The sequence below is a fragment of the Hyperoodon ampullatus genome, assembly GCF_949752795.1.
Source record: "Hyperoodon ampullatus genome assembly, chromosome: 4".
NCBI classification, from domain to species: Eukaryota; Metazoa; Chordata; class Mammalia; order Artiodactyla; family Ziphiidae; genus Hyperoodon; species Hyperoodon ampullatus.
The window spans coordinates 172,090,874-172,379,231 of NC_136917.1; the positions used below are offsets into that span (position 1 = coordinate 172,090,874).

At 43.3% G+C, this 288,358-nt stretch overlaps 1 protein-coding gene across 2 annotated transcripts; it reads right to left on the reverse strand.

The window, feature by feature from the left end:
* Positions 1 to 31,079: 31,079 nt before the first annotated feature.
* ADAMTS16 (ADAM metallopeptidase with thrombospondin type 1 motif 16) lies at positions 31,080 to 188,039 on the reverse strand (the record flags this gene model as incomplete). Of its 2 annotated transcripts, none has more annotated exons than XM_079704048.1 (23): positions 31,080 to 31,195; positions 31,958 to 32,105; positions 41,503 to 41,727; positions 44,276 to 44,470; positions 44,577 to 44,778; positions 82,265 to 82,391; positions 100,656 to 100,794; positions 102,652 to 102,896; positions 103,305 to 103,428; positions 105,393 to 105,523; positions 107,347 to 107,519; positions 108,707 to 108,855; positions 113,844 to 113,939; positions 123,736 to 123,889; positions 131,761 to 131,898; positions 139,107 to 139,212; positions 140,704 to 140,863; positions 143,051 to 143,134; positions 144,599 to 144,798; positions 148,299 to 148,581; positions 180,987 to 181,312; positions 187,716 to 187,821; positions 187,908 to 188,039. In XM_079704048.1, 23 exons carry the CDS (start codon positions 188,037 to 188,039, stop codon positions 31,080 to 31,082), a joined length of 3,759 nt encoding a protein of 1,252 aa, XP_079560174.1. The 2 variants fall into 2 exon arrangements, with proteins under 2 accessions (XP_079560174.1, XP_079560175.1); XM_079704049.1 differs by having other exon boundaries at positions 187,716 to 187,818; positions 187,908 to 187,967.
* Positions 188,040 to 288,358: the final 100,319 nt, after the last annotated feature.

A 288,358-nucleotide genomic window follows, 5' to 3' on the forward strand; every position in this document is an offset into this window, starting at 1 on the left:
GAGGTTCACATTTAGGGTGAATGAAGAGACGGGTCTAGGGATGTGAAAATCCCTTCATGAGCATGGATGTAAGATAAGTGAAATAAAGTTTTAAAAGCAGAGGAAACTTCATAAGAGGTTATGAGAGTCACTAAGGTATGATGACTGAGAAAAAATGAACAACCTAAAAGTTGAGAATTATGTTTTATTTGGCAGATGTAAGCCCGGGAAACAGCCTCTCAGATAGGTCTAAGGGACTGTTCTGAAGAGGTAAGGGGGGAGCCAGGATTTATAGGAGTTTTTGCAAAAACAACCCAAAAAACAAACAAATAAAACAGGTAGTTGAACATCAAAAGATGACTGCTAAGTAAAGAAAATAACCAGACATCTCAAATTAATTAATTCAGTGCTTTTCTATGTAAGGGAAGATGCAAGAGTCTGGAGTCATTAGAATCACCCCTTTGATGTGCACCTCAGCTATCTGGGGCCAGTATCCTGTTTTTCTCCCTCCTGGATCCCCTCAGGGTGCACAGTTGGGGGGCGGCTACAGTGGCTGATGCCTGGATGGTCCCCACATCCTTTGTTTACTGATAAGGCAAGTGGCATTCTTCAACCACAAGTGTTAGGGTAATACTTTGGATATGATCAACTGCTGGCAGGGGTCCAAAGGAGATTTAAAGGGTGTTCACATTTCACATCATGATTTCTTCCAAACTACAGCTTTGTGAAGGGTGAACTAAAGCCAAGTGTAGAACTCATGTTTTTGGTGCCTCTCCTACCTTTATTTATTTATTTTTATTTATTTACTTTTTTTGTGGTTTGCGGGCCTCTCACTGTTGTGGCCTCTCCCGTTGCGGAGCACAGGCTCCGGGCGCGCAGGCCCAGCGGCCATGGCTCACGGTCCCAGCCGCTCCGCGGCATGTGGGATCCTCCCGGACCGGGGCACGAACCCGCGTCCCCTGCATCGGCAGGCGGACTCTCAACCACTGCGCCACCAGGGAAGCCCTCTCCTGCCTTTAGCATTTCCTTCCTGCCCCTTCCATCAAATGAAGCCTGATTTCCTTTGGAGAACTCACCCCTTTCCATGGCGTGGCATCGTGCTAGGGTAGGTCTTGATGGACAAAGACCATCCCCCCTCACCAGGTCACAATGTTGTGCAAGGATGAGCCTCCGGAGTGGTTAATTCAACACCTGCACTTGAAAGGGGCCATTGGAGGTTTCAACCTCCTTCCCCAGAACAGCACTGGTGTGAATTGCTGGCGGGAGGGACCACGGGCCCCACTGCAGGCACAGCAAGTAGCCCCTCGACCGACCGTGACTGTGGACCTTGCTCGATGGGCAGTCATGACCATAGGAAGCGAGGCAATCTGAGTCACGGCTGAGAGAAAAGGAGAGGCTGATTCTATAGTGAAAGGTAACTAGTCAGTGACTCCATTTGGGGAGAATGGGAAGAAATGGGGAGCACCAATGAATGATGTGCAAATGTGTAGCCAGAACCACGAAATGAGCCAAAACTGAAATTGGGGTTTGACCCCATGGCTGCTTTTGGTGCTGTAACCAGGCACCACGAGTGGCAGGGATGGTGGCTTGAGGTGGAGCAGCCCCCCCCCGGGGGGAGGTCTGGGAGGGTTTAAGGATGAGTCTGAGTCCTGAGGTTAAAACTATGGATTTTAAGTAAAAAGGGCCTGTTCCTGCTGTTTCTTGGACTCTTCTGTGTTCAGACGATGGTTGCACATGGCACAGCTCTCACCTGGCCCTCCGCCTACACCACTCCTGCTGGGAAGTGTCCCCGTGAAAAGGTGGCAGCTCCTGTGTGCCTCAACCGAAGTGGGGGGCAGCTGCAGGGAGATGCTCTTCCTGGCTGAGCTCTCAGGAGGGAGGGGGCTGCCTGGAGGGAACAGAATAGGAGTCACCTTGGGGCTGGCTGGGGTCTTCTGGGCCTGAGTGGGTGGCACCCTCTCCTCCCGATGCACTGGATGTGAGTACGCGGGTACCTTCAGGTCATTTTCTACATGTTTGGAAGATCTCACAGTTAAAATTAAAAACATGAGTGGAAAAGAAAGAAGCAAAAGCAGGAGCAAACAGGACTGAGCTCCTCAGGCTTCGAGAACTGGCCATCTGTGGGGAGCCAGAGATCTCGGGCGCAGGGGCGACAGTGGCCGGAACATCGGGAGATGTCAGGAGGACAAAGAGCCGTGGCTGGGAGAACCAGAAAGCCAGCAGAGAGAAAGGCTGATACTTTAAAAAGCACTAGATTCTCCTCTATTTGCAAGGTCTTTTAGACGATGGTTAAAATGAACAGAAAATTTTAAAAGTCATTGATGAATTTTGAGACAATTTGCTTTCCAATTAACTCTGTAAGGCGATTTCCCCAGGAGGGACTCCCATAGGAGCAAAGTGAACACGTGCATCTTTGAGCTCCCAAAGTGTTAGAACCAAAGGGGGCCCACCTGGCAAATCTGCACCAAGGAATCTGCACAGGGAGGCCTCGGATGTCTGTCTGCTGAGGGCATAGTCACCAGAGGCACAGCAGTTCCCCATCCAGGTGACAGATCCCTTTGGATCCAGAGTGAGATGAGTCACTGGATGTCCCTCGGGAGCCGCAGAGGAGGGCAACCAAAGCATCCCACGGCTCTGGTGGCCCCATCCCCTGCCCAGACTCAGCTTGCCGGCCTGGAATCCGCAGCACTGAGGAGGGGTCAGACAAGCACACAAGTGCTGTTTACATTACCCGGTAGGATGAAAGAGCCCTAAGACATTTATAGCTCAGACAGAGGTACTTAGTGCTGATTCATAAATATCACATCAGCTTGGAAGGTCCATTTGTCACTCATTTGACAATTGCCATAGCTTGTCGCTAGGATCTTAGAACAAAGTGCCTGAGAAAGTTTACAAGGTTGGGAACCGAATCATAGGCATCAATAAAAAAAAAAAAAAAAAAAAAGCAATAACCCTGCCTTGAAGACAACTGTGGGCTGTTCTGGCACAGTCACTTTTTCAGTATTTCCCCTGGAAACTCAAAAGGCCACCATCAAGCAAAGCTTGGGAAAAATTAATCATTCCTCTGAGATGCCAGGAAACCTCAAAGAATCCTTCCCTCATGGGTGCCCCAGAGTCTGATATCATTCCTTCCCCACGTCCTATGCCTCCAGTCATCTCTTACCCTTACTCCCAAACTGCAGAGTTCTCATTCCCAAACTCTAGAGTTCACCCAGCTGAAGGTGCCCAGGAGCCTCAGGAAAGACTCCAAGTCCCAATAAGGGACTTCCCTCTTTCAAACTCCTCCTTACACCAGAACTGCCCTATACACATTTTTCCTTCTAAATGCCTCTCAATACTTCTTCTCTAGCTGTTCCTTCGAAGGGTTGAAGCTGCATGGCCCACCACGAGTTGACCCATGGACCACAGATGGGTCTTGGTGGATAAGGGGGCATCAGGGCAGGAGAGTCAGCCCTTAGGGGGCTGACGTGATGCAGCCAGAAGAAGAAAAGTTGTGTGCGCCCAGGTGGTCACCTGTCCACTGACAGTCAAAGCAGTGGAAGGCAGTGAGGGCTGCTTAACCTCTAGGGGCAGGTAAGGGTGTTAGAAGCCAGTGTTTACCTGTCAGAATCTTCAGGCTGGCATCCAAGAGCTGCTGTTTAACCTGCAACAATACACAGTTTAAGGAGGAAATCGTTTAACCAAAGAGAAAATATAGATGAAAACCTAGCCCTCTTCAATACTTACCTTGTCCTGCTGCCACACTGGTTCTGCCTTTTGGCGGGGCCTTTTGGCTCTGCCTTTATCCCCGTTCAGTCACCGCGGGGACCCCAGGCCCGTCCTTGCAGCTGTGTGAGCCCCGAACCTTGGCAGCATCCTTCGTCCCTCTCTCCGCTCACACCTACATCCCATCCATCAGCAAGTCTCCTGATCTGCATCTGCAGAACGTGTCCAGGTTTGGCCTCTGTCTCAACCTCTAGCACCGGCCACCTGGACAGCTGCCATTGCCTTTCAGTTGACCCCCCTGTCTCTGCCTCCCTGCCTTTTTGCTTTGTCTGCCTAGAGCAGCCAGAATGATTTTACCAGTTGCAGCTCTCCTCACGCATCTCCCCACCCTCCTGCCCTGCCCCCGCCTCACTCAGACACATGAACATGGTGGTCTAGGAGGGTCCCACAGTATGGTGCCTGTGACCACTGACCCAGCTCCCACTCTCACCTCCCTGCCTCCTTGGCAGTTCTCACCCTCTCTAGGCATGATTCTGCTGTCCCTCTGACCAGTGTGCTCTTCTCTGTATGCATGTATGGCTCCCTCCTCCTTCCTTCAGATTTCAGGTGTCCCTAAATAAAGAAGAGGCTTCCCTATACAGTGGACCTGGCTTCCATCAGCCCAGCTCCCAGTGCATCTCTGCACTTCACTCCAGAGCACTCAAGACTTTGACATATTGTGCAGGGGTCTGTGTGTGTGCGTGTGTGTGTGTGTGTGCACACGCAGGCTGGCACCTATATATTCTGAGGTTGCAGGAAGGAATCTGGTCCTGGCCTCTCCTCTGGCTTCTAGTGGTTTGCTGGCAATTTTTGGCATTCCTTGGCTTGTAGTAAAATCACTCTGATACCTGCCTTCATGCTCATGGCCTTCTCCCTGAGTACATATCTCTGTGTTCCAAATTTCTTCTTCTTGTAAGGACATCCTTTTTATCCAGATCTACCCTAACGATCTCATTTTAACATAATTACATCTACAAAGACTCTATTTCCAAATAAGGTCATATTCTGATGTACTGGGGTAGGACTGAACAAATTTGAGAGGACACAACTCAGCCCATGACAGGGTGTTTTTATAATTTGCAACTTATAATCTTAACCCCCTACTAGAATGGCATGAAGTTTAGCTGCCCTGTTCACCCCTATCCATTCAGCCCCTGGAACAGAATCAAGGTCATGGTAGTGTCCAACACAAAGGAGTGAATCCAAAGGGTAAGGAGGTCACTTCCCATCACCTGATCATTTCTGCTGGGATAGTTACCAATGCCAAAAAAAAAAAAAAAAAGGATTCACAAGCATCTCTGGACTGAATATGAAACGGTTTAGATTCGAACTTTGTGATGCTAAAGAAAGACATCAAGTGACTGCTCCCCTGTTTTTAAATTATTATTAATGTACACAGTTTCTTCTGGCTAACATCTCCACCTCAGTAATCTCCTCAGCAAAGTTGTTGATAATTAATAGGGACTTTTACAGTTGAGCATTTTATAATCACAGAAACAGTGTGATCATGGTTGGTTTCCTTGTTCCTACTTTATTTCTTACTGTTCAAACAGCTGACATTCTCTAGGGAATCTCAGGTTCTCTTGGCGACCCCAGTCTTCTGCCAGATCTCTTTTTTCATTCACATGTTCTGGTGGTCACATTACCTATTCCTCAGCTGAATCTTGGTGCTTGAGCCCAGGTGATGAGTCATCTTTCTCTTTCTAACAGTATAAATGATTACATCTACATATCTGCATACAATGCAGGCTCATCTAATCACAAATGACTGCATCTAATCACTGCAGGTACATCCAGTTTGCCTGTAGCACCAGCACAGTGTTCCAGGAAATACCTTCTTAGCAGAGTAGAAATGGGACTGGCCTCTTACAATATTCAAAGGGAAAGATTATCCAAAAAAAAAAAACCCCAAAAAACCCAAAACAAAAAAAAGAAAAAACAAAAAGAAACCCCAACCAAACAAGAAGTCAAGCATTTTGGTTGTGTCCAAACTCCTCTTCCAGCCCTCAGTTCTTTCAAAAGGAAAATCAGGGGCTCAGATGCTCACCAAAGTCTCTCCAACTACGAAAATTAAAAAAAAAAAGTCTTAATCTAGTTTTGTTCTTCATTTTAGATTACTCCATAAACAGAAATTGCCAGACAGAGGACTTTTCAGACATCTTTAAGGTTTTTTTTTTTTCAAGTAAACACATCTAAATTTCAAAACCAAACAAAAACAAACCTCTGTATATCGTTAAACTTAGCTACCTCAGGTCAAGCTCAACCATTATGTAAAGGTCACCAAAGATCAGCAAATAATGGATTGTTCCAACACTGATGATTCTGTACAGACAGTTTATAAATTATAACTGCATTTATTCTTGCTCCCAGCCTTCTTTAGCAAAAAAGTAATCATTCTGACGTGAACAGGCATGTGAAATAAGGGTTTCACACTCAAGCACTTAGGATGCAGGTAAGAACATCATCCACAGAGTGGCAGAGTGTGAGAGAATCGGCACCTGGAGAAGCTGGCCAATCAGAATGCACACATCTTACAGAAAGGCACTCATGAAAAGAGGACAACTGTGGGCCAAACAAAAGCTCTCTGCGCGTGAGTCTCGGCCCTGGAGCCAGTGATTTGCGAGTTCCGAGACGCAGAAGCCAACTACCCGTCTGCTCCTTGCAGACGCTAACCAATAAATAGACTTAAGCTTCAATCGTCAATCACTGTACCACTTTTAGAGGCATATGTGCAGAATGACACCCTTTCAGGTCACATGAGCTAGTCAAGTAGAAGATGTCCGTTCCTTTTTTTGGTTACAGAATTGAGATGAAGACTTTCCGGCATAAGGGTGCTACCTTGGAAATGGAATTGAGCCTCTTTCTTCCAGTGCAGTGGGTACTGACCCCTGTTCCGTTCCAGCAGATTCCTCTGCTAGGCTGTGTGTTACTGCCGTGTGCTCCACTCCGACAGGGCTCCACTCTGGGCTCCCTACGCCCCTGTTGAGCATCCCCGCCTCTCCTGGAATGGGTATTCGAGGCAAGCAGCCCAGAGTGCCACGGGGCATGGGAGGAAGAAACTCAGCATCCCCCCTTCATCACCTGCAGCACCCAGAAAAGCAGGAACTGATAGGGCTTCCTGCTGGAGACCAGCGGGGAAGCTCACAGAAAACGCCTCTCTTCTACAAGGTGAGGGGACGCAGGGAAGAGACTGCTTCTTGGGAAGCAGCCCCTGGGGAAGAACGCGTTTAGAGAATTGAAAACTTTTCTCTAGCACTAAGCTTTTTACCAGGGACCTTTTAGGATTTCTTCCCACTTCCCCGTGTCTGTTCCCATCTTTCCCCCATGCTCCCTCTCTATCAGGACTCATGCAGATGGATGCTCTAAAACTTAGAACACGGTGGCTCGGGCTGGGGTCGCTCAGGCTTGAGTTTTGGTCACCTGTGTTTTCACGCTGCACCTAGACAGGCCAGGCTCCCAGTAGCCTCTAAGGAAGTGCTGGCTCATTTGGTCATCCATCTCTTAGGGCTAGCTCCGCCTCCACCTCCCTGCCATCATGCCAGGTGCCCTACAATGGAGCCCTCTTGTTAGTTTCCTAGGGCTGCTGTGACAAATGACCCCAGACTTGACTTCATGGCTTAAAATCACACATGCGTATGCCTTAACAGTTCTGGAGGCCAGACGTCTGAAAGCAGCATCTTGGGGAAGAACTGAGGTGTTCTTGGCAGAGCTGTGCTGCCTCTGGAGGTTCTCAGGGAGAATCTGTCCCTTGTCTCCTCCAGTTTCTGGTGGCTGCAGGCATTCCTTGGCTTGTGGCTGCATCACTGGAATCTCCAAGGCCAGCCTTTTCAAATCTCTCTGTGTCCTGTCTTCACCATCACCCTCTTCTGTGGTCAAATCTCTCTCTGCTCCTCTCCTAGGAGACTTGGATTACAGACCTACAGATATCCAGGAGGGTCTCCCCATCTCAGCAACATCAGTCACATCTGCAAAGTCTCTTTTGCCTTATAGAAGATGATGTTTCCAGCTGTGGGGACTAGGGCCTGATACCTTCAGGGGTCATGACTCAGCCTACCCTATCCCTCCAAAGAGAAGGATGTCTGGACTTAGAAGCAGGCAATGCACATTGAGTCCTCACTAAGAAACAGGTGGAGGGAGGCTGTGCTACCTGGCCCACAGCTGCTCAGTCCAGCAGTAGGATAATATCTGAGCTAAGAAATAAAAAATCCAGACTAATCCAAATGCAGGATCCTGGGCTCAGAGAGTGGGGCAGGCCTTAAGTAAACAACTGCTTTAATTTCCACCTGGCCTCAGGCTGCAGAGACTCTGACCACTGGGGTAGCTCCCTTTCTGCTTAAATGCTTGGAAGGGGCGCAGTTAGTAATCCCACGCTTATAAACCAATTCTTCCCAAACAATCTGATCATACCACACCCTCCCACAGCCTACATGAACACACTGGTGCGTTCTCAGCCCCTTGGGGATGAAGTCCAAGCCGCCTACCTACCTTCCAAGCCCTTTGTGGTGTCGGGGGCAGCCTAATCCTCTCTACCTCCCCAGCAGTAGCCTCTGACCCACGTGTGAGCGCTTAGAACTCCGGACCCGGACACGCCCTGCTATTCACGGCCTCCTGCCCCCTGCAGGCCCGGGCGGCAGGCACGTGGCGCTTGCTGGCTGTGGCAGAAGTCACCCTTCTCTCTCTTTACGACATCTGCCACTGTGATGTGGATGTCCACCTTGTTCTTTGGGCCTTTTTGGTTCATCCGTTTCGAGGCTCTATTATTAGGTATGTACACATTTATAAGCATGTCTCTTCTTATCCTTCCTCTTCTGCTGACGTGCTACCTTCTTTACCCTGAGTGCTTCCTGCCTGAGAGTTTGACACTAGCATAGCTGCCTCCGCTGTAGCATAATTGCACTAGTATTTTCTTTGTACTGTTTTTTTTTTTCCTTTTTTCTTCTTGCAGGTTTTACGCAACTTTTTGATTTTATAGATACGCCACGTGTAACAGCCTATAGCCAGATTTTCTAAGTTAAAAATGATCTCTGACAGCTTCTGTCTAGTTATAGAGAGTTTCCATTGTGTTGGGTACTCATATTTCCTGAATTCATGTCATGCAAGTAAGCCCTTCATGATTTTTGCCTCCCTTCAAACCTCTTTAATATTATGTAATAATAATATAATTAAATTGATAATTAAAGCAATAATAAATGATATTAAAATTGACTCAATATTTAAAAATTTAAATAGGTGCTACCTACTTAAGTCCTAATTACCTGTCCTAACTAATAATGTCAATATCTATGAGGTCATAGGTTTAATAAAATACATGTGTGTGTATGTGTCTGTGTCCTAAAATATATTAAAGTACATTCGAAAGCACTGGAATTAAAATGGTTCTTCACACACTCCTTGGAATCTTCTAGAATACCTCCAGGATGCATACCTTTGTCTCAGAAGCTCTAAAAAATTAATAATCATTTATTTTCTAAAATAAATAGCTATTTTCTAAAATAAATAACTATTTACATGAAGTTTAGTTAGATCAGCAAAGACTTTGAGGACTTTTATAACACTAAATACAGGGTAACAAAATTAACAGGTAAAGGCATCTGGGGAAAAGAACAATGAGCATAAAAAGCAGTGAAACCAGGGCTATGAAATGACAGTGAGTCGTGGTCTGCGAGACGTAAGTCCATGATTTTATTTGGTAGAAAAATTAGCAGGACAAGACCATGCATGTTTACTAGTTATCGTGCCCATAAAAATAAAAAAATAAGTCAGATGTTCAGAAAGCCTACGCATGTTCCAGTAACTGAGAGGTGATTTCTCCCTGGTGCCTGGGGGTAGGGACCTGTGTGATTACTCCGGGGGCAAAGGCATAGCATGTCCCCTGCAGTGGGACCAGAGCAATGTGTCTGCAGGTGAGGAAGCAACAAGCAAGATGCAAGAACGCTGTTCTTCTCTTTTCTCCTGGTGCCGCTGAACCAAGGCGGGAAGGAGGGGACCGTAGGCCGGAGGGGCTGCTCTGAGGAAGGAAAGCCTCCATTAATAACATTTCTGTCATTTGAGCTTCTAATGTGGCCGTGAGCGTCAAAAAACTCAAAGTTATATTACTTGAAAGGTACCTGGAGTGCGGCTGTTCTATTTTACTAAATTCAGACTGAATCAGGCTAGCTCAGTCCCCTTTATTATGCTTTTACACACACTGTCACACACACCACAGACAATACACTCACACACACACATGCATACAAATCTATGAACACACTCTCACGTATGTGCACATGCTTACACCACCCTCACACATACCCACACCCACGGTACACACACATACACAGCACAATTTACTTTTTAAAATGTAAGTTGCTTGTGTGTGTGTGTGTGTGTGTGTGTTTATCTTGACTTGTTTGCCTTTAAGCTCTGTCTTGGGGACACTCTGTGCTGCCTTTATTCAGCACCTAGTCCGCACCAACTCAGCTCCAGTTTTTCTGTGTTTTGTTCCAGGTGGGGTCTTGGCCTGAGGGTCACATGGGTTGGGACGTGAGACCCCCTCCAGTGATGAAGAAGCCGGCCGGGGAGATGGTGGGTGGACTTGCTTGTAATGCCTTCCGTCTTCCACTTATCACCCGTATGACCTCGAGTTAGCTACTCAAAAATAATTTGATTTTACTGTATTGTCAATTAAGACACTAATGTTATTTTATACAACTTGGGTTCCTGTTTATAAACACTTAACATTTTGCCTGGCTCACAGAGGTCTGTTATTAAATACATTATTAACAATTTAAGATTCCTCAGATAATTTCTGTGTCCTAAACATCAAAACAAAATAAAGACTACTGTCCAAACTAGGGAAGAATATTTGGATGATGCATTCTGTTACTTCTTTATTTCCCAAAGGGGCTGGGGACAGTTTTTCTTCAGATATTTTGGAGATTTTTGACATTTTCTACTCTCATATTCTGAGTAGACGGCACAATTACTCTCTACCTTGAAGGAAACTCACATGGTACATTTTACCTGTAAACTGTTTGATTGATTTTCATCATATTTAAGAGTGTGGAGAACATGGATGTATCCAGGGAGCGGCTGATCACTTGAGTTATCTCAAATCTGTTAAGCAAAGCCTGACAGTGTCAGTCAGAGAGAAGCATCAGGGGTAGAGGAAGGGCATTAGCTAAGGAATGTCTAATTTTTTGACTTTAAATAAGCAATTTGAAATATGCAGTGATTACAAATTAACACGCATTATGATGATAATTTCCAATCCTTTAGCTGAATATATTTGAGATATTGCTACCACTATGGTGTATGTGTCTGTTTAAAAGAAGTTTTTTCTCTTTCCCATTAAACATCAGTTGGTATAAGTGATGGGGGGATGGATGGGTGAAATGTAAAGTGTGATTAAACACCAAGATTTGGCTTTAACTGCCACCCCCCAGCTTGGCCACAGAAAATCAAACCAAACCCACTCCGGGAATCCTTGTGTATTAAGGAGACACTCCAGCCTCCAGGGGCTGACGTGGTCAAATCTGTCACACTGAGGGACTTTAAGGATGTTGCCCAGGAAAGAATAAGTCTTGGGGTTTTCCAGGGCAGGATGTGTGGGTTGAATGGCTTTTTATTTGCTTTTTTCTTAATTTCCTGAATATGTAAGCAACAGTTGTGAGCCCTGAAGGCCCGGGGTTTGGGGGAGAGCTGTGGTCATGCACCTACGCTCTCAGGGAATTACAGAATGGAGAGAAGGTGGAGGGTTCAGGGAGGCCATTTGTGGAGCTGAGCTGGGTTCCATGTCTGGGAGAGAGGGAAGGATGGGTTGGCTCCACGCTGAGGGCCTAGAGGCCACTTGACACGTCATGTGCAGGTGGATGGAAAATGCTTTCCCTTTGCAGGAAGGGCTGGCCTTACACTGGGAGGCCTCTTGTTCTGCAGTTCAAACTAGGAAGGGAGGGCCTTGAGGGGCTCAGGTGTGGATGTGGGATGATTTAAGAAAGACTCCATTACTGTGTGATTTAGCATTCCCAATCCTGGGCATATATTCAGACAAAACTCTAATTCAAAAAGATACACGTACACCAATTTTCATTGCAGCACTGTTTACAGTAGCCAAGACATAGAAACAACCTAAATGACCATCAACAAAGAAACGGATAAAGAAGATGTGGTACATATATACAATGGAATACTACATAGCCATGTCAAAGAATGAAATAATGCCATTTGCAGCAATATGGATGGACCTAGAGATGACCATACTAAGTGAAGTCAGACAGAGAAAGACAAATATATGATATTGCTTATATGTGGAATCTAAAGTATGACACAAATGAACTTATCTATGAAACAGAAACAGACTCACAGACATAGAGAACAGACTTGTGGTTGCCAAGGGGGAGGGGGATGGGGGAGGGCTAGATTGGGAGGCTGGAGTTAGCAGATGTAAGCTTTCATATATAAAATGGATAAATAACAAGTTCTTACTGTATAGCACAGGGAAATATATTCAATATCCTATGATAAACTGAAGTGGAAAATAATATTAAAAAATGTATCTATATGTATAACTGAATCACTTTGCTGTACAGCAGAAATTAACACATTGTTAATCAACTATACTTTAATTTAAAAAAATAAAGAATGGCTCCAAAAAGATGGATTACTCCCTTCAGAAGATTTCAAATTCAGAGTGTAACATGCAGCACAAAAGGACTGTCTTTAGTGTGCTTTGACCCTGAATCCTGCATTGCATGTCACAGCTCAGCCATGCACTGGACAAGGGCCAGTCATCAGGGTCAGGTTACAATGGATTCAGCAAGAAGTGGTGCTGCTGGAAAAGGGGAGAAGGAGGAAGTTCAACTGCAGAAGAATGATTGGAGGGAGACAGGCATCAAAAGTCTCAAAGTCTCCACTGCCCTTGACCTATAGTCACATTCAACTAAGTCACACACATGCAATGCAAACCCTAAGAAGATAGGCGTTACATAAGGAAGAGACACTGGAGGAAGGACCAGGAGTTTCCCTAAAATGCACAAGGAAGCTATTACCATTTTGTCTTGAGTACTGGTCTTCTCTATCATGTCAGGAATTAATCTCTTGGGATTACTTAGAAAATAATAAAATGAACTGACTCATCTTTTCTGTAGTACTTTTCCTCTTTTTCTTGCCCTCTTTGAAAAGTGCAAATCATCACTGGAGTCATCAGAAGCAAAAGAAAATTAAACTCTTGGAAGAAAACATAAGCATAAATTTTCATGACCTTTGCTTGGCATTCGTTTCTTAGGTATGATACCAAAAGCATGAACAACAAAATAAAGAAGATAGATAAATTGGACTTTATCAAAATTAACTTTTGTTCTTCAAAGGACACTATGGAGAAAGTTAAAAGACAACCCACATAATAGGAGAAAATATTTGTAAATTATATATCTGATAAGAAGCTAGTATCCACAATATATAAAGAACTCTTAAAACTCAACAATAAAAAGACATATAGGCCAATTAAAAATGGGCAAAGGGCTTGTATCCATTTATCCATATAAAATATACAAATGTTCCATTGGCATATTCAAAGATGCTTAATATCATTAGTCATCAGAAAATGCAAATGAAAACCACAATGAGATACCACTACACATCCATTAGTACAGCTAACATAAAAATATAGAAATTAACAAGTGCTGGTGAGGATGTGGAGAAAATAGAACACTTATACATTGCTGGTGGGCTTGTAAAATGGTGCAATTTCTTTGGAAAACCGTTTGGCGGTTCCTCAGAACGTTAGACATAGGGTCACCCGGCTCTTCTACTTCTAGCTCTAAACCCGAGAGAAAAGAAAACAAACATCCACACAAAAACTTGCTCACGATTGTTCATAGTAGTGCCATTCGTAATAATAAAGAAATGAAAACAACCCAGATCTCCATCAACTGATGAATGGATAAACAAAAGCTGGTATTTCTAGTAACTGCAACTAAAAGGAATGGAGCAGTGATGTATGTTACAACGAGGATGAATTTGAAAACATGATGCTGAGTGAAAGCACTCAGACACAATGGCCACATATGCAGGATTCTTTTTTTTTTTTTTTGCGGTACGCGGGCCTCTCACCATTGTGGCCTCTCGTGTTGCAGAGCACAGGCTCCTGAAGCGCAGGCTCAGCGGCCATGGCTCACGGACCCAGCCGCTCCGCGGCTTGGGGGATCTTCCTGGACCGGGGCACGAACCCGTGTCCCCTGCATCGGCAGGCGGACTCTCAACCCCTGCGCCACCAGGGAAGCCCTGTAGGATTCCTTTTATATGAAGTAGAGTCAAAGTCATAAAGACAGAAAGTAAATTAGTGGTTGCCAGGGGCTGAGGACCTGACTGTGAATAGTATGGAGTTTCTTTGGGGATGATAAAAATGTTCTGGAATTATACAGCAGTGAGGGGTGCACAGCTTTGTGAATATACTAAAAACCACTGAACTGTACACTTTAAAAGGATACATTTTATCACATGTAAGTTATGTCTTAATGTTTTAAAAGGAAGCAAAGAGGAAGAAGGCATAGTGCACACATGAGCCATTTGTAAACAAGGCAGTGGGAGTCGAATTTAAAGGTCAGAGCTTTGGATCATCAATTATTTCAGACAGAAATAGATATAAACATTTTTGGGGTGTTATGGGTGATGGGCTGCTGTATATGGTTCAGCTGAACCAGTGGGTTGGTGGATGATACATCCTGTGAGGTAGGGAATGGAGTGGGCGATGGGCCTGACCCAGCTCTCCCCCTGGGGTCCAAGCCCAAGACCACAGAGCCTTATCCAGCTGTCAGCTCCAGATCCAGCCCCGGCTGGGGGTCCTGGACCTACTGCTCAATCCCAGCCTTTGACCAATCAAGCAGCAAACAGGGGTGCCTCACCCTGCCCTCTTCTCCTCTGGGCACCTTACCCCCTACCCCCGTGGTACAAAACCCATCCATTAGCAGGGCCCCTTGACTGCAGTTGGCCCCTCTTTTTATGCATATGTTGTGGGAGGGTGTCTGCATGGCTCTGCCATTCCTTTTGCTGCAAAGATTCCTTTTTTATTTATTTTTATTTGTTAATTTCTTGACATACCATCTTCAAAGGATGATACAAGATTTCTCTACATCCATTTTTTAAGAAACTTTGAGATGGCATCTTCTCTAATGGGTTCAGTTTTAAATTTTTTTTTTATTTTTAAACAAATGTACTCTATAAGGAGGGCTCTTTATTTTACTTATTTATTTTTTTAACATTTTTATTGAAGTATAATTGCTTTACAGTGGTGTGTTAGTTTCTGCTTTATAACAAAGTGAATCAGTTATACATATACATATGTCCCCATATCCCCTCCCTCTTGCATCTCCCTCCCACCCTCCCTAACCCACCCCTCCAGATGGTCACAAAGCACTGAGCTGATCTCCCTGTGCTATGTGGCTGCTTCCCACTAGCTATCTATTTGACGTTTGGTAGTGTATATATGTCCATGTCACTCTCTCACTTGTCTCAGCTTACCCTTCCCCCTCCCCGTATCCTCAAGTCCATTCTTTAGTAGGTCTTAGAGTCGCAGGGAGAGTCTGTGGTCCATGGATTCATAACATTGCTCTGAGATGTGAACTTCCATTTCTGGTTCTGAAGAATGGCTAGCATTCCTTGAAATAAACTCCCCAGTCAGTCTGAAGGACTGAATATGTTTAAAGGGACGGCGGGCCCTGTTTCTGTGAGCACAGTGCGGGACCCCTTGGTGGCATCTGGGTCTGATGAGCTCCCACACAGGCTGTAGGGAAGTTGTCGTTCCATCTGCAATGGATCTCTCAGATGCTTGAAGATAAATCATTCAGAATCCATTAAGAGAAAAAGAAAGGCAAAAGTGATCTGTTGGCCGTAGGGAGCTGTGAGGGAGTCCCATGACCTGTGGAAGCTGAATCACCCTGAGATGAGTAATACTGAGAGGAAACAAATGTATAGAGGCTTCCACAAATGCAGGGAGGCCAGGCCTGCCCCTGGGACAGAATGTGCTGGGAGGTCTGGGCAAAGTACGCTGATGTTTAGGACCAGCTTTTCTGGGATTCCCTCTTCGCTAATTACAACCCCCTTGAAGTGTTGCATCACTATTAACTTTCCCTCAGTGGCCTGGTTATTTGCTCTTGATGTCCTGCCACGTCCCTCACCTCCCACGCCAAGGATTTGGTTCTCTGGTGACCTGTGCATTTTTCTTCTGGCCTCAGATCCTTCTAGGAGAGAGGAAAGTCCCAAGATGAAGCTGCCAAACTTAATCTACTTTCCTACAAATTGTATTAATACAAATAAAAGAGGCAACATGAAAACTGTTCCATAAAATTGGACTGTTTAGACACCCTGAACAGTTGGGGGTTATTATTATTTTTTTTAATGTTTCTGTTTTGTATTTTTTTTTTTTTTTTTTTTTTTTTGCAGTACGCAGACCTCTCACCATTGTGGCCTCTCCCGTTGTGGAGCACAGGCTCCGGACGCGCAGGCTCAGCGGCCATGGCTCACGGGCCCAGCCACTCCGCAGCATGTGGGATCTTCCCGGACCGGGGCACGAACCCATGTCCCCTGCATCGTCAGGTGGACTCTCAACCACTGCGCCACCAGGGAAGCTCTATTTTTTTTTTAAAACTTAATTCACTGAAGATTTATTGAGGACCTAATAGATGCTAGAAATTATGCAAGGTGGGTTAGGAGATAGATGAATCAGAAATGAATTTCAGCCTCAAAGAGTTTACAGTTTTAGGAGGCATGATCTGTTCACTATAAGTAGAAAGAAGTCTAAGTTACGAGAAAAGAATAATAGAGGTAAAGGAGTTGGTAGAGACTTCTGCGTGGGAATATCCTGTAGCATGAGTACCATGAAGGAAGAACTAAATATTCCTAGAGCAAAATGTCTGAAGTGTTGGGGGTTAATTGTAGAACACAGTAATTAAAATAAAAAGGCCCTGCTCTAGAAATGGTGTAGTGTCTTTGAGAAGGAAAGAAAGTGATGTGGTGGTGAGTTTGCCCTTGAGTTCTAAACTCAGCTCTGGGAAGTGGCTTACAGAAATGTCCCAGGGAAAGTGAAGGGGGGAATTGGACTAGCTTCTTCCAGGTCCTGGGCTTGCCATACCAAGGAGGGACCGTGGGTGCACAGCTACCCCTGGGCTGTGAGACAGCTTCTCCTGCTACTGAGATCTAAGCCAGTGGGAGTCATGGAAACCCGAGAGGTATGGGGAGATCAGCAGTTTGGGGGGCACCCACTTACTGGTGCAGCCCCAGGAGCCTGATGGTGAAAGGCTGGCGCCAGTTCTAACAGCCCCTGGCTTTCTCTGCCTGATGAAATTGGTTCTTTCTTGACATCTAAAAGGGTGATGATTATTAGGCTCTTAATAGATTGCTCTACGAGGAGAGAACGAAAATGTCCCCTCACAAAGTCTAGTGTCTTGGTGACCCTCCTGTCTGGGCTTAGCTATTATGAATAATGCTGCTATGAACATGGTGCACATGTTTTTGTGTGAACACATTTCCAGTTCTCTTAGGTATACACCTAGAAGTGGAGCTTCTGGATTGCATGGCAGTTCTATGGTCAACTGTTTGAGGAGCTGCCAAAGGGTTTTTCTCAGTGGCTGGGACGCTTGACATTCCCACCAGCAAGATCTGAGGGTTCTGATTTCCCAACATCCTCACCAACCTGGTTATTTTGTGTCCCTTTCTTTCTCTTCCTTCCTTCCTTCCTTCATTTCTTCCTTCCTTCCTTCCTTCCTTCCTTCCTTCCTTCCTTCCTTCCTTCCTTCCTTTCTTCCTTCCTTCCTTTTATCGTAGCCATCCCAGTGAATATGATGAACTATCTCATTCTGGTTTTTGATTCTTATTTCCCTAATGACTACTGATGTTGAACATCTTTTTCTGGGCTTATTGGCCATTCATATATTTTGTTTGGAGTCTTTTCAAATTCTTTACCAATTTTTAAGTTGAATTATTTGTCTTTTTATTGTTAAGTAGTTGAATTGCTAAGAGTTCCTTAGATACACTAAATATCAGATCTTTATCACTATATGAATTGAAAATACTTTCTCCCATTCTTTGGGTTGTTTTTTTCACTTTCTTGATAGTGTTCTCTGATGTACAAATGTTTATAATTTTGATGGCATCTGATTTTATTTTTTCCCTTTGGTCATATCCAAGAAATTATTGCCAAATTCACAATCATACAGATTTATATCTTCTAACAGTTTTGTAGTTTTAGCTCTTACGTTTAGGTGTGTTTGATCCATTTGGAGTTAATTTTGTGTATGGTGGGAAGTAGGGGTCCTCATCCTTCTGCATGTGGAAATCCACATGTCACATCAACGTTTGCTGAAAAGACTGCTCTTTCTCCATTAAAGTGTCTTGACTGAAGTTTTATTGTAAATAAAAAGTTGAAATCTACTATCTGACTTACTTTTTTTCTAATTTCAGAGTTCCATTAGAGTCATTTCTGGTGGTTTTCACTGGGCAACATCTCTTAAAATTTTTGGTGATTTTAACTGCCATGTTCAAAATGATTTGAAACAGGCACAAAAGCTGAGCACTTAAAAACATTTCTCCAGTGTGTCTTGTGTAAGAAAATATATAATTCACAAACCCTATGCCCTTCTCATGTTGCACCACTCCTGAAATGCTCTGGCCTCCTCTTTGCCATTTAAAACTCAGTTCCAGTCTGCCCTGGGGGGAAGCTGTCCCAGGGCTTCTGTGTCACCCCTGGGGCTTCTGGACTTGGTATTTTACACACCTCCATTGCTGAAGTGCAATTACTTATTTACATCCCTGCCCTCCTCTCCCCTTTTCTCTGAGCAGATGAAACTGAGCCACTCGGGCTGGAAGTGGGCCCTTGGGCTTAGTCTGCACTCACGTTAGCCGTGCATACAAATCCCCTTTGCAGAATGATGCCCCCACCGGGGAGCACTGGGAAAGTGTGGTGTGGTCTTGTTTGTCAGGACTGATGCAGGGCATGGCTGGCATTCATCTGGGGCCAGGGCACAGGGCACTAACCATCTCACGGTGGGCAGGACAATTATTCATGGTGCAGGTTTATCCTGCCCTCCATGCAGTGGTGCCTACTTTGGGCAACGCTGACTCCTAAAACCGCAAACAAACAAACAACTAAAAAAACCTCATTAGCAGGCTAAAGAAAAGTCCCAGAAATTTCATTTAGTTCTTCTTGAGAAACCATGAGTCACATAATCAGTGCAGGAGAATTAGGATTCCAGAAGACAAAGTCAGATCAGTGGTCCATCCAGTGCAGTCCTGGGTCCTCTGTGATGCTGAGTGCAGCTGCCGGAAACCCCCGGCTGCCCCCCACCTCCTCTGGAAGTGTCTTCCCAGGCGCTCAGCAGTGGCTGGAGGTGCCTCGCATCCTCCGTGCCCCCTCCACGCCCACTAACTTACTCCCCACTTCCTAGCTGATGGCTGGTTCCTACGAGTGCTGCACCACGTTGAGGATGGACTCTCCCTTGTTGTCCCACCCAAGTCATGGGACTCAGCAACCTGAACCATCTGCCTCTTTGCTCAGTGATGGGCCAGGGCTGGACATTGCTTCTGGAGGCACTTCCAGCCCCGCCTCCATTTACAGGGGGCTCCCGGGAGGAGGCGCCCCTCTCTGCACACAGCCCTGTGCCTGCTTCCTGTGGTTTTGTGCACTTTTGATATTTTGCTCACATTGTGGCATCTGCCTGGAGGGTCTCTACCTTTTCCTTTGGACCCCAGCCTGTCCCCCTGATCTGATAAGTGGCCGTCCTCCACCCTCACCCCAGCCTCAACACTGACACCACGGTTTTAACCTGAACATGTTCATTACAGCATTTCTATTCCTGCTCTGATGCCAGGTGCTCCCTGCTTCACGTTGGTGACACCTATTCCACGATAAGTGCAGAAATCAGCTTAGGACAGGGTTGGGTCACACACCAGTGGGAGCCCAGATGGAGTCAGTGATGAACTGAATGGATTTATCTACAAGCTCACTGAACTGCTGCTATTTTTAGCCTCTGTGATTTTGGGAGCAACATTGTCTATCTTCGTGGTGTTATTGGATGTCTGACACCTTGAGGTCTCACATGACTTTGGGTGGGTATCACGGGATGAAAGGGAGGAGAACAGAGAGAAGGAAGAATTGGGGGAGATTCCTGGAAGGAAAAGTTTTCTTGAGCTTTGTGACCCTAGAAACCACAAGCTTGTGGTCCTGGCGTTAAGGACGGGCTGCTGAGCACATTCGCTTCAAGGGCCGTGATCTGAGAACATTCACAGAGGATGTCCCATGTGATCAAACTCAAAGCATGACCTGGGGAGGAGATTCCAGGCGCACAGTGGCTGAAAGCAAACTGCGGGGAAAGTAGGTTTTTTCTTTACTTGAAGGTTCTCTCTGTGTTAGAAAGAATGTGTTGTCAGCGTCTCCTTCTCACACTCACTGTGCAGTGAACTCTAGTTAGTAAGATGTTAGGGTTGAAGAAGAGAAAAGAAAAGGCACCCCCAGTGATGGGCTGTGTTTTCCTTTGTCAGGAGACAGCCACTGAGGAGGGCTTTAAAGAGATCTGAGCTCTGCACACAAAGACCACTGTTTAAATGGTGATTAATCCTGGGTTATGGTGACTCTATCCTAACAATATCTTACCTTTTATAGGGCTTCGACTTTTCAAAGCATTTTTATGTCTTTCATGCATTTGCTTTTCAAGAGGAAGCCGGACCCAGCACACAGCCTTCTCCTTACGTGGTTCTGTGCGCAAATTCATAATTTGGGCGAATTCACTTCATTTCGGCAAATCTTTATTAAATAGTTAGTGTTTATTACCCACCTTGCATTTGCTGTTTCACTGGCAAAGCAATATGCCCCAGACACACACATTTCTTCTCTCTTTGGTGATTCCCCAACTCCCTTTCCCACCAAAAGAACTTGCAAGAAAATTAGAATCTATTTGGAAGAGAATCTTTGTTCTTCTACTCATGACATATTTGTTCATTTATGATGTTTGTGGAATGTGTGAAGAAGTTGCTGGTCCTTTCAGCTTTGGTAAAAAAAAAAAAAAATGTGCTTCTACTGAGGAAGGGGCTTTGTCCGCATGAAAACCACTTTCTGCATAAGTGGGTGCATGTCTGTGTCAGTCAGGCCTTAGGCTATTCCGATCGAAGGTTAAAGCCAGCTTGTTCTGCGTAGTGGGTGGCGGCGAAGGAGAGGATGTGTGGTGGTCCTCAGAGGTACCGTGCAGTGACTGGAGGCGGGAGGATGGTGACCAAGGTGGGAGGTACCTGCAGAGAGAAGCAGTGGAACTTGGAGAGGGCTCATATTTGGACGTGATGCATTGGTGATTCTCCCAGGGCCCCTAAAAGGACACATCTCAAGGGCTGCTGTGGATAGACTATTTGTGTCCCCTCCAAATTCATATGCTGAAGCCTAAATCCTCTTTGTGATGGTATTTGTGAGGTGTGGGGGGAGCTTTGGGAAGCAACTAGATGTGGATGAGGTTGTGAGGATGGAGCTCCCATGGTGAAATTACTGCCCTTTTAAGAAGAGGACAAGCCAGATGCCCTCTCTATCTGCCATGAGAGGCCACCTGCAAGCCGGGAGGAGAGCTCTCAGCAACACCAGATCTGCCTGCACTTTGATCTTGGACTTCCCAGCATTTTGAAGTATGAGATAGAATCGTTTGTCATTTAAACCCCCTGTTCGGTCTGTCGTGTCCTGGGATGGCAGCCTGAATGGACTCAGACTGCGGCCAGTTGAAAAGCAGAGCCTAGAGGGAAAAGGATTCTGAGGCTGAAGACCAAGCAGACCCTGTGGAAGGGGCTGCAGCTTCCAGAGAAGGGGCCCACGGAGGGCGGCAGAGCTGCAGGGGATCCTGCTGCCGGGCAAACAAGGTGGGGAGGACATTCGGGGAGAAGCCACTTGGAATCAAAATGGAGTGTTTGTTTTCCTACATCTCTGACTTAGTTGGACCTAATGTGGGCAAAAATATTAAGGTGAGCTCAGCTTCCAAAACCACCATTGTTGCCACGGTGAAAATGTGGAAAACAGGTTGGTAAATTATTTAGGGGACATTGTAGAGAGATCATTCCTCTAACTCAGAGTCTAAGAAGGGGCCTTGTCCTCCACAAAGACCTGGAAGGCACCTGGGTCATTGATGGCGCCTCTTGCAGCCCCTTGAATGGCACCTGCACACAGAGGTCCTGCTGCCCCGTGGCCCACCAAACACAAGGGGTAACTTTTCCACATGCAGCCGTTTCACCCTTCTGTTCCTGATCTGCATCTCAGCCCTATGGCTGGGAGAGCCGTGAGCATACAGGAGAGGCTGACAAATTAGTGTCTGAGGTTGGAACTCACCAGAAAACCCAGAATGCATTGTCCTCACGCCACAGGAGAGGGGATGCTGACCTCCAGGTACAGACAGAAGCAAGGGACTAAAATGTAAAACTAATGACCACTGTGGTAGGAACGCTCTCCTGCTGTGGGGAGAGGGACCAGAGAAGGAGTGACGCTGAGATGATCCTTCGTGTTCATTTACGGTGCTTTCACACAGTACTGTCTCTCAAAATTGAAGAGAACGCTACTTGTCACATGCCGTACCCTCAGTTGATATAATAAAGAAACATCTGTGTGTGTTTGCTTTCAAATTGTTCATGCAGGCTGCTCCATCCTGATGAAACTTCCAACATGAACGGTTGTGCCTAGAACCTTAACCTGACCATGAATCTCTAAAGATATCACACGTTTTCTTTTTACTTCCTGCCGTCTCTCTTTATTTAAATTTTCTAAGAGTTGATTTGAGGTGTAGGTGGGTATATAGCACTCATTAAAAAAAAACAAAAGTGGAAGAAAGAAAAAGAAAACTATTCTTACCTGTTTTCTGAGAGTCAGGGAAGAGTCAAAAATAACTTGGTTGATTTTTGCAAATCTTATAATGTTGTCCTGTCTCCTACCCCAATACACACAGGTGAGTGTGTGTGTGTGTGTGTGTGTGTGTGTGTGTGTGTGTATGAGAGAGAGAAGGAATGAATCTCTGGTGCCTCTTCCTTTTCTCATAAGGACACCAGTCCTGTGGGATCAGGGCCCCACCCTATGACCTCATCTAACCTCAATTAACCCCGCTCAGGCTCCATCTCCAAATACAACCACTTTGGGGGTTAGGGCTTCAGCATTGAATGGGGGGACACAATTCAGTCCATAGCCAACAGTGGGCCGGAGGAGGGGTTTTAGGGTATTCCAGGGTCTGGGAGTAACCTTGAAGGGCACAGAAGTGTGACAAAGTGCAGCACCTTCCAGGACTATTGCTCTCACTCAAAAATGAGGGGAGAGAGTTAAAGCTGCACAAGCATTTGGCCTATTTCCCCTCAGCCAGTGGGTCCGAGGGTTGCAATGGGACATTTAGGTGCTCCCGGCTGCAGCGGACAAGCAGAAGGGCCCGATCTGCATTTGCAGAAGGAGACCTCTGGGGCGGGCAGCTCTGTGGCCTTCCAGTCCCCATGGGAAGGCGTGGTTTTCTGCTTGGAGTTGACAGGGGGGCGAGAGGTGCCCCGTGGTGCAGAGTCACGCCTTGTGATAGGAGGAGGAGGTGTTGGGGAAGTCACGGAGATGGGTGGCCTGCACATTCATCTCCTGGTTTAAGCCTGGTTTTCCTGGGGAGGTTGGCGTCCTTCCTCGGCCCCTGAGAAGATGGTGATGGACGGACGTCCAAGCAAAGCAGTAAAATGTGCTCACCCACACTTCACGCTCCACCTGGGGGGCAGGGTTCCTCACCTCTCAGCCACAGGGTACACGGGTGCCAGAGAGTCTCTGCCGGACTTCAGATTCAAGCTTTCATGCTTTGTAAACCCATAGCAGAACCCCAGCTGGGGTGTCAGCTGCCGGGGTCAGCCATCAAACCTGAGGCCAGAAGAAACTGCAGCCACTGTGACCCATGGCTGCACGTGACCCAGGTGGGAGCCTTGGGCGTCTTGGCTCAGGCCCGAGACCATGGACGACAGCCAGGCTGCTGTCAGGGTGAGTCCAGCAGGCACGTGGGCCCGGGGACAGTTCCTGCTGGAGACCCTGGCAGGAGGAGCCTCGGCACTGCCTTTGGTTCCCTCCATTGCCGGGTGGGCAGGTAGCCCTGGACACCCTGGTCTGGACTCGACCCACCTGGCCTCTTGGAGAATTACAGGTGGGCTCTGCTCGGCTCATTTCTGGAGGCTGTGAGTGCATGAGTGTAGGTGAAAGGATTTCAATAGGCCCCACCAAAACGGTCCTTAAAAATTCCCCTGAGCCCTCTTTATCTGCTTCTAATGCAGAGCGGGACCCTCCCCTCCATCTGGCTGGATTGCATGATATGAGATTCTGTGCTCAGGGTTAATTCATGACTTCCAGTCAAGGGTTAGTTTAAAAATAAATAAAATGGAAGGGATAGCATTGTGGAATTTTTGAGGAATCTGAAAGATCTAATTTCTTTGTTTTATAGGCAATACATCCAACAGCAAGGGAGGGGAAACAGCTCATCCAGGACCATCACACTGCAGCAGCTTTAAGGGAAGGGGACCTATTCACTCTCACGTGAGTGAGTGTAGAAGCAGCGCTATGCCTGGCACATAGGAGGTGTGATGGGTGATTCAGCTGGTCTGAGAGCCAAGCCCTTCCTGGTATGTGCAGTGCACACCTCACCACACCATCTGCCACAAGGGCCTCCCTGTGGGAGGAGTTCAGGTCCCCGCCCCATTCACCCTGGTTTTGAGTGCGCTTTGCTCTGGATGGCAGGGTGTGAGTACATGTGACCCGGGGCCTGTTCTGGGCAGAAGTGGTAACAGGCAGCGACCATGACCAGCAGCTGCTGACCTGCCTCTCTCTGCCATCCAAACAGTATGGCCTGGGTGGGGGGCTGCCTTTCACCCTGGACTCAGGATTGAAGAAAACACCCAGAACAGTCCCACAGGCAACGGGCAGCCACAGAGGCAGAGATAAACCTTTGTCCTTATAAGCCTCCACGACCTGGGGGCTGTCCTTGTAGCCACCAAGCTGACCGACAGAGTTGGTGTGCGGTGACTACGTGTGGAATTCACGGTGGCATAAATGACAAGGTGAGTAATCCATTTTCTTTCAGTGCCTCTAGACAACGCGCTCATTTGCGGCCATGGCTTCTTCCAGTCTGGTGGTGTGATAAGTGAGTCTGAGCCAGAGGAATCTGGGCCTGGGCGGGCTCACCGTGATGGCTGGGCCGCGTTGTGTTAGATACTAGCCTGGGCCAAGCTGCCGGTCCCTTGCACTTTGCAAAGCTGGTGCAAACTGCAGGCCTCAGCTATCAGGACCCATCGAGGGCATGAGCCCTGCTGCCTTCACTTCTGGCAGCCTTGGGGCATCTGGTAAGTGTGGTAAGTAAAGCCATTTTCTCACCTGGAGGAGAATAAAAGTAGCGTGAGTGAGTGAAGTGGTCTGTCGTGTGTGTGTGTAGGTGAGACTCCTGTGTCTGGCCCTGGTGTCCTGGCGTGCATATTAATTGTGCCCGCTTGTACTCTCCAAAGTGATCCTGTTTCCACCTGGAAATTAGCAAATAGGACTTGCTGAAGTGTGTAAACCAAAAGCTTTTTTTGAGTTGAAAAAAGTCAAAATTAATTATGAGGAACAAAACCTGACTTCAAATACATGCCCATCCCTGCATTCTGCATGTGCACGTCAATATCTGTGTAGAGACAAAACAGGACTCTGACTTGACAGGTTTGTGTTTCCAGTCCCTCATCTCAGCACCCTTTCTCCACGTCTAAGGGACTGAGAAAAGCTGGGTTTGGTTCTGGGGCAAAGCATCATCCCTGTGGCATCTCCCTTTGATCCAGTGACTCTGCTCACCTGAGAGAAGCAGCAACCTGGGCAGGTCAAGAGCTTCCCCCAGTGGACAGCAGGCTTCACTCTGAGTCTCTGAGTGTTGGCAGGTGGATGATTACAGAGCAACCGGGGAAATCAGCATCAGACACTAGGCCAAGGCAAGAAACCAGCTAGGTTAGTTGGGCTCTGGCCCTTGATGACTCCTCACCAGCAGGTGACCAGGCTAAGGTTGCCATCCCTGACCTGTCCTCTGCGAGTGGCAGGAGAACCGTTTTTTCTGGAACGGCTGCTCTGCTCAAAGGGACTTACTTTAAAGACTCTGAATTTATGACCCTGTTGGAGGGCTGCCATTCATAAGTTGAGTTTCACTATAATCCAACCTCCTAATATCTTCGCAAACCTGACTTTTAAAGAGCAGGAATCTTGTACAGGGGAAAAAGAGGGGTGATTTTTGTGGCCCAGAGCTTGTGATGATGTGATAGTCAGTTTTAGGATTCAGCAGAGAAAATTAGAGCCTATTACAATGCTCTTTAAGTTTTATGAATAAAATAAACAGAGCTACCATCCTGTAATCCAACTCCTGGGCATACAGCCAGAGAAAACTCTAATTTGAAAAGACACATGCACCCCAATGTTCATAGCAGCACTGTTTACAACAGCCAAGGCATGGAAACAACCTAAATGTCCATCGACAGAGGAATGGATAAAGAAGATGTGATATATATATATATGTGTATATGTATGTATGTGTGTATATATACACACACACACACACAATGGAATACTACTCAGCCATGAAAAAGAATGAAGTAATGCCATTTGCAGCAACATAGATGGACCTAGAGATTATCATACTAAGTGAAGTAATTCAGACAAAGACAAATATCCTATGATATCACTTATATGTAGAATTTTAAAAAATGATACAAATGAACTTATTTACAAAACAGAAAATAGACTCACACACATAGAAAACAAGCTTATGGTTACCAAAGGGGAAGCAGGGGAGGGATAAATTAGGAGTTTGGGATTAACAGATACACACTACTATATATAAAATAGATAATTGACAAGAACCTACTGTACAGCACAGGGAACTATACTCAGTATCTTGTAATACCCTATAAGGGAAAAGAATCTAAAAAGAATATGTAGGTGGTTATATATCTATAGATAGTTATATATATATATATATATATATATATATATATATATATATATATATATATATATATACAACTGAATCACTTTGCTGTATACCTGAAACTAACACAACAGTGTAAATCAACTACGTTTCAATAAAATTGTTTAAAAAAAGGAATGGCAAACTTAGTATGTGGAAAATGCAGAATGACTATTTTTAAATTTTGAACTGTAATTTTGATGCTGAAATCAGTGACACTCTTTTAGCAGGAAAAAAATGTGCCTGAGGTGGGCAAGCGGCCTCAAGCTGGAACTGAGCCCCCTTCAGGATGGCAGGAACCAGACCACTCACACAGGGCCCCGACTTCTGGCACCCACACAGTGGCATCTGAATTATATATTAAAACACAGCCTCCTTTATATTTGGCCTGTAATTTCAGTCTCTTGCTATAATACTGTCTTGCAAAGGATTTTGCAAAACTTGGCCCAGTGAGGCCCTTTATCTTTCATCTTCCTCTGGCACAGAGCTGAGGGCAGGTCGGGCAGCTTCGTTCTGCAGCCGCCTCTTGTCATTCTTTTCTCCCTGCGTTAGTGTCTGCCCTTCTGGTCTACCACTGCCCTCCCAGTGGGAGCGAATCTCCCCCTCCTCTGTGCCTCCCTATTCTTGTAATCTAGCGCTTTGGGGCCGGATGTTATTTTCCTGATGAAACAAGTCCTTGAAGACGGGACCATGTGACAGGCCACTTTGCATCCTTCACAGAGCCAGGCCAGTGAAACGGGATTCGGACCACCTCCCGCATGGTGGGCCCAGGGGCTCACTGAGGTGGGGCAGATGCTATTGCAAGCCAGGGAGGGGCACAGGGTGAAGGGGGCTGGCCACACCGGGAGCTGCACTTGGGGCAGCTGGCGTTCGGGAGGGCCGATGTCCATGGTAATCCCAGGCGCAGCTGCAGGTTTTCTGGGTCCCCAGTTAGGGCTGGCTTAATCCAGTCTGAAGGGGATTGGTGTGATGGTTAATTGTACATATCCACTAGGCTGGGTCTGAGGTCCACTTGCTTGGTCAAACACCAGACTAGCGTTGCTGTGAAGGTGTATTTTAGGAGTGATTAACATTTTAAAAATTAAAAAAAAACTTTTTTTATTGAAGTTTAGTTGATTTACGATGTTATGTTAGTTTCTGGTGTACAGCAAAGTGATTCCATATATATATATGTATATATATACACACACACACATACACATATACATATATATGTATTCTTTTGCAGATTCTTTTCCACTATATTGATAGTTTATTATGTAATATTGAATACTGTTCCCTGTGCTATACAGTAGGACCTTGTCGTTTACCTATTTTATATATAGTCGTGTGTATCTGCTAATCCCACACTCATAATTTATCTCACCCACCCCACTATCCCTTTTGGTAACCATAAGTTTGCTTTCTATGTCTGTGAATCTGTTTCTGTTTTGTAAATAAGTTCATTTGTATCATTTTTTAGGTTCCACATATAAGTGCTATCATATGATGTTTGTCTTTCTCTGTCTGGCTCACTTCACCTAGTATGATAATCTCTAGGTACATCCATGTTACTGCAAATGGCAATATTTCATTCTTTTTATGGCTGAGTAATATTCCATTGTATATATGTGCCACATCTTCTTTATCCATTCATGTTTTTTAAAAATAATTAATTAATTATTTTTGGCTGCATTGGGTCTTCGTTGCTGCACACGGGCTCTCTCTAGTTGCAGCGAGTGGGGGCTGCTCTTCGTTGCGGCACGGGGGCTTCTCATTGCGGTGGCTCCTCTTGTGGCGGAGCACGCACTCTAGTCACATGGGCTTCAGTAGTTGTGGCTTGCGGGCTCTAGAGCACAGGCTCAGCAGCTGTGGTACACGGGCTTAGTTTCTCCAAGGCATGTGGGATCTTCCTGGACCAGGGCTTGAACCTGTGTCCCCTGCATTGGCAAGCCGATTCTTAACCACTGTGCCACCAGGGAAGTCCCTATCCATTTGCCTGTTGATGGACATTTAGGTTGCTTCCATGTCTTGGCTATTGTGAATAGTGCTGTTATGAACACTGGGGTGCATGTATAGATGTGATTAACATTTAACATTTAAATCAGTGGACTTTGAGTAAAGCCGATCACCCATCACAGTGGGGTGGGCCTCATCCAATCAGTTGAAGGTCCCAAGAGCAGACTGATGTTTCCCTGAGAAGAAGGAATTCGGCCTCACGACTGTAACATAGAAACCCTGCCTGAGGGATCTGTTCGCTGGTGGGGAGCTTCGGTACCTTGGGCCGGCCCGAGGTAAAGAGAGCCAGGAGGGTGCTGTGCCCGCTGCCCTGAGAAGGGTCTGAGGCTCGGTGTGGGTACCATCTGGACTGACTATCTCAGGGCCGGGAGGGGCCTCTGTGCCCCAGTCCCACGTTCACCCACAGACTCTGCTGGGATGGCCACGCCGATGAGTATGATCCCCCCAGCAGGATCTTAGTTCCCAGAATAGGGAACAAAATCAAACCCATGGCAGTTAAAGCACCAAGTTTTAACCAGTGGACAACCAGGAATTCTGAGATTCGTGTTCAATGCGAAGTCAGTAAATGGTGGTTCCATTCTCTACTACAGGGGAAAAAGTAGGGTATCACGGTGATGGTAGCTTCATGGAGTGAGCTTAGGAGTGTTCTTTCCTCTGCAATTTTTTGGAAGAGTTTGAGAAGGAAGGATGTTGGCTCTTCTCTGAATTTTGATGGAAATCACCTATGAAGCCATCTAGTCCTGGACTTTTGCTTGTTGGAGGATTTTTGATCACAGTTTCAATTAAAAAAAAAAAAAGAAAGAAAGAAACCCTGCTTGAGTTTCCAGCCTGCTGCTCTGCAGAACCTCTGCAGGCTCAAAGCTGCAGCATCAACTCTTACTCGAACTTCTGGACTGCTGCCTGGAGTACAGATTTTGGACTTGCCAGCTCACAATCGTGTGAGTCAATCCCTTAAAACACCCACCCCCTCTATAAATATATTGTGCCTGTGTCTCTAGAGAATGCTGACTAATACAGCAGGGATAACAGGGTCAGGGGTCACCTTTCAATTAACCGTGTCATCTCTAGAGAGGCTGCACCTGCCCTGCGCAGGTTGTAGGTGAAGCCGTAGAAAACCTGGTCCCTGGGTGGGATGACCCCGCAGCAGTGCCCCCCTGCACAGGCTGTCACCATCATCAACCGTCTTCCCTGAAGCCTCCTCATTCGGGAGCACTTTCTCCTCAGACTGATTCCAGCACTTTCTACCAGGTTCTGGAGCCCCATTTCTCTCTCTTTGAGGCCAATTTCCTGGTCTCTGTGCCAGCCCTCGCATCTCAGAGAAGACCTCATGAAGACTCACGAGCAGTTCAGAAGCACACCGCACAATATAAAATTTATTATAAAACTTCAGTAAATATAAATATCCAGGTGCCATTTGGAATGGAGATTGCACCACAGGAAAGGATTAAAAGCCACACGGATACTGACGGGAGGATGTCAGAGGCCCGCCGCGCAGCTTTTCACCAGGAAATAGGCCTTCCTTCTGAATGGGTGTTACAAAAACAACCAAAATTTACCGAAACATTTTTTTTGGAAACCCCTCAAAATACAAAAACGAAACACAGGGCTCCAAGGTCATCACTTGACATCTGCCCAAGTGGACCCACCACCAGTCCTCAGTAGGATGGTGGTGATTCGGTGTAACCGGTAAGACTCTAATTCAGATACAACCTGTAATTCTGTCACTTGAAATAGAAAAGCAGTAAGAAATGGGTTTAAATAAGATCACTCACTTGTAAATAACTGAGAAAGATAAAATGTAAAATAAAAAACTTCTCTCCTCCAGCACACAAGTCTGAAAGGGACAGGAGCACCACAGCAGGGATTTCATTTTCCCGTTTCCAGAGGCGAGGTCCCCAATCAGGATGGAGACCAGCTCCCCTGCCCGGGCCCTGGGTCCCTGTGCAGAGAAACTGCTCTTGGGGCAGGATGGGCCTGGGGACGCAGCCCAAAGCTGATCCCGCTGTCGGAAGGGACCTCCGGGTGGGAGCTGGGCCGGCATCCTTAGAGGCAGGTGTTCTGTACTTCTCCCTCATTTCCTGACCTGCCTTCCTTGACAAAGCTCTGCAGTTCTAGGTGAGCACGTGCCCTGCTGCACAGTGCGCCCTGCAGCCTGACTCGACATCCCCACCTCCCCGAGAGCGTGTCCATGTGCCTGGGGATGCACTCACACACATGAGTCACACACACGCTCACACACACACACACACACACAGCCATGCACAGAATCGTATATAAGAGCCCCAGATCGTTTTTCTTCTCTCAGCTTCCATCTTCCTCGGAAGCACCCCGGTGTAGACCACACAGCTCGCTGGTGCTGGAAACAGGTACCTCCTGTGCCCTGTCAGCTCACAGGTTGGATGTGGAGCACATCTTGCAGCACTGCTGGCCATAGAAGTGGTGGCTGCACATCCTGTGCTGGGGCACCAGGGTGCACCAGTGGAAGCGGTCCTCGCAGAGGGCGTCTGAAAGTGAGCAGTCCTGAGTTAGTCACCATGCCAGCACCCCGTGTCTGCTGCCACTGGCAATAACTCCAGCAAATCAAGGTAAATCTGTCATTGCCCTGAAGCTGCTGAAGGAGGGCAGCTCTTCAGGTCAAATGGGCCAAGTGGGTTGTGCTGTTTTCACAAGACCTTTCTTGGAAGCTTCCCACAAAGTTGAAATTCTCTGCTTTTTGTGCTAAACCCATCCACGTAACCACTCATCCACCCAAGGCGATGGGGCTTCTGTGGATTGGACTCCAACTGCCGAGTCCCTGATTGAGCCAGACCACTCATTCTCCTCCAGCCCCATTTTCTCTTCCAGAAACCTCGACAGATACACAGGGCATGGTCCCCGCAAATACCTGAGGCACCGAGGGAGTGGGCACAGGGATGGCGTTTAGAGCGCATCCAAGGAATAATCTGGGCTCTCCTTTACCTCGGGCGGAAAAGGCTGCTCTACTTAAAATCCGCTTCTCTGAATATAAAGAGCAGCAGTGAAACAGAAGCAATCTGATTTCCCAACCATCCGTGTCATTTCTGGGGAGGCGTGAGAAGCGAGGGGTCTGCTTTGTGGGCTATGTCATGGGAAAGCTGGGGGAGGAGATGGAGAGAGAACGGGGAGCCGACACCAACCCCTCGACCTAGCAGGCACCCCGCACCTGCTCAGCCCTCTTAGGTGACACTCCGGAAACGGGACGGCCCCCCCGAAAGGCCAAGGTCAAGCCGAGGGGCTCCGACACTCACCTTTCTTCTGTGCGATGGGGCAGAAACGGGTGTTGCAGGCCTGGGAGGCCACGGGCTTCTGGTGCGCGGAGCAGCCCACGGCCGGCCGGCGCCCCGCCAGGCACTGCACGGACCTCGTCTGCATGCCGCCTCCACAGCTGGCCGTGCACTGCGAGAAGCACAAGCAACAGTTGCCCGGGGCCACCAGGTCCTTGGGCCAGCTGCTGTCGCAAGCTTTCCCCACCTCCCCAGGTTCCTCACGGTGGTCTGCCTCAACCTCTGTGGGTGGCTGAGCAGATTGTGGATTTTTCCCAAGTATGGACACTGGGGAGAAGTGCCCAGAAGTCTGAATGTCCTTGAGTCATCAAGGGTCTGATGGACACCAAAAAGTGGCACGCATCTGGGGATACAGGCTATGGGTCTTTCATGAAATGCCATCACCAAGCCAACCTTTCTGGTGCCCCTGACCTGGAAAAGCTTGACAAGCCAACTCCCCAGGAGTTGACACTCAGACCCTTCCAGACTCCAAGCGCAGGGACTCTGCATGTCTGGAGGTTCCCCGGGCTCATTCGCATGCTACCGGGAACTTTGTTTCCCGAAGCCGAGGCCCCCGCACTCTAAGGCACAGAGCACAGCGGAGCCAGAGTAGGAAGGAGAGGCTGGGTCAGACCATCCCTCACCAGCTGGCCGGGCACACACCCCACAGACCACAGCAGTGGGTCCATCTGAGATCCACTGCCGGTAATAAACCAGGAGGGACGTGGGTGATCAGAGAGGTGGAGGAGCCCCAACTTGTAGCAGTGAATATGTCCAGAAAGAAGGCGACTCGAGGTCTAGACGGAAGCATGTGAATTGTGCTCAGACAAGGCTGTGGGTTCAAGACCGTTAAGAATGTAAGCAATTAGGGCTTCCCTGGTGGCACAGTGGTTGAGAGTCCGCCTGCTGATGCAGGGGACGTGGGTTCGTGCCCCGGTCCGGGAACATCCCACATGCCGTGGAGCGGCTGGGCCCGTGAGCCATGGCCGCTGAGCCTGTGCGTCCGGAGCCTATGCTCCGCAATGGGAGAGGCCTCAACAGTGAGAGGCCCACGTACCGCAAAAAAAGAATGTAAGCAATTAAAGGAGCACCTGCACAAAGTCGGGGTCAGAGAACGTTTTGGATATCCTGTGGGTAAGCTAAATGGTCGCTTTAAAACACGAGGCTAAAGCCGTGCAGATTTAGGGACACACATAACTCAGGCTGCTGCCAGAATGTACAGGTCTGTGTGCTAGGACCCCATTGGAGCAGCCCCGGGGCTGGTCTTCCACAGCCGAAACAGCCCGCAGCCAGACGCTTGCCTGCAGCTGGATGTTCAGGACCCGCTGCAAACAGAGCCTGGAGAAGTGGTTTTGATATCCCCTGGGATAGGGACTCGGCGATGGAGTAAATAAAACACCTCTATCTGACCCTGGTGGGGGGAGAAAATTTGGAAATAGAGAGTCCTGAAAACTCATAAGCTGAAGGCATTGTTCCTCCTTCTTTTTTTTTCTCTTTAGGGAAAGGACGGCTGGGCCCCTGGAGAGAAAATCCAGGGCTTTAGCTGCTAAGCATGTGGGTTTGGAACATTCTGTGAGGCTTACCTCTTCTCCTCAAAACCAATTTCAGCGAAAGTCATCAATAGCTCAGTTTCAGTATGCGACGATGGCAGCCAGGAAAACAACAGTGTTGTGGGCAGACTCATGTCTGATTCCTGAATCATGAGGCTCATCCGCGGTAGAGCCAGATGTTTCCCACTGCCTGTAACATCTTTCCGAACATTCCGGCAGAGCCGCACTTCTGGCCTTGGTGCTTTGCACTCTGGTTCCAGGCCCTCCCTCAGCTACCATCGTGGGCTGAGAACTTACAGGGCTGCACTGCCGCAGGGTTCCTAGGGTCTTGTCGGTCACATCTTCCTCCGTAGGTGTTGAATGTCTCTGCCTTGTGAGTTGAGTTTCTTTCATCAACAGCGGCAGAGGCAGAATTCCACTCTTGCTAAAGATGTTATGCCTCAGTTAGAAATCAAGAGATCTGGCCAGCGTTTTGCATCACTTAAACAGCACCGAGTGGTTTGATGCTTTTTTCGTCATTGGTTAATTTATTCACAAAGAGGGATCATTCTCCTCCTCTTACCAGGCACAGTTCTAGGCTCCAGACACTAGTGCTGAGCACAAGCAGCTTGCCCTTCCTCGGGGCACTTTCTAAAGCCACTACTCAAAGCTCGGTTTCTGGACAAGCAGCCCTGGCAACAGCTGGGAGCCTGTCAGCATCCCTGCCTCCCACCTCCGGACGCTGCCTCAGAATCTGCACAACCCCCAGATGATCCATAAGAACACCCAGTGTGAGAAGCACTGGTCTAGGGAGATTTTAAACTCCCCGTGAGAGACATATTTTTAGGAAAAAAGCCTCCAAATAGCTCAACTTTTGTGTTTCTTCATGTAAACAGAAAGAACTAAGATGTATGGCTGCAGATTTTGAAAATAGTTTGCATGGATAAAACCAGAGATAGAGCGGGAGAGGGAAGAAAAAGAAGGAATCTGAAAAAGTTAATTCACTTTTTTTTTCCCCAGGAAGGAAAAGCTATGCAAGTGGTTCAGCTGTATCATAAACATAGTGGCCTCAAACTCAGCATGGGGTTTAGAAATCACATTCCAGATTTTCCATTGGATTTGCAGGTGGGTTGATCCTAAGAATCTCTGTGCAGACGCCCAGGGTGGAGAGCGAGAGGCTGGGGCTGCAGGAGCAGCAGGTGTGGAGGGCAACTCACAGGACACAACACTGCTGGGAAAGGAATACTCTGTGGAAAGGGAGACGGGAACTCAGATCTGAAGTCAAAGGCCAAGTCTCCTTCCTCAGCTTCATGGGGTTTAGCCTGAGCGTCTCAGGCCATTCCTCGTACTGATGGCAGGAGAGGCGGCCGCCATGCCGGGCGCTGACGGTGTCCTGTACCTACTCCCTGACCTGCAGAGTGACAGCTGCTGTCGCCCTCTGTCCAGACCCCCTGCTGCTGGAGACACCCTCCACACCAGTGGCTCTCAAGCTCGAATGCGTGTCCAGATGAACCACAGGACTCAGCAAAGCAGAATGCTGGGGCCCGGCCCAAAGCTCGAGCGCCAGCAGGTCTGGGCTGGGCCCGAGAACCTGCATGTGTAGCCACGCTGCTACGGGTCGGGACACACGCGGAGAACTGCTCTACAGTGGGTGACCACAGCCACACCGGCAGGAGCACCTTCCTCTTCTATTTTCAGAACTGACTCCCATCACATTCAATCTAACAAAACTAGCACATCAAGCTGAACTGCAGCTTGACTGCAAAGAGTTAAATGAGCCCTTGAGACGTTCCCCCGCGTGGCCCTGGCGCTCACTGTCATCTTCAGCCCGTGCACTCTCCCCACCGCACCCTGCTCACTTCTGCTCACCTTCCAGGGCCTCGGTCTGAATGTCCCTGAGCCAGAAAATGTGGATGACTCCCACTCTGTGGCTGGGTGGGTAGTTCTGGGTCTGTTTGCTGAGGGGTGAGGGGAGGTCCCCCCAGACTCCGGGGCGTGTGGCTTCAGGGCGCAGAGCAGGGCCAGCACCACTGAAGAGCCGGCCATGGGCTGCTCACCCCACTGCTGGGGCCCCGGGGCCTTAAGCCCCCTCCCGTGGCCTCTGACCCTTCACCCCCACATGTGCTGCCGGTACCAGGGCCCGAGACCAGGGCTCCATCCAAGAACCAAGGAACCAGATGGAGAAAAACGTCGAGGCAGGATTCCGCGGGACGGCCCCCTGAGGTCTAGCAGTGAGGGTCTTCTTGTCATTCTAGAATTAAACGGCCTTCTGGAGGGTGATGCACGCCTGTCCCCACCTGGACCCCATGCAGACCAGCACACTCTGCTCTGAAAGGACCCCTGCGGGTTGACCAGTCCTGCCCCCTTCCAGGGAGTCTCAGGGCAGACATCCACTCGGACAGACTCTACGGACATTGAAATGCTGAAAGACCTCTCCCTTCGGATGTCCTCTGTGTGCCCTGTACCCTTGGCGATCCCCGTGTTCCTAGGAGGACTGGCCACCCCTGTGTAAGAGGCACTGCACTTCCTCTGACTGGAGGAAGGGGGAATTGATGATTACTCTTAGTCATTATCAAAAAACCCCAAAGATGCATTTTTAAATAACAACATTTGCCTCCGGGTTTGTTTTAAATTAGAGAGACTACTCTTGTTTATGTTATTGGTCTTTATGGAAAAATGCTAGTGGAAGGCGATGTCTGAGAGCTCTAAGTCCTGATTGATGTTATATGTGGTCTTAAGTCTAAGGTAAATGTCCACCTGTCACATTCACAGGAACTTGTAAAACCACGGGGCTTCTTCCAGGGCAAAGTTCATCTCTCAAATGCATGGAGAGTGTGTAAACAAATGCATGTTAACTGCAGAGAGCCAGAGGTCTCACACCTTCATCCTCCTTCTGTGAAGTCTCTACAGGGGCGGGAGGGGGGCAGTTTCTTCCCTTATTTATCACCTTCGTGGACCTCTCCAAGTCTGGAGCTTCAGCCACCATAACTTCTCCCAGAGACCAAATGTCTACTCAGTCAGGGTGGGACAACACACACAATTTCTGCTCTAAACATAGATGGGGCTGTGCATTTTCGTACGAATTCAATTGGTTACAGGCAGACTCCCTCCAGCTCAGGCGACCTTGTCCATCAATGTCAACAAAAAGGTTCCTGTTTTCCTGTGCACCCTCATAATTAGAAGAGAATGAGAGCAAATTATGAGAGGTGGGCGAATGGATCAAGGGTGCAGGGCAGCCCTCTGTGATGGACTGACCACACTCATCCAGACCAAGCCTGCTGAAGTCTCCGCACGTTCTGTGTGTGCCCGTGTGTGTGTCTTCACGTGTATGCCCCTATGTGTGAGTCTGTGCAGGTGTGTGTGTGTTTGATACATTGCTGCAGACATAGTTGCCAAGATGGAAAACCCTATCGATGACGTCTGGGACATGGCTCTTTGCCCCTGAGAGCCCAAGGGTCTCCACGTCAACTTGTGCACAGTCCTGGTGAGGAACCCTGGAACAAGACAGGGCCCCGGCACTCCAGCACTGAGAACACACCCAGTCTCTGTCATGTAGAGTCAGACACAGTCCAGCAGGTGTTCGTACTTAAGCCTTTCCAAGACCAGGTTAGTGTGTGATCCACTGGATGCTAAGCCCAAACGACCCAAATGAATGAAGTCAGTCCTGCGAGGCAATGCACTACTAACCAAAATGATAAGCCGGGCCATTGAGACCAACAGAAAGTCTCCTGATCAAATAACAGAACCCGCCATCTTCCTGCTGTTACAGGAATAACCTGTCTGGGGGCAAAGCTGAGCCAGGCACTGGCCATGCATTTCCATCCCACAATTTCCCACGATTGAAGGGTGCAGGGCCTTGGGTACAAGAGCTCATGGCAAACATCGCCTTTGAGTTATTACTCCCAAAAGTTATGGACTCGGAATGTAATAGATGAGTCACACTGGATAAGATCTTCAAGCAGCTTATGATAAAAATGACTTATTAGACAGACAGATTGAATATTTCAGGCTGGTGAAAGCTATGCAAGATGTATTTTTAGGTTTTAGGTTTTGGTTTAAAGTAAATAAGGATAAACCTTGTTTTTCTTTTTCTAAATTTGCCTGAAGTCTCTGAATTGAGCAGAGTAGGGTGAATACTGGCCTGATTCAGTCTCAGGAGCCTCAGTCTCCCCACAGACAGAGGGACCATGGTCTTGGGAACCACCTGTACTCGTCTCTGACTCACATCCTCAAAAAGACAGAGAAAGCGAAGCATCTGCCTCAGAAACAACTCGACTCGGCTTCTTAGCTCATCCATCCCTTCACCTTGCTGGAAAGCCTGTACACTCAGAGGAAAATAGAAGGGAAACGTGTGTAGCTAGTGATACTTTTGACCTACTTAAAATAGCAAATGCTTGAAAAGGATGTGGTTCAAAGGTCCCCTGGTCCAATATTCTAAATTAAACAAATTCTAATTTAAATACCATTTGGGGGAGGAGTTCATATATTTGTAAATGAAAAAGCAACATCAAGTTTGAAGATAAGAGGAACCAAAAGCAAAGCAAGAACACAGCTAGAGGGCAGTGCATACAGTGGGTGGAAGGTCTTTCTGTCTCTTCCTCTCCAAGGACTGAGGGATGGTTTCCTTCTGCAGAGCTCAGAGTTTGGGACCAGGGATATGGCAGAGGCACCAGAGGGACAGCAATGGCCGGGCTGGGATGTTGCGATTTCTAAAGAAGGTTATTGATTACCAGCCAATCCTGGGTTCACATACACAGCAGATCTCCAACAGAATGAATTGGGGCTTCATTTGGGGGGATGTTGAACTGGTTTTATTCTAGTAAAATTTTATCTAATACTGAAAAAATTTCCGTGGTGGATTAATTTGGTTCCAATATATATTTCCATTTGTTTTCTTTGGCTGATTAAATTTTAATTTTTGGAACTTGGGGAAGGCCTAGGAGGTTAAAGCTTTTCCACGAACAAGATAAAAATAATAATTCTGTGTGATTTTTGCTCTGTCAAACTTGTTCATTTCAGGTTTGCATTCAGGGTTGGGTTTACGTCAGAAGATTGTTCAATAGAATTGTTGGTGGTGGGCACACATGAGGGAGGGTGGGTGCCATGCTGGGGGAACCCATTCTGTGGGGAATCAGGAGAGCTGAGAGTGAAAGAGCCCACCGCCCATCACCTCTTGGCCATTCCTGGATCAGGGGACTGCGGGTCACAGAGCCTTGAGGTCTCCCCTCTGAGACTCATGTTCCTCCTGCTGGAGAAGCCCCTGTGCTGGTGGACACCATGGTATTGTCGGATTCAGCTGCTGTAGCTCACATGCCCACTGTCCTCAGACTCCAAGCTGGGCGAAGAGGAATGTGAAGGCACTTAAGACACAGCCCTTGCTGCTGGGAGTCACCCTTGGGGAGTCAGGAGGAAACATGATGGGACAAGGACACAAATGAAAATGTGCAGCACCCTGCGGGACCTTCCTGGGGACAGACACCCCTGGTGTCCCCTACCTCTTGTTTGTAGAAAAGCTTTAACCTCCTAGGCCTTCCCCAAGTTCCAAAAATTAAAATTTAATCAGAGAAGTTAAAAAATGCAGAAACAAAGGAAAATAGTCCAGCAATACAAAATAATAATAGTTTAGTCATAAAACAAAGTCAAGGACCTTTGGTTACTCCTCAAGGGCTACAGATAACATCCTGAGTCATGCCCTTGTGTTGTTTTGCAGACACTGAAACCCCACCAGGTGGAGAAAGTTAACTGCATGTTGACCACCAACCAGCACATAGAGCCCATACCGTTTTGGGCCAGAAAATCGGCAACTGAGATTCCTGAAATACCACCCGGTTACCTCACCATCAACCAATCAGAGAACTGTGAACAAGCTGATCTTGTACCCCGCAACCCTCTCCCTCAGTCTTTAAAAACCCTTTCCTGAAAGCTGTCAGGGAGTTTGGGTCTTTTCAAGCCTGTTCTCCTTGCTTGGTGCCTGCAGTAAACACTGTACTTTCCTTCACCACAAAATGGTGTCAGTAGATTGGCTTTGCTGTGCATTGGGCAAGCAGATCCAGGTTAGGTTCAGTAACACCAATAACCACCGTGTTAGATGCTCAGGGCTGCTGGAACAAATGACCACAAGCTGGGGGGCTTGAAACAGCAGAAACAACTCTCTCAGTTCAGGAGGCCAGAAGTATAAAATCAAGACATTGGCAGAAGGAGCAAGTTCCATCTCTTCTGGAGGCCCTAAGGGGGAATCTGCTCATCCTTTTCCAGAGTCCGGCGGCTGCCGGCAATCCTGGGTGTTCTTGGGCCTATAGCTGCATCAATGTGGCCTCTGCCTCTATTATCACATGGTCTTTCCCCTGTGTGTCCTATAAGGACATTGGTCATTGGGTTAGGGTTCGCCCAAATCCAGAATGACCTCATCTTAGCTAATTAAACCTGCAAACTTCCTATTTCTGAATAAGATCACATTTTGAGGTCCTAGGTGGACATGAGTTTTGGGGACACTGTTCACGGCAAGACACAGGACATGCCCAGGAGTCAGGGTGTGGTGTCCCTTCGGAGAGGAGCCACGCACAGCGGCTGTCATGGTGTGGGGGCCTCAGGAAAGGGATTTTGCATCAGGAGGGATTGAAGATGGGTCCTGGAGGCCAGGAAATACGTGAGGAGACTCAGGTGGAAGGAGAGCTGGTCAAAGTCAAGCACCACTGGTCCCGTCTGGCTAAGCACTGTGGTGGCACCAGTCACTCCTCCTGCCCGGCCCCTGGCTGGCACTGACTTCCACACAGGACACTGACATCCTTTCCAGGACAGGTGGTGCAGACGAGTGTGGTCTGGGGTGTGGCCTGCCCCAATGGTGGATCAATAACAGTAAGTGTCCAGTCCTTAGTAAAGCTTACCCAGATCAACACTGGTTACATATTTCTGTGGAGCTGGGGACCCAGCAGCCTGCTTCTTTAGGAGCTGGTCTGGCCACGTTCCTGCTGCTTCCTATGGGAGATTTCCTCCCTCATCCCATCAGGTACACAGACTTGGGGAGATCCTCAGTGACCAGAAACACATGTGCTCCAGCCTGCCCACCAGCCACATGAGCTGGGTGTGCTGGTCTCAAACTCGGTCCCAGGAAGCAGGAGGAGGCATGTGGTTGGTGAGGGAGAGTGGCCTTTGGTTTTTAAAGATGATGCCGCTACACATGGTCTTTCAACAGGGCATGGAATATCGATGACACGTGTGAGCTTTGACTGCACTGGTGGGGGTTAGTTCTCTAAATAAGGACCAGAAGTGGCTGCCCTGAGTCACTCTTTTTTTTTTAAATTTATTTAATTTATTTAAAAATTTTTTGGCTGCGTTGGGTCTTTGTTGCTGTGCGTGGGCTTTCTCTAGTTGCGGCGAGCGGGTGCTACTCTTCGTTGTGGTGTATATGGGCTTCTCCTTGCGGTGGCTTCTCTTGTTTCAGAGCATGGGGTCTAGGCATGTGGGCTTCAGTAGTTGCAGCTCGTGGGCTCAGTAGTTGTGGCTCGCAGGCTCTAGAGTGCAGGCTTAGTAGTTGTGGCGCACAGGCTTATTTGCTCTGTGGCATGTGAGATCTTCCCAGGCCAGGGCTAGAACCCGTGTCTCCTGAATTGGCAGGTGGATTCTTAACCACTGCACCACCAGGGAAGCCCCCCTGAGTCACTCATTGAATTTGTTTTTCGTTTAGAATTCCACATTCAGCAAACAGTCTGTGAATACTCATATGGGCTCGGTGCCCTGGTAGGCACTGGGGACTGTATACATAAAATGTACATGTATGTATGTATGTATGTATGTATATACCCACCTGTCAGTGTGTAGGATACACAGTAAAACACTTAGCAGGACACTTGCCACAAATTGATCTCTGGGTAAATACCAGCCGGGATGGTTGTTTTGTGACTGTATCTGCTTTCGAGCAGCTCACATCCAGCCAGAACCTCTCCACCCAGGCCATCCACCAACACTGAGCAGGGGCTCTGCCCGCCCTCCCTTCACTCCTACCTGAGACCAGGGTGAGGCAAACCAGCCGGCCCGTGGGGAGCCTGCAGCCGCAAACAGGGGGTGCTTAGGGCAGGGAAATGGGGCGCAGATGCGTTCCAGCTCCAGGTGGGGCTGCGGCAGGTGTAAGCACTTCTTTGGGGCCAGCTCGCGGTACTTCCCAGAACTGTACTTCTCAACACATTTGAAGAATCTTTTCTGGGTTCCTCTTTCACACGTAACAGAGCACTGAAAAGAAAAGACAACAAAGGATGCAAGTGAAAGGTATTTCTCCTGCGGTGGCTGTCTCTTCTACAAAATCGTTGAGTCAAGAAGCCTCCTGATTGTATCAGCTTGACCGTTTACGTAAGTGTAAATGGTCAGTAGAATATATGGGACCTTGGCATGTTAAAAAGGTGTTACAGTATCTGCCATAAAAAGGAAGACCTTGCGTTCACAGTGGTCTAGCACTGGGGGCATGAGTTGGGACAGGGCAATCAGAAACCATGAAGGGAGTAATTCTGGAGCTACTGCTTCACTGGGAAATTAACATGTTGGGCTGTAACTGATACCAGAATGCACTGAAATGTAATAGCTCCATGTGTAGCTCCATGGATTCACACCACCCAGCGGCAGCGTGATGCTGGCCCCTAAAGCAGGGGCAGGCAGGGCAAACCCGGGGCTCACAATCATCCTCAGAAATCCGAGTGCTGCCCTGAAGAGAGCGAGCACAGACAGCAAACCTATTCGGTCCCACGGTGATGTGCTCTGAGCGTGAGCTGTCACTGCAGCTGGACCCTCTGGCATGGGCGGTGGGACCCTGGGCAAATCTGTGGCCAGGTGGAGGCTGGATAACACAGGATAACACAGAAGACCGAAAGGTCAGCTCGGAGGTCACGGGGAAGGTCCCAGTGGCTGGCATTGCTGCCTTGGGCTGACATTTCCGCAGATCACATAAGTGGAGGAGCCCAGGTGCCCGGGTTCTGGCCTCACACTCCGTTCAGACCTGGCTTACAGGTGTGCTCAGTGTGTCCTGATGTCAGGAAGGAGCTGGAGGACTCCTCCCAGGGCCTTGCTGGGACCATGCCTAAGAGAGAAGTTCTGGGTGTGCGTGTGTGTGCCCGCATGTGTTATACATCCAGTGCAAGGACTTCCCAGGGGGACACCTCCCAGATCCTATGCAGCCCAAGTTGCTTCCTTCCTAAGGACTTAGCCTCTGGGGATACGCACAGAAACAAAAGTCTTCTAACGACAGCGCGATTCAGTCCTAGAGACGCTGATGTTCCCGGGTCCCAGGCAAGAGAGGACCAGGAATTCTACCTTAGCAGCAGCAGGCTTTATCCAAGAGTGATGATGTTTTTAGTTTTCAGTGGCAAACGGAAGTGTTGTCTCACCCGGGTTAAATGCCCTGCTCGGAGCACCATCCCTTTATTGATTCATTCCTCCCTCCTGAACAGGTTGCCATTGGAGGTGTGGGTATGGGGGCTGTGGCCCCGAGTCTGCCCCTGAGGGCACGGGATCCGGAAGCTGGGGCCTTTCTTTTCATGTCTGCTATGGAAAGGCAGCCCCACAGCTGGGATTACAAGTGAGCTCCCGAGGGTGGCGGCGGCTGCTCTTCTCTGGGTTGCTGGCTTTCTGATGTCATCTGTGCTTTATTGACTCCCGTGCCTCTGAGTGATGCAAACCTTGATGAAGGAGCCTCTCATAGGTCGCTTAGGCAGCCTCTGGGCTCGCTACGCCAGGGCAGGGGGCTGGCATGGCCTCCCAACGTTCCCTCCCGGGCACAGGGCTGGGCAGCTCTGTCTGCTCCCCAGCAGGGTGTCTGGCCCCCACTTGGGCCAAAGCGAGTCAGAAAGCCTTTAACACTCCAAACTCGTGTTTCCAAATGTTGGCCTCAGAGAAGCAGGGCTGGGACAGCCCCCCGACCGTGCAAATAAGGGGCTTCCCAGCCTTCAGCAGCACAAGGCATCGAGCAAACCCAGCACAAGCAGTCCCTTCCCCAAATGAGAAGCCTGCCTATGCACGCTCCTCTCAGAGAGCGGGTCCTCTGTCTCCTGAGGTCATCCACCTGCTCTACTACCTAAGCATGGCCTGGGAAGTGGCTGCAGGTGTTCTGGGGTGCCGTGGGTGTCCCCACCCCATGGTCAGCGCAATGAACACCCCTCTCCTCACAGCTGCACCCGTTCACCCATTCAATCTCTGCTCAACACGAGGGAGTGATGACCGCGTGGATGACCTGGGTGAGGTACTCCAGGGATGTGATGAGAAAGGCGAAGGACATGCCAAGGAGTGAATGCCAGGAGGAAGGACTGAATAACGGGGGATGGGCAGGGACCAGAGACTCGGGGGACGAAGAAGCAGAGGAGAAGTGGAAGCAGAGAGACCAGACGAGAGGCAGCCCCGAGGCAGGAGCTGGTCGACCCAGTTTCATCTGGACCTTGTGCACCCACCTGGGACCTGGAGCATCTACCTGGGGCCAGTGCACCCACCTGGGATCAGTGCAGCTACCTGGGACCAGGCACACCCACCTGGGACCAGTGCACCTCCCTGGGCCAGTGCACCCACCTGGGATCAGTGCAGCTACCTGAGACGAGTGCACCTGCCTGGAACTAGTGCACCTGCCTTGGACCAGGTATGCTCACCTGGGACCCAGCACACCTACCTGGAATCAGTGCACCCACCTGGGATCAGTGAACCTACCTGGAATCAGGTGCACCTACCTGGAATCAGGTGCACCTATCTGGGGCTAGTGCACCTACCTGGAATCAGTGTACCCACCTGGGATCAGTGTACCTACCTGGGACCAGGCGGATACAAGCCACTGCAGCTTCTTGTGCTTGTGGCAGCGCCTGAGCAGACAGGCCTCGTGAGTCCTCGGCTTGGGCTCCGAGGTGCAGACAGCGTCGGGCAGCAGCTGCGCCCTGGCCGAGGGGTTGGTGCTCTTACAGGCCACGGACCTCTTCCTCCACCCCTTTCCGCAGGTTCGAGAGCACTGCACAGGAAGAGCGCATCAGCTCCCGCAAGGCCCGGTAAGACTCCAGCCCCACGTTGCCAAGGAGGGGCCCTGCCGCCCCCGTACGCCGGCCCTGCCGCATTACCTCCGCCCAGGGCCCGGCGCTCCACGCGGGTGGGCAGCTCTGAGGCTGGCAGGACTGTCGGCTGGAGGGCACGGGCTGTGGACACAGGCTGGCGGAGACCCGCTCCGATTTGTAGTGTGCCCGCCGCGTGCACTGAACGGGCCGGCTCTGGGTGCCTCCACCGCACGTCCGGCTGCAGGCGCTCCAGTTCCCCACGGACCACCTGGGGGACAGAGAGACCCACAGTGAGGGGCAGTGCCAGCTCTCCAGAGCGGAGGGCCACATCTGCGCGGTCATCGACCTGCATCATTTCCCACCTGCTGTCTATAGGTGCACAGTTATGTTCAGTCGCCGGGCAGTCTCCCTGGGCCCGTGCCCCTTCTAACTTCCACGATTAGCATTCCTGATGGTCGTGCTTCCCCTCCCTTGGCTTTCAGGTTCACTTGTACTTGGAAATAACTCCCCTCAACAGTGTGTCTGTTCCCTCTTTTCTAAAGAAAGGTTTTTCTTTAGAAAACATTTTTCTAAAGAAAGTTTTTTCTTTAGAAAACATTTTTCTAAAGAAAGATTTTTCTTTAGAAAACTGTTTTCTAAAGAAAGTATTTTTTCTTTAGAAAACTGTTTTCTAAAGAAAAAATACTTTCTTTAGAAAACTTTTTTCTAAAGAAAATTTCGAACTTGTACAAAAATAAAGGCCCATCATGTCCACTCATCTCCAAAGATGATCAGTTTATGCCCCCATCCCTATAGTATTTTGAAGCAAATTCTAGACATATTAATATTTCAATTCACATCTCTAGAAGATAAGGAGTCTTAGATTTTTCAACCTAACCACAATACCATTGTGACATCTAAACATTTTAATGATAATCCCTTAATGTCATTAAATACTCAGCGCTCCATTCCCAAGTATGTCATCAATGTCAAAATTTCATCTGCTCGTCAGAGTCAGAATCCAAATAAAGCTCATATTTTGCAATTGGTTGATGTGTCTTTCTTCTCTTTTAGTCTGTAGGTTCTTCTGTAATCTCATTTATTTTTCTATTCCATTTACCTGTTACAGAAAGATTGCATATCTTACTGCATCTCCTTTTTTTTTTTGCTGATTTCAGGACTTTGCAAGTTACATTTCTGTGGTATCACTTAGTATGATCCTCTGTACTTCCTGTAATTTAGGTGGATCTAAAGCCTTTGTCAGATGCCGGTTTTTTGTTTGTTTTGTGCAATTACTTTAAAAGTGATGACTTCCAGCAGGAGGCCTATAATGTCTGCTCATCTTTCTTTCAATTTGTTAGCAGCTGCTGATGCTCGAGGATGTTTCTCGAAGCAGCCCTGTTTCTCTCTCTTCTGACTGTAAAAATATTCTTTGTCGATAGGCATGTCGGCAGGTGATGGAGGTGGGGAGGTTGGGTCCAGCTCAGCCCCGTGGCATCACCATTTGCTCTCAGATAAGCCTGCATGTGTCCCCAAAGCTTTGCACAAGTCCACCCGCAGGAGGGCTGAGGGCACAACCAAGGTGGGGCCCATCTAGGGCGGGAGAGCCGGGAGGTGAGATGTGGTCCCGTAAGGAGTACCCATTTGGATGGAGGTCCTTAGGTCCCGGGGAGACGGCCATTTGCCATTTGGACTCTAAGAGGACTTGATTTCTACTCGTATTTGTCTCCCTGTTCAGGGCGTGTAAGCAAAAATTGAAAATTCTACAGAAAACTCGGGGCCCATGGGGCTCCGCGTCGGTGGTTGTCGGAAATCATCCCCAAGGGGAAAGGAGAAGTCGTGATCTCCTTCCCTCAGACAGAGCAGCGTGACCCCTGCAGGTGGAGCAGGGTCCGGCGATGCGTCCAGCTGTCAGCGTGATGGGGCTTCGAGGGACAGCAGGGCCCGGGAGGCTGTCATGAGGCTCTGCCTCGGCCGAGTCTGTGAGGAGGGCTCAAGGGCCCCGAGCAGAAAACTTGTCTCCTGTTCCGCAGCATTTCTGAGTGCGAACTGATAGAACAAGTTATCCTCTTGAATCTGGAGGGAAGACAGGATTTGCGAAGATGCCCGCTTCTCCTTTGTCTGGGTGGCCTCCATCCTCTCCCCATACAGGGTGCCCGGACAGTCACACTTGGGTTGAGGATGCAAAGCAGTGTCCAGAAAGCCTGGCCGAGAGCTCGCTAGAGGCCTCTCAGAGATGCTGCACCAACAGAAGAGATTCTGTGAGGACAGTGTGTGCACCGGGTCACGTGGGGAGAAACACAACAAGGGACGAGGAAAGTACTCACCATCCCTCCTCCCGGGGACAATGGTTCCTCATTAGCTCCTCACCTTTGATTCTGGTGCTTCCTCTGTGTGTGTGTGTGTGTGTGTGTGTGTGTGTGTGTGTAAATATATGTTGTTGTTTTAAACATGATTGAGGGAAGTATAAGCAACTTTTAAATTCAGCATTTTTACAACTCAGTGTCTAAAACAAACATTTTTCTTACCCTGCAGAGCCTCCATGAACATATTTTCAGAGTCTGTAATATTTTGCAGTACCAGACTGAGTATATGAGTATCTAAATAAGGAAATAAAGGCATAAAGGACCAGGGGATCCACAGACACCTGAAATCCTACAAGTTGTAGGTGGGCCATGCCTCCACGATTGCTGAGCAAACCACCAGCACATTGCCTCAAGTTCTCAAAGGGGTCTGTGACCCAAATCATTTTAGAGCCAGTTTTTGGACTCCTGTGAAAGTTCCCCTGGATGGGAAGTGGAAATGATCCTCCCCCCACCAATGCCTGGGCTCTCAGCAGCCCTGCAGTATCACCTGGTGCCTTTTACCTGAGGTGTACCATGATATTTTTACTTATTTTTGTTTGTAGAGGCCTTTAACTATTTTATACCAAGTGTTTCTCATGAACAGACTCTATTATATTTCTAAGAAAATCATTAAAAAAAGAATGCAAAGTTTTACTCATGTAATAATAAACTATGTCAGGTTTGTAGGAACTGTTCCCTATCAACCATGGAAATGCTTCCATTTTTCAATGTCAACAAGATTAGCGTTCTTTAATATCATGTTAAACCATGGAAATTATGCCTAATCCTTATGAAACATGGGCTTTGGCCTCCTGGCTGTGATGATTCTGCATTTGGAGCTTCTCCATTGCTTTTCTGTTGTTTTTATGTTTCCTCCCACTTCTTAAATTTGCTCTCTCAACCCCGCAGCCTCATAAACTGTAATTGGTGTGCAAAGGCGTCTTGGCTGCTCCAAGGCTTTTCACACCCCTGAGTTAAGTCCTCTATCTCCACCATCTTAAGCTGTTCCAACTGGGTTGGTCCACTCTCTGCCCTTCTCTTCTGCACATCGTTAAGAGGTGGTCCTGAACAAAGATCATTCACACAGCACCTGGAAATGCCAAGTGTCTGCTTTGTTTCACAGGCAGAGCTCTGGGGAAATGTCTTCATTTCAGCTCATGAAAGAGTCGAAATCCACGCAAGCTCCTGTGCTGACGTCTGAGGGTTTCGTGAGCAGAACAAGGCGTGTTGGGTAGCTAACCAGTGGCCATACCTGTCCTGCTTTGTTCTGGTTTTTCAAGTTTGCCATCTGGAACAAAGCAGGTGGTTGGTATAACCCAAATCAGTCAGGTTTCCCCGGCAGGATCTGGAGGACTCAGCTACCCGGCCACCACAGTACTTGCCCTGGCTGAGGGCTCCCCTGGGTCTCACCTTTACAGCTCTCAGTGCTGCCAGGAGAGGTGGTGGAATTTATGGTTGTCACTCAACAATTTGGGCAGGATTTCCTGGCACCATCTGTTCCATATTCAACATCCCTAATTGTCGACGGTAATTATTTGTTTCTCAGAAAATGACTTTCACCTCCCCATAAAAAATATATATATATAACGTTTGGGTTTGGTTATTTAATGTTTCCTTTGAAAATGCAAATTCCCAACAAGGGTATTTGGTTTAGTGAAATACGTTGTCATGAAGCCCCCGCCCCCACCCACCCCCAGGCAGGCACGGTGCTGTAACTGCCACTCAGGCTCAGAGGCCACCCTCGGTGGGGACCAGAGCCTGAGGCTCACAGCCGAGCATCACCCACGGCCAGCCCAGGATTGTCACGGATTCAGCATTAGGAACTGTTCCCTTCATTTTGGAATTTGGTTTCAGTTTCTTTTTCTGTTCTCTTCAAAGTTTCAAGACGAAACACTAAGCCAATTCCATTTTCAGGAATAACTCCTGATCTTCTGCGGAATGGTCTTTCATTAACTCAATAAACACAAGGAGTCATGACGGGGCAGAACCCGGGTCACAGCCTGAACCTAGAGAAGGCCATGTTCACAGCTGGATTTAGTTCCAGGGAGGTGTGAGCTGGACAGGGTGAAGGACAACATTCAAACACAGCTCCGATTACAAGGTGTCTCCCATATCGGCCAGTCACGACCTTCACGTGCTAGTTTATCCAGCACAACCTTCAAGTAGGCTGTACTTAATCAAATCACCCACTTTTACTTTCCGACATCATCTTTAAAATCCTCTGTGACTATAAACACAGACCTTCACAGGCTCCATACTCAGTGGCTCAGGGCCTATGACAGATGCCACTGCGGCCCTACGGGCAGGGCAGCGTGTGGGATTTGAAGACAGAAGGACCTTGTCTTCATATGAAACTACAGCCCCATCACATGTAGAGGTGATTTGAGATTTACCACGCTTTTCACCTAAATGAACTGTTTCCAAGGTAACAGTGCACATCCGACAATAAACAGATGCCAGTTTGAAAAATCTGCCTTAGCCACAGGGGGGAAAAAAAAAGCCAGCTAACAAGTTAACTTAAAGAGAACAGGCAGACTGTGAGCAGAAAGCACAGCAGCCGAGATCAGAGGTCTTGGGAGGACGAGGAGGGAGAGAAGCTGATTCTTGAGCCCATCTGGCAGCTGGCCACGCACAGGCCATTAGCTGGCCTGGTGCATCTGCTGACTGGGGAATTATTGGTCCATGTCTAAGGATGTTTTATCAGTATCATAGGGTGCCAGCTACACTCCAGGCAGGATCCAGGGCAGAAATCCAGCTCCGAGAGAGCCAAAGATCTTGGTAACCAAGTGTGTAAGTGAACGGTGTCGGTGGGGCAGAATTCCTGGACTAACAGCTTGCACTCTGTGCCTACACTCTAACGTCTGGAGCAAATGCTCCTGAGGTCCAGTAGTAAGTGCATTAGAAGTGACAGCAACACACCTGACCCACATGCATCCCCCTCCACCACAGCCTGTTCGCAGGGATGCTCTGGACCCTCTGACTGTCTGCTGGATGCATTCTTCTAGAAGCAATGCTGGGGACTGGCTTCCACCATCACCTCAGAATGGGAAGTCCATGGCTGACCACTGGTTGGCAAGGACGGGGCCGGACTTCAGGAAACAGGGGGCCTGGATCGGGAAGCCAAGCCCTTGCCGTCAGCACTCGGAAACCTGCAGCTTGACAGTGACTTCGTTTTGTTCAGCCTCAAAAGTTAAACTACTTTGTTTGATGTGAAACTGAAGGAGAGATTTATAATGAGCCAGACACAGGACTGTATTTTTTCGGCTTTAAATGCAGCATTTCTTTGCTGTCTCACATTGAGCCAAACTGCAGGACATCAAAAGCTCCCCATAAAGGAGGTGTGGTGGGTGTTAATTTTATGGACTGTGAGAAGCCAAAGATATGGAGATTTTTATTATTTTTTTTACCAGATTTTCCTGTCTCATTGTCCTGTCATCAGATGTTATCTTAAGAAGAATCAGTAGGATTCATTTACACATGGGAGGCAGGGAAATTGAATTATGAGGGACACACAGGTTAAAGAAACCTACCTCGCTGTTCCAGACAGCCCTAATAATTCCCTGTTTCAGCAAAAATCCTTCATCTGAAGGTTCTTCTCTGCAGACCACGGAGGGTGTGTGCCTCCCATTAGCTCAAATGAAAACCCTCAGCTCATAGAAGGTGAAAGGGAAATCCTTAGATTCTGAGTGATAATGAAGGGGTGGTTCTTTGTGGGGTGGCCCCTCCATCTGGCTTCCATGGATAATTGGAAAAAAGAGGCTGATCAGTAGAGCTGGGAAGGACTTCAGAAATGGTCTGCTTTTCTGGTTGTGTCTTACGGATGGGGAAATGGCAGCCCAAGAAGCAAAGACAGTCACAAAGGGAGTGGAAGATTAGTGGAAGATGCAAAGAGGATGCAGGGAACCCCCATAACACTGTCCTCGGGACTCATCCCTGCTCTACTGGAAAGAATAAGCATCTTTCCCATCATCAGAGTTCAACGTGGGGGAGGCAACCCACTCTCACTCCTCTTTTACATCCACTCAGTACCCAACTCTTTGTATCACAAACCCCTCTGCTATGGGATAAAAAACCTCAGGTGGTAACTACATACAGGTAGGCGAGTTAGCAATCTATGCCAAGTTGCAACTGAAATTGAGTAATGACTGGGTAGGCGGTACCTCCCTCCACTTGAACAAGTTTAACATCCCAAATTCTCATGCTCAAGGATGGCACCAAGGGGCTGAGAGGACCCTGTGACCTAGCCTGGTGCTGAGACCATGTTTCCCAAACCACAGCTGTGTGGCGGGCCTCTCAAGCATCTACACATCCCTGGCCTCTCCTCCATTCTGCAGGAATCACAAATCTGGAGTTGAGGGTCAAAAATCTGAAGTTTTACAAAGCCCTCCTTCCCCAGCCTGGTGGCTGATATGACCATCAGGGTTGGGGACACACTCTGAGAAATGAGACACCTGCTCTTCAGAAGAGTCCAGGGCTCTGGCTCTTGAAGGTGGTAAGTGTCCTTGCTCCCTCCTTTGTATTAAAGTTGTACTGATGTTATTTTTTAACTATTATAAGAACTGAGTTGTGCCATTAAAACATCAGGGGAAAAGCCTGGTGAGTGGGTTCTTCTGCAGGAGGCATCATTCTTCACTCCCTATCATGGGCAAATGAGAAAAGCCCACCCAGGCAGCCCCATCGCCCAGCAGCCCCCTGGTCCAGCCGCCCCTGCTCTGTGCAGCCCTCCTGGCTTTAAAGACTGATCTGGAGCAGGCGCCTGGCCCCAGACCCAGCGCCCGAGCTTCCGGGAGTGCAAGTCATGCAGGCTTAGGCTCCTTCAGGAAGAAAGACTCCCCAGCACCAAAGTGGCTGAGGAGCTGGGATGGATCAGGGCTGCTTCCTCCTGTGCTGACCCTTCCAACCTCAAAATGATGAGCTCTGAGAAGTAAAGGTAAATGTGTCCAGTGCTGACACTCTTCCAATCCTCCCAAACAACACAACTTGACAGCTGGAGAGATGTAGTTCCTATCCAAGGATGGCTCCATGGGGTGCAAGGTCTTTGGAAATGTACATTTCGCTTGGGTATGGCAGGTTGTGACAATGGTTGCATTCATAGCTGGGGACACAATTTAGGTTATAAAGACGCCTCTTCTACCACCCTGCCCTCCAGGGAGTCAACTGGTTTTCCACTGGGAAGGACCAATATAACTTCCTATGTGAGACTTCTCCAATGTCTGCCCCCAGGAGAACAGAGCAGGGGGATCCTCCCCCATCAGTGCCTGTCCTGGGGATTCTCTACATCTGTTCTTCTCTGAACCACCACCTGGATGGATGCTTTCCTGCCATGGGTTCATTTCCAGCCTCAGGAGCAGCTCTCTACTCTGAACTGACCTGTCAGACTCTTGGGGCTCTCCATTGGCAAAACCCCCAGGCCACTGCCCACACCATGCTGAGTGCCGGGTGGGGTGAAGAGCCAGCCTTGCCCACATTGTCAACATCCTTCTGCTACCACCTAGTGACAGTGGGCACACGGGGAAGCAGCTGAGCCTGCCCTCAAATCTGCCTCTGCCAGCTGAACTTGTTATAGGAATTGTGTAATATAATTAGTTTGGTGTAGCTCGATGGAACATGAGCATGGAAAATGAGACACTTGCTTCTATGAAAACTAAGTTGAATCTTTGGAATGACTCAGTAGAGATCAGTCATTAAATGGAATTGCTCTCAGCTTAGGTGTGGCTCAGAGAAAAGTAAAATATGAAGAAAAAATGAAAGATTTAAGATGATTTTGCACCTGGATGAATAGGACGAGTTTCAGCCTTCTGTCAAGAAACTCAAACTGAACATCATGGGTATTGGGCATATTTTATGCAAGTAATCAACTTAGATCTTTAATAGGCATCTTCCTACTCAAAATAAACTTTGGCTATAACTAAAAGAATTAGCAGGGGGCTTCCCTGGTGGCACAGTGGTTAAGAATCCGCCTGCCAATACAGGGGACATGGGTTCGAGCCCTGGTCCGGGAAGATCCCACATGCCGCGGAGCAACTAAGCCCGGGAACAACTACTGAGCCTGCACTCTAGAGCCCACGAGCCACAACTATTGAGCCGGTAAGCCTAGAGGCCGTGGTCCGCAACAAGAGAAGCCACTGCAACGAGAAGCCCGTGCACCGCAACGAAAAGTAACTCCTGCTCACCGCAACTAGAGAAAGTCTGCACGCAGCAATGAAGACCCAACACAGCCAAAAAAAAAAAAAAAAAAAAAGAATTAACAAATGGGCGCATGTATGTATTTTCAGTGAAGATAGATAAAGGTTCAAGGTGTATGTGTATGTATGTTATTTTTAAATGAGTTTCCTTTAATTTACTATTTTTCTCAGTGGGCTGAAGGAGAGCATCTCTTCCGTCTGGTGAGAGCCCCTGAATCCCCCATAAGCGCCTCGCCTATATAAAGCCCTGCATCTCCACCACAGAGCATCTCCACCTAATGTGTAATGGCCACCCAGAGATGACAGTCCTCACCTTCGCCCCTCTGCCCTGCATGCCCTTTCAGGGGGTGGAACCCCTCCTGGCTTCCATCCTCCACCCTTCCCGCATCTCCCCAAATCACAGATTCTACTTCCCTCTTCTCCAGCAAAACTGCTCCCTCCTTCACATCTGACCAAATCCAGGTCTATGATGGTTCATTTTATGTGTCAACTTGACCGGGTAATAGAACCCAGATATCTGCTCAAACATTATTCTAGATGTTTCTGGGGAGGTGTTTTTTGATGAGGTGAGCATTTAACTCTCTAAACTTTGAGAGAAGCAGATCGCTCTCCATAATGTGGGTGGGTCTCACCCAATCAGTTGAAGTCCTTAATAGAAAAATACCAAGGTTCCCCAGAAGAAGAGAACATTCTGCCAGCAGACGACCTTTGGACTTGAACCATGGCACTGACCCTTTGCTGGGTCTCCAGATTTGGGACATGCCAGCCTCCACAACTACATCGGATGATTTCTTAAAATTTCTCTCTACACACACACACACACACACACACACACACACACACACACACACACCCTACTGGTTCTGTTTTTCTGAGAACCCAGACTAGTACAAGACCTTTGTCATTTCTCATCTGAATGGCCTCTGCTTTGGCCCCTTGCTCCTGGGTTTGGTCTGATAAAAGCCAATCTCCATTCTGAGACTAGGAAAAATTAGTTTCATTGCTAACATGAATGTGCTTCCTTCACTAGCTGAAGTCCTTGTCAGCTCCATTTCCTAGAATATACAGTTCACCACCCAGGTGAACCTGCTGCATTGCTGTGCTCCTTCCCTTCCTCCCCAGATACTTACTGATTGTTCAGAATACTAGGTGCAGAGTACCAGGTATAGAGTTCTAGGTGCAGAGTAGTAGGTGCCGAGTACTATGTATAGAGTACTAGGTGCAGAGTACTAGGTATAGAGTACTAAGCACAGAGTACTAAGTATAGAGTACAAGGCACAGAGTACTAGGTATAGAGTACTAAGCACAGAGTACTAAGTATAGAGTACTAGGCACAGAGTACTAAGTATAGAGTATTAGGTGCAGAGTGCTAAGTATAGGGTACTAGGTGCAGGGTGCTAGGTATAGAGCACTAGGCACAGAGTACTAAGTATAGAGTACTAAGTGCAGAGTACTAGTAAAGCCTGCACAATGAGGCTCACTCACTCCTACTCCCAGCCTGGTGTTTCTCTTCAGTTAGCTCCTTTCTGACAGGGCTCAACAGGAGAAATCACAATGCAAGGAGGGCAAGAATCAAATCTCTATGAGAATCCCACATTTTAAAGGAATGAGAGAGACTGTTTTGTGATAAAGAGGAAGTAGCAAGAAGGAAAGGTCTGTAGGCTTTGTCCTGGTAAGAGTGCTCCCCCTGAATCTCTTCTCCTCATACAAAGGACAAGAGTGAAGAAAAGGAGAGAGGAAATTGGGACCAAACAGCCATAAGAAGCAATAATTCCTAAGCGTCTGTAGGTTACGTCTCACCCTCACTGAGTGAGGAATGTGTCCACTGCCATCATGAAGAAAACAACGTCAGGAAATACTCCTCACACATGAAACATGACTAGGACATTGTGACCCCTCAGAGGCATCTTTTGGCAAATTCCTCACATCCCAGGAAAATTGCCCTCAGGTCCTGCTTCTTCTCCAGAGCCTGACTGCAGACTCACAAGGTCACTTGTGGTTTCCCAGCTTCACATTCCCCTGACACGTGCTGCGTGGGCCACTTTCACGCCACTCCATGCATTCCGTTTGCCAAAGTGACTCAGTGAATGCAGGTCACCCTTTAACAAACACAGACATGCAGCCCATGGGCCATGCACACAGGCATGTGGATCAGCCAGACCCGATCCTAGACCTGGTGGGTCTTCAAGAATAACTGTGAAAAGGGATGGACACACACACCCTAAGAAGGGTGAGCATTAAGATAGACGCTGCAGAAAGCCAAGGTGGGAGGGCCAGTGGAGGCAAGGCAAGAAGCCCCAGTAACCAAGGATCAGGGATCAAGAGGATGGAGCACTTGATGGGACTGGCTCTGAGGATCCTGTGGCCACACAATGGGGTCTGGGTTCCAGGCGCATGGCAATGGAGGGGCATGGCAGTCTTGACGGAGCAGAGTGTCTATGTCGGGTTAGCATTTGACAAAGATCCTGGCCCTTGCAGAATGGACAAGAGACGGGGAGCTAGACTGGTGGTGGAAACCCATCTGGAAGCCTCTGAGGTTGCAGGGTGAGATGCTGGTGTCAGACTATGTTGCTGCGATAACATTAACACTAATTTTGCCCTGAAAAAGGGTGACAGATAATAGAGACATCCTTTTCTATTAAGACACTCATTTTGCTGAAAAAATGCTTTCATCTAGCCCAGGAGTTGGCAAACATTTTACTAAAGAGCCAGATACTAAGTATGTTAGCCTGGTGGCCACATGATTTTAAATTCTCACCCTCGCCCTGGCAGGGAGAAGGCAGACAGAGGCAGCGTGTAAATGAACGTGCAAGAAGTGTTCCAATAAAACCTTACTTACAGAATCAGGTGGTGGGCTGCATGTGGCCCCGGGGCCATAGTTTGCCAACCCCAGACTTAACCAGTTCCACTTAGGAGGAATAGGATTGCACACATCTGCAGAAACCAGGAAGTGGTGGGTATTTTTACAATGGCCAGAACGGCTTTATAAAGTCGGTGCGTCGGAGGTTTAGACCTAGCTTGAGTGCAGCCAAAGCAAATTACTGGGAGGAGTGAGATATTGTGGGAGACAGACGCTAACAATAAAAACACCCAGCCCCACACGTTAAATCTTGAAGTTCTAGCAAAAGAGTTTTAAATCTTAAAGAGAGAATAAGACCAAAAGCAGATGTCTTCATAGGAGGCTAGAAGGGGCAGTGGACGGCCAGGGCCTCAGTGAAGGTACAGCCAAGCCAGGCTCTGCAAAGCTGTCCCGAGCTCCAGTGAGGTGGGTGCTATTCCTTATTCCATTTCCAAGAGGATGGAGCTGAAGCTCAGGAAGGCCTTACAAGAGGTGTGGGTCACGGTTCGAACCCAGAGTCCAGCTTCAGGACCTGGATACACTCTGGGTCCCTTTCTATGCAAACACGATGCCTGCTCTGTGCCCCGAGCTCTTCCAAATGCTTATGCAGATTAACCCACTCACACACCCACACATTTAACAATGCCAGGGAGGTGTCATCAGAATTCTCATTTTACAGATGAGGAAACCGAGGCCCAGAGATGGTGAGAGACTTTGATGCAGCCACTCAGGTCCTAGATGGTCAAGGTCACACAGCTGGTAAGCCGCAAGGCTGGGGGAACATGCAGAGAGCCGTGTTCCCACCCGTCCTTCTGTACTGCTGCTCAGTGAGTCAAGGCTTCAGCAAGGTGGGCTTTTCAGCTGAGGAAGTTGAATGAGACAGTTATCCAGTGTGGCTTAGCAATAAACCATCCTAGGATAAATGTATATATTCAGGGATTTGGGGGACATTATATATCTTAATTGGATAGCTGCAAATTTTATGTGTATTTCTTTCACATACACGTAAGTGTGGAATTCACTACTCTGGTAAAATTGTGTATTTCTATTTTATGGCTAATTACTGTACAGAGCAGTTTTTTGAGACATCTGTAATGATTCACTATTGAATCAGTGTCAAAATACTCAGTTAGGTCCATGCTCTTCCCTTAGTCACCACGACATCCAGATTTTCTGAAACAACTGTAATATCTTTTCCTGCCTCTCAAGAAAACCTATTAGTGATGCTCTAGGGAAAGCCTATGTGTCTAACATGAATTTAAACATGTCATGACTGGCTTAGGTTCATTTTTCTTTCTTTCAAAATGGATGACCTTCCCATAGGAGATGGTTAAATTCACCTCTCAAGGTGCAAAATGTAATTTAAGTCATGGAAGATTCACTAAGAACTTTGTGCCGACTCACTTTCCTTGGATCCTCATTTTCTTTGGAAGGAATGTCAGTTTCTTGTTCTAATACAGAAGTTGAACTCTCCCCACTGTGGCTTCTTCCTTTTATGGAAGGATTTTAAAATGATGGCATCACTCCTACAGTTTCAGGCTCTTCTGGTGTTTTTGCTGTAGGGTTTCTTGGATCTTTACTCCTAGATAAATACTTTGCAATGATCTTCTCCAAACACAGGAGTCAATTTTCTAAGAAAGCTTTCCAGGTGGCCTCGTCCAGCACATCTGGACAGTTTGAGCCAGACCACAGCCACTCAGTTCCCGAGGATTCTTCCCTCGACCTGGGCGGGGTGCTGCAGGGGTCTGGGCCACGTGGGATTGGTCACTTACCATCAACAGAGGGTTTATGTACCAGGGTTGCCAGGAATGGCCATAAATCCATTGGATTTTAAGAGAGAAACCAAAGAAGCAGATCGAATCCATATTTTACACAGAGCAAATCCACAAGCAAACTGACACCATGGATGAAATCAACATCAATATCCTGTCCAGAGTCTCGATCACATTCTTTGCTGGAAGGTAATAAGAGACACTAAGAAGGTCATGGTCATAGGGTCACACAACCCAAGTCCACGAAGTAGCCACAGAGCTTTCTGAGTGGTTAGTGTGCTAAAACTAAACAAAACTGGTAAACTCAGTTCCTTCCTTTTTTTTTTTTTTTTTTAATTTATGAAAGCAGTAATGACAACCGAATGATGGGGGCATATGAGGCGTAAACCTACATAGAGACTTTTTTGGGTAAAGAGTTTAAAAATAAAGGACAGAAATGACAGCAGACATACGAATATTTACTGTAGTTTCCACAAGATGACGGCAGGATCTGACTTGACAATGATTTCAAAGAATCTCTAAGTTTTATCCGTTAAGCTGTCAAACAGCTTCTAAACTGAGGTCCAGGTATGAAGGCACCCATGCTGTGATGATGTTTCTGACCATGGGGTGCCATTAGGCCGGGCGTCTGCCAAGAATGTGTGGGTAATATTTGATGTTGGGGTCCTCTTTCTCCATAAGGTGGGAACAATTCCATCCTCTGCAGGAATGGACTTCTCACCGTAGCACTTTGAGGAGATTAATCAGATCCAGGAAATGAACACACAGAGTATGTAGAACAATATTTATGTAACCTCCTGGCTCTCATCCCCGGGAAACTACCTTCTTGAGTTGTGTTCATGCTTCTTCAAGACACTGCAGATCAGTTCTTTCTTATTTTCTTACTAAGTCCTAGGTACTCATTGGTTGAATTGTTTCCCATCAGGTGGGTCTTACGTATTTGTAAATACTGAAAGGTTATAACACTTTAAAGAATATTTAGTTAAATAATATTGCTATTTAGTTACTAAATAATTATTAAGTTAGATACTGATTTATCCTTTGGAATCAACTTCCTAATCTAAAACTTCAGATATAACATCACAAAACTTATCAGATGGATTGTGTTGTAAATATTATATTGATCCACTGCTCTTTTCTTTTTTTTTTTTTTTTGGAGTATAGTTGCTTTACAACGTTGTTAGTTTCTGCTGTACAATGAGGTGAGTCAGCTATATGTATACACATATCCCCTCCCTTTTGGACCTCCTTCCTACCCCCCATCCCAGCCACCTAGGTCGTCACAGAGCATGGAGCTGAGCTCCCTGTGCTATACAGCAGGTTCCCACTAGCTATCTGTTTTACACATCGTAGTGTATATATGTCAATCCCAATCTCCCAATTCATCCCCCCACACCCCGTTAAAAACGCTGATGCATAAAGACTAAGGGGATATGAAAAGGCATGTACTATCCCAGTATCTCATTAATGATACTTGCTGTATTACAATCAGCATGTTTGATTAGCCTATGCTGCAAAAGAGCCTAATAATTCAATGGTATTTACATTATATATAGAGACATAAGAAAACACTCTCATATTTAAAAGGTTTCACATATGCTCCATAGTCTTACAATGAGTTGATGCAGAGAGAAACCCCACATGTAAAGACTTCATTCTCTAACTCAGCTAGTTTAAATGACTCAAATTGGGACAGCGGCCAACCAGTGCAGCATTTATGATAATTTATTCCAAAATATCATATGCAGAACATGGAAACGATGTCTGGGCAGTTTAGACAGTACAATGATGTCTTTCTTTAACTGCCCGTATGATGTAAGGTCTACATATGCACAAGTAGCCATGAGAGAATTGTATTAGTGTCCACAGACACGGGATAGAAATTGGTGGAAAATTCACTTCTTTGAACTAAAGAAAAGGGTCTCCTGAGGAAGAACAAGTAAAGGCATCAGAAAATGCTGAGGCCAGTGGACAGCTGCATGCAGAGTCCAGTGGACAGCTCACTGTGTACCCCAGTCTAACAGGTGTGCAATGACATCGGCCAGGCTGTGCAAATTTTCATGGCCCTAGAGAAACCTATATATATTCCAAGTCCTGAGGAATCTATAACCAGACAACCTGGACTGATGAATCCAATGCCTAGGTCCCTCTAGTCTACTGAGTTCCAATAATACTAGTAATGGCAGCAAGTATTTAATGAGATGCTTTATCTATATTAACTCTTTACTTCTCACAACAAATTTATATGGCAATTATGATTTTCATGCCCATTTCAGAGATGGGAAACTGAGGTGGAGAAATACTAACTCATGTGCTCAAGGATATGCGGGAGCAGGTGGTGGAACCAGGATCCTGGAGTTGTGAGTGAGACCCACCACTCAGAGGGCAACTGGAGGTATGTCACTAATATGGGTCACAGTGGCCTCTAGGGCAGTGTGGCTAACTGCCAATTCTGGAGAAAATTTCACAAACATCCTTTGCTGCAGTCAGGATGGTAGCATTGTCTATAGAGGTAAAAAAAAAATGCTGTTGCTGATCAATAGACCAGATTCTGAGTTAGTGTCTCTAATAGCCACAGGTAGGCCACACAACCGTTTAATGGGTGTGAAAACTCTTTGAAAGCTTTATTTTGAAAACATCATATGTCTCTGAAACTCTTTTTTTTAAATTAAAAATCATGGTGGGGATTTTGGGAAAGATGGTGTGAGGCAAGAAAGAGATTCCTTTTCCCAGCCATTTATTTGTTTTCCTTTCCCAGAACAAATAAATGGCTGAGAAACTGTGAACATATCAAAATAATCAAAATAAAGGCATTACTCACATCACAAATCATTCAGATTCGCTCCATAAAGCACTTGGGAAAACTACACCACAGGAACAAGGCTGGGAGGAAGGAGATCAGCTCCATTTTTGGTGTATAAAAGACTTGTGCAAATGGCCTGGTCAGAACTGAACTGAGAAAAAGGAACCTTACTTGGAACCTATGTGAAGACTGTAGAGCAACCCTCTGTCCACCAAAATGCGCAAGAAGAAGAGATACACAGCACTCAACAGAGAGACTAAGGAAATGAAATATTCTGAAAGAAAACTTACTTATCAAAAACAATTTTACAAAACAGATTATACTGTCAGGAAATTAGAAGTGAGTAAGAATTCTATGAAGCAAGATATCAAGGAAGAGATAAGATGACAGGATGACATGAAAGGCAGCTAGAAGAGAAGCAACAGAAGGACCTCCCAGATAGGCAAGGAGTGAGGAAATTCATGATTTAATTATCTGACTTGAAAACTCTCCTTGAGACACACTCCTGCTCACCAGGAAAAAAATAAACTATTAAACTCAAGAAGGAGAAAGCTATTGTATGGAAAGACAGGTGAGGCCACTGGATCCATTTAAACAGACAATTTAGCTTAACCAATAAGCTTGACCACAACTGTGGTCAAGATTGTAACATAGAATTAACATGCTATCACTATTGAAATGATGCATATACATGATATAAAAATAATAATAATATTAAAGCTAAATTGAAATGAGAAACATGCAAGCAATTAAAACAAAGATTAGAGCATGAACTGAAGTGTGAAGAGCAGAGAATGAAAGAAGTAGAAATGTACTAATTATCTTATTTCACCCAGTAAGGTTTTTAATAGTTTTAATTTGTGAAGTTGATAAATCAAAAAAGAATGCTGAAGTATATGATTTTAAATAGTATAGGTAACTAAAGTAGATTTAGAAATATACTGTATGTTTCCTAAATAACCAGTGGGGTGAAAAAGAGAAGGCTATAAATCAAATGTTAGAAAAGTAACAGTAGAGAAACATTAAATAACTAAAAATAGGAAGCAAACTTAGATGAAATAATTACTACAAGACTTTATCTATTAAAAAATAGCACAGAAATAAAATCAGACTAATCTTACAAAATGTATAAAAAACACAAAGAAATGCTATAAAATTAAAGCTACCAATGCATTAAAGAATACACAGTGATTGCTGAGGTTCATGATAAGAATGCAAGGATGGTGCAATCAACCACACATCCCAGGCCTCATTCATCTCAGGCTGGAGAATGAGATGTGCTTTTCTTTTCTTCACAAACTTAATGTCACAAGTGCTCGCTTGATTGAATGATGGAAATGCATCCTAGTTCAAGTGTCCTCTAGTGACTTGGGGGCTGACACAGTGTCACTTACATAAACCCTCAGAACATCAGTCAACACTCAGTGTGCGGTCCCTTGGCTCCTGTGAGTTTCCATCTTTTGCCTGTAAAGACCACAGACCTGTGTGTATAGAGAAGGCCAATATTCTTGATCAAAGGAATATTCACCCAAGTACTACAGCTCCAGATCCTGAGGTGACAGTGTCCTGTGGGCTTCCTTAGAGGTGGGGTGGTGGGTAGGATCATGGCACTACCCTGTATATGTATAGAACCTCACAAACTTCATAGAACAGATTTGTCAACGTCTTTTCTTAAAATCTCTCCATGTCTGCCACAAAACTGTTATGTCAGGAAGAAAAGACATCGGCTAAAATTCAGTAAGTCCTGAGAAACAAGTGGCATTTCTATAAGATAAACAAATAAAAATGCAATGGATAGCTTCTATCACGTGAGGAGCCAGAGCTTACTTGTGAAAATGTAGACATATTCCAATAGGGATCATCAAAAAAGAAAGAACACATTTTAGTATTATTTTAGAAGCATATGTCATTGGGATTAAACTGCGGGTGGGGGTGAACAAGAGGTATAAACATTAGGAAAGGAAGCTAAAATTATTATTATTGGTTTATGATATAAAAGTATAAGATTATTACTGAAAATATTAGAAAGTATAAAATTTTCATGTCAGGTTACAAAATTAATATTTTACTCTAGAAAATAATAACTCATTAAAATATAATGGTATAAATTTTTTTTGTGTGTGTGGTATGCAGGCCTTTCACCACTGTGGCCTCTCCCGTTGCAGAGCACATGCTCCAGACGCGCAGGCTCAGCGGCCATGGCTCACGGGCCCAGCCACTCCGCGGCATGTGGGATATTCCTGGACCGGGGCACGAACCCGTGTCCCCTGCATCGGCAGGCAGACTCTCAACCACTGCGCCACCAGGGAAGCCCTAAATATTTCACTCATAATATTAATAAAGTTATGAAATATTCAGGGAAAATATAAATACATTCACTTACGGAAATAAATCTATGAACTGTTCTTGAAAAACCCAATGACCAAATGGAATAAGGAAGAAGAAAACATTGCTGTCTGATAGGTAGCTTCTATATTTTCAAGATTTCAATTGTCTAAATTAACCTGATAATGCAATGTAATACCAGTTAAAATGTCAAAAGGATTCTTTTTCATTCTTTAACTTGACAACATGAGTATAAACATCATCTGGAAAAAAGGATTCAAGAAGCACCAGGAAAGTTCCAAGAAAGGTAAGTCATTTGTCAAATGCTACAGTCATCAAACAGTAAGATTCTGGCACAGAAGGATGAACCAGTGAAACAGGGAAGAGCAGTAGGGCCGGTCAAGCAATTATATCCATGGATATATATCCTATCCATGTCCCTGGTATCCAAACTGATATCCTATCAATTATATAGAGGGATACATCATATCTAAGACAAAAGCTGGCCTTCCAACTCAGTGGGCGGAAGGTGAATTTTCAATAAATAGTGCTGGGACAGATTGCTGGGAATTGGAGAAAAATTGTAGTTCCCTTCAGTTCATTCTTTACATCAAAATAAATCTCATTTTGACCAAAGTCAAATATTTAAAGTAACCAAAATGTTTGAAGAGAGTATGAATGAATATTTCATAACATTAGAGTATAAAAAACTTTCTAAGGATGTTATCTAAACAAGATTTTACTAAAACAATATAAATGTCATTGCATACTAATTAAAAAATATTATGTAACAGTTATAAGAAATGCGTCTGACAAGGTCCTACAACGAATTTCCATGAATGATTATCTAGAGAGCAAGGGTTATGTGTTGAGCAACCAAGTAGTTTATCATCCAGACTAGGACACTTTTGAGGGTAAAAGGAGCACTATACTTAGAGTGGGACAGAAGGAATTGGATAACTGTGGATAAACTGGAACTGTTCTGGGAAAACTGGAATGTATGGGACTTCTTCTTTCTATGTTATACACACACACACAACCAATAAAGTAAAGATGAGTTGTGAATACAATTTCATACTGATTCACTTACATAGGACAACTGTCTGGTTGGTTTAAGCATTTCCTTGATAATTTTCTTGCTATACACTCTCCAATGCCCATCTGCCTCAGTCTCCATGTCTATACCCTGGGGATAGAAATAGTATCCACTTACTGGGCTTATTCTAAGGATTGAATGACTTAACCCCTCATTTAAGCAAGCATTAGGTTCTTGCCAGGTACTATTATTTTATCATTATCATCATCACCATCACTGGGGAGATCCAGGTTTTGTGGGGCCTGAAGCTTATGTAATTTAGGACAACCCCTGTAAGAATAGTAAAATCAACACTGGGAAATTAGATGAGATTGACAGGAGCCTTAAAGCTCCAGCTTCATTGGCTCCACATAACCTCCTAATCACTAACATTCCTGCACTGACATTGTACCTGGATCCCCTGGGCATTTCCACTCCTCTTTCGAAAGTGATCCAATGGTGAATATCACTGGTTATAAGAGAAGTAGACAAGCATCTTCTACCATAATTCAATTCTTCACGTCACACAGTGAGGGAGAGGACAGGGCGACCGGCCACTCTGGTTGACTTGGAACAGAGCAGGTTCCCCAGACATGGGACTTTTAGTTTTAAAACCAGGACAGTCCTGAGCCATTTGGGTTGAGTTGATCACTCTAGGGTAACATATTCTTTTCTTCTCAATACAAACAGATGTAACCATAGACTTGGGTAAAAATTTCCAATAATTTTCCTCGATATGTCAATTGCCTTGCTTCTATTTACCACTGCTAATAGTACAGCAATGTGCATAGTTGCAGTATCTTACGAATGTTTAGTTGTCAATCTAAGTAACAATGGTAGATGCCTTTAGTAAAATGTGGTGGACTGAGTATGCATGCTTATCTCTGTTGCCTCCCTTAATGCTAAAGGGGGCCAGAAAGGAGGTTTCCCACTGGAGACGCCAACTTGGGAGAACCAGGGGAGCTGTTAAAATGGGAAGCTCTGAGACCCCCAGCCCCAGGCCCCTTATCTGCTGTGCTGGGCACACATGCTGGCCCACCCCTAAACACACACAACTAATAACAGGGCCCTTCTTTGGAGAAACAGATAATTCCAGGGGAAAATTCGGGAAGTGACAGAGCAGTTGAAGGATCCTGTTTCAGCCCGAAGAGTGTCTAATGAGCACCTTGATGCCTCAGTTTCAGTATGCCTAGACAGAGAAGGATTACTAGGTACTGGAGGAAGACGTCATCATGAAAGGCAAAGAGAAACATCCATCATCCAACTACTAGAGGAAAGGATTACGGAGGGAAAAGGATCTGTGGGCAAGAGGTGGGTGGGGGTAGAGAGAGAGAGAGAGAAAGAGAGAGCAGGAGAGAGGAAGAGGGAGGGAGGGAGGGAGAGGGAGGGAGGGGGAGAGAGGGAAAGAGAGAAAAAAGATAGAAATAAAGGAAGAGCAACAATAGAATTTCAAAAAGGAAAGAGAGGCCAGGATGTCTTAAAAGAGAGGGAACAAAGTTAAAAAAAAAAGCATTTGTCAGATATTAAAAATTTATCAAAACAGAGACAGTAGAACACCTCAAAGGTAAAATTTTAAAAATCTCCTAGAACAAAAAGATAAAGAGATGGACATTTGAAAAGAAAACATAAGCACATTAAAACCTGAGTCTAATGTATTAAGAGTTCAGAAGGCAAGAATATAAAGAACGAAGGGGGAGGTTATTAAACTTTTTTTTTTCCCTAAACTGAAAGGGCCCATTATGGGCTCAGCAAACAAATGAACATTAGAAACCTGGGAATAAATAAAAGACCCAAAACGCTTTCACAAAGGGAAAGGTGATCATGAAAAAACCCAAACAGTTCCCAAATAAAGGATTGGGAATCTGAATAGTAGCAGACTTTGCAGCAGCCACAGGAGAAGGAAGATGGTGATGTCATGGCCATAAAACTCCAAGGGAGAGTGAACTCCACCCCTGAATTCTTCTCTCAAACTCTCTGTCATCCCCAAAGGCTCAGAAAGTTCAACTCCCCCGACATGTTCTCAGAGAACAGAAAGAGGCTGTTTCCAAAATACAGTGTCAACCGAGACAGACAATGGCCTGGCAACCAAGAAACAGCATTAGTTCACATCCTAGAGAAACAAGGGAAGTCCCAAGACTGACAGGCCCAGGTTGGAGCAGAGATGGTGGCACCAGGATGAGATGCCCAGGGGAGAAGGAACTGAGGTCTCTGGCGTGTTTAACTGTGTGGGAAGCACCAGGACAGGCATGGGACAACCTCACCTCCTCCAAATCCTGTCCACTCCACACTTGCTCAGTGAGGTCTGCCCAACACCCTGCACCTCCTGCCTCCACAGCTCCAGTCTCCTCTGCCTTGCTCTATTTTTTTTTTCTTTTTATCCATGGTTTTTATCATCTCCTAAATATGCCGTTGTTTAAAAAGTACACTATGCTTATTGTTGACTGTGTCTCTCCCAGGAAGCTCTCCACAACACAGACTTTAATCTAGTTGCTCACTGATGTTGGCCAAGTGCCTGGCACAGAGCAGACTCTCAATGCGTATTGGTTAAATGAATCCATGAACCTGACTCTTTGGGGAGTTTATGTAAAAAAAAAAAAATCCTAAGCAGGCAAAATTCAGGCAATTATTCACTTTTAGGAAAATACAAGTTTACATAAAAAGACACAGTATCAGTGTATTCTACCTAGACAGCAGAGAATAATAAATAATGATGTAAACACCGAATACTAATGGGATATACCCTTATTGAGAGGATGGAGGCAAAGGAAGTTGGTGTAAAGAGAGGGCTTGGTGATGTGAGAGTGATACAAAGTGATGCAGAAGAGCTACATACTCTCCTGTGATGGATAAAAGGGTAATCTACAAAACCAACAAATAGGAAAATGGTAATTACACAGAGTCTTTAGAAATAATGGAATAGACCCCAAGGTAACTGAATTACTCCTGCTGGTCAGTGAGGTTGGGGGTGGGCTGGGCAGGTGGGGCAGAGAGTGTGACTTCCCAAAGTAACCCTTAAAGTACAGAGTGGCTTTTTAAACCATCTGCAGAGTTACTAAATAGAATAAAAATCAATTAAAATAATAGAGGTAAGAAGCAAAAACCTAGGTTTAGTGTAAATGTTGAATTTTGAGAATTTAAATGAATTATTCTCTTCAGTCCTCTTTTTCATTAAAAAATGTAATAAATGTATCAAAACGATTAAAAAATCCCTCTTGTTGGAACTTTGTTTGACGTAGAAGTAAAATAAGGCTGCGAGAATGTGACAGCTGGAGGGAGAAGGGGGATACTTGTGTGGATTCTTGTCTTGCGTGGGATCCAGACAAATCTAAACATTCTAGGAGACTGTGGTCATTACGACAATTACATTCCTCGTGACCACAGTCAGAAGCATATTAAGAATTTGCTCTCTTTTAGGCCTTTTGCCCTGAACTTATATGGAACCTGTAGGAAAAGAAACCAAGTTGAACACAAAAAATGTTATGCTGTCATGTGGTCCTATTTCATCCTGCAACATCATTTCTTTGTTGAAATGGGGTCTAGTCTTGAAAGTAGTATTTTAATTGAAAATGTAGCTTATCTAAACAAATTAATTTGAGGATCTCTTTGGTTCTGGGAATATTGTTTAAAAATTCATGCATACCTTCAAAGATGCAATGAAACATAGGTAATATTTATTGGAAACTTTATAAATAAAATAAGGACTTCTTAAGCAGAAACACTGCCAAAAAACGGATGAGAAAAGTCTAAGTTTCAGTAATGATATTCATACTTGTCAAAAAAATCTCATAGCCACGTGATAAAATTAATGCATACATCTCATTTTTCTTCTAGACCTCAATAATGTTATAAGATCTCTACAACTGGTGAATATGCTTGGCAAAACCATGGCTTATAGGTGACTTTGGGATGACAACACCTCAAAAGTCAATCAGAACTAAACTGAATTCTTAAGCAAATTCTAATGTGATTTGCAAAATAAATTATTAAATTCCTGTATCAAATTCTAGTCAATTAGTTTGGTCGCCCTCTTAAGCTAAAGCTCTTTCAAGGTTACATGAGCTCACTATAATCATTTGTTCAACTTCCTAGTCCTGTAAGGTCAGTGATTTTTTTTTTTTTTTAATTTAGTGAAACTATTTTTTAAGGTGCTGAGGGTGTAGAAGCAGGCAAAATGGAGAAAGATTATGGTGGGAAAAAAGTAACTTTTCCTTCCAAAATGACTCAGGTAGCTTTTCAGGGAGCCGAAAGGAGCCATTTCATACTTTACCACATGGTACCACCTTGTAAGTTTGGTCTGAAACCTTAAGGAACTTCTAGAGGCTCTACAAGTCAGGAGCCCACTTTTGCAGAGGTTGCTATGGAGACAGATGCGTGGCTGAGCATCCCGCCAGCCTAGGATGCAGAATTTCTGAGGTGGTGGAGGAACCCAGCCCTTAGAGGGGCTACGGTGATGCAGCAAAGGGAGAGCCACCTTTGGCCTCTTCCATCCCCTCCCCTTCCCTCCCCTCCTCTTTGACCTGCTCAGTTCAGACTTCCGGGGTCATCTTTAGGCAAGAAATAAAGGATGGGTCCCCTCCTGCCATTCCCATGTTCACGCTGACTTCTGAATCTGGGAAAGCTGGGGAGGGCACATGCTACTTTTGAAGAGAAGGTTCAGGAATTTTGTCTGACACTATGGCCTTGGACTTCTCATACATTAAAACAAAACAAAACAAAAAAAAAAAAACAAAACAAAACAAAGGGAGACAGTCTTCTTAAAGCATCTTCCTCTAAAAACCTAGATTATTACAGTGTCATATCATGTCAAGTACCAGGAGTCAAGCTGGACACTTGTCACCTGTTTTCCAGCATAAAAAGAATATGCCTGGTTTCTGAGCATAAGTTCAGGCTGATGGCTTGAATTATCATGTGTGACCCACCCCAAATATACAAACGGTAGAGTTTGTGAATCTTCTCATTAAACCTAAACCCTGTTTAAAAATGCCACTCTCATGAATGAAAGTCACTGGGTGTTGTTAAATAAGATAGGATGACTTATAGTTAAACTGAATAGGGAGAGTATATTATTCAACTATGTTGAGGAAGACAGTAATGTGACATTCAGGTAGATGGACTTGTTAGCAGTCTGAAATGCTTTTTCCTTCTTTTTTGATCCTTACTGTCTATATTTAAGTCACATGATTTTGATTTCGTGAGCTGAATCATCAGGTGAATATGTGAGTTTTCTAGGACTGATGCTCAGAATATTTGACACCTTATGCCCGGCTCAGGAGAGGGCTAATCCAAAAAGACCCTGGCAGCTTGAGCCCATGTCTGCCTGGCAAGGAGGCTGCACACAGGCCCTGCATATAGATACTCATCACATACGGGGCACAGAAGAGATGTCTGCAAATCAACATCTCTTTCAGGGAGGTTCCTAGAGAAGAGTGTTCAATTTCAATAACTGATTTTGAACCGACAGATACTTGGCCAATAGTCAATCAATATTCAAACAGCCATCCTCTTTCCTGCCCTTTGGTCTTGCCCTCCGGAAAACACAACATGAAAAACAAACCAACTTGGCCTGAAATGACAAACTGGGGATGATTTCAGTCCACTGAATGAACGACCCAGTTCTCTGGTTTCTGAAGTCATGTTTCCTGAGACATGGCTCCTCAGGATGCAGAGTGCTCCCACGTCCCACACCCCTGGGAGTGTTCATCCGAAGCTCTTCAGCACAGACATGGGCCTGGAGACTTCCTGCGGGGCAGAGTCACATGCTTCTAGACGCTTCTAGAAAGGAGCAGCGGAAGCCCTTGGGATGCCCATGTGGACGACCTCCTGCAGTGGGTGTTCCTGCTTCCTGAACTGAGCCACAGACTGACTGCTAGTTTATTCACATTTGGTGTCCAGGTGGGAAATAAAACGCACATCTTTAAACACTGGATAAAAACTAAGCCCTGTTAGATGGAGGTAAAAAGGAGGTCATCTGGGGGGAAGAACAGGACGCCACCCCCCTTTCCAGAATTGAATCTACCTGTTTTCCTCATTTCATTAATTGAGCACTAATCAGTACCTGAAAAATACTAATCATGCATTTTGGCAAAATGCATGTCTGCCAAAATGTGAACTCTCTTAACCACCAGGGGTTTCTTGGATACACATATTTTTATTGGTGAATCACTGAAATGAGATGAATTCTAACCTATTTTTTTTCTTTTTATCCTAATTCTGGTTAAGCCAACTCTCCCCACCAAATCTGCACCCATGACCTGGGTAATTAGGGTTCAACTTAGGACCTGCAGGTCTAAGTGGGCTCTCAGGGAGATGCACACCTGAGACTTACATGGCTGGTCAGGGCACTGCCCACCTTGATTTCTCCTTCCCCTCAAGGCAGCAGCTTCTCCTCCCCTCACTCCCAGGTAGTGAAATGGAGCAGGACCCTACGGGGCCTTCTCAGGTCCTCCACCTGCCTCCTGGTTGTAGAAAAATTTTAGCCAAAGAATGAATTTATTCAGAGAAGTGAGAAAATGCAGAAACAAAGAGAAACAGTCAAACAAGACAAAATGATAATAGTTTAGCCATTAAACAAAGTCAAGGACCTTTAGTTCCTTCTCAAGGGCTGTAGATTTTATTCTGAGTCATGTTCTTAAAGCTCTTTTTTAGATACTGATACCTTCACCAGGTGGAAGAATTTAACTACATGATGACCAGATTGTAACCACGACAAAAGCTGCGCCATCTTACACAATTCTGAGAACTTGGCCTCAAGGAAATGGGAAGAAACCAGCCCTGGAACTGAAGATTAACTGTACTTACAACAATCAAGAAAATACTGATCAGACCACTGCATGACTAATTTTGATTTCAGAGCTGACTGAGCTGTTTCTGCATGTAGCACCCTCCCTCTGCCTGTGCGCCCCTGAAACTCCCCTTTGAAAGCTCTTGACTTCTGAGTGGCACTGGGGAGTTGGCCTTTGGATATAAGTCCACCTTCTCCCCAGGTTGTCGGCCTCCGGAATAAAGCAAATTTTCCTTTCCTACCAACACTTGTCTGTTGAGTATTGGCTTTCAGCTGGACCTGCGTTTGGTAACAGAAGGACTTGGCTTCTTTCACTGGGAAAATGAACTTCCTCAGCGTCTGGCCATCATCTCTCCCTGCTCCCGCCTAGGGCCACCCTCACAGCTGCTGACACATATGAGCACTCAGTCCCCTCCCTGATCATTTCCAAAGGTGCACAGGCTGGCTGCACCAGCTCTCATGTGAAAAAGAGGGAAGCAGCAGCCAACCCTCCTGGGCTTCATGGCCATTCCAGGTGCGGTTCTGTCCCTTTGCTTTCCTGTACTGCGAGACTCCGTGGGGACAGGCCTGTGCTCATGTGCTCTGCTTCCTCATCTCTCTCTCTCTCTCAACCCCATGCCTTTGTTCCCACCCCCACTGGAAATGGTCACATGTTGCTGATGATCCTGACCTTCCTAAATTTTCTCAACACTTGAGGAGCAAGATGTGAGTGGGCCTGGCCTCCAAGGTGATGTATGCTTGGACTCACTTCCTCCTTCCCGCAGGTGTCTTCTGTCTGCTGTCTGCCTCCTGACCCAGTGCTTTCTCACCCTCCTCAAAGAAAGCACACAGAGAACTCTAGCAATTTTGCTAGTTCTCTATAACTGCTCTGTAAGGAGATTTAATCCAGTTTAAGCTCTCTCACAGTTCACTTAGCTTTTTTTTTTATAAGTTATTTATTTCTGAGAGTTTTATAATAATCACGTGTTGGTAATCTTGTATATTTTAAAAGTTACACTGATTTATATGGTTGTTTTATCTATTTATATCAAAAAACAGTGGTCTGAAAGAAAGAGAAGGTATAATTTCTTGCAGGAGTGGCCATAAAAGAGCATAAAGAGAACTGTACAAACTCATCAGAAAAGAGTAAAGCCATGGCACAATCAGACGCAAAGACGAGGCCTGGTAAATGGAGGACACAAACCCTAAATCCAGACCTAAATTTAGTACAAGAGCAACCATACCTCATATAAACGGGCTAAGCTTGTGTGTAAAAGACATTCTTGATTTGATAAAGTCAAAATCCAACAGAAAATTATTTAATCAAGGTGCAGAGAAACCTAATAATACAGACGTTTAAAAATAAAGATAATGAAGAAATGTAAGCCAGGTCAAAAATAAGTAAATGGAGGCTAGTGCCATAATGTTAATTTCTGAAAAAATAGATCATCCACTGAAAAGCAATATTAGGGATAAGGATGGACATTATTTAATATAAAGAACAATTCATGCAGAAACCACACGTGCAGAAAACCCTACCTAACAACATAAAGTGGAATTTTAATGTTAACTATAAAGTAAAATTAATAGGAGAAACTGAAAAAATAATCATAATGAGAGACTTTAAAGTATTTCTCTCAGAAACAGACACACAAGATAGAGAAAGAGTCAGAACATATTTGAATAAATAAGTAAGGAGCTTGACCTGTCATATAAATAACCCTAATACAACACAAAACACACATTCCTTCATTCCCACAGAAAATATTTATAAAAACTCCCATTCCTAAGGCATAAAGGAAGTCTAGAAAATGCTAAAAATGATATCGTTTTTAACTCTTTCTTTGATCTCAATGTAGTAACATCTGAAATAACAAAAAAAAAAAATTCCCTGAAGCCTCAATAAATTTAGAAATGCAAAAAACAATCATTCTAAATAATTCACGGATCAGAGAATAAAACAATGGTGCCTAATCTTACATAAAAACCAACATACTGTGTTCTCTCCCAAAAAAAGATAAGATTCTGAGAGAAGCTTCAGATATTTTCAGAAGCCCTGATTAGTATACTTGCAGTGAATATACAGATATACATATAGATTTGTAGTAAAATCTATTCTATTTATCTATCTACTTATTTACCTATCTAATTGTCATCTATCTATTCTATTTATCTATCTGTAGGTTTGTTTTTCATTTTTGTATTTGAAGCATATGCCATAGTGTATATTATTAGGGGACTTGATGAATTTTAGTTTCGATCATATTGAAGTCTGAAGACCAGAATAATAAAAGTGTTATTGGGGCTTCCCTGGTGGCGCAGTGGTTGAGAGTCCGCCTGCCGATGCGGGAGACACGGGTTCGTGCCCCAGTCCGGGAAGATCCCACATGCCGCGGAGCGGCTGGGCCCGTGAGCCATGGTTGCTGAGCCTGTGCGTCCGGAGCCTGTGCTCTGCAATGGGAGAGGCCACAACAGTGAGAGGCCCACGTATGCAAAAAAAAAAAAAAAAAAAAAAAAAAAAAAAAAATAATAAAAAAAAAAGTGTTATGAAATTTTAGGTATTATTTAAACTTTATGAGTTCCAAGTAAGTTTCCTGAAATATGGAAGTATTCCTAAAGTGTCTTTCTGCCTTTGCTCACATAGATAAATATATATATATATATATATATATATATATATATATATATATAAACAACAAGATACACAGACACACACATACTGCCACACATGCATGCACCAAAACAAATAAGCAGACAAAAAACGAAACAAAACAAAACCCAAACTATTTTACAGAACTACATAAGGCAGATTTTTAGGTGTGAAATGATGAAGCCAGATCTAAAAAGTTAGCTATAAGTTTTAGATCCCCACTGCTTCTGCAACGGTTTCCATGTTAATATTTCAGCAACTGAGGAAATAAGTCAAATCAGTCTTGCTTAGGACCAGTTGGTCCATATTTGTAACGTGATTTTCATTGTGAATATATTGTAACAAATATCTATACCAGCCTGAATGTATTTTAACCTCATTATTTTGGTTAAGTGACATCTTTCTTGGAGGAGATAGAGTAAGACATCCTCTTTTATATTGAGATATTGTCACATCTAGGTGATTATACAGTTTCAAGTCGTGATCCAACACCTGAACTGGCAACTTCACACTTAAGCTGAATGCTTTTCCGAAAAGTGTCAATTACATTTCTCTAATGATTAATGATGTTGAGCATTCTTTCATGTGTTTGTTGGCAATCTGTATATCTTCTTTGGAGAGATGTCTATTTAGGTCTTCTGCCCATTTTTGGATTGGGTTGTTTGTTTTTTTGCTATTGAGCTGCATGAGCTGCTTATAAATTTTGGAGATTAATCCTTTGTCAGTTGCTTCATTTGCAAATATTTTCTCCCATTCTGAGGGTTGTCTTTTGGTCTTATTTATGGTTTCCTTTGCTGTGCAAAAGCTTTGAAGTTTCATTAGGTCCCATTTGTTTATTTTTGTTTTTATTTCCATTTCTCTAGGCGGTGGGTCAAAAAGGATCTTGCTGTGATTTATGTCATAGAGTGTTCTGCCTATGTTTTCCTCTAAGAGTTTGATAGTTTCTGGGCTTACATTTAGGTCTTTAATCCATTTTGAGCTTATTTTTATGTATGGTGTTAGGGAGTGTTCTAATCTCATACTTTTACATGTACCTGTCCAGTTTTCCCAGCACCACTTACTGAAGAGGCTGCCCTTTCTCCACTGTACATTCCTGCCTATAGTGAGGTAGATGGACCTAGAGTCTGTCATACAGAGTGAAGTAAGTCAGAAAGAGAAAGACAAATACCATATGCTAACACACATATATGGAGTATAAGGGAAAAAATGTCATGAAGAACCTAGGGGTAAGACAGGAATAAAGACACAGACCTACTAGAGAATGGACTTGAGGATATGGGGAGGGGGAAGGGTAAGCTGTGACAAAGTGAGAGAGTGGCATGGACATATATACACTACCAAACATAAAATAGATAGCTAGTGGGAAGCAGCCACATAGCACAGGGAGATCAGCTCGGTGCTTTGTGACCACCTGGATGGGTGGGATAGGGAGGGTGGGAGGGAGGGAGTTGCAAGAGGGAGGAGATATGGAGATACATGTATATGTATAACTGATTCACTTTGTTATAAAGCAGAAACTAACACACCATTGTAAAGCAATTATACTCCAATAAAGATGTAAAAAAAAAAAAAAAGAGTGTCAGTTACAGAGATGCTCTAACACTTCTGGTTTCCCTGATTAGCCGTAAAGGGTTAGATGCCTTTTCAAAGGGGATACAGTGGAGAGAGAACAAGGCTTCACAAGAAAAGTGAGGTCCCCTTAGGGAGGTGGCCTCTGTGGGCTTGAGCTGCAGCACCAGGTGCTCTAGATACAGGCAGACCCATTACAAGAAGAACAGGACAGAGAAGCTGGGGAACCCAGAGGACACAGGTTCTGTAAAGCTCTCCTCAGCGTTACTTCACGCATCTGCAAGTATTCTTAAGTCCGGCAAAATTGGCGCTCAGCCCGTAAGTGGGAAGAAAATAAGAAAAGATAATTGTACCAAGTATATCCTTCACATCTGCCACCGTGGTGTCACCAGAGAAACCCATGAGTTGAAGTCAGTGTGTTCCAAACTCAAGAGTAATGTATAATTGATTTACTAAAAGAAGAAACAATCCAGTACAATTTCCAAAGATTCCAGAAAAGAATGTTGACACAGAAGTCGGGCTGCGGGGAAGGGCTTGCTGTATAACTTGTGGAATCCAATGCAAGGTGCAAAATCATGAGGGATTTCAAGTTGGCTGCATCAGAGAATTAAACCAAGAGGCGGACCTTCTGAGCACCGGGCCCTGGGTGAATGGGCAGGTCACACGCCCAGGAAGCCAGTCCTGTGGCTGGTTTATTCCCAGTCACTCTGCTAATTAAATGAACTGAAGTACTCACTTCTGTAGCATCCTGGGAGTTAAACCATTTCACTTATACGGATCACCTCAGTGACCATGGAACTTTTCATTCCCTTGCTAACCTGTACACTACTGGGCATTAATATTGTCGAGGCTTGTATCTAAGAGATGAGACATAAAAGTTCCTGCCCCCTTTCCTGTCACTGGCAGTGTTGCCATAAGAAGATCATTAGTCATAAAGTTCTCCTGGTGCATCTTCTCTGTCATTTCTACCAAATGGATGCAGTCACCCCCTTCGGTATCTTGGTTGTAAAAGAAGCAGTTTTGCTGATGGGTTTGTAGAGGGTCAGCAAAGTGTAGGCAAAAACAATAGGACCATCCAAACATCAAGCAGAGAGGAATACAGCGGGGGGCTACGTGTGTACTGGGGGGCATCCGATGACAGTATGTTTTATCTACACGCTTACTCTGCATTCCTAGAATAATACTGAAGAGAGAGGAAAAGTGTTCGTTTACCATCTGGAAAGTATTTCCTCTCGTTCCACCTTCAGTCCATGGTCCAGGAAGGCGCACAATTAGTGTCTGTGCTTCGAAAACTAGAGAGATAAGATAAATGACAGGAAGAGCCACTCCATTTAGATAAACTGAGAAATAGAAAGGAAATAAATAGCCGTGTGATTTATAGTTCACGTTTCAAAAGCAAGCGATAAAAATGCCTGATTCTCCCTCAAATGAGCCGTGGGAGAGCCGCACGCTGCCGTCTGTGAGAGGCCCTCCTCCTTGCAGGGCACTGGCTCTCGCTCCGTCCCGAGGGAGCAGCTCTCGAAGTGCTGACGCTCCATTATTTGGCCGTGATGCTCCTGCTGGCCGGGGCCGCGCAGACGTTTTGAGATCCTCCTCCTCCAACTAGGAGGCTCCTGGACTCCCAGGTCTCTGCCCCGCGGAGATTTACGAGCTGGGATCCCATCCGTGACACCGTGCGCGCCTTCGACGCGCTGTGCGCACATGTGCTTGGGGGGGGCGGGCTCGGGAGGCAAGGGGTTCCCACCAGCGGAGCAGTTTCCCTGTTCTTGTAACTTACAAAGGAGAAGGGCTGTGGATTAGGCTGTTTTAAAGTCTCTGCTCCGCGGTCCTTCGGCGAGCCTCCTTCCCTTCACGCGGAGCTGGAGACGGCACATTGCACCCTGCTGCATCCTGCCTGCCCCGAGTCAGCCGACGAGCTGGGAGGCTGAGGACTGCAGCCACGCAGTGTGGCTGCTGTGGCTTTGTGAGGCCGCGGAGAAGCAGGTGGACACGCGGCTCGCGAGGGTCATGGACGGCCGCCTCGCAGGAGCAGTCTAGTAAGAAAGGCAAGGGCTCTCCTGCTTGGACAAATAAAGCTTGGGTTTGCTGCCCACTTAATCAGGGACAAAAAATCATCGGTATTCTGGGCAAGAGAGATACGTATCTCACATTTCGGAGGACAACAAAACAACTTTTAAAATTAAGATCTATTTCCCCAATTCAACTGTTAAAATGGCAATCTACAAGGACTGAGGCATATAATACAGGTTCATTCTTCTGTGTTTGTCATTGATCGTTTTGCTTCACAGACTAATAACTAATGTGAACTTGTTTCTCCTTTTGCAGCAAGAAATAAAACAGCCAAGATTTACTGAGCGTTTTAGCACATGTACTGGGCTAAGAGCTTTTACGTGGATTCCCTCAACCAGTCCTGGCCTTGTGTTGCCCTGATTACATACAGGTAGGAGTACCAAGGTGGCAGCTCAGCCCACACCTTCGACCAGGTGCGAGCTGGCAGGCATGGGCTATGCTGCTGTAGCCCCTTAGCATGCTAAGTCCACTCCACCAAAGGACTCGGATGCAGAGGAGCTGTGGGTTGGGAACTGGGAAACTTTGTCCCACCCGGACTGTAGACACCTGTGGGCTGGCTTGTCATCAGGGTCCTGCAACTGGCTGGGGGTGAAGCAGAAACCCTGCAGGCACCCCTCTTGTCCTCCTCAGGGGTCTCCCAGCAAGGACGCATGGCATTCGTTTCACTGCCAGGCTTTCTATTGTCTCCCAAAGCTTTCTCTTTCAGAGGAAATATAAATATCAAAAAAAATATATGAGATGTATAAATCAAAGAGTTCAATAAGGTGGGGCCTCTGGGTTTTCTGGGGTGATTTGGGTGCCCTCACTGTGTTCTCCACAGGCTGTTCCCATGCACCACTTCCAGTGTCCCCTAGATGGATCCTGTTGCTCCTGAGCTGTGCCTTTTCATTCAGCACACAAAGCTGTTGACAGAGTTTACTTGTAAAATTCTACACCAATGAGTTAAGTACAGAATATAAGATGTAGAAGAATCCAGAGACCTTGTTGGCTCTGGGTCTCTGACAACCAGGAAGACAGGCTGTTGGGGTGGGGGGGAGGAGGCCAAGGGAGAGAAACAGTGAGCTGAACAGGGGACCTACCAGAAAATCTAGTAGCATACAAATATATATACATTTATAATATTGCTTAAGGAAACCCAACCCCTATTTAAAAATCTTTCTTGGAAGGAATCCATCAGCATGAAGGAGAAGGAGAGACATAACTATGAAGGTTCCTGGGGAGAAGCAGGACCCTGGTCCAGCGTGAAGGAAGGAAGGCAGAGTGACGGGGGTGTCTCAGGTGGCAGTGGTGGGAGGAGGGTGTGGCCATTGCCTGAGCCCATCTCTGAGGTCTGAGGTCCTGGGCCAAGAGTGTGGGCTGGAGAAGAAGGAAGCTGGAGGAGACAGGAGGTGATGTAATATCACTGTCCTGCGAGGGACCAGATGCCCAGGGAAGGGTGACAGGACTGCCTGCCATCCTGGGCGGCCAGGAAAGCCAGCGGCCATACATTCAGAGTGAGAATGTGGGCTTGTGAACTTCTGGCAGCATTAAGCTCCCAAGCTCCACAGGCAGCAGAGTGAGTGATGAGAGAGGTGTCGCCGGGCTGGGTTTTCTGGGCAAGTGGAGTTGGACAAGGGGGTTAAAGCTTGGACACCTGGTGAGACAGGAGGACACCTCAAGCATGGATCTATCTGGGAGCCCAGGAGCCACAAAGACAAAGAGCCCATGGCCAGGGCAGGGTGTTTAGAAACAAGGTCTCACAGGGGCAGCAGGTAGGAGGCAGGAGAGGACTTAGCTGCCCCAACAGAGACCACAGAAGCACAGCTCAAACATGGGAGGGAGCACTTCCCCTTCACACGGAAGGCTGGGCTGGAGACATGGGGGCGGAGGGGGGCAGCTCTGCCACAAGGAGTCATCAGGGATTCTGTCTTGTGACTCCACGTGCTTTGTTAGGACTGGAGCTAAGGCCAGCTCTGCTACTGCTCAGGAGAGGAGACAGGAGGGGAGGATTAGAGCTTCTGCAGGACTCTCTTGAAGGCACCTGCATCTCTTCAGCTTGCATCCCATTGGCTGACGATGATCTAGGAGGGGGATGGGGAACATCCACCAAGGTGTCCATGCGTGAGCGTGAGTGTGAGGATGTGTGTGAGCATGGGCGTGTGAGTGTGTGTGTCTGGGGTTCTATTAACAAAGACAAGAAAGAAGAAATGTGCGTGGAGGAGCACTGCCTGGCAGTCCCTGCTGACGGCAGGAGTGAGAGGCTGGGACAGGACTGGAGAGTCAGGGAGCACGATCACTCACATGGATGCTAATGGCCACAGGTGGCTCTGGTGACCGAAAGCGTCTGACGAGACCTCAGTCCCTAAAGCTATGGCTCATCAAGAATAATACAAGCTCTCTTACTCTTGGGGCAGATCTTGAAGGAGGCTGGCCTAGGGCGGGTACTTTACGTGAGAGACACGTGGAAACATACAAATAAGGCTTATTACGGATTACAGGAGAGTTGACGAAGCAGCATCTTATTTCTCAAAGGCAGCATCCAAACAGGACCGGCTGGGCTCACCTACAAGACCCCCCCAAGGGAGAGTGGGGTCACCGAGCTTCGTACTTAGGGCACACGTCTGCGTGCTTTCTCTTTGTCAACTCGCAGCCGAGGAAACCGAGGCACCAGGAGGTGAAGCCACTTTTCCGAGACCACGCCACAGGCCTGGAGTTCTTGCCCTGGCCCAAGGGACCCTGGCTCATCCCTGAATTCTACAAGCATTTATTGAGGAACAGGTGCAGCTCTCGTCCCTCAGGATATGACAGTGGACAAAACCAGCATCTGACCCTGGAGAGATTTTCTGGAATCAATAAGTGTGAAAATTCTGTACCAGGAACAAAGATTTATCTAAACAGACCCAAGAGATGATGATGATAGTCATGGATAATGGTTGAGAGTAAGGACAGTTTTGCCCGGCCACATAAGGTATGCTAGAGTTCTATCACTAAAATCCGATAACCAATAATCCAATCCGATAAGTGACCTTTGTGGAAAGTGATATTTCTGGTGCACTTACACAGGACCAGACGCTGGTAGAAGCAGCCTGCCATCTGGGGTAACACTGAACAGACAGCAGCTGGGCATCACTTAAATGCCTCCCTTAGGGGTTCAGTACAAGGAAGAAGCCCAGGGGAGGGAGAGATGGGAGCCCCCCGCTTTCTCCCCGCACCATGGGGCAGAGGCCGTCCTCGGAGAAGCAGCGGTTGCTGGCTACCGTGGCTGCCTCCGCTTCCCCTGCCCCCTCAGGGCCGCCAGCCACTCCTGCATCCTGGGCTGAGTCCTGCACAGTTTAGAGGTGCAGAGGGGCCTATTCAGAGTGTCCCAACCCCCACTTCGCATCTGAGTTATGGGATGCTTAATATAACGAAGTTGGAAGCCAAGGAGTGGGTGACTTAGCCCGGGGCTGGGGTGAGTGTTCTCTTGAGTCCACTGTAATGAGCTTCACCAAGGCCACCTGGGCAGCTTGGACTGCAAGGGGATGAGCCACTCACACGATTCCAGGGAGAGATTCCATGCAAGAACTAAATATTCCCAATCAGCCTGAGCTTTAGCATTCCGATGGATTTAGTCCCAAGTTACCAGTAACTTTAGTTTCCCCTGCACATAAAAGTCACACACAGACACACACACACACACACACCCCTCTTAGTCTAAATTAGTGAGGTTTTTTGGCTTTTCAACACTGTTAACTAGTTGCCTTGAGGCACCCTGGATTCCTCTGCCTTAGCAAGAACTCGGTGCACTACGGAAAGAGAACCCCAGTGCTTGCAGCAGCGCTCCTAACATCCTTCTCCCCAAGGCTCCTTGGAGATGTATGATCAGAGGTCACAGTGAGGTCCACGCTGTGTCACCTGGAACACAGGTGCAGAACCGGCTGTCCGGGGAGAAGGGGTCAAGTTGGTGCAATGCCTCAGCAGACCCGGAGAGCCCTGGCTGTCTGGTCCCTTGTTTCCTTCAGACAGGAGGTTCATTTTGCAGAAATGGTGCTGTGCTATATCTTCTCTTGGCCGACCAGGGGCTTCATTTCATAAACCATCTTGGACGGTGTGCACTTGGTGTGTCGCTTCAGGCACAGAAGGAGCCCATGGTGGCTGGGATTCTGTCTGCCGTCCAGCCCTGCACAGACCATGGGGGCGCCCGGCTGGCTGCACGATCACTGACAGGTGAAGCGAGGACCAGGGTGGGCATCAGTTCCAGGAGCTCCTTCGGTCCCAGAAGAACCCCCAGGTGGGCCTCCAATGCCTCGGTGGGTGATGGGCCTCAGGCGCTAAATTCCTTTTGCAAATACTGACCCATCTCTCTCTCTCATTACCAGGCTGTGGGGCGTGGTAGCTGAGGAGTCCAGCTGAGTCGGGCCACTGGCCCTCTGAGGGAAGACAGATCTTCCCAAGGAGGACCCCACCCCTCACAGCAGCGGGGGGGGCAAGGTCCTGGCCTCTCAGATGCTGGTCTGTGTCCTCCATCTGTACCCTAAGTGAGGGACCAGGGACCCACAAACTCAGAGAGAAGGGAGACAGTGCCTCCCTCCCTCTTGGGTTTTACTGTCTCTGGGAGAGGCATCCAGCTTTCTGCTTTAGAGGCTCAGCTCAAGCAGAGCCAGCTCCTGTGGATCTTTAAAATCAAGATGTATGAGGTAACGTGTTGTGGCGGGTACCTCCACTGTCTGAAGGGTCTAGCGGGCCTTTCATACTGTAAATATGTTACTCAGATGATTTCCACAGCCCCTCTGTGAAGACGAAGCAAGTGAGAAGCAGACAGACTACGGACAAGCCCAGGAAGTGACGGCTGAGGAGGGCAGGGCAGGACCACGGCTGCCTTCTAGGGGTCCTTCCCAACCCCCGTGTCAGGGAACCTGAGCTTCCTTCAGAAACGTGCAGGGGCGGCAGTCCTGGGGACAGGTGAGTGGAATCACAGAGCCCTGCTTTCTGCGGCCCGTCCCACACATGTGCAGCGTCCACATTCCCTCTACAGCCTGGACAGGCCTCGCCAGCAGGTTCTTCTAACAGGTTTCACTCAGGAAGAAAAGGAAACACCAGCGAAGGTGATAGAGGCTGCGAGGGAAGGCGTTCCTATGTCCACAGCACACCATCCCTCCCCCAGCCTGCACTGAGTAAGACAGAGCAAGCGCCATCTACTAAGAGAACTTTGCTCCCACTGACAAGGCTTTGCAGGCTATTTCCAGCCCCAGTGCACTTTATTTGTCTCACCTGTTCAGGCAGGTCTTGTTCCTTTTGCCTCTGCTGTCACGGATTATGTGGCAGTGGTTGGCACTTCTATTCCCCAGACTCAGGAGCACCAAGGCCTCAGCATTATATCTGCAAAACCTTGACACCCATTCAGAGGAACGTGACAGTTCTTACCTGGGGGGACAGGCGGACACTTTGCAAGGCACGACCCCTGTGACAGGCCGGGTGTCGGGGCTGCAGAATGATGCGTTCACTGGGAACCTCAGGTCTCTGTAGCAGCCTGCTCTCGTGGTCATCTGCCCTGTGAGAGAGTGGGGTGCACAGTGAAGACTCACAAACATGCCCCGTGGTAAAAGACAGGCAAAGAGCTAATGAAATCTCCTGAAAAAAATCTTTACTGTTTTGGCACGTCTTTGCATCAGTGACCTTTGGCTGACTACTAATATTCTACTTTTCTGGCCTGTCTTGATGATTTTTATCAGTGAATTGCATCAATTCTAAGATGGCTTGTATCTTCCCCCTACATTTTAACATCTTGTAACGTGTGTCTTGCTATGGGTGCCAACATATATTTGACGAAACAATGTTTTGGTTCTTTTCTATTGTTTCCAGAATTGGAAACACCAGCCATTTTTTCAAAACAAACACATATTAAGTACACTCACTTGCGTTTCTAAGTGAGAGGGCACAACAGGAAATGATCGGTAATAAACCAGAAAGAAATACAGACAACAAAGTGATAAGCACTTCACCACCAGAGAATTCACAGAGCATAATACCTCCTGCAGCAGGATGGTGACCTTTTCACAATAATGGCTTGGATGTTGCCTCAAATGAGGTCAACGGAAATGAAAGTTGGTCTGATTCTCAGCCTCCATTTATATCCCCAGGGCTACTCAGGCTTTCTGAGCATCCCTCAATATGTTCGATATTTCAATTCATTAAATTTACTAAAAAAGGTACCAATGGGACTTCCCTGGCAGTCCAGTGGTTAAGATTCTGCACTTCCAATGCAAGGGGCACAGGTTCGTTCCCTGGTTGGGGAACTAAGATCCCACATGCCATAGGGCATGGACAAAAAATAAATAATTTTTAAAAAAGGAACCATTACTTACAGCAGGGTACCTAGACTAGTCAAAATCACAGAGATAGAAAGTAGAAGGGTGGTTGCCAGGGGATGGGGGATGAGGGGGTGGGGAGGTGTCTCATAGGCAGAGTTTCAGTTTGGGAAGATGGAAAAGATCTGGAGATGGATGGTGGTGACATTTGCACAACAATATGAATGTGCTTAATACCACTGAACCATGCATTCAAAAGTGGTTAGAATGGTAAATTTTATATCATATATATTTTACCACAATACAAAAGGACTGTAAATAGATATATATCTTGAAGGATGAAGTTGAGGAGTTCATTCAGTGACGAGGAACAAAAAAAAAGAAAGAAAAAGAACCAAACCAGTGTTGATTTTAAAAATTAACACAATTAATATTAAGATTTAAAATGATTTTTATTGCTGTACTTGGAAAATGGATGGAGTCCTCCTGTGCATGAGGCCCATCTGTTTTACTTCCTCTGCAGTCAAGGCTGCACTGCTCAGAATGACCTACATCCGATTTGGTCCCCACAGGCAGATGGCCAGAGGTGTCTCATAAAGGAAGGGAGCCAAGACATGGTTTCAGAGGACCAAAGCCACAGGCTGGCAACTCCAGGCTCAACAGCATCTAATGCTCAGTTCTCTATGAAACCGAGTCCCTTACTTAAAGAACACTAAAAGTCTCTAAGATATACATGGAAACGAGTTTGACATTTGGCTTTGCTTTGTCAAAAGGAATAAGGCAAATTGATGGGGAAAGTTCCCTTCTCTAGAGAATCAGTTTCCTTGATCAGTAGAGGGAAAAGAGCCCTCCTGGGTCCCAAGCACAGATCTCATGCATCTGAGCCCCAGAACACTTCCTGCCTTGGGTATGGCCCTGTCGGTGCTGATGGAGGACATCAGAGGTGACATAGGACCCTCGTGGTTTTGTGCAATTATTCAGCTCTCTGCCAACTTGACACAATCAAATTTTAACCAAGTTAAACAGTTTTTACTTGATGCACCCCAGTGTGGATTTCACAACTGTATCTTCCTGATTTAATGGTCTTTCATCAGGAACAGCATATTAAAAGTGACTTTGATAAAGGTCATGGAATATTTATGCAGAAATATAAGAAAATTTACTTAAACATGTTGAGAATCTTGAAAGTGAGTATTTCTATAAAAGAACAAGATTTAAGTCACATACAACAAGTGTCCCTGAGCAGTAACGGGAAGAAGGTCAAGGTGAACTTCAGTCCCACGAGGCAGAAGAATGATAATACAAAAGAATATTTCCAGGCTCTGCTAAGATTGAAGCCGTGACATTTGCTCTAATATATAGATTTAGTAAAATCAAAGATGGGCTTGGTGACCTGTGTAGCAAGGCCATGGAGCCCTCGTGGCCACAGCTCTCCTGGGGACGGGGGGAACCAAGAGGCACGTCAGGCAACGCAACCCACCGACACCTGCTGGGCTTCACTGTGGAAGGAAGCACATATCGGAAATCCATCTCTTTCAGTGTCCTTGATGTGGTACCGAGCCAGCTGTGTGCCCCGTCACTATGTCACACACAGAACAGATGCAAACACGCAGTGATGGGCACTGGAGGAGGGTCCCTCACATCTTACACTCCAAGCCTTGCACAAGTTCGTCCTCGTCCACTTTCCTGGAGGTGCTTTCCTGGGCATCACCCTGACTGCACGTGGCAATGCATTACTGACCCGTCCCCTTCTCCTGCCCCGCACCCGCTCTTAGCCCCGATGTCCCCAGGCTGTCTCCTGGACTCACAGACCTGGCCATCTAACAGATGCACAAATACATAAACATCCATTTCAAAGCAGGCTTCCTCCAGCGCCCCCTGCCCGGGGTTCTGTGGTCTCTGTGTGGTCAAGGGATCAGTCTTGTAGTCCCCTGCCCCCCACCCCCATGCCTTACTCCAGGCATTCCTCCTTCAAGTCCAGCTGTTGGACTGATACCACGGATACTTCCTTCACACACGCATGTGCACACACACACACACACACACACACACGCTTATGCCACCCCCAGGTTAAAAGTCTGTTTTTCTCTTTTTAAGCTGGAGACTTCCCAGCCTTGTCCTCCAGCCCTGCTGCATCCCTCTCATGCCGACATCGCCCCTGGTCCTCTGACTCCTGGCTGCCTCTCTACCTGGAATGCAGTCCTCCACTGCCACCACTGACACACATGGCAGAAGTCTTCTCATCCCTTTAAGTCAGACCCACAACCCCCTGCCTCTGAACTCCCGTGCTCCCTGACTTGAGAGCACATCTGAATTCTCTGGTAGTTTAAACATAGAATCCTGGCCATCTCAGAGCCTTGGATTCAGCAGGCGTGGGGTGGGGGCTGTGGATTTACATTTCTAACCGATGCCCAGGTGCTGCTGGCACTGCTGCCCTGTGGACTACACTTTGAGAACCGTGGCTCTATGCAATATCCGAGGCCACCACTTTTATGTCTCAGGTTACACAGCTGTGATATACACATAGTAAAAAATAAATACCTGGTCTTTGTCCCTGGTTCTTGGCACACAGCTCCTAGAACCTTTGGAGTGTCTTTTGTGTGCTGCTGAGCTGGCGGGTGGCGGGGTCCCTTCATAGCTTATGGATGGGGCTGGTCCCCAGAAGCATCAAAGCGTGATTAGAGGGTTTCAGCCCAATCCTGGGCCTCTGGGGAGGGGAAAGGGGCTGGAAATTTAGTTCAGTTACTAATGACCAATGATTTAATCAATCCTGTGTAATGAAATCTCCATGGAAACCTCTAAACAACGGGGTTCAGAGAGCTTCCAGGAGGATGGCACACCCCGGCTTCATGGGATCCGGAGCCCTTCCCGACCTCTCCCTGTGTACCTCTTCATCTCGCCGTTCCCTGGTGCTTTTTACAATAAACCAGTGACAGTAAGTAAGTAAAGTGCCTTCCTTAGGTCTGTGAGCTGGTGTAGCAAATTATATTGAACCTGAAACCGGGGGATGGGGGGTGGGAGAGTGTAGAACCCACAGCTTTGTAGCCAAGTCAGACAGAAGTGTGAGTGCCCTGGCATGCAAATGGCATCTGAAGTGGGAGCAGTGCTGTGGGACTGAGCCCTTCACCTGTGGGGTCTGACGGTGGCTCTAGGTATTGAGTACCAGAGTTAGATTAATGCAGGACACCCCATTGGAAGATGGAAAATCCGGCAATGGTGGTTGGTGTGGACAAAACCCACACATTTGGTGTCTGGAGTGTTGTGAGTAAAGATAGTTCCTGCCAGGCTAGACCAGGTTTGTGCTCATTTGTCCTAGAAAAATGGTAAGCAACCCTTTTCCCTCTCAATAGCATCCAGGTTTGGGTAAGACATTATATGGTGAACCTAATGTCAAAGTTCAGTGGACATAGATCAAATTTCCTGAGAGCGGAGAGTACAGCCTGCCTGGACTGATTTGCTCCCACACTTATTAGGCAGTTTTTCAGCCATCGGCCAATTTCATTATATCCAGTAACTCCTAAGCCCCAGCAAGTTAATACAGTCAGCCTTCCTGGTCCAAGGGTTCCGAATCTGCTGATTCAACCAACTACAGATGGAAAAAAATCAGAGAAAACAATCCTAGAAAGTTCTAAAAAAAACAAACTTGAATTTGCCTTGTGCCAGCAACCATTTACCTAGCATTTGCCATGTATTTACAACTATTTAGGTAGCATTTACATTCTATTAGGTGTTATAAGCCATCTAGAGATGATTTAAAGTATGTGGGGGTAGGTGCATAGGTTATTTGCAAATACGACCTCATTTTATATAAGGGACTTGAGCGCCTGCAGATTTTGGTATCCATGCGGGTTCCTGGAACCAACAGGGAAGGATGACTGTAGTGAGTTAATAATACTTGGCAAAAAAAATCATCCAAGTAAGGGTCTATTCTCTTCTTTATACAGTACTCAGGATGAACTAGGCACAGTTTTGATGACTGACCCATATATCAATGCAGAGACGAAATCTGAATCAATGTTTTACGAGTCTACTTTTCCACTTGCTAAAAAAGAAACACATGTCATTTTAAAGCTGTTCTGTAGGGAATCTTGTGAACTCCATTAAGCTAAATCCTGCGAACTCCTTGAAATTAAGCCAGATAATCTTAATGACCCAATTTACATGAGGACCTACTGAACAAGAGTACCATTTTCTAAAACTGTTGGTTGTCAGTTCTAATAGTAGAAAAGGAAAATTAATCTTTTCTCTCCACTTATATGACAATTTAAAAGTCCATTTTTAAATTCTTTCACCAAAGTCTTCTGGTTTTTTAGGTGTGACTCTATGAATAATGTCTTCAGTTTGGTTTCCAGTTTTGAGATTGAAGACATGTGGAATTTAATGCTTATGCTCAAGTCTTAACAAAGAATCAGGCCTTAATGATCATTGATGGTCCTGAGTGAGGTACAGGCTCTCGATCCAGCAGACAGGAAATTGTTTTTCTTTGAAATAGAAACAGAAGTTTACTTTATTAACATATTCATTTTTCTTTCTTAGTGGAGACATTTGTTTGACCTTGGTGTCAGCCAAGTCCCAAACTTTTACCCATTAATTGGATAAGAGGGAAATCTAGATCTAGTCATTCATGGAATAATTTAATAACAATGTGATAGAAAAAATATAACCCAAAGAAAAACACTGAATTTGTCCAATGCATTTCCAAGTTCTGACTCTGCCAGTTAATTTTTTTAAGTCTTTTAGCACCCCTGGATCTGCGCATTAGATGCTAGAAGCAACCCACCCCCACTCATCATGGCAACTAAAATGCCTGCACACATTTCCGAATGCTCCTTCTGAAGGACAGTACAATCTTCAGTTGAGGACACTGATAGGCCACAAGCAGATAAGAAATAAAGTATATGATTAGGAAAAGAAAGGGAAAATGTAGAGTGTTGCCTGGAAATTTTAAGCAATTAGTGGAAGTAGAACAAAACAGGAGAGTGGTCATCAGGTTCACAGCAAAATTCACTTAAGAAAATGACAATGACACAAATGCTATAAAACAGAATTTACAGTGTGTAGCTAAAAGTAAGATTCAGAGGGTATTTTCATGGCTTAAATACTTATATTGATAAAAATAGGTATGAATGGAAATAAATGAAACCAATACTAAATTACAGTGTTAGAAGAAAGGATAGATCAAGGAAGCAGAAAGAAGGAACTGATATAGATTGGAACAAAAGTCAATATATTAGAAAATGAACAGACATCAATAGATTTGGATGCAGACAAAAATGTGAAGCAGAAGTTAATATGTTAGGGAAGAGAAAATGGTGAATCCAGGAGCTGATGTTTTGGGGGAGGGGGTTATCTTCAAGCATAACAACCTACAACCCAGCTCACTCCTCTCTTTCCTGCTCTTCCCTCGATGACAGGGGCTCCATGTCAGCACTGCAGTCTTTACATCTCTTGTCTATGAGGCTGTCGGGGAGATCCCGCCAATGAGAAGTACGAGCACAGGATGTGGAGAGCCACAGCATCATGTCCCTGGCAGAGAGGATAAACACTGGCTTTGGCAGATGTGAGGTCTGCAGTAGGCTCCAGACATTTTCCTGGGAATCACCTGCTCCAATGCTGGCTTAACTCTAATCCTCACCAGGAATTTCTGGAATGTTCCACACCTTCCACCTCTTTAATAGCCAGAGCAACTCTGAGAGATACATGGGTCTGTCTCTGACCTCTACTCCTCCAGCTTCTCCAGCTATTTTGTAAGCACATGATCCTTTATATTAAAAACCTTCCGGGCCTCCCTGGTGGCGCAGTGGTTGAGAGTCCGCCTGCCGATGCAGGGGATACGGGTTCGTGCCCCGGTCCGGGAGGATCCCATATGCCGCGGAGCGGCTGGGCCCGTGAGCCATGGCCGCTGAGCCTGCGCGTCCGGAGCCTGTGCTCCGCAACGGGAGAGGCCACAACAGTGAGAGGCCCGCGTACTGCAAAAAAATAAATAAATAAATAAAAAATAAAAACCTTCCTGGGGCTTCCCTGGTGGCGCAGTGGTTGAGAGTCCGCCTGCCGATGCGGGGGATGCAGGTTCGTGCCCTGGTTCGGGAAGATCCCACATGCCATGGAGCGGCTGGGTCCGTGAGCCATGGCCGCTGAGCCTGTGCGTCCGGAGCCTGTGCTCCGCAACGGGAGAGCCCACAACAGTGAGAGGCCCGCATACCGAAAAAAAAAAAAAAACCTTCCTGCTTGAAATACCTAGTGTGGTTTCTGCTTTCCTGGCTAAACTGTCACTGACATACTAACTTAATGAAGAAAATAAACAGTAAGCACACATACACAAAATAAGAAATGAGAGACTTCCCTGGCGGCACAGTGGTTAAGAGTCCGCCTGCCAATGCAGGGGGAGCGGGTTCAATCCCTGGTCCGGGAAGATCCCACATTCCACGTGGCAACTAAGCCCTTGCGCCACAACTACTGAGCCTATGCTCTAGAGCCCATGAGCCAAAACTACTGAGTCCGTGTGTCACAATTACTGAAGCCCACATGCCTAGAGCCCAGGCTCCGCAAAAAGAGAAGCCACTGCAATGAGAAGACTGTGCACCGCAATGAAGAGTAGCCCCCGCTCGCCGCAACTAGAGAAAACCCATGCACAGCAACAAGGACCCAACGCAGCCAAAAATACATACATACATACATACATACATACATACATACATACATACATACATAAAATGCAATTGGTTTGGTGCCGACAATGTTCCAGTTCTTTATATGGGTAGTGGTTGCACAGATATTCTTACTTCCAAAAAGTAATCTATATTCTTCAAAAAAATTAATAAGAAAATATGATTAAATATTCTGCAAATACTAAAGTTTCAATGCATAGAATGTGAAATTCATGAGTATTTATTGTAAACACTTCAACACATCGTACTTGACACACAAAATGAAGAGGTACTCAATAAACATTGGTTGAATTAGTGAAGGTAAACTATTGGCTACCAGACTCTCACACTTTAAATGATGACATCTTACTTAAAACTGTAGTATAGAACCACACACAGAGAGGTCATTTTAAAATTTATATAAGAATAATACTCTTTATTTTCAAAGAAAAGAGAGTCATTCAGGCCCCTTACATTCAAAAGAAAAAAAAAGAAACAAGAGTGGGAAGGCCAGAAGGGGGAGCTCTCATGCCCTACCACTCGATGTCAACTGCATTATCAACAAGAAGAGAGGTACCTTGCATCTCCAACAGGAAGAAGGTTATTACTTTACTACCAGCAGAAGGAAGAATTTCTCCTTGTCTGGCAACAGTCCAGCCAGTGAGAAACTGCACAGCTCAGCCAATGGAAAGTCTCTATACTTCAAACTCCTAGTTTCCTCCAATGGACTTTTCATTTATAACAGCCCATCACAACTTCCTTTTCTCCTCTATAAAAGAATGTTCCTCTCCTTTATTCTCTGGACTTGCCTGTGGTTTGACATAAATTGCATGTCCAGAATTGCAGTTCTTTGCTGTTCCCTGATAAACCCATTTTGCCGGTAAAATAACTAGCTATTTTATTGTTTTAGGTCAACAAAAGTATCAGTAATGGTTGAATGTATTTGCTCCAGAATGTGAACTCCCATATTAAAAATGAGCTATTGATTTAATACGTAAGGAGGAACTCTCTGCAAATGAAGGATACACATGATGTGATAACATGGAAAAGCTTATCATTAACGAACTTCTGAAAGAGAACACACACTTGTAAACCGGAACATAAGGAAGAGATGGAACAGGACTTATTAAAATGTTTGCAGTGACCTTGGGTCAGAGGAAGATTTGTCTTCCCTATTTTCTATGTTTGTGACATTTGTAATGAAAAATAATTCCAACATCTACAGATTTGGGCCTTCATGAAAATGCACATCCCCTCTTTCTGACATCCTGGGCAGTCTTTTCTCAAGGACACCAGGCAGTGCAGGATGGGGCAGGAGGGGCCTGACCTCTCAGGTGATGCTCACCTGACCGCATATTGGCCTGCAGCTTGTCTGCCTACCTGCTCGGACCTCCCCTTCCCCTTTCTGTTCTTTGCCCCCCAGAAAGCTCAGCAACAAAAGCCTAAGAGGTGCACCAGGGAGGGAGGAGCTGGGAGCAGGGGGGGCTGACATCCTGGTTTCTGTTTTGATCCACGTGGTAATTGTTGACTGACACAGAAAATCAAACTGGAAAGCACACCAGGGGCCCCATAAAGCACACACCCACACAGGCACTGACGAAGAAGGAAGGGTTCTGGGCCTGTTCAGATTCCCTCCTCAGTAGAGGGCGGAGTGGAAGGCAGACTCCGCATCAGGGCTCTACTCTTACACTTGAACTCCTAGGGAGCATCCCAGGTACCACATGGCCAGGCTGCTTGTAAAGGTTTTGGTTATGCTTGAGAAACCATTTTTCACAGTTTATCCAGGGCTGCAGAAAATTCCATGAGAACAGAAGGTCTTTGCTTCACTTGAGAACCTGAAAATCTGAACCCACAGTCATGGCCAAGAACATCTGCATTTCTTTTTTCATATTCCTGATTTTGTTTCTTAATTTCTGTATGGTTCTTCTCAGATCATTTCTCCCTTATGAGTTGCCTCTGAAACCTCTCTCAAACTCCTGCTTTTCTGTTGTCTATTCATTACATTGTGCTTACCTATATTTCAACCATCCCATAACCTCACCTGAAGGAAAAAGGGTGAGCTAAAGATTAAGCAGAAGAAACGGCCCTCATGTTTGTGTGCAGTATCTATGCCTTTGTTTCAAAGGGCTTTTCTTAGGTCCTTAATCAGAAACTTTCGCTCACAATATGAATATACTCTGTACACTCAAGATCTTGGGTTCAGCATTTACCTGGACCTAAAGTTCTCAGTTTGTGAGTCTGATAAGGTTACAGGCTGGCATGTTGTGAAGGTCAGATGCTAAGATAGCAGCCTGGGTGGAGAAAGGGAAAATAGGAGCTCCACAGGACAGGTTTCAGAACCAGTGGCCTAACTGTCTGGGGCATTCAGCAGGGGGCCGAGGGCTCTGCAAGGTCAGGACTGCCCCTGTGGAGAGGACCACATGCTGCCTTATCACACCACGTGCTGGACTGACCTCCACGTGGCGACCTGAGTCTGCCCAAGAAGGGCATGCTCCATCCATGAGGCTGGGGAATCAGAAAGCGTTTCACAGGACCATTTCCCTCCATCTCCTTTAAATGCTGCATAAGAGAGTGAACTCATCTGTTACTCTGGAAACTGCAGCTTCCAGGATGTACTTCCTGTACCCTTCGCCCCATTCCTCCGCCTGAGCTGCCCCAAAGTCCTGCCCACTGGCCATTGTCCCATCCTGGTAGGAAAAGGGCAGGCCATGCTTTGTCCACAAGCTTGCACACCCCATGGGCACACAGAGACATTCTGCAGGCCCCTTTCCAAGTGTGTGTGTGTCCACCACACATGCCTGCACACACCAGTGTGCCAAAGCACACAGGACCTTGAAGACAGCAGCACAATCCAAAATAGGGAGGAATGTGTTCATCTCCCCTGCCTGGGGCCATGTGACTAGTATCATTATGTAATTCCCTCTTGCTTTAAGAGTTTAGTAACCTAAACAGTCCAATTTCTTAAGCAAAGCTATAACACTAATGGAAAAGAATAGAAACTGACATTTACTTGGCCAGACTAAGTGTTAGAGCTTTACAGGTATTCTCTCCTCTAATCCTTAAAGGAACCCTATACGGTTGATTACATTATTATCCTCACTTTATAGATGGGCTTGCTAAGGCGTAAAAGGCTTAAAAAGCTCACGAGTTTTAAAGAGGCTGGGCCAGGACTCGATCCCTGACAGTCTGGCCAAAACCCCACGCTGCATGCTCTAGCCTTGACATGACAGGTCACCTGCTGGCCTGGCCTTTCTATCCAATGTGACATGCACGTGTAGAAATTTTAAGCTCTTGTTTGATTCCTGTTTGAGAAGGAAAGAGATTCATAATGTATTCTGTTTCAGAACTCTTCATATACTGGAGGACAATCTCTTAAACTCTATTTCACTGGGAGCTGAGTAGAAGGCTACAAGCAAGGGAATTTGAATTCTAGGGAATTTCAATTCACTCTCAGGTATGCTCCCTTCTTTACATCCAGGAGCAGAAGGATGAGAAGTCTGAGGGGCAGCCCTGGGGAAGCCACCATGGAGGGGTGACAGCGGGCTGACCCGGCATCAACATTTCCATCTGTGGCCTTCACATATTTATAAATGGAAAAGCAGTTGAGATCTTGCATTTGTTCATTCAACAAATATATACTTGATGCCTGGGATGTGCTAGATTCTGAGCACATAGCAGCTAATAACAAACAGCAAACATCACCAACCAACCAGCACCCTAGACCATCCCAACACGGTCACAGAATCTAAACCACAGAGAGAATGCAGTGACATGTACACACGTCACCCATGAAGACAAATATCCGGGCAGGAAAGTTGAGGGTGGTGCTGCTTTGGGGTGGTGAGGACCACGGCTTGCTGCCTGAGGGCCTCCTGGAGCTGACCATTGGTGAGCAGAGCACAGCAAAGGCACACCAGAGGTGCAGGGAACACTGAACCTACAAAAGGCACTTCCTCAGACCCAAGAAAAGTTTAAAACATTGAGAAAGCTTACAAAATTGAAACCAGTGCAGAAAAAAATCAAAACCAAAGAAAGGGGAAAAAAACATCCAGGCATCGCTCAACACAATAGCATGTAGGAATGATGAGATGTGAGGAGGCATAATACCAATTCTTTCCTCTGCAGGACACTTTTTCACTTCCATGCAGCGTGCCCAGATCCTGGGCTTTCTGCAGAGACTGACCCGGGAGCCTATAGAAAAAATATCTTTTCAGTCATACTATAGCCATTTACCTCCATTTCTGCATTGTTAAAAGGAGAATTGCATCCGATGTCTCTGCTCATTTTCATCGAGATTAAGTCAAATTGAGAATGAAGGAGTAAAGTAAACAACCAAGGCAGGTTGTTGGTTGGCGTTCTTCCTAGCCACAGGCTGGGAGCCTGCAGGCCGGGAGCCTGCAGGCCGGGCCTCTCAGGCTGCAGGCATTCCCTCTCAACATGGACAGGAATAGGTGAATGGATGAAACATTACATGCCAGGTGCCTACGGGATGGACCAGTGATGCCCAAATTCTGGACTATTAAAGTAGAAATGGCCAGGCTCAACTGCACATTCTCTTAATTTAAGGAGTCCTTAGAGACATTCAGATATCAAAGAGGAGATGGCACACACCGGCACCCACCATCCCAGGGTGAAGACCCTCAGGCAACAATGCAGGCCCTGACCACGTTGGGAGTTAGTTGCCTATGGATATGAGGATGCTGGAAAACACTCCTGGCTCTGCATCTCAGATCAAGTCACAGCATTTTCCAAAAGACAAGATTTTCACAGCGATTTAGCCTGGGGACACTAGACACTCTGATTTATCCCACATTGAAATGGTCACGAATCTAAAAGTTCAGCAATGCACCAAGAGATGATGAATTTTGGAGGTCAAATCTGTTTGTAGGTGGTAAGGATGCTCGAGGTTTTAATTTAAAATTACTTTCCCCATATAAACAATAGTAACTCTAAAGGCAAATTTAAATGTTTCTTTCTTTGTTTTCAAACATCTGAATATTCTGGGAAAATAAAAATATAGACAGCCATATGTCCAGTGGTATTTAGGGTTTCTGGGCTCTATTTTTACACTAGGTTTTAGATAATTATGTTTTCAGATGAGTTTCATGTGGGTTGGGGGTCTCCTCAGCCACCTGGCTGAATGTTTACAGAGACTCAGGTATCATTTCTCTGACTGGGGGCACATCTGTAAAGCAATTTCTCAACTGTGCTTCCAATCTCTCAACTATCTGTCAGGAAGAAAAATCTCATAGTCCACAGGAATGTTAGAATCAAGCTGGCCAATCTTCTAAAATGATCCATGTTAATAGATAAGAGAGAACAAGAGTATAAAATGTGAAGAATAAATTAAAAAAGAGAGAATAATCCTTTAACTGGGGAAAGCCCAAAGCTGAACCCTAGACATGGAAGTGGTGAGTTTAATGAGCAATGTGATGAAGCTCTCTACCTTTATCTTTTTACAGAAACCAGCTCTTGCCAGATCTTTGGAAATCATTTTAAAATCTTCACATTTTGCCAAAATATCTGGACGAGGAGTATTCCGTCTAAAAGACTGTGATTATATCAAAGAATATCTAAGTTTTCAGTAATTCTAACAATAGAATGAGTTCCAGCTGTTGACAAAATCCTTATCATTTTTTTATAAAGGAAAAGAAACCCATCATTTAAGCAAAACTACACAGAAAACTGGAAAATATTCCATAAATGAAGCATGTGTTTTCGTGAGAAGCATGCATCATCTCTGTGGTAAGCGCTAGATAGTACAGACATGAATGCCTGCACATTGAAGGACCTTGACAGCAGAAGAAGGAAGACAACTCCAGGAAAGCAGAATGGGTGAACTCCTGGGAGCTGTTGCTAGAGTCTAAATGATGCACAGGTGTGCTTAAGTGACAGTTTTCCTGGCACCCTAATGGGCACCAGAGCTTGGAAGGTGGTGATGATGGCCATTTATGGATGACCCGTGACATCCTTGTGTCTGTTCTGCTTAACAAGAAGCTGGCCCGATATCTGATTTTCCTGACCACACTGACCTGTCTAAAATAACAGCAGGACATGCCCTTCATTTTGCTGTAGGCAGGTGTTACCCGTCTTTAAGGTTCCAAGTTTGGTTAATGAGAAGGAGGCAGCAGGACTTGAAACCCACATGTGCACCTCCCTCCCCCCGCAGGAGGATGGTGGAGGGGAAGCCATCCGTGACCACATGACCACCACAGCAGCCTGAGAGGGGCTGGGCCTAGGATGGGCCCCAATGCCCCCAGTGAGGGGGGATGTGCAGGACTGCGGGGCTCTGGGAACAGGGAAGGGTTCCTGCTCTCCAGGAAGAGTGGACAAGATGGACTTCTTCATCTTACCCTGAACCTTTGGGGGCTCTTGAAGAAATGGATGGGGTGGACATTGCACAGGCCCCCTGAGGAAGTTGGTCCCTTTCCAGGGGATGAACTTGTTTTCCTCTCCTCTGCTTTTCTGGGGGGTAAGAGGGCTAAAGTGGGGATGTGTTTTGTAATTTATCTGGGCCTTGGATAAAGACAGAGTAGTGGTTTCATGAACTTGGCTCAAAGGTGACCCAAGGCAGGGAGGAAAAAAACAGAATCATTTCAGTTGATCTCTGAGACCTAGAAGGACAAGCCCAAGCCTTTAGGTAAAGTTTAAAAAAGTGAAATGCACACTTACTCTAAGATTCAATATAGGTAAGGACATTTTGAATGTAAGAATGGGAGATGTCTAACTTGAAGTAGTTCCTGTGAAAATGATGTGATTTTTATCCAGTGAGTTGAGTAACATGAATGGCTGATGTTCAAAAGCTGTCTCAGCTCTCCACCTCTGACTACGACAGATACTCAAAATGCAGCTAACCCAGCACTCTCTGTGTCACGTTTCTGGGGTCCTCTCTGAGTTCTCATGAATGCCTGCATACGACAGTTTATAATCTCGCATGTTATGTATGGGTGTGCGGTAATTCCTCCCTCCAGATTGCATGTTTTGAAGGACAGGGCCGGTCTGTATGATTCTTTATTATAGACTCAGAACTCAGCGTGGTGCCTTGCACACTTAAGGAAGAATGTAAGTACTCAATGCCTTGGTTGAGCTGTACAGAGGTATCGTGTTTCAATTAGCCTTAATGCTAATAAGTCACTAAATACTTTTCATATAAAGTAACAATTACATTGGTGTTTCATTATCCACTTCAGAAACAGAGAGAATTAGCAAAGGTCTCTACATTTTCCCCATGTGGCTTAAAGAAGTTTGAGGTTCAGATTGACACCCACAAATGTTTGCTGACTGAACAGTGAATGAATGAATGAATGGTTTCATATCAACAAAACAAGGGCAAGGTTGCTAATACATAATTTTATTTCATTTTCTATTTATTTTTTATTCCATTTTCTAAACCTAATGACTAAGCTAATTAAAGTTTAAGTCCTAGAAATATCTGTAGATGGTGAAGAGAACATTACTGAGAAAGTATGAAAGAGCCTGATTTACAAGCCAGTTTTAAGATTTGTCTGAGGAACTCTAATTGTGAACCAGATGAATAGTTCCATTTGAAAGATGATAATCCCCAGACATTGCATGATGCATATCAGATAAATTAAACATAACTATAAACCACATCTGGATAAGACTTTTCATGAGGAAGTAAATCAGAGGTTTGAAATTTGTTACTATTTGAAATGCATTGAACCGATTGAATCACAGAAGTAGATTTTTAAAAATTGCAGCATAGGTAATTTTGAGATATTGCTGATGCCTTTACACTGTCAACAAGAGTCTGGTGAAGTCATCACCAGGTCTAAAAGCCCTTATCTTAGAGTAGGACATAATCTGCTAAGCTGGTTCCTATCCCCCCAAATGCTCTTGGTTTAGCATCTCATTGTATGAGTCCTTGCGCATCACCAATGCCCCAGTGAGAGTCTGGCCAAGGCATGACTAAGCAGCATAACTGAAAGAAAATCCCATGGTTATGTCATAAAAGTGAGTGGAAAGGAAAAAAAGAAAAGAGCAGAGGAAGCTGTCAGAAAAGAAGATGAGAGGCGCTGTCAGGAAATCTTATTTTCTATAGAGAGACAGGCCCATTAGAACAGATAAGGAAATGGGATTATCCTTCCTTTACTGATACCAGGTAATGTTTCTGGAATGAAACAAGAGGTGGGGGATTACCCAGGTATCTTCTCCCAGTTCATTAATTCCCTAACTGCTTCCTTTAAAGACGCCCCTATAGACATTAAAGTCACAAGAAGATAACTAAGTAAAAGATGCTTCAAAGGTTCCAAATTCAGGTTATTGGGAGGTCTATGCAAGTGGAAATCTTCAAAATATAAAACATGCAGATAAAATGAAGCCAAGACCTGAACCCGATCTAGCTGCCTCTAGCCTCCATGGACTCTTTTGACTTTTAAGCCTTGTTGAGGGTTTCCACAAAGCCATGTAAGTGACAAGGCATAGCAGGTGCTCAGTTAACTATAGTGATGTGTTTCTAATTTTCCTCCTGTTTGTACAGAAAGTAAGATAATACCTGGGGATGCAAGAGAGGAAAGAGAGAGAGAAGGGAGGGTGAGGTTGTGCTTTTGTCCTTTTAGGAAAATATGGGAGGGTCCACTTTAATTTAAGCCCATGGGATTTCACAAGTGCTTACATGTGGCCTGGGAGGGGATGCTTTGATTAGGTGCTGAGTCCTGGGAGCGGTATGGCATGGGCATTACCACCGGAGGACTGAATGGAAGAGATGCAGCCTACACAAGGTGATAAAGGACGGGCATCCCACAGTCCTTCTTGCTGTTGAATTGAGAAACCTTGATTTTCCATGAATTTTCCATCAAAATTAAAAACAAACACCCATTCGCTGACTCTATAACACACTTCATTAGGCACATGATTAGGGAATGGGTTTTGGGTTGATTTCCTCTAGAAATCTCAATGTAAAAATTAGTCCTTAGGTGAAATTAGGAGATTTGCTAGTACACTGATCATCCACTGGGTGTTTTTCAGGCTATTGAGATGGGTAATTTGGTTGGTGCTGAGGAAACTGAGCGTCCCTCTGCATGCCTGACTCTCAAAAGGAAGATGTGAGGGAAACTGTCCTAATGAAATACTCTCATGGACCAGACATCTTTACAGACGCTGCCACGTGGTTCATTACACTCCTTTCACAACATGAAAATCGTAATGTCCTGACACAAATAGAAGGCTTTCTGACTTAATTATTATTTTAATCAAACACTGTTGGATAATCCTAAATAGGGGCAGATAAAATCAAGCATACCCAATATGGGCAACAGAGTCGTAGGGGATGGTTATAAGAAAGAGGGAAGGGAAATAAGTAGGTTAACTTTCCCAGGTCACACACAGAGATGCCGACAAGTATGGTTCTGTTCTACTTTTTTTCTGAATGGAGTAAAACGGCAGCTCCTGTGGGTCCATCACCCGTGTAGGACATCCCATTTTTCTCTAGTTGCCTTTAGAGCCATTTGCTGCTAGCCTGCTGTACAGAAGGGGATTCTATTTCACCTTAGAAAGCTCTTAATGTCAGAATTTAAATATGACTTAAATATTTTATTTAGTTTATAATGAGAAGAATTAATATATATTAAGTATCTAGTGTTAACTTTTCGGACTTATTTTTTGGTTAATCATTCAGTTTTCCTTTATTTTCTTCATCTCATTTATTTAGAGAAACTATCAAGAAGGCATGAGTTTACTTTTATTTTTTCCTTATTTATTCATTATATTCTAAATTTGTACTATTCTCATATGTGTACCATTATACTTAAATATATAGTACTGTCTGGATTAATTACTTAATTATTAGACACTGGAATGCACAAAGCTGAAATCCATTTGTCCGAAAGGAAACTTGTCTTTTGTTTAAATATCAGATAGAACTTAATATTTCGTTTCTAAGTTTGCACATATTTATTCTCCACTCTTTACCAGATAGTGCATACTGGCTCTAAGCTAAAAATGTCCTTCTAGTGAACTAGCTTATCAAATAATCATGGGCTTAAAATTCTTATGGTATTAAGATGATAAACCCATCTATCATCATGTGAAATTCTTCTTTCTACATGTTTCTTGTCATTTTCACTGCAACTTTCATAAAATTCTTAGACTTTCTGAGTGAATTTAAGTATATGACTTTACAGCAAATTTTTTTCCAGTAAATCTTTTGAACAAGACCATTTGATAAAAACCTCACTCTGTATCACTATAGTTTCCATGCAAGTTTATATTTCTCATCATCAACATGAAATGTATAATAATTTGAGTGAATTTCATTTTAATAGTCTCAAATAAAATTACCCTTTCAAAAATCTTAAATTAGATGAAAAGCAGAAACAAATTCACTAAATTTTAAGGCCACATGCTGACATAGATGAATTAGAGAAAATAGCTCAAGTCTTCAAGTAACACTGAACAGCACTGCTCTCTACTCTGCCTCTAGAAAGGTTAGTACCTCCCTCAGGCAGAAGCCCTGGACTCCTCCTCAGGACGTGATGAGGACCAGGGCAGTATGATGAGGATGAGGGCAGAGTAATGAAGACCAGGGTAGAGTGATGAGGACGAGGGCAGAGTGATGAGGACCAGGGCAGAGTGATGAGGACAAGGACAGAGTGATGAGGATGAGGGCAGAGTGATGAGGCTGAGGGCAGTGTGATGAGGACCAGGGCAGTGTGATGAGGAACAGGGCAGAATGATGAGGACCAGGGAAGAGTGATGAGGACCAGGGCAGAGTGATGAGGACGAGGACAGAGTGATGAGGACCAGGGCAGTGTGATGAGGACCAGGGCAGTGTGCCCCATGGCCCTAAGGCACCCGGCACCTCTGTGCCTATCACCAGGATAGCCGTGGGAAGTGACCTACCCCCTCCACATGAGACAGAGCACTCGGAGCGGATGGTGGCCCACGTGTAGCTGGGCTGGGTGCTGAGCTTCTTCTCACCCCCTAACCGTGGCACAGAGTATTCCCAGGCAATGCCCGGGTTCCTTCCCTGAAACAGAAGCTATAAAAAAAGAAAGGGAAAAAGAAAATGAGTTAAATTAGATCCAATAAATAGAAGCTAATTTGTTTTAAACTACTGGAAACACCAGACATATCCATCAGAAGATGATTACAGTAATAAACACTGTCCATCCTCCAAAATTTACATTAACTTTCTAAACAGGAATTAAACTAGACACAAGCCCATCTATAAAATATATAGACATTTGACTCTTTGCCTTACATTTAGTGTTTCTTCCACAGCCTTTACCACCTAACAGGAGCATTTGGTTCTTTCCCTCCGTGTTACTTTGGGAGCCCCACCAATGCTCTCCATCTGAGCAAATCAGAAAATGATACCTAAAAAGCACCTTCACAATTCCTAGTGAGTTCCAAACCACCAGAAACAGGTGAATGGATCTCATCCATGCAGGATGAAGGCTAACACCGAGTACTTCCTCCTGTGATGGGATCCAGAGGACTTTTGCCTACTGGCATGTACTGTATGGCTCCAGGAGAAAAGCATCTTACTAGTAAAGATCTCTTAGCTTGGGCACAGCTGTGAGCAATGCTAAGCACATGGAGTTGCATTTGGACTTTTCATCTCCTATGTGGAAACTCGACCACATGGACCAATTACTTTTTCCTTCATAAAGGTATAGATCCCTTGAGCTGGGTGAGAGGCTTTTCTGGAAACCTCACCATTAACCTGTCAATTGAAATCCCATCTCTGAAGTTTGGATTCTCACTGGTCCCTGATGGGAGGTTCCAGTGGATGAAGTCACTGGAGCTTCCCTAAACTCCCTGGCCCCACAGTTCACTCCCTGACAACACAGCTTGAGTCTAGTTGGAGAAGATGCTGCAGGACAGGTATGAGCCCTGCACAGGTGGCCTCAATGTACGACCATTGAGCCACTCTGCCGCCTGACATCCTGAGCCTCTTGCATAGGAAACTGGTTCCCAACAAGCCTCAACTACCTTCAACCCTGACTGATCTCTCTTCATGGGTATTAAAGCTAAAAGCCTGAGATGGGGGGAGAGAAACAACCAAGACAGAAATTCACAGTGAACATGTTTATAAAGGGGCAGAGGAAGCAGCTCCGGGTCAGGAGGGGCGATGGCAGTGGGACGGGTGGAGATGGGGTGTCTCCCAGGAAGATGCAAGGACACTGGGATGGGGCTGCCAGGCCTGGAGAGCAGGTGGAGGGCCTGTGCGTGGTTCACACCTGCACCCATAGGTGTGGGCTGAGGGGGCAACTTTTGAACCAGTCTTTTCTTTAAGTGTGCACAGAAATACAAAAAAAGTAGGGAATTAGCATGTCCACTGCCTGTTGCCACCACCTGCCCTGTCCCATGAGGACAAATTACATTGTTAGAAGATGCCCGTTTGTATGTCATGAGCCTCTGCCATCTGGGGTAGAGCACAGAGGGGCTTGCACAGGGGGTGAGTGTGCAGTCCCCTGCCAGGCACTGGGCTCAGGTGGTGGGTTCTCACCTCACTCCCATTTCCACAAAACTCGGCGGAATGCAGGTCCCACTCAAACAGGCACACACAGAGCTACCCACAGTGGCAGCTTCTCAGAGCCACAGAGCTTACAGGAGAGAAGCAGATCTTTGTCAAAATCGACTGATCAAGATGCAAAAGTGGGGACTGCGTGATGTGCGTAATTACAAATCTCATCACGCACCTAGAAATGAAAGGCGATCAAAACAAGTCCGCTGGCCCACTTAGTCTATGTATTGATTAGTTTTGTTTCTGAGACACTATCTAATTGCAAACAATTTTATGTGGATGTAATATTTTTCCAGTAGCCTTGAACCTACAAAAACACCCTAAGACCCCAAATCCAAGCCCTGAGACCAAGAGGCTGGAATCTACCTCCATGATCAATGTTTCATTGGTTGGCCCAGGGGAGGTTAAGCTCTCAGGCTCCCTGTAGGACCGTCTGTAGTCGAAGGCAGTTCCTGAAAACTTGTACCGGCCGGGCCAGTCCACTGTCCAGTGTCCATTCAGGTAGTACTTTTTGAGTGCATTTCGCACAGAAATGTAGGAGGTAGATACATTCATTTCATAGATGCGAATACTCCGGGCTCCAGAAGGAATGATGACCATCTGGTAATACTCTAGAGCAAAGGAGACAGGAAGGGGGAGGATGTGAGGCTTCACTCAGTACTGCCAAGGCAAATCCCTAAGCACCTGCTGTTCTCCACAACCAAACCTTGAGAATCAGAATTTGGAAACTGGAGATCTGTTTTGGCAATCCAGTTGCATGAGTCCTATAAATGAGTTTTTTTTTTAATTGGATCAGAGCTATTGTAATATTCACTGTTTCTAGAAACCACTTGAATTCAAATACCGTAGCAACCATTTCTAATCAAAACAGAAGGTTTGAGAAGCAAAGCAGGCAAGGAGTCTGCGTAGGGCTCTCAGGACTCTGTCTGCTGTTTGCACTACACCTCCCATCCTTCCCACCAGGTGGTTCCTTTCGCTCTTTGCTCAGCCAGGCAGGCAGCTCCGGTGGGTGGACTCACGGTTGGCATGGTGCTGCTTGGCATAGAGGCCCTTGTGCGTTGTGCAGCTGGAGTTATTTCCCCGGCACACACCGCAGGAGTCTTCCACAGCATCGGATCCCAGCACATTGTCACACCCCACTCTCTGTGGGACCCACGAGGTCACGTGTCATTCATGAAAGACAAGACAACAGGGGCGAAGTCACAAACCTTTTCCCGTCGAGTTGAAAGTTTCACCAACACGGGAGAGTTAACAAATATTTATTGGATACCCAGTATGTGCACTGCGAGACTGTCAACTATTCTTCCATCCGAAGGAGGAGACCTTCGCGTGGCAAACATACCCCGTCCCCTTTGGCATTGTTACACGACTGTCCTACACTGAGCCCAGAATTAAACCTATCGGGGTGTCATGTTGGAGATGTGGGTAAATTTCAGACTGAAATAAAGCACTTAGCCCAAATGACAAGCAATATGGCCTCATGAGGTTCCACTGGAATTCGCCTTGTGCTTTTTTGAATCGCCTTGTGCAGAGGCAAAGAAGGAACACAGGCCACAGGGCGATTATTCCCAGCAGTAAATTATGTAAACGGCACATTTGGCTACTGTCTAGAATTTTAGCAGCTGTTTATATATTCTGTGATGCTTGCCAATTTTACATTTCCTAGCAAAGAATATAGGCTAGCTATGTAAAAAATCCATTCAGAAATGATGGATGAACTATAGTCCACAATCCCTTGTTTGAAATCCTAGGGCCAGATGCATTTCAGAACTCAAGAGTTTTTTGGATTGTGGGAAGGTAATTAACACACATATGATGTGAGAGACCCTGCAGGGCTCCGGACAGCAACGATGTTTCTAAAATGCGCACATCTCTACAGTGAGCGGGATAAACATAACTGAAGATAGTCGTATCAATTCAAGGCAGTTTTGCCACCAAATAAATTCAGGTCAGCTTATATTTTACAGTCAAATAAACTTTCCATTTCACACATCTTTGGATTTCAGAATTACAAATAAAGGATTGTGATACTGTATCATTAAGAATACATAAAACAATGACATATTTAACAAATCAACTGATGATTAGACACAATGGGTGGACAGTTGAGCATTTTAAGGCTGAAAGAGATCCGAACAGAATCATTTAGTCTAATCTTCATGCATTCAAACGATTACACTGAGGGTCTAAGTGGATGATTCAACTTTACTGCGGTCATGGTCTACACCTTAGAGAAAATCAGACCTGGGACCAAGGTCTTTGGACTCCACTGAATACGAATATTGAGTATCTTCTTCACTGAAAAGCCCATTATTTACATGCAATGTATCTGACCATTGCATGTAACACCCTCCCTTTGTTTATAATAAAATTCTTCCTACATCTCACATCTGTGCCTGGTAACAAGCTCAGAACTTTGCGTTCACTTAGCCGCCTATCTTTCCCAGACTGTGCCCTGAGTCCCTCTCCAACAGAAGTGAGGCTGCCGATTTCCCAAGACCCCCTCGACAGCTGTGAAGCAGTCCCTGTCTCTGTGCTGTCCCTGCCTTCATTTATTCTGGCGCCACTGCCTGGCTACTGCCGTCTGATTGGGCGACTCTACGCATCCCCAGTCCCAGTGCCTTCCACAGGGACATGTGGATAAAAACCCCAAGTCCTCATCCCCACAGCAAATGGCCCTTTGTGAGTTTCTCCCCTTCACTCACCTCCTCAGCATCCCCCAGCTCCTGCCTGCCTCTGGGTACTCTGACCCCTGAACTGGTTCCAACTATCCCATGATTTACTGTACTTCTGTGTTCCCCTCCCTGCTTCCCCAACATACCTCTTCCCTTTCCCTTCCCTGAGGAACCCTGCAAATCTCTTAGGTCCACATCTAAGAGAGAATCAGATCCACCCTTCCCCCCGCCATGCTCTCTGCACATGCCTCCATTGCCACAAGCCACTGCCTGTCTCCATAGATGTTCATCTGGCTTTCTCTCCCTCTGCGCTGTGACTTTGAGGGAAAGGGTGTGTTTTAAATATCTGGTCTCTCTATCCCCTTACAGGATGCCTGGCATAAAGCAGACTGTTGGGAGATGTTTGTTGAATGAATGAATGATCATTATTACCTCACATATCCCATCTATACAAACATTACGGCTATCCTCCGAGCATGGAGTCCCATCTTTGACTTTATTTGACAAAGAAAAGAAGAAATCAAATCCTTCTGCGATACAGTAGAGTTTGCATAAGTCCTGATCTTAAAAAGAAATACACACACAAACACAAATAAGAAAGATACTTAAGCTCTGATCATTTTGTTTTGCTCTAAATTTTAGATAGACTTTTTTTTTCTTTTTTGCCCATAAAATAACTCCCACACAATAATACATTGCAAAGACATTTTTATAAATTGCCTCTTTAGGCTTGGTTTTTCCCCTTGAATTTTCTAAAATATTTTTTAAAGCTTCACTATTAATTTTTTTTCGACTGTGTCCTTTATTGGTCCTTGCTCCGTACACAGTGGTTGGCACATAGTAGGCATTCAATAAACATTTGTTGACTTGAACTACATTACTGTTCACCTATTTTACTAGTATAGTTAATTACTCTTTCTAGAAATGCAAAAAGTCACTACTATTTTGTAGCAATACACCAAGTTCTTACAAATAAAGTGTAATAAAATACTCAAAATAATCACGAAATTTCTTAATAGCTAATACATTTACTAAAATACATAGTATTTTTAAACTGATAAAGAGAATAACTTTTGGATGAAATCTGCAGAGAACATTGTTTTTTAAATAAATATAATGGATTGTCAAAAAACACTGATACATGGAGAATATAGGTCTCATTATATACTACAGATTGGCAGATCAAGTTCACATACTCTCTCAGTAATCCATTTCCATTTTATGACTTATATGGCTAACATGAACTTTTGTAGAAACCTGTTTTTTTTTTCCTTTATTCTCTTCTTGGTAAAGAAGAGAACAGTTGATAATAAAAATTTATCTGCCTTAGGAGTTTTCACAGGCCCGAGACTCATGTACAAATATTTTCTTTATAGTGCAGGATAAGAGACCCAACTGAATAATTCTAAGAATCAAATTTAATATGTGCTTCCATGATTAATGAATTTATTTACTGCAGACTAGCAAAGCCAGGAATAGCACACAGATTTCTTGACCCCAATTTCGAAGTTCTTTCTACTATTTTCTCCAGTGTCTTTGTTTCTCACTGGCTTAATTTTTCTTAACTTTTACTTAATTTTAGGAGTAAAAACCCAACAAAAAAAGCTTTGTTTGAAACTGCTTAAATTTTCCTTCCAGAATTTGCTGATTCCATAAAACTCTCACCATGATAACATTATATATATTGGGATGGTAAAAGTTAAGTGCCAGATGAGATGGTTCAACTTATGTATTTCTCAAGTGTTTCTTGGATAATACAGTACTCTCATTTTCAAAGAATGAGATGATTAGGTGTTCTTTGAGTTTATCTTCAAATTATGCTACTTGAGCTACTGAGTTCAAGTTACTATGATCATAAGGACAATACATATTTCTCTTCAACTGGAGAGTACAATCTTATATATGGTACAAATAAACTTCCTGGTTTATAAGTTGTAGATCAAGACTTTCCAGATATGTAGTATATTATTTGATTTTCCAAAAGACATGAATTTGCTTTCATTCTCTGGCAATAATGAGTGTTCAATGGGTGACATATTCATCACCATATCACCATCAACTACCATGATTTGTATTAAAAAAGAATTGATTCTTTACAAATAAATCGTCTACTTTGAGTGCTTTATCACTTCTTTAAAGATTTCATGGTATTTTGCACATACTCTCTATCTTGTTTGCTTTTATTCTGAGCCCACAGCTGGTCAAGTTTAGATAAGATGCCAGTGGCCTTCAGGCAGGCAGAATCAAACTAGCAACAGGAAAAGAACCTGTGACATTGCCCTAACAGCAATATTCGATCTATCCGGATGCACACTATTGATCACATAGTTCTTTAAAGAGTAAAGAAGTCCGAGGCTGCCGCCAGAAAGTGGGATTTGAGATTTACCTTCTACGTGGGTGTACGGCTTCCACTTGTAGTACCATCCTCGGAACCGTTTGCTATTGTACTCGGCACACTGCAGGGTGCGGAAGTCGACACTGTTATGGGGACATTTCTGACTGTTGCAAAGCTTCAGAGTTCTCGTGGAGCCCGCACAAAACTTCCCTCCATTCGATGGTCTGGAATGTATAGTGTACAGTTAGAAACCTTGCCTTTGAATAGCTACTCACCCCTCCCTTGAAATTAGGCTTATTAGGGAGATGGAGCAGATAATGTTAAATATTTAACATAGGAAACTGGTGACCGTAAGTAAAGATACTCACGCTCACCAGTTAAAAGAAGTGCATTCCTAAGAAGTCACTGGCATTTTCTTACATATTAATGATATGGGTAGTATTTTCCTTTTCTATCAAGTGTGCAAATAATTGCAACATTGGTAGAACAGGTTAGAATTTGGGAAGTGAGTTTGCACGTATTTCCTCATTTCCCTGTAGAGGGCAGGGTGAGCATCGTTGTTCTCCAAATTCCATAAAGGAGGGGATGACTACAGGAGGGCAGCTGGGAAAAAGCAGAACTGAGACTGAAATTCAACTACTTCGCTGTCCAGATGGCAACTTCTTTCCCCTACCAGCCTCCTTGCGACAAGGCGAGGACACCGGATGGGGACAGAACAAGCACTCGTCTTCCACTGGCTGGAAGAGACAGCAAACACCCTTCTCACCCCTTAGAATTCACGTGGACACACCAGCACGAGAGCACCCTGTCGATGCAGGGGACCAATCAGGTCTCATGCATTAAAGACAGGACTGAAATAAATCATTTTACTTAGTCTTAACATAAGTTAAACACATATAGGTGCAAAAGGAGAACTGGAAAACGCCTTCATTCCACTGCATTGGTGACTGCTTTTAACATCCTCGTCTTCTACAGAAGACACACGGAGACCACATGTTGTGAAGGGAAATATATTTGATGAAAAACCAAGACTTACTTTGGTTTTCTCACATGAAAAAATTGTTCTTGCTGATTCTTATCTATTGATTTGTGTTCTCTATACTTATGATTTATCTCATTTTAGGCAGAACCTTGGTATTTCATGTAAGCATGGTTAAAATCCAGTTCTTGAATATCACTGTCAGCTCCGTTACTTTTGCTGTGGTCAGGTAGTTATAAGCACCTTAAATTATATCACAGACACATCGTTGTACAATAAATGCTTGAGTAAAAGGGCTTTCTGACTTAGCGTTCTTTTACAGTAATATGGGGATTACAGAATTATTTTCACTGAGCTTATGTCCACACGCTGTTTGGAAAGTTCGCAGCAGATAGATGGGTGTTGATGAGGAGGGAGGTCCAGTGCGCTCACCTGGGGTTGGCACAGAGCCGGTCCCTGTGAGACACCCCTCCTCCGCAGGTCCTGGAGCAAGGAGACCAGGGAGACCAGTCTGACCAGTGGCCGTGGGTGGGCTTGGGGCCTTCGTCGCCATATTTCACACACTGCCCTCCACGGCACCACTGAAAATTAAAAAAGACAAAACAGTGATATGACTTGTGGGTAGAGAGTAGGTACATCACTACTGCAGTGTTGAGTCGTGGGGAGTTTGGTCACATAGGCAGACATTAGCATCCCTGCCCTCAGGTAGCACATAATAAAAATACATTTAATGCAGCTTCTTTTCTTCTTTCCAGACCTAGCCTTGTTCTATAAATCCACATAAAGGGAAGGTACGGAGCAAACCCATTTTCAGACTTCTGTCTGAGCTGCTGGAACCTAACACGTGTAGTTAAGTCGTGTTGCAGGAACACTCAGGCCAATTGTTCACCTCTCAGGTGTATGACCTCTAACCTTTCCTGGAAACAACGTGCTCTTCACCTCTCCCTGTCAGAACAGACTGACTGTCAGGTAGAAAAATCCAGCTGGAGGTTCCATGTGGCTCAACACCTTGTCATTTCTGGCTGGTGCTCTGTGCTTTTGCTCCAAAGCACCTGGGCTGGGAGCCTGGAGGTTATAAGTGATGCATGTCAGAGGTCACACAGCTTTCGAAGGACACGAAATAACCCACACAGGGCTCCTCTTGTCCCTACGAGGCTGGAGATGCTATCAGCTCCCCTTTCTCCAGAGAAGCGTTCAGAGATGTTAATTCTGCTAAAATCTACATGGTTTCTTCACTTCCACCGCATTCAAAAACTACATAAGATCTAACGTGCATTCAGTGGTGTCGGTTTTCCCACTGATGGACCCATTCACTGGGCACAATTGACATTCTGCTGGTAAAGCATTGTGTAGGAGTCTATAAAAATAATAGTTTTAGAAGAGCAAAACCAACCTATCCATGTCGATATGATTGCTGAACTGTTTAAGGTACCTTGCAGTACTTAGTGTCTACTGGATGAATGCTACTTGAGATGCACAAAGTGCTGGGTTTTAAAGTCACTTGGATAATTCCTCTGTTGTGGTCATAGTTAAGCCAATAACTTGACTTAAAGCCTAAATGGAACCTATTTAGGTTAGATTGTTTCATTTTGCCTGGGATGTTTATGAATTACTTTAATAAAATTTGGTCTAGTTTTGTTTTAAAATTACAGAAAATGTTTACTTTTTTTAAAATTTAGAGTTTATCCTTCTATTTTTTTTTTTTTTTTTTTTTTTTTTGTGGTATGCGGGCCTCTCACTGTTGTGGCCTCTCCCATTGCGGAGCACAGGCTCCGGACGCGCAGGCTCGGCGGCCATGGCTCACGGGCCCAGCCGCTCCGCGGCATGTGGGATCTTCCCAGACCGGGGCACGAACCCGCTTCCCCTGCATCGGCAGGCGGACTCTCAACCACTGCGCCACCAGGGAAGCCCAATCCTTCTATTTTTTAATATAAGTAATTCTATATAGACTAGTATTTCCTTTTCTTTCATAAATGACCCCATATTACCCACATCTTTTTCCATCCTGCTTTTTCATTTAACAATATGTTCTGTAGTTCATTCCACAGAAGGAGATGGACACATCCCTCCTTCCTCTGTTGCAGTTACAAAATGTTCCATTAAGTATATTTCCAACCAGTCCCCTTCTGATGGACATTTGCATCATTTCCAGGTTTTTGCTTTGATAATTATTGCTGCAATTAACAGTCTTACAAATGCGTTTTTTTTTTTGGTTTTTGCCAGAGTATCCTTTTTTTAATTGAAGTATAGTTGATTTAAAATGTTATGTTAGTTTCAGGTGTACAGCAAAGTGATTCAGTTATACTTACATATATATCCATTTTTTTTCAGATTCTTTTCCCATATAGGTTATTAAGAAATATTGAATATAGTTTCATGTGTTATACTGTAGGTCCCTATTGGTTATCTATTTTGCATCCAGTAGTGTGTATATGTTAATCCTAAACTCCTAATTTACACCCCCGTTTCCCTTTGTTAACCATAAGTTTGTTTTCTATGTCTGTGGGTCTATTTCTGTTTTGTGTATAAGTAAGTTCATCTGTATCATTTTTTAGACTCCACATATAAGCTATATCATATGAAATTCATCTTTGTCTGGTTTACTTCACTTGTATGATAATCTCTAGGTCCATTCACGTTGCTGCAAATGGCATTATTTCATTTTTTTTTATGGCTGAGTAGTTTTCCATTGTATACATGTGCCACATCTTTATCCATTCATCTCTCGATGGACATTTAGGTGGCTTCCATGTCCTGGCTACTGTGAATAGTGCTGCTATGAACATTGGGGTGCATGTATCTTTTCAAATTATGGTTTTCTCTGGATATATGCCCAGGAGTATCCTTAAGTGACTATCCTTAAAAATTATTTAAGAAAACTTTTTGAGATTCTGAGGAGAAAGCACTATATCTTCTCCCAAGGAGGTTGGGGGGAATGCCTAGTTGCACATAGACACACAAACATGGACATGCATACATACAATTTTGAGTCTAATTTCATGCAGACCACAGACCTATGGAGCCAGTCAGTGGGGTGGTCGGGGGTAAGACCCTTGTGTGAAATAGACACATAAAATGTCTGCTGAAGCACCAGTTGTATTTCTGAGAACAATCCCATGTTTATCCCAATTTTACATTTTACCGATGGAGAGTGTGGCTTATGAAAGAGGCTTTATCTTGGACAGTGTGATGTCATGATAAGGCTCACACCCTGTTGTGATACTGTTCAAGTAATCCACTGTCACACTTAAACCCCGTATAGACAGGGCAGCAGCATAATGAGGCACAAGAATGTACAGCGTTCTTGAGATGAAAATGAGCCCCGTGTATCACTTCAACAAGGTGTGTGACCTGGGGCACTGACTCAGGTGCCCTGAGCCTGCCTGTCCTCCTGTGAACATCAGGGATGAGGGAAAGCACCAGACTGGCTTGTTCCAAAAAGCCAATGCAATGACACAGGCCAAGTGCCTCGGATCATTTGCAACGTAATCACAAAGTGAGAGCTGGTTTAATTGTCCACTAGGGATAATTAAAGAACCGGAATCTGCTTCAACATGCATACAAGCTGTGGTCCTGACCCCTGTTCTGGATTTCTCATGGCATGAGTGCAGAGAAACCGAGTGTCTTTTTCCTGGAAGAGTTCTTTGGTGTACAGTGGGGGGCTACCCTAGGCTCACCCTCCAGGGTGACTGTGAGGATCCAATGTATATAATGTTCTTAGTATAGTGCTTGCCACTGAAAGATGCACTGACCACTCAGGTTCACCAGCATGCATACCCATGCAGAGCCTCAGCATTGGTAGCAGATGGAGGAAAATAGGTTCCCATCTAGGAGAAAGATGCACAGAAGCAGTACAGTTGTTGTCAGTTATCTACAGCCCATCCATTGCTCTGGAATATTCCAAAGTACTGAGATACTGACTTTTGGTAATGCACGCTTCTCAATCAATAAACCTCATGGACACTTGTGGACCTGTGATACAGGATGACACAACTAACATGAAAGGGGGCTTTTACATGAACTTCTGATGCTTGTCCCAGCATGGCCACTGGGCAGCCATTCAATCCTGGGCAGAACACTCAATGCTGTGTAATTTGTAGGCATCCAGTCCAGCTTAATGTGCTCTAATTCTTTTCAATATGAAGAAACCCCAGGAAAAAATGTTTTAAAATACCAACAAAAACCAATTTAATTGCTTTCAAGGTAAATAGAATGTAACAAGAATATATGGGTGGCGTCACAGCTGTAACTTCATCCAAGGAAAATAGTAGATTTTAAAGAAAGTAGGACACCTGGAGAACCACACCATACCTGTGTGAACCATCACCAAGGCAACAATGGAAGGGCTGCCAATCCTTCCAGAAATAGGCATAATTTTGAAAACTATCAGATTTGCAAAATTTGATCAATTTTAGTCAGTTATGTGCAAAGAGTCGTGATCACCTGCAGTTAATGTTCAGGTAAATTCCCTGGTATCCCGTGATGGTTGGTATTTCCACATTGCAGTGCCTCAGCAAATCTATTTTCTCTTTCAAGAAACTAAAAGCATTTTAATTAGACATTTTTGTTATGGATTAGTTTACTGCTGCCTACATCCCTAGGAGGATTTAACTATCAGTCTCACCCTGGGAAAGTCTGAAAATAAAGCATATTAACATGTGTAGGATGAATGGTTGCTGGGTGATATTCTTAAGCAAATTTACTTCATTTCTCTTCATTTCCTCAGTCAGGTTTGCAATAATTTAACCCAAAAGCATTATGTTAGCATTGCTTCCTAATGCTTTAAATCCTTCCTATTTGCATTCACATTTAAATATGTTTATGGTATGATAGGTTTACTTCGGACTTGACACATCCTGGATCAATGAAATTCAGGCATAGATTTCTCTTTTGTACTCATTAGCATCACTAAAAAGTTCAGATACATATAGATGAAAATGGTTACAGTGAGAATTTGGTTCCAATATATTTCGATCTTTATCAATAGTCTTTCATATTCTGAAAAAATACAATACAGTTTAAATCAAAAGGATTAAAAGATTACTCTTGAGTGTTAAGCTAATTCATTTTTAAGTTTTAATGACAGAATTGTCATTGTCTCCCAGTTAGTAATAAACTTGCTGTCTTATGAATTTCTTCTTTTCCCCACTAGAGCACCTCTCTCATTTTCACAGGAGCAACAATCGGTCAGAAGGATCTATTCCTCAGTCTTCAAGCTGATGCTTTGAGGCTTTAACAGAACTGCTGAATGCTGGTTCTTTATTTGATTAAAAGGTGGTCAAGAGTTTAACATTTTCCTTCATCAAACAGATTCAGCCATCACCTGTTGCCTGACATTTATGTCTATTTATTCCAGGCAGCTCATCAGTTATATCATTGGAAAAGTATGAAGGGGAGTCCTCTTCATAGAATTAATATAAATTAAACACAATCTTTTGACATGGGTATAGATATGGACATATATATCAGAAGGATGGGATTAAAAAATACCAAAGCAAGTGGAGGAAAGATGCATGGTTGAAAGACTGACATCTGAATATGATGTATGTATCTAAGATTAGCTTCTTACCCTGTCACGCCCACAAGTTGTGCCTTCTGCCGCTGGCATAAATTTAGTCTCACATTTCCTCCCAATACGGTGGCACCACAGGGCTTTACAGATATCCTAAAGGAGAAAAAAAAAAGGTCATTAGTGTTACAAATGATCCATACAACTCTGATAACATATCACTGAAAAACTTAAGGGAAAAACAACTGATATAAATTGAAAGCTGACTATTTAGGAGTAGGTGCATATGATAGAGTGAGGACCTAGAAGACTCATGCTCTAGACTTGCTTCAACTTAATTCTATCCCTGAAGCTCTATTTATTTGTATTTATTCATAATACATTTAACAAAATTACACTTTCTAAATTAAAAAGTAAAATATGCTTAATCCAGGCACTGAAGAAAACTGCGAAAAATTAAAGTTAATAAACGCAGTAAAACCTAACATTTTATAATTCATTCTCCATCCTACCTTTCACTAACTTCTCCTTGTCCATTCCTCTATCCAGCTATCCATTCATCTACCCACACACTCATCCACCACCCACAAATCTTCAATGAAGTCCTAGAATATGCCAGTTATCTTACTAGGCAGGAGGTTCCATAAGAAATATGAACAGACCTACCCTCTCAAGAATGGTCTTAGCGGGATAGATTAGCTGTAAATCACCATGTGGTGCACATGGGGAGAGGTGTCCCTACAAGGGGAAGAACACAGTGCAGGTGGGCTCACCAGGAGAAAAGGGCTTTGCCTGGAGGACCCAGGGAAGGAGTCAGAGAAGATGGACATCTGAGCCAACTATTGAGCTCAAGGACGGCACATTCAAGTGCAAAGGAATGAAGGGTTCGTGCAAAGGAAGATGAGAAAGAAGAAAGACGTGTGAAGAGGAAGGACGGCCCACATGGCTGATTTGTCGATAAAATAAAACAAGATCTGAGATTTACACACAATAAAGTCCTCTCCAAGTATAAGGAATTATTTTTACTTCTATATCTGTTTGAGCCCAAAGGAACATCTTAATGAAGGACAGTCAGCAGTGGGACTCATGAAATGATGGGACCTTCAGGAATGCTGGTGGTAGCTTCAACTGCACACGATGGAAACATTTCTTAAATTATCTGCACAACTGTTCTGAACATTTGAACAAGTGCTGCACTATTTCCCAAGTCATTTAATATCTGCATCTCCTGGGTGTTTCCGTGTTATAAAGAAAATGCAACACAGCAAAACTTCCACCTCATTTTGCTTGAAAGATGGCATTTCACGGCACTTGTGCCTTTATTTTCTGTTTTAATGATGCTAGAGATGTGCTCACAGGAGACTTTCTGCATTGTGTGAGTGAACTCTTGAAGGATTTCCCTTTTAATAATCTATATTAATTTTACCTTCATAAAACTAATTCTCAAATCTCCTTTATACGTGTACTTATTATATATTTAAAAGTTAAGGCGTTTGTTAAAGGCACTGCCTTATATTTTTTTCTGCTTGTATCTCTCTCACTAATAAGACAGCTTTTCAGAGCATGGACTATTAAGAAGCGAACTGTCAATGTTTTAATTTTGATATCAATTAATTGCTTTTATTTCAAGGTATTCATAGTAACCTCTTAAGATTACAATCACTGTACCATTAAACTTCATTTTCTTGGGAGTCTTCCAGAATCATTAAGTGCTACTGGGGCAAATGTGTCACGCTGGTGGTTAGTGCTTTCCTGGCTCTCATGACATTAATTAGCATGCTGTGCTGGGAGCCTCTCTTCTTGCCCAGAACGGTGGTTAGAGATCAAAGTCATAAGAGGACCTCAAGGCATCCATAAAAGCAGGGGCCTAAGCATCTGTAAGTCTCCAAAGAGACAACTCGGAAGCTCCGTTTGCTTCCCGGGATGACATCTTGACAAAAACCAGGATATAAATAAAGCTCCCTTGAAACCTGAACTTGTGGACCCTGGCTTAACATCTGGGTGGAAATATGGTGGATCAAAGCCAGAATCCAGACAGTGGTGCAGGGTAGGCGTACCTGCCCGTGAGTGCTGGTTCAGAGCCCTACTGATTTAGATGGCTGGGTGTGCACACACACAAAACAGATGAACACACGGATGGATGAGTGAATGATAAGTGAATGGTGGATGTGACAGAGATACCTGCTCCTGTGGTTGGGTCAGTGGGAGATGGACACAGTGGTCCAGGAGAGGGTTTGGGCTTCTGAGAAGGTAAGCATGTCTGGTGTGAATTGGGCATGGCAGACCTGGGCAGGCAGAGTCCCGGTATCCTGCCTGAATGCAACCACCCATCGACTTGTCCTGGGGGCTGAATGAAGCGTCATAGGTAGGTAATGTGCCCAACTTAGGGCCTGGCACCTAAAAGGCACCAAACTCATGTCAGTGTCCTTTCTCACTTCAGAGGTGTGAGGAGATGTGAGCTCAATCCCCGCCCCCAGCCTGGGTTCATGGCTGTGGCCTGAGGGAGCCAGTGGTACTAAGTCTGGAGGCAGTTTCAGGGACGATGCAAGATGATAAAATAAATGGTGTTTTAAAATGCTTAATTATTTTTATGTATTTGTCACCAATACCTGGAACAGTGTTTAGTACCTGGCTGGCTTTCAATAAATGTTTTCTGAGTTGAACATCTGTTAGTTTGTTTCTATGGAAACCTTGGACAGAATAAGCAGGAACATTTTTAGTGTAAAATGAAATGAATAGTGATCAGTGAATTGTGATCATAAAAATTTCTAAGATGACTTAAGAGGGTGACCTTATGATATGAAAACACTACACCTAGACTAGTATTCAAAGGATTTTCATAATATTCTTACATTGTAGTCTGGGGGAACATTTTGCAAAATAAAGAAATATGGATGGAAGATACTATTGAAGGCAATAGTTTTTAAGTTTTCTAAGTAAGAAGCTCTCAAGTACAGGATGCTGGTGACAGCTCACCACTAAAGCATGTGACTGTAACTCAGTCTGTGCCCAGCTTATGCCATCTGTGTATTTCAGCCTCATTCTGGAAGCTGCTCAATTCCCAATTCCAGGCCTCCAGGCAGAAATAAATCAGAGTTACAAAAGCCTTGAAATATATAATTCATGTTACTGTGTTCCAACATATCAAAAAGGATTTGAGACCTTGGTGCCCTATAGATGTAACTGCTGGTCATTTAATAAAAATGTGACATTCCATCCTGGAAAACAAATAAAAATTCTAGTACCTCAAACAATGTTTATTTTATTATCTAAACAACCAAAAACCGATTACTTCCTCTCAGTTTTATCACACTTTGACCTAACTGCTAACCCTGGACATAATGTACAATGGTTGTATTAAATTCTGTATTATGGTTGTAGGTCATTACATTCTTAATAAAACTTCAGGGTCCTCTTGGAACAATGACCTTATTAAATCATGGTTCTAGGGCCAGGAAGTTGGAATGCAATACCTGCTGGATTGGAGGGTGGGTCCCTAATTTACCAACAGTACGCAGGACACTAAGGTGATCAAATTTCAACGTAATTCTGGCAACTTGCATCTCAGACTGCAGGGTCAGGCCACCAAGCAATGTTGACGAAGCAGAATAGGAACTTGATAAAGACACAATGTTTAAAATAACTAATACTTGACTTAAGAAGAAGAAAGTTGAGGCCCATGTACAGAGTTCACTCTTGCTTTTATCTTTGCTGTTAAGGAATACTGTACTCTCTTTAATGAAGGCTCTCTCACTTGCTGTTCCTTCCCATAATTTAAGAGCTATGTTCACAATGACTTATTTTGATAATACTGACTTAGTTAAGTTTAACATCACAACCTAATACCCCAAATAAAACAAACATTTTCAGATGACTGTGTTGGATTTATTGTGGCATTTCCATATTGTGAATAGAATGCCACCAGATTAGTTTTCTCAAACTGTCAGTATCAGACTTTCCAAAATACAAACTAAAAATGCATATACAAATGATGTTATAATAGGATATATAATTTATTGTAATTATTTGTTTTTCAAGCAGTGGTGTGCTTTTATCACTAATTTTGATTATCAACAAGTCATCAGTGGACAGAGAAAGCCATGGCCATATATGTGTGTGGATTTATAAACAAGTATGTAAACACCCACACATATACACCAAATACACATCTATTTATCCAAAAGAAAAATGCATATGCATTCGCATTATCTCTTAACTTTCCAAACTAAATGGCACGTGGTACTTAAAAAAGGTTCAACCCTGTTTAAAACATCATCCAGCCATCTATCACCCTTCCCAGCAAAGTCTTACTGAATGGGCCTTAAGTGCTGGTTGAGGCACTGGGTAGTTTCCTTGTTATTTATTATTTTATATTCTTCAGTCAGAAAAGTCCAGATTTTTACATTTCAACCTAATAGACCCATTCTCATAAAATTTCAGTAGGAGTTCATTTAAAAAAATAACTTTTATAATTGAGAATTTCTTGAGATGTTTTAATTCATATGGAAAATAAAGAATCTAATTGTCACTCTGTATCTAAAGTTGAGGTTCATTATATTAGAGAATCTGGCCACACAAGTAGAATTGAACTCATAAAAAGAAAAATATGTCAAGTTTAATTGGGTTGAAAAACAATTTCACATCATGGGGAATAAGCTCATAATATTGACTTTAATGGGCATTTTTCAAAAGGTATTTTCTCTACTGTTCATGGTGAAGTAACTGGTACCACGCTTACTTTTCTACATACAAAAACTATAAAACTGGACAAAATATATGGGCCAGTTGTTTCAGTCCCTTGCAACAAGCAACACGGTACATGGTCCTCAAGAGAAGGGAATTTGTAAGGTGGGCATCACCTTTGCCCAGCTCTCTGTCTGGGAACACTTTGCTGACCACGGTGCAAAGACATGGTTCCCATGAAGACAACAGCAATCTCACTGAATGGAGGGTGCATAGATCAGAGTTGGGGCTGCAGAAGTAGCTAGCATTTGTGGGAATGGGACCATAAAGGAGAAAGCTGCATTGAGTAGGGAGCACCAGAGGTCTCCATGAGGATTTCCTGCAGGTTTTTATCTGGTGAGTGAATGGTTGATGCACAGGATGAGACTCCAAGTGGCCTGGAAGAGGGCAGCAGCCTTAGGCTGAAAGCTGATAAGGGCTAGAAGACAGAGATGCACAATGCTAGGAGACAGCAGTGTTTTGGCCACACAAAGTGGAGAGACTTCAGTGAGCATCCTGGGCATCCACGTCTCATGAGTAAGAACCACAAACTAGAGTACAGGCCATGCCTTAGGGCTAAGGGAAAACCAGAATAGATGAGCCCTAAGGAAGAGTAAAACAAGCCTCAGGGGATCAAAAGGATTCACCTATTATAATAACATAATATAAATACATGTAACATAAAATAACAATAGGTTATGATACATAATTGTAACATATGTAATATGTTATAAATATATTTTAAAAATGGACATAATAAGTGAACAAATGGGACATACCCTAGAGAAATATAGACTATAAAAAACGAACCAAATAGTAATTCTGGAACTGAAACTTAAAATAACCCAAATGCATAGCTTGCTGAATTGTCTAAACAAATGATTAGAAATGTTAGAAGAAAGATACAAATGATGACAAACATTTTATCAGAAACAGCTGAGTCCAGATGAAAATGGAATTATATCTTTAAAGTGTCTAAAGGAAAAAAAAAGAATAAACTGTTTAGAATTCTGCACTCAGAAAAAGTGCTCTTCAAAACTGAGGGTGAGTTAATGACATTTTCAGATAAAGAAAACCTGACATACTTTGTGGCCACAGATTGTGTTACAAGAAATGCTAAAGGAAGTTTTTCATTCCCTAAGGAAATGATACAATTTGAAACTGATCTATAAGAAAGGATATAAGAAAGCATAAATACTAAATGGCAAACATGTGGGTAAATATAAAAGGTGACCCTATTTTACTTAAAAGCAACCCATTATTTTAAAACAAAAATTTTAACATTGTGTCATGTGGTTTACAGCATGCATAGAAATAAAATACATGATGCCAATAGTACATACTGTGAAAGAGGGATACATGGACTTATTTGTTATAAGGATCCTCCTGCATTTTGCATAAAGTGACATGATGCTAATTCTATGTAGGTTGTAAATTAAAGATGCAGCTGTAATCTCTAGAGTAACCACTAAAAATACAAGAAAATATAGCTAAAAAGCAAATTGATGCAAACATAGAATTTTTAAAAGCATGTTTAATCCAAAAGAAAACAAATGAAAAAAAATAAGGAATGAGAACAATAGGAAACAAATAGCAAAATGGTAGACTTAAATCCACGATGTCAATAATTATATTAAATATAAATGGATTAAACATCTCAGTGGAAGGCTATAGATTGTTCAACTGGATAGAAAAGCAATGCCAAACTAAAGGATGTTATGACAGACATATTTTATATAAAAACACAGAGAAATGGAAAGTAAAAGGGTGGGGAAAGATATCTTGCAAAGAGTATTCTTAAATAAGCTGATGTGGTTGTATTAACATAAGATGAAGTATAATTCAAGGGAAAGTAACATTATCAAAAATAAAATAAAGTTATTGTATATTAATGAAAGAGTCAGGAAGACATAAAAATCCTAAATGTGTATGCACCTAAATACCCAGCTTCAAAATATACAAAGCAAAAACTAATAGAACTAATGGGAGAAATAGAAATATACATAATCTTTGTTAGAGACTTTAACACTCATATCTATTAAATTGTTACATAACAAGTATCAAATATTGCAGAGGATACAGAAGCTATAAACAATATTATCAGACACATTAACAAAATAGATATATCTAGAACACCATACCTGACCACTGCAGAATTCACAATTCTTTCAAGTGGCCATAAAATATTCACCAGGGTAGACCAAATGCTGAGCTATGTAATATGTTTCAATAAATTTCAAAAGTATACTTATAGGGTATATTCTCTGATAAAATTGAACAAAATTAGACATCAAAATTAATAAGCTGTCTAGAAAATCACGACTTATTTGGTAGTTAAATAGTATACTCCTAAATAATGCATGGGTCAAAGAAGAAATCACCACTTAAATTAGAAAATATTTCATAGCTAATAATATTAAATATTCAACATCTAAAATGTTCAGGATATATGTTAATGATGCTGCTGAGAAAAATAATACTAGCTTTAATTATATTTAAATATTTATATTAGAAAAGAAGAAATTTTTAAAGTCAGTGATCCAAGTTTATCCCATAAACAACAAAGAAAAGAAAGTCACATTAAGCCTTAGTATGTAATAAAGATAAAACAGACATTAATGAAATAGAAAAGAACCCAACAAATATTTCTGTTAAAAAATTAATAAAGATAAATACTGATGTTTTGAAAGGACTAATTCATCTGATAAACTTCTAGTTAGATTGACCAAGAAAAAGAGATGAAGAAACACATGTTACCATTATTAGGAATGGAAGAGGAAATGTCACTATAGATCTTTCAGTTGTTCAAGGGATAAATGAGAATATTACAAACAACTTTTGGTAACCCCCCCAAAAAAAAAACAAACAAACAGGTAAAACAAAAAAAAATTCATTGGAAAAGGTCTCTTCCTGTGTCTTTTTTTGATGTTTATTTATTTATTTTTTTCCAATGAATCTGATCAGTCTAGCTGGGAATTTCTTCTGCATAACCCTACATGTGTTAGTGTAGTTGAATTAGTGATTACAGAAGCCTTCCCACAGATAGGATTCATGAGTAAGTTCTAACAAAACTTTAAGGAAGAAACTATAGCAATTTTATTTCAAGCTCTTCAAGAAAGCAAAGGAGTAGGGAGCACTTTCAAATCATTTTTTGAGGGCAGCATAACCCTGATATAAATTCTTGAATGGTAATTTTAAGAAAAAAAATTTCTAAATTATACCATTCAAGAACACAGATATAGGGCTTACCGGTTGACACAGTGGCTGAGAATCTGCCTGCCAATGCAGGGGACACGGGTTCGAGCCCTGATCTGGGAAGATCCCATATGCCGTGGAGCAACTGGGCCCGTGAGCCACAACTACTGAGCCTGCGCGTCTGGAGCCTGTGCTCCGTAACTAGAGAGGCCGTGACAGTGAGAGGCCCGTGCACCGCGATGAAGAGCGGCCCCTGCTCGCCACAACTAGAGAAAGCCCTCGCACAGAAACGGAGACCCAACACAGCCAAAAAAAAAAAAAAAAAGAACACAGATATAAAAATCCTGAATAAAATAGTATCAAATCAAATCAACAAAATATAAAAATGAATAACAGATTATGACCAAGTAAAGCTATCCTAGGAATATAGGTTGGTTTAACATTCAAAAATCAATAAAAAATAATTTTAAACTCATCAGTACAATTCACTACATTAACAGAATAAAGGAGAAAAATACATTTATATCAATAGATGCAGAAAAAAAAGTATGATAAAATTCAACATAAGTTTGTGATAAAATCTCTTACCAATCTAGGACCAGGAGGGAACTTTTTCAACTTGATAGAAGGTAACTATGTAAAACTGAAAGCATCATATTTAATGGCAAAATGTGAAAGATTTACTTGGCAATTATGAAGTTCCAGAATAAGCAATGTGAAACTACGGTGACAGAAATCAGAACAATGGTTGCTTACTGGGGTGAGAAGGGGATTGAATGGAAGGGGGCAAGAGGGAACATTCTAGATTTATGCTGGTAACATGGGGGAATACATTTGTTAAAACCCAATTGTACACCTATAAGAAATACATTTCCCTGCAGGTAAATATTTCCTCAGTAATAAAAAGACCTGCTGCATTTAACTTCTTATTTCCTGTATTTTCCAAACGGCACTAGTTTACCACGGAGGATACTCCATGGTCACAGCAAAATAATGTGAAAACCAGCAGTATGATGTAGAACATTCCATCTTTGAAAGAAGAGTTTTATGCTCCTTTTCCTTAGCAAACAGGAGAGTGACACGCAAAAGAATTCTCAGGGATTTCACATATTCTGCCAATGAAGAGGCAACATTGGGAATATATGCTGATGCTGACTGGTTTATTATTCTTGTCCCCAGCTGAGATTACCCAGCTGAGGAGATAAGAATCCAGTTCTGGCACATGGCTGTAATTGACTTTTGGGGGGAGATCTACTTTAGTTTAGAAGAAAGAAGATTATCACATTAGATTGAAATTGGGAATATCCCCAGTGTATTCTGAAATGTTGGAGGTTTCTGGAAGACTATATATTTTTGTCTATTTTCCTCTTGATTTCACTATAAACTAGAATAAAAGAAACCTCAAAAATAGTTAATTTCATTTAATTTATGGGTAGCTTTCCTAGTGGTTTAGTAGGGCAAGCTGTGAAATCTCGATTTTCCCTTGTCTAGCGAGAGCACATGTCTCTGTGTTATATGAGGAATTTATATGAGGAAACCAGTCTTCTGCTGTCCCTGGGGTCAATGGAGTTCTATGAAAGACTTCTCTAGAAACACTTAATTTCAGGAATTTAATAATCAGAAGTCCCAGATAGGCTACTGCTTTATAGTAAATTTTGTCTATATCTGAGGAAGGTAAGGGGGGTGGGGGGACATTGTTTCTTAAATACCATTTGAAAGAAATGCAGTGTATTAATTTGCCATGTTACACCAACCAGGAGTTCTTGCTGAGCTCCCACATGATAAATCAGAAAGAAAGAACTGACACAACAGGCCAAGTCAGTACTTGAGAGGAAACTGATCCCCACAACAGTATCCACTGTCATTTTCTTTGCCAGTAAAACATGTGTTTCCTGTTATATAGGACCAGCCCTAACATACAGGATTTGACATTTGGTAGGTACCCAATAAACGCAGAATACATCAATGTCAGCTTCACTGAATAAAACGGTTTTATGAAGAATTTTACATTGAACATTTGCCAACAGTCACTTGCCTTTTTAAAATCCAGCATGCAGAGCTTGGCTTTCTCTCCAAATTGCCACTTGCACTGTGTGTTTGCATCATATAACTCTCCCGGCAGCTTCTCAGGATACTTGTATTCCTTCACAGGCTTTGGCTGATCAGCAAGGCATGTAGCTTGGGCAGTGCTAAAACAAAGAGGAACTGCTGGTGATGCCGGAAATTACCAAAGATGTAACTTCAATCATGTAATTCAATGATTGAATTACATGTAATTACACGTAATTCAATCATGCCTTTTCTTTCTCATGCAATTTTACCACATGTCTTGTATAAAGAAGAGGGGACATTTTTCTCCTGAGGTCCAATATAACATTTATCTTAATTCTATTAAAATATAGAGGCCACATTTTCTGAAATTGTTCATAATATGTTTCACCTTTTCCAGGGAGGCAATTTGTTCTTCATCAGATTTCTCAAACCTATCATGGGGAGAGTGAAATGAGATAATACAACCAGATGTTTGATGTGAGGAGCTTCTATAACAGACACCTTAAAAAGTACACTTCTTGCCAGGAACAATAAAAAGATGAAATGGGCACTGTAAACAGCAAAACACAATCAGCCAATTTCAAAGGCTGGAATTTTCTTTCTTTCTTCCCTCCTTCCTTCCTTTCCTGCACAATAGCTTCCAGCTTCCACATGGAGCATTGCAATGATTTCCACCAGAAATGCTCTATACACAGGCTGATTTCTGACTTGATTCCAAAGTCAAGAAGAAAATTAATTCTCCTTAAGTTCCCTAGAGGATGGTCTAAAGGCAAACTAATGATTTCTTCCTCTACAAATAGGGTATCCTCTTCCCTACCAGAGACAGGTTTTGGTATAATTTTTGCATTTGGAGGGAGGAGAAACAAGTGTTTGCAAATAGCAACTAAATCCTATTTATAAATTTCAATAAGCAAAAACTAAAAACAAACAAAAACAAAACACCTTTGTAATCACAATAAACTTAACAACAGTAGATCTGCCTAAGCATCCCCAAACTTTTCTTTGTGTGGTTGTCCATCTTGATCGGAATATTTCTGGCCCCAGTCTCCAGGACCCGGGTCCCAGATTCTATTGCCTTGGAGCCCACCAATGCATGTGTGCCCTTAATTAATATCCACATACATAAAACATGAGGAAGGGCACCAGTCACTGTGGACAGGACATTAAACATACATGCACGGAGGTCAGAAGCCTTTTAATAGACTAAATCAAAGGCTAGGAAAGTGCTAAGAGCAGTGACTGGCTTACTGTGAGTGTTGAATAAATGATCTTTCTATTACTGCTACGATGATCATGATGTAAGGGTCTATAAGTAGAGAAAAATGAATAAAAGCATAACTAACACTCCATGACAGGAGTGATTTGGCAACTTTGGAATTCCATAGCACCTCTCTCTAATGATCTCAAATGATTCCTATATACCAGTTAGATGTTCCCCATTATCTTCCTAAAGTTACATCAGGGTTGGCAATACTATTCCCATTGCATAGAAAGAAAACTAGGAAAAGTCAGCTACATTGATGAACCCAAACAAGATATTGAAAAAAACTTTTTAAAGTTCACAGATTCAGGATTTTTTATAGTTTGATCAAATGTAACCTATTATTTTTTATTCATCCTTAAAAGTTAATTCAAAGAGGACTTCCACTTTTAACTATGGTGGACCAGCACATATGAGACTGATTGTTCTACAGGCATCAGAAGGTTATCAAAGTAAAAAGAACATGAGGGATGAACATTTCCAGAGCAAAGGAAAGTAGAGAAGTGAACCCAACACCCAGTAATATTTTTCTCCTCAAGGAATTTAATGAGTCATAAAAAGATGCTAAGAAGCCTAGTGGCCGAGTGGAAAGTGGTCCTTACAAGACTGAGAAGCTGAGCAAAGTGTTGGCAATCTGGTGGGGCTGGGAGATAAAGATTGAAGTTGTGGGTCAGCCCTGGTAAACAAGATTTTCACGGAAGCCATACTAGGTCTTTGCTGAAGGAGTAAAGAAATAACGTGAAAGGCCGGTTTAGGAAGACTGAATGCCAGGGTGACATCAGCTCAACCCCAAAGTGACTTACTAATAAACTGCAACTGCCCTGTATGCTAGAAAGAAAAGATAACATCATTCGGGGCTCTATCTTGTCTTTAATATTTTCATTAACAATATCCTTCTTTTGTTCAAAATTACCAAATGTATTGGGAGATGAGACCAAAGCATTGAAACCCAAGAGAATACACAAATAATAGGCACAGATTCAGAAGGAATCCAGATACTGGAGTAGTCAGAAATGGAATTTAAAATTATTATGGTTATTAGCTTTGAGAAAATAGAGGTTAAGATGGAGAATTTCACCAGTGAACGAATATATACAAAATATGTAGGTGAGGTATTGTGAAAAGTTCTAACATTTACATAATTGGAATCCAAAAAGGAGAAGACAGAATGAAAGGCTCAGAATCAATATTTGTAGATAAAATGTCTGAACATTTTCAAAAACTGATGAAAGACAATAAACCACAGATTTAAGCAGTTCTAAAACCCCAAGCAGGAGAAAGAAAAAGAAAAACACGTGGGTACATGAAAGAAATTCTACAGAAAATCAAAATCACAGAAAAATGTCAAAAGTAACCTGAAAACAAGAGACATGTAAACTTTCAAAGGAGCCACAGAGAATCGGTACATGGCCCTAAGGATGAGATGCCTGCCTGGTCCAGTGCACAGACTAGGGACCTGGAAGTTCCCATGCAGGGAGAGACACAGCAACACACAGATCAGCACTGCGATGTGAAAGTCGGCTCTGGTCAGCATTGCATGTGAAGAGTCATGAGCAGATCCCACCCCTGATCCTTCTGGCTGGGCTCATGCTTGGGCATGTTTCCACTTGTCCCCTCATCCAAAGCAGGTCACACAGCTAAGCCCAGAGTCAGTGAGGTGGGCACAGGGATACAACAGGGTGTGGGTGCATGAAGGAAAAGCACTGCACCCATTTTACAATCACCCGATATCCACCAGGACAAAATATGTTTGAACTCTGCTGCATGCTCTACACAAAAGTCAGGTAGCCTACATGTGATAAGCAAAACAACAAAGCTTGTGGAAGAATATATTCATGGGTCTGGGGTAAGCAGAGTTTTTTTCCAGTGGTGTACAGAAAGTGCTAATCCTAAAGGAAAAATATGAATAATTTGGTCTCCCTTAAAAACATAAGAGAACTCTTCTATTTATCAAAAGACACCATTAAAAGTGTAAATACTGTGTAAATACTAAGTCATAGAGTGAAAGAAGATATTTGCAATACATATTTCCTGTAATGCACAAAGTGTTCCTACTCAGTATATATAAAATACTACCAACAAGAGATAAGAAAAATAAAGGAGTTTAATTTCAAAAACATGCACAGGAGATTTGAACAGACACTTCACTAAAGAGGTTTTTAAGTAGCCTTTAAAATGTGAAAAGGTGTTCAATCTCATTAATTAGCACTTTGATCCACCACCACAGACCCACAAGATTGGCTACAATGAAAAAGACCAGCGAGATCAAGTGCTGGCAAGATTGTGGAACAACCTGAATATTCATAAGTGCTTGTGGGATTGTAACTTTGCACAGCCACTTAGGAAAGCTATTTGGCAGTGTCTACTGACACTGTGCATATATATTTATGACCCCAAAGTTTCTCTGCTCTGTATATTCAGAGATATATGTGTAAACCAAAAGAATATTCACAGTGACATTTCTTATAATAGCCAAATACTGGACATGCAAATGTCTATCACTAACAGGATGGATTAATAAGTTGGAGCACATCCACGCTATTAAAAATAAGTAAATGAATGTCGTATTTCTATGCAGAAACAAGGATGAATCTCATAATCAAAATATTTAGCTAAAGACCTCAGACACAAAATAGTACATAATTCATAGTAAGTTCAAAACCAGACACAGCTGTCTGTGGTGGCGTTCTGTGTCGGATTGGGGACGGGGATTGTGGGGGGCGGAGCGGTGTTCCATGTTTATTTTAGGTTCATTAACACATCCATCCCTTCACAAAGTTAGAAATTTTACTTGGTAGTGGGAACTTTTTTTTTTTTTTTTTTTTTTTGCGGTACGTGGGCCCCTCCCTGCTGTGGCCTCTCCCATTGCAGAGCACAGGCTCCGGACGTGTAAGCTCAGCAGCCATGGCTCATGGGCCCAGCCGCTCCGTGGCATGTGGGATCTTCCCGGACCGGGGCACAAACCCGTGTCCCCTGCATTGGCAGGCGGACTCTCAACCACTGCACCACCAGGGAAGCCTGGTAGTGGGAACTTTTAAGATCTACTCTCTCAGCAAGCTTCAACTATAAAATACAGTATTGTTGACCGTAGTCACTATGCTGTACATGACAGTCCCAGAACTCATTCACCTGATCTTTAGAAGTTTGACCACTTTCACCCATTACCTCTCCCACTCACCCGGCCCTTGGAAACTACCAATCTACTCTCTGTTTCTAAGAGTTTGATTTTCTTTTTAACATTCCACATATAAGTGAGATCATGCAGTATCTGTCTTTCTCTGACTTATTTCACTTAGCATAATGCCCTCAAAAACCATCCATGTTGTCACAAATGACAGAATTTCCTTCTTTCTCATGGCTGAATGATATTACAGTGTGTGTGTAGATAGGTAGACAGGTAGATAGATAGATAGATATAATTAGATACAGTGCATATATACATATAAATACCACATATACATCATATATTTCACACCTTCTTTACTTTTTCATCCATTGAAGGACACTCAGGCTGTTTCCATGACTTGGCTACTGCAACGTACTCCATATCATGATCTAGGTAGAAGTTACACTAAAATGTTCACTGTGTGAAAAGTTACTGAGCTATACGCTTATAACTTTGTACTTTTCTATATATGTGTTTAACTACATATATAAAGTCAATGAAGGAAATAAGGCAAGGCCAGAGGTTCTGCAACAATACTTCAAAGTCCTCTTCCCACTCTGATTCATGAGCCATAAAACGTTAAAGAGCTCGAGAGTTCTTTTACTTGTATCCCCTCTTTTTCCAAGAGAGACAGCGGGAGCCCCCAGAAAAGGTTATATTAGTTGCCAAGGTCAAGGCCTTCCCAGGCATAGTGATGAAGACCTGATCAGCACATGAGCTCTGATTCCCTCGTTGATCAACGACACGGCAGTGCCCATTCTCCAGTTCACAGAAACTGCACTCAGCCATGACTCACTGGTTTATTTTTCTTAAGACAAACATTATACAGCAGAGCAAGATGTGAACTGAAATGTATTATTTCTATTATGCCCCAAAACATACTCTTTCAGGCCAAATCAAGTTTTCCCATTGACAGGGTGGTCTGGGGTATGGCAGGGCATCCCTCGAACTCCTGCTTTCCTGTGATGACCTTTCTCGTGTATGGATGCAGATTCATATGACAAGCGGGGAGGTGTGTTCACTGATCAGAAGTGCATGATTCAAGTTTTTAAAAAGCAAATTGAAGATGAGTCCGTGTTGTCATTAAGTTTAAAATAACGAGCTAAAATTTTCCTAAGTCTTAGGCCTCCCAGATACAGACATGAGTGAATGTGATGAGGTCTGTGTCTGCCCATAGGAAATGACATATGTCTTTATTGATGAGGTTGAGGAATTTACTGCAAAAACATATCTGTCCTTCTTGACTACCGAGTATAGAGAAAAGCTGTGCTGACAACTTCAGGCTAATTGAGTTCCCTTATTATATATATATATTTTTTCCATGTACCCAATGCTAGGCTGATCACAAAGGAGAACAGATTCATCCTTGTAAAGTTGGCCGTTTATCCTTACTCACTGTTGGGATCATGTCCAAATTCACAACTAATTGGTGGAGAATATAACAGTATTTTGATTACTTAGAAATCAGGAAGTCAGCAAACATGTAAAAGATGGTCTCAGGTTCATTAAGCCAATGAAAAATCAGGATTGATGCACTGTGGACACGTCCAATTCACAACTAGACATCTCAAGTACAGTGAATCTTAAGAGTGAATTTGACAGTGAAAGGCTATCTTGGAAAATTTAATCTTTTGAGAAATCAAATTTGGGAGCATGTAAAATCTTGCATTTTTATTATTATGTGGTCCAAAAAACCCAGTAAAGTCCCTGAAAATAAACGTTTGTGACTGCATGGCTACAGAAGGGTTTTACTGATTGGCACAAAAACAAATGAGCATATGTCAGCATATGTTTAACCATTCCAGTGTCACTGGACAAAATGGCTTTGAACTCCAGAATCCTAATAAGTATTCTCAGGATCATATTCTGATTTGAAGATTACAGCCCATATTTAATGTCATCAAAATAATTATTCTCTAAGTCTATAACTATTTCCTTTCTGTGAGTTTTCCTATATTTCTTGGCAATTTAAAAACTTTTTCTGGACTCTTTCATGATGCTGATTCTCACTGCATGCCCATACTTTGCATCCCTGGGATTTTCAAGTTGTCAGAGCATATTTCAAAAAATTTAAAATGTTTATATATCTTCATCATAGCCATTAAGATGAAAAAGAAGTAAAATTTTAAGAAAAGAATGTAGAAGCTTATAGAAAGGATTTGGGATATAGAAAACTCAAAAATTTCCTTGTTAATACAAATAATAGCATTGTGAGCTAAAGTGAATTATCTTCTTTATTAGGGAAAGCAGAGTACTTCACACACACACACACGCACACATACACACATGCACGCACATTTGAACAGGTGCATGAAAAAGCTAAAACAAGTGCTAATAATCCCCAACTTGACTCCAAAAGAACACCATACAGGGAACAGCAAATGTTGGAAGGACCGATTGTGTCACGTGAACATTGTCTTTTGGGTAATAGAAATTTAAAAAATGATCAAGTGTATATTCCTAGAATATAGGTTTATATTACCAGGGTACAAATATTATCTACAAACTTCTCACTCTTCCTGGGTAGCACAATATGTAGAGGAGTCATCATTCCTTTAAGTGGTAAAATATCTCAGCTGAGGTCTCAAAGTAAGGCTGTGAGGAAGGACCACAGCTGCAGGCTGGAGCCCCCAAGGCTGGTAGTCAGGACGCAGCTCAGAAGATGTGTTATGAGGTCTGGAAGTGATGGAAGAGGCAGCAAGAAAGGGAAACCAGCTGTGTGCTCACTGCCCCAGGTAAGCACAGGGCACCATCCATAGGATAATGAACAGAACGCGGTGAGTAAAACCAACAGAAATAGGCCTGAGACCCTGCCCAAATGATGTTCTAGAAACAAGATGTGTTAATTTGTGCAGCAGAAAAACAAAACGAAAAGGGGCTCTACTGAAAAAAATAAGAAAGAAAGAGAGAAAACCAGGGGGATAATCCATTTTACTAGCGGATCTAAAAATGTTTCTTGAAGTCCCTTATTTCTCTAAAATTTTAAAATCTACTGACTATCTCTTTTTCAGGGGGTCAAACTCTACCTCCTTAATGTTCTATACCCTAAATGAATTAGAGCTATGATAAAACCTTCCAGAAATAATTCTTAAAATTATAGGATTTTAGACCCAGGTGAAGGTTTATATACTCTTTTTTTTTCCTCCTAATGAGAAATGTATTTTGTAACAAAAAAATAATAATAATTCACGGTATGTCAATTATATCTCAATAAAACTACAAGAAAAGATTTAAACATTAAAAAATTAAAAAAATCATGGACTGAAAATGTCTGGTTATAGAAGTAAGAATTTAAAAAAAAAACTAAATGGTAGTGACAAATACTTTGGTTTGCTAAGTATCTTAAGGGATTATTTTGACTCTAAAGGGCAAATGATGTCAGATTAAGCCTGCAGAAATTGAGGCTCTAAGAAAGCATTTGGCAAACTCCTTGGTCAAATGAATGTCTCCAGATGCCTTCAAATGAGGACCATCTGTGGAAGGGGCACCTGAGTCTGGGGCTTCTTGGATAGGATTAGGCTGACCCAGCAGTGAACATCAAAGGCACAGAGAGATACACAGCCAGCTTTAGGGGCTCATACCTTAAAAATTTGTGCAGGTACTGGCGGCTGCAGGGTGACCAGGAGAAGACCCCGTTGCGTCCTGCCAACGTAGGGGACATTATGTTGCCCTCAGACTTTTTGCACACGTTCCCTTCTCCATCATGGACCATGCCGAAGCTACGAGAGAGAGAAAGAAATGGGTCTTTCAAAACAAATAACAGTTTCAACTGTCTAACATACTCTAACAAGCACAAGTCAACAATGTGAAGGCCCCCCTTCTCCTGTATGCTAGGCAGGCAGAAGAAAGAGTCCTAACAGCCAAACAGGGGAGAATATCCATGAGGTCACAGACCTTTCCTGGAGAACTACCATTTGTCCAGCTGTTTGAAAGTGCACACCAACATCAAAACAGTACATTTCCAGATGTCTGCCAAAGGCAGACATTTTAATTATAAAAAAGCATTTCTAGTGGGATGTAGAGGGCAGTTAATTTGATCTTGAAAAAGCTGATGATGTTCTTATTGCTTTCTTCTCTCTCTACACTCTTTGCTGCTCACCAGCCATGTTCAGAATTTCCAGGTGTTTGTAAAAAACACAAATGCAGTCTCCACACGTGAGTGTGATGTTTACACAATTTAAGAACTACTAAACCACTACCGCCCCTCTTGGTGGTGCTGACTTTTTGTCCCTACACCCAGTGCTGATCCAGCTCATGCTAGGTCTTCACTGCTGGAGGCTGTTTCAGCAGACCAGTACTTGACCAGACTCCCTACATCCCTTTGGAGGAAGTGGTGCCATGGAACCCCAGTGAGTAGCTGTGGTGGCGTTTATCTGCAGGCATTGTTTGAAGGTATGTCTGTTACTCTTGACTGAAACCAGACCACTTTGGGGCTCCAGCCTAGCTTAGTATATGGGAACACCTCAGGCTACAGTGGCAATGGGACCTCTTAATAGGGTCCTTTGCAGATGTTCAAATCCCACAATGCCAACAGCAACCCCTTACTGTCACCTGAGAAAACTGCAGTCTTGCACCTATAAGAATCCCATTGACTGGGTTGCTACCTCTCCCCACCAAGTAGGCTCTTCTTCTTAACTTCCTAAAGCTAGCCCTGTGGGATAGCCTCAGGTTACCATCTTCACCCACCTCAGAAGAGCACAACTGACTACCTTGGGAAGAAAGCCTCAGGGATTTGGGAGCTCCGTGACCTTGAAGACTTCCCATTAGGGTAGATACACCCTCGGAGAGTCAAGCCATTTTTGGCCATTAATGTCTGGTACCCACCCGATCACTGTATGGATTCCCAGAGTGCAGTTCTGAATGAGTGGGATACAGAAGGAAGGGGAAAAGCAAGAGGGGAGAAAGTAAAGATGGACAGGTGGGTTACTGCATCCATGGGCTTTCTGCCACCAAGAATCCCAGGATGAATGGAGGGAGGGTCACAGGGATAGGAGACACCAACACAGAGGAAGTGGGCTCCAAAAGGGGTCCAGGGAATCTGCACTTGTGTCCAAGGCTGAAGACTTAACTGTTTTTCTTAGAGCTGTTTAATAATATCAGTAAAAATGACAACTCCCATTTGTAAGCACTATTTTTCAGACAAGATATTAAGCACATTACCTATATTTTCTAACCCGAATCTTACTACAAGCCTACAAGCAAGACTGAGGGCTGGAGACAGGCGTGTCCAGGATCTCAGAGTCCGGACTGGAACCCGACACTCTGACGTCAGAGCCCAGGCGGGACCCGTGCAATAGTGTAACTGGAGAGTGATTGAAGGGTGTGTCCAAGGAAATCTGGCGCACAAACATTGTCGAATTTCTGCAAAATTCCTGCTCAGTACCAAGGGTGATGTAGTTGTGGTCATTTCGGCCTCCACCCATTCTCTGAAGTTCTATTAAAAGCAATCAATCAAGGTGAGGGTGACCATATGGCCGAAGAGATGTGCCACGGTGATGGAGAGGATTCATGTGGAGGATGCTTTGGGGAGAAAGTGATAAAAACGAAATAACAAAGTACCCTCCCCTGGCTGGCCCTTGACCTGAATATAAAGAAGACAAATTAGGGTCCTGCAAGTGCCCTAAATGAATTTGCTACCACTTCTGCCTACATTTCTAAGGAATTCAAAGCCACAACATCCCAGGTCTGGGGACACCTTGGTCTTAACCATTTTCATCTAAGGCATTTTCAGTGATTCTCAGACTTTTTTGAGTATCAGAATATCTGAGAAATGCACCACACATGTGCCTCCCCAAAGCCCACCCTGTTAGATTTTTGATTTAGTAAGTTGGGGGTTAGGCTCTGGCATTTGGGTGAATCCTAACACAATAACATGATTCTGATGCCCACCCAAACTTCAGCACTACTATGTCTCGAGTTGCTTTTCCAAGCAGTACAAATCCCATATTCTGCACTGTTGTGGGTGTTAGCACAGTGGCATGAAAATACCACACAACAATCACAGTTGATATTAACATTAATAAAGTCATGGAAGAATGAGTAAGGCACATTTTGAAGATAAGGTTGGTATTTGGCAACTAAGAAATAAAATTACTATTCAAGTTATACATACCAGACTTTTTTTTTTTTTTTTTTTTGCTTCCATGACTCATAGTACTTTATTCAAAGTGGTTATCACCCTGTATGTTAAAACAATGCACTTTTTTCTCTTTCTTATCTACAGGGGCTCTTCTTAACCATTCTCAGAGCCCGAGTGCAAGTGGACTCACTAGTCCGTGACAGGTGCTCCACCGATGTTTGTTGAATGAATAAAGGACAACCTTTCAGCTACAACACCAACTCAAATACCCAAATATAAAAATAATTTCAGATTATCTTGGACTTGAGAATTATATTCAATATCAGATGCTCTTAACATCTTCTATAGAATTTTCTTCAGTTATTCAATTACATCAGCAAGTATTTCTTTATTACTAATGATATACCAAGAATGATGAACAGCCAAGCTTTTTTAGAGGTTGTACCAATATTTTAGGCTGATCAGACAGCAGTGGGTCAAGGAAAGGAGAAACCCTTCAAATCAACGATGGGTCAAAGTCATCTGGATGGAAAATCACACCCTGGAGGTGATGATAGCACCACAGGTAGGATCTACTTGTCCAGAGCCTGATGCAGGCTTTTCAAGAAGCAAACCCATCCTCCTCGAGAGACAGGAAGTAGACATGGGGACAACAGTCATGTGGGAGTCTCAGGGCCAGGGCAGGTCAGATAACCTGGGGGAACACAGGCTGTGGAGGCGGGGGAACCTCCATCAGGGTCTTGCTCCTGTTGTTCACAAGTGGGTTGATTTGGGGCAAATTTCTCAAGTCCCTGAGCCTCAGTTTCCTCACCTATAAAATGGGATAATAAAACCTTCCTCTTAAACTGTTCAGAATACCTGGCATCATGCATGTCAAAAAGGAAAATTCAAAATGTCTCTTTCCCAGATTCAAATGTGGTCTTGATCAAATCTCTCAACACCTAGATGTCAGATATCACTTGCATACATATTTTGTGCATACGTGTGTGTGTGTGTGTGTGTGTGTACGGGTGTGAGGAGGCAGTTCAGCCAAGGGTCAACGGGTTTCAAATATTTTTTGGACACAGAAACAAACAAAAATCTTAAGAGGAATGACAGTAAATAAAATTGGTAAGAAATGATGCTCCAACCTGCTGGGGCTCCCTAGGGGGCAGTCTGACAATCACCAGACCAGGTGATCTTTAAGCAGCCACTTGCTTTGATATTCTGCACACCCTTAAAATCACCCAGCGCTTCCCTGACCCAGCTGTAGGGGCTCAGGTTGATGACAGAGCACAGTCATAAATCAGTGAGGTGCACACATCACCATCAAATGCTTGAAAGGGAGTCTAACATCACCAGCCAAGTATAGTTGAGCTGAATGGTATCAGCACACCAACTCTGTTTCTTTCCAGATTTCCCTGATTTTCCTTGCATGTCTTGAAATGCCTACAGCCCTCACTGCTTGACCCCTTGCATGCCATGCCTATCTTATCTTTCCTTAGGCTTTGGAGGGCATGGATCACTAGTCATTTTATAGAATCCTACACAGTGCTTTGCTGGCAGAATGCAAATTGTGCCTGGTGAATGGGTCAGTAAGTAGTGGAAAAGACAGGGGACAGGACGATGGATCATGAATACTCCTGAGCACAGTAAGTATGTTTAATATTGTCTTGATGGTCTGAAATGATCATTCAAATTGAGTATTTAAGCTGACTTTATATACAAGGAATGTTCAGCTCAAACAATGCAACTTAAATTGCACCTGCAGGCACCTGCTGAGGTCTCACAGGCTCTACGGGTTTTGCATATGGAAACCCACGTAAGAGGAGATCAGGAGATGCAACCTGGTCACTGTCAGGTTGCCAGAGAACCACAGGGTATCTAGAATATGAGTCCCAGGGTCCTACCCATCTAATGGCATGACTTCCTTTGGCAAATGAGAATTTTTCAAATGGATTCATGCCCAGGTGACACACTCTTCAAAACGTGTAGTTGAGCCCTCAGTGTGTCTGTGCCAATTCTTCAACACCTGCATCTAGGAAACCACACATCCTGTGACAAGTGATTTAATACAAGCAGGAAACTGTCCCTGCACCAGTCCTGGCTCAGTCCCACACACTAAGGGAAAGCACACATCCTCACTTTCAGCTCCAGACCCTCTTTTCCCCTTCCCAGCACAGATACAAACACTGGTTCTTAGCAATTCCTAATTTTAGGTCAGATTCCCCAGTAGAAACCACAAGATGTCTTAGGATACAAAGAACTGAACCTCGTAGAAGAAACTAGCTGGGCATGAACTGAATCTTTCTTTGAGTTAAAGGTTAGGAAACCTATGGTGGAAAGGCACAGAGAAGCGCTCCTACACCTTAATAATGTCCTCTGAATGTAAACCAAACTGAAGAAGTAAAATTCATCTGTGAGACACGATGTTTTACAACTTAATAAATGTAAAATTATTTTTTAATTCTTATGGTACAAGACTCAGAAATTGACTCTGCTTAGAGCTCATTGCCAAGGATAAGAGGAAGGCATGCTGTTTGAGCCATGCATTAAACCTATGATTCCTTCTCCAAGTAATAATAGTTATTAAATGAAAAAACTGAATAAATGTGTTTGTTTTCAATTCACCTGAAGTGCACGGAGCTGGGTTGCTGAATCTTCCCTGCTGTGGCCCCTCTCATTTGATGCAGTTGCCACAGATAAGCATGTGTTAGAAATACACCCCCTTCAGCTCACCTCTGACCCCTTGCAGCTCCTCCACCCTTCCTGTGCTGAATGTTCAGCCCAGGCTACTTGCCCAGCTAGTGAAGGGAAGATAAGAGATCATCCCCAGGGGTTTCCAGGCTTAGAGTTACATGTGAAACTACTCCAAAAAGAGCACATATTAGCGTTATTATTACTATTATTACTATTACGATCACTTATTTTGGCAATTAGCACGTGCTTTTTATGTGCACACATCTCACATGTATTTCCTATGTCCTCAATATGATCAGAAGCTATTTCACTGGTGACGTCAAATGCTCTCAGTCCTTCTGATGCTTGCACAATATTCTCTAAGCAGCAGGTGCTGGAGAAGGAGCTGATCATCTCCTGGAGGTCAGTTCTATCAGGAGTGGGACTTGCCTGCATCCAAATCTAGAGCTCCTTTCCTTCCTCCCATCTATATTCTCACTTGCAAGTAAAAACACTTTTCTCTTGTTTGGAAGAAATTCTTTTTCCATCTACACCCAGCCCTAGTGATGAAAGGAAATATTAATAGTTGACTTCTAAGAAAAAAATAAAAGCAAACACGAATACTTGTTGACTGGAAGACTGAGAGCCCCATCTTGGATACACCAGGGGCCTGAATCTCAACTGCTTATCTAATGCTGATTTGTTCAGCCCTTGATGACTTAAATATTTCTTACTTTGATTGTTTAATTAAATTCAGGTATGGTTCAGAGGACAGCAAGAACCCCATGTCGTTAAAATAATGAGTTTTTTTGAAGTTTTAACTCTAGCAGCCTATTTACAATTATGACTTAACTGAAAGCTTTGTAAAGTGTAGGTGCAATTTTCTAGGCACTGAAAAAGTCAATCATTACCTGTAATGATGAAGGGATCAGTAATAAGATATAAGCTTCACTTTCAGGTCATCAGTTCACACAGAGCTAAAGTCTGCAGGGCCTCTGTGAGAGCCCATTAAGGGCAGGCACACATGTGTACAAACACACACACACACACACACACACACACACACACACACACAGATGCTTTGAACAGGTCGGGATGACATGAATGGCCTCAGTCCAATTTCTAACAGGATGGAGAAATCAACTTTGCAAAGACCAAATCCCAAACATTGCCTTCTGCAAGTTTTGTAATTTGCAAATAAAATGAGGATAAAAGTGAAAATAGAAAAGCTGTAATTCCTGGCTGTGCATTTTCTAGGAGAAGCTTCAAGTACAGTTTCAGTCCAGCAGGAAAACACTTGTGTTACCACTGCTGATGCTCATATAAATCAGGGCAATTGCAGGAAATCAGCAAGTGGGCCCCACTGAGAAAAACTTTTTTTTTTAATAGATGGTGCTTCAAAGTGTGGCAGCCTATAGATTATTAGACTAAGACATCTTATTTAAGAATAATAGCTACTATAAGTAATGGACAGAAGTGTTTCATTCTACAGGAATAAAGGTAAGCTTCTCACTTAAAAAGATACTCCTAATGACATGCCACCCATTGCTGAGAGCTGCTTGTCCTGCATCGGTGTCTATCCATCTGTGCCAAAGCCCCGCGTTCCCCACTCCCCTGATGCTGCCCCATTTCACAACTGACAATGGTGGGAACGTGGGGCTGTGGGAAGAAAACCAGCTCCCACCAGGCTGCATCTCTTGTCCTCCCTGTATGCCCCAAACCCTGCACACCAGTCAAAACCCATCTCTACAAATTATGAAAGTGATATAAGAACGCAAACTTGAGAATAGTAAGTTACCAATGGGCGGGCTTGTTACTATCTTCTGTTACATGGAGTCCTCCCATAGGAGTTAACCATGGAATGAGATGAGCCCACAGGACCAAGTTCAAAACCCAGGACAAAGGAGCAGAGACAGAAGAGTCTGTAGTCTGTGATTGTATGCATATGTGTGAGCAGGAAGGGATGAAGGGAGCGAGGAAAGTGCAAACGTGTGTTGTCACAGCTTTAGAATGTGTGCGATGAGACACTCAAATAAAACAGAAGTGCCTACGTGAGCATTTCCTACTAGCGTTCTTGTTGCAAATGTGTGAACTCCCCTCACAGGCTTGAGCTACTGCACCAGCATCTCTAGACAATCTTCCAGTCCGGAGAGGACCCCAGGCTCCATCCTCCTAGGGAGATGCACTTACTTGTGTCCAGATTCGTGGGCGATGGTGAAAGCCAGTCCAAGACCTGTATCTTCATTAATCGTACAGCTGCGATATTTACTACACATTCCACTTATGGGTGCAAATCCTACAGGACATAAAGATCAAAAGAACATATAGGAGCAATATTGTAGTAAAATAAAGAGGGTGTGTCATGTGTGTGTATTTACCTCTGTCCTTTAGAGAAATTTGGTTCTCATCTTTGTCAGGTGAAATATGAAACAGGAAACCCTTGGACAATCATATAAAGGGCCCTGAATTATGTGGGAGAAGGGGATCTGTTTTCCCTTCCCAATCCATGGTTCTATGTAATGTTCAAGTTACAGGTTACAATGGTGGCGAAGTTGAAGAGGGGATTCACTGCAGATGGAGAATTTCAGCCTTTTTCTATAAACAACTGTGTTCTCAAAAGCCCGAGAAAAAGTGCTGTAGAGAGTGGGTGTCAGGTGGTCCCCAAGGCCACTCCACGGTGGAGGACTTTCGAGGAAGGTGCACAGGACTCAGCATCTGTCATGCTCCTGAGTGTAATTTAATAGGGACGGAAGTATACGGAGTAAAATCAGCAGAAGGGAAAAGCACCTGGGGAGAAGCCCGGGGAAACCAGGCACGAGCTTCCAGGGCTTCCTCCTGCCGTGGAGTTGAACAAATAGACTTAATTCCTCCAACAAGGGGAACACTGCCCACCAGGGTGCTCATTAGAGACTCAAAGCCCTGGCCTTTGGTTGGGGGCTGGTCACATAGCACCTCTGCCTGGAGTGGGCCAAAATTCCAGGCCCCCAGAATGAAAGCAAGTCTTCCGTGTAAACCACATTATTTGTACAATATAGGCCCAGTGAGCTTATCATGTGCGGGGGGGAACCTCCTGAATTCTAAGTCCTCAGAGGCAGCCCAGGACCCACCTTGCACTCAGGGCTTTCTGGGAACAAGTAGTCAGGGCTAACCTCTATTGAACCAAGTCTTATCTGAATGTTTTTGTAATAAAGACCCTTATTCCCTAAGATCTTGGGAAGAAATGGAGAGTTAGGTAAAAAAGTCCAGGAGAGCCTTGGTCAGTAGCACACTGTGCTTTACATTATTTGGAAAAGTATAAAAAATACTTGTGTCATATTATAAAATACCACCAAGATACATCCAGCCCAATAAACATGTTGAAAATGGCTAAGAATGAGATATTCATAGAGAAATGGAAAAATGAGGAATCCAATATTGTTGTAGTATCTCTACAAATATCCATGAATTTATTATTATTTTTTCATAGAATGAGACACCCTTGAATCTGTTGACCCTATTCTCACCACTGGAAGAAGAAATGGAAGAAATTATTTCTTAAATTAGAAGAGATAGAAGCTCTTGAATCTGTGAGAAACCTTTTCTTGTGAAATAACTGATTTTGGTGAATAAATGCATACTCTTCTGTTTGGCCACAGTTTATACAGGGAAGGGAGTTTATTCCTTACAGCTCCACCCAGCAGCAGCTACAGCTTACAGATTCGGAATGAGGGCAAAAATACTCCATATCCTAGGCCACTGAATGCACACAGCACACATGTGTTTCTCAAACCCTGGCAGAGGGTCTTACCCAGAGTATCACAGGGTTCATTCTTCCAGGAGCATATGTCCAGGCCGGTTAGTAAGATGGCATGGTCATGGCGAGTCCCATCTTTCCCCATCAGTCCAGACTGCCACTGGCAGAAGCTGCTCAAGGTGTGGTCCGCATGATGGTTTATCACTAGCCCTGGCTATGCAGGAGACAGACCAGGAGCCCGAGATAACAGGAAGAAAACATGTTGTCATGCAGTTGTTACTGGTCCTGTCATCACAGAAAGCTAGCACTAACTTGGATTCAGTTACACAGGTGGATCTAGATGGCAGAAACTAATTTACCCATTTTATGTGTTAAAATCCAAAGGAGGGTGTCATATATAAAACCTGTACAGACTCAGTGTAGATCCTCATGTTTATTTCTCTAGTTCTGTACCAGAACAGTTGGGATATATTTGCTGACTCTGAACACATTTCAATGACCCAAGAAAGATGACTTCTATGCATGAAATGTTTGCATTCAAAGTCTTTATAAAACACTGCAAAATTATATAAGGCAACAGAATCGTTTATACGAGACTTTGCACATACATAAAAACACACCCAGATGGTGTTGTGTTTATTTCATAACCAAGTTGGGCAAGTAAGATTTCAAATTTGTAACTCTTCTAAGAGTTATTATTACAGTGTTAAATTAAGTCACTTTCCTACAGAGGCACCATGTTTATGAGAAGAGGCAGCTCAACTGACAAAGCTTTATTTCTAGCAAATAGGCTGGAACTAGAAGGAAACTATACAGATGACATTTAACCTTATCCATATATACCAAGTTCTAATAGATCAGCAGTGAAAGATCAGAGCGAAGGCTACCCGAAGTCTTGGTAAATGAAGAAATGGGGGTGTGTGTGGCAAGAACATCTCCCAAAGCTGGCAGGCAGATGAGTTCTTTAAAGCTTATTTATAGGTATGATATATTTTCCTAAGGATGGTCAGAGAAAACCAGGTTAAATACCTCAATTTCAGGACAAAAACTTGTTTAAAGCTTTCATGACCAGAATGTTGCTTTGAAATTGTGTCTCTCAGTCACTGACTATGTTTTCTCCTTAAATGTTTATTGTGTCTTTGAGTCAAATGCACCCAAGCTAAATGCTGTACATCAACCCTTGGACATGCCTTACATTCTTCAGTGGGTGATTTCCAGGAAAACTGCATTAATTAAAGTTAACACAGGTGTACGATCAAATGATAACCTTGTTTATTTTTTGCAGCTTGGATGAGTTCCAAGGTGAAACGTTTTAATACAAAGAATAATTAACCTGTCACCTGAGAAGCCCTGCTAGTTCAGCACCCCCTCTGCAGACACACTCACACAAAAGACAATGGAGTTGTATCGTGCTGACTTTTCAGGCTAGAAGCAGGTCTGCCTGTGCATGCCCCATCATGCAGGGAAAGAGGGCAGCACCCCAGAAACTGAAAATCTGAAGGCATCTTAAATCTCATAAATGATCTCAGATTTCATCTAAAAATCATTTGTTTCATAAACAAGACAAATGTGGCTAACAGGAGACTCTGTGAAGATGTCAGCCAGGGTGAAATTGGACGCAGGATGCCTGACTAGGACCCAGGGTTTACTCCTCCAGGTCCAATCAATGACCAGCTTGGGGCAAAATACAAGTGAGAGCACTTTATGCCTAAGACGTCCCCCTTACTTCTGCCACAGAATATTCACACGAGTCCTTATTGTGAATGGATGGGGTACCTTTGTGTGTTCACACAGGATTCTGAAATGAGGGCAACAGACAGTCTTATCCCCACTACTCCCAAGATCCAGCATAATCTGGAGGTTTGTGTGCAATGAGAGGCATGTGCCTGACATCCTAGAATCTCTCTAAAAATAAAATCCCGAGACCGAAGGTGGTGAAGGTCAGTCTCAGCAGTTGGGGGGCAATAGAGTCCAACAATGCATTGCCACACAGTACAGTTTAACTTCTGGGCTACAGGACATTGTTAGTCTTCTAGCAAAAGACCAGAGGGCTCACTTCATCTCCATCCTCAAAGCTCACAGTGGCTGAGGACAAGTTTTGCACCTTGCATTCCTAGTGTATTTCCAACAGGGTATTTAAAGTAGCTCTTCTATTCCATTTTCTTATTAGCCAATCAGATGAGTATTTCTTACTACTCTTGCACAAAAATCACACAAAAAACAAATAAGCATTACAGGAACTGACAAGAAACTCATTGTATTAGACACAAAATATTAAAACATTTTTGTCCCCAAGGGAAAGAGAAGTAAAAAATCCATAGAACAATTATATTTAGGAAAACAAAGCATTACTTTGCAGTTATTTTTCTGGGGGAAGAAAGCTACTGGTTTCAAAGAATACCTGTTCTTCTTCCAGAAGAATCAGACCTACAATGGCAATGTTGATGTTTCCTCCTATCGTTCCATCTTTGAATAAAGCAGACACCTGAAAAGGACAGGTAATCCACATCAGTCCCTATACATGGCACCCTTTTCCCCCAGCCCTTAGCCTGGAGTCCACAGCTGAAGGCCAATCCTGTGTTCTCCAGTGACATAGCAAGGTTATGTTTCTTACATTGCTAGACACACAGGTATGGGAATATCTAACAGCCAATTACCCCAATTGTTGGATCCTTACTCTTGGTGCCTGGAAGTAAAATAATGAAGTCTGTGGAGGCAGGTTCCACCTCTTATCAAACACCTCTTATCAGGCCTCCTAGTTGGTAAGTGTCCTCATTCGACATAAGGAGGTTTCTTTTTGTTTCTTTTAATTTATTTTTTAACTCATAGTGATCATACACAGGTGAGCCCTCCCGGAGCTGTCCTAGAAAAATATTCCAGGAGCATAAGAGAAGTTCTTGGGAAAAGACCAAGAGGATACAAGAAAGAGAAGGAAAACAATGTGGAGAGAAGATATCAGGGAAGAATGATGGGACCATCATTAGGGATGATGGTCACATGTGTAACAATGAGTGATCCGAGTGGCATATGGGGTGATGAGCGGGGACAAGTCGACAGCCATGGGAAGCAGCAGGGAGCTAATTTGGCATTGAGGTGTAGAAATGCTGGAAAAACTCTGCAGAACAGAGGCAATGCTTGCACACATCAGAGACCTGCAGTGGGGGCTGTCACAGACCTGCAGCCTGGGTCACCTCCTCCCTCAGTTCCCTGGGAGATCATAAACCACGAGGGTCTGGTCACCAAAAATGAGGACAGTAATAGCAACCACACCACTTCATGGGAAGTGGAAATACATTTAGGGGCACTCTGTTTATAGAGGTAGGACATAAAACACTTTCAAACATTGTCATCACAACTATGTTAAAATACACTTTGATGGCCCCATACTTTGTCTTCTGTTATGCAGGTCTCACTTGGGTGGAATGGGACTTAGACACCTTGCTCCACTCTTCATTAATGACTAAAGCTGCCACAGTCACATCTTCTCTTCAGCAACCTTCTAAAGGGAGTACTGTTCCTTGTTCTTGTCGATAGAAAAATGCATATTCAATATTTGAACACTCCTATCCCTAAAAAGATGGGTATTTCTATACAGCCATCTAAAATCTCACATATAATCTGAAGGGCAGATTTACTGCACTCAGATGTCTCTGCATCCTCTTATAGATTTCTGATAAATGAAGACATCAGTAAACTTGAAATATGTTACTGGCTTACAAAGAAAGTCAAATTATTCATCCTCTGAATTTTATTCTCTGAAGGATTGAAAAAGGATCTTCTGATAGGCGCATAGTAAAAGTGAAGGAGTTATCACAGATAAAATATTTCTTGTGTACAAGACATAAGTCCACAAATAAAAGTAGGATGCAAAACACACACACACACACACACACACACACACCATTAGGTGGAATTACACACGTGACTTCAACAAGAAGGGTGTTCCTACCATATTGAGTATTGTCAGTACATAGGTGGTGATGTTTTCATGGCCGTGGTTTTGCATCATCTTTTTGTCAACCACCACCAATGTCTCCACGTTCAGTTCTTCGTTCCTATGGGACTTCAGAAGGGACCGCTTGTGCCTTATGCACGACTTATACTCATCAGGCAAGATGAAAAGGTCTTCCTTGGGAGGCTTGGGCATGTCTACAGGGGGGCGTTCAGAGAGGAAATGAATGTAAAATTGTCACACAAAACCAGTGGTGGAACTCGTGCTAAAGAAAATGGATTTTAAAAATGAATGTTCATAAAACGAATCATAAAACCCTTAAAACTGTGATGCAAAACATGTGTTAAGGTGGAACACTACATTTAAGTAAAGTGTGCATAGTCTACATGTCATGGAATTCATTATTATATTGACTTTTGTATAAATTTGTCCTGATTTAAAGCAAAAAGATCACTTTGGCTCTGAACTCTTAGCATCTAAAAGCATGATGTTCAAAGACTATGAACATAAAGATCTGTTCAACAGGGCTCTGCAAAGGAGTTATTGATGAAACAATGAAACTAATAATTACAAAAAGGAGTGCTGTCTTATACTGTGTTCTTATTTGAAGACTTTTAATGACCTAATAGTTTTTAAAGTTGACTCCCATGTCTAGACACACAACTGGTTTGTCTGTAGTATTTCCAATGGGTTATAAACTGCTCAAGACAGATCCACTTCACTGCAGAGCTGAATTTCCTAGAAAGTATTGCAAATATTTATCTAATTTAATGGAAAGACAAAACATACTCAGTCCTCTTAGAGTAAGCCATTTAAAAATAATTTTGGCATTAATAATCAGTACATTAACATTATGTTAAAAATCACTAGGTTTAGTGGATGCCTCAGAAAATGTGGTTAGAATGGTTTCAGGTGAAAGTAGGCTTCAAAATATCCACATATTCAGGTGGCACTAATTCAAAAGCTATGCTAACTCTATTCATGGAACACGCTGCTAGAAGATGCTGTTTTGTTTGACTGATTCCCATGTCCGTTGCATTTTATCTCTCTCTGCTAAAATATTTCCAAACCTAAATGAACCTTTCAGAGGATTACTGTTTCACTGGCTAAAGGTTAATAAGCAGTCATCATGCACCATTTACATTGATGCAATTTACACAGATGTGATCCCCACCCTAAGAGATGTCTATGTATAACTCATTCATTCTCTACCCCAGCCATGGGTAGGAGTCAGGCCACCAAGGCATGGGGAATGAATGTAACTTTCTCACAATCCCTCTCTAGAGAGTGTTGGAAATGGATTTCAGATCTGGCAGTGTGGTCCCAGGGCCCTTAGTCTTAATTCCCATAGGTACAGGGTGCAAATGGACACAGTATAGGAGCACAGCAGCCTCCCAGGCACCCAGTATTGGAACAGAGGCAGAAGCACTGGGGGTGGGGGGTGATCTTACTAGCCAGGACTCTGACAAGTCCCTCAAAACAAGTCACTCCCCCCTCAATATGGTCCTGCAGCATTTTCCTAAACACGCGAGTCCCAGCTCAAAACCCACCCATGAAGCCTGCAGCTAGAAGTAGCAAGCTAACTCATGAGTCTGAGGTTCAGAATCACTATTGATTTTAAGCAAATCAATCTGCTTTTGTCTGCCCGTTTCCACAGAGAGATGCCTAAACACACAGAAAAATCTCTCATTCTCTGAACTCTAGGGAAGAATCTTTGTAGTGTGAACCCCACTGAGATACAAGACAGGATTCCTCCAGGGAAGCCCCAAGCCTCATGGACAACATGAAACTGTCCTGCACAAGTAACTGAGTCCTGAGAATTAAATGCTTATCCTGGAGGTGCTGTGTGTCAATTCTGCTAGATAGGGCCCCCAGTCACTCAGGAACTGCCATGTGCCCAGCAGGAGGGGACAGAAACTGTGGCAAGTCAAACAGCACCAGATCGACCACTGATGTTCCCCACCAGCAAGTGGTGTTTTGTGGCACTTGTTTTCTAGTTTTATTATGAAAACAGTGGCTACTTCTTTCCATTTTTCAAACACAAACCTTATTGTACAGTTTAGTATCTTTTTCAAATAGCTGCCTCTCACGACCCAACCCCATCTACTGAGATTCTGAAACATCTGTGGAAGCAAATATACCCACAAATGTGCACACATGCACACACACACGTTCACACACAGCCCCACCAAACAGAATCATCGTACTGCCCTGTATGCACAACTGTGCCTTAGGGCTACTGGCCTGAATGACTCTTATCACCTCCAGATAAGAATGAAAGGGTCATATTCATTCCAGAATGGTCAGCACTGCTGGATTGATCAGAGACACTGCAACGTGTGCTTCAGGCCCTGGTGTGGCCTGTCAAAGAGGTGAAGACAGCCCTGCCCATCTTTCCTGGCTGGATCCAGGTGCTTGGTCATCTTTCTGTCCCCAACACACGGAATCTGTCCTACTCTGACTCCACCCTCACCAGGAGCCCTGTGAGCACCATCCTGGCTCTGACCTTATCTGTGCCTGAGTCCCTCCCCTCGGTCCCGCTCTGCCCCGCCCCGCCTCCGCCTGGCCCCGCCCCCAGCCGTCTCCACCAGCTTCTCCCTGTCTGCGCAGACTCAGGAAGCTGTTGCTGGTCAGTGTGCCCTGTTCCGATGCCCGCTCAGCCTGTCTTCCCTGACCTCCGCGACCTCCCGTTCCCTCTACTTGTGCTCAACATGTTCTTCCCGCTGCCTCCCCTAAGACCGAGCTCACTCTTAATAATTTGGCTTGAGTTTTTCAAGTCCATTTGAATGTAGCCTGAGACTTAGTTACAGGACGATATGAGTTCAGATGACGCACAGGTGCTGACAGGTCAACGGTACTTGTTCTTTTATCGAAGATGCCAAGTGATTCTGGGTCATCCTCTCTTCTCCACAGTATTTACGGAGACCCTGTACATGCCCACCTCTATTTGAGGGTGCTGGGTCTAGCAGCCAACGAAACCAAGCCGCAGAGAAGGATGGGCTTTCCAGAGGCTCCTTGGGGAAGGTTTGCTAAATAAAGCAGTGCTTGAGGGGAAAGCCGAAGGAAGTGAGGAAAAGTCCAGAAAACACTGAACTCCTGTTCCTGAGTTTGTGAGACGTTCCTACATAAAGTGTAAATATCACATCTATTCTTAAATGTTCATGACACACAAAAAAAGAACTTTGATAAAGCCTTGGTGATAAGTTGCAGATAAATTTTGTCATGCATACTCTGTCTTCTGACGTGGTGAGTGAAGTATATAAACCTGCATAGGGACAATCCACCTCAGCAGGAAAAGCATGTGAGCTTTAATAAATCTAGACCTCAAAACTGCAGAATTACCGGGCAGACATGCCAGGGTTCTTTTGAAGACATCTGGTGGATTCTGCATTTCTGAGCACCTTGTCATTTAATCTGCCCAGGGAACAGCTCTTTAAAAACAAACAAACAAAAAACGCCAAACAAACAAACAAACAAAGAAAAACATCTACCACTATCTATCCATCTACCAAGGAGAGGTGTTTTAAAATGAACACACAGTTGATGGGTTTGCTTTGGAATCATCACTTAAGTTTAGCAAAGGTAGTCAACAAATTTCACCTCTAGGGCAGACTACTTTGAAGAAAATTAAAAATACTTCGTCGGTTTACAGAAATGTCCAAATCGTTAAATACTAAAAAGAATCGCCCTTACATACATTTCTTGCGTCTTCCGCAGAAATGCAGCTTCTGTGGGTGCCTGAGGCTGAAGCCGCCGGGCGGGGGTTGATCTTCGTGGTGGAAGATGTGGCGGTTTTCCAGCCGCCAGTTTCTCTCTATCATCACGACCTGGTGGGACCCCGGATCCCGAGGCTCAGTGGATCTTTTGTACAGGATGTGGGAGGGAGGCCCACCCCCTGCAGAGTCCTTGGGGCCCCCTGCCAGGTGTGAAGGGAGGGGCTTCAAGAAGTAATCCGCTTCCTGGGTTCTTATCATGCCTGACTGCAAAATAGAGAGGGAGAAAGAAATGCGCATCACTGTTTTGTTATCTACTCACAAACGTGCTGTTCCCACCACTGAGAGCACACGTTGAAAGGGGTCGCACAGGGGTCTGAGAATTAGGGATGGGACAGCCCCACTCTTGAGCCCTTTCCCCACCCGCACCCTTGCAGAGACACTGGTGTGGAGGTGTCCTGACTCGACTCCGGGAGCAAAGAGGGTACACAAGATACTAAGGTCAGGTCCTTTAAAGCAAAAAATGGAGGAGAAAGCACACAACCCTAGATATTAATATGGGTGGAGGTGGTGAGTGGAGTTCCCAAATAAAGACATAAAATTATAATCCTAATATAGTAAGTAGCAAAATTCTATTCAGACTTCAATAAAATGTGACACTTTCTATAAAAGTGTAACTTGACAGAATTAACCCAGAAGAAAGTACAAGGAATTTCTTAGGGAATCAGGGAGGTCTTTCTAAGCAAAGTATTTGGGAAATAGGAAAGAACTGATTATAAAAACACACAAAAAAATGTCTGTACAGCATAACAGACAATGAAAGCACAAACAATGACAAAAATATCTTAAAGGAGAGAAAATTGAGAGACTTGCCTTTTAGAGTGACAAGTATTTTTCAAACTTGATAATTGTTAGGAGAAATGGGAACAAACAGGCAATGACACTGGGGAAGGGTAGACTGGGGCCAGACCTGCCACATCTATCAACGTTGAAAATGTATAATTCAATTCTAGGATTTTACCCTTTTGGAATTCTTTTTTTTTTTTAACATCTTTATTGGAGTATAATTGCTTTACAGTGGTGTGTTAGTTTCTGCTTTAACCTTTTGGAATTCTTGCCAAATACTTCTTGTAGGCACTTCCCCAATATTGATAAGTATTTGTGAATGTATAATTGAATCATTGTTTGTAATAGCATAAAAAATACAAACAAAATGAAAAATATAATTAAAACAAGAAATAATTTAAACGTTTACCAACTAATTCAAGGTAATCTTTAAAAGTACATTTATATATTTGGCAAGAACATAATGATTTAAAAAGGCCAGCTAATTATGTCTTTTTTTTTTTTTTTTGTGGTACGCGGGCCTCTCACTGCGGTGGCCTCTCCCATTGTGGAGCACAGGCTCCGGACGCGCAGGCTCAGCGGCCATGGCTCACGGGCCCAACCGCTCAGCGGCATGTGGGATCTTCCCGAACCGGGGCACGAACCCGCGTCCCCTACATCGGCAGGCGGACTCTCAACCACTGCGCCACCAGGGAAGCCCGAATTATGTCTTGATAATAATCTTAACTAAACATTTGTGTGTGTGTGTGTGTAAGCTCCTAAAACTATGGCCAACATTTTCTATATTACACCTTATTTATCACTCACAGAAATTCTGTGAGGTAGGTATCATTATGCTCCTCCTTTAATGGATGAGGAAATAGAGAATCAGTCTAATAAAACAACATTTTCAAGGTCTCCTGGGAAAAAAGTATAAGGATTGGAACAAAATCAGAATAAATTAAAAACCTGTAAGTTTAAGGCTTGTACTGTAGGGGTCCCAGAAGTTGTTATTTTTTTTAAAGTGTATAATAAAGTATATAGTGGGATTCCAAATGTGTTCATTTTTAAAAGTGTGCATCTACACTTAAAGAATTTTCCTAGAAGGACTGATGAGAAATTGTTGATGCTGGTTATGTTCAGGGAGAGAAAATCGAGGAAGAGGGATGTAAGAGGGGGATTCCACTTCCATTTTTACATCCTTAGGCACTACTCAAGTTTTTAAACTCTGTGTGCATCCTTTCTTTAAAAAAAAATGTCAATGGCATTGCTGGATCATGGGTTTACAGATTAATTTTTAAAATCCTTCTGAATGTTTTAAAATACCTTTATAATTTTAGAATACAAAGAATTACTCCTACAGGACTATCCAGCTATCATTTAGAACTCTCCAGTACAGTATTTATATGTGTGCTGATTTCTTCCAAGTTGTTTTGATAATTTAGGACACTGAGTAGACCCTTATTGGGTATCCAAAGACACTGATGCTTGGTTGTCTGTTCTAAGAGTGCCTCTGATTTAGGAGCCTGAGTCTGATTCTCATCTGAGGGGGCTTGGTGCCCATCGCTGCGCACCACATAGAGTTCTGTGGTGGACTGAGTTGTGCTGCATGGGTCTGAATATTTGTGCAGTGTAGGATGACAGACATGGGGAAGCACTTCTGTGATCTTGGGGAAGGGCCAAATACACCTCTCAGGGACAGGAGGGTTGGGGGTGGAGACAGAAAGGAGAGGGGCCACCGGGCTTATCGTACATTCAGAGATGAAGCATTGGCCATGCTGTTCCTGCTGGTGGGAAAGAGGTAAGAGAAGGGAAACGTGGTAAACTATCAATGAAGCCATCAGCCCCATGGGGTGCAGACCTCCCGGGGCCCAAATGCCAGCTAGCAGTGGAAAGGAGACATGCTTGGAATTTATGCTCTGGATTGAGGTGGAGGAGGTGGGGACCTCTCATTGGTGAGCTCCATGGATGCCCTGGGAATCTTTTTGCCCTAGAACTCTACCAACTAACCTAGGATAGACAATATTTTAAAGTCTTCAGTTTTACCAAGGAAGGGTCTAGTATGGAATTAAATAATAGCGAAAGTCATTTGGGTTTCATCCTTTTGGCAATTAAAGTAACTCAGGAGTCACATGACCAATCATGGCTATGTTCAACCTTGTGTGGTAACACTCCCCAGAGAGGTTTTGCACACTACTTAAGGTAACTAGTTGAAATGTTAAACTGAAAAAAAAAAAAAAAAGTAATTTTTTGCCTTTAAAAAAAAATCTTTTCTGACATGCAAACAATCCCTTGCTTTTCAAATCACCCTGAAAAGATGATAAGCTCCTGTGGGTGCGTTTATTATCCTTTTTTAACATGATCTTTGTGACTTCGGATGATTTACTCATCCCCTCTGTGCTGTTTTGTCCTCTAGGGAGTGGATACAAAGGCAGCTACTTGCCACGAGATTGTAAGATTTAACAATAATATATATTTAAAATACATGGCCTCCAAAATACATGGCCTAAGCAAAAATATTTGATGCCTTAATGAAACAAAGAGTGTAAAATATCATACTTCACCCTGATGATCTCTGATTCCCTTCTGTAATGCAAGGTGTTTCTGGGGGACTTTTCACTCTACAGTACGAGATCCCTCAGAAGCCAGTGTGTGGGTGTATCCCAACACCATCACCCCAAACACATCTTTGCTTCTGGCTGCTGCCTCAGGCTTTCTGGCTTCCTCCCCTAAAACACTTGTGTTCTATGACAGCTGTTCCAGATTCAAAATGACCTCCTGCTTTCCCCTGGATTTAAGGCTACATCCTGGGTGGCCCAGAGGACCAGATCTTCAGGTAAGAGAGAACTGCCTCTGGAGGACTTCTGAATTTTCACTAACACAATAGTCAAGTGTTTATGCTTGTTTCATTTATAATTTAGTCTGAGCTACAGTATTCTGTATTTAAATAATCCCCATTTCATTAACTACATAGAACGAAATAACTGATAAGACTGATAGTTTGATATTCCTCTCTAATCAATACATACTGAAAAATACAAGAAAGAAGTTACTCCTTTTTTCTTGCTGCATTAATCTTGCAATAAATCTTGCTGCATTATTAGTTTGCAAGCTTATTTAAATGATTAGGTAAATTGTGGAAGATTAATGTTTTCTTCTTATCAATGATTTTCTTTAATGAATCGAGAATATTTACTTAGTAGCTCATAAAATGTCTGGTGTGCACCTGCCCACAGTAACCACTGGGAGGTAAGCTGGGTGGATTATTAACCGGCTTCAGAAAAAGCCACCGTCTCCCAGGCATTGCAGGGGAGCTCTCCAGACACCTGCATCTCTCGCCGCCAGTTCTGTAAATCATTTGACATTGGGAAACTCAACACTTGTACTGCATTTATAAAGAGAGAAAGAGTGGGTGCCCTGTTAGTGATGAGAAAGTGCTGTTTCTCAGACTCACAGATACAGGGAACAAAGTAGTATTTACCAGTGGGGAGAGGAAAGGAGGGAGGAGCAACCAAGGGGTAGGGGATTAAGAGGTACAAACTATGATGTTAGGTATAAAATAAGCTACAAGGATATATTGTACAACATGGGGAATAATCCAATATTCTATAACTATAAATGAAGTATAACTTTAAAAAATTGTGAATCACTATACCATACACTTGTAACATATAATATTTGATGGCAACTCTACTTCAATAAAAAATAAAAGAAAACAAAAATAAAAACTGCTGGTTCTGAGCAATGTAAGAAAGTGTTGAAGCTTGGAGGTAGGATGTTTACTGTGTTATATTTGTTGCTATTCACACTTAAATGCTGATAGATCTTTATTAATGTATATCTATTTAGAAAGGCTGTCTATAAAAGTTGCATGAATCAAAAAATAAAATGTAAATTAGGAAGAGATGAGCCTGGTTGGGAAATGTATCAGATTCCTTCCTGCTGTGTACAGGATTCCTCACTGAATTGGTTGCAAGCTTGTCTCAGGTGACACCACAAGTGTCAATCAATACTGTGAAAAAGTGATCCAGCTCATTAGAAGAAACAGGCATTTCAATTCTTAATTCATTTCATTTTTACTGTACTTCTTTGTCATTTCTCCAAAAGTGTGATTTGTATTGGGAATATTCTATTCATTCTAGTCTCCTTAGTGATGTTTCTAAAACACAAGACAGATGCAACTTTTATAGAACTTTTATAGTTACTTTGTCTTGGGCACCATCTATGTGGCAGGTAATATGTTATGTGTTTTGCTCTATTTATTATTCTTATTCTAATAACAAACATATGAAGGGAGAATTCATATTCCCATTTAACATTTGTCCAACATTGTAGAGCTAGGAAGTGGGGTAGCTAAGATTACAATTCAGAATTACTCAGATTTACACACTGTTGTCAGCACACCATGTTGTTTCTCTACCACCATGTACACCTAGAGAATAACTGCAATACTGGTGGGGGCTGAGAGTGAACTTGAACTAGTTGTAAATGTATATTGCAAACTCTTGGGCTAAAAAAGTGAAAAAAAGAAAAGAAGAAGTAGAACTGATATTCTAAAGAAGGACAGAAAATACAACAATATAAAATGTTAAATTCAAACCACAAAAGGCAGAAAAAGAGTAGAAGGCAAAATCAGGAATAACAAACAAGGGCAACAAATAAAAATCAGTAACACATTTAGTAGATGTTAATTCAATTACATCGACTTTGAATGTCAGTGGTCTAATGCACCAATTAAAAGAGATTGTCATAGATCAGAAAACATGAACCAACTATACACTGTCTACAAGAAACCCACTTTAAATATAAAGACACAGATAAATTAAAAGTAAATGGGTGCAAAACTATACCATGAAAACACTAATGAAAAGAAAGCAAAAGTAGCTATATTAATTTCAGATAGAGCAGACGTCAAAGTAAGGAAAGTTATCAGGGATTGAGGGGCATTAAATAACGACAAAAGGAGTCAGCGCTCTAAGACGACACAACAACTCTTAACACGTATGTACCTAACCACAGAGTGCCAAACTACATGAAGTGAAGTCTGATAGAACTGAAAAGAGAAATAGATGAATCCACTATCATAGTTGGAGACTTCATCACTCCTCTCTCAGAAATGGACAGATTCAGTAGGCAGAAAATCATTAAGGACATAGTTGACCTCAACAATGCCATCAGTCAACTGGATATAATTGACATCTGTAGATTACTTCATCCAACAGTAGCAGAATACACTTTTTTCTCAAGCTTGCTTAGGGCATTCATCCAGACAGACCACATTCTGGGCCATAAAACACACTTTAACAAGTTTAAAAGAATAGAAACTATACAATGTCTGCTCTCAGACTGCAACAGAGTTACATTAAAAATCAATAACAAACAAGATAACTGGAAAATCCCCAAATAAGTAGAGATTAGACCACACACTTCTGAATAACACACGGGTCAAAAAGAAATTCAAGAGAAATTTTAAGATATTTTGGACTAAATTAAAATGAAAACACAACTCATCAAAATTTGTAGGATGCAATGAAATGCTGAGGGCAATTTATAATACTGAATGCAGATATTAGAAAAGAAGAAAGATTTAAAATGAATAATCTAAGTTTCCAACATAGGAAACTAGAAAAAGAAGTTTGAATTAAGTGTAATGTAAGCAGAAGAAAAGAAATAATAAGAATTAGAGCATAAATCAATAAGATAGAAAACAGGAAATTGATAGAGGAAAAACAAAGAAACCAAAAGCTGGCTCTTTAAAAATGGTGAGATGTACTCATGCTGCACTTAGAGAAATTTAAAAATATAAAGAAAACAAACCAACCAAGTATTAACCCAAAAGGTTTTAAAAAATGCGATGAATGACCACCTAGAAACCAGAAAGGACTTATTAAAAAATAAATTCAGAATAAATGAATCAGTAAATAGTAAAAGAATGTGCTTATTAAGCTGAAAAAGTCTAATAAAACCAAGATCTGGTTTTTGGATTGAAATGGGAATACCTCATGAAAAAACAATGAATGTGAAAAAAGTCAAGAACATAGATAACCTCATGGGACATGGCAGTTATTTATAAAGGGAGATCATATTTCTCTTGGAGTTTAAATATCATTGCAGTGTGTATTCTTATTTTTCATTAGTAAATTTTTTTTGAGCTTTTCAATGTTATGACATCTTTCAGGTCAATCTATGACAAGGATTTAAATATCTGTTAGAGGAAAACTTCTAGATGTGTGCTGTTCAAAATGGTGGCCACTAATTTTAGTTAACACTGAAGAAAATTAAAAATTCAGTCCTCCAGCTGCTCAGTAGTCACACACAGGGATTCAAGTTTAAATTAGTATCAAATAAAGTTAAAAATTTAGTCTTGACATTGCTCAATAGCCACACATGACTAGTTGCTCCCGTACTGGATAGCACGGATATTTCTATTATGGCACAAAGTTATATGGAAGAACAGTGCTCTAGAACAGCTGGTAATTAACAAATCTTTGGGAGCTAACCTCTTAAGACTAGTTTGCTAAATACATGGCTGTGGTATTTGTCCATAATAAATAGTATATATCACATAGGAACATTCTTATAAATCACATCCACTAGCGTGTTGATAAAACTGCGCCAGCTAAATAATCAGAACATGTCGTCCTAGACTGATTGCTTAATAAGATTGCCTTTGGTTGACACAAAAATATCTGAACTAGGAATGGCTCGAACTTAAATTCTCAGATCCTATATCTCTCTGCACATTCCCAAGACACAAAGAGAAATGTTTAAGCAACAGTCATCTAGTCAAGGCATTTAATATATTGCTGCTACCTAATATAATCAGAACACCATGGATTAAACACTCTAATATTCAATAGATTCATTTACAGAGTTGTGTAACATTTAGACATGGATTTGATCCCATAGTGGAGGAAATTCACAGTTCCTCTCATCCAGGGAATGTGTAGCATGTTCGTTCATTCATTCATACATTCAGTGAATACTCATTAATTGCCTATTATGAGCTGGAGTTCTTCTTGTCAATCCAGATACAACAATGGACAAAATAGACAACACAGCGTCCCGTGTGAAGCTTAAATTCCATCGTGGAGTTGGGGGGTGGGGGACAGGTAGTAAACAATTGATGTAATAAAATGTAAATCATAAAAAGTTAAAATTCATTGTGTCAGTTCTTCCCAACTCGATCTATAGATTCAATGCAATCCCAATCAAAATTCTAGCACATTATTTTGTGAATATCAAAAAACTGGTTATAAAGTTTATAGGGAGAGGCAAATGCCCCAGAATAGCCAACTCGATATTGAGAGAGAAGAACAGTCTTAGGACTGACACTACCAAACTTCCTGACTCGCTAGAAATCTGCAGTAACCAAGACAGTGTAGTTCTGGGGAATGAACAGACAAAGAGAATAGACAGTCCAGAAATAGATACAGACACAAATACAGTCAACTGATCTTTGACAAAGGAGCAAAGGCAAGACAATGGAGCAAAGATAGTCTTTCCAACAAATGGTGCTGGAACAACTGGACATCCACATGTGAAAAAATGAAATCTAGACACAGACATTACACCCTTCACATAAATTTAACTCAAAATGGATCACAGAACTAAATGTAAAATGCCAAACTATAAACTCCTAGAAGATAACACAGGAGAAACTCTAGATGACCTTGTGTTTGGCAATGACTTTTTGTATACAATACCAGAAGGATCCATGAAAGAAGAAATTGATAAGCTGGACTTCACTGAAACTTAAAATTTCTGATCTGTGAAAGACACTGTCAAGAGCATGAGAAGACAAGCCACAGACTGGGAAAAAAAAAATTGCAAAAGACACACTTGATAAAGAACAGTTATCCAAAATACACAAAGAACTCTTAAAACTCAGCAATAAGAAAACAACTGAGTTAAAAAATAAGCCAAAGGCATTAACAGTCTCTCACCAAAGAAGATATACTGATGGTAAATAATCATATGAAAAGATGTTCCACATCATATGTCATCATATGTTAAAACAATGAGATACCACTATAAACCTTGTAGAATTACCAAACCAACAATATGAAATACTGGTGAGGATGTGGAGCAACAGGAATTTTCACTCATTGCTGGTGGGAATCCAGAACAGTGCAGCCACTTTGGAAAACATTTTGGAGGTTTATTATAAAACTAAACAAACTTTCACTATAAGATCCAGCAATTGTACTCTTTGGTATTTATCCAAAAGAGTTGAAAGCTTTATATCCACATCAAAACCTGCACAAGGATGTTTATAACAGCTTCATTGTTGCTAAAACTTGGACGCAACCATGATGTCCTTCAGAAGGTAAATGGAGAAATACTGCGGTGCACGTGGAACATTACTCAGCACTAAATGAGCTACCAAGTCATGGAAAGACAGGGAGGAAGCTTAAATGCATATTAATAAGTAAAAGGTGTCAATCTGAAAAGGCTACATACTGTACAATGCAAACGATATGACATTCTGGAAAAGGCAAAACTATGGAGAAAAGGAAAAGAAAACACAAAACAAAACAGTGGTTACCGGGGGTCAGGGGAGCAGAAGGTGTGACTAGGCAGAGCACAGAGGATTTTTAAGGGGGTGAAGCTATTTTATATGGTATTATAATGATGAATACATGCCATTCTACATTTGTTCAAAACCACAGAGTGTACGACACCAAGAGTGAACCCTAACTACGGGCTTTGGGTGATTATGTTGTATCAGTGTAGGTCCATCAGTCGTAACATATGTGCCGTCTGGTGGCGGACGGCTGTGCGTGTGGGGGGGGCAGTGGCTAGATGGGAAATTTTGCACCAAGTTCTGCTGTGTTTTGCTAAAAATGCCCTAAAAATGAAGTATATTAAAAAACAACTCAGAATGAAGAACGCCGGGAGTGCAGGAAAGGGCGTTTCAATTTTAGGTAGGGTAACCAGTTAGGCCTCATTGAGAAGGCGGCATTTCAGTAAAGCCCTAATTGGGTGAGAACGTGGTTGTGCGGATTCCAGAGGGGAGGCTGTGGGCTAGGCAGAGGGAAGAGCCACGGCAGTGGCCCTGTGGCCCTACACGGCATCAGCTCACATTCTCTGCAAAATATCCGCTTGTGATAGATTCACCAACTAATAATATTAATACTAATTCAGCAGGGCCTTGCTCAAATTGGGCAAAGGCTCTGGGAAATCTCTTCCAGCCCATCTGGTAGACGGGACACGTAAAGCTTCTGGGCTCATCCTTGCATCTCGCCTCCACCTTCTCCCCCAGGCTATGCTTACTATCTGCCGCTTCCACACTTGCCCTCCTTCTAATGTTTTCTCTACTTTTTTGGAGGAAAAAAGAAGCATAAATCAGATCACTAACTACTTACAACCCTGCGATTGCATCTCTTGATTTGAGAACACAATTCCTGGAGCCTTACCCTCTGACCTGCATCAATTTCCTTCCGGGCTGTGCTCCTGCCGCCCCCCGGGGGGCTCAGGACGCCTCTGTTGCACCAGTGACCCTGCAGCCTCGGAAACACCCAGGCTCCCTTTTGTCTCTCTTGGAGCCCACTAGTCCTGCTTCCTGTGCACACCTCCCCCAGCCCTCCACTGGCCTGGCTCCCCCTTTACCTTTCCATTTGCAGTGACAGGGTGAGGTGTGGGGACTTGCTTGCCATTGTGTTGCTCTTAAGGGCAGAGCAGGTGTTAAACCCAGCCTTGTGACACGCGCTGCAGCGATGCAATGGCCAGTGGTGGCTCCTCAGGCCAAAGCTCTGGTTCAAGGCCTGACTCTGCTTCTCTTCAGAAGGTGAATGCATGTGTGTGAGCGAGTGTGCGCATGGGTCCTGAGACTTAGCTCCTATCTTTGTAAATAGAGGAAAGATCTATCACTGTTTCCCAGGTCACCTGGTGCAGATTAAATATATACACTTCAAAGGTGGCCAAAAAAAGAAGATATTTTAATGATGTCAATCAAGATCCCAGTAGATATTTTGGAGATTGATGGCCGCACAAGGAAAGCTGCAGAGAGAGGAAGTAAAGTGTGTGCAGGACTTTGTGCAGGTTGGGAAACCAAGACCAAAAGGCCAACGGCAGCTCGGGATGGTCACAGCAGAGCTGGACAGCCATTGCTGCGTGGTCAGGGCAGAGAAGTCGACCAGCGTCGCGAGACGTGGTTGCCACACATATTTCTCATCAGAAGCCACGGGTCCCCGGGGTGTTGTCATTTGCATCTACTAGCCATTCCTGAAGTCATCCAAGTTTTTCCACACACACTCAGTCCATCCCAGTGGGTGATCCAGGCACCTGTCCCCCCGGCGTCAGCAAGCTGCTGGCTGTAGGTGAATTCTGTTACGAGCTCATCGAGTTGACACTTAGCTCATGAATCAGCTGTTTTGCTATTTAATTGTGCCACTGGGGATAGTTCTCTTCCTCCCTGGTTTTGGTGTTGATATCTAGTCTCTCACAACAATGTCCTTTAAGCTCAGGGTTCTAGGACCGTGACATCCTATTTCTGTTAATCATATTAATATTGATGGCATTTATTTACTGATTGCCTATCATGCCCCTGCCTCTGTGCCAGGGACTGGATACCAACTGATTACAAATAATCCTCAGAACAGAATTGCAAGGTAGGGACCAGCAGCTACATTTCTGTAGATAAAGAAACTGAGGCCCTCATAACCCAAATGTCCATCAGTGAGTGAATGGATAAACAAAATGTGGTACATCCTTACAATGGAACACCATTGTGCAGTTAAAAGGGATGCAGTATGGATAAACATGGATGGATCCAAAAACAGTATGTGGAGTGAAGGAAGCCATATCATTTCGTATGAGTCCATTTCTCTGAAATGTCCAGAGAAGGCCAAGCTACAGAGGCAGGAAGCAGAGCAGTCGTTGCCAGGCTGGGGTGGGAACAGGGAGTGACTACTGGGCACAAGCGTTCTCTCCAGGGTGATGGGAATGGTCTAAAACTGAATCCTGGAGGTGGTTGCACAGTGCCGTACGTTAACTAAAATATCACTGAATTGTTCACTTGAAGCAGTGAGGTTTTCTTATGTGAATTATACATCAGTAAAGTATTTAGAAAATTAAACAAACCTGAGGCTCCAGGAGTGTGACCTGAACAAGGGTGGCAGCCAGGACTGCTGGGCTCCCAGCTGGCCATTCCCTCCACACCTTGGGGCTTCCTGGGGGCACAGTGAGGTGAAGTCATTCAGAGATGTGCCCTTGGCAACAACCATCTTAAGAACAAGCATAGCCCGGACTCCAGGGCCCTCTAAGGGGTCAGATTCCTCATAAGAGAACACAGAGGCAGGCAATGAAGATGAGAGACTGAAGGTAGCTCAGGGGCCAGGAGCACAGCATGGGCTGGAACTACTTTCCCAGAGATCCATGTGGGACATTGCAAAACTGAATGCAAAGCATCTGTCCCGTTTCATTTAACCACTTTCACTAATGCTGTTGCTAAAGATGATGAGCATGTGAATTCAGTTCTTCACCTGTCTCCTCCCCATGGTCCCTGGACCAGGCAAAGTACAGGGAGAGGCACGAGCTTTTCATCTGCAGGTTCCCTGCTGCAGATACACGATAGGAACTTCATGGGCTTTCCCTGAGGAGGGACTGGTAGGTTGAGGGTATCGCTTATGGAGTCTGCATGTCCAGCCGTGACTCTCAAAACTTTCTGTCCATCAAAAGTCATGCTCTTCTCCCCCATCCTGAAGTGCTCAGTCAGCAGGTCTGGGTGGGGTTGTGACAACGTGCATGTTTAATACGATTCACAGACCTGACACGGAGACACACCCAGCATCTGTGTCTCCAAGGCCCCGGGCTCACGTGGCATCTTTCCCTTTCCAGCCCTGCACTCAGGGAACAGGAAAAGCAAGATCCCTGTGGGGTTACACAGTTTTGTCAGATGTCTACCGTTTATTGAATGGCTTGCTAAGACACAATTCAACTTTGGGTGAGGTTTGTTATAACTAAGTTTCCTTGTTTTCAAGCAAGTGGACATCAGACACCAGTATCAATATGGCCTCATAGTGGCTTTTGTAACACGGGGTCTGGGGAATGGTCATTTGTACCAACATTGTGTATTTGACACAACTTCTGTTACACATGTAACCTTCCAGGCAGTTCCTTTAAACATCCGTCCCTATGGATACCAAATTTTACCATTCACAGATTTCAGCCTTAGTTATATATATGACTGCATATACTCTCATACACATGTCAGAATCCTGAGGGGGTTATAGAAGTTACGACTAATCCTGTTTCCAGACTGTTAGCTCAAATTGCATGATCATTATAATGTGGCAAAGCATATTCAAAATGGTCTATTTTAGAATGCCTTTTTTAAAAAAATTTTCTTGATTTCTTCTTTAGTTTTAAAACAGTTAGTCATTAAAACTTGAAATATTTCAATTTTAAAGTATTCAAATTTAGTAAAAACATTTCATCTATGAAATAGAATTTGCTCTTAACCAAACTAATATATTACACCTTGTGGTTTGTACTCTGTTTCACTATTTTGAATTTTAAATACTAATAGAAACTTTAAGTGGTCACGTAAGAATAATAGAATCGAACAAATATGTGCTACATATTCCTACATTAAAGAGTAGATTGGAAATAAATAATAATAGCACCATGATTTGTAAAAACAAAATAGAATGCCTTCTTAATAAGCTGTTATCAAGCACATATTAGGCAAATACCACCTCTTTTTTCTTTTTTTTTCTTTTCTTTTTTTTTTTTTTTTTGTTGTAGAAATAGAGCATTGAAAACACTATGGCAAAATTAGTCCATACAAATCTAGGGGTCTTCCAAATAGCATCCTCTCAAGGAGACAGCTCAGTACAGAAAACGGGCAGATCCATCACTTCCAGAGGGACAAAAAACCAAACAAACAAAACAAGACAAATAACAACAAATAAGGAAAAGAAACCAGGCCAAGGTTGATTCCTTCCTGTAATTCACAGCTGGTTTCTCTAAACCACCATATGGCAGGTTACCTTTGCCAACCAGTGAGAAAAGGATTCAATTCCCATGATGGCTCAGAGAAAGCAAGTCCAAATTAGCTTGGAATCAGTTCCATCCTCCTTTCCTATGGCCATGAAAGCAGCCCAGCAACACAGACTAAGCCTGTGGTCCTAAGAGTGGGAGACAGCTATTCTAGATCATACAAATACACTGTTCTGCATTAACTGGACATTACTGATGATTTAGCCTCCTCCACGACGTACCATTTCAATTCTCTCAGCCTCCAAAGAGCCCCCCAAATAGATGAGGTTCACCTACATTATCTCTCCCATAATTGTTTGTGTTCAATAAATATTTGTTGACTGTGATTCAAATCCTTCCAGAGTCCCTTCTGTAAGAATCCAGCAGAGGGGTATCATGGCTCAGCTGGACTTTCACCTATCTGGGAGTTTTTTGTACACTTTTAATTAATTTTTTTGATATTTTTTAATTTTATTGTAAAATAATACACAAATATAGAAAAGAAAACCTACACAAATTATACATTTATAATGAGTTATAAGGTAAATCAACAATCACTCAGGCAAAGAAATAGAAATTTTCCATACATCTCACAAGTCCCTGTGTGCCCAGTTTCAATCGGAACCCCCAGTGACCCCATAGAAGTAACCACTATTACTATGTTTACAGCAACTAGTTTTTAAAATTTCTTGTACTTTGAATATTCAACTGTGCATGTCTATACATCATAATTTAGTCTTGTTTATTAAAAAAAAACTGGTGTTTTTTATATTTAGTTTTTATTGGAGTATCGTTAATTTACAATGTTGTGTTAGTTTCAGGTGTACAACAAAGTGAATCAGTTATACATATACATATATCCACTCTTTTTCAAATTCTTTTTTTTTAAATAAATAAATTTATTTATTTATCTCTGGCTGCATTGGGTCTTTGTTGCTGCGCACGGGCTTCTCAGTGTGATGGCCTCTCCCGCCACGGAGCATGGGCTCTAGGCACATGGGCCTCAGCAGCTGTGGCTTGCTGACTTCAGTAGTTGTGGCTCACGGGCTCTAAAACACAGGCTCAGTAGTTGTGGTGCACGGGCTTAGTTGCTCCGCAGCATGTGGGATCCTCCCAGACCAGGGACCAAACCTATGTCCTCTGCAGTGGCAGGCAGACTCTCAACCACTGCCCCACCAGGGAAGCCCATTTTTCAGATTCTTTTCCCATATAAGTCATTACAGAGTGTTGAGTAGAGTTCCCTGTGCTATATAGTAGGTCCTTGTTGGTTATCTATTTTATATATAGTAGTGTGTATCTGTTTTTTGTACATTTTTTGTTAGAATGGGTGTATCCTTAAAGAGTTTGTCAAATAGATAATGGAGGGTGGGGAACATCCAACTGCCTTAAAGGATGTATCAGCCAGTGACTCCATGGAATCTGCTGACTTGTTGACTTCTGGCATTTTCACATAAGTCATGCACATAAAACAATGACTACTGAAGACTGAGGCCTGGTCCCAAGTAACCAGGTCTTCTACAGGTCAGCACACTGAAACCCTTGGGTGTGATCCCCAAGGGAGCCCTCAAAATCCACATGTCAAGCTCTGCAGAAGTGTAAGGTATTGCAGAAATATTATGATTAAATATTATGATGGAAATATAGGGAAGAGCATGAAACACAGAAGATGATCAATACACAAGAACTCCATGACTCTGGTCAAATCATAGACTTGGTATCTATAGGGCAATTCTTGGACCTGTGAAGTTATTCATGCTCAGATTACCCCCCAATCCACCAAAAAATATAATCCAGAAGGTTAAAAAGTTTCTGGAAGAACAGTTTTTTGAAATCAGTATATATGAGTATGTATGTATGTATTTCATTGACAAGGATGATTCCTGACAAGTTATGTATTTTTTTTTCTTCACACAAGAAGTTAAAAAAGAGAATGCCCGGGACCAGTTCTCTCAGTTATTTCCAGGTGAGACATTCATTTCTCTCAATCAGCCTGTTATGGCTATGATCACAGTGCACCCTCAGGCTGCCCTTTCGCCAATTCTCTACATGCATTTTTAGCTCAATCACACTGAAAGAAATAATGCTGTTAGAAACACTACTGTCACATCCTTAAGAAAGGCACAGAGCCCAATATTTGTGAATTAGGCTGAATTACAGGGACCAGCCACTATTTATGACTTGAAATCTCTGTAGTCTTCCTTGATTAGTCTTCCTTGATTAAAAAATGCTATAAACATATGTTCTCTGTCTGTCTGTCTGTCTTTATAGTCTTTCATCACTAAATCTTATAATCATGTGAGCTGGTAACCACTAGAGCCATAAAGGACACAGAAGCCCCCCAAAGTTCTCTGGAGGAATCATGCCATCTGAGCGAGGTTGTGCATAATCATACAGCTGTCCCCCATGCAGGCATCAAAGTGATTAAAGGCACTGGTTTTGTATATCTAAGTTCTTCCCGTGCTGCCAAAACAGTCAATTAGACTCCAAGAAGACAGAGGAAGAATGTCCTTGGAGGAGACAAGGGTGCTAGTGGAGAAGCTCACCATTTATTCTCAGTTCCAATGGACATGGCTTGGAATCTGGGCTCTTTCCCTTGTAGGATGGCAGCTTTGGGCAGGCTACAAAATCTTCCTGATCCTGAGATTTCTCTTATTTACAATGAAAATAAAGATTCTTCTTATATTGTTAATATAATGAAATGCAAAAGTAATGCATCAATGAATCTGAGTGCAGAAATGCCTGCCCTGGTATACAGTAAGTGCTCACTTCAATATCAATATCCCTCCCTATTCATAATGGTGCATTTTCATGTTTTATTTGAAACTATTTAAATTGCATCGTCGGTACGTACTTTAATGTACATGTTCCTATGGTAAAAAAGCAGAATTCACCATATGTTTGTTCCATAACAACCAAACGCGGAACATAGGTTGCAAGCAGGCCTTTTCAAAATGGTGACACATTGGTACCTAGGTACATTGAATTATGTTCAGATTTTTTTCTCCAAAGCTCTGGTTTAGGAGTTGGAGAAAAGCATTTAGTAGGTTAAACAGGAAGAAAGTGAGCTAAACAGCCTTTCCATGAAAGCATCACAGTCCCCCAACTCCCATTTGTCTGTTTATAGGGAAGAGTGGAACCACCATTTCCAAAGAACCACCAAATCGAAGCACGTCAAAGCCTAACAATGTCTGCTTTTCCTATGATAGAAAAAGTATCAATATTACCAGGGGCTACCCGTCTGGGCAAGAGCTGGAAATGTGGAATGTGATATTATTAACATGAAAAAAAAAAGTAGTAGAAAGAACATGCGAATGGAAGATAATTAAAACACCACAGGGATTTGGAAAGTTAGCTCATCGTGAAAGGAATTCTCCAACCAACATCCAACTAAACATGATGGCAATAGTGACCAGAGTTTTCTGATACATCTGTCTCTATATTTGGCAAATATAAGAATACATTACCTATTATGCTTAGGGATCCTACAACTTTACCCACATGTGCATCATTTCTACAACAGCTGTGTCATGGCCACTCCATGCCCTGACAGAGCCTGGAGCAGTCACACCTTTGACAAAGCACAGATGAAAGGGCTTGAAACCAGAGAAGGGAGAAGTTGGTTGGGGCTGACTTTGAAACCAAGATCAAACAAAGAGTGTACGAGATAAAGGAGAAATCTGAACCGTGAATAATTGCCAAATGAGAGCATTAATTTGCAAACTATACAGGGGAACATGATACAATGTCAAAATGTAATTAATGTGCTTGGACTTCATAGCTGGATATGAATATAGGTAACATACTAGGATCTACATTGCTGAAGACTGCCACTCAACAGTTGAATTTTAAATGATGGGATTTTAAGAGATTTTTACATTTAAATTGCAATCTGTGGGACTTCCCTGGTGGTGCAGTGGTTAAGAATCTGCCTGCCAATGCAGGGGACACGGGTTCGAGCCCTGGTCCGGGAAGATACCAGATGCCGCAGAGCAACTAAGCCCACACGCCACAACTACTGAGCCTGTGCTCTAGAGCCCGTGAGTCGCAACTACTGAACCCTGTGCACCTAGAGCCCATGCTCTGCAACAAGAGAAGCCACCGCAGTGAGAAGCCCGCGCACCACAACAAAGAGTAGCCCCCCGCACCGCAACTAGAGAAAGCCCATGCACAGCAACAAAGACCCAACGCAGGCAAAAATAAATAAATAAAAATAAAATAAAATACCAAATTAAAAAAAAAATTGCAATCTGTGAAACTGTCAAATTATTCTTCCTGGTGTACTTCACATTTTAAGACAGAAGTGGCCAAATCATTTCAAACACGTGTGTTCCTTCATACATATAGAGGCACAGGGCTCACGGGGCGCTCAGCCTTTCTGGTGAGGCTAAAAGCTGGGTTTGTCCATTCTCCCCCTGCTGGTGCACACATGTAATGCAAGCCTGAAGTGAAGCTGGGGATTTGTTTTGCTTTAAGTTTTTAAAGTTTTAAATCAATGTAGAGGGTATTTTCATTGTTTCCAAAGAAAACTGTTGTCCCATAAAGCCTCTGCACCAACCACAGCTTGGGGTTGTAGTCATTTTGAGACTTTAGATGTGGGTCCCTTTCAAATATGTGGGCATAAGTCATTCCTCTAAAATTCTCATAAATAAAGTGTCTCTTAATCCTGCAGTAGAGGAAGGTATGACACACATATTGCTATACCTTTTCAGAGGGTTAATAACAGGACACTTGAAAGTGTTGGGGATTAATAAGCTCAATTTTATTAGAATGCATAGCCCATAAACTGCTCCCCAGTGGACAGCATGTTGGATTATTGGAGGCAGAGGTAGGAAATTATGATTGATATTAAATACAAAAATGTATTGAAGTAGTAAACATAACTATGGTATGTGTCAAGTCAATATTAGAAATTCAGAATAATGGTACTAAATGGTTAAGAAAAGGCCAGCTTATATTACTGACCTTCTTAAGAAACATATAACAACTTCTGTTTCCACATATGCCGTGCTTACACAGCACAGTCCTTACATATTTAAACATTTACTGTTTATTCTCCAAAGTCTTCTACACATACTTGTACATTTCATCTAGACATAGACTGGTGCTATAAAATATCCTAGCTTCTCTTTTGGCTTATTATTCTGCAATCCATCACTCTTTATTTTATTACCTAATGATGACCTGCAAAGGGAATAGTCAAAACTCCCCCAGCTTCAGTTAGAGATAATCTGTGCAAATAAAACAAGGTTTATAGCTCCTTTGGCTGCTGCAGGGGGAATACAAAGCCAAGATGTCAGCTATTCTGGGCACTTTTCTCATTTATGATACCTTGTAAGCACAAAGTAATCTCCCAGGTGTTGGGAATGGACAATTTTCTTTCAAATGTGTGGGCATAAGCAATGCTTCTAAAAAGTACATAAGCAGTCCCTTGCATTTTAAATTGCCTGCTTAAACGATATGTCTTTTAATCATCCTAAGTGCTTTCAATAAATCACCCAAAATGTTTCAGTGTAAATATCAAAGTATTCTAATCCTATCGCCATCCCATCCGCGGGTCTTCTCTGAAGGTCAGCGGAACTCCACCTCTGGGTTCTCCACCTCTGGGTTCTTTTTTTTTTTTTTTAATAAGCATGTAGTGATCACACATCACTTATTTATTTATTTATTTATTTATGGCTTCATTGGGTCTTCGTTGTTGCGTGCCAGCTTTCTCTAGTTGCGGTGAGCGGGGGCTACTCTTTGTTGCGGTGCACAGGATTCTCATTGTGGTGGCTTCTCTTGCTGTGGAGCACGGGCTCTAGGCACATGGTCTTCAGTAGTTGTGGTGCATGGGCTTAGCTGCTCCACAGCATGTGGGATGCTCCTGAACCAGGGCTCGAACCCGTGTCCCCTGTATTGGCAGGTGGATTCTTAACTACTGTGCCACCAGGGAAGTCCACCTTTGGGTTCTTTAACTTCACTTGAATTTGCTTGCATGACAATGTGTGCAGTTACCTCTAATTAGGTTTTAATCTACATTTCATAGTTTAGTACTGGGGGTGTGCTGAGGAGAACAGATACTTGCTCAGCTCCTACTAGGAGTCCTGTGCTAAGGACTTTCATATATATGTCGTCTCACCCAATCCTCATGTGACCTTGTGAGGCCAAGGTTATCTACAAACTAAGGAAACCGAAGGATAGCAGTGAACGATTTGGCTAGTAGTAAGAGAAGTTAGATTTGAACAAGACTTGTGTGATTCCAAAGGCTATGTTTTTCATTCAGTTTCCCATATGCCTATCTTAAGGAGTCATTTAACTCTGTTTCTTATTTGAATGTCTAAGTAGGTATCTTCCTTCACATGTGGAGAGTTCATGCTTTTCCCTCCCCTTGCTGGTCTGGAAAACTATCACAGCCCTTAAATTGTAGCTGCTCTAAAATGCTGTTGACCAGCTTGCTTCTAAATGAAACAATTGCTTAATATTTAATGTATCTTAACTAACTAAACAAAGTAAATATGGAAATGTTTTTCTGATTTTATGAGAAATGTCAGCTTTTCTGACATTGCTGAAAGTTAGCATAGAAAAAAATTGCTGCATCACCTTTTGTGAAGGATTCACGGAGGGAAGAGTATCATTTCTCAGAAATTGTCATGTGTAATAGGCAATCCATCCTGGTCATAAGATTGATAAATAAAGATTATGTCCAAGAAACTGAGACACAGAAATTACTATGTCTTTATGCTCGTGTAGTAAGGTATAAGAAGCTAAGAAGTGGATGAATGCCATTTAGTTTCTTAAATTGTACTTTATATAAATTATACATACCTTCTTGCCTAAGTATGTTGCAATGTTTCTTATTTAGAATTTATTTAGAGATATTCTCTGTCATTAGAAAAATTACTCATATGGTTAGGACTGCAAAGTGCTCACTTGCAGATGTTTTTTTCTGAAACTACTTGAATGTGAACAGCACTTGCTCTGTTCTTTTTTGCTGTGGAAATACACTCCCAGAGCCTTAACAGACAGGCTTGGATCTGTGTGGTGCCTGGGAAATGCATGCTGTCCAAACTCAACTTAGAGCCATTTCTAGACAGAGATTTTTACAGTCACTGCACCTTCTCTCTGGAAACAGGAACTTTCTCCAACTAGTGTCTGAAAGTAGGATCCTCCATCCATCCATCCATCCATCCACCTACCCCTCCACTCATCTATCTCGTTCCTTCCAAGGGCCAGGAACAATGCGGGTGCTCTGATCCTTAAGGGATTCTGACCCTTAGCACTACCCTTAGGATGTTGACTATCTAGTGGGAGAGACGGGTAAATACTAAACTAGTAACCAAAATAAGAATAATTCCTTTCAAAGAGAAAATTAAAGTGAGTCATGAATGTATTGCTAGGGAATCTGCAGCAGCAAAGAAGTATGACTCATGGGAGTGTCTTTCTAACTGATGCTTAACTGGAGGAGGAAGGATGGGAATTGTGTTCCATGCGGCAGAAGGAACAGCATTTGCTAAGGCCCTGACGGGGTGAGGAGCTCAGCCTTATCTTGAAAGAAATGAGTTGGTGCCACTCAAGCCTGGAGAGTTTCCTCCATGAGGCTGAAGTTGCAAGCAAGGGCAGACCCCAAGGGTATCATCAGCCACAGTGAAGATGTGGGCTTTCCCCAGAGTGCAATGGGCACATGACAAGTAAGGAAATGAAAAGATCAGAACTGTGCTTTTCAACCTCCAATGAGGCTGCTCTCTGGAGGGAAGTAGGAGAAGGGTAGGAGTGCAGGTAGGTGGCCTCAACTTTCATGGAACAGTCTCTGACCCCCTCCTTCCCCATGTCTGTTCACAGTTCCCAGGGTCCAACTTGAACTACCATGCATGGACGCCCTGGCTATTTCTGCAAGCCCAATCAAAACTAAGAATCTTCTTTCAAAGTGTTGCCAACATGTATGAACTTAAATACAGCCTTACCACATTTAAGGGACAGCCCCTGCTTTTTCATCTAAGAGAAAAAGATACAATGTATTCACATGAAAATTTAAACTATGATGAAATGACCCTAAGGTCATCAAGGCAAATATTTTTCTTAGGCTTTGCATACTGAAAGAAATCACCAATTACCTAAACTACATGTTACTTTACATGTCTTACTCCAAATTTCTAATGTCTTAAGGGATGGAGATATACCTATTCAATGAGAGAAAACTGGAAGAACTGGATATATCTGTCATTGCCTGTTGAAGCTTTCTATCATTTTAGTACCATTTTTAAACTAAAGGCAACCAGTCATTTTAATGTCACTGTAAATCTGGTAACAGTGTGTAGTTTTTGTTGTTGTTTTTAGTTTTGTCTCAGTTTAATTTTTGTTTCGTAACTGGTAACTTTTAATATATTGACAGTGCATGCCTTACTGGATACACCCATTTACTGTAAACTAACTACTAAAAAACAAAACAAAAAAAACCCCAGAATCCTGCCTACATTTCTTTAGATTGTAATTTTTCAAATGATATAATTTTATTCAGTTTTCCTATAATTTTACAGAAATAGAGAATATGAAATTAACACTGATTTTGCTACTAATTTAAAATACTGGATTTACTTAATGTCTTGAAATACATGTTGTTCTTCTCAAAAAATTAAAGACAGATCCTTGAGTAGTGAAAAATATGTCCAATAGAGGACAAAGGATGAATGCTGTCATTAGACAAAGGAATCAAAATTAGTAAAAATGACACACACTTTGAATAAATGGGGACTGGAGTATAGACAGAAGAGCAAATGCAAATAGTGGCTTCCAGTTGAGTTTTGAGGCTCAGGGAACCTGAGAGTAGGGGTGAGATTACTGAAGACGGCTGTCGTCCAGAATGAGCAAAGAAAAGATCCACTGAGTGTAAAAATTCACTCTGATACAGAGCTTGGCCTCAGCCTACAGATGATACTACTCCAATGTCTCCTTCAGGAGTGGTTTAGAGTAACCAAACTCACAGACACTGAACACACACACACGCACATACGCACACACGAGCCTCTGAATGCCAATTTATTCCTGTGTAATAAGTCATGAAATACCACTTCCAAGCCTACTGAGGAAATGCTGTGCTGCTTCTCCCTCCAGGCAAGCTACACATGGGACTTAATTTTAATCAAGTGAGGAAAATGGGCAAGACTAGCCCATCATAAGGGAGGGATGTCTGCATGCATGGGTCTGACAGCTCTATCCCCTCACAGGAATAAGCCTGCCATCAGGCCTGGTGAGGTCTATTTCTTGAGGTCTAACCCTTTCCCTGGTTAGGGCTGGGATGTCCCTACTATTTCAGCTTTTCGTTTCTCCTCCCCACAACTTCTTCAGACCAGTGGCTGTGCAAATGATTTTTGCAAAGCACCAGAATTCCCGTTTCTCCATTAAAAAATAATTTGTCCATTGAATACATTTTTATTGAGGGCTTTAATGTGTCAGGCATTATGGAAAGTGCTGGGGATAAAGCAAGAAAAAGTCAGACATAAATCCCTGCTATACTCTCAATATTTAGCATAGATAGCCTGCTTGGTATTAAGAAAGCATCCTCAGTTCTAACGCCCGTTTTAAACTCTGCTTTGAGATACTGGGTCTGGAACTCTACAAATCTGATTTCAAAGAAGGTGGAAGAACTTGTTCCTGCCTGCCCGCTGTGAACTTGTGCACTTCCTATCTGCTCCTTATAGACTTCCTGCCTGGTACTTATGGGCTTCCTGTCTGCACCCTGTGAACTTCCTGTCTGCCCCTGTGGACTTGTGGACTTCCTGTGTGCCCAACATGGACTTCCTGTCTACTTCCTGTTCCTGTCAGCCTGGCTTCATCCTGGCAGTGGCAGTTAATTCTAGTAACAGCAGCTGACTGCAGTTTACAGGTTACTTAAAAAACCAGCAGCAAGTTGCCCCTCCCAGCCCTGGCACCAGTTGGCCAGCTCCTCCTACTCAGGGGTTTGAGCCCAGCTCCAAGCATTTAAATTTTAATAGTCCCAACTTCTTCCCTCAGTCCCTCAGCTCCAGGTCCAGTAGCTGCTTCCTGCACTTGTTACCCTGTTATATCTGGGTATTTTCTTTTTCTTGTTTCAGTTCTTTAATACCTACTTAATGCATTGTATTAATTCTCTCTTTTCAATTAATTTGTGTGGTTTCTGTTTCCTAACTGGGTTATGATTAATACAGCTTTGATAGGGAAGGGGATAGGAAGTATGTGTGGAGGGGGAAGAGTAGGTGATTTTAGATGGGGGTGGATCAGGAAGGTCCTCGTGGTGAAAGTGACATTTAAGAAGAAAAATGTTACCTGTGTGATAAGCGGAAACAGTCAGACTGCTCTGGTTGAACCTCAGGCAAGGAAGGATCGTTCTTTTAAGAGTCTGGTTTCATCTGGGCTCCTCTTGTACTCTCTCTGTCCTGGACTTTCTCTTAAACAGTCACTCTCGAAAGTGTAGGTTTCAGTATCCTTGTCCTTTGGAAAATCCTAGACTTGAGTCATCCCCCAGAGGAATTGACCACAGGGATCACATTCTTGCTCCTCCAAGGGGATCACATGGCTGTTCTCAAGCTAATCTTGGCCTTGGAGAAAATCCTGGTCATACTGGTTGTGGAGATAAGCACCATTCCAATGACCCTCACAGCAAATATTTTATTGGCCATAGAGACTGTCCATACGAGAGCTGCCATACAGTGGAAGCATGTGATTCCCAAAAAAGGGCATCAGGAACACCAAACACTAACCAGAAGGAAGCCTGACTCTCTGTCCTCTTCCCACTGTCACCTGCCCCACACCTCCAGAGCAAGGACTCCCTTGCTTTATCTTTAAAATCTCTGGCACATATTCCAACATTTAAAGTCTTCAACTGATCCCTCACTATAATGAAAAGTAATAGCATCTTGTTTGTTTCAGTGAAAATATCGCAGGACAGAGAACCTAAAGACATACATCCTTAGACCTTCCTAAACCCCACTTGGCTTTGTAATATTGGCCAAGCCACTCCACCTCTTTGATTCTCAGGTTCATCACTTGAAAAGTAAGGGAAATGGAACAAAACCATACATCTTATACTTAAATTTCTCTAATAATCTCATTTCTGTTTACAATTAATGGTAAGCTAATAGAAAAATCTGGTCATAACAAGTACAAAATATTATCTCATAAATGTTACTGTGATCTAGTTGTAATAATGAACTGTATTCCATTTTGTCAATTTAAAGATTTATACCATATTTATTCTTAAGTAATTAGCAGAAATTCATGTAATGATTCAGTACTTTCAATTAGTTCCCCACACCCACCTTTCAAATTTCCTAATAATCAATAACTTTGGACATACTTTATCCAAAAACCTTATTTTCTCTACCATTTTCCTGCATGTCTCCTAAGCCTGATGTATGCCATCACTGGCCTCCTCAGACAGTAAAACTTTTCTTTTAAAACTCATATTAGCCCTTCTAGCCGTCTCCTGTGTTGGTTCTTCCTTTCTGCTCCTGTTTTATTTTCCTGGCTCAAGAACATTTTTCAAAGTCCATTGAAAACTTGGCAATATTTCAGACAGTTTCCGAGGATTTATTGGGTGCTTTAGGAAAACTCTCAATGACTAGAGTTTCCAGAGAATCCCTGGAGTTTTTATCTGGAAATAAAACCTAGTACAATTCAAACCAGGGCCACAAGTAAGTCTGCAAACAAGTGAGGGAATTCTCAAACTGAACTGAGAACTGTGGCATTTACAAGTTTTCCAACACTATTGAAAGCAAGAGAATAATTAGATTTTAGGAGAAGTGATATGTATCCTATGCATTAATGTTTTAACAATTACACAAGAGGAGCTAAAATTCAGGCAGATTTTGTGCCAAGGACAGATGATAGATTTGATGCTGTTCTTTATTTAATTTTTTTGGTAAAGTACTAATCCAAGTACAGAACGTGCATGAAATCCTTTAAGAAAATCTAATCCTGTTACATGCAACAGAAAATATTTCCAAAGAAACCTCATTTAAAGTATTGACAATCAGGGTTTTTAAAAATAGTTTGTCAGAAATCTTATTGATTAGACCACTTCTGAATAAACTGTGCTTCAAAAGAAAATTCAGATTATTTGACATTAGTCACGGAAGGAAATCATATGAAATGAATTATAAAATGAATTTTATGTTTATTCATATTCATAGAGGTTGAGAAGATGTAGTATTTTTGGTTGTTAATTTGGAATACAATCATTCATTGCAAGAAAAAAGAGAACTAGGTTGTGTTAACAGGAACTTGGGGATACAAAGATGAATAAAACAGGATCTCTTCAAGAACTCACAGCCTGGTATAACAAAACAAACCTATAAATAAATAATTATGGAATGAATTCATGTTTTTTAAAATAAGGGCCTGATACATTACAAATGGGTCTACTAAGTTCAGAGAGGGCTTGATACTGAAGAAGGTGGTATTGAGGTGGAAACCAAATGCAAACATCATTACGCTTTAGAGAGTATTCAAGGATGATGCAATGGAAATCCACATAAATGATCGTTTAGGTCCCTATAGTTCAGCAATGACCTCATGATCAAGGGAAGCAAAATAGTATTGTGATTTAAAGTGTTGTTTCTGAAGTCAGTCAACTTAGGTCAAAATTCCACTTTTCAAGAATTACCTAGGGAATCATCTGTAAAATGGGGATAATAAAATAGCTTTGGGCAGTGATTTGCAAAATATGCTAATAATAGCATTTAGCAGAGACTGACTTCCAGAATGGCAGTGTAAGGAATGTGGAAGATCCTCTCTCAAGTGAAACAACCATTTTCCTGCTGAAAATTGTACACACACACACACACACACACACACCATTTGAAGTCTCTGGAAATTGTCCTAAGGGCATAAAAAGTGGAAAATCTGTTCTCATATAGGTTATCACAGAATATTGAGTAGAGTTCCTGTGCTATACAGTAGGTCTTTTTTGGTTACCTATCTTATATATAGTAGTGTGTGTGTGTTCATCCCAAGCTTCTGATTTATCCCTCCCATACTCCAATAAAAAAAGTGGAAAATCATCTATCTAATTAAATTTAGTCAATCTGTAAAAGAATGGTAAATTTTGGTGACATTTGAGCCATGGTCTAGTCACATGCTCACCTTTCCCCCTGCTCAATGTGACAGAACCCTATTCTAGGTATATGCTAAAAAGACCAGGGCTCCCTATCCCACCCAACACCCATTCTAAGACTGTATTTTCAAGTCACGAGAAACAAGGCACCAACATCTCTTATCCCCTCAGTTCTATATTGCAGAAGCTCTATTCCGGACAGACATGGCCATAAGAACTGGTTTCCCTTGTGCTAAGCAGCCCCTGCTTATAAGATGGAAGCTCTACTCCAGGCTCAGCAGGTTGAGAATAATTGATCCCTGAACATCCCCAACCAGGAACATTTGTATGGTAGAGATTTCAAGCCAGGAAGCAAAAGCAGAGAAGACCAGGCACTACTATTTCCACCCAGAGCTCCACTCATAGAGTAGGGGTGTCACTTGGAGGAGAAGTATTCTACTAGTTCCAGCTCCTGTTTAGTGGCACACACATTTTGCCCAGGAAGAGAAGCAAGAAGCAAGCTCTAAGAACAAGAAGCTCACTTAAAATGAATGGCTATATTTGGAACAGAGTGTGTGAAAGTTCATGTCTGACGGTATTGTCAAAAATAATGGATATCTTACTTGCAAGCAATTAAGAGAAGGTTGTTGTTCCATGATACACATAACAATAAGCAAAACAATACACTGACTAGAAGTTTAGCGGAGAGACTCAGGGAAAAAGACAAGAGGATTCCTCCTGGAGTTGGAGTAGTCTCAAAACCTGGCAGCATCCTAATCCTGCAAAGCTCTTCTATAATCAAATTAGACTGTGGAGCAATCTATGCCCTAGTGTGCTGGGGGAAAAGGCAAAAGCAATCACCTAGCAGTTAGTGTAGAGTAACAGCTGGTTGTGGTACTAATAGAGGCAGCAGATCAGCACAGGCTTTCCGAAAGACTGTGTACATTCCCGAGGTTGCACTCTCTGAGAAGCAACGTTAGAGGCTGCATGCTGCAGGGAAAACAGACTTCACTGAACTAGTCACTAAACAAGTAAGAAAGAAAACAACAGCAACAAGCACTGGAGTGGTGGTGTGTGGTCAGTTTTAAAGTATCTAGAGTTGCTAAAATATATTATCTATAATGTTTAGTATTTAGCAAGAAAATTGTGAGACACACAAAGAAACAGAAAAGTGTGACCCATATACAGGAAAAGAAAGAGGCAATGGAAACTGCTTCTGAGGGGACCCAGATTTTAACTTAGTAGGAAAACACTCCAAAGCAACTATTATAAATATGTTCAAAGAACCAAAGGAAACTATATCAAAAAAATTAAAGCAAGGCCTCATAGCAGTGTTTCAGAAAATACAGAATAAGAGAAATTATAAAAAGAACCAAATTGAAGTTGAAAAGTGCAATATCCACAATGAAAAATTTACTGCAGAAGCTTAACAGTAGATTTGAACTGCCAGCAGAGAATCAGTGAGCTTGCAGATCAGTCAGTCAAGATTACACAATCTAAAGAGCACAGAGGAAAAAGAATGAAGAAAAATGAATGGAACCTCAGAGGAACCTGCTACATCATTAAGCACACCAACATATGAATAGTAGGAGTACCAAAGGAGAGGAGAGAGAGAGAAAGGAGCAGAAAAACATATTTGAAGAAACAATGGTCAAGTATTTCTCAAATTGTGGAAAAATACTAATATGAACATTCAGGATGCTCATATAATCCCAAGAAGGATAAACTCAAAGATACTCACACCTATACACTTGACAGTAATAATGTTGAAAGACAAAGACACATTGAAAACAGCAACAGGAAAACGATGCTTTAAGTATAACAAAACTACAATGAGATAAACAGCAGACTTCTTATCAGAAACAATGGAAACCAGAAGGCAGTAGGATGGTATATTCAAAGTGCTGAAGGAAAAGCAAAACAAAACAACAACAAAACTGTTAACCAATAATCTCTACCTGGCAAATAAAAACCACAGTGAAATACCACTTTATGTCCATTAGGATGTCTATAAGAAAAAAAGGTGGACAAGAACAAGTGTTGTCTGGAATGTGGAGAAACTGGAACCCTTATACATTGCTGGGTAGACATAAAATGGTGCAGCTACTGTGAAAAAACAGTTTAGAATCTCCTAAAAGGTTAAGCTTAGAGTTTCCATAGGATCCACTAACTACAGTTCTAGGTAAATACTCAAGAAAAAGGAAAACTTATGTCTACACAAAAATTTGTACACAAATGTTCATAGCAACATTATTCACACAACCAAAGAAAATACAATGTCTATCAATTGATAGGCATTAAAATAAAAAGTGGCATATGTATACAAAGGACTATTATTTACTAATAAAAATAATGAAGTCTTTAAACATGTTACAACATGGATGATCCTTAAACACACAGTATACTAAGTGAAAGAGGCAAGTCACAAAAGACCACTTATCATATGATTCCATTTATCAGAAATGGCCAGATTAGGCAAATATATAAACAAAGAAGACAGATTAATGGGTGCCTAGGACTGATGAGGGCTTGAGAGAAATGGGAGGGACTGGTCTGTACTGTTTTTTTTTTTTTTTTTTTGAGGTGATGCAAATGTATCAGATTAGATTGTGGTGATGTTTGCAGAAGTCAGGGAATATACTAAAAAAACCCACTAAATTATTCATTTTCAAGGGGTGAAACTCTATAATATGTAAATTATATCTTAATAAAGCTGTTAAAAAAATAGTACCTATCTCTTAGAGTTATCATTAGGCTAAGTGCGATAACAAATGGGAAGCTATTAGGCAAGTATTTGGCAAATAACATTCAGTAACTTATTACTGTTCCTTCTGCTACTGTCATTGTTATCATTGTTTCTTACACTGTAAGACACCCAGTAATTCTATCCATTATTTAACAAGTACTGAAAAGGACCTGCTGTGTGACACACATTTATGTGCTTGTGATTGGTAATCAGAACAGATTTGTGATGTAATTTTGGTAGAGACATAAGTATAACAGATACTATTTTTTATTAACCTTATTTAGCAAAATGAGAAATATCTTGAATCAATATACATGGTGGCAATGTCAGAGTGACTCTAGAAGTCATTTTAAGGCTTACAGACCTTATTTAGTTTACTATTCTTGGGCTTCATATACAAATATTAATCTCTGAACAGTCATGGATGGTGTTATCAAGGATTCCATGAGCTTGACTGATCTCCATCATCTTCCCTGAGATTGCTTGTTACTCCTCCATTCATGAGCATCACATTCCAATTCTACAATAAGGATTCGGCTTGCACCATATTTCCTCCAGAAACCTACCCTGATGCTGCTGTCTCTCTCTGAGATAGGGTGAGGCATCTTCATTTCAGTTCTCCTAGCACCCATATTTGTGCTTATTTTATCACTCTTCAGTAAAATTGCCTATTCCCTGCTTGTCTCATCAGACAATACACTCCTTGGATGCGACTTTGACAGGTTCCAGTGAGACACACTTCTGAAGCACATGAGATTCATTATTCACAAGAGATTCAAAGTAAAATGCTCATTTTACTTTTGTCTTTCTTCTTTAAGAATATGTATTTACTATAAATTAGAACCACACTCCTGACTCCCATCAGATAGCTGAGTCATCTAGAAACCAAATTTAAAAATGCTTAACTGAGATCTACCTGGAACTTTAACTAGAACCTGAAAGAACTAAGAAGAACAATAATAACAAAAAGGAACCATCATCTAATGCAAAAGGTATGCTACTTTTCTTCATGTGTTAACAGATTTGAAAGAGGACAGATGGGGTAACCATCAATCAGGAAAGAAATAACAGACTTGGCAACTACTTGAGGGGCATTTCCATTCAATAACTTTATTATCTGGCTAAGAGAGAGGACTTCTTAATCCTCCCCTTTTCTTCTTTAAAATGCCTTTGATTTTTCCTATCATACGGCAAATGCCCCTGGATCTCACACTCATAAGTCTAGTTGAGGTCATGTTTGTAGTGACCATCTACAGACAAAATATCACTTTAGTTGGAATTAATGTATTTGGAAGATGAATGGTGAAAGCACAGAGCTTTCTATTGCAGTCACCAAAATATTACATTCCAGTGTTTATTATACAGAGGAGTCTTTTTTCTGTTCTTTTCACTTCTTTATCTTTCATGTAGTTGTCATTTACAACTTTTGCTGTTAACTCCCATTGAGTTCAAAGAGAGACAGAAATTTCAAGCTGCTGCCAGCCAACTCTATTCATGGGACAGACTCCAGGGCATAGCTCACCCATCACGCCATCACTAGGAAGCCTTAGGCTCACAGAGACCAGGCGCATCCACGAGCCTGAACCCCTGCTGGGCTAATGGGAAGAAAGCACCTTGCCCAGTCTCCACAAATCCAAGAGTGCTCTGAAGGGCATGACACATCTCCTTACCACACAGATGGCTTCCGTTTCTGGTCTGAGTGAGACTTTGTTGAAGAAAGCCAAGGAAGAGATATCTCTCTTTAGTGAATTACATGAAGAGTTCTAGCTCTTTCATTAAGAAAGATCTACTTTTCTTGAGAGAGCATGGGAGAAATCGACCACACTGTCCTTATGCTTAACAAGTGTGCCAAATAACCACCACCCCACCCTTGGCCATTCCCCATTGTATCCATTCTCAAACCAAAAGTCTTTCCAAAGAAAGTAGATATGAGCCCAGCCCAAACTGAATTCCCCCTAAAAAGCAGAATGTTAATATTTTTAAAAAAATCACAGGACATAGCATTTCCACATATTTAGTATTTTAAAGAATTGGTTATGAATGCACCTTCAGCATCTAGTATTCACATACATGTACACAAACTCCTTATTAGATGTAGAGTCTGAATTATCTCTTTTCAAAGAGGGAAAGGAATAAGACAGGCTTAGATCATTTTCTGGAGATGTAACAAATGTTCAAAAATCTATTTGCCAAACCTTTAACATGATCAAGACCTTATTGTTTGGACCACACATTTTCACTCTGCTACTTATGTCATGTCTCCCGCATCTGTGTCTGACTAATCAATTTGTGTCCCAGAATCTAAGCATCTACTAAGCTTTCCTTCCCAAAAGTTATGGAAATATTCTAAGAAAAGTGAAAGATAAGCCATTAAGGTTTCAGCTTCGGTCAGCCTGAGGGATTTAGGTACCTTCTCAACTTGGCCAGATGCTCCTCATTCTAGGATCCAAGCAAAGGGGACCACCTGAAGCATCTAAGGATGTTTAATGTCTAACTCAGATATTAAGAAAATGAAGAAAGCACTAATAGAATCTTTAGCCCAATAAGACCAGCACTGCCCTGCCATGGATTCACCACTGTTTTTGAAATGAATGCTCTAATCTGTAAATATATTATCAACATCAGAATGACAGAAATAAAGTGCTTTCAAGCACATGGCCAATCAGTTGAATATGGTTGTTCTATTCAAGATGAAAACATTCCTCCAGTGCTAGTAAGTGACCAGCAAGTTAGAGTAACCAGTAAGTCAGAGTAAAACCATCCCCAAAGAAGTCAAAGTCTTCAGACTGGTCCGTAAGTTCTCACACACAGTTTTCAAACTGCAGTGTTCTGCCACAATCGCTGTAGACCAACGACAACAGAAGGCAGAACCTGGATGCTGTTTCCAAATTGGGGATAGGAAGTGCCTAGCATATCTTAGAAAGCATTGCTTGGCAATTTTCCTTCTGCTCTGAGAGATCAAAGAAATCTGTACTGCAATAATGGGAGAAGGAGCCCAAATCTTGTCCCTTGCTCCCTTCCCCACATCCCTGCCCCCGCGGTCTCACAACAGGCGGCAACAACTGTACTCACCAAACCTTGGCAGGTCGAAAGAGCCACTGAGGAATTTTTGTGGGATCGTAACGAGCCTTGATAAAAACAGAAATCCTCAGGTGGGAGAGTCCGCACCGACTTAGTGCCCTCCTTCCCCAAAGTCTGTACGAGAAATCCAGGTGCCACCAGCTTGCTGGAAGTTTCCAGATCCAGGTGGAAGTCGTGCCTGAAGCCTTTCAGCCGGAGGTGCAGAGAGTCAGCTCCAAGCTGGGCCAGTGCCCTTTTCCTCCTCTGGGGGTGCGTGATTTCATGGGACACGTAGTCTCCGTTGTGGTCAACCTCGTAGGGAGACACCAGGTCATACTCTGAAAGTGAGAGAGGGAGTGTGGCTGAGTAATTTCAGAATTCTGAAAAGGATCAGGAAGTCTTCGAATATCATTGACTACCGGATAGTATTTTCACCCAGCAAAAAAGGATGGAGGAAACGTCAACAACCACCCAGCCTCAAATCCGAACTACAGAAAGCATAAAACCGGAGTTAAAAGGGAAAATCTTAAAAGGGGCCTTTTGCGAAGTCACTGTTGTTCCTATAATGTGTTATTACCAATCCAGCAAATGCTATGACACTTCTAAAGAGAAACAGATTACAGAGCAAATGAAACTAAGAATGGGCTTTTCAGATTACAGAGTAATTACTGTAGAGTAATTATAATGTCATTATTTTTATAGCTTTAAATATTCCTTTAGTCATATTGTCTTTTCCCAACATCTTTAGTCTGTTGATAAGAAAGTTTAGCTTAAAAATACTGATCATTTTTCAGAAAACAGTTAAAAATACAAATATGATGGACATTCTCTGGCATTTAATTATAAAATATTTAATTATTAAATCATTGAACTACAGCAGAAAAGACAGAATGCAGGTATGGTAGATGCTCAGATGTGTCTTTTCTCCGAATGAAAACCACTGCTGAGCCTCTGACTGGCCTGACTTCTTGGCATTTCACACTTCAAGGCTGTTCAAAGACATGCACCACACTCTTCTTCCAATTCTAATTTGTATTATACCAGGTCAAAATGTATTCAAATAAATGATTTATTTTTAAAAAGTCAAGAAAACCCCAAGGAGCTAACAGATTTGGGGCACCCATATGATCTGCCAGGCTTCTGTCACAGACAGTCTTATAGTTTTGCATTGGGGAGCACTTGTGTCATTCCCTTCTCTGTACAAAGTATGGAGAAAACATCTGTAACTCCACCAGAATCTTGGGCGGTGGCCCTCTCCTGCCTTTCTCGAAATATCGTAGCTGTCTTCTCCAAAGAGGTTTCTTCCCTTCTAGCATCATGTACTTTTCATTGCTTTGACAGGGATTCTTCCTTTCATTCCTACCATTAACACATCATCTCTGCCATCCAGAGGTCAGGGAGAGGTTGTTTCTGGGCGGGCAAGACAGACATGGACTAGAGACGTAGGGGTGGGCTTCACGCCAGAGTTAGGATCTTCCTGCACCGCCATGTTCTAAACTCGAGCCTGGACTTTTAGACCATGAGAAGGTAGATTTGTCAAAGCTGAGGCTACACAATATTTTAGTTAACAATCTCTTAGCTTGGCTTCTACTTTTCAAATATTTAAACATATCTTGTGAGTGTCTCCATCTGCATGACAGCGATGGACCTTTGGAGAGGACCGGCTTCTTAGCCTGCATTTTGTCTAAACACCAGAAAATAACAGGGCAACAGGATGTCAGGCTTTCTCCAGGCTTCCTCTGAGATGTCTTTGAAATGGACGTCAGACCCAAGCCCCAGAGGGCTAGCCCTACACTGAGGTGGAAAGTCCCTAACGATTCAAAATGCAACTTCCTCTTACGTGTATGACAAGACCTGATTCTCATATTCTCATCCTGATTCTACCATCCTAAGAAATTATATATATTCCCCTTTTATTGCCAATATATGCTCTCAGGAGACTATTCTGTTAGATACTTAATAACCGGGCCTTTAGCATGAGTTGGACATGCTTCTTGGAGCCATGAGATAAAATAAAAGAGCGTCCTATAGAAGTGCTATTTGGTCATAATTGAACTGTACTCAGGTAAATTATTTTTTCTGGAAAAAGTAATTTTTCTTCACAACCAGACTCTTTTGGTATAGCTTCTTACCCACATGTCCCTGGGCCATCCTGGCAGGTATCTGAAAGGTTACACTGGAACAGAGAGGGTGGCAGCCAGGGGATGGTCATAAAAGGCATGTGTTTGGCTTTGGGGGAGACAGAGAAAGCCAGGGATGGAAAGGCACTGTCCAGAGTCCCATGGGCTGAGGCCCACGGCAAGGTGAGAGTCAGAGGTCCGGCAGCCAACCCATCAGGCAGCAGGATAACCAAAAGCTTAGCGATGGCCTGTTTGAGCCCAGGCTTCCTCTTTCCTCAGGTCAAAGGGCCACTCCTGGGCCCACAGGCCTGCCCCCCATCCCCAGTGCAGGTAACTGGTGAACTGCGGCCCATGCAGATTAGACAGGCAGCAGGTTCTGTCTGGCAACTCAACAACCAACCTTGGAAATACATGTCAAAGCAGGGCACTTGTGTCTGCCAAGGCAAAATACACTGGGATCACTTCATATTTTACTTAGGACAATGAGAAAGTAAAACAAATCTGCCTAAATTCTATGCAATGATAAAAAACATATAGGGGGAAACAAATGAGGAATGGATGTGCCTGGTGCAAGTATATGATCACAGTCTGTTCCCGGCTACTAAAAAAAAGTGAAAAGCACTTGCTCATTTAGTTTGCATTTTTCCAAACCACCTTCCTCATCCCCGGCTTTCCGGACTCAGGGGAAAAGCTGGTGTGACGTGGTCGTGTTAATACCTTTCTTCTTGCCCTGCGGGCTCTCAGGCAGTGTCTGCACCTCACACTAGCCTGCTTCCATCCCAACAGAGGCCGTGGAATAAGGACAAAGCAGGTGGACTGTCCCAAACACTGGCTAGTGAGCAGATTATTGCACATAAAAAGATGCTTACCATTAAAAGGCCATTTTTACGACCTTTACTTTGGAGGGCATACACTCTTTATCTTTTATTGGGAGGGAGACATATAATATCTATTTTTCAAAATGACAACTTTTAAGCCTCTTGTACAGAAACGCACGTGTTGTGCTGGTACATGTTTCACAACCAGCTACGGGTGGGGGTCATGGGGTAGCCTGGTTGAAAGCATTTGCCAGTTTCCCTGGTATAAAGACTCCCATCATGGCTAATTTCAATTACCATGTGACCTCACTGAACACGGAGTTTAGAGGTTTGCACGGTAGCGCACCATTATAAAGTATTTCCACCATACAGAGGCGATACAGGCAAAGAACCTCAAGAGGATACGTAACCTCAAAACTTAAAGAATTGTGAAGTGATGAGTTTTCAGTGTTTTAATCTTGTTTTTAATATTATTTATTTCACCCAAGTTTACCTATTTTGATTTTCAGCACACCAGCTCACAAAATTCCTGACAAGGTAACAATCAGCTCTGGAGAACCGGCCTGAGCCTGCCCAGAACACCAGCTCCAACCGCTGCAAAGCCACTCCTTGTAACCAGTTACAATCCCTTCTGAGAATGAGGGTGCACATGGGTGAAAATTTAGTCCAGTGGTTCTCAGCGGGAGTGCTACCCCTCACCCCTGCCCCCAGGAGACACTTGGGATGTCTGGAGACATTTTGGTTTTCACGAAAGGGCAGGGGATAGTGGTGCTTTGGGAATGTAGTGGGTGAATCCAGGGAGGCTGCTACACATTCTTCCATGCACGGAACAGGTTCCCATAACAAAAGGTCAAGAGTGCCAAGGCAGAGAAACCCTGATTTCATCAAAGAGCAGTCCTTAGTGCAGATATGCACTGTTGGTTATGTATAAATAAATGTGAAAAGGGTCATAGCTAAAGAATTCAATGAATGAACAAAGTAAGCATAGCTTCTCCCCATGCAGAAGGCAATATATCATTGCTATAAAATGACAATTTTAAACTAACTCTTGAGCTTATGTTTTAAGATTGTAATCCCACAAACTATTGGCTTGTGATTTCAAGAAAAAAGAATTTAGTGAGATTCCTGATCCTTGAGAATCCCGGAAATAAGACCTACGTCCTACACAGGTTTTTCTAAGGAGGCGAAATTCACACATGGCTGCTTCAGTCAGCACCCTGATCTACTTCATTTCAAAAGGTGTTTTGACCACAGCATCAAGTTTAGGAAGACTCCAGTTCCAAACTGAGGGCATGAGGTGTGGAGCACCTGTGAGCATGCTAGGGGCTGCTGGTACCAGCTGCGGAGAACAGATTTTGCACATCAAGTCCTAACTCTGTGTTCAATGGCATCACATCCATAGCTTGAAATCATCCATGGTGGGAGTATTTACCCCATGGGAACGAGCAAATGTTACAAAATCAGAGGCCTGGAGAATCTGTTGTTAAACATTTACTAGCACATCCCTGGGCCAACCTGCCCCATCTCAAGTCATGTGAATGTGTGAATATAAATCAATATATACTTTGGATTCACACACACAAACACAGATCTCTCATGTCCAATGAAACAAAGTTCTAAAGAACTTCTGACTCTTGACCTGGAAGCTTAATTTACTCTAGATTTTTAAAAGTTAACAAACTCATGTTATGTGTTTGCTCTTAACAAGACCCACTATTATTATGACAAAGGTAAATTTGTAGGAAAATCATCTGAGGCTCCCATTAGGGAAAAGCTATGCTGAATCAGCCAAAATGAAAGGGGTGTACTGAAGGTCTGAAAATAGAATTGACCTCAATGAAGTTATCTATTGTTGCCTCACAGAATACATGGAGTTCTCTATCTTATTGCATAATTACTCCAGACTCCCAGGAACACTGGCAATATAGGTTGAAATATGTGTTAAACAAACTTTATGGCCAAAGAGTTATTTCAAAGGCACCTTTGGGTTTTGAAGGGATACCCAGACATGCAACAGTAAATTAACCACAGCATCACACAAAGTCTATTCCACATCTGCCATCCTAGGTCAAAAGAGGTAACACTGCTGAGCATAAAGAGTCTTTCTCTGGTCGTGTGAAAGCTTTCCACTGAAACCCACTCTCTCAACTTAGCCTTTTGTAATTAAAGAGCTAAAACACCTGCACCGTGAGGGAGGAGGTAGTGGTGTGTCCACTAAGCTAGAACCTCAGTGATGATGGCTCCCACCTTCCCCCTGAGGGTCTGACCAAGCGAGCTAAGTGGTTGTCATGGGAACGCTGGGCTTGTGACACCAGCTGAGGTGCCAGGTGATTACAGCCACATGTCAACCAGGCTGGAGTCCAGCTTACAGGACGCTTCTCCCTAGGAGAAGGGCACCCTCGGGCAGGAAGTCTTGGCTTCTCCTCCTGGAAGTGGTTCTCTATCTCTAATGCTCTTACCTCACAGAAAACCCCATAACTACTAGAAAACACTCTGAAAATTCTCCTGAGACCTTCAGGAATTTTCATGCTTTTAGAAAACTAGAATTTTCACAAAAAAATTTTTTTAAGTGGCGGAAGACAACTAACTACAATATAAATAACTACATGCTAGAATGAATCGTAAGAGAAACATTAAAGAAAACAAGGGCAAGCCCAAGGAAGTGAGCTTTAAATAGACAAGTTTCTCTTGCAAATACATAGTGACAAGTAATTTTTAAACGTTTTCTATCATTTACATCTAGCGCCCTCTGGTGGTCGCGGAAAAGTTCCTATGTTCCCGCGTTCATCGGATTGATCACTATTGATAGACTCTTCATACAGCCCTCGGGAGGAGAGATTTTCAATAATTAATGCATATGTTAAATTATTGTCTTTATGGAATTTTATCTATATAAAGAAACTACACTTAGAAATTCTGGACTGTTAACTCAAATTTTCTAGGTTTTCTGAAAGTCTGTTGGGATAATAAAACCTAGTTTTTCTTCTGTAAGTCACTAATAACATTTGAGATGGCAATGCATTGTTGGAATTGATGCAAAGTACTCATATTTAGCAATTGCCAGTGGACTGGGTTCAGATTAAAAACCCGGTAGCAACCGACGTTCCACACCTGCTTTCCGGTTTACCCAAAAGCAGTTCAGGACAGAGAGGTCCACCCCCTGAGGCATGAAATGATAAATGCCTCTTGTGAGCAGTGAAAGTAAAACCACACATTGCAGAAAGATCAGACTTGTTTTTTGGCAAATCATGACACAGGACATTGCTTGTGACGTCAAAAAACGCTAATTACCCATTCTGCCAACTCTTGAAGACCATCCTTTTTGAAACTAAGGTGATAAATACTGAGCAAAATGACTGTCTTTTTGTCCCCTGCTCTGACAGTGAAAAATGTTCATTTTAAAAGGCCAGAGGGGAACAGGAGGGGGAGGGGACGAGGGGATGGAGAAAGGCACAATAAGCTCTTTATAATTGCTGTGTATACATTAATACAACTCCTAGATGATTTCTTCCTTCTTTAATTGTGTGTGTGTGTGTGTTTGTTTTAATAAATACATTCCCTTGCTTTCTTCCCTAATGTTTATGGTAATAACGCTGGTAAGCCATTTCTGTTTTACAGGGAAACAATATAAATGTTGGTGAAAGTTGACTCAGATGCGCTCGCTCTTACGGTTGGAAAGAAGCACGGCAGCACCTTACAGAGAATTCGCAGAGTTATGAACATTTGCAGAGCCTGGTAACCTAGCCTTAGAGGGTTTACAGGCTGCTGCACTGCAAGGATTCGAACCCCCCTCGCGCACTTACCGCCCTTTTCCACCCAGCCCGGCCACTCCGCGGGGCCAGGAGGACGCCGGACGCTCGGGCTCCCCGGCGAGGCCGCTGCGGGTCCCACGGCGCACGCAGGTGCCTGCTGGAAAACAGCGGCGACACCTCGGTGAGACGGGGGCTGCGCGAGGGGAGCTTCGGGGGACCCTGCCCCCGCAGTCGGGGACTCACCTGCACACCCACCTGCGCCAGCAGCAGCAGGCAGAGCGCCGCGCAGCCGGGGGCCCGCATGGCCGGGCTGCCCCGTGCGCCCTGCGCCCGCAGCCGGCGCTGCGCCCCCGCGGGGAGGACGCACGGCTCCATCCAGGGGCGCTCGCAGGGGTCCGGGGCCGCGGATGCTGCTCAGCCCCGCGACCGTGCAAGCGGGCACCGAGGACCAGCCCGACCGGCGCGCAGGACGATGCCCCGCCGTCACTGCGCCGCCCGCACCGGGGTTATTACTGCGGCTCCGCGCCGCGCTGGGGGCGGAGTGGCGGCCGCGGCGGCGGGGCGGCGGCGGAGAACCCGCCCGCACCGTGGGAGAGCGGGGGAGGGGGAGGGCGAGGGCAGGGGAGGGCGACGAAGCGAGGGGAGAAAGGAGGGGGGCGACAGAGGCGCGAGAGAGGGCGGCGGGGTGAGGCGCGAGGGGAGGAGGACCGGGGAGAACCCGGGCGTTCGCTGGCCCGCGGTCGGCGCCTTGCCGGCCGTCCCGGGGGCACGCGGGTGGAGAGGGGACCGCGAGCGCGGGGCGGCGGCGTCAGCAGGTCGGACCGCCGGCTCTGCTCTCCGGACCTGCAGTCCACGCACGGCTGCACTGGCTGGCACCTCGCCGCGCTGCGCCCCGGTCCCCACTCCCGAGGGCCGGAGCGGCGCATCCAATGGCCGGACACCTGCCGCCCGCCGGAATGCGGCAGAACGGCGCCTGGGTCTCGCTGGGTCCGCCCTCCCGCCCCGCGGGGAGATCGGCTGCGAAACAGGGGTGCCCGGACTTCCTTAGGGATGCGCGGATCTGAGTATACACGAATGTGCTTTTCTCTCGAGTCTGTGAAGTGATGGGAGACGACGGGGGTCGAGGAAGCTTCGTCCTCCTGGGATGTAGCTGCGCTCCTGGCCCTGGGGTCTGGGCAGCAGTTGGCAGGCCTGTGCCGGGGCTGCTGGGGGCCTAGGTGCAGCCATCGATGGCGGAGGCTTTGAGGTCGCGGGTTAGTCCCGGCCCAGGCCGAGGACTGCGCCGTTGTGCTACTAGCGCCAGGAGTCTGAGGGCGCAGGACAGGCGCGTCCACCGGCCCGGCTACAAGCCCAGCTCGTGTTCTACACCTGTCTACGGCATGTGTGTGTGAACGCACGTGCACGCGTTTCAGTGTGAGCATGCGCGTATATGAGCTGGGTGCAGGCGAATGCGCATCAGTGTCTGCTTGTGCGTCCTCCCCCCCCCGTGCATGTGTGTGCGCTGGAGCTTGAGTGGACGCGTGTGCCAGTGCGTGTTCTCAGGCACGTGTCCCGCCTGAGACTGACTGTTCCTGCCCTCCTTGACCTCTTCCCTCCTGCAGGTCCGAGGAGTCTGGGCTCCTGCTTCGTGGTTCCAGAGTCCTTCCTATTCAGTTTAGGCCAGCTTGGCCGGTTTTGCACATTTTGGAAAGGATGGAGAGGAAACTGGGGGCAGCGGTCTCAGGCCTCCTTTGCCCAGCTCGCCCTGAGCCTGTAGGTGCCTCTTGCTGCTGGCAGCCCTGCAGCACCAGGCGGCCTGGGCAGGGACAGTGGGACCCTCTGGGTGCGTGGGGCCTTCTGCTCCATTTCTCTGTCATATTTGTTTCCTTGAAAACACTCTTCAAAAGTGGGAGAAGTTTTCCATAAAGGCTTGCCTGGGGGTGTGTGTGGCCTTAGAGCCCCCTCCCTGCTCCACACACACAGGCACACAATTCCTGATTAGTGTCTGCCAGACTGGAGGCTGGCAAAGGCTCTGCAGTAGGCAGAGGGTCCTTTTGTCCTGAGTTCAGGGCGTTGCATGCTTGGTAAACGAGGGTCTCTAATTATCGCTGATTGTGCCGAATGTAGCCTGCAAGGGAATCAGATTTTCCAAGTCTTACCTATGATCCCATGAGGACACCCAGGGGCTCTCTTTTTATAAGTTCAACAGATGAAATGAAAGAAGAATAGCTGGTATAGAAGGGTTCACTTTTAGGAATGTTTTTCCCTTTTTGAATACAACCAAAATGAATCTTTCCGTTGTGAAGAAAGAAACAATATCCTTTACAGGGATGAACGTTTTCCAGTTTGTTTAGCCGTTCACTGAATTCAATGTTCTGAATGACTCACATAGAGGTCAAACTCCAGCCCGGGGCCAGGTTGGGGCCTGAGGTAAAGGAAACTGGTGGACCAGGTATACAAAGGCCATAGAACACGTGGAACCCGTTTGTGATTTATAATAAGATGTAGATATTTGGTCTTCCTCCAATTTCTGGCACAGAGCTCTCCAAACTTGGAATTTCCTGAGTGCAGAGAGCAATAAAGGTGTCTTTTGTTATGTTAATGAGCTGACTTTGCGCCAAAATTGAGACCAGTTGCCAGGGGACCCAACCATGTGATTAGAGGGTTGGAACTTTCATTCCCATCTCCTGACCTCCAGGGAGGGAAGAGGGGCTGGAGGTTGAATCAGTTGCCAATGATCAATGATTTAATCAAGCGGGCCTATGTAATGTAGCCTCCATAAAAACCCAAAAGGACCAGATTCAGAGCTTCCAGGTTGGTGAACAGGTGGAGTTTAGGGGAGAGTGGTGCCTGGAGAGGGCATGGAAACCCCGCACCCTTCCCCATACCTGCCCTAAGTATCTGCTTCCTATGGCTGTTCCTGAGTTATATCCTTGTGTAATAAACAAGTAATCCGGTAAGTAAAATGTTTCCCTGAGTTCTGTGAGCCAGTCTATCAAATGAATGGAACCCAAGGAGGGGATTGTAGGACTCTCCCATCTATTGCTGGCGGGTCAGAGGCACAGGTGACAACCTGGACTTGCCATCAGCTTCCCAGGTGAGTGGGGTAAGAGCACTGTCCCCTGACCCATGGGAGGTTGGACTGGACCAGGCCCCAGGACACTTTCCCAAAAAGTGGTTGACAGGCTTAAAAGTGGAAAAAATACCTCTACAGTGTGAAAAATAGCATATTAAGAAACAAAAAAAGGACATTTTTGATGCAAGAAACTTTGAATTCCTAAAGGGAAAGATTAGGACAGGGCAATGTGTCTTATGGATTATGTGAAACTTAGAACTTGCCATGGAGCCTGACTTAGTACAGCTTTAGGAATCAGGCCATCCTGGAAGAAGGCTCTTCCGAAATTGTTGGCTAGGCGTAACACAGCCCTTGTGTTTCCTTGACATCCCGTATGGTCCTGGCTGAACCTGAGCCACTCAGCTCGCAGGGCCAACAGGGTTGCATGCCCTCAATCTGTGGGCCCAGATGCCTCGGACCTAACCAGACAGCAATCAGCTTGCTGATTCTGATGCTGGTTCTGTTCCTGGCTACACTCTAGAACCTGGGTGCCTCCACATTGAGACTTCACTTTTCTTAGGAAAAGGAAGAAAGGAAAATTGGGAACCAAGGTGGACAAACAATACTGGATTCCGGAATTCAAAATGTGGCTTTTGTAAGCTCTTTCCTGTTAAACACATAGAAATTTAGCTCAAATAATAATATTTTCTATCATTATATAAAATATAATCATTTAGTATTAAAATAATATGATAGATGTATTATAATCATTAGTATCCATTAACTGTTCGTTATTAGTATTGTTGGTGATTGGCACCCCCTCCTGCAGTGAGGCCCCTGATCCCCACCCCAGTGCTGAAGCTGTTCATAAGGTAACCAGTGCCAGAAGATCCATCACTTGGAAACCTTGGTTAATAAGACTCAGCATTTGTTCCCTTGTGTCATCTGGTCCAGAATTACACTGGCTTCTGCTAAACATATTTGCTTCTAATGATTCCACAGGTAAAATCAGTGTTGAAGGTGGGTATATCTGCTAGCTATCCCTACACAAGAAAACACCCTATAACTTAAAATGAGAACCATTTCTTTTTGCTCAAGGGCTATATGCTGGTTGGTTATCTGGTGGTGCAGACCAGGCTTGTGGATCTTGGCTGGGTTTGCTCATGAGTGCTGAGTGAATTGTGGATCAGGCATACACACAGGGAGAATGCCATGTGAACACTGAAGGCAGGGATTGGGTGATGCCTGTACATGCCAAGGAATGCCAAAAATGGCCAGAAAACTGCCAGAAGCCAGGGGAAAGAGCATGGAATGGAATCTCCCTCACAGCCTCAGAAGGAACCAACCCTGTGGACACCTAGATCTGGGACTGCAGGCCTGATAACCATGAGACAATATGTTTCTGCCCAGTCTGTGTGCTTTGTGATAGCAGCCCCAGAACTAGTAAAATCAGTAAGTTCTCTATGGACCAGGAAGGAATGTCAAGTTGAAATTCTAACATGAGCATCCAGGCGTGGTCCTCTTTCCATCCCAAGGCCCAAATAACAAGATAACAACTGAATCCAGCAGCTGGAGGAGCTCAAAGAATCCCACCAGGAACTTTTCAGCAGAGGGGCCGGGACAGTGGGCAAGGCACAGGCGGACATCTTTGAGCTCGTGGGGGAGATAGTTCTTCTCAGTTGCCCTGTGCCACCTTAGGGAGGGGGCCTGATTGCCACTGTCCTCCTCGTGCACCCAGGAGACCTATGAGCACAGAGGTTTAGCCCCTCATCAAGGGAAGACATTCCAGCTCAGGCCACCTGGAACGAGCCTGCTGCTCTCCCCATCACCTGCAGTGTTCCCCTCCCAGTGGACCCCTCTGTGGAGGCCCATGGAACCCTGGCCCTAAGAAGGCTCATAGGGCAATGGTCCTCCATCTGCTCTGCCTACAGAATCTCTAGAGTCTGCAGACCTCCTGATTCCCAGGCCCCACCACCAGAGAAGTATCACGGGTGTGTGGTGGTGACTGGACATCTGTGTTGGTAAAATCTTCCCAGAGGATTCTGTAAGCAGCCCAGGCTGAGATGAAGCGAGGGCGGTGAGTCTCACCACCTGCTCCCTAGGGAGGGGGGTCTGGGAGGGCGACAGCTGGGATACTCCCGAGTGTTCATCAGAGGGAGATGCCTGTGTGGCTAGGGTGTGTCCAGCCTCTGGGATAGCTTGCTGCCATGGAAGTGTTCCCACCTAGAAATGTTTTATATGTGTCTGTGTGTGTGAGCCAGAGTGTGTGAGCACATGTCTGTGAGTGCAATGGTCGTCTGGTCTGAGCGTGCGTGTGTGTGTGTATGTTCATCCATCCACCTACCATTTAAAGTAAGTTATCAAGTAATGTGTATATTGTTATTTGATACCTTTAATTCTAAGAAAAATTCTAGAGAGAAAGAAAATGGGTGGGTTGTAGCTCTTTGGGAAGCAGAGGCACTGGGGAGGAAGGGGGCCTGCTTACCTGAGTAATGGGTTTCAGTTCAGGGCCAGTGCGTGACTCGTTCAAACAATCCAATCACGATCCCCCTCGGGACCCGGGGACAGCCCACCCTGTGGATACTATGACACCTGCCTCCCCACAGCCCTGATTGTCGACTCTGTTCCTGGTGGGGCCCCGCGTGGTGTGCAGTGTCCTCCTCCCAGGGCTGTGAGTAGGAATGGCTGATAAATGCCGCCCATCTCACCTGCCCGGGCTGGGCGTCCTGTGTCTGGCTGTCCTGTAACCCTGGGGCAGGAGTCCCTTCCTCAGGGATGGAGTGAAGCGGAGGTGAGGAAATGCACATGTGCAGACCTCCTTTTCAGGTTTAGTTTTTGGTCTTTGGCAACTTCGTAAAATTAACCAGAAAAATTTCCAAATGAGCATTTCAAACAAATAGCAATGATCTATGCCTCCAAGATCTGAAAATACACATTTATAAAATTATTGGGGTCTGATTTATGTACTGGAGGGAAATTTTTGCCTAATTATTCAATGTTTTTTTATTGTTCACGGACTATTTTGTTTTCCTCCTACCTCTTGAAGCAATTTTTCAATTTATGTGTTCCTAGAAAATAGTTAACTTCATCAAGATTTTCAATCATTTTAGAAGAGCTTCTTTTGCCCCTTCCTGTTATAATTAGCCACTTATTACTCATGATTAGTTGGGAATCGTTATCTACTTACTGAGAATCCATCACGGAGCTTCCTTCTTCACTGAACTTATAACTCAGGGAAAAGACAAACTTTGGACTAGTACTTTCAAGAGAGGTTGCATTTTATGAAGCAGTACAGGAGGCTGTGTGAATGATGATGTTACCTCTTATTTTTCTTTACTTTTAGACTTGAGATAGTTTTTAGGGGTACATCTATTAATGTGGGCTTCTTTGGAATGATTTTGCCAACACATCCTTATACTGTTAAGGTAGATATATTGGGTTTTCCTATTTAACCTTGTAGGTTAAATTCCCCCCAAATTTTGATCAGTAGACTTTTTATTCTTATCTGCATTTCCTCAGTTGTGAAATTCATTTTTCCAATTTAATGCTTCTTAAATTGGGATTGTGTCTTATCACCTCAACATATATTTAACATTATAGAGTACCTTCCCAACCTCCTCCTTACCCTCTCTCCCATCATTAGTGTTAGACTCCTGGTCCCAGGGTATCCTAGCTCAGAGGTTAGCTGACGCCCCTCCAAGTCCCAATTCTGTCCCATCTGATGCACAAACCAGTCATCCACATGCTTTGTTGAGCATCTTCTGACATCAATTTGATCTTTCTCTTCTATTTCCTGTATTATGTGAAATGTGTTAAAGTTTACTTTTTGATTTTTTTTCAGGGTGCTGCTTCTACTTTTAACTTGTTCCACTTGCTGTGTTTATAATTCATTATTACATAATTTGTTTTCATGACCAATAAGTATTTGTTAAATGAGCAAAGTATTCTCTATATTTTTTACTTCCATGTTGATCTCATATTTCTTCATGACTTTGTGTTTTTGTTTTAGAGAAGGCAGGTTTCTCCTTGGATAGGGGGTAACTAGAGTTGATGAAACTTTCTTCTGGCTCCTAAAGGAGGTCATTTCCACATAGACACTCTACCTCTGAGTCTCCTGAATGCCTTTTCCCTTCCACTGCTGTGCAGGGCCTTTTGTGCTGTGCTTCAGCCATGTCTTTGATCTCTGTGTATCCACAAGTGGGAGCTGTCCGCCACTCAGGGTTGTGTGCAGCCAGGCTGATAGGATCACCTGTGCCCTCATCTCTAGCCATCACTGTCACCCGTGATCCTCTTCCTACAAGCACAGCTGGTTCTCCTCTGACTCCCACCTCTAACAAGCTTTCAGCGAGTGTACCTCTGCTTTACTGCCGTGATGTCTCCCCAGTACTCTGAATCATTCTAGAACATAAAAAGTTTTCACTTCCAATGTTTTGCTGCTGCCAGTTTTTCCATCTCTGCCTCTGGAATTCACCTCACATGTCCCAGGCTCTTCTTCACACCATCCTGTTGTATGCTGCTCGTTTGATTTTTCTGAATGGACCCTCTGAATGAGAAGGGTCATGGTGTACTTTTGAAGGAGTTTGCGTAGAGAGTCGCAGGATCAGAATCAGGAAATAGATGGTAGATACCAACACTGTGGAGAGAGACCAATATGGGCTAATTTATCAGAAAACAGGTGAGAAATGATGGTGGCTTTGACAAGCACAGTGACAATGGGGTTGTGGAAAAATGGACTGATGTTAAGTTTATTTAAGAAATAGGATTGGCAGAAGCTGGAAATTAGACAACGCACATGAATGAAAACAAGTTGAGAGTAATCAAGTTATTTTAAGTATGTGAATAGGACAGACAATAGTGAATGTAGGGCAGAGTGTTTGATTTTATGGGTTAGTAAAACTTCCAAATGAAAATTCTAAAAGAAACCCACCATGGGGTTGCCAGCCTTTCATTTTCCTAAGGTAAGATGAAATATGGTAAGTGTGTTATCTCAGAATTAAGACTTCTGTCTAAATTGAATGACTTTAACTTAATGAAATGCCCATTATGTTGACCTGATTGTTTTCATTCACCACTAACCATCATGACTGTAAAACAATTAAAAAAAATGAAATCATGATGAGCAGAAAGTGTTGAGTAAGGGAATATCTGTAGTGTTTTGACTTGACAGAGGCTATAAAGTTCAAGAAGAATCTGGGAGGCAAGAAAAGACACTAGAATGAATTCCATCTGGAAAAAAATCACTGATGAAGGCTCTCAGGGCTACCTCTGTGCTTTTCAGTGGTCTCCTGGATCCTGCTTCCAGAAGGCATCTCCCTGGTTTGCATCCTGGAATCTTCCCTCCAGTCTTCCTGAGGTAGAAACTATTAGAACAGAATCCTTGCCTTGGCCACGTTTGTTAGGCAGGGCTGCCCTTGCATGGTGCACACATTCTGGGTCTACACCTTGACCCAGCACCTCTCACCTTTGCCTCAGGCTCAACTCTTCCTTTTCATGTTCTGTGGACCTGGGAAAAATATCCCCCAGAGTTGCAGCCACCTCCCAAAATCTAAGTAGGAAACAGCCTGAAGCTTGGCACCTCTTGTTCTTGCTTGATCAGTAAAACATGAGTTGGCACTGGCGGAAGAAATAGAATGGCCTCACAGAAACATCTGCCTAGCCTGAAATGCCTCCAAACCCACCAAATATTATAATACAAACCCCAAGTCCACCCAAACCCTCCTTACAAGTACATACCGCTCCCACAAATGAGGTCTATTTTGTAATTGTCAACATTCCCAGACATTAAATTTATCCCCCCCCCAAAGTTTTCTCCTTCTAGCCCCTTTGAAAGGGGCAGCACCTACACAATGCCATGGGGACAAACAAAATTAAGGTCACGTGCCCTTGGGGGTCTGGCAGCTCCCAAGAGGGAAGAGGAAGGGAGAGATTATGGTGCCCATTTGCTCTTCCAAAATCACCAGACCTATGTCTCTTCTTCTCCTGGGAAGCATTGAGTGCAGAGGGAGAGGAGAGTCAGGAAGGCTGTGCTTCCCAGAGCTACCTTCAACGTGGAAGGAGATGGAGAGGAGTATCCCCTTTGACAGGTGTGGGAAAGAGAATACAGTTCAGAATTACTCTTATTCCAAGGAATTTCTTGTTGTTTAACATGCCCTGTGTGTGGACTGTGTCACTGTGACAATGAAGCATGGCAGTAACTGGGAGGTCGTTCCCATTGAATTTAGGAAAAAACATAGCAACCTGAGTCTTGAGGAGGCACAAACAGAAAGGAAAGTTAACCAGAACATGGCTTTTCAAACAGTGTGAGGTGATGGGTCACTTTTTTTCTTCTCAAACTGTAGCAGACACACAAATACAAATTTTATATTCTAATAAAATAAGGATTACTAGAGCAATGAAATGAAGTAGACATACCATATCCAATCATTTTTTTTAAATTCATTGTTTCAAGTGATAGTAAAATGCTCTGAATTGCTTTGAAGGCTCCTGGATGCCACTTGCCACCTCTGCATTTTCCACGTCACAGAGCAGTGAGCATCAGTCCGCCACACTTGAATGTTCTGGAGAGCAGCAAAGCAGGAGTAGATACCAAGTGCACCGTGCAGCCAGGGAGGGGTCCAGGATCCACCCATGGACCCGTGTCTGTCATCTCCGTGCCTGGCCTGGGCCACTTGGAGGGAGGCACCTGCAGCAAACATCTCACCACCCTATCTCTCTTCGTGCTCATTTCCCTCCTGTAAAAGTCAGTTTTGTTCTTTTCCAATGTCATCCTTCTCCTCCCCCGCCACCCATTCCCTTTATCTTTCAATATTAATCATGCCGAGGATCCTTCAGTAAATTCCTGATTGCAGCCCTGACAGGGGCTGTCTCCACTCCTTCCTCCCATGCCGAGAATCACCCTCTGTCCTTACCAGCCAGTTAAGATGCTCCTTCAGCCTCTTTCCAGCTGACCTTGGCTCTCTGGGTCTCAGTTTTCTTACACAGCAACCAGAGTGACAGCAGCAGCTTGCATATGTGTGAGGGCTCCATGAAATAATCTAAACATGCAGCACAGAATCCCTGCACCCCTCTTTGTCCCCTGATACCACAAGGACTGGAGGCCAACAACACAGAGCAAGTGTCCTCAAGGAAGATGACGGAAGAATTGAACTCAAGTCAGACTATCTTTGGGGAGGGATACCAGGAGCAAATAGTGCACATTTGACAAGGTATTTCTGTTCCCCACCTTATGAGAAAGTTGACTTGGATAGAATGTCCAAACCACAGTGCATTTTTTATTTCAAACATGGCACGCTGTGATCTGGCATTTGCTTTGGCAGAGGAGAGGTCCAGAGGCAAATTCAGTCTTATTTTCTTGGTGGCCTGTTTGGCTCTTCAGCCTGGATCCTCATAGAATCATCACGTGTCTCTGTCCTTATGTTTTTTTCAAGATGTGGCTGGCTGTGCATTTTGTCATTAACTTTGCCTGGAACATCATAAGTGTATAGATTTTTTTCAGCTTTGAAAAGGTCTAGATACTTATGTATTTATTATTTGGGAGATATGATATTACATGAGTAGAGTTTACCATTAAAATAGGTAAATAGAGAGCTTAGGTAACTGCTTACATTACAAAATGGCAAAGACCATTATTGAAAAATAAAGTGCATCCGCATATGTATGTCTGACTAAATAAGATTGATAAAAATTCTATTCTACTGGTAGTATTAACATATACTGCTTTCTTCATGACTTTGAATATCAGAGAATTAAGCTAAAATCCTTTCGAAAAGTTAAAAGTAAATAGTGGTGGTAAAAATAAAGAGAATACATAGGAAGAGAAAAGTAAAGAGATTTTGAGTACATGGAAAAAACCCCAGAGAATAACAACAGAAAAATGAAAATCAGAAAATATAGGTGTGACAACAGAAGATGTAAAAAAAATTAAATCCACACACACAATAGATTAAATTTGCTTATTATAAAACAAAGTTTTAGGGCTCCCCCGGTGACGCAGTGGTTGAGAGTCTGCCTGCCAATGCAGGGGACACGGGCTCGAGCCCTGGTCTGGGAAGATCCCACATGCCGTGGAGCAACTAGGCCCGTGAGCCACAACTACTGAGCCTGCGCATCTGGAGCTTGTGCTCCGCAACAAGAGAGGCCATGACAGTGAGAGGCCCGCGCACCGCAATGAAGAGTGGCCCCCGCTTGCCGCAACTAGAGAAAGCCCATGCACAGAAACGAAGACCCAACACAGCCATAAACAAACAAACAAACAAATAAATAAAATTAAAAACAAGTCTTAGATTTCGTTATGGACCTAAAACTCAATCGCATACTCTTAAAAGTGAATACATACTGCAAAGGAAAATTGATATAATGAATTAAATATTAAATTAATATAAACTTAAAATATTTGTCAGATAAGAATAATAAAATGGACAATCCTGGAGTGCGTTTCCTATCCTACATGAGACTTTGTTTTCCCATCTGTGTAATGGATATGATAAAACCAGAACCTACTCCAGAAGGTTGATATGAGGACAAAGTTAATATTTATAAAGAACTTACAACAATGCCTGGAATGTAGAAATTGATGTATAAGTTTAATAGTACTTTAATTTAAATGAATTTTAATGCATGCAAATGAAAAATAATGCATATTATTTTGAAAAAAATAAAACAAAAGAAAAAAATTGTTGGCAGTATCAGATCAGTAAAGACCAAATTCAACATGAATATCATTTCCTTTGCTTTAAGTCTTGCTTCCAAATCCAGTTGATTTACATGGGAAATAGTTACAGTGATCCTTCCAGAATAAAGATTGCATCTCTTGAATAGAGTTCAGCATTTCTGCAGACCCAGGACCAAGAACTGCACAGCCAATCTGATGTGACAAATTGGATTTGTTTTTCCCATATCACATCTCATTTGTAAAGACTTGGATAACTGGAAAAACTGCCCCTCAGACTCACACAAATTATGGAGGAAGAGAACCCAGTTTTTATCTTTGCAAAAGGGAAAAATATGGATAATTTTCAGAGAAAAAGAATCTCATCTACAATGTTTCAAACGCCACAGTTTGTGCTGTGCTTAATGCCCTGGGTCAGATTCAAATGGGAAACCATGCCTTGAACAACTAATTAACATCATGATTCTGTTATTGAGCAATTTTATTTCAGTTGTCTCATTCTATCTTCATAAGATGAAAGAATCCAAGTTCCCAAATTACATAATTCCAAATCAGTAACCACGTGACAATACTTTACAGACGGAAACCAGAGTATTTATCATTACTTTATTAAGGTTGCTTTTATGAACAAAACTAGCTGTGGGTCTGTAAAATCACAAAGACACAAAAGTTTCCATTGATTTCTGTTAACTAAACAATCATATCTTTGGGGACATTTGAGTTCACAATTATTACTTCTTAATAATTCAAATAAAAGCTTCTCAATCTCTAACTTTCTCTACCTGTTCTCTCAAAAGGACCGATGAATTTGGCTAATGTCTCTGAAATGTCTTTAAGCCACATCCAGTGTGATAAGTGTACAAATCTGATAGCATCCTTCAGCACAATTTGGGATTCAAAAATAAACTCAATATATAATAATGAAGGCCAGTTAAATCAATGGAAATGCAGATTGTGCTTTTTCAAACCGCCTCAAACATTTGACAGGCCCCTCTTAGCAGGGACAGGCATAGGATTAGACACCGAAAAGTCACTTTGTAGAAAAAAAAGCACTGTTGATCAGTCGTGGGAAACACCGTTCTCATGTTTTCCTATCTTTCCATGTCAGAAGGTTTGCTCACAAACACCTTTCTCAGAACAGATAATCACGTCCTATCTGCTCAGCCGGCTTTATTCTCTTCTTCCTCTTCCTTCGCCTGGTACCACAGCCTCTGTTTGCCAGGTGGCTTGCTTATTGATCACCTTTCCTCTGGAATGCCGTGCTCACTGCTATCTCTCCCACCCAGAGGGGCCCAGCATGCCCTAGGGTTCAATGCCTGTTAGTTACCTGGATGGTAGAACAGATCTACTTTCAAGTTTCCTTTTACCTTTTATAGTTCTCAGGAAAACCCATGATTCTCTCCCTCCTGAACAGTCAAAGAAGAGCTAGTATCTTCCAGCCTGTCCTGAAAAACTCCAAACTCCGCCCCAGTGATAGGCAGAAAGTACAAGCCTTCTGTGTATATTTCAGCATGCAAATTGTTGGAAGAATTACATTATTTTTCTGCCCAGAGACAGAGCAGCTGGCATGGAAGAAGTTGTCTTCCCAGGTGGAATGCTTATAAACTGTGGACACTTAATCTCTGTGTCCTTTCTCTCCTCCATACACTCGGCAGTGAGCACAGAGAGGAGAATCTGAAACTTTGTGTTTTAGAACACGAAGTGGATTTAAACCTCTCAATTCAAAATCTGCTCACATATTTAAAAAGATTTCGGCTTCTTCTTTGTCATGCTTCCGGGCTAGACAGAAGAGGAAAGGTTGATCAGATTCCAGGAGAGGACCTAAACCAGGGAGGCTCAGTGGCTGGTAGACCTCAGGGGTCACCTGGCAAGGGGATGCCGAAGCTCAGAGCTGGGCCACGCAGACATCAGATCAATTCAGAGCAACCTGACAAAGTCAAGATAGGCTCTAGGGCTGGAACGAAGAGCACAGAGGCAGATGTTAAGAGCAAAGGCCCATCGGAAGATCAGAGCACAGGGCAGATTTAACAAGAGAGCCCAGTGGACAGGTGGAGATGATACCTGTGAAAGGGAGAGTTTCTGCCCTTTGAGATGCTGTGAGATATTGAGGAAGCAGCAGTTGGGCGTCCCCTACACTTAGAGACTTCTCCTCCTGTTGTATGCCTCCCGACCTGAGCACCATGTGCGGTTTTCTTTGTTTTTTTTTTTTTTTTTGCGGTACGCGGGCCTCTCACTGCTGTGGCCTCTCCCATTGCGGAGCACAGGCTCCGGATGCGCAGGCTCAGCGGCCATGGCTCACAGGCCCAACCGCTCCGCGGCATGTGGGATCTTCCCGGACCGGGGCGCGAACCCATGTCCCCTGCATCGGCAGGCGGACTCTCAACGACTGCGCCACCAGGGAAGCCCCCATGTGTGGTTTTTGATACAAGTACCAACAAGCTGGGGACTCATAGTCATACAATAAGATAGGTTTGCAATTCCATAATAAAATCTCCCTCCCTAGATTCACCCATAAATGTGGCACTGAATCACAGAGTACACAATAGCGTGGGTGCAGTTGTCAAGAATTCCTGCCCAGTTCTGTGAACCCATTATGTTTATAAGGATCTGGACGTGGACTTGATCACGCTTTCCCGGCCAGTTCAGGTTTACCTTTCCTTAGGAGCCCATGGAAAGTAGGCACAGTAGGTTCCTCTGTATGCCCTAGAGTTTGCTCTAAAGTGAAAGAAATGTGCGTGTGATGAGCTTTGGGTTAAGAGAGAAACAGTAAACAGAGAGAGACTGTCTTTACTGGGGAGAAACCTACCAAACTGAGCTCCGTTATGGCAGCTCGTAGCTTGTAGCTGAAGGAAGTCGGAAGAACAATGCGTGAAGAGTGTCTGGGGTCTCACCCAGATCCTTTAATTGGCCTCCAGTCCCTGCACACATGGCCACCATCCAAAATACCACACTTCTGACCTGCGTGTGACTCCCAGGCTCAAGTCTACGCCATCTGCCTTAACTCTCAGCGGGCTCCCATGGTTCCTGACCCTGGTCGGGTCGGGATCCTGAGAAGCAGCCCTTACACAGCCTCCTTCATCCCTCTCTTTGCACTCTGCCCAGGTCCTCTCTGACTCCCACAAACAATCACTACCAGATGATGAGGTCCAGCCTGACTCAAAGCCTGCCTGAGCCCCAGGCGCCTCCCCTCAGCCCCTGGGTTCATTCCAGCCCTCATCCGCCAGCCGCGTGCCAGGTAATCTCATGTTGTGAGCTTGAGGAGACAGAGGACAACGTGCATGTCCTTGACCCTGGGGACTTTAACTCCCCTGTCCTCCCATTGTTTCTCCTTCATGTCACTTAACAATGAGTGTTGCAATCTTTTCTGTATCAAAAAAATTCCATTTATTGACAGTAACTAAGGTGCTTAGATGGGGACCTGATTTTTCCCTCGGCCCCCCTGCAGCCTTCCAGACTGGGTGTGCATTTTACAGGTGATCCTGCCACTGCCCTGGAGTGAGCAGGCAGGCTGCCACCTGGCCCCACAGGATGGCCACACATTGCAGAGCAGACCGGTCAGTCCAGGTTGGAGGAGTTCCCTGGCCAGCGCTCACAAGAGGCAGTGACTTCATGCATATTCTTGACAACCGTGTCCCTCACTTCTCAATGACATCACTCATGTCCAGAGAGCACGCCATTCTGCAGGGGCTTCATTCCAGCCGTGTCCTGGGGACATGCGTGGCCAGACCACTGAGCACCCTCTGCAGTGGTGCCAGGTGGCCGGTTGTCTACAGGACACCCTCCTCTGACACCCCTAGCTCCAGGCCTGCATCTCCACTCAGTCCTCCACCCTCCACCCTCTATCAGCCTTGGCATTTAGCCACGTGCCCTCCCTGCCACAGCCTGCAGGACTGCAGATGTGTCCTCTGGCACAAGCCTGTCCAGGGGCCTCAGGAAGCGTGACCTTGAACCACTCAGTACTTGCTCTTGCACCAGCTCAGAGGTAGGGGATCTGCCTTGTCTCTGGAGCATCCTGGGAGGCAGGTAAGGGGGCAGCTCAGAGGCTGTGGATGCTGCCAGGGGTCAGGTTCAGGAATTAGCAGGGACACAATCTAGCCTGGAAGGCACCTAGTAGTTTGAACTCTAGACAAATCTAAATGCATTGTCCTACTGTTCACAGCATGACCTGGGGAAGGCTCACACTGGTCTCAGACACGCAGGTTTTCATGAATATTCAAGTTGCTAGAATGGGTCTTGGAAGTCGAAGGCAAGGGAGAGGAAGTGTCCTCCCCAGGTGTGCCTGCAGAGATGGTGCAACAGATCAGGGCTGTCTGGCAAATTCCCTGATGTGCTGGAGCCCAGGTGGCCCAGGTTTGTAGGTGAGCCCTCACCTCCTGGAGTTCCTATGGCAGCCCTCCCACCCCAGACGCTTTCTCTTTATCTCACCTGCAAACAAGAATGCCTGCACCTGCTTTAACATGCAGAGCTGCATAAAACCCCTGCAACTGGGAGGTGGCTACGCAAATCGCTGCAGTGGCTGTAGTAGGGATGTGAGAATCATTTTTCTGCACAGGGACGGCCGTAGGAGGGCAGCGCTGGTGGTTGCCCCGTCCCCTCCCCGCCCCATCCTTATCACAAGGAGCAGCAGAGGGAGTGGCTTCGCAGGTGAGGACATGAAGCAGCAGTTTGACCATGGCCGCACTTCCTCCCCAGGTCACTGTGTAGATGAGCTGTCCCTCCTCCCCAGGGCAGGAAGAGGGAGGGGCGGAGAGAAGCTGGGTGTGTTTTGTCCACACCTGTCCTCCTTATAGATACTTGGAATAGGTCATCAGGTTACCCAGCAACACACAGCTTTGGTTCTCCCAATTTGGTCGATTTCAGATGAGGCTGGCAGCCATCAGAGGTGTGGCTGCCCCTGGAAAGCAATGGACAGGTCTGTGTCCACCGCTTGAAGCCATTTCCAGATGTGCCCCATCTCTCCCCTGGTCTCCCTGAGGCCACTGTCCCCAGAAGAACTCTGACACAGGTCAGGCAGCCCTTTAATTAGATTTCCTTCCTGTCTGGCAGGATTCGATCATGAGATGGAAAGCCCACAGTGATTTGAACAGGAGGAAATTAATATAAGGAGCTGTGGAAGCATGATGGAGTGGCTGCATGTGTAAAGAGGTCTCTGTGTGGCACCTTTGGGCCGAGGAAGGAGCAACGTGGAAGGGGCTTTTCCCCCAAGGCTGGGGTTCCAACCTCCTCAGAGAAGGAGAGGTTGCAGCCCTGGGGGGACGGGGAGTTTGCTGTGTTGTTCAGGCTGAGTCTCTGGCCCTGTAATGGCACGAGGCCCCAGTTCCCGTGGATGCACTCGCTCACCCAGTCTCCCACCTGCCTGTGCGGGACACCACATTCTGGGGCTCTGCAAGTGGAAGCCGGAAAGTATAACGATTTGTGATTCATTCATTCAACAGCATCTCCTGAGCCCCTACTGTGTGCCAGGCCTTTCTCTGTGCAGAAGTGATCAGTGAATCCAGAGTCAGTGGAAGACCATGACCCGGTGCAGGGAGGGGTATGTGTGTTTCTTGAGCCCATGGATGGGTCATGGCCTTACAGGAGGTTAGTGTCCTCACAGCTTGCTCCTGTAGCCCTGAATGCCATTCACAAGGAGGCTGGGGCCGCCTGCCCACCACCACCCATATGCCTGCACCAGACACCAGGTGACAGGAGGCTCTGGGACCAGACCACCAGGCTGGGGTCCAGTCTCTGGGACTCCTGGATTTGTGGCTATGGGGGAGTAGCTGTCCCTCTCTGGGCTGGTGGCAAGCTCTCAGAGCAGTGGATAAGTTTCCTGTTGCTGCTGTAACAAAGGACCAGCTGGGTGACCTAGAACAACACACATTCATTCTCTCACAGTTCTGGAGGCCACAAGTCCAAAGTCAGGTTCACTGGACTGAAATCCCTCCACTGTTGGCCTCTGGTCACATGGCCTTTTCTTCTTCCATGTTTAGTCAAATCCCTCACTTCCCCCTCTTTTAAGGACATCAGTGTTTGCTTTTAGGGCCCATCTGAATAATCCAGGAGCATCTCCCCTTTTCAAGATCCTTAACTTCATCACATCTGCAAAGACCCTTTTTCCTTACAAGGTAACATTCAGGGGTTCCAGGGATTAGGACTAGAAATCTTTGGGGCCATTATTCAGCCTGCTACAAGCCGTGAGTGCTGAACGTGTTTTCTTTAGTCTTTGTATTACCTGTGGTTTAGCAGGGCACAAGTGTTTTTTTTTTTGTTTGTTTTTTTGTTTTGTTTTGTTTTTGCGGTACGTGGGCCTCTCACTGTTGTGGCCTCTCCCGTTGCGGAGCACAGGCTCCGGACGCACAGGCTCAGCGGCCATGGCTCACGGGCCCAGCCGCTCCGCGGCATGTGAGATTTTCCCGGACCGGGGCACGAACCCGTGTTCCCTGCATCGGCAGGCGGACTCTCAACCACTGCACCACCAGGGAAGCCCACAAGTGTTTTTTAAAGGAGGGTAATTCCCGTCCCAACACCTGCTTCTGTAGATTCCCTTGTCTGCCTTGTTCAGGCAAAGGATGATGGCGGGGCCATCTAACAGTACTGCATGTGACCCACGCTGGGTTAGAGCCAAGGGCACACCTGTGAGGCCAGCACAGCCTGAGTCACGTCCCCACAGGGCTCACAGGAGTTCAGGGGCCCGCTGGGCTGCTCACTAACGTCTGCACACCGGAGTGCTTTCGGGCCCTGGACCGGAACCTGTGCTCTCAGGCCACACACAGAACCTGGAGCTTTAGGGGAACATCTCCTGGGTCATCCTTTCTCCTCCCAAGCTTGGGTCTCAGAGGGAGACAGCTGGAGATCCAAAGTTAGGTTTTCTACAGAGTAGGTGGGTGCAGCTGAGGGGTCACAGTGGGGGTTTATTCATACTTACATGGAGAGCCTGACCCTCGCTCACACGCACACAGCCACCCTCAGAGGCTTCTCTGTCCCTCCGACAGGGAAAGAGCCCGCCCACTAAGGGACGGAACAGGAAATCGACTCTGGAATAGGGACCCCCAAGAGGACACAGAGCACACCAGGATGCTCTCTGTAAGCTGTCTGCATCAGCACCAGGAGGAATCTAAGAGGTGAGGGGCTGGGGAGGAGGTGGCCAGCCAGGGAGGGTCGGCCACACCCCTGATGTCTGGACTCCGGCCCCTGAGGGAACCCTTGGCGGCACTGGCTGGGAGCCGCAGGAAGTTGAGAGCCTTATCAGGGATGGACGTGGGTGGTCAGCCTCTGCCGATCACCTCCAGGCCCGGTGGGCAGACACAGGAATTCTGAGCGAATTGGTTGGGACCATCCAGGCCTTGGAGCTGAAAAGTGCCAGCTTAGTGGACCGTGCACATTGGGACCTGAAACATGACACACAGGCTGAGCAGTGATGTTTCGAGTGAGCACTGAAAGGGCATTCTGGGGACAGTGGTCACCAGAGCCCTGTGTTAAAGGCGAGAGCCAAGTTCTGGGAGGAGAAAAGGGTTTTTCCCAGAACTCTGAAACCTGGGCTGTAATCATTTAAAAGCAGAACATAGAGGCTTCAGCCTGGACTTTGTTATAAGCCGCTAGCAGGGAAGATCCAGAATTTGATCAAGAAGAGTTCCTACACCTTGGAAGGGGATAAGGACCTTTCCTGGTTAGTGGGGAAGCCAGAGGGGGTGGCCTAGTCGCCGGTGGGGCAGGAGGGAACTTCACCTCTAGTTGGGCTGGTTTTATGAGACACCTTGCAGTCAAAGCTGTCGGGGTCATAGGAGAAATAGGGGTGCCCAAGAAGCCCAGGATACCAGAGCAGAAGGGGCTCCCTGCTGGTTCCTTCAGGAACTCAGTGTGGGGAGGGGTCTGCCTTACACAGTGGCTCCTAGGTCCCTGAGCAGATGCCACCCCAGGAGGAGGGAGGGGGACCCTAGGAGAGTGAGCGACCCCAAAGGAGCCGACTGCTTAGTTTCAGCTTCCATTGCTAAGGCACCTACGATGCGGGTCGAGAATTCACTCTGATTTTGTGTTTGTTTTCTATTGTCCTTGCTATTAACCAGGGAAACTGAGGGCTTGTACTGAAGGTGAACTCAGATTCAGAGAAAAAAGAAAGGCACATACTGAGTGAAGTAAGTCAGACAGAGAAAGACAAATATCATATGATATTGCTTATAGGTGGAATCTAAAAAAGGGTACAAATGAGCTTATCTACAAAACAGAAATAGAGTTATAGATGTAGAAAACAAATTTACGGTTATGAAGGGATAAGGGGGGAGGGATAAACTGGGAGATTGGGACTGACATATACACAGTACTCTATGTAAAATAGATAACTAATAAGGACCTACTGTATAGCACAGGGAACTCTCTTCAATACTCTGTAATGGTCTATATGGGAAAAGTATCTAAAAGAGAGTAGGTATATATTTATGTATAACTGATTCACTTTGCTGTACACCTGAAACTAACACAACACTGTAACTCAACTATACTCTAACAAAAATTAAATAAAAACACAAAAGACCTAGAGGGATGGGGTAGGGAGGGTGGGAGGGAGGCTCAAGAGGGAGGGAATATGGGGATATATGTATACATCTGGCTGATTCACTTTGTTGTACAGCAGAAATGAACACAACTTTGTAAAGCAGTTATACTCCAATAAAGAGGTGAAAAAATAAATATAGAACATACCTGATGTGAATATCTTGATTGTATAACAACACAATTAGTGACTTTGCTGAAATACAAATATGAAAAATAAAATTTATGGAATAAATACATACTAAAAAACCCCAGAAAGGCACATTTCCTCTGTACATCTTGGTTATTTCTGTTCATTTTAAATGTGCTATGCAGAGGTCCAGCTGACCTGTGGGTACACAGCCCCTGGACACCCTTGGAGCCCCCATCTCAGGACCTTCAGACATCCAGCCTGGGTGCTCTCCCCCGAGGGCAGGGTCAGAGGGAGAGAGCCCTGTTCTGTTACTGGCCTGGGGCTGGACAAGCAGACGCTTGGTGGAGCCCATGCTCTCTGTGGTTGTCTATACGGCCCCTCTGGACTTTTTCCTCTGGAATGTCCTTTTGTACCTGTAGAGCATTAAAAGACACGGTGGGGAGGTGTACAGTTTGGCTGCTCACTGACTTTTTCTCCTTTTCCATCTTATCTCCTATTTCTGATCTCTGTTGACTTCCCGGAGCACATACTTGAAAAAGGAATGTTCCCAAGGACACCCATTGGGACATTACATGCTTTTTTGCTTTTTGGTGCAGTAAAGAGAGGTTGTGAAAACATGATCCGTGGAAATGCCTTTCTTCTCGGGGACCTGGCCCTTGGGTACTAGTCTTCCCCTTTCAACAATTTGCAGAGTCGGCATATAATTATATGATTCTTTTATCTCTGCAGTAGGCTGAACTGTGGATTATTGGTAAGGACAAAATTCTCACTAAGACTTGGTATATTTCAACAGATCTTTTCTAGAATTTTGCCGCATGCTTCTGCTGCCATGTGCCTAGCTTGCCAAGTGAGTTAACTATAAAGTACGGTTGTCCTTTATTCTCTGTATCCTCTGTAATCCTGTCTATATGTCTTTCCAGAAAATGCAATCCTCCTACAGTGATCTGTTTCCCTGGGTTTATAACTGGCCCACATGGGAGGTTCTGTTGTATAAATTCTACCTCTTGAATTGCATTTTTCGGTATCACGCTTACCAGCTGTCTTAAAATTTTACTTTTGGTTCTAGAGTAAAAGGAACTTCACATTGCTCAGTGAATATATGTAATAAACTACTTTCCAAAATTGGAATATCACACATTTACCCTAGATTATTGTTGTGCTGTAGCCTTTAAGCTTTAATGTAGTTTTAAATATTTATTTGGCATAAGTCAATAAATTTCAGATTTCTCTGAGAATACTTTTTTAAAAAAAATTTAACACCATTTTAAATCGTCTAATTAAAATTATTGTGAGTTCAGTGTCATTTTTTAATGTGGAGCATTGCCAGACAGAAGTAAGCTTGTGAAAGCAGCATATTTGAAGGAATGGCACTCAATGTCCCAAACAGCCCGGAAATCTGAGGATAACAATGATTAAGGTTCCTTTAACCCAGATTGTTAAACCCACAAAATAATCAGCTGGAATTAAATAAAAGTTAACTATTAAATAAAAGTTTCACATTATTTATTCTTTCCTTAGTTTAGCTACAATTGTGTATAGTAAGTCGTGAAAGGTAAATCTTGGCCTATGGACAGACGGGTTCTGCTCCCTCTTATGGGGGATGCTTTGCTCCTGGAACCGAGAAACTTCCTGGAATGGCCTGGATCTCTCTTCTTCCTGGTTACCTTTTGACTCCTCTGTGTGTCTTCTGGGTGCAATTCCCTCTTCCAGGAAAGTGAGACTTGGGCACTGACCTGAACTAAGCTTGGTTTCTAGGAATCTGGGGTTGGGTTTAAGGTGATAGAGGAATTTTCTCTGTAGCCTTTATTGAGCCAAAATGCAGGATTTGATCAGAGGGAAAAAAAATTAATCCTGGAGAGAAACCTAACAAGACACCCAGCTGGATCCAAGTCCTTGGGTCACTGGAGGGCTCCACCAGGTGTTTTTGGAAGTGAAGCCCAAGCCTTGACCACAAGTTAGGGAAGAAGCAGCATGAAGGACCCCAAGTAGACTCAGAGAGCCAGGGCCAGGGATGTGGTTGACATCCTCAGAGCCATTGCTGTTAACATCAATCAATTGCTCATGTGTTCATGCCCTGGGTGCATTGAAAAGCCAATGCACATATGCTTTTTGATGTAGGGAGGCTTCACCTAACTAACAGTATTAGTTGCCTCAGGAAATTCACAGCATCCTGGGTGAACATACAGAAAACAAAATTCACTCTGTGTTCCATTCTACCCACCTGACAGCTCGAGTGACAACTGATATCCTTCCCCTAATTGCAAAGTCAAACACTGGATATGGTCCAAAGACAGATTTGGTAAAATTCTTTTTGAACTTCATGAGAGGCTAAGAAATCATTTGTTCCACCTGGTCAACACCTAGTTCATTTTTATATCATCTCAAAAGCCAAAAAATCCTTTGTCTACGAAGCCTGGGTTCTTATCTCAATGAGAGAAGACTAGTGGTTTGAGGCAAAGGTCATTCCAGAATTGTTCTTAGTGAGCACAGCCTCAGAACAGAGGGCCTGGGAAGGTAATAACCACACAACACAGTGTCTTTTAAAGGAATGAGCACAATAAATGTTCTTTGTAAGTGCAAGTGTCCATATGTCACCCCTTTACTCCACTGAAGCCGTACGTAGTTATACCCTAATGCATTCAGTTTGAGCTAAAGGGCAAATCCCCCGTGAAAAAAAGAACAAGCAAGTCCCTGATGCCTGTGGACCATTTCCCAGGCAGAAGCAGCACAGTGGAGGTGGAATGGTGATTGTTATTCCACATCCTCTCATCCATTGATTCTCACTTTCCACTTGAGTAGAAGCAATGTGTGAGGCCTCATGTCACGTGTATCTTACAGCTTTGAAAATGCAACATGGATTAGGAGATGTGATAGAAAATATACAATGACCATGAAATGCCTGCATGAAATTTCAGTATTATTATTGTTTGAATTTGGATAAACTGTCATTGTTAAAAGATAAAAAGTTCTTGTTTTCAAGCACGGGGAACTGAAGAGTGCATTTGGATCATTCACTTATTTATTCATCCAAAAAACATTTATTACATGCTTACTGTGCACCAGTTATGGTGCTGGAAGCTGCAGGACAAGAGTAAACCAGACAGAACAGGTTTCTGTCCATGGCACTCTCATTTTCAGTTAGAAGATTTTAGAGAATTCAGATGAGGGTGGTTGGCGAGGCCAACAGATCAGGAGATGACAGTCATTGTAAATAGAGTTTGTGACTCACAGATCCCAAGAGGAGGACGCAACACATGATGGGGGGCCACACGGGGAAGCACCAGGGTCAGTTAGGAGGCAGAGGAAGTGAGGGGTCAATGTGGACAAGAGTCTTTATTGTGGTTTCCACAGGAAGAAACAAGCTAGGCTCTGTAGACAGTTTTAGGATTGGGCTAATTTGAATAATTTCAGGGGGCTCTGTTTGTAGCTGTCTGGTACCTGGTGTGTCTAGGGCAGGGAAAAGCATTCCAAGTGTAAGTGCCCCATACAGGGGGCAGCTGGGGCATGGGCTCTGAGTGGGTTGGTTTGCATATGAAGGGCCTGCTTGCAGGTGTGCCCTCACTATCTCTTGGAATTGGCTGGCCCTGTAAGGGGCATTGTCTCCAGGGTTAGCAAGGCCTGAATGTCAAAGCACCAAACATACAGAAAATGAAAACTCACGGTTAGTAAACCCTCTTTTCTCTTGCCACTTATCCTGCCGTAAATTCTTTTTTTAAAATCAAAGAACAGTTGATTTACAATATTGTGTTAGTTTAAGGTGTACAGCAAAATGATTCAGTTATACATATATGTATACATGTATATTCTTTTTAAAAAGTTCTTTTCCATTATAGTTTTTTACAAGATACTGAATATAGTTCCCTGTGCTATACAGTAAGCCCTTGATGTTCATCTATTTTACAGATAGTAGTACACCTGTTCATCCCGTATGCCCAATGTATCCCTCCCTCTTTCCTCTTTGGTAACTGTAAGTTTATTTTCTATGTCTGTGAGTCTATTTCTGTTTTGTAAATGAGTTCATTTGTATAATTTTTTTTGAAAATCCACATATAAGTGATATAATGTGATATTTGTCTTTGTCTTACTTACTTCACTTAGTATGATAATCTCTAGGTCCATCCATGTTGCTGCAAATGGCATTATTTCATTCTTTTCTTTATGGCTGAATAATATTCCACTGTATATATGTATCACAGCTTCTTCATCCATTCATTTGTCAAAGGACATTTAGGTTGCTTCCATATCTTGGCTATTGTAAATACTGCCACTATGAACATTGGGATGCATGTATCTTTTCGAATTAGAGCTTTCGTCGTTTCCAGATATATGCCCAGGAGTGAGATTGCTGGATTATATGGTAGCTCTATTCTTAGTTTTTTGAGAAACCTCTGTACTGTTTTCCATAGTGGATGCACCAATTTACATTCCCATCAACAGTGTAGGAGGGTTTGCTTTTCGCCACACCTGCTCCATCATTTATTTATTTATTTATTTATTTATTTATTTATTTATTTATTTTTGGTACGCTGGCCTCTCACTGCTGTGGCCTCTCCCGTTGCGGAGCACAGGCTCTGGACACGCAGGCTCAGCGGCCATGGCTCACGGGCCCAGCCGCTTCACGGCATGTGGGATCTTCCCGGACCGGGGCATGAGCCCATGTCCCCTGTATCGGCAGGCGGACTCTCAACCACTGCGCCACCAGGGAAGCCCCTCCAGCATATATTATTTGTAGACTTTTTGATAATGACCATTCTGACCAGTGTGAGGTGATACCTCATTGTAGTTTTGGTTTGCATTTCTCTAAAAATTAGTGATGTGGAGCATCTTTTCATGTGCTTATTGGCCATCTATGTGTCTTCTTTGGAGAAATGTCCATTTTTTTATTGGGTTTTTTTTTTTTTGTTATTGAGTTGCATGAACTGTTTGTATATTTTGGAAATTCAGCCCTTGTCAGTTGCATCATTTGCAACTATTTTCTCCCAGTCTGTAGGTTGTCTTTTTGTTTTATTTCTGGTTTCCTTTGCTGTGCAAAAGCTTATAAGTCTGATTAGGTGCCATATATTTATGTTTGCTTTTATTTCTATTGTTTTGGAGACCTGCTATAGATTCTTGGTTGTTAACTTAGCTAATTCACTAAGCTCCTTAATAAAGAGACATTTTCTTGTTCAATTTTGTGTATTTTGCAACATCCTCTACTGTTGAATGCTTATTGTAAATATTTAATGACATTTGTTCACCAAAATACAGCACAACAGACATTTTCCTTGGGATGTGGCAGAGAGGAGAGAGCAGCAGAGAAGAAGAGAGTGATTATAAAGTGTCTCAGGCCAAGGGGGACCGATAACTCAAAGTAAATAGAATGTGCGTATTTGGTCTGCAAGACTCACCATTTGACCTGTAAATGAATGATCTATTAGTAATCGTCTAGTGTACTGAATCTCTAAAGAAAACTTCATAAAATGCAAAAGTATTAGTAAGTCATAAAAGAGCTGAAGGATAAACACTTCTACCTTTCCTTCACCTGGTATTTATTTTCACATCCTCATTTTTAGCACCTCCTAGAAAAACAAATTATAAGTTGATTACCGTGCAAACACATGTGGCTTTTATGATTAAGTAGATTGCACATGAAATGCACGTTTATTTTACAGATGTGGGTGTGAGTATTTATGCTTACTAAATTCCCTCCCTCTTGGGCATTTGGGGAATAGCCTGAGGTTGGTGGCAGGGCTCACACTGCTGAGATGATTTCAGGACACAAATGCAGGGTCAGGGACCCAGAAAACCATGAGCCTCTGGGAAGGTTGCCACAGTTTTACTTCAAACCAACCTTTCAGATTAGATTTGCAGATGCCTCTTTTCCTCAGTGGGGGATTCGGAGGATAATGGACTATTTGTACAGTATGTGTTAATCTAATGATCTATCTCCATTTAACAGCTTCAAAGCAAAATAAACACAAGACACTCATTAATACTTACAAGTGAGGCGTAAATCTGGCCAGGCGGTTTTAACACCAAGCCTTGACTACAAGCTGCTTTTGGAAAGTGGTTGTCTCTGCTCTGACTTGACATAATCCAGAGAGATATCTTTCAACTTTCCTCTTTGAGCACAGGATTTCAGGAATAAGTACAGCAGCAGCTTTCAGTGGAACTGTCCAGACTACAGGGCTAATGAAGCCAGGGCAGTTAGTTGTTTTCATACAGCAGCACAGTTTACTGGAGCGGTCCTCTTGCTTTACTGATGAACACAGTGAACTTTGTATAAATGTCTCTGCACAGACACACTCCAGGGCACACCCGTGACATCAGTGACAGAGCCAGGGAGGTGTTGCCGGTGGTGTCATGGGTTCTAAGCTCCTCTCACAGGCTTCCGTCTTAGACGGACAAGCAGACCTCCTCTTTGGAAATGTCATCTCTTCCATCTGTGCTCTGCAAGCCAATCCCCTTCCTCTCCCAGCTTCCTCTGGACCCTCGCTCCATCAATATCTACATTGGCTTTGAATCTCCCACATCTTCCCCTTTCATGGCTTTGCTCCTTCTACTAAAACACATGCAGGTCTCACCTCCTATAAGGAAGATCTTCTGAGTTTGTCACATGCTTAAACTACTGTCATAACGTCCTTCTCTTTGCTGCCCAAAGCCTGAGCATGTCCCCTTCCTCGTGCTGCATCCCCCAAAGTACCTCCTGAAACTTCTCTGTGAATGTCTCCTGGGTTCTCTTGATTGCCAGATACAACAGCCTTTCTTAACTTTTCTAGCCAGGCTGCTTCCTTTCACATTCTTTTTCTTTTAGGGTAGGTCCTAAACTGTATGTTTTCTTGTTCTCAGCAGAGGGTTCCTAAATCCAGAGTAGTGGAAGCACACGTCTGTCCAGGGGAGAGCAAGGTCAACAGCACAGACACCAGAGCCACTGCCCGAGAGATAGGGCGAGTCACCACCACCCAGCACAATGTGCCCATCTCCAAAAGGAGGCTGATGATGGTGCCGCTCATGGGACTGCTTTGAGAATTGGATGTGCTAATATATGAAAAGGGTTGTGAGTGGTTTCCAGATGCACGAGTCATGAGTGTGGTCGTTATGTGTTATTAGTCCTATTGACTCTACTGTACTCTGTCCAAACACTGATTGATGCTGGGCTTTCGATGTTAGAGACAAGCTTTCTCTAGGAACTTGGCCTGTGGTTTTCTGGATCTCCCTGCAGAGGGATGAATATTCTTTTTTTTTTGCAGTAGGCGGGCCTCTCACTGTTGTGGCCTCTCCCGTTGTGGAGCACAGGCCCTGGACGCGCAGGCCCCGTGGCCATGGCTCACGGTCCCAGCCTCTCCGTGGCATGTGGGATCCTCCTGGACCGGGGCACGAACCCGTGTCCCCTGCATCGGCAGGCGGACTCTCAACCACTGCGCCACCAGGGAAGCCCGGAATGAACATTCTTGATCACACTTTGTCACTAGCTGTCCTGTCCTGTGTTGAGTTTCTGAGCACATCAGAAACTGCTGGCAAGAATGGGGGAAGGCTGGCACGTGGTCTGAAGTGGACTTAGGGTTGGGCCATTGGTCTGGGGTAGAGGAGAGTGTGTCCAATCCCACCATTTGCTGTTGTGTATGAATATGACCTTGGATTTAAATCCAAGCAGCACCATGAGGGCCTCCCAGAGATTTCACACTCCCATTTCCCAGTGATATTTCCTAAAAATCACACATCAATCCAGTTCAGTTGTTATTATTTCCCATTTCACATAGAGGAAAACTTAAAAATCCAAAACCGGAGAGCATCCATTTATTTTTGTAGGGAGTGGCAAATGTAGCACTTGAACTCAGATCTTCTAATTTCATTTTATCATGATTCACTAGCAGAAAGAGTTTGAATCTCAGTGATAACTAAAAAAGAAGAGATGAAAAATAAAGAGAAGAATTTACGTGGGAGAAAGCTACTTGGAAAGGCACACGTTCTGGTTCTCAGACGCCTATCCTGTGCCCAAGACAGTGTTTCAGGGGACATTGTCAGACCACAGCTCTCTCTTCGCCTTCCACCCCCTTTGTGATGAAAACTCATATCCTTCTCATATCCTCTTACCTGAGGGAGAAAACAAACAAATAAACATGTGCTTCTCATCACCTTTGTTGAGTTCCATTGTCTCTATTCAAGGTTACTGGGGAGAAAGACTCTTTCTGTAAACAACAACAATGACAAACATACTTAATGAGGAATTTTAATATATCAGGTGAGAACTTTTATAACCAAACTTATAATGCTTGCAACAAAACTTAATCAGAAAATAAAGGATTTTAGGGATTTAACAAACATTCCCAGACATCGATTTAAAACTAGGCTTTATACCAGACGTAACTGTTTCTTTTTCTTTTATGAATCAACTACTTAGTCACATAAAGAATGGCTGCTTTGGGCTTCCCTGGTGGCGCAGTGGTTGAGAGTCTGCCTGCCGATGCAGGGGACACGGGTTCATGCCCTGGTCTGGGAGGATCCCACATGCCGCGGAGCGGCTGGGCCCGTGAGCCATGGCCGCTGGGCCTGTGCGTCTGGAGCCTGTGTTCCGTGGCGGGAGAGGCCATAATGGTGGGAGGCCTGTGTACTGAAAAAAAAAAAAAAAAAAAAAAAAAAAAAAAGTTGCTTTTTTAGCAACACAAGAAGAGCAAAAGTATTTTTTTTAATGCATTAAATGTACTCAATATAATATCCAGCAGTACCTTCAAGATTTCCAAGCAGATCCTGAGTTCTGTCTGGCGTAATTTAACTTGCATCCACATTTTCCAGCTTCAATCAACTCTCTTGCCACAAATGAAGTGTTGATTAGACAGTCATATGTGCCTCTAAGATTGATTGTCTTCTACATCTTTCCCACCGGCGTTTCAGTTCAGGTTCACCAGAAAGATGTGACGGAGCCCCACCATCGCTGCTTCCCGAATTTCTACCAGATAACAAAAACGATAAAGAAAATGGGAAGAAAACAGCATTGGCACCTGGGAACGAAACAAAGATGCCATCATGGACAAGAAACTTGGAAGAGCTTCTGAAGGGCAGAGTTGAGGCAGGGCAGGTGTGAGGTGACAACCCACCAATTGGCAAAATATTCCCAAGGAGCACAAGCAACTGGGAGGGGCTGGGGGCAGGCAGGGCAGCGATGGAGGGGTACATGCCTGGAGCTTAAGTCACTGGAGCTGGGGGAGGGTGGGCTGGGCACCAGGGGAGGGACTGGGACCACTGGGACAGTTGGCAGGGGAGGCCTGTGGGGTGAGGGTGGGACCTGCCTCTGGACAGACGGTCATCCTGCCCTCTTCTGGAAGTCCTACTTAGACGTGTCTGTTCTCCCAATCTGTTTTCCATACCTCTTAACTCCTTTTCCTATGTTATTTTGTAATCTCTTTACTCCCTATTTAGCTTCTGTTTCTGTTTATTGCTTTTCTATTTTGTTTTTATATACTTTTTCCACTTGGCTTAATCTTAAGAAAAGTCTGCAGCGCAACTATTCAATGTATTAACTCTTTGTTTGGGGTCAGTCTAGAGTCCCTCCTAGCTATTGCTAATTTTAATTTTAATGATTATATTTTTTTCAACCCCAAGATTTGTTCATATTTTACACACAGGTTTGGCAGGAACCACTGGTGAAGATTTTCCTTAGAGCCTTATTCACTCCTTATTTAGGTGGTTTACAACTTCAACTGGAATTTACTCTTCCAGTCATTAAACTTCAAAGACTTATTAGTTGCACTCATTAAAAAAAAAACCCACCATCAATAGCATTTGGAAAAATATTCCCACTTCCACTTTGGGCCACACTGAGTAACCGACATGCTGATAAAATAAAATGAAGGTCAAATTCATAAGCTAAAGTGCTGTGTTATGTATGGAGAAAGCAGCGGGGGTAGAGATAAGACTTTGGTGTGAGTTTGCAGTTCTGAATTGCTAGCTAAAGGAACTGGGGTGAATCATATTGCTTTGAACCAATATCCTAATCTCTACATGAGAATAATCCTTTTTTTTGCCCATTTTACACTGTTTACCATGAAAATCAAGAAATGATATAAGTCAAACTGTACCACACCACAAGCTATTAAATTATTCAATACAATGCTATTGATAATTGCAGTGTTCTCTAGGTCTACCATGGATTTTTATATCACCATTTTCCTAGATGGAACTTTATCAATAACGGAAAATAACATGGCAAGGGACATGGTCTAGGAGCAGGCAGAAAGAAGAAAGAGAGAGAGCAGGAAAGGCTCAGCCACATGGTTGGTATCTCACCCACAAGCTCGCTTCAGCCTAGGGCTCAATTGCTCTTTTAGAAAGCACAGGATTATGAAAGGTTTTACCCTAACAAAATGAATCACAGCAGTGAGGGCCAAGTTGGTTCTGGGACAGCTCCCAGACCTGGGTCCCAGTGGCCATAAGCAGGAAATCAATAGGTATTGGTTAATACCACTGGCAATAAAAGACACATGTGAGTGCTGAGACTCTCAACATAAAAATCCGTCTCTGGGGAGACAGCTGATGAGAAGCTAGACATATAAAAATCACATTACCAAATCCGTCATTGGCTTTGAAACAATACTAATGAAAAGTGGCAACTAAATTTGGTTGGAAGCCACGATAAACTGGCTTGACTAAGTCTCCGGGGAATCTTGCACAAGCAAAGTCTGTAGCATTTGCTGCCTACTCATCTAAAAATGCATTTTAGTTTAACTACCTTTCAAAGATATAGTGTGAGGCCCCACCTGGCCTAACCAGGTGCTGCAGTGGACTGTGACTAGAATGGGGGTGGGACTGTGGCTCTGAGGCCACCTGGCCCAAGTTTCCTCACTCACAACCTGCAAGGACCAGGGACTGTCACTTACCGTCTCCAAGCTTTAGTTTCCTCACCTGGAAAATGAGGCTGGGCTAAGAAGTCTATTTCTAGAGTCTCAAGAAAAAAATAACCTAGAGATTTTCATAGTGAGTGAAGTAAGTCAGACAGAGCAAGAGAAATAGATGATATCTAAAAAGAAATGATACAAATGAACTTACTTACAAAGCAGCAAACAGACTCACAGACTTCGAGAATGAACTTATGGTTACCAGTGGGGAAGGGTGGCGGGAAGGGATCTTTAGGGAGTTTGGGACTGACATGTACTCACGGCTATATTTAAAATGGATAACCAACAAGGACCTACTATATAGCACAGGGAATTCTGCTCAATACTCTATAATAACTTAAGTGGGAAAAGAGTTTGAAAAAGAATAGATACACGTATATGTATAACTGAATCACTTTGCTGTTCACCTGAAACCAGCACAACATTGTTAATCAAGTATACTCCAATATAAAATAAAAGTTAAAAAAAATTAAATGTTTAAAAAATAAATAAATACAAAGAAAAAATAATTCGTAAGATGCAAAGTCCTTAACAACACACCTGTCACGGTGGGGACTGTCAAAAGTGGTACCTGAAGGGAAGTGATCTTCAGCGTCTCCTGACATACGGAGGGTCATCCTGCTCACAGGATAGCACAGCAAAGCAGTGTGCAGCCTTTGTCAGCTTCTGGGCTTCTCCGGAGCTGAGGAAGCCCTGGGATGTGGAGGTGTGGGCTTTCAATTCTGGAGTTCCTCAGGAGCTGGTCGGAAGCCTAGTCCCAAAGGAGGACTCCTAAGGGGCGGCTAGACGGTGTAATCCAGTCGAGAATGGCAATGCTCCGTTGGACAAAAGTTTTAGTTGCACTTTCACAATGCATTTGGATGAAGCCCCTGTGGGAGAATGGAGACTTCAATGCATGCTAAGGTGTGGTATTCTTGGGGACAGTTCAGTTGTCAGAAAAACAGGAAGCAAGTATCCAGTCCTGGCTCCAGTAACCAGAAACATAAAAGGAACTTGAATTGCATGATAAATGTCACCTCTGTGGTCACTTAAATATTCTTCCCTTGTCATACGAAGAACGAATATGGGGGAGCCAGCAAGTGGTCTTCCCTCCTTCCTAACAGGACCCTGATTTTTATTCCCATTTGAGCCTATGGCCACCCTGAATAAAGGCTATGTTTCCCAGTTTTCTGTGAAGCTTGGTGAGATCAGAAGAGCAGTTCTGGCTGGTGGAGTGTCCAGCGCAGGTGGCAAGTTCTCCTTCCAGGGAGTGTCCTCGAAGGAGGGTGCGCTCCTCTCTGCCTCCTTCCTGCTGGCTGGAACGTGCATGCAATGGCTGGAGCTCCAGTGACAATCTTGGACACTAAGGTAGCTCTGTGCTGTGTCCAAGGATGCGTTGCAGTCAGATTGCAGGGGCCTCTGTAACCCTGTGCAGCCCTCCAGCTCCCCCACTGGCTGCCCAGACTCCTCTTTCACACGGGAGAAACATACGTCAACCCTGTTTCACCCAAACCTACTTCTTGGAGGGACAGCAGTAATGACGGACTGTTCTTTATGTCACTCCCAGGTTAGGAGACTGACTCAGGTCCAGAGTGACACCTAGTTATCCATAAGAAAGAGATGAGAATGAGGAAAGTGTAGGCATTTCAGGAAACCAAGGAAACAATAACATCTTGAAATGGTATAAGAAGGACTTAATATTCACCCTTTGAACCTGAGTTAATGATTAAAATCAAAGCAATATATTTTCCTTCATTTTTGTTAGCATTCGTGTGTAAATAACATTTTATTAACTGATGAGTTTCTTGTGGTTTTTTGCCATAATTGGACAGCTGGCTTGAATGACTGTTACTTTGCTGGGCATCAGGAGACTACAGTTGTTTTTCTTGGGCACGGAACACTGGAATGTGGTGCTCAGCCTGCAGATGGAAGCATCCATGTCCATTGGGCACAATTATATTTAATACAGTGTCTCCATCCAGCGTGCAGATGAATGGAAGGGACAGTGCGGGTGTAAGAGAGATACAGGGACAAGCTAATCACCGCTCCTTTCCTATGATGAAGGGCACTGGGTCCTGTGAAGTTCCTTCCGCCTGACCCTGGTTTTGGTTGGAGGACATGATGTCCCTGGAGTCCCGCTCTACTTAGCCCACCTGCCTCTCCATCTCGGTTAATACCTCACCCTTCACGTTACTTACTCCTGACCCCCGTGGAATTTTCCAGTGTTCCAGTGACCGGTCTCATCACTGAGTAACTGGGGCTTAACACAAAACACATCACCGCAGCCCCTCAGAATTGTTCTTTCTTAGACCATATATCACGTTGGGAATTCAATTGCCCTTCAACCAAAAGACTAATGTTTTATCTGAGTTGACTCCATAACCCCTAGGAGGGTAATGGAGCTCCGAGGAGTTTGGCTAAGGTTCTGAGACAAAGCAGCTCATCCAGGTGCTGAGAGTGGCAAGGGGGCTACTGCCCAAATATCAGATGAGGGCGCCCCTGTTTGAGTAGGTGCGGGGGGGAGGGAACTCCCCATGTGGACACACAGGAACACATATAAGGTGCGGAGGGAGGGGAGATCCTGCCCATCTCTGCTGGGGTCACCGCAGACTCCCTGGCTCAGGAACACAGTTTTCTAAAGCACAGAACTGTTACAAGGGGGAAAAGCTGAAGCATCGTGTTCAAAGCCAACATTTAAACAGGTATTGAAACACCCCTGGCTGGCGCTATCCACCTTTCTGCTCATCACATGGGTCAGAGACGTCAGTTCCTGGGCTTAGGGCCCCGGCTTGCACTCTTGCACGTCTGCTGTGTCCACAGATTCTCAAAGCCAGCAACTTCAAGGCTCTTGGATACCAGAGGCTCTCCTGTCTGATATTTGTTTTCAATGAGGCTTCTGGTTAAAGGTGTACCAGATTCTCACTTCAGGCATTTGCCCATATTTTGGAAAATACTTTCCATTGAATGGGGTGCTGTGAAACAAGCCTGGATGTTTGGGGGGCCGAGCAGGAGTGTGTCTGGCATACAGAAACAGGGATTTCAAGTCCTCTCTGTCCTAGAAAGCCCTCATGCATGTGGCTTGTGTGTTCTCTGCCCCTGTGCATGGTTGCCCCAACAAGTAAGGAACAGCCTGGTGAACCAGATATTCTCACAGCTGGCCATGTCGCTCCTGAGGGCACCAGGAAGACTGCACCTCCTCATTTGATTATAAATTTCCAGGTGACAGCTGATGGTCCCATGGCCCCTAATATGTGCCAGAGACTATTTATCAGTGTATTTAATCACCATCACTCTTTGCAGTAGATTAGGTGGGCGAGGATCGGGTGAGGATCCTCACTTCACAGATGAGAACATGGGGACCCAGAGGCATGAAGGAAAACCATGACCCAGGTGGGAATTTGACCTGGTCAGCCTGCTTTCAGCATTTTGCTTCTGGCAACAGCCTCTCTGCAGAGGTTCCTGGAAACCCAGCACCAGTCCTTGGAGCTGTGCAGTCTAATGACTGGACTGATTTGCTGGCCTGGATGAGGGAAACCCTACCGCTGCTGAGACCCTCAGGCCCCTGGGCATCAAGAAAGAACCATCTTGACAAGAGTGATTCCATCAGGATTCATAAAGCTGAGGTTTCCGTGGTGATTTCCCACCCCCTGCATGCCTCTGGACAGCCAGCTTTCTGAGAATATATGTCTTGACCTCCCAAGGCAAGAGATCACTGGTGGCCTTTTTGATGTTAAAAGTAGGTCCCTAATAATTAATTATTTTGCTAGACACATGCCTTGAACTCCCACTATACACACACTAAGAAGTGAGGAAATACAAGGAAATCACCACATTTACAGTCTGATTTTCTTTCCATGCATTAAAGATGCAACTAAGGCTGCCAATCTAAACATCAACAGTCAACTCATGCTTGGTTCATGTTTGTGCATCCCCCTTTGACAGCGCACCCAACCTCTGCCATTTCTGGTCAAAGCTCACATGTTTGGAGGATAATGTGAGGAGTAACTGTGAGTTTAGTTATGGTAACTGTGTGTAATGTCAATGTTGATTTTGTCTCTGGGCTGCCCTTGCATTTGATTTTTGAGCCCTCTCTGATCAAGCCTTGTCATGTGTACTCATTTCATTGTCTTTCATATACCATTTTGAGATTGTCTCATTAAAAAAAAAAAAAGTTGGGATTTTTAATCATCATGACTAGCAGTCAAGTTTTACTCTACCCAAGCAAACTGCCAGGCCCACACCTCCCACTGTGTGTTCCCAGGCATCTTCGTAGGTGTTTCTTTAATAGGGAAGAATGAATCTGACTCCATATTAGATCTGTTTGTTTTACTTTAACCTTTGTCCTCTATTGCTTTTTCTTCAAGTTAAGAATGTGGCCTATAGTCTGAAATATATAGGATGGTCCATTCTCCAGGCTCTGCCATTTAAGGGTATAACACTTTTCCATTCATATAGAGATAAAAAGTTGCAGAACAGAGAATAACATTGGTCTTGTTGGAGGTTTACAGGAACATCGTGACCTGACCTACGTGGACAGTTGCAGGAACAAAGGATTCCAACACCAAGAAGTTTGCAGCAACCAACCATGCCCGTCCCTCACATTGTCTTTAGAAATGCTTTGCTGAAACTCTTTAGGGAGTTCAGGGTTTTTTGGGTATAAGCCACCTGTTCTCCTTGCATGGCCCTGCAAGAAACCTTTCTCTGCTCCAAACTCCAATGTTTCAGTTTGTTTGGCCTCACTGTGCATTGGACACATGAACTTGGGTTTGGCAATATTTCTTGATGCAGGAATCTGTGACCAAATCCATTTCAGAAAAGCACAGTGGAACATAGCTAGCAAGTTTCCTCTGTAGCAGAACTTCCAGAGCCTTTAACCTGCTAAGCGGGTAGGGAATCACCTGAGTCAGGAGGGAGGGATGACCAGGTGGAGCACAGAGCAAGAGGGAGAAAGGGTGGGGGGAAGCTGAGGAACTACACAGGGCTGGGGCCCAGGGGACCCCTTTCCAGCGTGCTGTCTGTTCTAGAATTTACCATTTTAGAAAATGGCCATCCAGGTATGACATGGCCAGGCTTAGGCAAACTATTCAGGTACCCAAATACATTATCACTCAGTTTGTACCAGAGAAGAACAAACCTGACTCCATAGTGAACCTGTTCCTTTAGCTCTAACCCTTGGGTCTGCTGCCTGTGCTTAGTCATGCTGGTTCTGCACCTTTTGTAAAAGAATGTTGCCTGTAGCCTGACATACACAGGATAGCCCATTCCCAAGGCTCTGACCTTTAAAAGTATAACATTTCCATTAAAAAGTTGCACAACAGAAAATAACATTTGGCAGAGTTTTATAGGAAGACCATGACCAGACCTACCTGGACAGCTGCAAGAACAAAGGATTCCAGCACCAAGAAGTTTTCAACAACCAGGCACCGCCCCTCCCCTTTTAGTATAAAAGAAGCCTGAATTCTAACTCAGGTAAGATGGTTCTATAGGATGCTCGTCCACCATCTTCTCGGTCTGCTGGCTTTCTGAATAAAGTAGCTATTCCTTGTCCCAACATCTTGTCTCTCAATTTACTGGTCTGTTGTGTTGTGAGCAGTACGAGCTTAGACTCAGCAACAAGTTGTTATGGATAAAGGGTATGATGTGATGGATAATTCCTAGAGTTTGATGAGCTCCATTGTGGAGAATTTGGCCTCATTGAGAATTTGGCCTCAAGGGACACAGGAAGAAAACAACATGAGGTCCACCTGTTGGTGAAAGAGTTTTTGATATCAGGGTAGGGCAGTGGGGGACAGTGGAGAGGAACAGCAAGGACAAATAGGATTCAGGTAAGAGGACACATAGGGAAACAGAATTGTCTAAGATGATGCTGGTGACTCTGATGTGAAAACCCTTGCCTTCCCAAGGCTGCACCTCGAAGGCCCATGGACAAATATGACAGTGAGTATAATGGATAACATTTACGTGCCTAAATATTTTACTATAGATAGCCCAGTCTGCGAGAATGTCTGTTTTTGTTTAATAATACCTCCTGGTTTCTTACTTCTCTCTGGTACCAATACTTGTCTCCCCGAGTCACGAGCTTTGAGGAGAAGGATTTATGGTTTTATCCAATAGCAAGTCCCTAACACAGCAGACCCCAACGTGAGGAGAGCGTCCCAGACTGGTAAATATAGTCAGTTATCTCACCCTTTTCTGTGTTTCTGTAAATCCAAACTTTATGTTAAAAATAAAATGTTAACATGGAAGTCAGGCAGCGTGGCAATCTAGAAGCAAACTTGCTACATCTCTAGAGAAGATAAAGAAGGGAATCAGAGAGCAAGGTCCCTGTGGCCTGACAGGGGCTAGAGGAGGGAATTCAGAGGAAACAAGGGCAAATCATGCATTTCACACACACACACACACAGACACACACACACACACACAGACACACACACACACACACACAGAGTAAGGTTCCTGGGCTAGAAGGCCATACTGTCACAATAACAAGCAGACTGTTAAGTTCTAAGATACTGGGAGACAAATGCCTTCCAAGAAAAAGTAAAAATTCCCTCCAGGTTTATACAATCCCAGCCAGCAATGTTTACGCTTTCAGAAAATGTATCTGGAAATGGGGGTTATAACGTCAGCCACTGAGGCCTTCCAGGCCGGCCTTCAGGGCAGACACGGAGACACAGAACTCTGGGCTGCAGATACAGGGGTCCTGGCCTCTGGTAGAATTCCTTTCCAGCTGAAGTGCCATTCTTCTCAAGGACAGTTTTCTCTCTCCCAGTCCTATTGTGTGAGGAAGGCTTTCCTGTGGGCAAGAGATTTTGGTCACATGGGGCAGTGCCAAGAGCAGCTGATAATAAACAAAGTCATAACATCAAACAAGAAGTTGTTACTGGAACACTCAAGGTGGTTGTGGAACAGGCCGAGGTGCTTCGAATTCCCTCCCTCCAGCCCTAGAGATTCTTGCAAGCTTTCCTTGACATTCCAGAAATGTTTGGAGCTGTTCCTCAAATAGTTGAATGAATGGACTTTCCCATCATCAAGTCCACTTCAACCTGGCTTTCTGACTTTGCATCACTGTAATCTCTACCCAGCACTTCCTCTTTCTACTTTTCTTTCTATTATTTAGACTTACTGAGTATCCTTCCAGCTAGTTTTCTGTATATTTCTATTTGATATCCATGATATAGTCAATTCACAGAGTTTACTCTTTCAGACCTCCTCTTCCTCTTTCTCTCCCAGGGAGCAAATGCTTGGATTTGATTCCGGATCCCAGAACTGATTGCTGGGGGGTGGGTGCAGGACTCCTCTGAGGGATGAGTGTCTTGGTGGGTCCCCTTGTGGGAGAGACACTTCAGAGACTTCACCTTCTCTGTGCACCAACTACAAACACAGTGACACTCAGAACAGAGAAATTCCATCTCAGATAAAAGATCAGACCCACGGAGATTTTACAGTAAAGTGTGAAACATGGAACTTTCTAGAAATGTACATCTTATTTCCATTGTGTTAGAGTTTTTTTTAAAAGTACGCTTTTTTAAACATCTTTATTAGAGTATAATTGCTTTACAATGGTGTGTTAGTTTCTGCTGTATAACAAAGTGAATCAGCTATACATATACATATATCCTCATATCCCTTCCTCTTGCGTCTTCCTCCCCTCTCAGTGGTCACAAAGCACCGAGCTGATCTCCCTGTGCTGTGCGGCTGCTTCCCACTAGCTATCTATCTTACATTTGGTAGTGTATATATGTCCATGCCACTCTCTCACTTTGACCCAGCTTACCCTTCCCCCTCCCCGTGTCCTTAAGTCCATTCTCTACATCTGCGTCTTTATTCCTGTTCTGCCCCTAGGTTCATCAGAACCATTTTTTTTTTGATTCCATATATATGTTAGCATATGGTAAAAAAGTACACATGTTAATAGCCTTTTGAAATTCTTCCTCATGACTCCAGTTGAATAGGCTGAAAATACACATAATTAACATGCCTTTCTACATTCTATGTTGCTGTTTTACACTTTGAATTATCACATACACAACTTCTAATATTATTTTTGATGTTACGTCTCCTAGAGTTCTACCTCCTATCATACATTGAAGAGCTCACTGGACTACAGCATGATGCAAGATTACAGGGTAGTCCATGATGAAATGACTGGGCTTTTGGGAGTAAAAAGAAAGTTCAAAATGAAGAAAATATCTTCAGGGAAGATCAGCAGTTTGAAGAGATAGGTAAATGAGTAGATGAATTTTATATAGCATTCACTCAGAATGGATAATTTACTTTTGGGTTTTATTTTAGATTAATAGATACTTTTTTTAGAGCATTTTGAGCTTTATAGAAAAATTACACAGAAACACAGAGATTTCCCATATGTCCCCTTCCTCTCACAGAGCTTTCCCTTTTATTTTTAACAACGTACATTCGTGTGGTACATGTCTTGCAACTGATGAACCAAAATTGATGATTTAATTTTAATAAAGTCACTGACCCTTTAGTCCATCCTGATCGCTAAGAGTTCACTGCAGAGAATCCAACTTAGAAACTATAGCTGAGTCCACCAGCCTTTTCTATGTCTATGGAAATGATAGTCTACCTTGTCTATGTGACTCTCCTTGAATTAAATCCTTATTCTAAATCAAAACTCACTCGGCTTGCCTGCAGGCATAAGGTCTAACTCTCCAAACTCTGCCTGCATTAGAAGGTCCCAAGCTCCACTTGCAAGACAGGAGCTGTGAGGAGGGAGCATGAGGGCTCCCTTTTTAAATTACTTCCACTTCCCCAGCAAGAGGCATTTTATGAAACTCGGAAAGCTGTACTGTGGAGGCAGCTAAAAGTTAGTGGAGAAGAGTATAAATTATTTCATGAATGTATTTGGGGACTTTTTTTTTTTTTCTTTTTACAAAAATGTGTAGCTTGAAACGTGGCCAATTCAACCCAGCAGAATTGCTGACTGTTGAAAATGCGTGCCTGGTACTCACAGTCTATGGGCTCAGATGGCTGAAAATACATTCTTATTCATCTGAGCACCCTTACTCAGAAAAGGGAATGTAGGGAAAAATGTCAAAATGGGGGACACGTGGCAGGTTTTCTAATGCACTGATTTTACTCTGCTTGGATTGAATTTAGCAACATGTCTATCAGTTAAACTGTCCTCAGTTGTCTCCAAGGATAGAAGAAAGAAAGAATTTTCTTGCCAGAGTCAGAAATTAAGTGAGTGAGACCTGGGCACGACTGGGGGTGAGTGGGAGAGCGTCCAGCACAGGGTCTGCCTTCTCAGTTGGGGGACCTTGACTGGATACAGTCTATGTCACCTGTAAGGGCTTTCCAAGCTCTAAAAATAGCAAACCCACATGCAGTGCAATAACTCCCAGTGTAGAGGAAATACAATTTTTCTTATAATTCAATTCAATTAAACTTCAGGTTACATTTGATCATCTGATCAGAAAATCATTGAGTTGCCCTTAATATCTCCTCTATGGTGGGTACCACACCGGGCACCTTCCTTGTACAATTTCCACAGCACTTGTTCAACCTCTTTCTGCATTAGGAGGTTTAAGAGGGTGGGGGGCTGGACATTGATTCTTTTGAAGTTTCATCTACTGTTCATTTCTTAAAGATGTCAAGGGAGTGAGCAATTTATCTTAATTGCCAGTATTTCAACTGGGCTGTCTCTGAACTAATTGTGTCTCCTTAGCTTTTCTTGAGGAAAGCAAAGAGAATTAGATTTGTGCCAGGAAACTTGGGGTCTTTATTTGCCTCTTTAGAAAATAAATAAATAAATAGTTCTCTCTCTTCTCATCTCCTTAATCAACAATTCTCAACCCTGAATGGATGTTAGAATGACCCAGAGAGCTTTAAAAATACCAGTGACACCATTTGGGACAAGGCCAACTCAACCAGGGTCTCAGGGTGGGGGGAGGGGGATGGGAATGAGCGTTTTTCTCCTGGGTGGGGTAGTGGCTGTGTCTGTTTTGGTATTTGTAAGCTCCTCTGGGTGTTCTAATGGGTGGTTTAGCTTGAGAACAGCTCCTCATAGGATCCCTGCTCCTTGGCCCTTTTCAGTTCTTTTCCCACAGCCCATCCCCTTGTAATTTACTTTCTAAGGCAGTGATTCTCAAAGTGTGGTGCCCTGACTAGCAGCAACAATGCCAGTTCCCAGGCTCTGCTGACTCAGACACTCTCTGGAGGTTTAATGCTCCCTCCAGGTGATGTCACTGTATGCTGAGGTCTGGAAACGACCTGTCTAAGGCATCAGCTCTCCTGTCTCCCAGTACAGTTCAAACTACCCATCTCCAGCTTCATCCTGCTAGTTTCAGGTGTCGATCTGGATATCTCAGCAGCACATTGCAATTATGTCAAATAGGAAACCAAAGCTTCTCTTCATGTCTATTTAGCTTCCTATATTTCTCACCATGATTCTGGACATTCCCGTTCCATATCTAACCATTTTCTTCGATTTCATCTTGCTCCTTTTCCCGGCAACAAATGTGTCCCCAAGTCTGAATGTCTCTCCTCCACCATTGCTACTGGGCTCGGCTTTTCCCGATCATCACTGTCATAGACCCCGCAGAAACCCTTCAGAGGAGGAGCTGGGACTGTTTCCCTCTCTCTTGTCGCCCACTCTGTTCATCTTTGTTATGCTCTACGAAAAAGAACCCCAGTTCCTATCCAACTCCTCTGCCCTCATTGCGTACCACAAACAAACAAATCCACCAATTCATCAAAATTAGTACAAGATGCAACCCCTCTTGTCCACACTGAACCCCCCTCCTGTGCCCCCGCAGACCCTCTGTGGCTGGGGGTGTGAGCAGTCTCCTGGCCTCCTGCCTCTGTGTTTCTGGTTACACTGCCTCACCCACTTGCGGTCCACTGCTCTGTCTGGCCGCATCTATCTCTCTACCGTCCACCCTTCGAGAGTCAGCTGAACTGTGACTGTCTCCCGCCCGGCAATAATCCCTCCCTCCTTTGTACTCCTTTAGCATTTTCTTTGCAACATTTGTAATGCTGGGTACATTAGTACGAGCCTCACATTTTACAATAATCAGTGTGGACTCAGAAAAGCTCCCTCTCTCTCCCTCCATCAGAGCTTCATTCGTGGACCAAGCGTTGGGTCCTTTCTTCTTTCTTTCTTGGATTGATTCTTGCTTCTTTTAACACCTGCTTGCTCTGTCTGCCTGGGTGTCTGCCTGCCTGAGTGTCTGCCTGGGTGTCTGTCTGCTTGGGTGTCTGCCTGGGTGTCTGTCTACCTGGGTGTCTGCCTGGGTGTCTGTCTAACTGGGTGTCTGTCTGCCTGGGTGTCTGCCTGGGTGTCTGTCTGCCTGGTTGTCTGTCTGCCTGCGTGTCTGCTGCGTCAGTCGGATGCCTTACCCGGGCTCTCCAAACGAGTCCCTCCTCATTTCTCTGATCTTCTCATTGATTGACCTGAATTGAATCCTTCAAGAGGCGTTTGACACTCCTCTCTTCAGCTCCCATATTTATCATTTGCTCAGATGTGTTGATTTTTCCTTTTAATTCTTTATCGTTTGAAGCTTCCTCTCTAGTCTTCATGCCATCAGACTAGTGGGTTTCCTTATCATTTCATGCCTGTTAAATATGAGGCAAACACAGGTTGGAACAAGTCCTCAGGTGAGGGGAGTCCTTTTCCTGGGCTCCCCGTCTCTGAGTGCTGGATCTTAACACAATGGGCAGGTAAGTCCCAGGCAGTCGGGATAGGCACCTATAGCTCTACATGGACGGGGTCATTACAGACAGCTTGACACAAGCCCAGTTACTTCTGGAAGCATCTACTCGGGCTTTAGGAAAGGTCAGCTTCATGCCTCAACATCAGTACCAGTGCCTCTCTGCTCAGTGAGCATCAGGGGCTCCTCCCACCAGCCTCCATCTTTACACCTGCCCAGGCAAGAGTGCTGGAGGGTTTGGTCTCTCTCAAGAACCAGGAGACACGCTGAGTTTTCTGTCCAGGGCAGCACCTGGCAGGACTTCTGCAGCTGGGAAAACCCCAGCAGGGGGAGGGCAGGGGACAGACCTGTGTCTCCACTCTAGCAGGTACTCTTGGCTGTCTGGCCATTTCCCTCCAAGACCCTGTTTGTTTCGAGGTGGGGAAAGAATGCATGTGCATCAGTCTAACTTGGCTCAGAACAGCCCCAATCTGTTTTTCCTGTCAATTGTTAACTTTCTCTTATACACTCTGGAGGGGAATGAGTTCATGGTCCCACCCTGGGTTTGTCTCCACGTGTACTGCACACACGGTTCAGTGTCCCTCTTTGGGATGTGGCATGGATGAGACACTCTCTTCTTCTCTCACACTGCCCACGTCCCATGGTTTCAGCTGCTTTCCAATCTCTCCTTCTTCTGTTCAAGCCTGCAGCGGCATTCTGGTTTCCCGTGTGCATGTGTGTGTGTGCACACATGCATGTGTACACAGAACTGGGCACGTATTTTCAGACCTGGCAAATTCACTTGATCCATATTAAACTTAAAGAGGAGATTCTGTCAGTTTTGTTTCCAGGGTGATTGTGCTTCCTCTGTTAGGCTTTTCAAAAGATTTACTATTAGGGAATGGCTTCTCTCCCAATTTGTAGCTCCCTAAAGCTTCTATTTTGTATTTAGTTTAATTTTAACATCCTTGTGCATAATCTTCTCTGCATTTTTTTGCCTGACCAGACTTCTAGGGCTTAGGAAGATCCCAGGGGAGCCAGAGACCAGAATCTTCTTTTCCCAAAGCCCCACTTGTTGGTCTTTAGATATCGAGTAATTTCAGCTTGTCTCTAGAAGTTATCCAGGCAAATTGCCAGCTGCCACAGATCTGCAGCTAAAGCCTTTGTCAAACGCTAGGACATCTCTTAAGCATGTCATCCAATATTTATAGCTAGTATGTTTCCAATTCAGTTTCTTTAAATATGACCCAATGTCGCTAATGTTGAGTGAAACAAAATTCTATATTAAATTAAATTTAAATTAAATACTTCAATTTACTTATAATTAACAAATATGATTATTTATTAACTTCACTTTACATTAAATCATTAGATCAGACTTCCAAGTTTATCCCTATGCTAATTTTCACAAATGGTTATAATAGTTTGGGGGAGTATATAAAAAACCCAACCATTTTACTATCCATAAGGTGAAGATATTCTTTGTAGCCAAAGAAACCAAACTTTTCTACTTCTGGTCACTCATTTGTTCATACTAACAAACAATTTTAAAATAAACTCTTTAAATGCACATTAGAAAACATATGAAAAGAAACTTCTGAAAATGATCTTGTCAGTTTCTCTCTTTATCTTTCAAAATCTGGAACGTGCCCTCCAGAAGCCAAGTGATTCCTTGAATGAAATGGGGTGCACCCTCCTTCAATTGCAACATGATTAATACATGTTAATCAGATCAGGGCCAAGTATGAACTCCTTACCGTGTCAACAGAGACCTTCAGCGATTAGTTTGAACCATGTGAAATTACTCTTTTGTAGGTGAAAAAGCAGAATCTCGACAGTTTCACGTGGCTCAGCCTAACATCTACATTGGTAAGACCAGCATCAACACATTTTTACCAGACATCTTTGCTGGGTTTGTTTCCTGGTAACTTGCCAAGCTGGGGAATCCTTTTCCTGTCCCTTTCCTTCATAGACAGTGTTTTAAAATTTTGGGTACACATACTAACCACAATTTATGAAAATGTATAATTAAAAATATCCTCCACATTGCAGTACTATTTACAATAGCCAAGACATGGAAGCAACCTAAATGTCAATTGACAGAGGGAAGGATAAAGAATATTCCAAATACACTGGACTATTACTCAGCCATAAAAAAGAACGAACTTGTGCCATTTGCAGCAATATGAATGGACCTAGAGATTGCCATACTAAATGCAGTAAGTCAGAGAGAAAGACAAATATCATATGATACCTCTCATATGTTGAATCTAATCTTAAAAAATGTTATAAATGAACTTATTTACAAAATAGAAACAGACTTAGAGATATCTAAAACAAACTTATGGTTACCAAAGGGGAAATGTGGTGGGATGAGGTATATAAATCAGGAGCTTGGGATGAACACACACAGTCTACAATATATAAGATAAATAAGCAACAAGGACCTACTGTACAGCACAGGGAACCCACTATTCTGTGATAACCTATATGAGAAAAGAATCTAAAAAGGAATGAGTATATGTATATGCATAAGTGAATCACTTTGCTGTACACCTGAGACTAACACAACATTGTAAATCAATTCCAATAATTTTTTTTTTTTTTTTTTTTTTGCGCTACACGGGCCGCTCACTGTTGTGGCCTCTTCCGTTGCAGAGCACAGGCTCCAGACACACAGGCTCAGCGGCCATGGCTCACGGGCCCAGCTGCTCCGTGGCATGTGGGATCTTCCTGGCCAGGGGCACGAACCCGTGTCCCCCGCATCGGCAGGTGAACTCTCAACCACTGCGCCACCAGGGAAGCCCCCAATAAAATTAAAAAAAAACAACATATCCTCTCTAGCACATCTACCAGACATTACCTGTAGAGATGGACCTAGTTCCTGGGTAAGACCAGCCTCTCAAGGCCCCAGTTGCCCAGACTGAACCTTTTCTCCTTCTTGGCTTCATCTCCACCTCCAGCCCCACCCCCCTGGAGTTCTCAGCTTCTTATTCCAGGGGAGGACCCCCAAAGTGATGACTTTAGTCTTCTCACGACTCAGCCTGAGCCCGCTGGTCCTGTGGCTTGCCGCTCACTTTTCCCCTCTTTTACTCTCATCCAAGACACAGCCTGACAACGTGTTTTTATTTGTAAGTCTTTTGGCCTCATCCCAGGAAAGAACTTGGTTCCTTTGTCACTAGCCCCATCTCAGGGTGACCCTGGGATCCACTGCTCTTTTCCAGTCTTCCTGGCATCCTAGGCACAGGAAACAGCTGCTGCCCGGGTTCCCTGAGGAGTTTGGAGGCTGCACTTCCCTTTCTTTTACTGGAGTCACTCTCCTTGTCCTTGTCCTCCTCTCCCAGGTCCCTTGGCTGGTTATTTATTCCCCAACAAGGTATCACTTTCAGCCTTTCTTGAAGGCCTTTTTTTGGAGTCATTTTTTCTATTCTGAAATTTTACAACCAATTTTTTTTTTTTTTTTTTTTTTTGGCTGCGTTGGGTCTTCATTGCTGTGCACAGGCTTTCTCTAGTTGCAGCGAGCGGGGAGTACTCTTTGTTGCGGCGTGCGAGCTTCTCACTGTGGTGGCTTCTCTTGTTGTGGAGCATGGGCTCTAGGAGTGCAGGCTTCAGTAGTTGTGGCACATGGGCTCAGTAGTTGTGGCTCACAGACTCTAGAGCGCAGGCTCAGTAGTTGTGGTGCACAGGTTTAGTTGCTCCACCACATGTGAGATCTTCCTGGACCAGGGCTTGAACTCATGTTCCTTGCATTGGCAGGTGTGTTCCTAACCATTGCACCACCAGGGAAGCCCTACAACCACATTTTAAAAGGAATACAATTGAGTCTCTATTTTTCAATTAATGTCAAGAATGAATAGTTCTCATTAACTCACACTCTTTCTTTATCCACACCGCCACCTCTGAGTTGCAATGAAATAATACAATATTTTTGATACAGATATTAAACACAATACAAGAATAATTTCATAATATTTGCAAACACAAATATTAATAAATGTTTGTATTTCTTAGAATATATAGAAAACAATAGTTTCTACTTAAATAAATGTTTAATGTTTTCTATTGCTCAGCAATCTTTCTTCTGTACCATGTCTTCTTTCTTGATTTCTTCATTCTAGTTCAGTTTTAGAAAATTAATTTGTAAAAGGAGGCACATAGATGACATATTTTCTATGCTCTTTTCTATTTATTTAATTTTTTGCTTATTTATTTCTGCCATTGCACATGCATGAAGGTGGGTTGAGTACAGAATTCAACAATCATAATAATTTTCCCTTAGAATTATGTGAAGGTGGTTCCACAGACATGTAAGCTGATCTGATGCTTGTTTCTTTTCAGGAAAATTATCAGTTCCTAGAAGACATGTGCTTTATTTTTCTTCATATTCATCAGATCCTTGATGATATTTTAAATTCAGATTCAGAAGTCATGCCATAGAAGACAGCCCTATCCATCCATACATCCTTTCCTGCTGCATCCAAGCAAAACCTCATGATCTTTGTTAACACACACAGCCACCCCCAGTCAGCAATAATGGGTGCACAAAATGAAAGCAATTTTCTATCCCTTCTCTGTATTCAAGAGTTTTAAAAACTGACTTTCGAATTCACTAGTTAGAATTTCTAGTGTAGCTTTTACGTTATTAACTTCCTCTATAACAGTTAAAAATATGGTGTCCATGCTATCTCCCAAAATGCTTTGCTTCTTTCACACTGTTTCATGCTCATGGCAGGTGGCAGGCTTAACAAGGAGGTTTTGAAGGCGTAAGTGTTTCTGTTTCTTGCCCAAAGTCATAACCTCTTTCAGGCCTCGAAGAGTTTTCTAAAGTCTGTTTACATCATTGATAAGTCATTGGCAACTGACGTCACTAATTTGAGGACAGAGTGGGTTGACCTCCCCATCCTCGGTGAACATGGCCAAGCAGGACTTCTGCTCACTGGGCTCTGATCTGACCCTCAGACCTTCGGACCCAAGAGCTGCTCATGGGACAGGAAGTTCAGGGGGACTGGAGGAATTGCCCTTTTCTCTACAGAAGGTTCCTCTTAGCCAGTAGTTTCCACCAGTTCAGTCTTCTGCCAAAGCTTGTCCATATTTCAGGCATGTAGGACTTCTTTATACTTTATAAGTGGTATAATATTTTCCTTGTTATGTTATTTTTGGCATTTCAGAAACAAGTTGGGAGAGGTAAGGATTCAAATTCATGGCCTTATACATATTCTTGGACATTTTTAAATTACCTTTTACAGTTTTTCAAAACTATTGGTACCTTAGAATTGTCACTTATATAATAATGTTCAGATGATTATAGTTAACTGAAACATCTCTTCAACGCCTTTCTCACTCATTCCCTATCAGAGCAATATGAAATATGAAGTCTGCTGGTATTTGCTTTAATATTTTTAAAACTCAGAGTAATCTATAATTAGTTTATATCTAAGAGCCCAAATATATGTGCATCCCATAGAACTCTTCTTTTTTTAAAAAATTAATTTATTTATTTTGGCTGTGTTGGGTCTTTGTTGCTGTGCGTGGGCTTTCTCTTGTTGAGGCGAGCGGGGGCTACTCTTCGTTGAGGTGCACGGGCTTCTCATTGCGGTGGCTTCTCTTGTTGCAGAGCACGGGCTCTAGATGTGTGGGCTTCAGTAGTTGTGGCTTGTGGGCTCTAGAGTGCAGGCTCAGTTGCTCCGCATGGGCTTAGTTGCTCTGCGGCATGTGCCATCTTCCCCGACCAGGGCTTAAACCTGTGTCTCCTGCATTGGCAGGAGGATTCTTAACCACTGCACCATCAGGGAAGCCCCATGGAATTATTCTTTATCAAACCAGGAGGAGAGAAACTTGGAGCAGTTATTGTTAATTCTCCCTTAAATTGTGGACTCTGCTTTGGAGTGATGTTGGCTGCTTTGCGGTGGCCACGTGCTGATGGACCTGAGCCTCCTATCGAGTGTCTGTCCACCCAGCGGTCCTGCCCCAGGGTTTCCACCTCACCACCCCTGCTCCGGATCCAACTGTAGCATCTCAGGCTGGGTGTATACATTCTCCGTCTCCACAGCATCATTAAGTGACTACAGCTCTTCGTATTTCACCCTGTGTGGAAGACCAGGGTTGATTTCAGATTCCTTATGCTAAGTGAAGTAAGCCAGACAGAGGAAGGCAAATACCATATGATATCTCTCATATGTGGAATTGAAAAAAATGATACAAATGGACTTATTTACAAAACAGAAATAGACCCACAGACATAGAAAACAAACTTACGGTTACCCAAGAGGGAAGGTGGGTAGGACTAAATTAGGAGTTTGTGATTAACCAACAAAGAGCTACTGTATATCACAAGGGGCTATACTCAATTATTTTGTAATAACCTATAATGGAAAACAATCTGAAAAAAAATATGTATATAACCGAATCACTTTGCTGTACACCTGAAACTGACACAATATTGTAAATCAACTATACTTCAATAAAAAAATGAAAGAGCAGTCCTAAAAATTCAAATATGATTTTGGAAGAGGGAGAAATCCTCCAAATATCAATACAACAATACATTTTGGGGCAAGAATTGCTCACGTTTCAGACAGACTCCCTCTGTGGTTTTCAGGAACCTGGTCTCCACTACTGCGAATGATAAGCTATTGGCTCTTCCAATAACAGCTTAGCTAAAGCTGTTTCATTGGAACCCTGAAGCTTCTTCTTGTGTTTGACATGCACCAGACAGTAAAGGGGGGGTTGGAACAGCCCAACATCTCTGTACAACCAAGTTGGTGGATCCCACTCCCAGAGTCCGCACTCGCCTGGTGGTAGCTTCTGGCCATAAGAACGATCAAAATGAGTCATTAGAAGGAGGATGAATCTGAGTCTTTGTGACTAGGAAAAAGATGTGTCTTTGAGTCATAACAAAAGAGTTTAGTAAGATCTGTCTCAATTTAAGTCTTATATAAATTATAATAGATTCTAAGATTTGGGGATTTCATTCCACTTAAACATGCATAGGGGAAAAACATGAAACAGTCTTCAAATATATTATTAGTAAGGCAAATATTAATATTGTACAAACTTCTTTAAAAATAAATAAGCCTTGTCATGGGCTGCCTGGAAAATCACTTCAAGGCTAATAATATTCCAGGAAATATATCTTAGCTCATTCTAAGCAACAGACATACCCAAGTTACGAATCTCAGCTGCTGTGGTTGGCTGAGGGGTAACTACCTGCTATCATAACAGGCTCCTATGGGCATGTCTTGAGCAAAAATCTCTTGTTGGTTTGAAGAACTTCCCTCTGGGCCATCCAGCCAAGCTCAGCCATCGTGTCTAGAAAGACCTCTAGAAGGACACTCTCCACTATTTTTACAAGACTCTTTACCCTCAGTGAGAATGAAAATAAGAGACAATGGGAAACCTGATTTAAATAATTATTGGAACTTAAATTACTTGGTCAATAAAGAATGTAACATCCTTTTTCCCCCGTCCCTAGCAATCTACAGAGTTAAAGGGGTGGGGGTGGATACCGTGGCCATCACTGTGAAACAAATGTCAACATTTATTTCACATTATAATGTGAAGTTTTAATGAACTCCCATTTCTCTCAAATCCAAGTAAACTGTACATTGATTCTTCATTTGCTCACAACTCACACACACACACACTGTATTTTATTTTTACAAGAGGTAAATAAACTGACACCAAGCATTGTAAATGTATGACCACAACAAAAGCAACAATGATTGCAATTACCAAACATGAAACACACTCATACTATGTCATAATATTGACATTCAGTCCAGTAATCCTCCACTGTAACAGCTCCTTTACTTTGCAGTGAAAATGGATTTGTATATTTTTTGCCTCTGAGTGCTTGTGGGATTTCAAACTCCTTTTTACTTCCTGTGTCTCCCTTCCATCAATTTCTTATTTGCACAAACACTTATTGTCTGTCCAGCAGGAGGCAGGGATGTTGCTGAGAGCTGGGATGCTAAAGGAGTCACACTGTGTGCTCACAGGAGCCAACAAAGTGGCTCTGAATCAGTTCGTGCAAAGGCACAGAGGAGAAGGAATTCCTTTTGCCTGGGATAGGGGAACCCTGGAAAGTTTCAAGAGCCTATACCATTTGATTATCATAATTAATATTTCACCAGTTAAAGAGGGCACAGAAAGCTGGAAGCATGAGTGGGGGAATGCAGAACCAGGCTCTGAAAAAACAGGAGATTTCTGGTGTGACTCCTGCATGAGATGGCTGACTCATAGCTTGAGGTAAGGTTTTGAAGGACTTGGAGAGCTATGCAAAAAGGTTTGAAATTTATTTTGAAGACAGTAGGAACATTTCATATTTCTGAGGAGGGGACTTTTATGAACTGATCTGTGTTTTCTAGAGGCAACTCCAATAATAAGGATGGGAACAAATTAGAGGAGATGTGTCTGGAAGCTTCGTTGTATTCTTTTGCATATTTAAGTCTGTCCAATTCAAGTTGATTTTTGTCTCTAGTGTGAGGTAGTAGCCAAGACCCCCCCTTTTTTTTCTATATAGATACTGGATTCACCAAGTATTACCTATGGAAATTATCATATTTTCCACACTGATTTGGAATTGTTCCTTCACTGCAAGTCGGGTGACTCTGTGTGGCAGATTGGCTGCACAAAGATCCCAATTAAAGGTCACCCTGTACCCACTCATTGGCCCTAGAACTTTTGTTCCCTCCAATTTTGCTTTGCACTCAGCCATGTGACTTATTTTGACCAATTAAATGTGAGCCAAGAATGTCAAATACATGTGAATTTCCACGTGTCCTCTGGCATGATTATACTTGCTTTCTTGGATCTCTGAACTTACTATGATGACATGCATGTTGGGATGGAGGATGTGAGGGACCCGTGACTGAGAGCCCAGTCATGTTAGCCATCTTAGACTGACAACAGCCAGCTGACTCCAAATGTGTGATACAGCCCAGAATCCATCAGAAAAGGCACTCACAAGAACTGCAGTCGAGGGCTTCCCTGGTGGTGCAGTGGTTGAAAGTCCTCCTGCCGATGCAGGGGACACGGGTTCATGCCCCGGTCTGGAAGGATCCCATGTGCCACAGAGTGGCTGGGCCCGTGAGCCATGGCCGCTGGGCCTGGGCTTCCAGTGACTGTGCTCCGCAACGGTAGAGGCCACAACAGTGAGAGACCCGTGTACCGCAAAAAAAAAAAAAAAAAAAAAAAAAAAAAAAAGAACTGCAGTCGACTAAGGTGCCCCTGAGATCACTGAAATGATCAAACCGACCACTGACACATGGGCAGTAATATTTGTGCATGCTTTAAGGCATTGCCTGTCAGGGCAGTTTGTAAAACATCTTTATCATGATAATAGGGAACTAATGCAGACATTGCTACTTCAAAGTAGGGTAGTGCTATAACAAAAATCTAAAATACCTGTCATTGCATTGGGGCTGGGTGGCCAAGACTGGAATAATGGGTGGGGATTTTTCCGGAGGCTGGAATTATGGTGGCCCATGTTACCAGTGGTGGAACAATTTGTAAAACCATGGTGTGCAGTATCCTGGGAAAAGCAATGGTACCAAATAAACTTTTGGATTTGAACAATTATATTTTGAAGGCAGAATGCTGAATGTTCACTTGGCTCTTACTCGCTAAGTAATGAGCTAAAGTAAGAACAAGGCATTTTACAAGTAAAATTGAGGGAAAATACGGAAGAACTAGAATTTTAGCGTTGGCATATAAAATTGTTTCTCATCTTTGGTATTTCCATTAGGTAAAAGATTCCCAGCATCGTACATCTTCTCAGTTACATAAAGGTTTTACATACCATAGAACATTAATCAAAATCAGGAAATGTAAGGATGATATCCACTAGTCCACAGTTCACCTTCAAATTTTACTAATTTTCCCAACAATATTTATTGCAGCCACTTTTCCTTTTTATACTCTGGGATCCAATTCAAAATCCCACATTACATTTAATTGCCATGTCTATTTAGTTTCCTTTAATTCAGAATATGTTCTCAGTCGTCCTTTTTCTTCTATGATTCTGACTTTAAGAATTCAGCCCTATTATTTTGTGCAGTGTCTCTCAATTTGTGTTTATTGCATGCTTTCTCATGATAAACACAAGTTATGCTTCTTTTGGGGCATAAATGCTTTAAAAAATATTTTCTTTCTAGGACATCATATCTGTATTCAGAGGATGTCAGTTTATTTCATTAGGGATATGAACTCAGATTACTTGGTTAAGATTGTGTTAGGTGAACCCATGGTAAAGTTAATATTCCCTTTGTAATTAACAAGTAATTTTGAGTCTATGTACACGTTTATTGTTTATCAAATGTTCACTCATTAGTTTTTGCATCCACTGAAGAATTCTGCTTGAATCAAGTATTACCATAATGACATTGTATTTTCTTCACCAGGCATCATACGATTCAGGGTTGTTGGTTACACATAAATCAATTCTAGATCATTGAAACAGAAAAAAAAAATCATGAAAATAAATCATAAAATATTGGAGACACTCAGAGAGTGTCCCAGAGGGAGAGAACCATCTTTTGAGGTGGTTCAGTCAGGAGCAGCAACCACCCGACACCGCAGGATTGCTATAGCAGGAAAAGCCCACTGCCCTGCTCAGCCCAGCCTCTGCCGACAGCCCTGCGGTGCTCAGTGTGGATGCCAGGGCTGGACCTGGTGGACGGGTCTTTACCCTTCTCCTCACCATGCTGGAATCCACAAGGCATCTACTTTTTAGATGTTCTGGTTTCTGGATAGAAGCCTCATTCAGTTTTGTCCAAATATGCTGATTGGTGGAGCCAAGGTCACATGCTTGCACCTTACCTGCAAGAGTCTGTGATGTGAGTTCCAGTTTCTTCCTTGTGAGGGCAGATCACCAACTCACAAATGAGGGATTCACTAACCACTGGAAGGGGACATTTGGAAGATTTTTAAAATGATTAATTTAAATAGCAATTCTCTTTCTTTCTCTCTTGGCTTATTTTTCTAATATTGCTTTCTACCAGATTAAAACAGTTTCTTCATTCTTTTTTCTTTCTTTAATGTTACCCATACTTTTAGTAATTATGGTTCACTCTGAATTTTTGTAACAATGTCTGAAACTATTTAGGATCTCTGTCCTTCTACAGTAGGATAAGGAGCATGTTGTGCTTTAGCTACCCACCCAGACCTCCTCATTCTCCTTCTGTTATCTAGAATTTTAGTGTCAGCCCTTCAACCACAAAAATCAAATTTAGACCCATAATTAATTATAATACCACATGTATGTTACCAAAGTCTTAGGTGAGCATAGTTTCTGTAATCCCATTCCATGCCTCTACCTACACTTTTCCTCTTTTTATCATGTTTAGTTTATTTAATTGTAGGACATTGGTTAACTGGCTTAGAATTTTAAAACTGAAAAAAATTTTTTTATACTATAAATTTGAATAGTCATGGATCAACACATAATTCAAGCTTAATTTTTTTCCCCTTAGCAATTTCAAGTTGTTATTCCAATGCTTTCTTCATCAATTTTACCAGTGAGAAGTCTGCTACCAATCTAACATATTTCTTTTTGTTAAACAAAATTCTGAAAATGATTACATTTTTTTCTTTTGCTTTGCTGTTCTAAATTTCCCTACCTTATGATCCTATGTGGATTTGTTTTTCTCAACTCACTTTGATATCAGATTGAGTTTCTTATAAAAGATGCAGGGCTTTTATTAAATTGGAAACTGTTTCAATTGTCAACTTGTAGACTACTGTTGCTACTGAGAGTTTACTGGAGTCTGTGTATCTTCTTAAGTGTCTCTTAGTTTTCCTTGACTTTTCTTTTAATCCCTTCTTAATGAATTTCTTGGTGCTATCTTACTACTCAGTAAGCCTCTGGGGAGCTCAACTTTACCTTGCTTTTCACTCCTATTTTCAGTTTGACTGTCTTCACTTTTGTTATATTATCTATGCCAATGGTTAAGAAAGATTCATTTACTCACTGATTCAGACATTCATGTATTTATGCATGCTTTCAGCATGAATTCATTGAGTATCTATTGGCATAGTACTCTGTATTAGGGAAGATTATTCCATATTTTTATTAGGTCAGAAAATGGACCCGTTTTTCTTTACTTAACTATTTTTATTATCTTAGTTCAAGGTAAGAAACATATGGTCAATTAATAATGTAAGCCTCAGGCTGTCACTCTCAACAAATGTTGAATTAAAATTTCATTAATTGGCTCCTAATAGAAATCAAAGATTTTCTCTCTGATTCTTATTCCCTGTTTGTGGACATATGATAATTTCCTCCTGTGGGTCACATGGTCAAAACTGTCCCATTAATTACCCTACAATGGAAAAATTCAGACCACATTTAATTGTCCATTTATTTTTCAATTCATACACTAGAAATAATAAATATTCTTTTCTGACAGATGGCTGTGGTTAAGTCATACAAAACGTCTACTTTTCTTTCCTTCCTTCCTAACTCCCTCCCTCCTCCCCAGTCCCTCCTTCCCTCCCTTCCTTCCTCCCTTTCTTCCTTCTTTCCTTCCTTCCATCCCTCCTTCTTCCTCTGTTCTTCCCTTTCCTCTTTTTACCCCCCTTTACCAAATGGATGTTGTCCATCCTGTGATGGATGCTGGCAATCCTCACAACAAAATACCTGTTCCCTGTCTTCCAGGTCTTCAGATTCTCTTGAGTAGCAGATTTAGGTCAGATTCTAACCACGGTGGAGCTCATTGCTTCATCAGGGCTGGTATGATAACTGAGGACATAGCTGTAAGACCTCCCTGTAAATCAAAGAAACTCTGCAGAGGAGCTGAAGTTTGAACTGAGGCTTTAAGAGAGACCAATGGGTGTATAGAAGAGACAGTGTGTGGGGCTGAGTCCTAACATTAGCAGCCATTTAGAGAGAAGGGGAAACTTTGGTTCAAACCCAGTTCTTCCTTTGATTGGCAAATATTTAATACATCACCTAACCATTAGAAATTTCAGTTCCCTCACTTGCAATGTGGGTTACAAACATCTGCCCAATAGAGCTTCTGTGAGGAGTAAACCAGATGATGCACTCAAAGGCCTTAGCACCGTGCCTGGTAGGGGGAGCCCTCTGCAGGCTGGGAAGCTATGGCCCCTGTGTGTTGGGGGTGGCCAGGTGCCAGTTTTCTTTTATTTCACCATCAAACCACTAACCCAGGACTGGCTGTGTCAGCCTTGCTGAGGTCTTGGAGTTCACTGGAATCATGGCATGCCTGCACAACCGAGTATGATGTGTATTGTTATGGTCGCTGACTGCTTCCTTTCTGGGAAGCTGTAGATGTGCTTGCTAGCAGCCATCACCAGCTTCTAGAAACCAGGTGTTTCTGCTCAGCTCCCTACTGGGACTAATGAAGCATTGGACCGAGGGTACAGGGATCACTAGTCAGATGCTACCGCCTGCAGGGAGGAACGTATGCCCTGGCGGCCTGGCCACGAGGTGTCCAGGGCTGGGGCTCCTTGTGGGGAAAGAGTGAAGAGAGCCTGAGGCCAATCATCCTCTGGGCAGCTCAGCTCTGCCTTGTTGAGGACTTTGCACAGACATGGATCAGAGTAAACTTGCTGAGGCTGATCCCATGTCAGGGGCTTACGGTGGCCTTGAGATGTCCAGATGATTGCCCATCTGTCCCAGGTTATCCTGATGGCAGGAAACAACTTTTGGATCACTATGATCAACAATCCATCAATCAGATAGAACTTGGCTTTGGCACGGCCTTCCAAAAGGAAACAGTGGGAATTTTGTTGAATAACTTAGAATAAACATGAAACAAGTACTTTGATACAATCTGAACCCACTTTATTAAAATTTCACCCTTGAACTTGGAGAAAATTCACATTATTTGTTTGGATTTCTGGTTCAGCGTGGGGTCAGAGATGACAGTCCTTGTATGGGATTCCTTTATTTCTCATTCTAGGGGTAGATCAGAATGCCAGGGACGTTTGATCTAGATAGAAAAGTCCTGGGAGCCTCAGAGGGTGACGCAAACTCCTTACATTAAATCCTTTAGGAACTGTCCATATCTGGGCAGGGCTACCCTCAGGAATCTCCTCCCTACAAGTCCCAGCCACACCCTTTACCACGGGCCCCAAGTAGAAACTGTGAAGTCATGGGTGGATCTGCTAGCCATTTTCTCTCCTTCAGAAAACATTAATTTGGGGATGTAGTTCTCAAAAGGCAACTACTCACTCCACTTTTCTCCTAATAATTGTTAATAATTATTGAGTACTTCCTTGTTGGACCACTTTTGACCCCAGGGATGGTAGAACTAGAGCCCACCCACCAGTCTGCTGTTTAAAAGGAATATTGTGAATGTTTGGTCTTGAAACTGGGTTAGTCATTAAACTCTGGGTGAGGAGTAAGCAAAACATTAATAATAAAAATATGTTTCTAGCTCAAGATTCCTTTTTCTCCTTTTACTGTACAGGGTTAAAGAGTCACATCTGATAGAAGCATCATTTGTTGTTAAAAAGAAAAAGAGAATCTAGTCATCTGCACAGGGTAAAGCCCTTTATCTCCTTCTAGTGAAGTTAATAAAGGATTAGAGAGAAAAAAAGGAAAAAGATCTGTCTCTCAGGGACGGCCCCTGATCCATGTCAAGAGGGGGGGAAAAAGAAAGAGGAGATGAATATTTGTTCTGAGTTACCCAGTCAGGGTCACCCCACCATCAGGCCAGGAGTTACTGTACTGGGGAAATTTCTGGTTAAGCTTCCAGACAGAGGAAAGAGCAGTCGGGGAGATCTACACTGGTAATGACAGTCCCTGCATTTGGAAGGCTGCAGGCGGCCGAAGGTAGGCAGTGGACCACAAATGCTTCATCTTCCCAGAGGACCCTGGAGCTGAGACATTTAGTAGGCTAACCAGAGAGAGGTGCCAGGCACTTTCAGATGTGTCTTGCCCAACAAATGTTTCTGGGCCAGGTGCTTGCTTAGTCCCTTCTTACCTGGGCTTTTATCATTAAAGAAGTCATATACTGATCCTGTCGCACAAACAAAAATCATTATATTCATTAAAAACTCACAGGTGATTTCAGAACAAAGATTTAGGTGAGTCTTTGATTAAGTGGGAGGCAGTTTAGTTGCTTTGGACAGCCAGAGGCAGCCAAGGAGGTATAACGAAGCTGCTCTCTCCTGCCTTTAATTCGAGAAGCCAGTGTGCAGGTGTCTGTTGAGAGTGCAGGAGCAGCATAACTGTGCCCATTCGGTAGACAAGTTGAGATCTGTGTCTACGACAAGGCTTTCAGTTGAATGTGGGCTCTATGGCAATCTCATCAAACTCAGATACTAATATGAGCCACTGAGCTACCATTGCCTATTGCCAAGGTCTTCCTGTCTGCCCTGATTCAGTTCAACAAGCTCTCATTATGTGGTTGTGTAATAATAGACAAGGGACTCAGATGCATCCCACATGTCCCCTTTGCTCGATCCCTGTGCTAGGCATTCTATCATACTCTCATATAACTTACCCTGCGATGGTGCTATTGTATTTCAAATAAATAACTGTAACCTGAGGCAATGCACTGTTCATGCCAACTTTAAAGGTTTGGTTGAAGAGAGCATTACTTTTAATAAAGGAATGAGGAGGGGCCCGATGGGAGAGGGAACTTGGAAGATAATTTGAAGGGTCTTGGCAGCAGGGGGATCATGGCACATATCCCTGTGGGGGACAAACAGAAGGTGTGGAGGTAGAGAGACAGTGGGATGTTCTAAGGTGAGTCAGGGGTAAAATTTCCTAGAGATTGGGAAACAAAAGAGAAGGAGATGATAAACATGTCTGCTAATATTATTGAGGGCCCTCCATGACAGTCCAGGGTTATGGGCTGAATCATGTCCCCCTAAAATTCATGTTGAACTCCTAGCCTCTGATATGTCAGAACGTCTTTGAAGACATGATCCTTAAATAAATGATTAAGGGTAAATTGAGACCATTAGGGTGGGCTCTCATCCAATATGACTGGTGTCCGTGTAATAAGAGGAGATTAGGACACAGATAACACACTGACTGAGGGGCAGTCGTGTGAGAATAAAGAAGGCTGCCACCTGCAAGCCAAGGAGAGAGACCTCAGAAGAAACCAACCCTGCCAACAACTTCATCTTAGACTTACAGCCTCAAGAATTATGAGAAAGGAAATTCCTATTGTTTAAGCCACCCAGTCTGTGGTATTTTGTTATAGCAGCCCTGGCAGACTAATACATCTAGGAAATATTTCATTAGTTTGGCAGTGGTTTGACATTGAAAAATTTTAAATGTTATCATGGTGCCCTAGGATCTGAACATAACACAAATAGGGCAGTAGAGTGATAAGTGCCAGACAGGCACCGCTGTGATTCTCTAGGCCAGCACTTTCCAATATACCCATCACTGGCTGTGTGTATCTACTGAGGACTTGAAGTTGGGCCAGTCTGAACTGAGATTTGCTGTAGGTGAGAAACACACAGTGGATTTCAGAGACGTGGTGCAGAAAGAGAATGTAAAATATCCACTTAATTTTATATTTATATTGAACAGTGTTGTTCTAGGCAATGAGAGACCCTGGAGAAGGTGGCTGGTGGGCACAAAGTGTGCAATAACAGAGGTTGACCAGATGCCTGGATGGAGATTTCGGGTGAGGTGGTGGGACCCCAAAAGCAGACCTATCTGGAGCAGGGGTGGTAGTATTGGAAGGACATCCTTTTTGGTTTGGGAAGGATGATTGATGTGTGTCAAACAGGTTGTTATTGATATGCTGAGAAGTTCAAGTAGTTGGCTGAACATCATACATTAATGTGGGTCCGAGTTGTGATTTACAAACCAGCTCTGATAACGATCATCCCCTAGGGGTCACTCATCTAGCAAGGATGTGGGGACATGAAATTTGATCTACTTGAGGAAACAAGAGGAAAAAGATGAACAGACTAGGAATAGTTTAACAATGTGAATTTTGGATATAACATTACATATGTTACATTTTGAATAAGCAGCACTGGATATGGGTATTGCCCACACTTGGGCTAATGGACTTGGGAAGCCTAATGGGCCTGATAGAGCTGGGAGGAAGGACCGTCAGAGATGAATGTCTGTACTTGGGTACCGATTAGCTGATCAACAGCAGCAATGATCAAGATATGACTTAGCACTTGGGGTTGGAGTGATTTGGGAAAAATGGTGATGACTGTGACATACAGGGAAATTGGAGGAGGCAGCTAATAGATGGATTCTGCATTTTTCAACAGGGGCTAATTACATTTTTGGTGGGACGATGCATTGTAGGACTGTGGCTCACAGGACAAGACATGCTACATGTTTATGGTCAGGGTTCTTGCAGATGACACACAATGCTTGTATAAAGCAAAGACAGCCTCTGTTTGGAGAACTAGGCTGAGTACAAATTAAACTCTCACCTACAACATACACGCTGGCATCCCTTTTATTGTTCCCACTCTGACTAGGTGCCTGCTCAAAGCCACCTTTGAACTCCTGTCATGCCCTGCAGTCATCTGTGATTTCCTTTAAGTGGCCACTCTGCACTGGGATAGGCACTGGCATCCGAAAGAGTGTCCTAGGTTCTCACCAACCTCGGTTGATGTGCCCCCTCAATGGGAAACAGATATCTTGGAAGGCTTCTGCAACGTGTACAGGAGGGGGTGCTTCCCTGGAAGTGTGGCGCTCTCTGCTGTGCTCTTCCAAAAACCTTTACTATCTTTCCAGCTCCTACACGCAAAAGAACTCTTTAGTTTTGACATGCATGTGGCCACATGGCTTGCATAACCTGTTTTTTCCTACCAGGGCTAATAAAGAGGGAATCCGATCGTCCCTTTTTAAGGTTATAGTTTACAAAGAAACACTATCTATTTTCCAAACCTACAATATAGCTTTTTGTTTGTTTGTTTTTTTTTGCATTACGTGGGCTTCTCACTGCTGTGGCCTCTCCCGTTGCGGAGCACAGGCTCTGGACGCGCAGGCCCAGCAGCCATGGCTCACGGGCCTAGCCGCTCCGCGGCATGTGGGATCCTCCCAGACCGGGGCACGAACCTGCGTCCCCTGCATCGGCAGGCGGACTCTCAACCACTGCGCCACCAGGGAAGCCCCAAACCTACAATATAGCTTTTTAAAATACTTTTTATATTTAGGTTAGTTTAAGTCCTGGAATGTACTAATCTGATTTACTAATAGTTTCAGCAACACGGTATATTCTACAAATTGCATATTTAAGTACGACAAGAATGAGGAGCATAAATGTTTCCCAACATTTTGAAAGTGAAAGAGTTTTCTTTCAACTTGATGAACATAAAACCATCCTTCTAGATAGGCACGTACAATTAAAGCTTGGAAACATTTCTGTAATGAATTCAATAGAATGAGATTTTTCTACTGAAATTGGATTAAGATTAAATAGTCTTCGGGGAAATCATTTAACCTCATGGAAATTGGACAGTTCCTTGGCTGGTGAGGCAAGTTTACCTACAAAGAACTTATGAGAAACTTTAGGAAAAAATACTATCCAAGACAATTACGGATTTGAGTGTGGTAGGGTTGTTCTTTCAATAATCACTCCCAGGAGGGGCTGAAAAGGAGCTGGGTCAGAGTCTCCATCACACTCCTCTCAGGGAGTGGGATCAGATTCAGGCCCCTGACAAAGGAACCCAGCCAAATGATAGCCTCTTTGCAAAGTTTTCCAAAACCTATGAATCAGTCCCCTTTATGTTCTCAGGTCATTGAGATTTGCAGACAAAAACTAAAGAGATTGAGAAGATAGCTTTTCAGGAAAAGCAGAGTGAATTTCAAAGAAATCAAGCAAGACACAATTATACCAAGAATATATACCCAGGTTAGTGAATCTCAGCTCTTCTCCATACCTGAAACTCAAACAAATTACCCTCCATCGTTAGAAGGCTCATGCAAAAGTACCCAGAAAAATAACCTACATATGCCTTAGTCAGGACTGAGAAAAACTTATACAAATTTGGGTAGGATTGTTTTTAATTCATGGTAATTTTTTTTAACTAAAAGGAAGAGTCAGGGCTGACAACAATTGCAGCTAGCTGAGCGATGTAGGAATTCCAAGCTCACGACCCAAGCTCAATAGTCCTGTGACATTGAATTCTGGTCCTAAAAATCAGAAGTAGCTTGTGTGTAGCAGTTTGCAACACAGCCTCCAAAACTCACCTGAGAGGTACTTCTGAGAACACTATTGCAGCCGTAGGCATGAGAGGAGAGTGCTCCACTTAGAGTCACCTTTTGACCAAAGCCCTTGAAGAAACTGTCAGTATTATCAAGGTTCTACCTGTCTTGATTCACCATCCACAACAAAACATTTGACCAAGAAGCATCTGTGGGAACTGGTCTTCGCCAGGCTGTTCCCATCTGAGACGTGCAGCTGGTGGTAGACAGACCACATAAAGTTGAGAGCAAATGGTTCTAATTGAAGCCATTTAGCAGCCCAAGAATAAAACCAAGGGAAAGATCTGATTGTTGAATCACCTGAATTTTCTGTAGAATTGGACCAAAACCACTGTGTCTATCAACATATGGTCCCCAGCTTCAAGAAGCTCATCTCTTTATTTCACGAACAAAGACAGAGTAAAGAAGCAGAGAAGCTTTTGCACAGCAAAGGAAACCATAAACAAAATGAAAAGACGACCTTCAGAATGGGAGAAAATATTTGCAAACGAAGCAACTGACAATGGATTAATCTCTAAAATATGCAAGCAGCTCATGCAGCTCAATATCAAAAACCAAAAAACCCAATTCAAAAATGGGCAGAAGACCTAAATAGACATTACTCCAAAGAAGATATACAGATTACCAACAAACACATGAAAGAATAGTCAACATCACTAATCATTAGAGAAATGCAAATCAAAACTACAGTGAGGTATTGTCTCACACCAGTCAGAATGGCCATCATAAAAAAATCTACAAACAATAAATGCTGGAGGGGGTGTGGAGAAAAGGAAACCCTCTTGCACTGTTGGTGAGAATGTAAATTGATACAGCCACTATGGAGAACAGTATGGAGGTTCCTTAAAAAACTAAAAATAGAACTACCATGTGACCCAGCAATCCCACTTCTGGGCATATACCCTGAGAAAACCATAATTCAAAAAGAGTCATGTACCACAATGTTCATTGCAGCACTATTTATAATAGCCAGGACATGGAAGTAACCTAAGTGTCCATCGACAGATGAATGGATAAAGAAGATATGGCACATATATACAATGGAATATTACTCACCCATAGAAAAAAATGAAATTGAGTTACTTGTAGTGAGGTGGATGGACCTAGACTCTGTCATACAGAATGAAGTAAGTCAGAAAGAGAAAAACAAATACCGTATGCTAACACATATATATGGAATCTAAAAAAAAAGTTCTGAAGAACTTAGGAGCAGGACAGGAATAGACACAGACGTAGAGAATGGACTTGAGGACACGGGGAGGGGGAAGTGTAAGCTGAGACAAAGTGAGAGAGTGGCATTGGCATATATGCACTACCAAATGTAAAATAGATAGCTAATGGGAAGCAGCTGCATAGCACAGGGAGATCAGCTCGGTGCTTTCTGACCACCTAGAGGGGTGGGATAGGGAGGGTGGGAGGGAGATGCAAGAGGGAGGGGATATGGGGATATATGTATATGTATAGCTGATTCACTTTGTTATACAGCAGAAACTAACACAACATTGTAAAGCAATTAGACTCCAATAAAGATGTTAAAAAAAAAAGAAGTCGAGCTTATGTTGGGTCCAGGTATGGTGGTACCCCAGATTGGTGAAGGGTCACACTTAAGATGTCACATCTGTCATCTCTCACCTTGAAATCCTCTGATGCCCAATTTCAAAGATTTGAAATGTTTCTAAGTATGAATGCAGGTGTAAAGATGGGAGCAGGAAATCCAAATGGTAACATCAGAAGAGGTGCACACTGCACACTCAAAGTCTTACTCAAAAGCACAGCATCTTACAATTAAAAAAAAAAAACAAAAAAGAAGCCATTTGCTCTAAATCAAAGCAAAGGGTAAATAAATGGGTAAGTGCATTGCCAGGCATTTTTGAGAAATTTTCTGCTTTAAATCCTGCTACCATGACACAAAGGGTCAGGTCCTGCTAAGGATGGACTGAGAGGCACCCACACATGACTCTAGAAACCCTGGAAGACAGGACACAGAAGAAAAGCTGAGGTTTTCAGACAGGGGATGACATCAGAAGGGTCGAATGAGCATCCTCTGTCCAAACAGCAGAACTGTCACTGTCAGGTCAGCTCAAATCTGTCTTCCTGTACCCTTGACTGGAATTCTTATCCTGCCCTGGCTTCAAGAGAACTAATCATGTAGGTAGGGGGAATTGAGCCTGAAAGTGTGGATCAAGTGTTGTCAGTTGTTGGGAGAAAACCTGCCCCGACTTGATTTCTCTGAGTTAGTCTGATGCACCCACTGGGGAAGATCAGCCCCCGTCTCTTCTTCTGATTACCCAGCCCTCTGCACACTTCCAAGCCCACGGTGTCCCTCCAGGCTCTGCTTAGCTCCCAAGTCTTGGCTCTGTCCTCTGACTGCAGTCTTTTACCCACATGACATTCTCAGCTCACCCCAGGGGCTTGGCTGGGAGCCTCCCTAGGGATTCCTGTGGTTCAAACCCCGAGGGCCTGGGATCCTGCCCTGCTCATTCCCAGGATCTAAGGCATCACTGAACACAGGACACAGGGGTTCAGGCAGGGCATGCAAGCATCCCTAGATGAATTACAGTATTAAGAAGACACTGTGCATCCATTAGCTCATTCTCATCCTCTAGCTTTTCCAGACAGGAGAACGATTGCTACTGCTGTTTACTAGATGAGGAAACCCAGACTCAGAGTTCTAGGGCTCACACTCAAGCCTGAGCTTCTAAATGTGGGTTTTGTAAGGATTAGACAAGAACAATTGAGGGTGGCAGTTGCTTAGTGGTGACAGTTTCCTTCTTGCCAGCTCTGCTACGCTCTATGTCACACCAGAAGGCTGTTTCTCATGGCACCTGTACAGAGACTCCTCTGGTGCAGGATCCTGGGGTTTAACAGCTGCCTACATGGGTGTGAATAACCTGAGTTCTTTGAGCAGATTTTTTGGCAATTTTATCACATGATTCTGAAGCAAAAGAAATGTGTGGATGCAAAGACAGAGCAAAAGAGAGAAGGATACCTACTACACACACGCACACGTTGATGTATGTGTATATACACATAAACTTGTATGTATGTGTGTGTATATACCCCCCCCCACACACACACCCCTACACTCATCCTTCAACCTTGATCCTTAGCTTGGCCCCGTTAGGTGGATGGATAAAGGGCTGACCAATAGATAAGTCTTTAGGTAATCATCTGTTCATACCTATGAGTATACAATGGAACTTTGAGAGTTCATCTATCTAAACTTTGGCTCTACCGTTGCTATTATGTGAGCCCTGATTTTTCCTATATTCTCTCAGAGGTGTGGGACTCTGTAATAATTACAGTGTGCCTGTTTTTTCTAAATTCTAAAGCTAGCCATAGAAGGAAACCTTGAGCACAGGACCACTGCATCATCAGGAAAGGATAGTGAAACTGTTAAAAGATGTCAAAAACACTCTTACGAAGGACTCAAATTGCTCATATTTTACATTGGCAAGTAACCAGCTGCAAATGAACCACAGAGGATATACTGACATAGTGAAATGAATCGTGGCCATCCGAACAAAAATGTATTTTTAGCAGGTTCTAAAATAGATACTAACCATATTTCAAATTCCTAGCTAATTTTTACCAAATATTTGAACTATTTAAAATGGGATGTATTTCTTAAAAGATTTTAAAACACGCACCCAGATATCTATAGCTATATCTCTACCTATGAAACATAGATGTGTGAGCATGTATCAGGTAGTGGTCACTTCAAATGTATGAAAGCCATACAAATCCAGCTGGGCTGATGGACTCAGAGCCATTTCCTTTAGCATAAATGCTACTTCTGGAAGGAACCCTGCTTGGAAGGAGCCCAACTCAGGGAGAAGGGATTGTGGTTGTTTCAGAAGCAGAATGCATCCTGCTGTTTTGCTGTCTTGGATTACAAGAATCCCTGGGTGATAGACAAATTTAGAATGCATTTGTAAACTTGAGTTCATTGTAAGATACCAATTGGTCCTTGCTGAACTTTCCCAGTGGGCATATTTCCATTGAAGTATGGGAATTTACAATTACATTCTTTTATAGACTGGTCACTTTTTCTCAAGAGTATTGGAAGTTCAAGCTCAGAACCCTGGATTATCCAATTTTCCATACACAAAGTGGAATTCTATAATAGCCCCTTAGACATCCTTTTCCCAAGCTTCTGTTTGTCAGCTCAGCTGAGGCTTTAATGAGAATCCCATGAAGACATTACAGAGGTCAGTCATTTACTGGGTTTAAAGTTCCCAGAGCTTTTAAGTGAGGTGAGGAAATTAATTTCATATTTTTTCATATTTTTCATATTTTTATTAAAAATGTTTGTATTTTATTGAAAAATCAATCCTGTTATATATTTATTATTAATATCAAGTAAGCCCCTACTTTCCAACCTCACACATTGGTAGGTTTTACCTACACTAATTCTATATCCAGAGGTAGTTTTCTCTCCTCTGTTCACTGATGGTTCCTGTGTGCCTAGCAAGTTCCTAGCACATATTAGGCACATGCTGGTTGAATAAATGACCCTTATATTAACTTATTTAAACCTTTAATTATCCTTTGTGGAAGTACTGCTATTGGCCCATTTGATAGATGAGGAAATAGAGGCACAATAAGTATTTTGGCTTACTTACCAAAGTCACATAGCCAGGAAGCTGTCAAGCTGGGATTTGAATCCAGGCCCTGAGACACCAGAGGCCTGTTTGTAATCACATTGACAAAATGCCTGCGCTTCTCCAAGAATGAGTGTCCAGGAGATGTGACAGACCAGCCTCCTGCCTCGCCTGCACAGCTGTCCAGTGAGAGGGGCAGGTGCTAAATCATAAACCCACAAACATCTTTACGTTGAGGCCGTACCATCAACTCTAAACAAATCCTGTCTCTTGGTGCAAAGCATCCTGTCTTCCAACTGGTCGACCTGTTGCAGAAACAGCTCCATGTGGGCCTTTATCAATCCCTTTGAACTAGGTCAGTTAGGGAAGCTGCCAGGGTCAGTGCAGGTCTTAGAAAAACATATCAGAGCAGCAACATTTTGCGCAGAAATAAGAATATGAACAACCCCAGGGAAAGTGAAGTGTGATACATTCACATTCTATTGTCACCCTAACAGATCACAACAAATTCAGTGGTTCGAGACAACACACTGCATGCAATATAGACCTATAGGCCAGACACCTGGGTCACTGGGCTACAGTCAAGGTGTCAGCAGAGCGACTCCTTTCACCAGGCTCCTCGTCCTTTCTAGCTTCGAAGAGTGGCTCAGAATCCTTGGCTCACAGCCGCTCCCTCCATCCTGAAAGTGGCCAAATAGCTTTGTCTGACTCCGCTTCTCTTGTCAAACTTCTTTCTCTGGTCTTACCTGAGAGAAGTTCTTTGCTGTTAATAATTCAAGGGATTCAATTAGGCTCACTGGGATGGATATTCCAGAATAACCTTCTTCACTTCAATCACATCTGCAAAATTCCTTTTGACACGTGAGGTAACAGAGTCACAGGTTCTGGGAACTAAGATGTGTTCATCTGTGGGGACCACTGTTCTGCCTACAACAAATGGCTCTATATTAGAGTTGTTATGTACCAGGAAATTAAAACAGCCCCTAAGGCTTAGGGGTGAAGAATTTTCTAGGTAGTGAGGCACGCAGCTGATTAATTGAGATTGGGAAGCTGATCAGGTGTGAAGGCTTTTGAAAGAAAGTTTCACTCTTATTCACTGAAGATGACGACCTCCTACCTGCTGGTAGAAACCCTGGAGACGTAGGACTATGTTGGAACAAAAGTTACCAACACTAAGAAGCAGAGATGTGAACATAGAAGCTATTTTAAACTTTTGGTTTCATTAATTGTTAGCTTTTTCCCCTTTTGTTCTCTCCTATCTACTAGAGCCATTATCTAATTTCCCACCTACATCCCAACCTGTCAGCTTTTTCCCCAAATCAAGGAAGAAAAAAGAAAACCTGCACCGCCCATATCCTTCAAAGCTCCCAGAACTCTAAAGGAATTGTTACAACTAGTGGTTGCTGCTAAAACTAGCTTTCCAGGCCAGGGGTAGTGATAGGCTCATGACATGCTTGTCAATTTCTGTGGTGTGAATATTCCCACTATGTTTGATTTTATGTTCCCCATGTTTAAAAAAAAAGTTCAGAATTTTATTTAAACAATTGGCTCCCATGAGATGTAGGATATGGCTCCAGCATACCATGGGGCCAACCCACCTTTCTCGATAGCCTCAGTCTTTTCCTTTTCCCTGATTTTGGCCATCCTGTTATCAAAATCGCACACAGTTTTCCATCCTAAGACTATGTGCATTTTCTCTAATGCCCTTACAAGCGTGCACTGGTTGTCTTCTAGTTATACTGCAGACCAACTCTCTATCCTTTTCCCTAAGCTCCGTGCCCTGGGAATCTGTCTGCTTCTGAATGGGTTCAGTCAATTGGGAATCAGAGGTAGGGAAGGCAGTGAGGTCGGCATGCTTATTCCCTCTCTGAGTTCCACATTCTGGCCAGTTCCTCCATCAAAACCTGCAGCTTCCGGTGGAAGCCCTTCTCCTCGCAAGTCTCTTGGTTTTATTAAACACTCTACATTCTTGGGAGTGGCAGGACACACCAACTGCTAAAAGCTCCAGGTATGAGTTTTTCCGTACCCCCCTCTCACCTTGCTAAAAGTCCCTTCATTAAATTATTCTAAAAATAGCTACTTTAAATATTCCATCTCTTTCCCATTAGGACACACGCCGAACCAACGCAGGCCTCATTCCTTGCTGTCCTCTCTTTTGACGATGGCTCTCGCACACCCGAAGAAGGTTGCTGGTGTCTCCGTATCTTATTTTTCACAACTGCTTGCTCTCTACTGAAGCTGGTTGCTTTGAGATCACCACAATTTTATAACTGAAATATTAGAAGGTTACTTTATAATCCTGACTCTGGATATTTAGTAATGACTCCCTATTGGCTTGGTATAGGCTTATGATACAATATCTGATTAAAAATAAAACTTCCGGGCTTCCCTGGTGGCGCAGTGGTTGAGAGTCTGCCTGCCGATGCAGGGGACACGGGTTCGTGCCCCGGTCCAGGAGGATCCCGCATGCCACAGAGCAGCTGGGCCCGTGGGCCATGGCTGCTGGGCATGCGCGTGCGGAGCCTGTGCTCCGCAGAGGGAGAGGCCACAACAGTGAGAGGCTTGTGTACCGCAAAAAAAAACAAAAACAAACTTTCTTCCTTGGAGTCCATGGCTTGTGCTTTTTTTTTTTTTTTTTTTGGTTTTGTTTTGTTTTGTTTTTTTTAACTTAACCTAAAGAATTTTTGCCTGTTCTTAGGGTTTTATCCACAGCTCTTCTTTCTCCAGAAGGTCCCATCTGTGAAAATAATGCTTATACCTCTACCTTTAGCCCCGCCTTCATGGCCAACCCCATATGATGTGTCTAAGGGCCCACTTCACATTACAATGTGAATTACAATGTGAAGCCCTGCATCCTCACTTATTCAAGGACCAACTCAACATTCCCTGCCCAATCCTGGCCCTTCTCCAGGCTTCCCCTTGGCCTGTCCAAGGTGTCATTATACTTTAATGATCCTCTAAAACCCAAAAGATAAATTATTCATTACTTGAAGAGATAGTCAAAAGTATGTGAGGGGGCTTCCCTCGTGGCGCAGTGGTTGAGAGTCCGCCTGCTGATGCAGGGGACACGGGTTCATGCCCTGGTCTGGGAAGATCCCACATGCCGCGGAGCGGCTGGGCCCGTGAGCCATGGTCGCTGAGCCTGCACGTCTGGAGCCTGTGCTCCGCAAAGGGAGAGGCCACAATGGTGAGAGGCCTGCATACAGCAAAAAAATAATAATAATAATAAAATAAAATTTTAAAAAGTGTGTGAGGAAAATTAAGTTTTTTTTGAAAGTTTAATTTATCTGGCATTTTGTTTAAACCAGGTGCTATTTCTTTCTTTCTTTCTTTCTTTTTTTCCTCGTTATATGTATTCCTATTATCAAGCAAGCCAAAAGTACATTTTGACCCCCTACTTATATGTTTTAGTGTTGCATACTTGGCTACACTCAAGCAGTCATCCTTGTGACTATTTCTCTGTTGTTGTTAAACAAGAATCTACTCTGCAAAAATGCATAAATACCTTTGAGCTAAAGGAGAGATTGTGACTCTCAATACCTCCTGCTCACAAAGGAAATAAGAAGACAGGTCGGGTCTTTCAAATCAGGAAAACTCCCTTGGATCAGGGCGGAGGGAGGCTAGGAAGGAGGGGAGTCAGCAAATAATCCCTCTTTCTATCATGAGACTAAGCTAAAGCAATTGAACGTGGCTTTGCCAGCATCCAGACTAAATAGCAGTTCACTAGGGCTTTATATTAATTATATAACACAATGTCATAAAGTCAGATGGAATTATATTTTCAGTTTGTATGTTTTTATTTGATAAAACAGACCACAAAAATTGTAGGTGAAACTTAAAGTGAACATAAAGATGGGAGGGACTCCCCCTAAGGATCCCTATCAAATTCTTTATTTTCAAGCTGCAGTTGCCATGCATGGGGCAAAGCCAGGACCCAGTACAATAGAATAAATCTTTCTGATGAGCTGCTTCTGAATACATGTGCAACAAAGACAGCGTCTCCAAGCATAGCTCAGCAACAAAAGTAAAATTCCTCTCATCTCTCTCTGCCCTACTGTTCAATCTTTTGACTTCTTGCCTTCCCCCTGACTTTTCAAATGTTATCTTTTGAAAGCAATACAAGCAGAGTCAGAACAACCATATAATGGCAGTGCTCTAAACCATAAAATGAGTTAGTATTTTACCACACACAAAAAATCAAAAGGCAGTGAAATAAACTTCGTATGTTTGAGCATGAAGTTTATGATGACAGTTGACCACTGGCTGTAGCCTCACTACCTTACTGTACTTTATAAGGAGGGAGTCAACTTGTCCCCCACATATGCCAATCTGGGCCTAAGAGCCCCACTGACATAGTTCAAGGCACACTGCACATGCTGCCCCTGGGATACAGAGCCTGCTGGTGGCCTGAGAACAGAAGGGACCATTATTCTAGCAGGTTCCTGGTATTTCCCTGGGTCCAGCACACTGCTTATCAGCAGTATCAGTGAGGGTCAGCACCAGGCTTGTCAGGTATGTAAATAAGTCACAACACTTTCCAGCCACATGCAGACATATCCTGAACCAAAAAGAAAGCAGAAGTGACATTTTGTATGTTGGACAGATTTTCTTTTTCAGGAAGCATCATAAGCTACTTGCTAGGAGGCAAACTTAGTTTACTTATAGTGATATAATATTTAGACCAAATATATTCAAACCATATCATTTTCAAGTCTAGCCTTAAGTTATTTGTTGATAAATTAAGGCAATCATATGAATTTCAAAATTTTCTAGGAGATGCTAATACTAATATTAATGAATCAAAACAAATTAAAATAACAGAAAAGAAAAATATTTTTAATTTAAATTTTCTTTAAAATGATTGCATTTACTTAAAGAAGATTTATCTAATACCTGCTTGGGAGGCATTAATGTGTCATGATGTGTCAAAGGACAAACAAATGAGTTAAAAAAACCCTTGCTCTCCATCAAATCCTAATGTGGGTGATAAGCCAGAAAATGCAAAATGAGTATTATAAGTGAGAGTTGGATAGCATGGAATGAGCATGCTATCAAAGTAATAAGTCCAAATCTTCATGGGACATTTGCCATTTGAGCTGCGCTTGAACTATGATGACATTAGGAATCATAAAACAGATTCTTCATGGCCTGAGAGAATAAGGCCAAAAACAAGCATGGGACTCCTCAGAAAATAGGTACATTCTTGGTCTGGGAAGAAATACTTTGAGTCAAATTTGGAGAAACAAAGAGAGCAAGAAAAAAAGCGTGACACAGACATCAGTCTGAGGGTAGAGGGTAGGATGGATGTCACTGCTCTAGATTCCAAAAAGCCCCATTTTATTAGATTTATGACATAATCCATCAGGATTCAGTTTTACTAATTTCTGAACAGTGTTTAATGAACACAAATACAGCAATAATTTACATTTGGCCTGTATTTTTCTTTTGTTATTTCCACAAGGGCACAAATGTACTTAGGGGAGAAAAAATTAAAATGTTAACACAATTTATGATGACAATGGGAACATGTATAATAATTATTCTTTTCAAAACATGGCTAAAGAAGATCTCCAAAAATTATTTTCCCTTTCCACATCTAGAATGCTGTAGGAAATTATTTTTCCCTCTTCTCCAAGAGGAGAATTTATTTTTCAGGCTAAAAATAAATGCCAGATGTCAAACTGAGTTAGGATATATCACCTGACATCAGGTTGTGATTCCATGCTCATCTTCCATTTTGCATGTTGTTGGTCTCAGGCTGAGCATGTATGGCCCGGGGAAAGAAGGAGACTAACAATGCTTATTGTGGTCAACTAGTGATTTTTGTTTTTTACCAGATGGTAAAGAATTAGGAGTTCATTCTAAAGGAGAGGGAGAAGAGGTTTCTTAGGTAGGAGTGTGACTTTGCTTCAGTTGCATTTTTGGAAGATAATTCTGGAGGCAGAGACCGGATCTGGTGGACGATCCACCAACAGTCAAAGGCAAAGGGACTGCTTTGTGGGACCATCTGCTGTTTAGTAGAAGGAAGAGATGTTTTCAAAGGTAGAAACTAAAGGACTTTATGACCCAAAAAGGAAGCTGTAGTAAAGAATCAGTGTCTTTTCTTTCTATTATAGGTTTAAAAAATTAACTAGCAAATAGTCACTGGATATTATTAGTTGTGGTTCACTAGGACTAGTTTCATATCTTGACAATGAGAAAATAGGAGTGTTTTAATATTTTTTCTTATTTTCATGATATTGTTGACATTTAATCGGAGTGACAAACGTAGATGAAGCTGAAAATTCCCATAAATGATTGAGCTACGGAGCAGCATGATTAACCCAGGTCTCTCTGATCCATGCACGGAGAATCACTGGGGCCCTCATCCATCACCAGCACCAACCCTACACCACGGCCGCCTTCACTCCGATGTGCAGATGAAGGGCTGGTTAATGCCACATTAACAAAGAGAAGCTAGGTTTTCATAATCCAGAAAGCCTTTTTAATTTCTCTCTCTTATTTTATTAACCTGTTTCAAGGTTCACATCAAGTTCATCTCTTGAATAAGCCCTACTTAACTCACTAAATTACATGAACAGTTTCTCCCACCTCTGCCTCTTCTTGAAATTTTCTGAATCAATCAAGGAATAAAGATTGTCAAATAAGCATACAGTTTTTCATATAAACTTTTGTTCTTAATAATCTGTAATTAGATTACTTTTTAGCTAATTCGATTACTAGTGGTTATATGATTATATAAAATGACCCTACAGCCAATTTTCAGTTTTTTAGTGAGTAGAAGTGTGTTTTTTATTTCTAATAACACTGGAATGGGGAAACTAAAGTTATAATTATTTTCAGATTTACTGATTAAATAGCCAGGCAATCTGCATGAGTCAGCTAAAAACAGGAATGATAAATTTATTAAATAGCTAATTAAAGGAAAACATGGAAAAAATAATCTTTTGTACAACAGTGATTATCTTAAAATACAATAAAGTGTGTATTAAATAATTTTAGAAGTTTAAAAAGTTAACTATTAATATATTATGGAACAACAGAAAAAATAAGGAATAGCTCTCAGGAGTAATAGTTGCTATCTCGACTTTTAGAAAAACAAAGGCAGAAGAATCTCAAGAAGTAAAATAAAATGAAAGGGCCAACAGTAGTTTGGAAACATTTTCTTCAATCAGTGTGGATAAAGAAATATTTTTAATAATATATAAAATTGTACTGTAGTTAGGAGAAAAGCATGAGGATGCCATTCATTAAAATGAATAAGTTGTAAAGTATTTGGTATAACTTGTAATAAAAACATTAAGGCACTGATACAAGATGAAACCCAGGGCAGCTGTTTATTGCAGGCAACATAATTAACCTATAACCTTGGAAATCAAATATGACAGCACGTGGGAAAAGCTTTAAACATATCCAAAGACTTTGAACTGTTCAAAAAATCTCTTAAGAATTTATAAGATGGAACTATTTTCCAGATGTGATGAACAAAGCCACCCCAGCAGAGTTACCAATGATAGCAAACAATTTTAAGTATTCTAACTAGCTAATGTGAGAGGGAAGAAACAGACTTAACTAAGTTGGTTAATATATATATATGTATATATATATATATACATATATATATATATCTTTTCCTAGAATATTTGAGGCTGCTTAAATTAAATAAATATCTGTGAAAATAGTAAAATATGTATATAAGTATAAAGTAAGAAACACCAAAGAAAAGGCATACACAATTCATACAAGAGTCGACATTATTTCTGTGAATGAATTTTAGACAGGGCTTAGGTGCATACTGACATATTAGGTAAGAAGAAAAATAGAAATATGCACAGAATGCCAGTTATGATAAGGAGAACATATCAAGTTCTGGTGATACAAAGAGTTTTCTTGGTCCTAAATTTCAAAAGAACTTTCTGATATAGAAGTTTTACATTGTGTTATAAGGAATGATTTTGTTACTTTATATGGGGTGTTTGGATGATCAGTCAGATGCAGACACAGAATAACAGCATGGAGACGTATGTGAAAGTGAGAGAGATTTATCACACCTACATGTCCAAGAGCAGGGGGCACGGCAGTCCATGCTGGGGACCATGTGGAGGGAGTGCCTGATAGCTGGGGGCCGAGATCGAGGCAAGTACCTTTATGAGGGTCAGGGTGGAGCACAAAAGCAAAAGGTGTGTGTGAATGTCACTAGGTCACAGTCAGGTGAGGAGAAGAAGGGAGCTTGTGGCAAAGGCCAGCCTTACCACACCTGTGCACCTGGTCATCTGGGAGGGCTGCTCATGATCTGTTTGGAGGGGGTGTTGAGTCAGCAGGAAAATATAAAATTTAAAATCTTACAATATATACCTGGAGAACATGAACCTGTGTAATAACTGAGGCTCTTAAAAACATTTTTACAGCACACTTTTATTGAAAATTCAATAATAGATTTCATAGCTTTGTCCCACATAGCATACATCAATAAAACTGAAAAATAGGATTCAATGTTATATCTGAGCAATGGAAGAGTTAACATGTAGTTCAGATATACAGTGGCTGATTGTCTAACTCCACCTCTATTTAGCAGGTGCAACATCTAAATGTTGCCTGAATTGCATGTTTCTCCCATAGTATCTGTGAATTTAACTACTCTAATCAGACTCATCAAGCTACATTCTCTGGTGTAGTACTAGCTGGCTCTTTTCTTTATTTCTGTACATTTCAGAAAAGATGATTCGTTGAATGAATAATTTTATTTATCATGATAATAGAATATTTAAGATAAATTACAGTTATGAAGGCTACATAAAAATGCCATATAGTTTGAAAAATATCAGCTTGTATTAAGGTATCTACACTAATATAATAATAATTAAATATTGTGGTAGGCAGACTTCCAAGTGGCCTTTGGAAAGGGAGTGGTGACCGTGAACATGTGACAATGACACTGGTCTCATCACATACCACACCATCAGAAGCTGCCAGCCTACAGAGGGATGGGGTGGCCTGTGATGATGCATCTGAGGCATCAGCTCCAAGGTGGTATACTACGAGGATGTGGTGTCATCCTCCAAAATACAGTGTAGGTGACTGTTTCATACACTGTGTCTCCAATAAATAAAGTTGATGAGTTCAAGCTGGAGTGACCTCATGTGCTATCACATCCACTTGTGACAGCGTGATTAGCATTTTGACAATTTGGGTCTCTTTGGGTTTAGAGGTTTACATAGGTCATACCCAGAATACCACTGAACTTTAACTACAGCTACCACCTGGGCACTTCAGACTCCTTGTGCCAAAGAAGGGGAATCTTCTTATAGAAAGATTGATCTGCAATATGACACTCCATATGACATCACATCAGACGCAATGGACCACTTTATAGAAAGGACATAAGACCATGGATCCACTGGTCTGTTCACATACCACACCACCCAGGCAAGAAAAAAGAGGACTCACCACTATGGCAGAGGTAACTGATGCTGAGACTCAGAAGGAGGTTGTCCTACCACTTCTCCCTGGAGTCAGGGAGGGATAAGCTTGACACCTGGTGTCCACTTGCCTATTTCTCAGAGCTTCCTTTTCCAATTTGACAATAAATGAACACATGCAGTAACCATGATAAGGGTCTGGTTACCAGGGACTCGTAGCCCTCAGGGATGAGGCCCTGGGTCATGCTCCCAAGTTAACCAACAGAGATGTCAGCCATGAGGGAGGGGAACCTAGGATGGAAAGTGGAGGGAGACATGGGTATCACTGTGGATCGCAGACTGGCTGTCTTGGTGGGGCTAAGTTCATTCCATTCAATATCCTCTGCTGCTACTCCAGGAGGAGAGGCCCCCAGAATCCTGGGTGGACTGCTTCCAGAACTCACATATACTTGGCACATCTGAAGGGCTGAAGTGGTACACTCACAGGGATGCTGGGCTGCACCTCTCAGGTCCTGTCTTCAAAACAAACATTTATTCCCCTCGCTGCTGAAAAAGGATTTGGCCAGTAGCACCTCAGGACTTTCCCCAGCTGAGTGAGCCACCTTGCTTCAAGGCCAGCTGTCTTCTTGGGGCAGCCCTCCAACAAAGACTGGTAAAGGCACAGAACCTCTGTGCCTTTACCCCAGCTCTGAATCACACCTAAAGGCCATCTCAGACACCAAGTCTGTTTCCTGTCGACTTGGAGGAGATCTGGTTGTGTTGCATCTCAGCTCAACTCCTCCCTCTGCCCAGTTCTGTTTCCCTCCTCCCCATTCACAGAATTGATCTGACTGTGACTCCCTAATCAACTTCCTGCCTTTCCATCCCTGTCTCCTAAGCTGCTTCCCAGTGCATCCAACGTATGCATAAGGGTGATAAGGAATATCTGATACAAATGAAAACATCTCATTCCTGGATGGGAAGCATAATAGTTTTAAATCTTTAATTCTTTTCTAATGAATTTATGGCTATGACATAACCACTTCAAAAAACCTAAAGGGATGTATTTTCTTTTTTTTTTTTTTTTGCGCTATGCGGGCCTCTCACTGTTGTGGCCTCTCCCGTTGCAGAGCACAGGCTCCGGACGCACAGGCTCAGTGGCCATGGCTCACGGACCCAGCTGCTCCACGGCATGTGGGATCTTCCCGGACCGGGGCACGAACCCGTGTCCCCTGCATCAGCAGGTGGACTCTCAACCACTGCGCCACCAGGGAAGCCCTAGGGAGGGTGTATTTTCTAAAATATAATTATACAATTCATTTTACAGAGGAAAGAAAACTGAGATAAGACAGAGAGATTACAATTTGGGGTATGGGAGAAAAAATAAGTTAAATTCCCGACATGCACATATATGCACATATACATATACACAATTTGCAAAGGGATTAACTATTTAAATGTTACATGCAGAAAATATCCAAAAAAGTAGAGTTTATTTATTAAAACTTGGAGTTGTGGAAAGTCAAGTTAAGCATGCAACCAAAGGCTGAAGCTATAGAGCAAAAGATTTAGACTTGTCTACAGAAATTTGTAATTATTATGTGGTAAGATACTCTAAAAACAAATAGGAAAACAAGCAGTATCTGTGACTTTTAAATGTTAGCATCCTTAAACACACAAAGAACGCCTACAAATGATATGAACGACAAACCCCTAAAAATAGTTAAGAATGAGAATAAGCAATTCAGAATTCAATAAATAAATATGGCCTATATAGTCAGGCTGGAAATTGATTAATCTCAATGTTGGTCAAAGGGGTGCAAATTAAAATATAAATGTGAAAACATTGCTGCCTCTCAAATTGGAAAAGGTTAAAACTATGAAAATGTTCAGAATTGTCTAGTTCAGAGATAAACATAGCACTCATAATAAGGTATAGACTTTTGGGAGGAGGGTTCAGTGGGTACAAGAGAAATAGAAAGAAGAAATTTTGTTTGTTTGTTTGTTTTTGTTTTGTTTTTGTGGTACGTGGGCCTCTCACTGTTGTGACCTCTCCCGTTGCGGAGCACAGACTCCAGACATGCAGGCTCAGTGGCCATGGCTCACGGCCCAGCCGCTCTGCGGCATGTGGGATCTTCCCAGACTGGGGCATGAACCCGTGTCCCCTGCATCGGCAGACAGACTCTCAACCACTGCGCCACCAGGGAAGCCCAGAAAGAAGAAATTTTATATCCATCTGTCTCAGGGATGTTTGATATAGCATTGCTGAAACCTTAAAACAAACTAATTACCCAATAATAAAGAAATGGACAGGTAAATCATGGTATCTACGTCGTGAAATGCTACAGAGCCATTTCAAATAGCTTTGTAGAAAAATATTTAATTTCATGAAAAAAGTTCATACTAATTTCTTAAAATTAGATTTTAAAATAGCATGATATCAGTTTTGTACAATTGGATGACTTATCAATAGTAAAAATAATCTTTCAGGGGTAGTGTTATGTAATGTTATGGTTGTTGTTTTTCACCCTTGTGTTTCTCTGCATTTTTCAAAGGTTTAATAGTAAATATAACGATTAGTTGTAATACTCATTAGATATAATACTTATAGAAATAATTAAAAGAAGGTATAATAAATGCAAAGACAGTTAAGACAATGTTTTTCACTTCTGACATCTTTAAATAAGACATTTGAATGCTTAGGCACACAGCACACGCCCCCGTATACTCCATCTCCCTCAAAGCCACATCCAGAGGCACCTGAGGCTGGTCTGGGAGTTCTCCAGGCTCCTGTAGTCTCTTCCCTGCTCCCCCAACCCCAATAATTCCCACTATGAAATCAGTCTCTTATCTGGTCTTCTGCATTCCATTGAATTTCTGGGGTGCTCCTGTGCGTGTCCAGCACCTTCCTGGGCATGCCTGTTTTCAAGGGTCTCCCTGTCCCCTCACTCAGCTTCTCCCCATCCCTAGGTCCTCATTACTGCCACCAGGTGACATCCCACGACCAGCCCAGCCTCAATGATCCCAGGGACTGTACACACTTGGCAAAATTATACCCAACTGAAAACTCATCTCGGGGATACCTCACTGTTTAATTGGTCTGTTCTCTTCAAGCCTGCGTGAACACTGCCCATTCTTCATGACAAAAACCTCAAATGGAGGACAGGCTCTTCGTCCTGGGGTGAGGAGAAGTGTACTAGACTTCATGGGTATCTGGGTTCTTCGTATTACTTTGGGCCTCTCTCCTGGTTCCTGAGTCACAGATTCAGACCACATCACTTGTTCAGAAAGTGATGAATGAGGGTTAAACGCAGGTGTGCATGCTTACTGTAAGCTCTGCACACAAGATGATGTAAGAACCCTTGGAATGGGTCAAATTGTATTCATTTTACAAAGGAGGAAACTGAGGCATGCTCAGAGACTGAAGGATGTCCAAGTTCACTCTGCCAGGGTATAGTGGGCTCAGGGGGTCCATTTCTTAGATAAAGAACCTTCACAAAACAACACATGTTTCTCTAAGCAGCAAGACTACAATAACCTCTCCACTCCCATTTTATTTATTTGCTTGTTTGTCTTTTTCCCCCAGTTTTTGAGTCAGCATCCCTGGCAGGGGTCTGAGTCTTCCACTTAACACCTAAATTGGGTGGTTAACATGTTGGGTTTCAGAAGACAGCGCTGAGGAATGCGGCTGAGCACACTCCTGGTTTCCAATGACAGGGTAGCAAGGAAAGCAGGAAGTGGAAATGTGGGAGGTGGACAAGGGGAGTGCAGGACAGTGTGGGCGGCTGTGCAGGGTCCGTCCCCTTCAGAAGAACGGGAAGTGACTGTAAATGTTCCATGTGTGCAGCTTACATGGCGTTCTCTTCTCTGACAGCCACCCCAATGTTTTTGTTTGCAATTTCAGTCATCTGCATTCAACTGTCTAGTTTAATGTAGAAGAAAATCTCTTATAAATGCATCCTGGAGCTACGAGCCCCAGGCAAAGCACAAGGAAGAGAAGCAGAGAGCCATATGTTACTGGTTACATTAAATGAAACTGGATCAGAATCTCAGGGAAATTAGGTTTGTCTCTATTTACATCATTTTAAAACTCAATTTCAAAATCAAAATTTGATTACTACTGTAACCTCAATTCTGAGTTGTCATGATCCTTATGCACAGAGGTGTGTGTGAAAGTAAGGAAGTGTGGATTGATGATGATAATAATCCATTTATAATCACACACATGAACACACACATACACCGAGCATCTACCTATTTGTGTCAGACTTTCTTCTAGGTGTTCCGTTTATAGAGGGGAGATAAGAAAGACTAGGTCTTGACTCTAAGAGTATTTTTTCATTTGTTTCCCCCCTTTTTGTTCCATAATATTTCATTGAGGTGTACAATGAAAAGGGCAGATCTTAAGGGTACCGTCTTGTGGCTTTTCCAAGTGGCTAAACTCTACCCCCCTTCTCCAACATAACACAAGATCGACCACATTCCTCCATTTCGGGAAGTCATCTCACTCCTTCCACAGAGTGAGACCCCTCTCTGATTTTTACCTCCACAGGTGTGTATTCGCCTGCCCTTGAACTTTGTAAATAGGAAATCATCCAGTTGGAGCACTTTCATGTCTGGTTACTTCCACTAAACACGATGATCTCCAGATGAATATTTGCCCAATTTGCTGTGCCTTTGCCCAATTCAGTACTTTGCTCTTCTCACCGCTGAGTAGTATTTCATGGTGTGTGTATACCAACCACACTTTGTTTCTCCTTTCCCTAGCTGATGGATAGATATTTCAGTTAATTCTAGTTTCAGGTTATTATGATAAGCTGCCGCGAGCATCTCCACTGCTTTGCCTGTCCTTGTGGAGAGCTGGAAATACTTCTTCACCCCCTGCCCCTGACCCATCATCAACCCTCAGACAAAGACTGACTGCTCCCTGACGGGGGGGAGTGTGAAGGTCCAGAGCCCCCCCTGGGATCCGTCTCACCTGCTCTCCCAGGATTTCTCCAAGATCCCTCTGGCTTCGTTCCTCCTCTTTCCTGTCCGGCTTCCTCCATTCTTACCAGCATCTCACAAACCTTTACCTTGGAGTCACTGCAAGGTACCTGACCTGAGACACCTGGTATTAAATATACACCACGTGCCCTGCACTTTGCTAAGTGCATTCCATTGATTATTTCATTTAATAACCACCACAACCGATTCCATGATATCCTGTTAACAATTACCTATTGAGCTTGAAGCCAAACTGCCAGTGAATTCGCCGCATTGAACTGGAGAACTCCCTAGTTCCTTCCAGACATAAACCCTCCTGAGTCTGAGACTCTGCCCTGAGGCGTTGACCATTGACTCCAGGAGAAAGTGCTCATACTCATACGCCAATTAGCATGCAAGGTCAACTTTCAGTTTGTTTTCCTAATAAATGCCTGGGACCCTCCCAAATGCACAGTATACTAATCATTTTAAACACCATTAAAATCAGATGTTTACATAGAAAAGGATATGCTTAGTAGATTTCCTTTTTAAATACACAGTAAAATGACTAAATTTTTAATATTTTTGAGTTAAAATATTTAGATAGTACAATTTTATTTCTAGTATGTGAATTACTAATATCTGCCTTACAGTGTTGTTGTAAGACTAAATAGAATATAAATGGAATCATATCAAAAAAAATCAGATGTTTAATTACACAGTAGTATACTTTCAATTAAATGAGATAACAGATAAATTAGATAAATTGAAAAACACTTTCCTTTCTCTCCATTGCAAAAACAGAAACTGAGTTTTAAAAATTGAAGGAAACTTCTAAAATTGGTATGATTTTCTATCAACAAAGTCATCTAAGAAATTTTCACCTACCTGTTACCTTAATCAATGATTCACTTATTATAATTTGCTCCTAAGTGCAGCTGTTTCAGAGCTGAGCTTCACTTATGGAGGACAGTGGTTATAGTAAATTCAAGGCAATTGTTTTTTGGGACAGAGGAGGCAGGAACTGGAGAGACCAGAAAGAGATTCTAAAATTGGGCTTTTCATTTTTATGACCACTGTTCTTGGATTTTCCTTAGGCAAAACAGATCTTAGTCTCTCTTAATTAAGTTACTTATCAAATACAAATAACTCACAAATTCACATAGTAAAAATGGGATAAAGTCAGCCCTTAATATGAGCTGTAGTCCTAATGTCCCTTGCTCAAAAGATATTGGAAAGACTCAAAAAAATTACACAGTTGGTCTATTGACAATTTCATATACTTTAGTATTGTTTTTAACTCATCTTATGATATTCTCAGACAGGCAATAGAAGATATATTTTCTATGGACAGTGTTACCTGTGTGCTTCTCACCTGTGCTGTGTGCAGCTCCAGGCAGGTGGGACAATGGGGCTGGGGACCCAGCCTTGGGCAATCATGGTTGGGAGTCATACACTGGCCTTGGCCTAATGACCTATGATTCCTTCAGAGTCAGTAACAACCTGCTAACATCTGCCAACAGCTGCTCTCCAAGGGAGACCCCCGATGAGCCACCCCTCCCTTGGGGGGTGGTCCTCTCCCACACTGAATCTAGAATGGCCTGGTTTTTGCTCTAATAAAACGCTGACATGACTTTGCCAATTCTGGACTTGGACCATAAGAAGTCCTAACAGCTTCCTTGTTTAAGCTCTGCTGATCCCTGACCTGCCACGTAGGTAACCCAGCTGCCCTGGTGAAGAGAACACGAGGAGAGATCCTGAGGAGGGGACCAAAGGGAGAGAGAAGACCTCGGACTACAAGTACGTATAGAGACAGATCCAGCATCACAGCTGAGCCCAGCTCCTCATGGACCCCACTAAGGCACGAGTGAGCCATCTGGATATTTCAGTGCAAGAATCACAGGAGGCCCTGCCGCCTTTCCTGACCCCATGCCTCTGTCCACAAGTCCTTGCGGGGCAGGGCTCCTATCAGAGGGCTTGGCTGAATAAAAGACAAATTTAGACGAACACTTTACTTTTTCAAGGTTTTGGTGAGCACAGTGGTTTTAACCCCTATGGGTTCAACTGCCATCAGCCAGAAATGAAAGAAGGGCATATATTTTAAGTGATGAACATGACCAAGAAGAAAGAGGACAACCTCTGTGATACCTAGAAGGTGTCGCTCTTTCCCATGTCCCTCTTACTGACCCAATTTAAGGAGCAGTCATAAACAAACACATTCTCTTTATGGGCTGAAAATGAAGAAGGCTGTTATTTATGGATGGAAGGAGAACAGTTGGGGGGTGGGATTTGGGTAGGTCAGAAAGATATCTTGCTCAGTGTGAAGTGAGTCATGGGGGCTGGGCTGGGCAGTACATGGTTCATGGGACTTATGACAGGGCCCTCCCACCCTAGGCAGGTTGGGAAAGGGAGTAAGGCCACCACTGAGTGGGGTCAATCTGCATTAATAGTCCATGGCAAACAAGATCAAGGGGCTGCCCTGGAGGTGTGGGCCCTGAGAGTAAAGGTACAGATGTGAGAACAGCTGCAAAAAGCAGCCCGAAGATGGAGCCATGGAATCAACATGGGCTGGAACAGGACCACAGGATCCACGCATGCTCAGTGTTCAAAGCAAGGCACAGTGGAGGCATCAAAGGCCAGCATTCGGGGTAGGTAAGGAAACGACCTTTCACTGTCAGATACTAGACACCTACAAAGAACACAGGGAGTCTGAGTGTACTTGCATCTGAGCCAGGAAATAAGACACTGGGTGAAGAGTTTGAGAAGGAAGTGTTCGTTTGCTAGGGTGGCCACAGCAAAATACCACAAACAGAGTGGCTAAAAATGTTAAATGTTAACATAAATGTTAATGTTAAATGTCAGTGATGTAGAATTTTATTCTCCTATAGCTCTGGAGGCCAGGAGTCCAAAACCAAGGTATCCATAGGGCCTGGCTGCCTCTGAAGGCTCTGGGGGAGAATCCTTTCCTGCCTTTTGCTAGCTTCTATGGATGTAAGAAATTCTTGGCTTTCTTTGGCTTGTAGATGCATCACTCCCATCCCTGCGTCCCTCATCACGTGACCTTCTTCACTATGTGTGTCTCTTCTCATGTTCTTATAAGGACACCCGTCATTGGATTCAGGGCCTACCCTAATTCAGTATGACCTCAACTTAACTTTTTTTTTTTTGCGGTACGTGGGCCTCTCACTGTTGTGGCCTCTCCCGTTGCGGAGCACAGGCTCCGGACGCGCAGGCTCAGCGGCCATGACTCACAGGCCCAACCGCTCTGTGGCATGTGCTATCTTCCCGGACCGGGGCACGAACCTACGTCCCCTGCATCGGCAGGCGGACTCTCAACCACTGCGCCACCAGGGAAGCCCTTAACTTTTTTTTTTTTTTTAACGTCTTGGAGTATAATTGCTTTAAAATGGTGTGTTAGTTTCTGCTTTATAACAGAGTAAATCAGCTATACATATACATATATCCCCATATCTCCTACCACTTGGGTCTCCCTCTAACCCTCCCTATCCCACCCCTCTAGGTGGTCACAGAACACCGAGCTGATCTCCCTGTGCTATGCAACTGCTTCCCACTAGTTAGCTATTTTACATTTGGTAGTCCATGCCACTCTCTTACTTCATCCCAGCTTACACTTCCCCCTCCCCCTGTCCTCAATTCCATTCACTACATCTGCGTCTTTATTCCTGTCCTGCCACTAGGTCCTTCAGAACCTTTTTTTTTTTTCTTAGATTCTATATATATGTGTTAGCATACAGTATTTGTTTTTCTCTTTCTGACTTACTTCACTCTGTATGACAGATCCTAGGTCCAACCACCTCACTACAAATAACTCGATTTCATTTCTTTTCATGGCCGAGTAATATTTTATTGTATATATGTGCCACATCTTCTTTATCCATTCATCTGTCGATGGGCACTTAGGCTGCTTCCATGTCCTGGTTATTGTAAATAGAGCTGAAATGAAAACTGTGGTACAAGACTCTTTTTGAATTATGGTTTTCTCAGGGTATATGCCCAGTAGTGGGATTGCTGGGTCATATGGTGGTTTTATTTTTAGTTTTTTAAGGAACTTCCATACTGTTCTCCATAGTGGCTGTATCAATTTACATTCTCACCAACAGTGCAAGAGGGCTCCCTTTCCGCCACACCATCTCCAGCATTTATTGTTTGTAGACTTTTTGATGATGGCCATTCTGACTGGTGTGAGGTGATACCTCATTGTAGTTTTGATTTGCATTTCTTTAATGATTAGTGATGTTGACCATTCTTTCATGTGTTTGTTGGCAATCTGCATATCTTCTTTAGAGAAATGTCTATTTAGGTCTTCTGCCCATTTTTGGATTGGGTTGTTTGGTTTTTTGATACTGAGCTGCATGAGCTACTTGTAAATTTTGGAGATTAATCCATTGTCAGTTGCTTTGTTTGCAAATATTTTCTCCCATTTTGAGGGTTGTCTTTTCATCTTGCTTATGGTTTCCTTTGCTGTGCAAAAGCTTTTAAGTTTCATTAGGTCCCATTTGTTTATTTTTGTTTTTATTTCCATTTCTCTTGGAGGTGGGTCAAGAAGGATCTTGCTGTGATGTATGTTGTAGAGTGTTCTGCCTAAGTTTTCCTCTACGAGTTTTATAGTGTCTGGCCTTACACTTAGATCTTTAATCCATTTTGAGTTTATTTTTGTGTATTTTTTTATGGAATGTTCTAATTTCATTCTTTTACATGTAGCTGTTCAGTTTTCCCAGCACCACTTATTGAAGAGGCTGTCATTTCTCCATTGTATATTGTTGCCTACTTTATCAAAAATAAGGTGACCATATGTGTGTGGGTTTATCTCTGGGCTTTCTATCCTGTTCCATTGATCTATATTTCTTTTTTTGTGTCAGTAGCAGACTGTCTTGATGAATGTAGCTTTGTAGTATAGTCTGAAGCCAGGGAGCCTGATTCCTCCAGCTCCATTTTTCTTTCTCAAGATTGCTTTTGCTATTCGGGGTCTTTTGTGTTTTCATAAAAATTGTGCAATTTTTTATTCTAGTTCTGTGAAAAATGTTATTGGTAGTTTGATAGAGATTGCATTGAATCTGTAGATTGCTTTGGGTAGTAGAGTCATCTTCACAATGTTTATTCTTCCAATCCAAGAACATGGTATATCTCTCCATCTGTGTGTATCATCTTTAATTTCTTTCATCAGTGTCTTATAGTTTTCTGCATTCATATCTTTTGTCTCCTTAGGTAGATTTATTCCTAGATATTTTATTCTTTTTGTTGCAATGGTAAATGGGAGTGTTTTCTTAATTTCAATTTCAGATTTTTCATCATTAGTGTTTAGGAATACAAGAGATTTATGTGCATTAATTTTGTACCCTGCTACTTTACCAAATTCATTGATTAACTCTAGCAGTTTTCTGGTAGCATGTTTAGGATTCTCTATGTATAGTATCATGTCATCTGCAAACAGTGATAGCTTTACTTCTTCTTCTTTTTTTTTTTTATGGTACACTGGCCTCTTATTATTGTGGCCTCCGGATGCGCACGATCAGCGTCCATGGCTCATGGGCCTAGCCACTCCGCAGCATGTGGGATCTTCCCGGACCGGGGCACAAACCCGTGTCCCCTGCATCGGCAGGCGGACACTCATCCACTGCGCCACCAGGGAAACCACTCTAGGTGTTTTTTGATTTCCTCTTTAATTTCTTCAGTGATCTCCTGGTTATGTAATAGTGTACTTTTTTTTTTTGTGGTAGGCGGGCCTCTCACTGTTGTGACCTCTCCCCTTGCGGAGCACAGGCTCCAGAGCACAGGCTCAGTGGCCATGGCTCACGGGCCTAGCCGCTCTGCGGCATGTGGGATCTTCCCAGACCGGGGCACGAACCCGTGTCCCCTGCATCGGCAGGCGGACTCTCAACCACTGCGCCACCAGGGAAGCCCTAGTGTATTGTTTAGTCTCCATATATTTGTATTTTTACAGTTTTTTTCCTGTAATTGATATCTAATCTCATAACATTGTGATTAGAAAAGAAACTTGATATGATTTCAATTTTCTTATATTTACCAGTGCTTGATTTGTTACCCAAGTTATGATCTATCCTGGAGAATGTTCCATGAGCACTTGAGAAGTAAGTGTATTCTGTTTTTTGTTTTTTTTTTTTTGGATGGAATGTCCTGTACATATCAATTAAGTCCATCTAGTTTAATGTATCATTAAAGATTGTGTTTCCTTATTTATTTTCATTTTGGATGATCTGTCTATTGGTGAAATTGGGGTGTTAAAGTCCCCTACTATGTTGGGTGCATAAATATTTACAGTTGTTATAATCTCCTTGGATTGGTCCCTTGATCATTATGTAGTGTCCGTCTTTGTCTCTTGTAATAATATTTATTTTAAAGTGTATTTTCTCTGATATGAGAATTACTACTCCAGCTTTCTTTTGATTTCCATTTGCATGGAATATCTTTTTTCATCCCCTCACTTTCAGTCTGTATGTGTCCCTAGGTGTGAAGTGGGTCTCTTGTAGACAGCATATATATGGGCTTTGTTGTTGTATCCATTCAGCCAGTCTATGTCTTTTTGTGGGAGCATTGAATCAATTTACATTTAAGATAGTTATCGATATGTATTTTCCTATATTACCATTTTCTTAATTGTTTTGGGTTTGTTACTATAGGTCTTTTCCTTCTCTTGTGTTTCTTACCTAGAGAAGACCCTTTAGCATTTGTTGTAAAACCTGTTTTGTGGCTCTGAATTCTCTTAGCTTTTGCTTGTCTGTAAAGTTTTTAACTTCTCTGTCACATCTGAATGAGATCCTTCCTTGGCAGTGTAATATTTGTTGTAGGTTTTTCCCTTTCATAACTTTAAATATGTTTTGCCACTCCCTTCTGGTTTGTAGAGTTTCTGCTGAAAGATCAGCTGTTAACCTTATGGGGATTCCCTTGTATGTTATTTGTTGCTTTTCCCTGCTGCTTTTAATATTTTTTTCCTTTTATTTAATTGTTGATAGCTTGATTAATATGTGTCTGGTGTGTTTCTCCTTGGATTTATCCTGTATGGGACTCTCTGTGCTTCTTGGGCTTGATTGAATATTTCCTTTCCCATATTAGGGAAGTTTTCAACTATAATCTCTTCAAATATTTTCTCAGTCCCTTTCTTTTTTCTCTTCTTCTTCTGGGACCCCTATAATTCAAATGTTGGCAAGTTTATTATTGTCCCAGAGGTCTCTGAGACTGTCTGCAATTCCTTTCTCTTTATTCTGCTCTGCAGTAGTTATTTCCAGTATTTTATCTTCAAGGTCACTTATTCATTCTTCTGCCTTAGTTATCCTGCTATTGATTCTTTCTAGAGAATTTTTAATTTCATTTATTTTGTTGTTCATCATAGTTTGTTTGTTCTTTAGCTCTTATAGGTCCTTTTAAAATGCTTCTTATATTTTTTCCATTCGATTTCCAAGATTTGGATCATTTTTACATCATTACTCTGAATTCTTTTTCAGGTAGACTGCCTATTTCCTTGTCATTTTTTTGGTCTGTTGGGTTTTTACCTTACTCCTTCATTTGATCTGTGTTTGTCTCTCTTCTCATTTTGCTTAACTTACTGTGTTTGGGGTCTCCTTTTTTTGGGCAGGTTCGTAGTTCCTGTTGTTTTGGTGTCTGCTCTCTGTGGCTAAGGTTGGTTCAGTCGGTGTTGTAGGCTTCCTGGTGGAGCAGAATGGTGCCTGTGTTCTGGTGGATGAGGCTGGATATTGTCTTTCTTGTGGGCAGGACTATGTCTGGTGGTGTGTTTTGGAGTGTCTGTTACCTTATTATGATTTTAGGCAGCCTCTCTGCTAATGGGTGGTGTTGTGTTCCTGTCTTGCTATTTGTTTGGCAAAGGGTGTCCAGCACTGTAGCTTGGTGGTCATTGAGTGGAGCTGAGTCTTAGCGTTCAGCTGGAGATCTCTGGCAGAGCTTTCACCATTTGATATTATGTGGAACTGTGAGGTCTCTGGTGGACCAATGTCCTGATCTTGGCTCTCCCATCTCAGAGGCACAGGCCTGACACATGACCAGAGCACCAGGACACTGTCAGCCACACAGCTCAGAAGAAAAGGGAGGAAAATAAATAAATAAATAAAGAATGAATGAAAGAAAGAAAGAAAGAAAGAAAATAAATAGTTATTAAAATTTAAAAAGTAATTAAAAAAAGGAAAAAAGAAAGAAAGAAAGAAAGAAAGAACAGAGCAATCAGGCCAAAAAACAAAACCATGAATGATAGCAAGTGCTAAAAACTATACCAAAAAAAAAAAAAAAAAAAAAGAGAGAGAAACTGACAGACCAATCCCAGGACAAATGGTAAAAGCTAAGCTATATAGAGAATATCACACAAAGGAGCATAAACATACACACTCAAGAAAAAGAGAAAAAGGAAAAATACATATATATATATTGTTGCTCCCAAAGTCCACTGCCTCAATTTTGGGATGATTTGTTGTCTATTCAGGTGTTCTACAGATGCAGGATACATCAAGTTGATTTTGGAGATTTAACCTGCTTCTCCTGAAGCTGCTGGGAGAAATTTCCCTTTTGCTTCTTTATTCAACAGCTCCTGGGGTTCAGCTTTGGATTTGGCCCTACCTCTGAATGTAGGTCGCCTGAAGGCGTCTGTTCCCTGCTCAGACAGGACGGGGTTAAAGTATTGGCTGATTAGGGGGCTCTGGCTCACTCAGATAGGGGGAGGGAGGGGTATGGAATGCAGGGCGAGCTTGCGGCCACAGAGGCCAGCATGACGTTGCAACAGCTGAGAAGTGCCATGTATTCTCCCGGGGATGTTTTCCCTGCATCGGGGGACCCTGGCTGTGGCGGGCTGCACAGGTTCCCAGGAGGGGATGTGCGGATAGTGAACTGTGCTTGCACACAGGCTTCTTGGTGGCTTCAGTAGCATCCTTAGCGTCTCATGCCCCTCTCTACTGTCCATGCTGATAGCCGTGGCTTTTGCCCATCTCTGGAGATGGTTTAGGCAGTACTCTGAATCCCCTCTCATCACGCACCCCAAAACAATGGTCTCTTGACTCTTAGGCAGGTCCAGACTTTTTCCCGGTCTACCTCCCAGCTAGCTGTGGCACACTAACCCCTTTCAGGCTGTGTTCATGCAGTCAACCCCAGTCCTCTCCCTGGGGTCTGACCTCCGAAGCCCGAGCCTCAGCTCCCAGCCCCCACCCATCCCAGTGGGTGAGCAGACAAGCCTTTCAGTCTGTGAGTGCTGGTAGGCACCAATCTTGTGTGCAAGGGTCTCTCCACTTTGCCCTCTGCACCCCTGTTACTGTGCTCTCCTCTATGGTTCTGAAGCCTTCCCCCCTGTCGCTCACCCCTTATCTCTGCCAGTGAAGGGCCCTCCTAGTGTGTGGAAAGTGTTCCTCCTTCACAGCTCCCTCCCCATGGTGCTGGTCTCATCCCTATTCTTTTGTCTCTGTGTTTTCTTTTGCCCTACCCAGGTACGTGGGGATTTTCTTGCCTTTTGCAAAGTCTGAGGTCTTCTGCCAGCATTCAGTAGGTGTTCTGTAGGAGTTGTTCCACATGTAGACGTATTTCTGATGTATTTGTGGGGAGGAAGTTGATCTCCATGTCTTAGTTTTCCACCATCTTGAAGATCTGGTCCCATTCACCTCATTTTAACTTGATGACATCTGCAAACACCATATTTCCAAATAAGACCACATTCACAAGTGCCTGGGCTTACAACTTTAATATATATTTTGGGGGTGATATATTTTTGTTAGGGGAGTGGCGGCTGTGATACTAAGAGGCTTTTGTTAACCTAGTGGTTCCAAAGGGTCATCAGAAGTCATTCTCAGGCTAAGAAATGGTTTAATCAAGTTCCTTCAGCAACCATCTGAAGTGAGTTCCCTATTTATTCAAGATTTATTTTATATCGTAAAATATTTGTTGTTCTCCTAAAGTGAATACCTAATTCTCATTAAAATCTTCTCAGTACTTTTTTTTGGTAGGTTAGGGGGGCATTGTGGATTACTTTTCCTTGAATTTAGTTATATTTGTGCTATATATTTGTAAGTATATATTCACTTGTTATTTTTATTACAAAATTTAAGACATACTGTATTAGTGACATTATCCCTTTTTTGTCAAATGCATTGCAGTACTTTTTTCTATCATTATTTGCTTCTTGAATTTGTTCATGGAATGATTTGCAGCACAATGATTGTTGTGGTATATTAATCTAGATAATCATTCTTATTTAGGAACAAATTTCACAGACCAAAGTTATTTTTTAAGTGTTTATTTCTTTATGTAACAAATAGAGTGTTCACTCAGTATCTTTTTCTAGAAGGCAATTATTTTAAAGACCACTTATTAAATCATCTCTATGTTGCCCTGCCTCCCTTGATTTGTAATTCTGCCTTCATCATATAATAAATTACCATATGCATTTGGTCTATAGTTTGTCTCTCTTCTCTCCTACATTGATCCATCTGCTAATTCTGCCTTAGTACCTACAGTTTTAGTTAATGCTGCTTTTCTTTAAATTTTATTAGTGAGTGGAAAGTCCCTATCCTTATTACTTAGGTCAAAATTTCCCTGGCTAGTTCTGAATTATCCAGATGATTTTAATTATTTTTATCAACTATCAAAAATTATCAGAATTCTGATTGAAATTGCCTTTTATTTACATAGATATCTTTAACATCTTGATCTTACTTGAGATTATAAATTATATTCTTAATTTATTCAAAATTAATTTCAGTCTGTAAATTGTTTTATAAGTTTAACCCTATAGCTTCTTTGTATATCTGGTTATTTTGTAGACTTCAGAGAAATTCTGTACTATTTTGGTTCATATAAATAGCATGCTGAAATTAAAATCTAGGCCTTCAAGATTTCAAATATCTGGGTCTAACATGTTCAACTTCCCTTTTATATGGAAGGTGATGATGGGTCAGTATTAACAAGATGTATTTCACTGAAAGGATCATGTTATAAATTTATATTATCATTTCCATAAAAGAAAAGGTCAGACGAAAGATTGAAAGAGTAATAAAGCAGTATACTTTTACAAAATATTTCCTTAGGAATGCATTTTTAAGAAACTAATTCAAATAAAAATCATTCTGAGGTTGAAAACATATCAGAAGAATCAAGTAGTTATCATATAACAGAATGCATCCCTAGTCTCAAGTATGGGAAATCATGTGACCAGAGCAGAAAGGAGGGGATTCAGACATGTGACTTACTTCATTTCTTTGTGACTTAATGAAAAAACAAATATAAAGAGTCCAAATTAATGGAATGTTTCTTTGCTTTTGTAAAGTAGGCATATACAAATTTAGATTTTTTTTACTATGATAAATATATAACTTGTGTAAACTAAATAACATTATACCTGCAAGCTAATCTGGATCCAGTATTAATACACACAATGGGTTGATGTATTGCACATGTCAGCCTCCTGCATATTTTCTATCCCCGTGTTCACAGCTGGGGTTAAGGTCCTTGCCCAGGAGATGCTGAAGATATGCACCCTTGATCCTGCAGCTGAGAAGCCCAGCTACCACCCCCTGGAGCTCCCCATGCCCTGTCCTTGACCTGTGAGCTACTGCAGGGAGGCTGCCGGCCTGCATCCTGAGTCCTTCCCCATGTGCAGGGTGATGATCGTGCCCGCATTATGCTTCTCTCCTCCTAAAGCAGTGAAGGAGTTGTACCAATAATCTAGAGGACCTTTAACTGGTAGAGTTCTAAAGAGCATGTGTCTCTGTGATCTTTTGGAGTAGCTGGTGTCCCCATCCAGGAGGGCTGGAGGAAGACTGTAGGCTTGTGAGCAAATGTCAGGGCTGTAAAATGCCATCTGCGGCCCCTCTGTCCACCCCTCCCGGGTGTGCGGTCCATCTCACTGGGAGGTTCTTGGCATCTTTGGAAGCCTGCCCCCCACTCCTTCCTTAGATATCTTTTCTTCTTGGGACCTGGCAATTCTGACCCTATACATACTACTTTGGTAATAACCCCATTCTAGGATTCTGCTACTCCTGAGTCTATGATTTTTGTATTTAAGTTGAGTTCTCAGCTGCAATGATTTGTTTAAGTAATAGTTTAACATAAGATATAATATATATATATATATATATATATATATATATATATATATATATATATATATATATATATATATATATATATATATATATATATATATATATATATATATGCTGTGTTGCACAGCATGAGGGATCTTAGTTTCCCGACCTGGGATCAAACCCGTTTCCCCTGCATTGGACGCCAGAGTCTTAACCACTGGACTGCCAGGAAGTCCATAAGCTATTTTGAGAATAGCTCCTCTAAACTTGGTTGGGCTTTTGGCCTTTAAGAATCTTTACTTATTTCCTAAATTCCTTATAATATGCTGGTATCTGCTTTATAATAGGAAAATAACAAAAGGACATGAACTTGCATCATGAGCTTTTAGGGGCACTGAATGTCAATGTTCTCCATGAAATGTCAACATGATGAATGTCCAGGCCAGGAGCCAAGTTCCTGTGATGTGGCTGCTTCCCTTGCTACACAAGACAGACAAGAGGTGGTTTCTGCAAGTTTGTCTGGTGTATCTATATCAAGTGTGTCTTCCAACTCTTCCTACATAGGTTCTTTTATGTTGGGACTTTGTAAAACAGTGTTATTAGGGAAGAACTGAACTGAATCCATTGGACAAACCACAACTATATTGCTAAGTAGGTAACAGAGTAATAATTACACAGCATGAACTGGGAGTACTCTATGGGCATAAGGACCGTGTGGCCAACTACTGATACCATGTCATCATTATCCTGATGGAGATATTTCCCAGAAAAGGTGCTTTCCTGGGTCTGGGGTAGCCTGTAGACTATCTAGTCTGCTCACTTCCTAGAGTCCAAGAAACTGAGAGCAGGTGTTCTGAGCTGAATTGTATCTTTCCAAAATCCATATGTTGAAGTCCTAACACCCAGTACCCCAAATATGACTGCATTTGGAGATAGGGTTTTTAAAGAGGTGATTTAGGGACTTTAAACAGGTTTTATGGTTGGTACATAATCCAACATGACTGGTTTCCTTTAAGAAGAGGAGTTTAGGACCCAGACAGGCACAAAGAGATGACCATGTGAAGATACAGGGAGAAGATAGTCGTCTACAAGGCCAGGAGAGAGGCCTCAGAAGAAACAAACCCTGCTGACATCTGATCTCCGACTTCCAGAGTTCAGAGTTGTGAGAAAATAAATGTCTGCTGTTTAAGCCACCCGGTCTGTGGTACTTTGTTCTGGTGGCCCGAGCAAACTAACATAGCAGAGAAGGCAGAATCAAGACTGCTTTGCTACAAAGAAATACTGGAAAAATGCATAAGAAACTAAAAATCACTGGGGAAGGGACTGGTAGGAATTGATCAGTGGGCCCAGGTATGAGAGGGAGAGGTTTTGAACCACATGAACATATTGCATACTTAACAGTCAGCAAAAGGCACACTAGTGACAAACTGCTGTGTCATCATTTCACTAACTGACCTCATCATACTCACTCCTACGAGTATTACAGAAGCCACCTACCTCTCTGCTGCCATTCTTGTTGCGTGAGAATAATATTCATGCAAAACTCTTTCTCCCTCCCTCCGAGCTGGGCATTTTCTTTTAGGGAACCACAAAAGTGCTCTAGTACTAACTGACTGATTCACTTTATACTTAAATCATATCACAATTATGATTCCCATTTACCCATGATGTAACTCAAAAATTACCACAAAGTGATTTCCTTCTAGTATTTATAAATTAAAAAAAAAGTGAATTGCATTATCTTCAGTTCATCCTCAACCTTCCCACCAGTTAAATTTCCAAATTCTTCTTTAATCCTTTGTTCCACGATTTTCCAGTTCCTGCAGAATAAAACCCTGACATTTTAGGACAGTATTTAAGGCTCTCCACTTTGGTTTAAGACAAGGGAGCAAATCGGCAGGTCCTGACTCAAGGAGTGACTTGAAGTGTTTCACATCCGGCCTGATTCACCCAAAGGCATGCCTAGCATCCTGCCTGGGCCCCTTTCCACAAAGTCTCTGGACAAGGATACCACTTCTGCTGGTGCTGCTGGGGCCATCCTCCCTAGGTACAACTCAGACCGTGGACCCAGTTCTAATAGCTGAGTTTCCATCATGTTCTTGTCACCAATGAAGCAGTACCAGGAATGCAGTCACAGTGTCAGCTGTCAGACAGAGCATCCAAACGTGGGGAGAAGATATGGGGTCCAAAACCAACTGCTCCTAAGCAGAGTTGAGGAGCCTGTCTTACAGAGGTATGTATGGAAAAAGAGGGCTTAGCTGACCAGGATCAGGGTGGATCCTTAGTGAGGCTGAGTGCCAGATGGAAAAGAAGAATGGGACTTAGTGAGGGTGAATGCCAGAGGGAGGAGAGAATGGGCCTGGATTAATGGACCTAGAGCATCCAGGATGAAAGGAGTGAGGGCTTTTCTCTACTGTCTCTCTGGTCTCATTCAAGGCTCAACATTAGCTCTGGATGCCTCAGTTAGAGGGTATTAAACAAACAAAACACAGTCTGAAAATCATGGCCAGGATAAGTGGCCAGAGAGAGTCCGAGAGAGGGCAGGTGGAAACAGTGACAGCCGTCCAGCTGCTCAGAGAAGCTAAGGATGAGGTGCTGATTTTGCTTATTTGGAAGGCCCATGTACAGAAGCAGCACTGTGTGGTCTCTGGATGGCTCCATCAAGTTCAAGTCTTGTGACAGGAACTCCTGTTACATTGGGACAGGAGACAGGCTGTTCACAAGTGAGGAAGTCACAGTGGTGAAACCATCACTGGAGGCTTCAGAGTGTAGCTGCCCGACCACCTGGCATGGGTGAGGTGGGGGAGATCCTCTGATGAGGTTTGGGAAGGGATTTGAGTCACCTTATCCAAACACCGGCTAATGAGGGTTTGCCTGCATGAGACTCCTTACTTCCCTAATCCCCTTGGAATTTGGAGTGAACACCTTGCCCCCCTCCCCAGCCCCCAAGCTACCCTGTTCCCTCTGAAATGTTTCCAGTCTCTGCAAAAAGTCCTGTCACCCTCCAGAAAAGTTCAAGTCACATGCTGTTTCTAGAGTGTCCTACAGCCGGACTCCAAACCAGCCCTGTTGAACCTACCTTGAAGCAACTACAAACACACTCACTCCTTTCCGCTCCTGGCCCCTCCATCCGGGCCTCCATCACACACCCCACAAACACTCCCACAGTTCTAACTGCTCCGCTGTCCCCTCCTCCCCTCCCTCTGACCCAGGCTCTACGCTGCAGCACACAGACCTTCTCTAACGTCAAGGAGCTCCTGTCATCCCAGGTTAAACTGCCTCCCATGCTTCTCATTAGCTTGGGTAAAGCTAGGGTAAACCTCAGCATCTTCTCTACCTCCAGGGATCAGATCAGACTCAAACTCATCTCTTCAGCCCCATCCTGGGCCACCATCTGCCCAGTCCTTGTTCCCCAGCCACGCTGGCTCCTCTCGGGTCCTTGGACGTGCCAAGGTCTTCCCTCCACAGACCTGCACCTGCTGCTGATTCGGGCAGAACGCACCTCCCTTCCCTGGGTTTGGCTGGTTCTTTCTCAATGGTCAGCTCCACCCTCAGGTCCCCAACTCAGCACAGACTCCCACCCACCCCTGTAAGGGCAGAACCTTCTCATCCTGCCTCCCAAAACCCGGGTCTTCCTTCTGATCAATTATCACGGTTCACGGTTACTTTGACTATTGGTTTCCTTTCTTGGGGTTGTTTTGGTCCATAGGAGCAGGAAGCAATTCTTGGGTGCTCATGTGTCACCTGTTCATATAGTCATGACCACCCTGATGCTACCCACCAAGTCACGTTTATGATCCTACTTGTTTTTGTTTGTTGTTTTTTTTTGTTTTTGATTTTGTGACACTTGTCTCTACAGGACACAATTTTATTGACCTCATGCCTCCTGCCTCCTGCTGTCCCCCCTGAGCCAGAAGAGCATAAGCTCTATCAGGGCAAGAGTTCTATGTTCTCAGAACCTATTCCAATCCTGGGCACACCTAAGAAGCTTAACAAGTGCTTACTGTGTGTTCAAATGTGTCACTGGATCTTCTATAATGCCTAGCAGCATGTCCCATGTGTATGAGGCACCCAGAAAGCATTTAACTATTCAATAAATGTGGAAGTAGACAGCAGAATGTTTTCTGGGCTGCCAGTAGTCTCGAGACCTTTTTATGGAAGAGACTGAAGGTTAGCACTTGGAAGACCCTGCAGTTATGTCCTAACCCTGTTTTCACTCTGTGGGATGTTGGAAAAGCCACACGACATTGTTACAGTGCAGTGTCTCACCTTCAAAATGGGACAAGGGCATCATGTTGTCACGTAACTGTTGAGATGATCAAGGAAAACAGTACATATCAAACTCTTGACTCTCTTGGTGAGAGAAGAAATCTCCATCTGGGCCTCATTGAGCTGCCCACCTGGAATCGTGCTTGGCCTGAACACCTCACTCAGGACCCTCTGGTGTCAATTCCTTTCTTTGGCAGGGAAAGAAAAGAAGAGCTTCAGTTAGAAAGATGTATCTTACAGCAGAAATTAACACAGCATTGTAAAAAAAATGTGCATTTACATCAATTTATAGTGTTATGTCACTAGAGGGATCCTGTATTTTATCCCAACAGAATATAGTGGATTATGGAAAAAAAAAAAAAAAAAGAAAAAAGATGTATCTAAGGAGACCTCCTGGGTTTCACAAAAACTCTACTTTCAACCAAAAGACACTGGCATCCAATTCATGGCTTCTTTATGTAAATAAAAACAAACAAACAAACAAAAAAGTGATGACATTTCTTGGCCGCCCAGGAATGTCTCAGAATTTCGTTCCAGTCTGCTAGCAGAGACCGTCTCCCCACCTTGCCAGCTCCACACGGTGTGGACACACCATGAGTCACTTCTGGACTTTCTCTTGGCCTCTGCCACTTTGCTTTCATTCAGGAGGCTGACCTCCATCCAAGACACTTCCCTAGACCTTTTTGAAATCCCATAAAGCATGGACGTGGCACTTATCGGAAACAGTGCCCAATTACATGCAGTTAAGGTGTAGGAACCGCTACCCTCAAACCTTCTAACTCCCGGGTGACAGGCTTCTGTTGAATGCCAAAAGGATAAGGGATTTAGGGTGGGATTAGCATAGAGACATAAATACTATACACAGCACAAAGGAAAAACATACTGAAAATTTTCGGGAAAAACAAAATACATGGATATACCATTCATTTCCATTTTAAAGGTTAGATAGACTTACATTTAAAAACACATCCACAGTTACGGGAATATTTAGCATATTATCCAACCCTTTGCACAAATTGTGATATTTTGTTTTAGTGAATGTTCTGAGGCTATTTGAGAAAGCAAGCATTTGTTTGACAATTACATGGATTATGGCAGATTATAGATTAAAAATGTTATCAGTGTGAAAGTTTCTAAGCAAATTCAAATTCTCACTTTTCTTGGGGCCTAAGATTAATTGCTAAACTTAATTCAATATAACTTATATTTTGTTTGATATTGTGATTTGAGATTTTTAATTTTATTTCCAAATTGATTGTAATTGATATATAAAAAAGATAGATTTTAAGAAAGTGATTTAGCATGGATTCCCCTCACTGAATATTTTCATTGATTCTAACAGTTTTCAGTCGATTCCATTTTTTTTTTTTCACCAAGTACACCTTTCCATTATGAGCAATTGCAATTTCTAATTGATTTGAGTCTGTACGTTTCTCAGCTTTGCTACATTTCTTATTATTTTTCTAATGGTTTTAGTTTATATAGTTTAATGTTTTGTTTTTTGGTTTTACATTTTCACGAGTGTAATAAATAAATAAAACAAGAGATGCAGCAACTTGAACAATCCTTGAAACGGTCCTACACAGTACTTAATTCTGGAAAAAAACACTTTGGAAGGTAAGGATATAAAAGAATAGTACAATATGATACAATAAGAACTATATGAACAAATAAAACTCTTCATCTCTTTTTTCTTACTGTGGGAAATTTTATTTATTTAAATCTTTTATTGAAGTATAGTTGATTCACAATGTCATGTTAGCTTCAGGTACACAGCAGAGTGTTCAGCTACACATATACATACATATATATATATATATACATATATATATATATATATATATATATATATATATATATATATATATATATATCCTTTTTCAGATTCTTTTCCCTGATAGGTTATTACAAAATATTAAATATAGTTCCCTGTGCTATACAGTAGGTGCCTTGTTGGTTATCTATTTGATATATAATAGTGTGTATATGTTAATCACAGACTGCTAATTTATCTCTCCCCCACTTCCCCTTTGGTAACCATAAGCTTGTTTTCTATGTCTGTGGGTCTATTTCTGTTTTGTATATAAGTTCCTTTGTATAATTTTTTTTAGATTTCACATATAAAGATAGCACATGATATTTGTCTTTCTCTCTATGACTTACTTCACTTAGTATGATAATTTCTAAGTCCATTCATGTTGCTACAAATGACATTATTTCATTATTTCTTATGGTTGAGTAATGTTCCATTATATATATATTCCACATATTCTTAACCTAAATGTCCATCAAAAGATGAATGGATAAACAAAACTTTTCATCTGTAAGTTTTGCTATGTCTATGTAGAATGTAGAATGCACGGATTTGAATGAGGGTAGTGGGAAGTGAAGGAAATTAAAGCAATTAATTGGAAATTTCCAGTAAAAGAGCAATTGTAGAGTTTTAAACTATACATTTCTTAACATTTTGGATGAAAGCTCATATATATATATATATATATATATATATATATATATATATATATATATATATAAACATTTGTGTGTGTATATATATATGGATTTGTATGTGTGCTTATGCATACATACCCACATACACACACAATATATTATGACCTGCAAGAATTAGGCTTTTTGAAATAAAGAGTAGTGGATAAAGAAAATGTGGTACATATATACAATGGAATATTACTCAGCCTTTAAAAAGAATGAAATAATGTCATTTGCAGCAACATGGATGGACCTAAAGATTGTCATACTGAGTGAAGTAAGTCAGACAGAGAAAGAAAAATATTGTACATGCAGCATCTAAAAAGAAATGATACAAATGAACTTATTTACTTATTTACTTATTTACTAAACAGAAACAGACTCACAGACTTAGAGAACAAATTTGTTGTTACCAGGGGAAAAGGTGAGGGGAAGGGGTAGTTAGGGCGTTTGGGATTGACATGTACATGCTGCTGTATTTAAAATGGATAACTAACAAGGACCTACTGGATAGCATAAGGAACTCTGCTCAATGTTATGAGGCAGCCTGGATGGGAGGGGAGTTTGGGAGAGAATGGGTACATGTTTAGAAATTTAGAAATTTAGAAAAAAGCGTAGTTTTTAAAAAAAAATCATATAACTTTCTATTGTTACTTTAACCAATTCAATGCATTTCAGTCAGCCAAAACTAAATTTGTTTTGTTTTTACCACTTTTTTCAGAGAAGTCAAGTCCATACATTTAGACAATGCTCCCAAGGGGGCGCTATGTGTGCTCTTGGAAGTTTAAGACATGGGCCACTTCTGTGGACCCTGAAAGTCCAAACAGTGCAGAGGGCATTTTTACCTCTGTAAAAGTAAACAGGGGGTCCATGATTCATATAGTAGTT